The 266,274-nt window shown below is 46.6% G+C and overlaps 1 protein-coding gene, 1 long non-coding RNA gene and 1 pseudogene across 5 annotated transcripts in view; 2 read left to right on the top strand and 1 right to left on the bottom strand.

The window, feature by feature from the left end:
- The first annotated feature begins 29,029 nt into the window (after positions 1-29,029).
- LOC139058330 (U2 spliceosomal RNA) lies at positions 29,030-29,205 on the top strand (annotated as a pseudogene).
- Positions 29,206-38,457: 9,252 nt separating this feature from the next.
- LOC139046746 (uncharacterized) lies at positions 38,458-239,905 on the top strand. 4 transcript variants are annotated; one of them, XM_070536233.1, is made up of 12 exons: positions 38,460-43,295; positions 53,279-53,379; positions 53,780-53,935; positions 54,831-54,845; positions 56,222-56,302; positions 76,011-76,160; positions 81,532-81,764; positions 132,115-132,236; positions 174,487-174,598; positions 178,607-178,786; positions 201,093-201,239; positions 238,533-239,905. In XM_070536233.1, exons 6-12 carry the CDS (start codon positions 76,025-76,027, stop codon positions 238,683-238,685), a joined length of 1,083 nt encoding a protein of 360 aa, XP_070392334.1. In that variant the 5' UTR covers positions 38,460-43,295; positions 53,279-53,379; positions 53,780-53,935; positions 54,831-54,845; positions 56,222-56,302; positions 76,011-76,024; the 3' UTR covers positions 238,686-239,905. The 4 variants fall into 4 exon arrangements, with proteins under 4 accessions (XP_070392337.1, XP_070392334.1, XP_070392335.1 ...); XM_070536234.1 differs by having other exon boundaries at positions 53,285-53,379; positions 53,780-56,302; XM_070536235.1 differs by having other exon boundaries at positions 53,279-53,352; positions 53,780-56,302.
- A 25,794-nt stretch (positions 239,906-265,699) lies between these two features.
- The window catches only part of LOC139057018 (uncharacterized), a 3,712-nt gene continuing 3,137 nt past the window's right edge, over positions 265,700-266,274 (bottom strand). Inside the window, exon 3 of the long non-coding RNA XR_011512516.1 lies at positions 265,700-265,862. This is a non-coding gene — a long non-coding RNA (uncharacterized lncRNA). The remainder of the gene's footprint in view (positions 265,863-266,274) is intronic.

Below are 266,274 nucleotides of genomic sequence, written 5' to 3'. Positions count from 1 at the left end.
TTATTAAATGTGGCAATCACGTAAGACGATGAATGGCTCCTACCCCTTTAAGCAATAGCGCATATACCCTCGTAAACGCGGCCTCTCCATTACAACGACAGAAGTGAAATTGTACGCTGGAATGATGAGCGGCAACAAAGCCAGCTGTGGAAGGAGAATACGACGAGCGAATGAGCGAGCACTGGCACTACCGCGTTTGCAGGGTTGGGGCCGAGAATTATTTATTACTCCTTCTTGAATTTAAAAAAACATCTGTTCTTGCCCTTGTGTCTGGGACCTTTTTGGGTCCTACGTATGATAAGGGTAGTTCAAGGGCGCGTTACAGGTCCCTGAGCCAACAGGGTATGTGCCAGTAAGCTTGGACCCTTTCTCCACAATCACCAGGATCGGCCAACATGAGTACTTGCTTTTGTCAACATCTCGCAAGCATGTTTTCCTAGATCCTAGCAATAGACAGCTTCACTGTAAAAAAGCAGCAACATAACCATACCTAGCAGCAACCTATAAAAGGCGTCGACTACATTTGAGCTGGGCATCCGCAATCGTCTCAAGAGCTGTGAGTACAGCCGGTGCCGTGACAGCAATGTTAAGTTCAGAAAAATGAGCATGTACGAGAAGCACGACGCCGAGCACAAGTTCATTTCACGAATAACGAGCTGTCGCGAAAATTGAGAATGGACTCAACGCAAGTATCGAAAACTGGAAGCAAAATTTAGAGAGAAAGAAACACCGCGAGGACCGCGTAAGTAAGCGCCAACTCGGCAGGTCGCGCTAGCATAAAAATATGGCGCCTTGTATTTGTTTTCGCGTTGTTTCGATAGCTGGCAGCAGCTTCGGCGGTGCGACGGGAGAGGAATGTGAACGACGCGGTATTTCAGAAGCAGGAGATTCTGCGCAGCTCTAGGCACCGGATATCCTAGCCTGAACGATCCAAAACAGGTTCTTGTATACGTAACAAGCGAAAAAATTCGATAACCATACACGAAGGCGCATCTTGCGCCGAGCGATAACTTTACTGACACTTGTACTGATAGTGATAGCAACGTGTACCGCTGCGTTTAACTCCTCCGACAGTGTTCTGACCACGGTTCTAAACATACCTGCGGGCGGCATGTCGGCACCACGCAGCACGCAAGACAACGCCTGTTTGGTAGAAGAAACAGCGACCAGGCGTCTCAGAACGCTTGTTATCAGCGCCACTAGAGGCGTTGCAGGCCTGGCACCTCGGCCCTGAACGAGATGAGACCGACGGGAAACCATCGGCATTAGTCAGTGACAGTGCTGCCGACCTCGGAAGCCAGTTTTTCAATATCTCCCCTAAAAGGATTCCCTAGATTTGAGAATGGAGGGAATCTAGGGAATGATAGAATTGTCAGTCTGTCAATATAAGTTTTGTAATAATAAATTTTTGCCTCTGTTATGCAAATGGACTGTAAATTTTATGGTATCAATATATCTTTAGGCTCTTTTCAAGATATTCAAATAATGAAGCTATGGCACACAAGCTGAAATGATAGTCGCAGTACCAGTTGTTACGCTAACAACACCACCTCCTGCTTCAAGCCAGCTTGAAAGCAAGCTTAAAGAAGCAAGCTTAAAAGAAGATTGTCAGCACGTATATATTATGTTGTTGTGCAATGTTACATGGAACCTAGAGCAAAATTCCAAAGTTGCATGCAAAATCATTCGTATTGCAAGACAAGTGGGTGCCGTGCTTACCTTACGGGACGTAACGCAGTCAAAGCAGTGGCGAACTTAGGACCTCAATATAAAGCACGTGCATAGTTGTTTTTTTACACTCGAGCTGCCAGAACGTCGCTACGTTTCTCTTGACGTTCGCTGCTTCGCCGATCTGGGGAGAAAGAGTGAAAGCTGAGTATAAAAATAGAATCGTGCAGCATAGCGACGCGGCGACGGTGGGTGAGCCTAGTGGGGGAGCAAGAGCGGCGCGGCGGGGACACAGGTGGTGTGACGCCGTTGCTCTCCGATAAAAATCCGCAGTGCCAAAAAAAATTATACGTGGCTCTGCGATCGCAAAGACAAGAGACCAGCAGAGCTGGGGAAGCCCAGCTAAGTGTAGACTAAGTGTGCGGTTTGGCACAACTTCACTAGCCTTCCACTCGGCTGCTCTGGTCTCTGGTGTTTTCCGATACCAGAGCCGCGCATAACTTTTCACGGCAGAGTGCGGGCGCCGCACCACCACACTTTCGGGCTTCGCGTAACATTTTGCGAGGCACGAAGATGCGCCACTCATTTTTTTCTTCACTGTAAAGCGAAACTAAGCCAAACAGAAGACCAGTGGGACTTCGTTCAAGGTTGCTCCGCCTATGGGTGCTTTTCGGTAAGTTTGAGTATGCGCGTGCGTAGTCGGCTGTTTAGCGCCACGACCGCGTTGTTGTTTTGGGTGAACGTATATCGGTTCCATCACGCCTATGTTCTCCGGTGCTGCTTTGTTTGGTGTTCAAGAATACGTTTGTGTTGCCGGTGTCTTGCAAGTAACCCATAGTCCTCAGTCTCCAGAGGCTGTGGAACAACTGACCAAAGCGAAACGTTGATTAGACCTGTGATGTGGCAGAAGGTGCTAAGAATCATTGGATCCATTTAGTCCGCCACTGGAAACTGAAGCTGGCAACGTTTAACACGCAAACATTGTCGAGCGAGGCTAGCTTAGGAGGGCTCTTCCAGGAACTGTCAGGCATTGCCTCGGATATTATTGGCCTAACTGACGTTAGAAGGATTGGTGAGGCTTGCATATTGCTGACCAGCAGCCACATCATCTCCTATAGAGGACTTCCAGATTAGAGAGAATACGGGGTAGGATTTCTAATGCACAAGGACATAGTGGCGAACATTGATGAATTCTACTGCATTAATGAGAAGGTAGCAGTCGCCGTAATAAAGCTTAATAGGAGATTCAAATTAAAGGTAACACAAGCCTGCGCTCCAAATTTCAGCCATGATAATGAAGAAATGGAACAGATTTATCAAAATTTGAATATAGCAATGAGAAAGCCGCAAATTTAGTGCAGTGTAGGCAAGCGCGACCTTAAATCAGAAGAGCGGAAAATGCCGGCTGGGGAACAAGTAATTGGCACCGCCGGCATTGATTATAGGAAAACTAGAGGAGAGATGTTCGTGGAATTCGCGGAAAGGAATAGACGCCGAAAATAGAATACCTTCTTCAGGAATCGTACTACCAGTAATTGGACTTGGATAAGCCCTAATGAAGAAACAAGAAATGAAATAGATTTCATACTCTCTGCTGATGTCAGCGTACTGCACGATGTAGAAGTGTTATGTAAGGTAAAGGGCAGTGATCATATCTTAGCGAGGTCTAGGATTGCTCTGAATTCGAAGAAAGAAAAGCAAAATTAGTCGAGAAGAAACAGGTCAATCTAAACGCATTATGGCCAAAAGGTAGCGAATTTAGGCTGCTGTTAGGAAACAAGTATACAGCTTCAGAATAGGAAGATGAAGATAACAGGCTCGTAATGAATGAAATCATAACTAGCTTGATTTCATAAGCAGCAATCGAATTGGGAAGTAAGGCACCAACGAAACAATTCCGTAAGCCCTCGAAATTAAGAAAGGACATAATAAACGAGAAAGCATGAAAGCATCAGGAAGTGTCAAGAGATCAGTAAGAATTCCATGAGCTGTCAAAGCTGATAAACAGGAAGAAAGTAAGCGATACTGGAAACTATAACGTCTGAGTGATTGAGAAAGCAGTAAAAAAATAACCTCATTGTAAGACCAGTGAGAGAAAAACTTCCAACAGTTGTATCATCAACGAGTACAGGCGGTATACGTCAATATATTGTAGAACATCTACAATGATTCCACAGCTAGCTTGCTTCTCCATAAGAAAATTACAAAATGACATATCTAGGAAGGGGTCAGGCAAGGATACACAGTCTCTCCAATGCTATCCACTGCATGCTTAGTATTCAAGCTAATAAACTCGGACGGCTCAGTAGTGACGATCCACGTCAAATATCACAAACAACCATCAGTTTGCAGATGGCATTGTCGGATAATGGAAGAGAAAATAGCCTAGAGTAATTCGAAATCCCAAAGCTAACGCCGGAAGAAGTAAAGAAAGCCTTGGGAGCTATGCAAAGGGGGAAGGCAGCTGGGGAGGATGAGGTAACAGCGGATTTGTTGTAGGTTGGTGGGCTGATTGTTCTAGAGAAACTGGCCACCCTATATACGCAATGCCTCATGACCTCGAGCGTACCGGAATCTTGGAAGAATGCTAACATAATCCTAATCCATAAGAAAGGGGACGCCAAAGACATGAAAAATTATAGACCGATCAGCTTACTGTCCGTTGCCTACAAACGATTTACTAAGGTAATCGCAAATAGAATCAGGAACACCTTAGACTTCTGTCAACCAAAGGACCAGGCAGATTTCCGTAAAGGCTACTGAACAATAGATCATATTCACACTATCAATCAGGTGATAGAGAAATGTCCGGAATATAACCAACCCTTATATATAGCTTTCATTGATTACGAGAAAGTGTTAGATTCTGTCGAAACCTCAGCAGTCATGGAGGCATTACGGAATCATGGTGTAGACGAGCCGTGTGTAAAAATACTGAAAGATATCTATAGCGGCTCCACAGCCACCGTAGTCCTCCATAAAGAAAGCAACAAAATCCCAATACAGAAAGGCGTCAGACAGGGACATACGATCTCTCCAATGCTATTCACAGCGTGTTTACAGGAGGTATTCAGAGACCTGGATTGCGAAGAATTGGGGATAAAAGGTAATGGGGAATACCTTAGTAACTTGCGATTCGCTGATGGTATTGCCTTGCTTTGTAACTCAGGGGACCAATTGCAATGCATGCTCACTGACCTGGAGAGGCAAAGCAGAAGAGTGGGTCTAAACATTAATCTGCAGAAAACTAAAGTCACGTTTAACAGTCTCGGAAGAGAACAGCAATTTACAATAGGCAGCGAGGCACTGGAAGTCGTAAGGCAATACATCTACTCAGGGCAGGTAGTGACGGCGGATCCGGATCATGAGACGGAAATAATCAGAAGAATAAGAATGGGCTGGGGCGCGTTTGGCAGGCTTTCTCAGATCATGAACAGCAGGTTGCCATTATCCCTCAAGAGTAAAGTGTGTAACAGCTGTGTCTTACCAGTACTCACGTATGGGGCAGAAACCTGGAGGCTTACGAAAAGGGTTCTACTCAAATTGAGGACGACGCAACGACTTGTGGAAAGAATGATAGGTGTAACGTTAAGAGATAAGAAAAGAGCAGGCTGGGTGAGGGAACAAACGTGAGTTAATGACATCGTAGTTGAAATCAAGGAAACGAAATGGGCTTGGGCAGGACATGTAATGAGGAGGGAAGATAACCGATGGTCATTAAGGGTTACGGACTGGATCCAAAAGGAAGGGAAGCGAAGCAGGGGGCGGCAGAAAGTTAGGTGGGCGGATGAGATTAAGAAGTTTGCAGGGACGGCATGGCCACAATTAGTACATGACCGGGGTTGTTGGAGAAGTATGGGAGAGGCCTTTGCCCTGCAGTGGGCGTAACCAGGCTGATGATGATGATGATGATTGTCGGGTTCAGCAACACTGGTGATGAATTGCAGTAAGTAATAAAGGAACTAAATCGAGAAAGTAGAAGAGTGCATGGGGTTGATCACTAATATGCGGAAAAACAAAGATAATGTTCAATAGCCTGGCAAGGTTACAAGAATGCATGATCGCCTGTTACCCTGTAGATTCCGTAAAGGAGTAGGTTTATTTAGGTAAATGACTCAAGGGGACCTTGATCATTACAAGGACATTAGCAGTATAATAAAAATAGGTTGGAGGGCATACGGCCGGCATTACTTAATACTGACAGGGAGCTTAAGTCTTTAGTTGAAAAGTTGGCAATCATTGCCTCCCGCTGGTGCTAACATATGGGGCAGCATTAGAGTTCAACTTAGGAGCTCTAGAATACGTCAAAGACCGCCAAAAGAGCAATGGAACAACTAATGCTAGGCGTAAAGTTAAGAGGAAGGGAGAGGGCGGTTTAGACCATAGAGCAAATGGGGATACCCCATATTCTAGTTGACGTTAAGCAAAAATAAATTGAGCCGGGCAGGTCGTGTAATGCATAGGGTAGATAGCCTGTGGACTACTAGAACTACAGAATTGGAGCCAAGAGAAGGGAAGCGCTGTACAAAGAGTGGGAGAAAATTAGGCGGATATAATTAAAATTAAGGGTACCCTGAAACGATTTTGACGATTTTCTACAAACGTACTGAGTCGTTAGAGTAGGTCCTTTTGATAATTATTTGACGCATCTAAGTGCTCGGCCTAAAGCGTATAAATTATTATAAGGTTTTAAACATGCACAGCGCTGCCGACCGCAGCACAGTGGGCGGCGGAATTTTAAGCCGCCCCTACCCATATGACGCAAACCACCCATATAACGTCAGTTGGGCGAGCTATCCAACTGGCTGACCAGGGCGCGCGATCGATAATTTTTCCAACTCTATGGTAAGCATATGATGTTCGTAATAGTTGCAATGTTAGTTAATTTGTTTTTGTAAAAAGAAAGTAACATAAAGGGAATGCACAAGAAATTTTTTTCAGTACACTTAAGCACTTCCGGCACACAGTAATTGTCTGCTTGTGTTACAACGCCTTCCATCTTTGACGAGAGCTGCACCGTGAGTGTCGGTCTGTCTTTTCGCGAGCGCTATGATTCGACTTTCTTGCGTTGTGGACTGCAAACGTAGCGACTGGCAATATGTCAAGCTGTGACATCGTGTCCCTCTGCAGGCATTTAGACGAGCAGGCTGGCTACAGTGCATCGGACTGCCGCTATCCAATCGGCGCCAGGATTTGCGCGATTGCGATCATCACTTTACACAGGAAGATTACTAATGCAATAGCGTTTTGCGAGTCCGATATTAGGGTACACGCAAGCGCAAGGTGACAGTGCCTGCTGTGTCCCCTTGCGAGTCGTCTCATGTGATGAACAAAAGCGCAAATCTGAATGGTCTGTGCGATGCAGCCACCTGGTTGCATAGAGCTCAACCAGACACAGTAGCAGTAACAAAATGTATTGCTCTTTGCTGCTGGTGTAAATTTTTCGCAGGAGTGTAATCGTTAACACGTTGTTTTGTAAATCTTCAAAATGGTTGACACTTGGTTAGAGCAATATTAGCTCTTTCTTTGGCTGGTTAAGCTCTGCGCTAACGGGTGGCTGGACCGTGGAGATCGATCAAGGAGCTCACGTACATCTACGCTAAAGTTCCTTCATCAGCTTGAGTTTATGCCTCCACCGTTCCGTCGAAACGTTCAGCTAGTGTGTGGTAACCGAAATACCAGACACGCTCGGGCGCTGCGACAGAATGCTCGCAAAGCACGCTGCTTTGACAGCTCTCGCTTGGGGTCGACGGCGAAGCGGCTAGCGGAGAGGTTTCGCACGGGCGGAGACGGGCTCTAAAACAACCAGAAGTGGACGATGTGACGTCGCATCATGACTCAGAAACTGAAGGCGGAGCTTAGCCCCGATTGCTCGGCGAACGAGTTGAGGAGGAAAAGCATGGCTAGGGAGGAGGGTTACTTGTTCTCGCTTGTAGCTCCATTAATACCTAATGCGTCACTTAAATTGTGGTGCGGATGTTCTACTTAAGCTGTACCCTACGCGTCTACAAAATTTGTTCGAACCTTCTCATGGGCCCTTTAAGAAATTTGCAGATGCAAGTTGTCATAAACTAGTGCAAGACAGTGGTAATTGGCGATCGCTGGGATAGGCCTTGGTCTTTCAGTGGTCATAAAGATAGACTGATGATGGCGATGCTAATTTACATCACAGTGCGCAAACATCAACCGCGCAGTTAGAGACACTAACTGCAATTTGCAGTAACAGTACTTCGTTAAAGGGCCCAAGAAATTGATACCTTGTCGTCTAAGGGGCGGGATACGTTCACTGCGGTACTGTATGATCAAGCTATAGTTTTCATTACGAAAAGAATTAGCACTCAATAAAAGTGACCAGCGGGGAGGGGGGGGGGGGGGGTTAGGTCGTCGGTAGTGCCGGAGCAGCATAAGTCAACTCGCTCGCTCGTTTGGACGCGCCAACGTTTGATTTCCGTGCGCAATCGGTTGAATTTCCCGCAGACGCTGCAAACAAATTCTTTTGTGTGCTTTGACAGTTCTTGCTTGGCTTCTTTTACTCAAGTTGTTAATACCTTTCGAAGGGAAGCTAGCTTGACAGGCGGCACATCAAGCTCGACCACTTCTCACAGGCGCTGGTGCCATTTTGCCTCCGAAGAAGGCCTAAGACGTGCGACGGTCTCGCTAGTAAGAAAACCCTACATAACATACTAACTTATAACACAATGTTAGTAGCTCATTGGTGAACGTTACGCATCGTTTATAATAAGCCCACTAAATAACAATCTCCATCGTCATCATCAGCCAGTTTTATGTCCACTGCAGGACGAAGGCCGCTCCCACCGATCTCCAATTACCCTGTCCTGCGCCTACCAATTCTAACTAGCGCCCCTGAATTTCCAGATTTCATCGCTCGACATGCCTTCTGCCATCCTTGACTGCGTTTCACTACTGTTGGTACCCATTTTGTAACCCTAATGGCCCAACGGTTATCTCACCGGCGCATTACATGACCTGCCCAGCTGGATTTAGAATATCGGTTTAGAATACCATAATTAGAATATCGGCTATACCTGTTTGCTTTCTGATCCAAACCGCCCTTTCGGTCTCTCAAGGTTATGCTTAGCAATCTTCGTTCCATTGTTCTTTGCGTGGTCCTTAACTTGTTCTCACGCATGTTTTTTTCAGTCTCCAAGTCTCTGCCCCATATGTCACCACTCATAAAATGCACTGGTTGTACAACTTCCTTTTCAAAGATAATGGTAAGCTTCTAGTCAGAAGCTGATAATGTCTTCCGTATGTGATCCAGCCCATTTTTATTCTTCTATGTTTTTCCTTCTCATCGTCAGGGTTCCCTGTGATTAATTGGCCTAGGTAAACGTACTCCGTCACAGACTCTAGAGGCTGACTGGCGATCTCGCACTCTTGTCCCCTTGCCCGGCTATTCATCATTATCTTTGTCTTCTGCATAATAATCTTCAACCTCACTCTTACGCTCTCTATGTTAAGGTCCTCACTCATTTGTTGTAACTCCTCTGCAATGTTGCTGACTAGAACAATGCCATCGGCAAACCGAAGGTTGCGGAGATATTCGCCGTCATTTTTACTCCTAAGCCGTCCCAGTCTAATACATTAAATGCTTCTTCCAAGCACGCAGTGAATAGCATTGGCGAAATTGTGTCTCCCTATCCGACCCTTTTCTTTATAGGTATCGTTCTGCTCCTATTGTGTAGAACTAAGGTAATGGTGGAAGCTTTATGTCAGCGGTGTGTACTTCTTCATTACGTAATGCCTCTATGACTGCTGGTATCTCTTCTGAATCAAATGCGTTTACGGAATCTATGAAAGCCATATAGAGAGGCTTATTATACTCTGCGGATTCCCCGATAGCCTGATTAATTACATGAATGCGATCCATTGTAGTGTATTCCTTCCTGAAGCCAGCCTGTTGCCTTGTTTGACTATAGTCCAGTGGTGCCCTTATTCTATTGGAGATTATTTTGGTAAATATTTTATATAATACTGGGAGTAAGCTATTGGGCCTATGGGTTTTCAATTCTTTAACGTCTTCTTTTTTGTGGATTAGTATACTATATGCATTCGTCCAGTTTTCTCGGACCCTTGCAGTCAATAGACACTTCGTGTAGTGAACCACCAGTTTTCCAAGCATTAGGTCTCTTCCATCTTTGATTAAATCGACTGTTATTCCACGTTCTGCTGCGGCTCTTCCTCGTTTCATGTCTTGCAAGGTCCATCTGTCAGTATCGCCAGGTATAGGAGGGATTTCTATATGCTATTCATTACTGTTTCGAATGGAGTTATCCTGAGTCATCTGGGTACTGTACAGGTCAGTATAGGATTCTTCCAGTGCTTTTACTAAACCTTCGAGATAGCTGATATTACCCTTTTTATCTTTCAATGCATACATCTTGGTTTGTCCTAGGCCAAGTTTCCTTCTCACTGATTTCTGCCTGCGTCCATATTTAACGGCTTCTTCAGTCTTTCTTCAAATCGAGGTGAATGCTAGCCTTCACTAACCTATGATCACTGCACTTTACCCTATGTATTACTTCTACATGCTACACTATGCTGGGAACAGCAGAAAGTATGAAATCAATTTCATTTCTTGCATCACAATTAGGACTTTTGCAGGTCCACTTTCTGTTTCTACGCTTCCTGAAAAAGGTATCCATAATTCGAAGCTTATTCTTTTCAGGGAATTCTAGCAGCATCTCTCCTCTAGTGCTCCTAGAATCGACGCCGTAGTTGCCAACTGCTTGTTCACCACCCTGCTTTTTCCCACTTCTGCATTCAAGTCGCCCATCACTACAGTATACTGAATTTGCACTTTTTTATCGCTAACTCAACACCTTCAAAAAAGTGATCTACTTCATCATCTTTGTGATTGGATGTTGGAGCGCGGGCTTGTGCTTTGTTTAATCTATGCCTCTTAGTAAGTTTCATTACGGCTACAGCTACCTTCTCATTAATGCTGTAGAATTCGTCAATGTTGCCCGCTATGGCTATATAGATGAGGGATCCTACCCCGCATTGATGCTTATCCGGGAGACCTCTATAGCAGAGGACATGTCCGTTATTCAGCAATGTATTAGCCTCACCACTTCTTCTAATCTCACTAAGGCCGATGATATCCGAAAAAAATGTTTTATAATTCCTCAACAAGTCCTGCTAAGCTAGCCTCACTCGACAGAGCTCGCCAATTAAAGGTTTACAAGGTCAGTTTCTATTGGCAGCCTGTCCGGAGCCAGAGATTCTTAGCACCCTCTGCTGCGGTAAAATTCTGACCACCACCTTGGTCAGGTGCTCCGCAGCTGCTGGCGACTGAGGGTCATGGGTTAAGTGCAGGAATGGTTAAGGAGGTGGTGGCCGAATAATGCACCAGGGAGGCCAATTCCGGTTCTGGTGAGGGAGTGTCTTTGTCGAAGCTTAGTGGGCCTTCCTAATTTGGTTGTGTCCGGATTAGTATAGCCCCACTCGCTCTCGGCATCTTTTGACGGTGTCAGGCGTCACTCTAAGTCTGCAGATGTAGTGTAATGTAGCAGGTGAATTTCAAGCTAACCAACGTTAAAATAAAACGAAAACTTATACAAGGATTCGAACATCCCACTATGGCGACCGAGCATTCGACTTAGCTCAGTCAGATAATCCCGTTGGCGGCGAGGCTACCTTATCGCCGACAAGCACAGCCCAAAGCGCCCGTACGTGCCTACAAACTTCTTTGATTTATCCATGATTGATGTTATTTCCAGATTGCGATGGCTAACTCAATAACGAACGATTTCTAAGCGGTTCTGGTCTTGTAGCACCGGAATCTGACGTGCGCAGGCAGGCGTGAACTCGGCTAGGCAATCCGTACAGGCGTACCAACGACCCTTCATAGTTGCGAATACGTGCTCGTGATCTACAGGAGTACAAACGCAAACCCGCGAAAACCAAAGAAGTGCAAATATAGAAGAAATAAATGGACGCGAAGTACGACCTTTTTTTTCCCTTGTTTCTTACTGGATTAAAATCTCTATGTGAGCTTTGTAACTGTTGTTGTTGCGTAATTTTTTTTTGTATTGTTTGTGCGATGCTGCAAGCTTTCTCATCACTTTTTTCGCTTCCTTTCCGTTACTTTTCTTTTTTTTTGGGGGGGGGGGGGGGGAGGGCCGAGGCATCTAGCTAGAAAGTCAGGGCGAGGCATGTCGGTTGAGTCACTTTAAATCAATTTGGTATATCTCAACTGCCTGAAAACATGCTTGAAATATTCGTGGTATACGTGTTTGGCTGATTGCGGCAGGTGGCACGGCATAGTATTTCTCAATGGTTCTAACGTCCTGGTTTCGGAGTCTCCCGTACGCAAGCGTCTATAAACGCGGCTAGATACACGATATATTTTAGGTGAACTTGAACATGACTTAAAAATATGGTGTGAAAAAAATGAAAATAAGAAAACTAAAAAACTTTCAGCGCTTACCGCGAATTCCTAGTCGCGTATGGAGGGAGATACACCAAATGGTTCACGGTCTCGGCTGCCTGTCTCATGCATCGGAGAAGTCTTTGCGGATGAGACGGAACTGTTACTGCGGCACCGCGCAAGGCGGAGACGTCGGATGAGAGGCGGGATAACAGCATTGCTAGCTATTTTGCATGTAAGAAAACGTTAAGAAAACAGCAGGACTACGTGCAGCTACGGTGTACAAGACGCGCGCTTCATAGCCAACAAAAGTTGTGTGCGAGTAAAGCTTGACATTAGCTCCCCCTACCGAGCGTGAACCAGACCATACGCCCACCAGCATGAAGGATCGCAAGTGTGCTTATATTGTGCGTGCGCTCATCCCTACTGGAAAAAAAACAGGATGCAGCACTTCTACCACCACCGAGGCTGTTGAGCTTTGATGCACACTTCGTCTGTTGCGCTTCCTCTTTCTTGCAGCGAAGCGCACTGCACATGTGTAAGGAGATGCTCGCATTCTGGGTGCGCAATCCCGGCATGCGCCACCATGCACCGTCAGCGGGACATGGATTTCCTTTAGCGGTGCAGTTTGCTCTATGGAAACGAGATGGCCCTTTCTGCGGCGCACCACGCGTTGCTTTAGCGAAACCGAACAAATGGTGGCCCATTGCCATTAGTCTGCTGTGCTTCTGTGCTCCGTTCATGGTGGAAAATGTGTACCGGGGGAGTGTATATTTGGCAGCGACTATAGTGACTGGCATTATAAACAATGGAATGAGTATGTGCAGTCAAGATCACGGACAGCTAATACAAAAGAATACCTCTGTTACCCGCCCATTGAGAAGCATGCCATTCCTCACCGATGAAAATGTTCACTTATCCGCCACCAGATCAACCTCGACCAGATCCACGTAACCATCCATCAGTCTTTATCATTCTGATCAACTCACTGACCCCTTATCTGTCTGTGTCTGAACGACAAATTCATATGTTTCAGATATATTCATCTTCTGCAAGCGTCGGTGTTTAGCCCGATGCGTAAGAGACTCGGCATCAGAGCGTCACGCGACAGCGACAGTCGACATAGAAATACTTACGCCTTTAAACATATATAGTGTAAAGCGTCAGTTTCCTCGGTGGTTCACTTTCGGAGATAAAATAACTTTCGTGATATTTCACGCAGCGGGCAGGAAACGGGGTAGCTTTAATTCTGCGGGCAGCAGTATCCCTCACGCAGGCCAAGCATGCTGTTGTCACGCAGTTGAAGAAACGCTGCCGCTGGCTTTGTAGACATCGACGCATCTGTAGTTACGAATGGGAATTCGTGAGGACGACTGTCTCCCCGAAGTTCCATGCTGTCATGGCGAACTACTTCGAACGCTTTCACTCAGACGCTGACGACCCCACGCGTCAGCATCAGCCACACTGGAAGTCTTCCGGTAGTAATTCTATCCGCGGTAGCGAGACACGTAGAATGCTTACCCTGTGTGTTATGGAATGATTAAAATGCAGGTACTTTTTTACGTACTGCTTCTCATTGTGCATTTATGCGTACACATCTGGTGGACTCACCGTACACGGACAGGCTGCCAGTATTGAGGCACCCGTCACCTGTGTATCGCACCGGCGACGCATTTCGGCTGGTGATGTCAGCTTCACGGAACGCAGCTGCTTCCTTTGTAATCATACGCAGCCAACCAAAACCCTCCTCAACGCAGCACTATCATCGATTTGTCCTGATGGGATCAGACCAGCTTACCCACATTCGATCACACTTGTTGCAAGCCAGCGGCACCATCTTTGCTCCAGGACCAGGCAAAGCAGACATGGACACTATAAATCCGAATAATGAATGGTGTGGCAATGTGACCCCCATATGCCGTATGTCATATAGCATAGTGTGGCATATAACATACATATACCTCACTACATACGGAAACTCACCGTGACGCCAACACCGAATGCGAAAGTTCGCTTCAAGTGTCCGTATAATTAATAGAGAGAGAGAAAGAGAACAACTTTATTGAAAATGCGTGCAGAAGCGGTTAGGCTCCCTCCACGCAGGGAGGAGAAGCTTTTACCGCGACGCGGCCACTACGTCAGTCTCGTGCGTTGTGCTCCTCGAGGTCTTGGTTCCTCGCTACTTCCGCGGGTCCGAGAGGGCCGCCGACGATAATTCCAACAGGAATCGAGTAATGTTCCGATAGACCGCATTCCTGAAGTCAAGTTTATTTTTTGCGCGTAGTGCCGATTCCGGCACCTTCGTAGCTTCGGCTATATGCCAGATGCTCCGATATCGTACCGCTTTGCGATGATCCTCGCTTGCCAAGCTCTCCCGTAGGCGTGAAGGCGGGACGCCGACGCAGTGACGATGGAATGACGGAGAAGCAATGATAGCGATTGGATGACAGGCCTATAACGACGACGGCTTCGGGATAAAGAGGTGGCAATTATTAAATTATGACGAGAGTATACCGATGACAAGACGACGACAACGACATGACCATGAGATCGCTGCATGAAAGGAGTAGTGATGACGACGGTTTAATGCCAATTGGGAGAAGCGGGAATGACGACGACGGCACGAGAAAGTATGCACGATAGCCGATATGCTGCGGCGACACAATCACGCCGATGGCATGACAATGCCGGCATAATCACGATTGAACAATGAAAGCATGGCTACGTTAAGATGTCGTAGAGGGGATGACATTGATGAACCGATGATGGGGGTGTGATGACTAGAGGCCGTATTTTAGGGCATTAAAAAAGCGCGTTTTAGCCACCTAAAATAGGCAGGCAAAACAACGTTTTAGGCCTCCAAAGTCGTAAGTATAGGCAAAATAAATTGTTACATAAATGCAAAGAATTTCAAACGAAGACGTGCACGATCTGTATCTACGACAGGAAAACAAGAACTGTTATTGTTTATGATGTCGCAAAGGCACTAACAGTTGAACATAGCCGCGAAATTGTCCCATAAAACTGCTGGACTAGTGATGATCAATTGCCTTAATTCAACAAGCACACTGTTCATATTCATGTTCAATGGCCACTGTCGCTTACTCGAGCGTCGCATATAATGAAACAGGCATCAAAAATAATTGAAAGCTGCAAATACTGAATAAGAAAAGCGCTACGTGCGGCTTGCGCAGCGCACGATCTTGCGCGCTGTGCACAAGGAAACATGACCAGTGGTATAATTTAGTTCTACAGGAATACTGAGGCAGAACAAAAGGATTGCAGAGCCTGATCACACGCTGGAACACGGTAGAAAATGCTATAGTTTCGGTACCTGCGCACGTGGCCGCACGACCGTGGGAAGATAACTTATTTGCACAAGTGGTCTTCCCGTGTCTCCCTATGCCTAACTTTAAGAAAACCATCAATCCTAATTTTGAACACCCTATATAATAACCGTGCCCCCCCTCCCCAAAACAAAAAAAAAATTTTCTCTATATTTGACCTCGCCACTTCAGAGCTACTTGTACTCTTAAACGTTATTGTACTGACCTTAAAATATTTCGATGATGTGTTCAACACGCTTGCGACAAGGAAAAGACGCAGAGAAGGAGTGTTTTCTTCCCGGATTTGTTGCTCACAGATTGTACCGTCTGAGAAACTAACCGGACTGGTTTGTTTCAATGGAATGTTTACAGAAGCATTTGGTCCCACAGAGGCAGTCTGGCGAACAAAGCGGACTGTTTTCTTTGATTTCATTTTCATGGAAATAACTGAGTCCACTGGTGGCATTACCAGGCCATTCTGGGTTCTTTGTTACGTTTTAGTTCTTGGTACGTTGCTGGTGAAAATGTTTTGAAAATGTTTCACTAATTTGACTTTTTATTCTGGGCATTCCAGCCATTCGGGAAGATCTGTAGGAGATGTGTGATCTGTTGGAATTGCACTGTAACATTTTGAATACCTCCTTTCAACAGTGGGTCAACATCCTTAGCAGTTAATAGTTCCAGTGTGGTATGAGGAACATAAGGTGTAGTAGTTGCTGCAAGTACAACCAGCTCTAGTTCAATACGAACCGTTATTTTTCCTATAGGTCTTTATAGTGTCATTGAAACCTGTATTCTGGTAACGATTTCCAAAAGTGAGTAAACGTAAATCTCAATGATCGCTCAGAAAATAATTGGCGATCGTTCTGACGCAACCAAATTCTAGTACACAAAGTGACTGAAAATAATTTAGTGATGACACTGCCACACTGAACGAAAACGCAATTTGAATTTTAGCTGTTCTTGGACCAACGCGATTTGTCCTGATAAAATGTATGGTTGCATGTTCAGAGCACTGTGCTGTCCTTGCCTACAACGCTTTGTGCTTGAATATAAAATTACACATTTCGTAGTTTTTAGTTCTTGGCAGTACTGCAGTGTTGCAAATACTCTCTTAGTAAAGACCTCTATAACGTCCTCCGTATAAGCGATATGTTTACTGTTAAGCTCGGACCACCACATAGAAGCGTACTTTCAAGTGTGAGTATGCGTGACAAAACACAGCCGACCTGGTGCTCAGGGCAGTATGTGGCCAATGAATGAGCAAACGCAACGTTTATGTGCAACCCTGCAAATATGGCGCCCAAGAAAGCGCGCAGAAGTGTTGACAGAGTGTTGCAAAGCAAAAGCTGCAAGGAGCGGTGATGGAGATGCTGCGACGGAGAAAGAAAAGCGAAAGGCAAAATGAGACAACGAATAGACTAAGAAGTCATCGCCTCTGCTACTTCTTTCTTAGCCGGATGCCTTAGTCTATTCAATGTCTTAGTCTTACAATAGGCTGTCTTCTTTCTTTGATGGCGAAGGAAGAGGAAAGACTGCACTGGCCGCGTAGTATTCTTGCACTTGCTAGTAGGAACAGCGTGGCGTGGTGTTGCTCGTGGTGTTCGACGTTTCTGCGCCGGCGCAAATAAAAGCCGGTGGGAGAGAGAAAATCTGGGGGCCTCTGATCCTTGAATATGTGACTCGGCCTAGGCACTACGGTGGAGAGGTTTCCTTGCGCGTGTTCCCTAGGCGTGAGGTCATAGCGGAGTGGGGTCGAGTTTGTTTAAGCTCGGGCGCTGGCAGCCGCGGCGGCCAAGCAGGTGGAGCAACGGGCACTGACGCCCCATTTGGTGGTCGCTCTCTGTGAAGGTGCGCCGAATAGACATTCTCGCGCGTGCGGCGATGGTACTTAGTCAGTTATGCCGGATTAGAACTTTGTCGTGCCTTACGGTACTCTACCTTCAAAACAAGAAAAAAAAGCATCATTGATTTTCCCGGGGAAGTGTTAGCGGCCTTTGTGTAGGCCGGGCCTACTTTCTTGGACTTTTCAGGAGCATTTCTAAGTGGTCTCGTTTGTGGGAAATAAAGGCACAGCGCCTTAGCGACCATAGTGGAACGCATTTGTGTTATGTGACGCGCTTAGGATTATTCGTTTTCCGTCTCGTCCTCGTTAGGTTAGATTAGGTTAGTTTAGCGTAAAAAGCGTTAGTGTGCCGCGGCGTAATCTCACAGCGGTTACGCCGTGCGGATTATTGCCCTTGCGTCTAGGCCCCGTTATGTTACGTTAATGTTAAATTAGGTTACCGTTAAGTTAGGTTAGCGTAAAACGCGTCAGGGGGGTGTGGCGTATTCTCGTTGCCGGCACCCTTTCAGCAACTCGCGTTCAACCGCGGCTGCTAAGGCGGTCTGCCTTCTATATTTTCAGTATATGTGGACCGGCCTCTTCCACGGTCCCTGCTGCTCCCATTGAAACATCTGCGATGTTATCAGCTGTTTCACCGCGCCGGCAGCCGGCGTCCAAACGTAAAGAAACTCGAGCCCACTCCGCAATGCCTGCACACCTAGGGAGAAACGTCTGCAACACGCGCTAGCTGCTTGTCCGTAATGCCTAGGCGGAGTCATATAATCAAGGAACAAAAGCCCCCACGTTTTGTCTTTCGCACCCGCGCTTACTCGCGCATGCGTGCGAACGTCCGGCGCCATCGCTAGTGCAACGACCCCTCCCCCCCCCCCCCTGTACTTACTAGTGATTGTAATGTTGCGGCCGGGTAGAAGCAAAAATATTGCATGAACCAGCGGAAGAGTCGATTTTTCTTTTTTGGTGGATATTATCGTCATTTCCTTGTACCAGCAACGTTGTGCGATTATGTTCCCGTTGGAAAGCCATCTATCCGCATCAAAGAACGCTCCCGGTAATCTCAGTTATGCTCAATTCCACCGATGTTACAGCAAATTCCGCAAAAAAGCGTGATCAGTCACGGAAGGCCACCATGTGCGTTGTATCGTCAGGCCCAGGAGTGCGTGCTGTCCACCTTCGAACCAGTATCGGTTCGGTAGGTTGATTTTTGCTTCCCATACCTACTGAATTCCTAATTTAATCCATCGTATTATTATAGGCGAGAAGATAAAGAAGCTCGGTGGTTTAAACATCTTAACCTGCAGTAGGAATGCGGACACGCCCATTGAACTATTGGCATGTGAACTAGTTATAACTGCAGGCGAAGTTTCGTTTCGGTTCCCTCAAATTGCAATATTGCTGGCGATATTTTTCCTTGCGTAGTCAGGTGTTCTTTCGTTGAAATTTCATGCATGGATTTTCATAAGGGCTTGCATTTTATCGCGCCGCTAGTAATCGCGCGTAGCGTTCTAACCATGAAATTTTCCCTTTTTTCGTCCACTTCGCGAAATGAATTGATTCCATTTTGTAATTTAAGTTTGTGGAACGACGGTTTTATTTTGAACAATTTTCTGGTGTCTGACGCACTTTCCTCCGTGTAATGTGTGCATTTCCGTGCATTACCGGCTTTTTATTCTTGTCCAATGCTTCCAGCTCATTGGAATTCAAAGCCCAATTTAGCTCGAAGCTTGCTTGATGCGAAAATAATCAATTAACTCCGACGACGTAGCAGCACCGAAGTGTAGTTTGCGCTGGAAGCAGAATTTGCCACGATATCTCTTTGAGAGGAGCAGTACACTCTTTACTTGTATAAGGGGCGAAGTTCTATGCCACTGGCAAAATTTCAACGGCGCGACATCTCAGTCGAGCTAGCCGTTATGAGTTTTATTGCAGGCAGAAAAATCCGTGGATTTAAGTACTCGCTTCGTTTCATAATGTTGTCAAAAAGCAGCAAAAACTATGAAAGGACAGAACAACTTATCAACAAGTTGAAAATTTTGCTTTTGCGCATTGATTGCTATGTAGTGTTGAATTTCGGCTATGAGGTACCCGCTATCCCCAAAATAGGCTATAATAAGACCTTTTTGTGAGCTTTTGTTTCTAGCATTATCACATTTCTGTTATTTCTTCTTATTCTCGCCTAAATGAATTTTTTCCTACAGGTTTAAAGCAGGAAAGATCGACACGAATAACAACGCCACCAAAGAAATCAGAAACCTCGGCTCTCCAAATAAATATAGCGCGGACCACAGCACCACTAAGCGGAGATCAGGCCCAGAATGGCTGTTCACTGCCGTGAGCAAATGTGATATGCTTCTGTTGAGCACACGAAGAAAAATCTCATAATTTGCAGCACAAAAGTGGGATGGAGCGCAGAACAAGAGAAGGGCTCACAATATTGCCCACATGAGGATGACATTGAAGCACTTGCACGTGCTCTAAAATCATTACAGGTAGACACAGATTCAAGAGCTCTATCACTGATTTCTGCTGATTGCAGAAGAGTGAGAAGTCGCTGCGTTAGTTTAGGCAAGTGTAAATGAACGCAAGTGCAGCTGAATGCAAGCAAGTTTAAGGGACATAAATGAGTACCTTTGAGTGCCAGCTGCTAACGGGGGCAATTAGTTATAACCTGCAAGTGTGAACCGATATGATTGTGAACTAGACCATCAGGCAAAGCACATTGATTTGATTTCGAAGGGGACAAGTACATATATATATATATATATATATATATATATATATATATATATATATATATATATATATATATATATATATATATATATATATATATATATATATATGTATATATATATATATATATATATATACATATACATATATGAAATGCGTTTGTGCAGAACTTCAAGAACGCATCTGGGCGTACTTCGCTCGCTCAGAGCATTACGTATGTCCGTAATTTGCGTTGGCTTGTCTACTTTGTTTGCGCTACGTATGCGCTCATTATATTCAGATAAAAGGGAAGTTGAAGAGTCTTACCAATTCAATAAGACGCTCATATGTGGATGCGGGAACCTTATAAACCATGAAGGTAAAATTTTGAGGGGCATTTTTCACTTAGGAGCGATGCAATCGTCGGTTAAAATTGCGCTGTAGCTCCGCCCCCCGTCGAGCGCCGCGCGCTGCTGCTGACGCTGACGATGCGAGCGGAGACCTTAAACCGCGGCTTAGTGACGTCAACACTGGTGTTCCGCTCCTTCGCAGGCTCCGCGACCGTGCCTGACCGGGCTTAATTCTGCGTGCGTGCCATCCTAATCTGCTTTGCTCAACCCTACATTCTTTGATTTGTGTGTATATAGGAGTGGTAGTTGACGTGCGCAGCATCAAGTGAACTTGTAGGGCGATCATGCCGGCGTTCTGTGCAGCCTACGCTTGCACGAACACCAGCGGCCGCGACAATGTTCCGATGTTCCATTAGTTCCTGCAAGACAAGAAGCTTTCAGCTAATTGGGAGGCTGCTGTGAAGCGAAACAACTTCAAGCGCTCAAGAACAACAGTGTTGTGCTCCAACCACTTCCGTGACGATTACTACCGGAGTTTATCAATAATGCATGCTTTGGGTTCTCCAAAAAAAATTAGCACGCTGAACCGAAGGTGCATGTTTATCGCCCACCATTGACGCAGGTTTCATCGCCAAGCGCCGCGAATTCTCTATTCGCACGTGTGTTGTGAAACAGCCTGCATGCAGCTACCATAACGCAGTGCAAGCGTAAAGTTTGCATGTGTTGGAAAGCCTGCTCACGCCAAGACACTGCACTCCCCCTCCTCTCGCACAGATAAGAAACCGAACATCTCACGTAGTCGATGGAATTCGCCGGTTACGAGTAGCGTGCGGATGGCGCGCTGATGAATGTTCTATACTACACGTGCTACAACAGCCGGCAAACTTTTCCCGCGTGTAAACCATCTGTGTAGATTGCCGACAGCTTTGGGGCAGCGCACAAATGCTGAAGATCGCATCACCGCTTATGTTCAACGAGGAGGCATGCAGGAACATAACATTACAGTTGTTTGCCCGGATGCGTACTCACTGGAACGCTGAATGCAGCTTAGTAAAAAAACATACTTGCCAAAGAACATTTCGAACACAAGGAGATGCTAACACTTCGCCTTCGTTCGCGTCGAAAGCAGTGCTTGCACCAGCATTTTTTGCTTCTTGGAGAAGCCGGCTCTTACCAATCGGCTCGTACATGTAGTATGCACAAGTATGTACGTACATGTAGTATGTACAAATATAAACCCCTTACAAGTGATCTTGCATGCGACAGCGACAACGCTGCAAACGAGGCGATGGCTGTCGCGTTCACTCGTCGTCTGCAAGCCGAACTCCACGCGAGCGACGGCTTTGAGCGCCGACTTCATGGTATGAGGGCAGCAACATACGCGCCGAAACTAGCGTGATGCATGCTTTATCAATTTAAGTTGATGTATTTTACTGAAGAAGGAGCACAAAATATTTCTGAAGGTCTTGCACTAGGTTCTTATTCTTGCACGTGTAAAATTCGATAGTTTGCTCGTTCCGTGCGACAAGCAGTAGTATTTGAGTTATGTACATCTAGTTCCGGCTTCGCGCTATTGGCTAGTCGCTCATAGCAGTTCTAGGACACGAGCGACGAGTTCTAGATTACTAGAAACGAGCGATCGAGCGACAACACCGAGCGATCTGTTCAAGCGACGGCCCGTTTTGAAGTTGAAGTTGAGGTTTATTTTCCTTCAAAGATGAAAGAGGGAACTGCGACAAAAGGCGGTAAAGCCTGACGAGGTCACAGTTCCCCAAAACAGCCGATGCAGCAGTGAGCAACACAGAAATAAATATTAACATAGTATGATAGTGAAAAAACATTGCATCAAAACAACATTGCATCTACTAGCCACAATTGGCTAGTCACTCATAGCATTGACTAGCCACATGACTAGTGACTCCATGACTAGCCACAATTGGCTAGTCACTCATAGCATTTCCGGGCGACGGGCGACGAGTTCTAGATTTCTAGAAACGAGCGATCGAGCTACAACACCGAGCGATCGGTTCAAGCGACGGCCCGTTTTGTCGCTCGAAGCCGTCGCGCGTCACCATCACGAGCAACATCGCTCGCGTGGAGTTTGGACTTAGTGCCGAACTCCTCAGAGAAACGCAAGCTCTCGAAAATTTCCATGACCGTCTCAGCAAAACACCACCAAACTACTTTGCACCGTGTTTCGTGTGTGGCGGCAGCAGTCGGTCCAGGCGAACACCATTGTTTTCGTCAGGAGGCGCCCGACCAATCACAGGTGGAAACGAGGCGCGCGAGCTGGGCCTATCTGCTGCTGCACCTTTCGTCGAAATAAAATATGTTTGGGCTTTCTTTCGCTCAATTTCCATGCGATATTCGAATTCAGAGAGTTGTAAACCACGGCGTACTGCTCTTAACTCATTTTTTCTGCAAAAGCTTTCAGCTTCCCTTTAAGTAGATGGATTTTGATGCTATTTATGCCAGTTGAATCTTTAATACAGTGAGGTCGGACACACTTACATTCAAAGGTCGGACATATTCGCATGTCGTTCACAATCTGTTTTGAGTCATACATATGTGAAGCATGTGGTATACGAGGCTCAGCTTTCTATGGTAAATAAATCATCGACACCTAGTTTTATAATGTTAGGATGAATACCTAGGTGTGTTGATTGAGCATCATTTGATGTGAGAGGCGCCAAGACAACGACAGAAAAAGAGAAACACAAACATAGGGCGTCTTTTTTATTTTCACTTCGAACGATGGTTAATAAGGAAAAACACGCCACTATATTATACAAGAAAGGCTATAACAGTTCTTGTGTGCTCATTCGCGTTAAGGTAATGCAGTTCTTCTAACGATAATGAAATTTATACAACACTCACAAACCTATCACCGGCCTCAATGATAGTTTTGACCTCGGTTACTAATCTAACCCATTTGTCAGGGCTTCTGGCCGCCACAGCGCAGGTGTGAAAATTTTGCTTACGTCTTCAATCTCTACAATGAATTGTCATGTGGCCCTTTCTCCCATTTCTAATATTCTTTTGATGTTGCCTCTGCCTATCATGGAGGCATCACTCGTTTTGCTCCACGTGTTCTCTACCACACGACCTAGGAATTTTATAAGCGACTCCTGCCTGACTAGAGACGTATTTATTTCCGTGATTTGTGAGAAAAGGCTCAAAACACCACCTTTACGTTAGCTCGCTTGCCAATCTTCTTCAAATTATACGACATGCAGTGTTTGTATCACGGCTACCTTTTCTTTCTCGCGAGGTGGCTCCTGGGCCAGTTGGCGGGTGCGCGACTTCGTCAGGGTTTTTTCCTACGGAAACCAACGGAAGTTATGGGTAGTCCGCCTCTTTGAGTCGTTCAATCTGCTGAACAAAACTCTCTGCAAATGGATACGGACGAGGCTTCTTGAAAACGTCCAGCAGGTACATGGTAGCAATGTTGCGTTTGACTAGCTTGACTAGATTGTCTAGACCAGCTTGACTAGATCGTCCATCGTCGTCTTCGTGCCTTCTACGTCAGATCAGTTTTATTATGCTGACACGAACTCTTGGAGCAAGGAGGTAGAAAGATAGGGTGATAGGCAGCTTAGCCAATGTATGTATAAGCAACCTACTGCGTGCGGGGGTAACGGTATAAAGGGAATGAAAAGAAACAGGAGGGCCGAGATTTAAAATGGAAAGTAAAAGAATGTGTGCACATCAATGTGACGCAGCCCACTATGGCAACAGCCTGCATATCAAGTAGCAGGACAACGCAAGGGTGTTGAGCACAGGTCTGGGCAATGGTACTCTCGCAGAATCAGGTGCAATTAAGCAACAGTCGAGATTGGTTTTCTTAGAACGCGAGAATGAGGGCATTGACACAAAAGACCTCGGATTGTTACCTCGCAGCCACAGAAGTTTACGGTTAACATAGAGACCTGTTTCGTGCACGATTACTACAATACTGGCCTTCAAAAACTATTAAACAAAACATAGCCCTAACAGGGCCAAGGTGTAAAACTTTCAGGAATTCTCTAACATTGAGTGGAATTTCTTCGTCCTTCCAGGTATGACGATCACGTAGAGGTACAGAAGTCATCAGGATAAATAATTCTGAACATATACGAAGGATACCTGATCTGTTTGTGATGACGAAGCAATTTTGTCAAAATGAAAGGCACATTTGGAAAGGCTTTTCTTTTTCACTCATTGGCAATGAATACATGAAAACTTCACTTGCATGTACCTGCGCTCACCCAAACACTGCGACATGTAAGCGGAGTGCGCCCTGTAGAACAAAAGGATTTTGATGTTGCTATGAACAAATTTAGAGTTCTTCACTTCTAATACGTACTATTTATAGTAGCACTTTCTTTATTTCCTTTTTCGTGCTAGTCATGGATAGCTATCTTTTCGTTAATTGTGAGCACTTCGCTGTCTCTCAGTACAGAACTTCTCTACAGAAAATGTGACCTTACACTATGTTTAGGACGTATGTGTCTTCTCTTTCTGATATTGTACCTATCTGCTATATTACATAATTTTGGTTATAAACATTTCTTGAACGAGAAAGCGACCAACTGAGAGGCCCAACTTTGTTGGTCACAACGGCGTGAAGTTAATGCAACTTCATGCATTATGCTGATTTAAATTTTGAAAGCTGTAGGTGTGAACACTGCCAATCTGCTTTCGTATTTCCTGTTGCACTTTGTGTTTTACCTTTTACTGTTAGAGCCAACTATTTACGTCCGCATTATGTGCCAAGAACCCGCAGAGTAACTATGCTGCACACTTTGTTGTATTGTAAATAAATCATTTTCTTTTAAAGAATATATGCTCTGTGGCTAAGTCTGCGTGAACATGTCTGCATTACTTGCCGTGGTTGCTCAGTGGCAATGGCGTTGTGCTGCTGAGCACGAGGTCGCGGGATCAACTCCCGGCCGCATTTAAATGAGGGTGAAATGCGAAAACACCCGTGTACTTAGATTTAGGTGCACGTATTATATCTATTATATCTATCTATATCGTGTATTATATCTTTGCAATTATGTCAAGTAATTAGTTTAAGTTTACTTCTCTTATTTGTATTCTTAGTATCCACTCCTGCATGGGCCCGAGAAGGGCCTGCAATATCTGTAAATAAATAAATAAAAATAAAAAAAAACGTTAAAGAACTCCAGGTGGTAGAAATTTCCGGAGTCCTCCACTACGGCGTGCCTCATAATCAGAAAGTGGCTTTGAAACGTTGAACCCACTAATTTTTAACATGCCTGTATGAATGTAGAGCATGCTGGCAGTTTGCGTACACCGATGAAATGGACATTTTGCTAAAACATACCACCGATGTTAAGAGAAACAAATATTCTCTTAATAACTGCATATATAGGACGCAGTTTGTATGTTGAAGGCAGAGGTACGCAACTATTCTACACGATAACTAAATACCAATTCAATCTCTCCTACGAGATAATTACGTATGCAAGCATGCGTTCCATCTCACCTGCTTGCAACCACTTCTTGGCACACCTTACTTTGCCTGACACAGCACAGCACAGAGCAGGCGTCGTGCCCGCTCAATACAGCGCGTCCACTTTATTAGAGTCAGCACGTTTTTTTTTCTTTTTGGATATTAGGTCCACATACCTCAAAGTTCTTGCGCACGAATACGGCTCGTCTTCCGCACGGAGAATTGCTTGCATTCCAGATAGCAGAAAGTGCTCATTGCGGTCGGGCGGTAGCACAATGTAGCACAAGACACAATGGGCAAATAGCAGTTATTACAGGTTCACTTCGCGTCGGAGCCATCAATTTGCAAGGCTAGAAATGGAGCCGTTGTGAGCTTCGATACGCTGGCGAAATCGCGCCGGGTAATTCATTTTCAAACAGCTGAATCGTTATTTTAACGACAGTAGCCGCGGTAACCTGGTGGCTCTAGCTCTTCGACCCCGCCTGTCGCATTCTGTCGGAACTGCAAGAACGCTCATCATGTTGGTGTACGTTAAATTACTGCGTCCCTCGTAATTCACTGCACTCTCGGAATGCTAGCTCCCACAAGATAAGCTAACCACGTCTTGGTTTCTAGACCCCTTTACTTCTTTTAACCGCTATACGGCACTGCAGGTATCGCCAGAGGGAGAGAGATAATTTAATTAAAACAAGGCAGAGAAGTCGGCCTGAGCTAAAGCGCTCCAGCCTGCTACTCTGCACAGGGGGAGGGGGAACGGGGACATAAAGGTGTCATGAGAGATGATGATGACATAGCAAGAGGGATGCGCAATGGTGAAAGCAAGTTCAACATTGTCATGATAAACATTCACAAATGTCATCCATGAAGCCAGTATTAGGTTTCGTATAAAGTCTGTAGTCACCAATTCAAGTGAACTTAAATGCAGGTATGGCCAGGATCGCAACGTTACACACGCGCGGTAGGTAAAGAGGTGAAAACAAGCTGGCGTGGGCAAAATCAGTGAACCTTCCGATATTTGCAACGCAGTTATGGTACGCTCAGGAACGGATACACTGACGCGCCTTGATGCTTCAACATAACCGCTGAATCAATAACTATAACATAGCATCATAAAAGGTGCGGTGCCAGAGCATTTTTCTCGTACTGATAAAAGCGATATCTGTCATTCTTATGGACATGGCATCCCTGTTGCGGCCAGCGGAAGTTGTTATAAATATTTGTCGGTTTACCAAAATAAGACCTGCCGCGAAAATCCCGCCAGCTAATTTGACGTCTCGGAATAGCGGAACCCGGATTGCCGTTATACCGTCGAGGCAGCGCAACTGTGAAGCAAGTGCAGATGCCTGTTTTTCCAGGTGTGTATGTTGGCGGCGGATCGTATATGGCTGAATTTTGTGAACGAGGTTGAAAGTTTTTCAGGCAAAGCCAAGTTCCCGGTTAAACAGCAACGGCAGCGAACAATCGGCAGTATACTGAATAAAGGCAAAATATTGACGAGAATTATTCGCCTGGCGAAGTAGTCTTTCTTGTCGCGCAGCTCCCATGCTCCACAATCTTACCCCTTTTATCCTTTGCACCCCATACGACAGCTGCTGAAAGCGGTTGTCGTATACTGCTACTCATTTAAATACATATTTTCTATCACCACCCACATAAGCATCGGCAACAGTTATACAAACTATAGTCGGATACAACTTTACAAAAAATGGGAGGCCCCGCCCAGATGACCGAAGCGGCGAAGTCACCGGCCGTCCGGCGCATGACGTCGGTCCAGAATGCGCGCCCATTGGTGCACCCGCCTCGGAGGAGTAAACGCCTCCTTTTTTCTAAAGTTGTATCCGACTATATATGTATACTATGCACGATCGCCGACGGTGAACAATCGACATAGAACGACAGCATCGGAAGCTAAAATGTATGCGCAAATAGCTATGCGAATCCTTCGTATGAGCGTCGTGATGTGGTGTAGTGTTTAGAGTGTTCAGTTAGTTCAGAGTGTACAAACTGGCCTTCTTGTCTGCTCAGCATATAGCTATTCGGACACCTATATTTGGGAAAAGCTACCTTAGCAATTTATATTCTACGATTTTCTACACAGGTTCTTAATCAATCAATTTAATGACATATCGATTATGATTTCGATTTGCTGACTAATGGTGGCTCTGTTCTCCACAATGTTACTGTACATGCTTTCTCTAGCCTTTGCCCCGGTAGATTGCGAAATTAAAGGGCTTGACTTCGTCGGATTTGAGTAAGTGTGGACCCGAAACAAAAGAAAAATTCATCAGTGCTGTGTAGCTATTTTTATCCCAGGTCAAAGAAAATCTCTTGTCCTGGATGCATTATGCAGAACAAACAATATGGATAATATTGTAGTTATAGATAACCGTTGCATGAGCTTATCAAAAGATGGGGCGGCAAGTTGGCGATTGATGGTCAAGATTGCTCCCAGTGAAGATTTCATAATTGGCATTTCTGTGTTCGAAAGTATTTTTAATGTAATGCAGCACAAATACTATTAGGAATATTGGTTTATTGTCCCTGACGAGGGCGGTGAGCTCCTATCTGAATATGTCGAAGGCGATCTGACTATTATTCTTGCCTCTCATACATAATGTCCAAGAATGTCCGAATGTAATTTTTTTTAAATCAGTGCCCTACAAATTTGTGAAGTTTGATGACCAGCGAAGCTGTGTATGTGGGCCTCGTCATGGCGAACTGTCTATTCCCATGTGTCAAATGCCGTGTGCACATTAATGGGAGGCGAGCCACGACCTGTCGCTCCTCCACAATGTTGAGCCTCTGAAGATGATAAGGCAGCGATGGCTTTAGATACCTATGTATTATTGCAAAACGTCTTGCAAAACTTATTATTGTAAACACTCCTTATTAACCAATCCCGGCACGTAGAACAGACACGCACTTCACCCCTCTCCGAGGGCACACACTGCTTCACCGTAGCTAACGCGTTCGTGCGTTGGCCAACGTCCTGCAGTGCAGTGATGGCTGTGAGATCAATCGAAAAGGACAAGCGCGCACACACAACACAGGCCACACAAACTTTTCCACAGCCTCCCTCTGAAACCAGACCGCTGCTCCTGTGAAACATTCCGAGTTTGCGGAATCGGGACCGCACGGACGGTTCGCATTTCTTTCGGCTGCGCGGTCCTGGCGGGCAGTATGTCTACTGGACCACTACCACGGTAGAGCGGAAAGAAAGGAAAGGAGATACGCAAGCACTTGGAACGCCACCATAGAGGTTGCGGTGCGAACGTAGACATGGCCGACACGCGTCAAAGTGTAGCATCTGTTATCAGCTTAACGTCAGATGTGGTTTGTATTTTCACCAAAGATATTACATTTTTTTTGCAAGTTGGCGGGTTCCTTAAAGCCTGCTTTACCTCCGCCGCGGCTCGGCCCGGTATTACAGTATCTTCAGGATCGGCCCAGGTTTGGGGACAAATTCTCAATCTGCACGGCTCGATCGACGCACGCAATGTTTTCTTAAACCTTGCCATATATAGCTTCGCTGTAAAAAATAAATGATTCTCACGACAATCTCATGGATGGTTGTCTCTTATAGCTTTTTATGAAGTATTCATTATTTGAAAGCAGCGCGACAAGCAACATGCGAGCGGGAATAAGAATATACGGGTGACGTTTACTCTAAGCTCAAAATTCATTGAAAGCAGACATTATTTATCCAAAAAATCACTTGTATACCTGAGCAATGCTTCGTAAAATTGTATTAGCAAAACATTACCTGTTCAGCCTCGCTGGAGTGTCGGCACGAAGGCTGGTGTACAAAGCAATTTGCAAGTGTTGTCCTTCAAACAGGACATTATGTTTCAAGAATTTGTAAGTTGTGAATAAGCGCCCCATGTTGCAACTTATTTCCGTCCGTGAATAGTCTTCAGTTATGGTTTGTGATATTGAAGATAAGTGAAGTCGTCCAATTTTGGGCATCGTCGACTACGATGGAGGCACATATAAATAACTTTAGAGAGTGAACGTGATCTAGACCATGGCGGCCAACCACAGCACTGCATTCCGTATCGAGGCACGGGACGTAAGGTATAAAACTTGCAGTAAACAAGCTAACTTTTCTATACCATGCTCGCTCTTCTCAACAGAATATCCTGCTCTAAAATGTCTCTTAAGTACTAAATAAATTTGCGGTTCACGTTTCGTAACACAAACCATTAAACCCTGGTCAGGATCACGCATACATTGACGGAGTCACTACCTGTTACACCCATATACTACTTTTCGGTGTACAGCCGCGGCCACGTCTGTGTAGAGCGCGCGAGCAGACGGCCTTGCTCTGCGGGGCGACACCGTGCGGCAGTTGCGGGATCTGACGCACTGTTCCCATGAGCATGCGCGGCCTAATAGACGTGCAGGTCGGCGCACGCTGCTTTAAACCAGAAATTATGTTGGGAAGCGCACGTGTTTTGCCGGTTGTGCGCATTACCCGAGGGCGCCATCTTACTACGCGCGATGACAAGGGAATTGCGCACGTGAGTGATAGCGTGTGCGATTCTGTTAGGGCACTTGATATGAAAAACTATTGCTTCACCAATCCCAGATAATGTTATTGGCCAATGAAATGACAACATCCCATGCGTGCTGCCTATATTAGACATAGAAGTCAAACCTTTTCGCAGAATTTATTCGCAATGGCTACCCGACTCACAGCGGATGAGCGACGCGCAATTGCTATTATGGGGCGCACAATGTCCCAAAGAGCGATAGAGTCGGGCACGTGTTATCAGCTGAAACGCGTAATCTTTTGGCATGGCGATACCGAGAGCGCCCTGAGGAAGCGTACACATTCGGTTAAACGACTGCCCGTTTCAACGTTGCCACTCGTGCAATGCAGTTCTGCATGTATATTAGGCCACGCATGCTCCTGGGCACAGTGCGTCAGATCCCGCAACTGCCACACGGTGTCGCCCCGCAGAGCAAGGCCGTCTGCTCGCGCGCTCTACACAGACGTGGCCGCGGCTGTACAAGGTACAAGGTACGGTGTACATACTACTTTTCGGTGTGCATGGTAAATTTTATATATCGCAGCAGTCATTTATGTTTTCTTTAGCAATGTCTTTCTTGTATAGCACGTGACTGGCCAATGTGAAAAATTAAGACAAAATTTGACGTCTGTGGATACACGCTGATACCTTGTTCAAAATGAGCCGGTTATCCCAAGATTTGTTTATATGTTCGCATGCGTGAGCATTCATCCCAGAGTTCGAGAATACATGTGACCTAAATTACCTTGCATCGTCTTGAACATGTTTTTAGTGGTTTGGGTGACAGTAATTACAGGTGCAGCCTTGCTGGTAAGTTCGTTTCCGTGACAGTGACCTTTGCCGAACCCCACTTTATTGCGTGGCGCGTGCCTTGAACGTGCTCTGAAATGGGAGTTTATACCATGTCGTATCACAGCCATAAGCAACGAGTTGAATATGATAAGAAACAAATACGTAAAGTCGTTATTATATCTAAAGATGAGCAGGGGCACATATAAAGAATCTCTGTGGTACTTCAGAATGGATAAGCTTAGTAAAATTTCATCTCTTTTGTCTTGTTGGTGATCGTGGCACCGTGACATAATCCCCGGCGGCGAAAGCGCCGTCCCGACGCCTTCTTGATGGCGGCCGCAAGATAGGGCTTGAGACGACCAACGGGGACGATATCAGTTGACGTGGAGGACGAGGAAGCATCTGCTGGAGCTCCTTTATAAGTCACACCACTGAGCTGTCGGACGATGCGCTAACGGCCAGAGTACCGGGAGAGCAGTTTTCCCGATAGGCCCACACGCCGTGAAGGAGTCCAAAGGAGGACGAGGTCGCCAGAAGAGAACTGGGCATTACGATCACGGTTTTCATAAAGAGACTTCTGTCTTCCCTGCGACTCAGAAAGCCGACGATGGACAATCTGGCATGCCTGGGCGGTTGTAGCTATAGCGTCGCGAGCGTACTCAGACAGGCACTCGAGAGCACTTCGCAGGAGCGTGCCGAAAGGCAATGTCGGGTCACAACCAAAGAGGAGATAGAAGGGGGAGTAGAAAATGCGGTCTTCTCACGGCTTATGCCATCAACGGCAATCTGCCAGTAACGGGAGCGCAGGTCGATCGATAAAAACTACGTCCAACCGTGTACGCAATCCAAAGCGTCGTCTATGCGTGGCAGTCGATTGAAATGTTTCTTCTAATTTTCTGTAGATGGCGGTAGTCTCTGCAGAATAATGGGTGGTGTCCTCTTTTTTGCCAAGACAACAGGTGAAGCCCACAGGCTCGACGATGGTTCAGTAATGCCCTTGATAAGCATCTTATCAACCTCCACCTGTATTATTCAGCACTCGGCGTGTGACACGCGATAGGGCCGTCTGTGAATATGCGGTGCATCGCCGGCATGTATGCGATGCTGAGCTAGGAAGGTTTGTCCGAAAGGCCGACCGTCAAGGTAAAAAATGTCGCAATAAGATGTGAACATATGACGAAGATCGTCGGTTTGCGTGGGGGTAAGATCCTGGGCTGGTCATCTTGGTAATGTTGTCGTGCGCAGGACGCGACGTGGCGGAACGACAATTGCAGGCAGCGGCTGAGTTAGATGAAGACGGAAGAGGCGATAGGGAAGAGAGGTCGTACTCGTGCAACGGCGGCGGTGTGGTGAGAGAGATCCCTTTCGAGAGTACCTGAGGGCAGAATCCTAAATTCAGGAGCGGAAGGTAAGTTTTGCTAGCCGATACGGTCACTACGGTGTGAGGAAAGGATACGCCATGCGAAAGTAAGGCACTGCCACAGAGAGTGACGACATAGTCTCCATCCGGTACACAAGGGTTGGGCACAGCAATGATACAGGTCAGTGCCTTGCGGAGATAGACGAACAAAGTCGGCGCAACAGAGCTACATCGGTACGGTGTCGGTAAAGTCGCTAACATCAGAAAAATTAAGGTTGACTACACCAGCCGAGCAGTCAATTATATCTGGGTGGGCAGGTAAAATTATATCTGAGTGGGCAGATAAACGTCGTGAGGGGTAGTACACATGTGTGGGGACCGGCGACGCTGACACGAACGGCACGCATTGCTAGCCCAGCTGGAGTTCCCCCATGAGCGACTTGTATGACGCGGCTTCGCAGGAGTGAGTACATTCTTGAGCCGCTGCCGGAGATCAGCACTTATGACCGAGGTGTCTGCGCCGGTGTCGATCAGGGCAGTGACTGGTAGGGCATCAACTTCCACGATGATTAGCTTCTGATTTGTTTGCAGGGTAAGGCGAGGATTAGCACGTCGAGAGTCGAATGCAGTGTCACCTCCGGGAGCTGCATCCGTCAGTTTCCCGGAGATGAGCGTACAGAAGAGTGAGGCGATGAAAAACGACGGGGCAGGGGTGAGGGGGACCGACGATCGGTGCGGCGACGGTGAATGGCTCGAGCGTCTGAGGAACGCTGTCATTGTGTGACGGGTCATTTGGAGCATGAAAGGGCTGGCGCTTGTTGTTATTTTGGCGGTAGGAGAACGTGGAGGGCGAAAACGAAGGACGATAGCGGCAATAGAGAGAAATGTGCCCCACGCCGCTACAATAGAACATGTGGGCTTGTTTGGTGTTCGCCGGTAGGCCGGATCTCGGTGGAGCCGAAATGTCGGCGGAGGTCGATGAAGAGGCTAACTGGAGGACGTGCTATGGAGCACACGGGTTGAATTCCTTCGTTGGGCAGTTATGGTCGATTGCGAGTTAGATTGTCGATTGCGTATTCCCAGAAAGGCGCGCAAAAGAAGATGGCGACGCAGCCTCGATATTGCGCCGCACAATTCAGACAACGCTATCCGTAGTGTGCGATTGAATGGCCGAATGACCGTCTTCGCACGACGACGAGTGGCGGTGTTGGGAAGCCGCACGAACTGTCTGGCAATGCGACGGCTCTGCGTCTTCGAAATGTCGCCACTCACAGATAATTTTCTCTACCGTCGAGAAGTCTTTGAAAACGAGCAAGTTAAACACATCATCAGCGATGCCTTTCAGAATGTACGTTCACTTTGTCAGCCTCGGGCATACTGGCACCGACGCGGCGGCAAAGAGCTAGGACATTAAGGATGTACGCAACGTACGACTAGGTAGCTGTCTGAGCCCGACAGGACAGGCCTTTCGCAGCGGCGCACTTGCGACCGGCGAGCTTGCCGAAGAGGTCGCGAAGTGTTTTCTTGCATACGTCCCAGCTGGTCAACTCTTCTTCGTGTGTGTCATACCAGGTGTGTGTTAGTTTCTGAAGGTAGAAGAGAAGATTTACGAGCATCACTGTTGGGTCCCATCGGTTGTGTGCAGCGACGCGTTCGTATATGCCAAGCCATTCTTCGATGTCGACTTTGTCGGCGTCGTTACGAGACAAGGTGCCGGGGTTGCGCGGATAGGTCAAGATGACTGACGTTTTCGGTGTCGCGGAGACTGATGGCCCGGTTGCGCCGGGTGCTGACGCCATGCTTAATCCATCGGCCTGGTCGTCTGTCAGCATGGTGGGACGGCCGAGGACAAGCCGGCCGTGGAGTTCCGTCTTGTGCAATACTCAGCACCTCCGCCAAAAATGAAACGGGCAGAGATATAAGGTTAAATGGGCCCTGTTTACCCAGCAGAAGATATGGCCGGTACAACAAGTATGGCCGCACGTTAAGCCAGCCCCACTATGTCGTCTCGTTCGTATTGTTGGTGACCGTCGTCTTTGTCCCTCTCATGGCACCATGAAAATATTGTTTGTCATCGCATGGTGACAAACTGGGGTTTGTATACTACTACTCAAGGGCCGTAAGCAGGTGTTTATCTAAATTCAATCCGCTTTCTTTCAAACATACCAGTTTCTCGCAGTCCTTATCAAAGTATTTAATCAAAAAAGAGCCGTTAATCACAACGGGAGGTAGTTGTTAAGACAATCCTTGTTACTTGACTTGTGGAATAGGATCAACTTCCCAGTCTTCCACTCTGCTCGAACGCGAGTGGTGGCGAGCTACTGCAAAAAACGCTTAAGAGAATAAAGGCCGAGCACAGAACAGTGCCTTTTAGAGATTTGCAATAATTAAGTGGATGTCGCGGTAAGCTGACATGTTCGACGACTTGGTCACATTAGGAAGACCACATTGTCCGATAATTACTGGGTAGAGAACAATACAGTCTTGTGATGCAATGATCGCAAGTGGCCAGTGATAAACAGTAACGAAATTTTCTTAAAATGTGTTGTTGAGAATTAAGAGTTTCATTCAATATTAGAAGCATAGTAAAATGAAATAAGCTAGTGGTGTAGCACCAGATGGATTAAATGCGCCACATTTTTTATATTATTCGTTTACATGGATGGCAATGGAAGTTTTTTTTTTTTTTCAAAGTCAATATTGAGCTAGTAAGCGCAATTAGAAGTGTTGTAGATGTTTCCAAGAACTTCTAATCGGAGACACTTTGCGGTACAAATGCATGTTCCTTTTTTTATTGTAGCTAGAAGTATTGCACAAGCGGTATCATAAAGCGCTTTTAGGTTATGGGAGATTGATCAGGGGAATGTAGCTGCTCGTTAAATTCCACATGATAGCCTTAAACAGTTTCCGCTTATAACAAACAAAATTTTCAGCAATAGCATTAATGCCGAGGTCAAGAACATCTCACAACTCACGGTTAACAATGACACCATTAGCTTTAATGTAGCCGAGGCAAGGTTTTGGGCATGCAGGCGGTTTCTCATATTGCAAGGGTGTATGACATGTGCGAAATATGTTACACGAGATGAGGGCATGTCGGTATCACTGCCTCTAGAGGCTTATCCGTCTCTTTCAAAGTTCTTGTCGGCTGTAATACCAAATATACAAGGGAAAACAACAAACATAAGTTCTAAACGTTCGCAGTTTCAGAAGATGACGGATTAGATGCCGCAGGCGCTGAAGACCAAGATGTGTTAGAAAAATTAAGGTCACCCTTTATGAAACAAGGACATTCCGTAATTCTTTGCCAATAGGGTTGAACACGTTATGCAGTTCATTAAAAATTATGATTAACTCACAGACTTAAAGAATTTCCTACGCATGCTCTTTGTGTGTAAAGTGCGCGAGTGCCGTTATCGGAGTGGATCAGCCATGCGAAGACGACGAGATGCTGCAGCGGTTGCGCGATTGCGCCGAAGAATTTCTAAAATTATCCATAATTTATATTATTTCATTTCTTCACGTTTATTTATTTTATTGGAATTCCTAACAATATTTAATTAAACTTCTAATTTACAGTACTATCGTCCCACGCTCCACTATACAAATCTAGTTTGTCTCTACTTCTAACCATACGGAAAACCGCCTGCTTCTTGGCCAATCCCCCATAGTGGGTACGCGCCACTCTCAAGGCCACAAGAGAAGACAAGAACCGTGCGCTGACGTGGCCTGGTTCCTGAGCTCCCGAACACTGGTTCTGGTCAAGTAGCTGGCGGTTTTCTTTTAATCTGTGTCTTTTACGTATTTGTTTTTGACCTTTTTTTTCAATATCTGCTAACTTTCCAGAGTAATTTCCTGTTTCTTTGCAATGTCACTCTCATCGCCAGGTCAGGAGGCTTCCTCCTGGTCGGCTTCTGTTCCTAACTCTGATTTGCCGGTGGAGCTATTCTTACGCAGTGGGACGAGCAGCGTACCTGTGGCTTTGGTTCCGAGTGATGGCGGTGTGATTCACATGAAGAATCCCAAAGCAATTCAAACTGAACTCCGTATGGCCGCGGCCAATTTTCAACAAATCACCTAGGTTCGACAGTTCGGCCGAGGGGGGATTCTTTGCTGCTCGTCAGACCAGGCTTGTATTCCAGATTTACTGAAGTGCGATGCTTTCGCGACACATCCGGTGAGCAGTTTCATTCCTCATCACCTTGCATGTACCAAAAGCCTAGTCCGCGGTGTCGACATAAGTCTATGTCCGGCAGAAATGGTTGAAATGTTTTCAGCGGAAGGCGTGAGTTCTGTGTATCCTTGCAGCCGTGTCGTTGATAAGAAGCCCATGCCCACTGAAACAGTCATTGCTACTTTCGCTGGAATGAACCACCCATGGGAAATCAAGGCATGGCCACTGATATACCGAGTTGTACCTCTATCACCTCGCGGCCTTCAGTGTCTAAAGTGCTGGTGGTTCGGGCACTCCATAAAAGGCTGCAGATCCAACACCCGATGCCAAATTTGTGGAGAAGGCCATCACTCAAATGACTGTTCTTCCCGAAATGAGTCCTGCTGCCTTTGCAGTGGTCCCCACCCCGCAGATGAGCCTAATTGCCCTGCAAAATAAAAAGAAGTTCAAATCCTTGAAATAATTGATAGACGTTGATGCTCTAGTCATGAGGCCATTGGAGAAATTCAGAGTAGGACTCAGGGGTATGCCGGTATAAACGGCCCGTCAAACGATGTGTATGGAAAACTCAATCTCTGAGGCTGTGGCAGCTTCCGTAGAAAAGGCGCTGGAGAAAGCAATGGAGCACATCATGACAAATCTCACCAACTCCCTTGTTCAGGTGCTGTCCTCACAACTAGCTCTGTGGCTTCAACTAACTAATACAGCCAATATTGAGGATTCGGTGTCGGATCTACCACGGAGTCCATCAATTGAAATATCAGGGCTCGTAACAAGAACATACCTAATGACATTAACATCAATTACGATGGTACAGCAATTAACCATGGCCAAGAACAAAAATTCTTTGGCTTTGGTTTGACGAACATTTATCTAGGAGTTCGCATATAAGGATGCTCTGCAATGACCTTTCTAAATTTGTCGGTATCATTACCAGGATAACCCATCTGAGTCCACTTTGGCTCAAACAACAGTTACACAATACTCTCCTTTACTCTAAACTTTGCTACGGGGTCCTGGTTTGAGGTACAACTTCAAAAACATACTACAACAAGTTAATTCTTTTACAGAAACGAATCCTTCGTATATACTGCAATTACCATAGCCGTTTCGTAGACCTTGAAACAGCTGCATTATTTCAACGCTACTCCATTCTTCGAGCAGACAGAACATATAATAAACTTCTGATGACCATACACAAACAAAAATTATTCACCAAAATAGAGAAGGATGAAATACCTCGTTATTCACTGCGCCGGAATACCAGACACTTACCGAAAACAAGAACAAATTATGGCAAACAAACTTTCATATATAAGTTGACAGAAATAGTTAACAAGGGCGAAGAACTGTTAAGCTTTAGTGCTTCAGAAAGCACCTACAAAAGACAGCCTAATGCATTATTACTCGCCAATGACATTGCTTTCACTAATTATTAACATTTTCATTTTTTTGCATCTGTGTGTTGGCATGTTTGACCAAAAAAAGAGTACATACTGATAGAATTTGTGCTAATGTTTATGCGGCTTACTGGTTCTAATGAACAAATATTGTAATCATTTTTGTTACTGAAATTACGATCTCTTGTGCGAAATATATATGTACGTTATATGTGTATTCATTTGTACTGATTTTATCCGCTGTTGTAACCGTCGGGTCTGGGACGCTTGTCAGGCCTTCGTGCTTTTAGTCCCAGTCTCCCATCGCTCGGACGAGAAATAAAGTACATATGATGATGATGATGATGATGATGATGATGATGATGAAATATCGACCACGCAGACGTCCACAAATAACGAGTCATCAAAACCATCAACTTCTAAGAAAATCGACTAAATCTGTCTTTCTCACACATCGTAATCATCATGACCATCAGCCTGGTTACGCTCACTGCAGGGCAAAGGCCTCTCCCACACTTCTCCAACTAACCCGGCACACCCGCCTCGCGTGCAAGAGGTCTGTGGTTCGAATCCCGATGCCGCGCAATTTTCCAGCGGAATACAAAAAAAATCGGCGTGTTGATAAATTTACATAAACAGGCCTGGAGTGTGGCCTGATCCCGGTGACCAGAACCGGTAACGCACTCCCTCACCAGAGCAGGATTCGCCACCTTGGTGCAGTACTAGGCCACGACCTTCTATATGAACCTCTGACACAGATGGGATGGAAAATCAAGAGGTAGATATGAACCCCCGATCTCTTAAACGTACAAGGTCACCGACAGAGGAAAGAACCTAGCTCTCCCACCAAGTCCACGGCAAAAAAGTACGACAGAGAGATTCCTACAAAGAAGGACTTCTTAAAAAAGAGCGTTTTAGATCAAACAGTTTCTACTGTTCGGATTTATTCACCATAGGAACTTTAACAGTAATACAGTGGAACTGTCGTTCCATGCTTTCTGCTGCAACAGATTTATTACATCTTATTTCTAAATATTCTCCAGATATTATTATTTTATGGGAAACTTGGCTTGTTGCTGGTCACGCTTTTCACCTCAAAACTTTCCGATGTTTTCGATTGGATCGCCTATTTCGAGGCGGTGGTTTAGTTTAGTTTGTCTCATCAAAAATATGTCATACACCTACTATAACATACCAGATAATGTCCACAGACTGTAAAATCTTAGCACTGGATATAACACTCCCTGGTTGCACACCTTATTCTATAATTAACACGTACTTCCCCGCTGGAGGGCAAGATATCCGCCATCTGGATACCTCAATTGCACGCAGCTAGAAGAACATCCTACTGGTGGGAGATTTTAATTCTCATCATGTATCGTGAGGTTTCCGAACGGGCACTTGTGGCAAACGCTTCTGGGATTGGGTCTTAACGAATCAGTTCTCTTGCTTAAATTCTAGAGCACATACTTTCGTACGGGGTCAGTCGCGATCTGCCCTAGACCTCGAGCATGTCTGCCACCTCCTGGAAGACTGTAGACTCCGGAACTAACAGTGATCACTCCCTATATATTTTGAACTGCTGACCCCATTAGCTAGTTTAGATAGTAATGTGCGCCCTTTTGTTAATTACGAAAAATTTAAAAATGCATTAGAATCAGCTTTACACGCTCAGGAGGGCATGGAGAGGGATATTAAAGCAATGAGCCTGTGTTCCATTCTAAAACAGTCATAGAAAAAAGCTCCATTTGTTGTGCAATCTACTAAGGGTGGATCATACTATCCATGGTGGAATAGAAAAGCAGCGTGGAAGAAACTTCTATTCAACCAATGTCCTGTTCACTGGGCTGCTTATACATATATAGCTACTACATATAAACGAACACTCTCAAAAGCTAAGGAGTATTATGATTCCAAGCACTACACATACCTTTCGAAGTCTTGCAATAAAAAGGCCCTGTTTTTATTTCTTAGATCTCGTAAAGTTATACCGGAGCCCGTGAATGTCGATTCTGTAATTCTATCAACAAAAGAAGTATCGAAATCACTTGAAAAAATTGCTCAAGGACTTGCGCGACATTTCAAACATAAATTGCCCTTGGGCCTAAAGAAACCTCCCTTGGCAGACGACTCTGAAACAGTAACAGCGACAGAGATGGAACGCATTATCAGTTCGTTGCCAGCGTCAGCGCCCGGTCCAGATGGAATTACAACAGGAATGCTAAAAGCTTTATTTGATAATGCGCCTCAGGACCTCTTAAACATAATAAATTTCTCTCTCAAAAATGCATCGGTTGTAAGAGAGTGGAGAGTAGCTAAAATTTTTCCACTAATACCGAAAAAATCAGCTGGACTTGACTTAGACCACATAAGACCAATTCATCTTACTTCCAATGTCGTCAAATTAATAGAAAGAGTTCTTCACGGCCGTATAACAAATTTTATGCAGAATGACACCCTTCTCAGGCCTTGCCAGGTTGGATTTCGTCCCGGCCACTCCATATGGTGCGCCCATGTAGACTTCGAGAGGCGCGTTAAACTTGCTCGCCGCAAACGAGAGTACGCAGCTTTGGTGACACTAGATGTATCAAAAGCATACGACTCTGTAGAACATTGTATTCTATTCGATAAACTTCTGTCTACGAATTTCCCAAAATATATAAACGCTTGGATCTGTGAATTTATAAGAGATAGAGAGTTTTTTTGCTACCAACACGGCATTTCGACGTCCAAACACAAGGAGACAAGAGGTGAACCACAAAGTTCCGTTCTTTCCCCTAAATTATTTCACATTTTCCTAAGCACAACTCCTTTGCGTCCGGAAGTACATGTTTATGTACACGCGGACGATATCGCATTTTTTACGGGCGCGAATAATACACATTCACTACAACAGTCGTTGCAGAATTACTTAGGAATGCTGGAGACATGGATATAGAGGGGGTATGCATGTCGTTAAATATTAGCAAAAGTGCGGTATTAGTATTCCCATTAACTGCACAGGTGCATATATCTTTACAATACCGACAGGAAATCACTCCTCAAGTTGACGAAGTCAAGTACCTTGGTGTCATTTACGATGGCAAACTCACCTGGCGCAGTCACATTGAACATATTAAAACAAAGGCAGAACGAGCTGTACCTACGCTCCGCCGGCTCAGCCACCGTCACTCTGGACTACGCAGGGATACCTTACTGATGATATACAATATGTATGTTCGGCCCATATTAGAATTCGGCTGCGTGATATTTTTCGGTGGCCCCGCCTACAAAAGTAAACCTCTCATACTTTTAGAAAGAGCAGCTCTACGGTCATGCCTTGGGCTACCCAGATTTGTTGCCAACGCTGTTTTATATCAGGAAGCTCATATACCCACCCTAGATTGCAGATTCCGCATACTTACGGTTCAGACATTTCTAAAGATTTATGACTATTTCAAAAGACGTACGCAATATGCTCTTATCACTAAACCTGCTGAGTTTTTCCAGGTATCGTGGTCGAGATTCCAAAGTCCTCAAATAGTATTCGTACAAGCACAGTTACAAAAATTGGATGTGTCCATACGCCAGGTTTACCATTCAAATGATGCCTTTACAGACCTCAAAATTGAGTTCTAGGACATATTTCCTAATCATACTAAACTATTACTAAGGCGAAATTTAAATAATATCTTACACGGCCACCTATACCCGCTAACCACTGACAACGTAATAGCTACTGACGCTTCTGTTTGCAATGAGAAGGCCGGAGTGGGGATCTTCTCTGAAGCTCTTCAATGGTCCTACTCCCTTCGCCTTCCCGACTTCACACCTATATTTCAGCCAGAATTATTAGCGATTATATTAGCCTTACGAAAACTCCCCCAAAAAGACCCATCAGCTGTTATCGTGACCGACTTTCTATCTGTATGCACAGCACTAACTGCATCCTTAAATTCAGCAATTCAAGAACATTTCGTTCAATGGTACCTCCGTACTTACGAAAAGTATGTTTGCTTTATGTACCGGGACATCATGGGTTCCACTTGAATGAAATGGCCGATTCACTTGCACGAGCATCCCTGAACGGCCCGGCCCTATCATATCTGTTTTGCCGGCATCAGCTTATATCATCGCTGCTAGGTACAGAAATTTCGTTATATCTCAAAATTCTGCAATATCCATGCTAGCACCGTGTTCTGAATTCCACAATCTTGACTCCCCATGGAATATTAATTGGTGTCCTTCAGGGCAATTGGGAGTATCTTTTACAAAATTGAGATGTCGTATACCTCCTCTAAATATTTACTTACACAGGTCTGGTCTCGCTATGTCCCCTCTATATTCTTTTTGCAGTGCACCTGAAACTATCCAACAATATTTTCTCTCATGCCGCCGCTTGCTAAGGCAAAGAAAAATATAATACTCATTTGCCAAACTTGGCATATCGCTAACCTCGCCAAGCATTCTTTCGTTTGGGGTGACTTCACGGGGATCCAGTCACAGGGATGCTTTTCTTGTAGTTTACAATTTTATTAGAGAGACAAAAAGAGTACATTGCTGATTTTCTACAATAATCCATAGTTTCTATTATTTCATTTCTTTACGTTAAATTATTTTGTCAGAATTCTCAACAATATTTTTGTTGCAAGTCTAAATTACAGTTCTATCGTTCCACGCTCCACTATCCAAATCTAGTTTCTCTATACTTCTAAGCTTACGGAAAACCGCCTGCTTCTTGGCCAATCCCCCATAGTGGGTATGCGCCACTGTCTGGGACACAAGACAAGACAAGACTAGAAAGAATTCGAACAGCAGCAACAACAAGCGAGCAGAGAGAAAAGAAGAAGCCGCTGATGCGTGGAAAAAAGCCCGTGCGGAGGAAGGAGTTCGCCAGTGCTCCAGGGGCAGGAGTGAAGTCATCAGGCGCATGTTTCGTGCCTTATACTGGGCCAGGGCGACCTTCTAGGAGCGTTTTACGGCGTTCTTATGAACCGCGTTCTCATAATTGTACGCAGGAAGATGCCGAGCGACGTCGGGAAATTGAAGCCGATGCACCGGGAGCAGAGGTGAAGCCATTGGACTTGATGTCCGGCGTCGAGAACTCTACCGTGCCAAGGCCACCCGCCCGTGTTCAAAATGTCGCAACCGGACTTACTCCTGCATTACTGGATCCGAGTTGTTCGCCTGCGGGAGACCAGTATTTTTCCTCAACAGTGCCTGCCTTGAGCACCGCTTTTACGCTTCGAGGGCGGCCTCCGTCGCCACCTTGAGTTCATCTCACAGCTCCACTGGAGAACATGAAACGGTAGGCCCTTTTTCACTTTGACACTTTCTTTGGAGATTTAATTTTTCGTATGTGTGTGTGTGGTTTATTAGTTAATAGACTTTGTTTCTCTTTGTGCTGGATATTCTTTATTTATGGGTTGCAGTGCGGTAACGAACGACTTCGCCACTTCATGCGCCGAGACTGTGCCTCTGCAACGAAAAATTAAATGAAAGAACCTCATCACACTTACTACGCCCTGCGTTTTATAGAATTATCTAATTCTCCCAGAGCAGCAAAACGCATACATAGCGTTTTTGATCGCTTCTGGTGTTTTTCACAACATTAATAGGCTGGTGTGAGCAAGCGGCCGTGTGTGTGTATGTGTGCACGGCCTGCGTATGTGTTTGTGTGCGCCTTTTGTGTGTGCATGTTTCATAAACAATACCAGTGCTGTAGTTCACACGCCACTTTGATTCTAAAGGACGCGCCTCCTTACGTTCAAGTTCTCTGAAACGTATTAATCGCAGGTAAGCCCGTTCTCAAGCCTCCCATCGCTCCGGCCTCCCATCGATAAACTCTAAATTCAGACGGCACAAAATAATGCGGTATATTGCAGAGATGAACCCTGTCACTGCTGATGACGACGATAATAATGAAAGTGATGATGATGTGTTCGGATCCTCTTCGAAACGGGGCGGTGACAAATAGTCACCTAGCCTACTAACGCTAATCAAGTAAGCTGTAGAGATTTATCAGCCTATCGTTTTTTCTTTGTCTTTAACATTTTCTCTCTTCCTTAAATCTTCCTTAAATCTTAAATTTTCCTTAAAGTTCGTTATGCCTGTAAAAGATCCAGTTCTCATAATTTATTCCCTTCATTTTTCACCAATACTCCGCGCGTCGCCTGTTTATCTCCAGTCCTGAGCAGTGAATACTTCCATCCGCTTTAAACCGCAGCGCTTTTGGAAGGTAGGCATTTCACATGGGTTTACTTTTGCATTCCAGCAGGATGCGCTTGGTCGTGCTTGCATGTGCTGGATGTGCTTGGTGATGAGTGCTGAAGCATACTCAAGCGTAATCTTGTTCCCAATATTTGCTCCGGTATGTTTTTATTCTTTGGCAACCAGCTCGGCCCTCAAATAGCATGATACGGCCTTTGTGTTATATCATAGATTTTCCTTTCTCGTTCCTTTCTTGCAATTCTAGTAAATCACAAGGTTATCTTTGTTTCCGTCCTCAGCGCCTGATTTACTGTCACTGTTTTTTCCACACTTTCTTTATTATTCCTGGTCGCCAATTATGCTTTCAATCACCCTGTACCTGGTTGCCAACTTTCTTGAGCTCTTCGTCCATTTTGAGTCCACGCCTTTGAGGCACACATATTTATGCGCTTTAGCCACCCGTTCATTTTCATATGTTCCTGAGACTTCCTTCGAAACTGCTTTCGCTATGTGCCCCTCTGACTTCAAGGAGGCCCAACCAATTTGTCCGCGCACTACCTAATTTGCATTTGTCCTAAAGGCCCCAAGGCCCGCTGGCCTACCGACCTCTGGTCAGCCTCGAATTCCGATACACCTGATTTTTTTAAGCACCGAATGTCATTTGCGAAAGCTGGCGCTGGCACCAATGCCCCCTTCCATATTCCTCGCACTACCTCATATATATTGCAGCCCAAAGTGCTGTTTTTTTCATTATTGCATCCTCCCGCTTCCCCTTCATTCTTCTGTCTGACTGTCTTAGGGGACGCTAGAGTTTGCTGCGTTTATGTATACATCAAGGTATGCGCCAATCTACATTGCTTGATTATGCGTATGTCTTGCTGTTGAATCGACATCACGTCCGAGCTCGTCCCTTGAATAAGCATCAGAACTACGGACTTCTGGGTGCTGAATTAGAGCACTATTTGTCACTAAACTGCAACACATATTCGGAAGTCTCTGCAAATTTTTTGCGTCGTCCGCTAGTACCAGTATGTCGGCCGCATACATTAGCCAGGGACCCTCTGTTACACTCTTCGCAAATTATGGATGTAATAAAAATTCGGCAGACTCTTAAGACTGCTTACGTGTGGGAATGCGGAAGCATTATAGTCGCTTTTCTGAAATTTATATTTAAGCTCCTTCCTTGTCCGCACAAGCTTTCGCCTGCGTTCTAATTGTGCCTCGGTAAGACCAAATGATAACGCGAGAAGCGTTGCAACACGCTCGCATGCGCGCGAGGAATTCATAACTCCAGGGAGCGCTCAGCGACGTGCCATTGGACAATATTGCTTTTACCTTATGCGTTCATTTTAAACACTCATGAAGGGCGCCACCTCCTCCCAACTGGCTGCGCCGTCACCTGCCCAGAGACGCACGCACTACGCCACACGTTTATTCAGCCAGATGGCTGCGACCTGATCTGTACAATGACGCAAGCACTAGGCACGCATTTCGAGGAAGTTTATTCTTTCTTTCAATATGCAAAAGAAAATGATGCCAGAGATCAAGGCATATAGCCTGACAAGGGCTCTTGCTCCAGATGAGCATTTCAAATGGAGAAAGCGCATATACAAGAAATGAAATGTGATGATATTTGATGGTACATATAGACACAAATTGTACAATTAGCTACAAAGTAGTAATGTTAATAAAGAGAGTAAATATAATAGCGGAAATTTACAAATGTAAAGCAATATGCACAGGTACGGCGTAAATGCACTCTGATACATAAAAATACCGAGAACCATAATTTTCGCTCAAAATAACTCAAACAATTATTTACACAGCTTTTCTTTCACATATAGTGCATTCATGCATAAACTTAATGTATTCAAAACGCACAAAAATGAAATAGAAGTAAAATTTTCATGATAACACAGAAGAAAACCTCAAATTTACGCAGCACCATATTCTAGCCGTCACCCTATAAAATGTTTTTATTGATGTGTTAATTTAAAGCTAATTTCCTGCTCTATTCGATTTAACAAAATGGGAATTTAGTTTATATGCTGTCTACATAATAAGCTCTAATTTTCGGTGTCCTTATGATGTTCCATCTCATGCAATACTGTGGTGTAGGTTTAATTGAAGCAATTTCCTATAATTGATTTTGATGTGCTCTATCATTTTATATGTATATACCTGGGTTACGCTTAGTATTTCAGGCTTAAGAAACAATTGAGTACGTAAGCCCTGCGGCTGTCCATTATAGTTTTCAAAATTTCGCAGTACCCGTTTCTGTAATACAGTAATTTTCGATAAATTCTGGTTTCTTGTGGTACTCCATAATAACCAGTATAATAATCTGGAATGAAATAGCCTGTAATAGAGCACCTTCATTAGCCAGAATGGCAGCAACTTTCTAAGGTTAAAGAGGCAACCAACAGCTTTACAAAGTTCCGCCGTTAACGTTTCAACATGTGTGTTAAAACATAGGTCTTTCTGAAACCAGACACCTAAAATTTTCTGGGCTTCTCCCTCCCATACTTTACTGTCATTAAATAGTGTTATTATGTGTTCGTTAAAAGGCTCATTTCTGGCCCGAAAGTAATATATCTTGTTTTATTTACATTTAATTGTTGTTTGTTCTTACATAGCCAAATGGATAATGCATTTAAGTACTGATTGGCTAACTGCTGTATATGCGAAAGTGTTTTGGCGACGGAAAAGACGTTAGCAGAATAAGCATACAAAATTAAACTCTTGTAATTTGGCACTTCAACTGGGTCATTTATGTATAAATCAAATAATAATGGCCCAAGTACTCATCCTCGCGGTACCCCTCTGAATATATTCAATTTTTGCGACACATCACTTTTGAAGGTTGCATACAATAGCCTGTCTGCTTGACTATGATAAGGTCTCTCTTCTTAACATTCAACCCTCCAGGAGGCCGAATAATGGTCTCAAAGTGATCCCTAGGAAAGTTCGGGATACTGGAAGCTTCCACGACTCATCTCAATACTTTGTGTGGGGCGGCAGCGCGGGCGCGAACACTTATCCCTTGCTTTTTCTTAAGTGGGCGCGTTAGAATCGGACCGCTCGGCATGCTTCTTCGTGCTCCCGACTTCGATCCATATGAGCACTCCGCTTCCTCCGGATTGATTTCCATGCCTTCTACAACCGAGGTATTGAGGTTCGAGGCCATTCTGTTGGGCCTACGCTCGTTGTTGACAGAGTTGGGCCTACTCTCGTCGCCTCCCAGAGCTCACCCTATTGCTTTTCACCATCAGAACGGTCGTGCGAGAGGAACTCCAGAGGGTGTTCCCAAGATCCCAGCTCCAGGTTGCTTCGATCGCTGACGTCGTGAGAGAAGAAATCCAGTGGTCACTGGAACTTCCCGAAGGCAACCGGAATCGTCACAGGTCCAGCCTGAAGAGATGGCCTACGCCGCCGGCGCCCGCCATCAAATTAACCCTCCGCTCCCGCACCAGGGCGCTGTAACGATGCAGTTAGAGTGGCGGTGGTGCCGTCAACCGCCACCACCGCCAGCTCGACCACCCTTCGTCCAGCGAACCTACGGGAGGAAGAGAGACATCTGGTGCGCTCCTGACCACCGTCCGCTCTGCAACCACTGCGGAAAAATGGGTCATGCTTACCGGTGATGCCCATACCGGGAGATGGGACCGCGAGGGTTCGCCGTTAACCCGCCCCGAGCACAGCTTGGCGAACGACCGCGCGATATCGCTCACTACCTCGCTGCTACTAAGTGGAGCCCTGGGCGACCGTCCAGTTCACCGTCACCAAGCCGCTACCTGTCGCTGAACGACGACCATACACTAGCCCAGCCCGGGCCTGCTCCATTAGTCCATATCCAGAAAACTAAACGCAGAAACTGATGGAGGCGCAAACGCGACGCAGTCGTAATCCGACGCCAACACTTAACTACAACGCAAAACAAAGAGCCACCGTTCTCGACGTGCTTCTCGGCGGCCACGCAGTCAAAATCTTAGTAGACACAGGAGCCGACTACTCAGTCATAAGTGCACCCATTGCCACCCACTTGAAGAAGGTTAAGCCAGCATGGGAAGGCCCTCAAATTCGGACCGCTGAAGGACACCTAATAACGCCGACTAGAATCTGCACAGCAAGAATTACAGTTCAGAACCAGACCTACCTTGCCACCTTCGTTATCTTCCAACAGTGTTCACGAGACGTCATTGTCGGCATGGATTTCCTGAACCAACGCGGTGCAATCATCGACCTGAACTCGAAGTCGATAACGCTGGCAGAAGACCAAGCGATGCTGCCGGAGAGCTGTCGTTGTCACCACGCCTTGAATGTGCTCCAAGATCAAGTCAGCATCCCGTCCCGCTCAAGAATTGTTATTGCCATCGGCGTCATCGAGGGTGACGAACGCCTACTATACGACCGCAAAGTTTGTGTCGCAAGAGGGATCGCTCGACTTCACGGAGAAAAAACGAAAGTGTTGCGGACGAACGTCAGCCAGCAGTTCAAGGACACCAAAAGGAGCATGACGATCGCATATATCACGGAAATTCTAGAAACCAGCAATGCGTTTGTCTTCTCAGACTCTGCCGCATCTACCCCGACGACCATGGTTCCCGAACCACACTTCGTCATAAGTCTAAGTCTCACCATGATCAAGCAGGAGCAGATCAGAAGTCTGCTTAGACGATACAGACTCCACGTCATCGAGGATTCGACGAACACCAGTCGCAAAACATCGCATAATAACCAAAGAGCGCGCTCGAGCACTCCGCCAGAGCCCTTACTGTGTTTAGACGCGAGAACGTGAAGCTATAAAACATCAAGTCGACGAAATCCTGCGTGACGACTTCATCCAGCCGTCTAAAAGCCCGTGGGCATCTCCTCTTGTCCTAGTGAAGAAAAAGGACGAAAGCCTACGTTTTTGCGTCTATGCTACTGCCAAATAGATGTCGACGAGAGAGCGCGCGAAAAGACCGCCTTCGTCTCGCCAGACGGCCTCTGCGATTTCAAGATTATGCCATTCGGACTGTGCTGGGCGCCTGCAGTGCTCCAGCACGTCATAGACATGATGTTAGCAGGGTTGAAGTGGCAAACCTATCTTGTTTACGTGGATGATGTCCTCGTTTTAGCCAGAAATTTGAACGGTCACCTTAGGCGGCTTGCGACAGTACTAGAGGCCAAGAAGTCATCATGGCTCCCTCTGAAGCCGCAAAAGTGCCGCTTCTCTTACAATGAGCTTCTGTTCCTGGACCACGTCATCAGCAAATCTGGAGTCCGCCCCGACCCACAGAATACAGCGCCCATCACAAAGTTCCTGCAGCCCATCGATAAGAAGGCAGTTCATCAATTCCTAGGCATGTGCGCCTACTACAGGCACTTTGTCTAGGACTTCTGACTCATCGCTGAGGCGTTGACGCATCTAACTAAATGTGACGTCGAGTTCAAGTGGGAAACGCCGCAGGCCGACACATTTGAAGAACTCAAACGATGCATGTAGTCGCCACCGGTATTTGCGCTCTTCGACGAGTACGCCGATACACAAATTCATACTCACGCCAGTAGCCTACGCCTCGGTAATGTTCTAGCCGAGAGGAAATACAGATTTAAACGGGTGATAGCTTACGCTAGCCGCTCGCTGTCAAAACCAGAAAGCAATTTATTCTATGACCGAAAAGGAATGCCTCCCCATCATTTGGGCTACATAAAGTTTCGCCCTTACCTATATTGCAGGCCATAAAGGAATCTCCAGGACGGCTGGCATGGTGGAGCCTCAGCCTAGAAGCATACGACATCACTGCAACCTACAAGTCCGCACGAAAAACACTGATGCCGATTGCCTATCACACGCCCCTATTGACCTGCCGCCGCACGATGACGAGAATGACGACGCCTTTCTTGCAACAATAAGCACGGCAGACTTCGCTGAAAAAACAACGAGCAGACGCGGAGCTAAAAAGCCTCGTCGAGTATTTGTTAGGTCACACCGACATTGTCCCTAGGGCATTGAAGCGGGAATTGTTTTCTTTACTAGTAGGTTGTTTTGAAGCGAGAACGAAGAACTTATCACCAGTCCGCGCCAACTACCTTCTTCTTGTTCCCTTAGCGATGCGCCCAGAAGTACTGCACGCCCTGCATGACGATGCGACCGCTGGGCAGCACGGATTCTCCCGGACGCTGTCGAGGATACAGGAAAGGTATTACCGGCCGCGCCTGATCGCCGACGTCACCAGTTACGTCAATGCGTTTCGAGGCTGTCAGCGACGCAAGACACCACCTGCAAGGCCAGCGAGATAACTACAGCCGATCGTGACGGACTTGTTGGGATCCTTGCCGGTGTCAACAACCGGGAATAAGTGGATCGTCGTGGCGACGGACTACGTCACCCACTTCGCTGAAACGAAAGCTCTGCCGAAAGGTAGCGCAACCAAAGTGGCAAAATTCTTCGTCGAGAACATCCTGCTGCGACATGGCGCCCCAGAAGTCCTCATTACCGACCGAGGAAAGCCTTTATAGCAGAGACCACCCCAGCCATTCTGCAGAACAGTCTGACAAAGCACTGGAGGACAACGGCCTACCACGCACAGACGAATGATCGTGTGGAGCGCCTGAACAAGACCCTCACCGACGTGCTAGGAATGCACGTCGACGTCGAACACAGGACCTGGGATGCCGTCCGGCCGTACGTAACCTTCGCTTACAACACGGCTGTGCAAGAAACAACACATATCATCCCGTTCAAGCTAGCTTACGGAAAGAAACCGCTGACGACCCTTGACGCCATGCTGCCGCACGTCACCGACGAAGACAGTCTTGACGTCGCCCTCTATCTCCAGCGCGCCGAAAAAGTGCGACAGCTCGCCCGCCTACAGATCAAGAACCAGCGGCGTACCGAAAGCCGACACTACAACCTCCGATGACGCTTCGTCGACTTCCAGCCCGGCGACCGTGTTTGGGTTTGGACCCCGACACGCCGACGAGGACTCTGTGAGAAACCATTGCGACGCTATTTCGGACCCTACAGGACGATCTGCCGTATTGGCTAGCTAGACTATGAGGTCGTGCGAGAAGCCATTTGGCATTCACATCGGCGCTGAGCGCGATCTGAAACTGTCATATTGAGCCCGTTAAGAAGCCCTTTACGCACGCTGACGAACTTCCTTATTTTGTTGTTTCTTTGCTACGGGTGTTTTATTCATTGCTTTCGATTATTTGGAGCGTCGGCTCGATGCTTTTTGAAAGGGAGATATTGACACGTGTACTTATTCATTCTTATTGGGCGACATGTTTCACCACCTAACAAATGTTGTCGCACAGAGCAAGACGCGCCTGCATGTATCGGAAGTTTCTGGAATGTTATCAACGGTTCCATATGCTGTCTGTCACCGAACCTTGTGTAATAACATTGCATGTGTGCGTCATGCGAATAGTGTAGAATTTTGTGGGAGACACGCGGGTTCCAGCGATTACTCTGGAACATTTCACCACTGCTGTATAAAAGCCGACGCGCTTGACCCGTTGATTAGATTTTGACAATCGCCGACTCTGTTCACCGCTGTTGTTGTGCTTTAATTAGGTGGAACTTGCTTTTGAGGGAACAAGATGGCCCAATGAAGATTCAGTTTCGCCATTTATAGTTTTGCTGCTGTGTTCTTCACACTCACTACCACGTGACAGTGTGAACAATGGCAAAAGTGGAGATTTAATGTGCCTTCAATAAACAAAAGGGCATACATCTCTGTAGATAAAGGAGACAGATTAATACTATTCTTGGTTTTATGTTAAAACATTACATTGCACACATGCTATTCCGAAAGCAGACTCCAAATCAGGTGGACGCACAGTGGGAGACGTGCAGGCAGCGATGTCAAAAACGAAGGTGATGCATGACGCTTGTTGAGAGAAGGGCGATGGCAGGGGTATGCGTAGAGACCTACGGTGCATTTATAGCAGCATTTAGGGATTCTGTGCCTCTTGCGTCCCTTTGGGACAAGCCCATAAACACCTAGTGGCAAACATCCAATGGCTGAAAAAATTAAAGGATCAACCAATTATTAGTCACTGTTCGAATAAAGATCGGTGAGCTTCAGAGATATCTGTGCACCAACATTGTAAGTTCAGGTTTTATGTAGGAACCATGGTGGAACATATCCATTCTGAAGAATTGGCCAAGAACTGCCACAAACGAATTGACACCTGCTCAGCGGCGAATTCCAATAAAATTAAGCAAATCGAAATAATTCGTTTAGACATAAGACTTCCATTCCAATAAATGATCAGTGTGATTTGCAGATGCCTCTGAGCCGACATTATATGTTCAGGTTTTCTATATGACATCCTTTTGTGCAGCACAAAGGTGCACTGACTTCGTCAGCAGCATGCGTAATACCAACCCGTTCTCTGCTCTTTTCATTCAAGCAGCTTAACACCTTTGTTCATGTATCCATAGATATTGCGCGAAGATACCCGTCGATCCTACAGTATGAAACCGCAAGGCGGTCGCCCCAAACCTGAGTAAAAAGGAAGGTATGTCTTGCCTTTTAAGAAAACAAATGCCTTACTTTCAAGTAGCATTCTGCCTTCGTACCTAGACAGATCTACAGCATCTGAAGATACTCGTGCGCAATCACATTCATAATAGCACAGACCCACTTGTTCGATGACGACTGGCTCTTAACAGACGCTTTATGATTCGTGAATACGTTTAAGCAGTGCCCGGCCGGCCAAATGTAGCATTCCCAGCGTGAGAGAGAAATACCATAGGCTACATCCGTCTCACATGCAACTATAATTTATTTCGGCTTAATGGTGAACTCATTGGGCATGGGCACAGCAGCACGTGGCTTGTCCACCACGTTCTTTTTTGAAGGCACAGCGATTCAAAATTACGTTGCGTTCACTTTTTTGAGCGAAGCGCCAAACGGCACATGTGTATAATGTTAATCGCCAAATATTAAGCACGTCTTCCACGTCCGAAGTCCTATGCTTTCTCTTTTACTCATTGAAGGGCCCTTTGAATCAAAAAGAACAAGATATGGAAACACAGTTACTCCTATCGTTGCCTAGTTGCCTGACGAAGTTTTCAACCATCAGTTGCAGGAGGGACTGGACAAGGTACAGCTACGGCGTCCATCTTACACCATGTGCTGCCATGATGTGACGTACCAGTGAGTCCCAGCATGACTTCATCCAACGTGAGCATACAATCTCGATCAACAAAATTCTGGCTACGTATCAGCTTTTATTCGTCTCTCAATGGTTCCCAATTTTTGTCGACGCTTAAGTCATTGAAAAAACATTCATAGGAATTGAATAGTCGCTGATATACGATAAAATATATTTTAAGCTTTTTGTTAGCATTAATAGATTCGCAATCAAACCCCGTTACCCTCAGTAACTTCGTGGTGATTTCATTGACAAGGACCGAATAAGATAATACATTTTAAAGCGGTAATGATGAACACAAATGTAGTACATCTCTGGTCAAAAATGGACCCCTATTTGGGACGCCGTTCTTTCACTCGTTAGTAAAATGCAAATATGCTCGTGCCCCAAATGTGGCACATGTAAAACTTACACTGGTTTCTTCTCAAGGTTTCAGATCAAACATCGCAGCTCGCCAGAGCTATCGGAGCCTGGAGGGGAATTCATATCGGCACTTTTTGGATAGCAAATGAACATGGTCGAGAAAAGCCGTGCATCACCTACCGCTGCTGAGGGCGCACAAACAACGGAAGTTCCAGCAGCCAGGTGATCGAATTCCACACGAATTTGGTTCCACTGCCGGGACGAAGATGAGAGCTTCGAGCTGGACTGCGCCGCTGGGGCTCAACCGAATTTATCCTGAGCGCTGGATTTTGGTCAGCTGAATCTAACGCGCTCTGACAGAGTGGTACAGAGTGCTCGAAAGCTAGCAACCGAATATACCATAAGACACCGCCAATAGTTCGACGCAGGTCCTAACTACACTAGTGAATAACTAACTGTGTAGTTTGTTAGTGCAAACGATGGAGCGTGCGTACGCGGTGTACACCGCTGCATCGTACAATTCCCACACTGTAGGCCCTAAAGTTTAAAATAGAGAAAGAACGCGTGCATATCACGTGTACAGGTCGAACTATGCGATGTTTCCGTCCTTCACTAAATTCCACTAGATATATTCTCTTCCGTGTGCTGCCGCATGCACAGCCATGAAATTTATTATGTACACCAAGTTCTATACTTCCCACACGTTTTCTATTATGAGAACAGAGGGCGTTTTCGCTTGCAACACTCGCGCTCACAAAGGCGATCTCTGCTCTACGCGTGATCATAGATCATCGAGCATGTCCACATGATATGTTTTCGTGACGAAATTCCTGCACGTAGGTAAATTTTTTCTTTATATACGGCACTGTGCGTCCGCCAACACAGTCGCATCTTGCTTAATTGCAGATGCGAAGTGTCGGGAACGCACGCAAGAGCGGATGTTGCATGCTTTTTTTCTGATATCCTGGCATAATAACTCGGTGTAACGAGTGTAATGCACCAGGATATATCTCACTGATGCATCAGCGCAGTTTTATCTAGCAGCAATTGCTTTAGAATGTAATTTTCAAATATTGATTGAAGTTTACCTCCCAATTATGTTTTCCAATAATATCAGAGACTACGACTCGCAGTAAGTATTTGATATTTTCTGCATCACATCTCAGGTATGACAGAAAATGTCGCGATTAAGGCTTAGTATTGATGTCTGGAATTCCTAACGGATGACTGCTTCTGCTGAATTCAGAAATATAATGTTTAGGCGATTCGTAATGCTCAACTCTGCGTTATTTCTGTAGGTCGGTTCACATTTTGTTACTATTATGGTACAGCGTTTTCGCAGTTCAATATTTCTACAAATGTTATTTGTATGGAGTAACGCTGTCAACTGATGCATGCGAGTTGGTATTTCCGTTTGCTAATCTATTTTAATGCGGTAACCAGCAGTATTCTATCACTGTCATGCTTTCGTTATCGCAGTCCTTCTCATATCGCCGTTTTTTCTTGTATTCAGAGTATCTTTCACTTTGCAAGCTCAACGAAAAAAAAAATATCAGGTTCTGCGAATGACGCAAAGGTGTATATTGGAAGGAGTGATTTCATTCCGTTCAGAGAGGCTTAACCCTAAACCGCTGCACCAATAAAAGCAAATATTCGAAAGGGAATTTTTTTCACGCGTGCTGTATTGCAAAGAGCAAAAGCTAAAGCTCCCGCGAAAACTTTCGGTTATTTTATGTTCTCTTAGCTCAGGAAACGATAAATCTCACGTCCCTGGGGCCTCAGGCTGTCAGGTTCTAGAAGCAGAAGTCATGAAAGATGTACATAGTGAAAGTAATAACCGCAATTGCATTACAATTATGGTGGATGCTTAGAACTTTCTGAGAACGTGAAGACTCGTCTTGCACGTGCGGCAGCGACCTCTCTCCACCAGTTCTCCATTTCCAGAACGACCGAGTCACATTGGGGCCGCATGTTGCTCTCGTCGAGCCGCTGCCGCAGATTAAGGATAGCCGCTTCCTCCCGATGGCGGTTAGCACGAGCGGCATTTAGGGCTGCTCTAGCCTCTTCCGCCATCGAGTGGTTTCTCGGTCTTCCCCGCGCACGACTAAAGCCTGGTGCGTCGTCACCCATAGCGATGCGGAATGGAGCTCTGTGGCCACGCGGCGACGTTTACAAGGCACGCGAGGGTGCTGCAAGCGTGCTGCCGCCGTGTCGACAACGTTTTACGGGCGCCGCCGCTGACATTTCCGTCCTCCTCCGTCGCCCTTTCTCAGAACCCTCCTCCGGCGCTTCTGTTTTCCTTTCCCGACGTGCTCCGGTTTTGTGTACCTCACAATGCGACCCCTGAAACAGAGACATCTAAGGCCTTCGCCTTAAAATTTAGCGTTTAAAATAGGCTTGCATTTCCGAGTACATCCCTAGGCGTTGAGATGTCGAACTATTTTGCGTAAGTGTTGCTACTATTAAAATTCTTTCAAATTTATTTTTTCGTGCATTTTGCATCATCAGAGAAAATCAGCGTTTCGACTACAACGAAGACGACGCCTAAGACGCCAGCTGTGACTGTACCCTCCAATCCTTTTCCCATCGGTACGTTTGGCACACAGACGTTGTCATATGTATGTGGCCGCTTTAGTACGTCTCGCAAGAATAGCGGCCACTAATCACGTCTCCAATAATATTTTGACTTGTCAACGTTCACGCACTTTTCCGAGACTGTGTTTGTATCAACGTTTTTATGTAACCGTTTTTCCGCTCACCTGGGTACTGGGTGGTCGAATGGGTAGGGTAGCTGGTTGCTGCTACGAGGGAACAGAGTTTTAAGCCAGGGATTGCACCAACTTGCGTTACTGAGTATGTGGCGGTGTGTATTCCTCTTCAACAAACTTCTTTCACACCGACATGAGCCACTGTACATGGAGGACTGGGTAGGCACCGTTGTTCGAAGAAACTCTAACGCCGACTTGGAGGACCGGGCATGGGCCACTCGGTCTGTGCTGGTGTTCAATGAACCACTTTGATGCGAACTTGAGTAACTAGCTATGAACCACTTGGAATGTGCCTCTCTACGGGGACGCAAAAGATCCCTTAAGTTTCTCCAGTAGCGTAGCAACAGGGGGCGCCGGGGGGCCGTGGGCCCCGGGTGCAACGGGCCAGTGGGCGGGGGGGGGGGTGTCATATACGTCTGAAGACACCCCTCTTTCCGCCGGCTACACCCGGGGTGGGGAGGAGGGGGGGGGGTGCCAGAAGACCTATGGGCCCCGGGTGCCAGACGACCTAGCTACGCCACTGAGTTTCTCCCATGCTGAACGGAACCAAACCAACGCTACGTGGGTTCCTCAAGGACAAAACCCACACTTAGGCGGGCCGTGCCACAAATCACCTGGGTATGTGCCGCTCTTCAATGGACCTCTGAATGAATTGAGTCACTGAGTATGTGCCACTACGTGTGTGGCAAGTGAGGGAACAATACTCGGCGTTGGCGCCCACCGCCGCGCCCAGCTTCTCCTCTCGAAGGCCATGCGCACACTTCTCGGCAATGCGGCTAGATGGCGCAGCGTGTCCGCAAAGAAGCGCGAGAGAGGATACCGGTTGCCCCATGACGCGCTTCTGAGCATTTGCACGCACGTGATTCGAGGCCGCTCCGCTAGATGGCGCCGAGTGTTATTAGGGAAGCGCGAAAAAGGAGTGCCGCTACGGTACACGCAACATACATGACCCTTTTCGACGGTGGAAATACGTCGTTCCGGTGTGCAGGTTCAATGCTAACCGCATCACCGTTGACAGTCTTCGTCAGATGGGTTCTACTTTTTTTTGCTAATTGCTCATTTAAAGCGCCGTTTTCCGTCGTTAAAGTACCCTTGCAAGACAGTGCGAAGCTTGTGGTGCACTCACTCTACGTCGAATACCCGTTGGAGCATAAGTGGTGAAAGATTCCAAAGTCATTTTCCATCATTCGAATGAAATTATAGATGCTGCATGTGTTCTCAGAAAATGAGCTCCTAATTCACAGTGTTTGAGGCAACGTTTTCTTCGTCGTGAATAAATGGCTGATACAGGATCTGCAGTTCAAGTTTTTGGACTTGTGTGGTACTCGAACCAGGACACATGACCAAGGCTACGGATTGCATAGTGGGATTGCTCTAAAAAGATGCAAATTAAAAAGGCTCGGTGCTATAGGCCGTCCCCAGGATATCTGGTCCACTTGGATTTATTGAACCACTTACAGTACAGCCTAACCTAAGTTTTCAAGAGCGACGATATCTTAATGTAGCCTGAGCTGCGGCATTCCCTGCGTTGAAACAAAATGCAAATGCGCTGATATTCCTGTACTTCACACCTTGAGAGCAATTATGCCGTTATATTGCAGCCAGATGCACGCGACTAGCAGGTACGGATATTTTGTGATGTAAGTCAAAGAGCATACGGAGCTTTCATCTACAAGAGAGTGAAAAGCAAACACGGAGTATATAAGGAGCTTACGTTAGCCAAGTCAAAGGTTGCGCCACTTAAAACCATGACACTACCAAAGCCATTTAGGTACTTTTCTCGAAGTAGGGCAGGGAAAATTCCTGAAAAAAAAATGAGCCGGGATATTTTTGTGCGGCTCGGACATTGCTTTTTGTAGAAATTGCACCACAGCTTTGTAATGAATAAAAGGTTCGTTTGAGCAACATTGTGTTAAGTGGTTCTGGTGAAACTGTCCAGCACAAGAAAACCAACTGACTTTCTCAGGGGTGAATTCCGGTTGCGGATATTTAAAGGCACGCGAATTGTGGTGGCATGGACCTTCTTCGCTTCAGAAGGAAGAAAGTATAAGGCGAAGACTTCGAAAGCACTGGTTTGAACGGAGCGTAGCTTCAGAGGCGCCATAAGACGTGCAAACTACGTATACAAGTGCTTTCAAAGTGGTATTTAATCTTCAGCGATGCAGCAGCCTTGTGCACGTTTAGCGCATCATCGCATGATCCGTTCGTTTACAAGCAACTGTGTAATTTCGGCCACAAGACCAAATTCGGCGCCTACAGCAGAAGAAATGTATGTTGCTCAGAAATGCCACTTGATCGTTGTGCAGGAAGATACTTGTGGTAGAGAAATAATGAGAATGTGTGGGAATCGCTCATTGGTAAGCAATTCATGTACCAAGATGTTCAACCTATACATGGACTAATCGCGAGATATTGCGCATTAGGAGACATCTTCGATTCGCTGCAGTGACGGAACAAGTCAAGCATCTGATGTTGCGGCCACTAGAATTTCTCTCACAGAGCAGATTGTTGGAGACGTTCATAAACGGAGACTTCACGGTGTCATCCAAGACACACTTGTAGAGATACAGGAAAAATCTAGATTCCCAGAGGCATACAGGTTGTAAAGAATGTGATTGGACAGTGCAATAGTCATGCGGAAACAAGAGCAATACCATGACCTACATCTATGGTTCCACTACCTAGCGAGTGTGCCAGCCACTCCGAGCCTTTTAAGTGTGTTGGACTACATTTTAAATGACTTTTTTACACTAAACACTACTCAACCACTTTGAAGTCCACCACTTCGAAGTCAACCACTTCAAAATCATACCTGCCAATTGTCACATGAGCGCTGACGGGAGCCTTTCATTTAGTGTTGGTGTCACAGTTATCCTCACTATTTTTTGCTCGTTTCCCGAATTTACGGCTCCATTTAGTGTACCGGTATATTTAGTGTACCTTTAGGAAAACTTCAGCAGGGTACCCATCTTTAGTAGATACGTTGTTATTTAGCTCACAATGGGAAAGCCACTGCTGGGAGAAACGTACGAAGGGGACATTTGTAATCGAAAGAGCAGCCTAGCAGAGCGTCAGCTGGCATAGGTCAGTTCGCATGGTGAAGCCGTCGCTTCGGATGATTTTCTGGAGAGTTAGACTTATTTTCGATGTGCTTAGTACACTTTGCCAAGCAGAAGCACCGGTCTGCTCTCGACCGCTGACTTACAAGTACGCGCGCCTTCACATGTCCTAATTGAGAACAGGTATGCTGCTCTTTCAGCTCCTGGTGAATATAAAAAAGCATCGTCTTCTCAGAAGGACATAACTAGAAGGTGGCTGCAAAGTCAACAACTGTCTGGCCACTTCTGGAAACGATAGAGAAATGATTATTTGTCGGGTCTGCGTCTAACGTACACTTGCAGCAGTGCTCCCAGACAGGCGTTATCAGTCGACGACCTGTTCCCCATCCACGACAAGTGTCCACGGTTAATGTGAAAGAGTGGAATATTTAAAGGAAATAGCAAAGACGCTAGGGTAACGGGACGGTAACACTAGGGTCTGCGTTTTTAAGTTGTCTAACGAATCTGTTCGGCGAAGGCCGTCACAGCTTCTCACTCTATTAAAGCCCTGTTCAGCGTGAAAGCCGTCTCTTTGGGGGACGAGGTGGTTGCGAAGTATAGGCAGCATCGACGACCATAAGCTTCTTTTCTTTTTTGAAGAAAAACTAACTATGCTAGAGAAAAGCTCAGGACAGCACATAAAAAAAACGAGAAGTGACTTTATTGTTTGCTTCTCTGGCTTGAGAGATTTGATAGTGATGCTGTCAATGTTTTTCCTTTTTTGTTCCTGTTCCTGCTTGGACTTTCTTTTCAGGCGTCTCGATCGCGTTTCCTTATAGACACGCAGAGCCTCCTGACGCCGCCGCCAAGTGTGCGCACAGCCAGTGGCACGCGCACACGGACCCAAATTGGGGTCAAACAGGTTCATTGAAGACTGGCAGATACCCATTTACACGTGGCCACCCAGTCGAAAAGCACAACAGCAAATGTCAGTCTGTCTTATTTTGGGACGCCGTGCAGTCTCACGTCAGGTAGTTTGACGTCCTGTGGCGTGACGTCTGTAGTCTGACATCCTCTAGACTCTGACCATCCTTTAATCAAGGAGATGAGTCACAGTCCTTAAAGACGACATGTAATGTTTTGTTTGGGAAAGGAAGAAAATGAAATTATGGGTCCTATAACGTAAAAATATTCCACTATGTTTTTATTCCAATCTCCTGACGTCACATTTGCGTAACCTCCGACGCAAGCATCGGGCAGTCACCCACAGGGTTTTCTGAACAGACCAATCAAGCGCTCTCCTCCTTCATAGGAGGTCACTTTTGTTTGCTCGAAAAACGAATAACATTGCCAACACTGAGCGGCTCGTCTTATCTAATTGGCTCACAAGAGGCGAGGAGCTCGCTCTAAGAGAGAGGGATTCGCTGGAGCCGAGCCAGTGCACTGAAAATCGATATCTGGATGAAGAGGGTCGTGCCGGCATCTGCGATTGGTCTGCTTTCCCTTACTTAGCTTGCCGTAGCTCGTCGACAATCGCGGCGGCATGCAATGCAAGTTTAAAAACGAAGCTAAAGCGGATCCTCAGCAAAGCAGAGTTGACAGAACGAGGACATAAATGTGCCGAACGTTCTCGAAAAAGTTACGCGGCCACGCAAAAACTTTTATTACACGCAAATAAACCCATGCTTTCCAGCAGGTGCGAGTAGCCAGCGCCTGAGCGATCGGCGGCAGCCATCTTTTATTCCTTTCGGAACGGGGCAGCCTGCGTCTATTCAGAAGGAAATTCCGTTTTGTTTGGCATATTAATGCATCTTTAACGCGTAAACGTCACTCGGACATAGTGAGTTCTTGCGGTTTTATGACGTCCCGTGAGAGCCAGGTGATGTGGGTGCCGCCCGAATACTTTTGACCAATATCCGAGGGCTAATAGCGCAAAGGCGTCGAATCAGAAATAACTATGTTTCTTTTGTTCGGTCAAATCATGCATAATCAGTGCGTACGCTTTGCATCAGATAGGGAGCTATCGCGGCTTTCGTGACGTCGCGGGACAGACAGGTGAAGTGGGGGTGGCCCAAAAAAGTTTTTGATTGGTCAAAAAAGTTTTTGACCAATCGCGGAGGGCTGATTGCGAAATTGGAATAGAAAAGTTTGGAATAGTTTTACGATATAGCGCCCGAATTTTTACCTTCGATTCCACCTTACGACCTAACGCTTCCGAATCCAGTATCTTAGCACTGCGCCAAGCGGTTTTTTTTGTTTTAATGCACGGAAATAGGAGTAATGCCATGGCGTAACTATTCACGTTACGTTTAGATACACGCACACAAAGCAAACAGACACATGCACGCATCCCAATGAAAAATGTTAAAAAATCTGGCATACCAAGAGAAGCGGCAAGATAAATTGATTCGGGAACCGGATCAAGATTTTCAACCGCACTGTGTACTTGAACAGTCTCTTCTAGAAAGACAGGTCTTGTCGAGCGAGCTAACTCCACATATCTGCTGATGATGAGACTTTTCAATAACGAATAGAGTCCTATAAACACGAACAAATCACATAGTGTACTGCTGATTGTCGTTTCGAAAGAAAAGAGCCGGATATCGTAAGATGCGAGAGAACCTTCTCTGTCAGATGTCCCAAAAATAAAATGCGCCACGACCAAGAATAAGAGTGTTGTGTTACCTCGAGTTCATTTCAAAGCCTACAATTTGCATTCCTGGGTAGATATGCTCCTCTTTTCTTAATTTTAAGCCATCTATTAACTGGTAAGGAGGCAGTGTGCATCTTAAAGTAAAATGTTTTCGCTGCTAGCGTTACTTTTTACGGACATAGCAAAGAACATATTGACCACAAGAGACGAATACGCCATTTGATAGATAGGTTCAGGTAAAATGTTACGTACCGTTGCTATAATTAGCGGTGTTGCATAAACGTGGCACTTTTGCGATTTCACCATGTTAACAGTAACACTCTCTGTCGAGGCTGCAGTTTACATTCGTACGTTGACAGCGAAGGTACGCTTTCACTCCGAAACATAAACTGGCGTCTTTCTAGAAAAGGGATATAGATGTATAGATGTTGAAGTGCTGGAATATCGATTTGGCTGTGAGATAGCTATGTGAGTTGAGGAATTCAGAGATAGACAACGGGGTCCGGCAATGCTGTGAGCGTCGCTGCTAATTTAGACAGCTTTATCTAGCGATTAATACCTTTTAGTACGCATGTAATTTGGGTGTTCAGTGCAAAACAGCTATAGGAACATGCGCGGCGGAGTTCTGATTTATATATTGAACCGATTTTTCACGGTAGAGATATTTCGAAAGGATACTGACAATCGAGCCAGACAGATTTTGATGTTGCTTTGTGGAATAGGCCCATGCTTCTTGTCCGCTTGAGAAAAGCATACGCACTGCGTCTAGGAAATTATCTAATGTTTCAGCGCAACAGTCCGCGCAATTACACTGGCCGTTGTGTCAGATCTAACAAAACTGATAGGGAGCTATGGCTGCAGATGCGATGATTTCGATAAGCGGTCCATTTTAAAGAGTCCGGTAGGGTGATTGTGTCGAGTCGTCAAGACACAATTACCACAACTCATCACCATTCGCAATTTCGACGTCAATACTTGTGTCGGTGCGATCAATATTGCCGGATTCGGGAATTTTAATACCACGTGACGCAAGAGAAAAGAGTGTACACCGCCGATGTGAAAGCGACATAAAATTTTCAAAGGGCAACGAGCGTCTCGGTGGGAAGCGCTTCTCTTGAGCCGTTCTCGATGCGACAGAGAGTTCCTGTTGCGACTTCGAAACTGTTGGTCGTCGCAACAGAATATCTGTGTTGCGATGCCAAGTCGTAACGTCAGCAAAGACTGTCGCAACTACAGAAACAGATGTCATACGCCAGGAATTTCTGTCAATTTCTGTCATAAGACAGAAATTCCTGTACTTTGGGCCGAAATTTCTCTTGTCTTCATCAACCGAGCACTGGCAAATGCCAAGTAGCTACAGGGACGCATAACCATTGGCACCCACTTAAGCTAGCGTCAAAGTGGTTCGTTAAAGGGCTGGACCCCTAGATCGCAGTGGATAAGCAGTTATGACATTGCGCTGCTAAGCCTGAGGGCACTCGGTCGAATCCCACGCATGGCGGCAGCATTTCGCTGGTGGCGAAATGTAAAACTATCCGGGTGCTGTACATTGGGTGCACGTTAAAGTAGTTCTGGTGGACAATATTTAGCCAGAACCCGACGCTAAGGCGTGCTTCATAATTATGTGGAGGAGTTCGTACGTAAAACCTCAGATTTTCTTTTCTTTTTAAGGGAAGGATACACCCAGTGACACATAACTGTGGAAACATACCTATATCAGCGGTCTTCATTTCTGACTTCACTACCTTCGGGATCCACCCACAGTTTTAGAGCAATAACTGCACAGCTAAATATTCGGAAACAAAACTGGTTTGTATTCTAAGAAATAGCGTTCTAACAAGAATGCTATTCGCGTTTTGTTTGAATCCAGCCGGAGGGGGATGCGCTTTCTCTGAAAGCGTAAGGCAGGCGATCGTACAGCAGCTCAGAAATAAGTGTATAGGGCAGGAAATATTGGCGCGAGAAAACGCCTTATAAATTGTGCGAATCAAAATATCACTCTATTCCGCCACTGTGTTTTTTTTTCAGTTTCTTTTCTTGGTGAGCCAATGGCGAGCCGAGCAACCACGTAGTCATCGTGCTTTCTCCAAGTTTCTCATAGACAGTTTCATTTCACCATTTCGATAAATGCCGGGGAGAGACGGAAAGGGATCATATGTCTATTGAAACTGGGCCTATTCATCGTAGCGTCATCACAGCTTAAAACGCACTTGAAGACGTACCAGTGCTTTCAGTGCATCAGCGCTATAACACACATTTTAATTGCTGCGTATTCTTTTTGGTTAATTTTCACAATCGTGACTCACCATTTCGACTAAAATAACTACTTTATTCTCGTACGCGTTTGTTTTTATTGTTATATTTATACTCATCTGTTTACCATGGTGTTGTCACTGTGTGGCAGATGTATAAAGTATTTTGTTTTTACTTGGGCAGGCTTTTGTGAACACATACATACCGGAAAGACTTCCAACTACATCTTATTCACTCCGACTCGCCCACCCCCAACCTCCATGTAGTAGTTTTACCCCAGCCTATCAGGCTTCCAAATCAATAAATAAGAAATATTGTTCCTTATTAAATGCGTAGGCATCTCTATGGCTACCCAACGAGGAAATTCGTCCGCGCGTCGGTTCGTTTGTCACGTAAGACAATTGCTTTCAATACAGGACCCACAGCAGCAAGCGAATTGAACTTCATGCTGCCTCTCACTTCAACGTGAACTAAGCGGCGAGAACGCAGCGCACACGAAGCTATCAGTAGTTGGCGCACTCTGTCCCCATCGCAGATCGGTTGGAAGACAGGACCCGCGCGGCCGTGTCATACGCAGCCGCCGCCAGAGTACGTTTGAGCGCGGTTCATAATGGTTCCACGGTGATGGATAAGGTGCTAATAGGCGATAATGGCTTACAATGATCACGATGGTTATTTAATGGCATCCCCTTTGCGACGAGGCGGTGACAAATAGTCACCTAGCCTGATTGATGTTATGAGGTATGGTATGCATGTGTTTTACCTAGCACTTTTGTACAGCTTTCTTTATTTTTTTCCTTAAATATCTATCTTGTACAGCTATACCTATGTCTGCAAGAGGTCTGGTCATATCAACCTCTTCTCTGCTCTTTTATTTTTTGCCGCCAATACTCTAAGCGTACCTTGCTTACCTCGACTGTAGGCCAGTTGACGCTTCCGTCCACTTTAAATCCAGGAGCTTTTGGAAGGTGTAGGTTACCTACGGTGCCCACCGGGTAAATCCCCTCGCATTACATTAGCACGTGCTGAGTTCTATCCTGATTTTTGCTGCAGCATACACATGCCTCATCTAGTTCCAAATATTTGCTCCAGTATGTTTCTTTTTTCCTTAGGCAACCGGCTCGAGCGTCAAATAGCAAGGCACTGCTCTTCGTGTTATCCTACATATTTTCCCTTCTAATTTTTCTTCTCATTCTTTTAAGTCTACATGGTCCTTTTGGGTCCATGGCCCTTTTTGATGACGTCGGAATGTCAAGCGCACCTGGCGCCGCCACGTGCAGTAGTTCGCTTGCGTCATGAATTCACCTTGCGGCGCCGTTCGCATGAGTTCGCGTTGCCACAGCGCTGTCGTTTATACTGGTCGAAACAAGTTTCATAACAATGTTGAGATGAGCAACTGGCGCAGTGCTTACGCCTACTTAGGCAACACCCAAAGGAATTTCTGCTGTAACTTTGATTGTGGTTGCTGAAATTGCTATAATGTAACAATGTCAGCTAGAAAGGAACCTAGAGATCATGGCTTCAAAGCTTGTGTAAACACCTATAGTGTAACCACATTTGCTTTCTCACTCCAGTGTAATTCATAACCCGGATAAACCGCAGGAACGGTTTAACTTTGGTATTAGTGCAGACGGCGAATAATTTCTTTACCCCGGTCATCTTCATGTGTCAAAATTTTCCCTTTCTGCCAAAGAATCCAGAGATTCTCAGTCACATTGTCACGGCTAAAGGCTAGCAAGAGAGCAAAAGAAAACGAATTGAGGGATACGAGCAGTGACCACGCTTCCTTTCAAGGAAGAAAAAACTGGCGCGTCGGCTCTTGTTGTCTCCGGTTTTTGTTTCTCGCATCCTGGTCCTGCGTGCTGCTTTTTTGGCGTCGTGACAGTGGTGTAAGCGCTGGGTATAAACACCTGATGCTCGGAACTACTCTACGGAACAGCACTTCTAGTCTGAACCCACAACCATTTCCTGCCGGGGATACTCCTGTCCACCACTACAGTGGCCGACAGCGAGGTCTCAACCCCTACGTCATTCCCTTGGAGCTCCCCTTGACAAGGAGTCCTCCGTCTGAAGAAATGGCGACGGCAGGCACTCCACAGGTAACTGTTGAGCACCCTCAGATTCCTGAGACCTTCCAAGGTGATCTTTTTGAGGACGTTGAGGATTGGCTCAAACGATGTGAGAGTTGCCAAGGCGAATTGTAGGACCTCGAAACAGAAACTATCTCACGCGTACTTCGTCCTAGCGGACAGAGCTCGTACATGGTGCGGGAACCGGGAAGGCACGCTGTCTTGCTGGGAGGAATTTCGGCAGCAACTTTTGGATACCTTCGTCAACAACGATCATTGCGATTCTGCTCAGCAACTCATCGAATCCTGTATAAAAAAAAAACAAATGAGAGCGTTGCCATGTTTGTGGAGGACATGATCCACCTCTTTCGCCGAGGTGACCCAGCGATTCCTCAAACAAGGAAAATCCGACATTTTACGCGAGGCGTCAACGAGCCGGTCTTCTTCCCAACCTACCCACAACTGTCGTGGAGTTCGTTAACGAGGCTACTACGATCGAGCGAGCACTTCAACAACGGTGCCGACCGAACGACCAACCGAGGAACGCCTCGGTCAGCGCCTGTGCACTGAATGCCGGCATAGAGTGGTCCCTGCATAAGCTCATCCGCGAAGTCGTTCGGGAGGACCTTCGCAACCTTGTGGTGACTCCGCGAGAACCTGTGGTGGCTTGTGTCGCCGAAGTCGCAGGAAGACAGGCAATCGTTTTCTTAATTGGCCCGAATCGCTACCAGACCAGTGGTATACAACGTACGCGTCGGCCGTCCGTCATTCAATCCCGCACAGCTCGCGGCCCCTGCCTCGTCCTTACAACTCCTTACCACCCGCTGCCATCGCCGACCCGCAGCTTAATGTGCCTGTGGAGACGCCATCCTACTACCCTGCGCCGACTACTCCAACTTGGTCGCAAAGGCCGCCCATCAGTCGACCACCTGTTCGCAAGACGAAGTTGTGGCGCTCCGAGGACCGACGTCCACTTTGCTTCTATTGCGCGGAAGCCGGCCATATTTACGGTTTTCGCCTATCTCGTGACTATGTGTACCAGACCTTTGCATCCACTTTCCCTCGCACTGGTTGGGACAACCGACGCGACAACGGCGTATCCACGCCAGCCATTCGTTCCACCACATGGTCAACCCTGCTCTTCGTCACCTGCATCGAGCACTTCACCACACCGTCGCAGTTACGCCGATGTAGTACGGGGCAGGCCCCCTAGTCCCCGTCGGGCAAAGTAAAAGCAGCGACCATCGGGGGGAAGGCTGCCGCCAGTCGCGATGCTACAACGCCCCCCACGCCATCAGTACGACCGGAAGATGCGACGTCGCCGACTCCAATGGAAATTGTTAGCGCCGACCTCACCGTGTACATAGACGGACTCCCACTGACAGCGCTAGCCGATACTAGCACGGACTTCTTTATAAGCTGAAAACTCGCCGATTGCCTTAAGAAGGTCATGACTTCATGGATTGGTCCCCAAAGGAGAACTGCAGGACGCCAGTTGATGACGCCCACAGGCAAGCTTACCGCTAGAATTAATATCGGTGCTTCGGCCTTCGTTGCTACATTTGTCGTATTGCCACAGTGCTGCAAAAACCTGATCTTGGGAATAGATTCTTTCCATGAATACGGCGCCGTTATAAACATTCCGGACAGGTCCGTTGTGTTTAGCATGGGCCCAGGTTCAGTTGTGTTCTGCACAGAGCAGCGACGTAGACCTTTACACGTTGCCGATGATGACGTGACCATCCTACCACGCTCATGATACCTTCTGTCGGTGACATTCGACATACCGAGCAACTCCGACGCTATCGCCGAACATATTCAGGCGCGGCTGTTCAGCCGTAGCATAGTCATTGCAAGAGGCATCGTCAACATAAACTCTGGAAACACAGAAGTTCTCGTAACGAACTTTAGCTATGAGCGCCGGCATCTTACAAGAGGTATGGCAGTCACGTACATCGAAGAGTTCACTCAGGTCACAGACTGCTTCACTGTAGTGCAAGGTGGTTCCACCAGCCTGTCTCCCGTGCCTCGAGATCTATCCATCGATGTTGGCCTATGCTTGCTGCCTGCGCAGAAACAAAGCCGCCTGGAGCTTGTACATCACTTTCAGGACTGGTTCTCGTCGACTTCAAGAGTTGCTCAAGCGCCGTTGACCAAAGATCGAATTATCACTGATGATACAGCCCGGCCTATGCGGCAGAACTCATATCGGGTGGCCCAACGGGAACGCGAAGTCATAGAGAGTCCGTTCAAAAGAATGCTTCAAGACGACGTTTTTCAGCCGTCGAAAAGTCGTTGGGCGTCGCCAGTGGTGTTAGCAAAAAAAAAAAGTTTGGCAGCTTACGCTTACCACCTGTTCGCAAGACGAAGTTGTGGCGCTCCGAGGACCGACGTCCACTTTGCTTCTATTGCGCGGAAGCCGGCCATATTTACGGTTTTCGCCTATCTCGTGACTATGTGTACCAGACCTTTGCATCCACTTTCCCTCGCACTGGTTGGGACAACCGACGCGACAACGGCGTATCCACGCCAGCCATTCGTTCCACCACATGGTCAACCCTGCTCTTCGTCACCTGCATCGAGCACTTCACCACACCGTCGCAGTTACGCTTGCAGTTACCTTACTGCAAGCTCGATCAGATCACCAAGAAAGACGTTTACCCGCTATCTTGTATAGACGATTCCCTCAATAGACTGCAACAGGCACGTTTTTTTTTTCGCTTATGGATTTAGGCAGCAGGTACTAGCCAAGGAAGCTGACAAGAGAGACCGAGAAAAAGTGCACTTGTGACATCTGACAGCATCTATAAATTTAAGGTACATTCTTTCGGCTTGTGCTTCACGCCGGCAACATTACAGCGGCTAATGAATACAGTACTCTCAGGCCTCAAGTGGCAAACGTGTTTAGTATACATGGAGGATGTGGTTGTACTTATTGCAATTTTCGACGAGCACCTGAGGCGACTACATACAATTTTTCAAGCCATCTGATCTGCCGGTCTCACGCTGAAGCCGGCAAGATGCCACTATGGCTTCTTATCCTCGGTCACGTGGTCAGCAGTGAAGGTGTACGGCCTGATCGCAACAAAATAGCTTCCGTTGCAAATTTTCCAGAGCCATCTGACAAAGACAAGTTTTACAGGACTCTGCGTCTATTACCGACGCTTCATTCGGAGCTTTTCACGCATTGCGTCCCCGTTGACACGTTTCATCAGGGAAGACGTCGCGTTCGTATGCGATGAAGAAGAGTAACAAGCGTTGAATGACATGTGGCAACGCCTCCAAAAGCCCCCAGTCCTCGGACAGTTTGACGAACACGCCCCAACAGCGGTTCAAACTGACGCCAGCAATATCCGCCTAGGAGCAGTGCTCATGCAGTGGCAAAAGTGCGCTAAACGAGTAATAGCTTATGCAAGTAGAACCCATTCCTGTACGGAAGCGAAATATTCCACCATGGAGAAACAGTGCATCGTGGGGTGGGGGCCTTTATGAAATTTCGGCCGTGTTTGTACGGCCTCTCCGTTACATTGAACACCGCTCCCTTTGTTGCCTCATAAACTTAAAATATCCATCAGGGCGACTGGCGTGCTGGAGCCTTAAGCTTCAAGAATTCGACATGGTTATTGTCTATAAATCGGGAAAGCCCCATACGGATGCCCATTGCCTTCCTCGCACCCCATTGGAATCTGCCAATGCAGAAAATGACGAAAAGGCAGCCTTTGTTGGAGTTGTCAACACAGCTACAATTGCACAACAGCAACGCTACGACGAGGAACTGCATCACTTAATTAGTTTCTTGGACGGTTCTACTTTTGTTGTCCCAAGGCTATTTGCAAGAGGACTACCATCATTTTGCTTGTGTACTGAGGTCCTGTATCAGGCGAACTTCTCTCCGAACGGAAATACCTACTTACTCGTCGTCCCAACACCTCTCAGGAGTGAAGTAATACAAGCATGCCATCATGAAGCAACTTCCGATCATTTGGGCTACACACGAACGCTGTGTAGAGTGAGGCTAAAATACTATTGGCCAAAATTTACGGTGACCGTTCAACAATACGTCCGCACATGCCTGGAATGCCAGCGGCGAAAAGTGCCAGCAGCCAAACCTGCTGGCTTCCTCCATCCTGTTCAAGTGCCCGAAACTCCATTTTCTCAAGTCAGAAGGGATCTTCTAGGCCCATTCCCAACTTGCGCTGCGGGTCACAGATGGATTATCCTAGCCATAGACTACCTCACTCGCTACGCCTAAACGAATGCTCTGGAACGTAGCACGGCATGTGAAGCCGTCCGATTTTTTAATAGAGCTGCTGGTACTCAGGCACGGTGCTCCAACAGTGGTATTGACTGAAAGGGGAAGTGCATTTACAGCCGAGCTATTGGACGCAGTATTAAGACTTAGTGGAACAGCTCACCACCGAAGAAAGGCGTACCATCCGCCAAGAAATGGACTGACAAAAGGCCTGAATAAGACGCTCGCGGATATGTTCTCCATGTACGTGGATGCGGAGCACAAGAGCTGGGACATCATCTTCGCATACAACAAGGCTCAGCAACAGACAACACGAATGACACCGTTCCGTCTCCTACACGGTCGTGAAGCCACAGCTACGCTAGATGCGATGTAGCCACATGAAGGCGATGGCATCGAAACGGATGCTGAGGACTTCACTCAGCGTGCTGAAGAAGCGCGAGAGCTTGCTCGCATGCGCATTCATAGGCAGCAGGACTACAACTCGAAACGCTAAAATCTTCCTCATCGAACAGTCTCCTACGAGCCCGGAGAGAGTTTATGTTTAGAGTCCCATTTGCCATCGTGGCCTTTCGGAAAATTTGTTAAGGCGCTGCCTCGGGCTGTATAAATTTCTTCGGCGGCTCACTGATGACAACTATGAGGTTGCTCCCAGCGGTCCGCATTGCTCAAGGCGACGAAGCATCTACCGGATGTTGTGCACGTGGTCCGAATGAAGCCCTATTTGTCCGAGGTAGTTCACCGAATTTCGAGTGTGTCCTGGTCTTGTAGCCGTGACGATAAAGCATCGGGACGATGCTTTGTAAGAAGAGAGGCTATGTAACGACTAAAGGCTCGCAAGAGAACATGAATTGAAGGACACGAGCAGCGAGCACGCTCCTTTTGAAAGAAGACGAAGTTGGCGCGTAGGCTCTTGTGGTCGGTTCCGAATATAAAGCTGGTTTTTGTTTCTCCCATCCTGGCCCTTCGTCCTGTCTAACTTTTTTTGACGTTGTGACAATATACTGAACAGCGTTCGTATGCTAGGTAAATTAGCATACTACGCAAAAATTGCGCGAGAGATGGGTACATTCTCCACTTTCATAGCACCTATGCTTTAAGTGGTTAACGTGGATGCAGAGACAGATGCTCTTTAAATGCTGCAAAGGCAATGTAAAACAAACTATTGAAGTGAAGAACTATTTCTCTTATAATCCTTTCAAGATTTTCATTTTTCAAGATGTTCAAAATGTTTAATGACATATTCGAAAAGTTCAAAAATTTCTAAGCCACCTGCATATACCAAAAGGTGCATTATGCTACACGTAAATATCTCATTCATGTGAGCCTCTGTTGTTTCGCGCTACCTCGCACGCCCCCCCCCCCCCCCCTTCTCCCCAAGTCGTCTTTATCAAATAACTTCCACAGTTTTAAGTCTAGTGTGTAAAATATCTGATATTCCCTCTCAGTAGTTTCATGCAACACTTTAGATTGTGTTAAGGCGACTATCATCCTTCCTTCTGTTCTCTTCGCGTTGACCTGTTCTGTGCGCTCTTTCACTCAGGCACTATGATGATTATAGTCAGTCGCCCAACCTTTCATCCTACTGAACAGTGTGAAGTTGCAGGGCTCCTTAGCTCAAAGAAAGGGCGAGTACCTTTCAAATTGTGTTCATCCATGCCGCGTCGTCTGCTTTTTAGCGTCTGGTTACCTTCTTGTCGATGCATGGTTCCCGTTTTGCGGATTTGCGCGGTATAAGTCGCGGCATAAGCATAGGCTGCGGTGCTATTAACGCGACTGTGGGCCTTCCCTTCACATATACGTTTTCACTCCACTTATATTCTGCCTCCAAACCCAGTAGCAAGGGTAAAGGTCCTGCATCGTCTTCTCACCGTCAATTTGGCGTTTGCTCGCCATTGTCATGTACAATACCATAGTGGAGTAGTAAGCATTGATGGAGTAAACAATTAGGCTTTTATGGCGTTTGTGAACACATCCCCAGTGCTAATGCTGAGGCGTCATTTGATAACTGGGAATCAAGCCACATTTATGCCTTAGTGGCGCCTGTATAGTCATAGAAGCGTGAAAAGAAACATGTCACTTTAACAGTAAAGATAAAACATACCTAATGATTTACCCTCAGTCTCAGATGCGAATAGAGCCGAATAAGGAACTGAAAATATGGCACCAGTGGGAGCTTTGTAAGGAACAACTTAAAATAAAAGCGATAGAGCGGTCTTGTTCCGTGGCGTACGAGGAGAAACTAAATTAACTTAATCTAAGGTCTATGCTTGCAAAACTGCTCGAGAAAGAACGCGAAGCGCCTGGTAAATGGATTGATGGCATTAGGAAAACGAAACAAAAAGTTGAAGTGATAGAAGAGAAGCGTTATCGCGGTGCGCTGGTCTGGGTGAGAGCGGCACATGTAGCTGCTGGGCAGACGCCGTCTAAACGAGCGCTCGGAATTGAAAAAGCCCACGCTAGTCGAAATCACATAGACAATATAGAATGGGGAGGTGTCTACTCGGATCATAACGAACACATTAGGCGTGCATTTTTTCAGTACTATCAGGCGTTGTTCGCTTTACATGTTGCCGACATGAACACGTCTAAGGATAAGTTTCTTGGGGCACTGCCGCGACTCAACGATGAGCAGAAGGATAGATTAGAGCTGCCTATAACTGAATCAGAGGTAGAAACGGCAATAGACAATTTAAACCCTGGTAAATCGCCAGGATCAGATGGGTTAAGCGCGGCGTTTTACCAAGCTTTCAGGCGCGCAATCGCGCCAGTATTCACGGTCGTGTTTAATGAAGCTTATGAAATTGACGAATTGCCTCCGTGTTATGCAAGATCACACACTGTCTCAATCCCGAAAACTGATGAAGCAGAGAAGTTACGACAAGTAACAGCGTACCGGCCAATTGCACTCACAAATGTGGATTACAAAATTTATGTGAAAGTTTTAGCGCGAAGATTACAATCAGTAATCCAGGAAATCGATAGACCGCATCAAACGTGCGGGATCAAGGGACGATCTATTACTAATATTCACACAGCAAGATGCCTGCTGGAGTGATGGGATATTACAAATAGCCGCGTGGCTATCTTGCAACTATAGACCTTGAAAAAGCTTTCGACTGTGTCGCGCACGAAATTTCGCCTTGCATTCTCGACCATGTTAATGTTGGTGCTGTTATTCGCGAGGGAGTCGCCCTGGAGTATCGGAACTGCACGACGAGATTGATCGTTAACCAGAGTCTAGGGGCCCCCATTAGCGTGCAGCGGTCGGTACGCCAGGGTTGTCCGCTTAGCCCTCTTTTGTTTTGCATCTACATAGAGGTGATGTGCTTAAACATCGGGAAAAAACAGACGATTCCCGGCTTTCGGTTGCAAGTAGCGGAAGTCAAGCTGTTGGCATATGCGGATGATGTTGAGATTTTTACAACCAGTAGGGAAGGTGTATCTGAGGATATTAAATGTTTAGAAAACTTCTGCCAAGTCACAGGCAACAGAGTGAACTTAGCCAAATCACTAGGGCTCTGGCACGGAGAATGGCAATAGACGCCCGAACGCTTTGCAAACGGGTCCTGGGTTACAACTCCAATGAAGTACGAGGGAGTACCTCTAGAATGCTATCGTGATAGCGCGACATATTGGACAGCGCCGACGCATGATACGCGTGGAAAGGCGGAAAGGAACAAAATGATCGATTTTTGCTATCCGTGTGCAATCTGTTCTTTATTAGTAGGTTGTGGTATGTAATGCAGGTGTTACATTGTGCAAGGCTCAATGTGCAGAAGCTGCATCGAATTTTCGCCATTTTCGTGTGGGCTGCGCAATGGGAAAGGTGCAGCCGAACGAATTTGTTCAGAGGAGTCAAGAATGGTGGATTGGGCCTGAGGCACCTTTTTTGCGGCAGTTTGTTAACAGGTTTCTTTGCCTTCGCGATGTCAGCGATCCTTTTTTGCGCACCGCATGCCAAGTAAGGCTCGGGCGCGCGTTGCCAGACTTTGTTGTTTCAACCGAAACACTCACGGGAGGCATTGTGGATATTTTAGAGAAGTTGTCGCATGTGCACGATTCCTTGCACCGAGGTTTTCAAATGAATATTTACTGTCAAAAAGAAAAAAAAATGTAGAATGATTTGTGTGACGTTCTTCTGCCGGAGCCCACGTACAGAGCCTTGTACAGTGGAGGCCCTGGTAGGGGCGTGTTAAAGATAGTAAAGAAAATGCAAGTTGCGCCAGGGGTTAAAACCTTTTTTTTAAATTTACACACTGGAACTTTGCCAGTCAAGATGTTTTTAGAGGAAAAGGGCTTATTTCTTCCACGGGGATCTCACTGCCTTATCTGCAAACAACCAGAAACGATAGATCACGTTTTTCCTTATTGTTGGGGAGGGGTATTATTTTGGGTCATACTACAAAGAACGTTAAAGGAACAATTTCCCCTCGACCCTCATAAAACACGGTACCTATCCATTACTAACGGGCATGGTTTTCATTTGATTTAATTGTGTTAATTGGCCTCCACAGTATTTGGCGCTCTCGAATGGCAGGATACTACTGCGATCCCGACACACGACCTACGCAAATTTATTTCAGTGAAACTGTGCGTCGGTTTGTTGAGATCTTGAAGGCCGGTGGCGATACTCCCGAGTGGCTGTCAAGGGTGGAGCCATTGATGGCTCTAAATGAATTTTAATGTGACGAAGCCAGCCCCCTACTAGGCTGATTATGTCAATACGACGTGGTCTTTGTATCCTGTGTATTTTGTTTTGTGTATCGCTATTGCTGTTCTTTCTTTGTCAGTCAGGCAATAAAGAAAAAAAAGACGGGTTTTACCATTTATTTTTTCGATGTCAGGGTGGACAGCCGGTAACAAGTGCGAATTCAGATCGAAGCGGGCCGTGTGGGCTTTATAGACGCTACCTTGCTGGTCCGTAATATGTGTTAGGGCAGCTATTACGCTCACCGGTCGTGATCGCCATAATAATTAGCGGTACACTACAGCCATGCACAAATGGCATAACAAATCACGTATCACTGCAACGTATCCTGTGCTAATACATATAAAACTCTCTAATGCCGCCAACAATCATGCAATTGCTACCTGAAGTTTATTCCGCAGAGCAAGAATATTGGCTAGAAAGAGCTTGCGCCTTTGGCGATACTGCACGTTACTTGGGAGATAGCATAGTCAGTGCTCCTGTAATGAGCATGTTTGCTGGAAAGTCTTATTGAACCCTGCTAAAATATGCCTTTGCGCCAAACGCGTTTCAGATATACCGCCCCTGATGTGCACCTTAACAGCTCCAAACCAATACGAGGGTCCCTATTACCGTTCCCTGACCTCCCAGATCGTACCAAACAACACCATTTGTGACTACATCATACTAAATATTAAACAGTCACCGGACGGCAGCTATAATGGTAAGCGTTTTTACTTGGCATTTGGTTCTTTTTTTTTCAATGCGCCAAAAAATCAAATATGGGCCGGACGCTTTGTGCAATCTCTATGTAATTATGGGTACTCCTACACACGTGATCATAGCCATACCAGTCGACTGCTTTACTCAAACTGTCAATATCAAAGCGCATGCGGAATTACAAATATGGCTTACGTACCTAAAGTGGAAAGCCTAAGCCTTGAACGCTTGACGTTTAACGCATCTGCACTTCTTACAAAGACGCGATCAAATGCACCTGCTAATGCAGACTCTGATCAATGTCCTTGGGATTACACTGAACGTCACGAGCACAAATTCCGCCGTATAGAGTAGAGCTACTACGGAAGCAAACACTTCCACGCTGACATGAAAGTTATTCTTCATGCTTTCCGTGTATACCGTGTGTGAAAGAGCACTAGGTCTACTTAATCAGACACTCAAACTAAACGCCAAGAAACAGGCAAAGAAGCTAGGTCCACAACTACGCTTGGACGACTGATAATGCGATAGCATTATGAGGATAGGCAAACGCGTTGCTCTGTCTCTAGCATGGTCGCACATTACAAACCGTATGGCTGAAGGACACATCGTATTATGCACGGGAGTTAGGGTCTAGACATCGTGGGACCACCTTTGATTTGGAAGTCTCTACATATGATAAGCTTGTATTTCATCTTTTGAGGGGACCGCCCAGTTCATTCTGTAGGACGGGCGATGACAGATAAAACAGCAGGCGACCTACCGGCACAACCTCATAGACAATGCACTACTGACGCTGAGTCTGGTGAAACCCACGTCCTTTACGCGTGAAAGTTCCACATGCTTCCTCTTCGCGGTGCATGTTGTAGGCATGGCCTATAAGCGATAAAACTGCCTTAACAGACATCTGGACGAGTTGGCATACTTTCACTTTAAGAAATATAATGCAACAACAACAAGAACACACACACACGTTGCCAAGAACCACAGAAGCAACAGCACAGCCCACTTATGGTTGTTTCTGTCACTCCTGCCCATGCCTTTTTTTTTTGGTGGTGCATTGCTGTAGATCTGGATGGCTCATGAGAATGCGCGATGATGTTCGGCAGCATTTTGGCTGAATAATGACAGAAAAGTGACAAGTTGGTGCGGATATATGCAGCACGATGTTTATACGATTCATGTTGTTGTGCAGCATGACATAACACTGACATGCCCAGTCTATCTCCTTTGGCTGGCTTCTGTTCTCCATGCTACATCAACCTCTCCACGCATAAATACGAACCGTTGCTTAAAGGGAAGCTCTTGTTAAAGGGAAGGGAAGAGTCTGTCGAATTCAATAAGACGCTCATATACGGATGCGAGAACCTTATAAACCATGCAGGTAAAATTTTGGGGGGGGATTTCTCACTTAGGAGCGACGCAATCGGCAGCTAAAATTGCGCTGTAGCTCCGCCCCCGTCGAGCGCCGCGCGCTGCTGCTGGCGCTGACGATGCGAGCGGGGACCGGAAACCGCGGCGTAGTGACGTCAGCACTGGTGTTCCGTTCCTTAGCAGGCTCCGCGACCGTGCCTGACCGGGCTTATTTCTGGTGCCTGCCGTCCTAATCTGCTTCGCTCGACCCTACATTCCTTTGTGTGCATATACGAGTGGTATTGGACGTTCGCAGTATCAATTCAACTTGTAGGCCGATCATGCCGGTGTTCTCTGCAGCCTACGCTTGCACGAACACCAGCGGCCGCGACGATGTTCCGATGTTCCATTAGTTTCTGCAAGACAAGAAGCTTTCAGCTAAGTGGAAGGCTGCTGTGAAGCGAAACATTTTCAAGCGTTCAAGAACAACAGTGTTCTTCCGTGACGATTACTACCGGAGTTTATATATAATGCGTGCTTTGGGTTCTCCTTCGTTTTAGCACGCTGAACGGAAAGTGCATGTTTATCTCCCACCCTTGACGCAGGTTTCATCGCCAAGCGCCGCGAATTTTCTATTCGCACGTGTGTTGTGAAACAGCCTGCATGCAGCTACCATAACGCAGTGCAAGCGTAAAGTTTGCTTGTGTTGGAAAGCCTGCTCACACCAAGACACTGCACTCCCCCTTCTCTCGCACACATAAGAAACCGACCATCTCACGTAGCCGACGGAATTTGCTGGTTACGAGTTGCGTGCGGATGGCGCGCTGATGAAGGTTCTACACTACACGTGCTACAACAGCCGGTAAACGTTTTCCGCGTTTAAACCGCCTGTGTGGATTGCCGACAGCTTTGGGGTAGCGCACAAACGCCGAAGATCACATCACCGCTTACGTTCTACGAGGAGGCACGCAGGAACGTAACACTACAGTTCTTTGCCCGGAAACGTACTCACTGGAACGCTGAATGCAGCTTAACAAAAAAGATACTCCCCAAAGAACATTTCCAACACAAGGAGATGCTAACCCTTTGCCTTCGTTTGCGTGGAAAGCAGTGCCTGCACCAACACATTGTGCTTCTTGGAGGCTCTTCGCAATCGGCTCGTACATGCAGGGAGTAAAGTTTAAACCCCTTACAAGTGATCTTGCACGCGACAGCGACAGCGCGACAAGCAAGGCGATCGCTGTCGCGTTCACTCGTCACCTGCAAGCCGAACTCCACGCGAGCGACGGCTTTGAGCGACGACTTCCCGGTATGAGGGCAGCAATATACGCGCCGTAACTAGCGTGGCGCATGCTTTATCAATTTAAGTTGATGTATTTTACTGAAAAAGGAGCATAAAATATTTCTGAAGGTCTTGCACTAGGTTCTTATTCTTGCACGTGTAAAATTCAATAGTTTCCTTGATCCGTGCGACAATCAGTAGTATTTGAGTTATGTACATCCAGTTCCGGCTTCGCGCTATTGGCTAGTCGCTCATAGCACTTCCAGGACACGAGCGACGAGTTCTAGATTACTAGAAACGAGCGATCGAGCGACAACACCGAGCGATCTGTTCAAGCGACGGCCCGTTTTGAAGTTGAAGTTGAGGTTTATTTTCCTTCAAAGATGAAAGAGGGAACTGCGACAAAAGGCGGTAAAGCCTGACGAGGTCACAGTTCCCCAAAACAGCCGATGCAGCAGTGAGCAACACAGAAATAAATATTAACATAGTATGATAGTGAAAAACATTGCATCAAAACAACATTGCATCAAATACATTGCATCATAGTATTATAGTACAAACCACAATTTATGATAGTACAAACTACATTTCATGAAACGACAATATTACTATGAAAAATATTACTTTTAATACAAAGACAGTGCACCATAAATCGAAGGCAGTGTATAAGCATGGCATGAAGTCGATAAAGAAAACACACACATAAACAAGTTCATACGAAAACAAGAGATGCTTAGCTAAGTAAAAAACTTAAATTATATTGAGTCAGTGCTAATTAGTAACTTTTTATGTCTTTTTTAAATTCATTCTTAGGGAGATCAAACATGGCGCTTAAAGATGAGTTATTGAGAGCAACTGTCATTTGGTAATTGAGCTTTTGTTTGCCGTAATTTGTTCTCGTTTTAGGGACCAAGTTTCTGTGTTGTCGCTCGAAGCCGTCGCCCATCACCGTTACGCGCAATATCGCTCTCGTGGAGTTTGAACTTAACGCCGAACTCCTCATAGAAACGCAAGCTCTCGAAGTTTTCCATGACCGTCTCAGCAAAACAGCACCAAACTACCTTGCACCGTGCTTTGTGTGTAGCGGCACCAGTCGGTCCGGACGAACACCATTGTTGACGTCACGAGGCGCCCGACCAACCACAGGCACAAACGAGGCGCGCGAGCTGGGCGTGTCTGCTGCTGCACTTCTCGTGGAAATAAAATATGTTTGCGCTTTCTTTCGCTCAATTTTGATGCGATATTCGAATTCAGAGGGTTGAAAACCACGACGTACTGCTCTTGACTCATATTTTCTGGAAAAGCTTTCAGCTTGCCTTTAATGCGCCACGGTGCACTTTACAATTCACGGATCTTGCGTGACGTCACTCAGAGGCGCCGAAGAGCGCCTAAACCAGCCAGTCGAAGGCGCCTTAGTGTACATATTGATTCGGAGCTTCAGCTGTCAATGGGAAGTGAACCAATGATTTTGTACCAATTTCCCTTTATTTAGAAAACGCATCGATGTATTTTCATCATCATCATCAGCCTACTGCGTCATCATCAGTCCACTACAGCACGAAGGCCTCTCCCTGCAATCTCCAATTGCCCCTGTCCTGCGCCAACTGATTCCAACTAGCGCCCGCGAATTTCCTCATTTTATCGCCCCACCTAGACTTATGCCGTCCTCAACAGCGCTTCCCTTCTCTTGACACCCTGTCTGTAACCGTAATTGTCCGCCGGTTATCTAACTTATGCATTACATGACCTTGCCAGTTCCATTTTTTTTTCGCCCAATGTCAGTTAAGATATCGGCTATCCCTGTTTGCTCTCTGATCCAGACCGCTCTCTGTCTCATAACGTTGCGCCTAACGTTCTTCATTCCATCGCTCTTTCTACGGTGCTTAACTTGTTCTCAAGCTTCTTTCTCAGTCTCCAAGTTTCTGCCCCACATGTTAGCACTGGTAAAATGCACTACTTGTACATCTTCTTTTTAAATGAGAATGGTAAGCTTCCAGTAAGGGAATGACAATGTCTGCCGTACTCGCTCCAACCCATTTTTATTCTTCTGTAAATTTCCTTCTCATCCTCAGGGTTCCCTGTGAGTAATTGACCTTGGTTAATGAACTCCTTCACAGACTAGAGAGGCTCAATGGCGATCCTTGAACTCTTGTTACCTCTTAGTCTTCTGCATATTAATCTTCAACCCCTCTCTTACGCTGTCTTTGTTAAGGTCCTCAATCATTTGTTGTAGCTCGTCCCCAGTGTCGCTGAACAGGACAATGCCATCTGCAAACAGAAGGTTGCTGAGATATTCGCCGTTGATCCTCACTCCTAAGCCTCTCCAGTTTATTAGTTACGCGAACGGAAATAATCATGTTTGTGCTTTCAAATGACCTGCCAATTTATCCAACAAGCGGAGGAGTGGTATGTTCAGCTGCGAGTTTGAGCATGCATCCCATATGAAGACGCTTATTAGGTCAATGTCTAGTCTACGATGTACAATAGTTGGCGCTGCTGTAGCGCAGGCATTGTGCTGATAAGGATTAAGGATAATAAGGATGCAAGGATTCCTTGAGATTTATTTTATTAATTCCTTATCATCCACGGTGGAATGTCGGCCGATCGCGGTTACTGCGTGGGCGGAGAGGCGCCTGATGAGCCGAAACGGAAAAGCATTCGAATCGCCGGCCTGTTTATTATTCTTTGTCTATTTTGCTGTTACCGTCATGCTCATAGGTGCCCGTTTTCTGCCTTCCAGATACATCGTACATGTTCCTTCGAGCGCACACCAATAGGTACCTCTTCACGCTGGACAATTCCGTTACTTTCCGTGAAATGAAAGACAAATTATTAGAACAGCCGTTCATGACCAGCGTCAATATGATTCGTGAGATACTGGACCTCCACGGCTTCGGCATCTTCACGCTGGATACCTACACAGCATTGACCTACACTGCGACAGACATCGACTTTCTCAATCTTATCTTCCAGGTGGGTGCACTTTTGCCGGAGAAACGGCTCAGGAAAACTGCGTTCTATAATGGCACTGAGAAACTCGGTTGCCATTTACCTAAACACAAGATCATGAAATACGTGGAGTGACACCGAAAATAAAGCTCCAAAACATTTGTACGGCATAGACCAGCTGCTCGGAGACATCTACAGACCATTTTTTTTCATAATTTATTACGCAGCTATGAAGTGAAATATGAAGTGCTCATATTGTGTTTTAAAAGCATCCTATAGTGCACCAGCCTTGCAAAGCAGAATATTTTCACGTAGTAGTGACGGTGAAGAAGGCAGTAAAACCATAGACAAAGACATTCAATAAGAGCGGACATTCCCACAAGGCCCAGCGGCCGAATTGACAGTAGCGTACCAACCGGATTGGATTAACTCCTTCCGGTTTCGGTTTTGAGCACGCGCGTTTTAAGCGCCAGCTAGCACGCACTTCGTCGGCTGCGCTATTCGGCATGTTTTTTCCCCCTTCTGCTGCTGCTGCTCAAGCGCGTGCGGTCTTAGTTCGGAATCGTTTATTTAATTTAAATGATTGCGTACGATCCTCACAAGCCTCTACCGGATCTGTGGCACGTGCAATTGCATAAAGCAGACGCAAAACGCCTTTTAAATGAGGAACTGTTTCTTTTGCTCCATACAAATGCTTGTTCTGGGCTTTTTGTGCGCTCAACGTTGTGGCACCAGGCAAGCACCAGTAGTTCCCGTACGAAGCACCACGGGACCGCCTTCAGCTGATAAAATATAAATTACAAGCTTGCGTCATTTTGGTATTTAACCTTTACATGAATAGTTCATGTACCGGGGAAACGCGCGAGGCATTACAAACTAAAGCAATTCGCTTATACATACATGGTGTCGGAAATAACCGACTCATTCCAAGCCGTACTATTAGTTATGAAGAAAACATCTGATTTCCAAGCATTCCCCCGATTCCCGGACATTATTTCCTGCACTTTAGGAGCACAAATGCACGGGCGAATGCGCGTTTTCAAAACAACTTGGCCTCTGCCGACGCGACAGTACGCTACATACACAAAGGTGGCCACAACACATTCTTTCAGCCAGACTGCTAAACGCTGGCAGAATGCTTTCTACTCGCGCTCTAGAAATGCGTGGGTGCAAAGCCTGTTTTCAGTCGTTCAGAAGACCGAATTTTCAAATTCTTGGGTTCCTCGGAGTCTTTTGCGCGGTCTGCCGGCGCAAGCAGCACACTCCATTGTTATCACTCCTGGCAATCGCTCGTCACGTCTTCGACAAGCATGAGTACAGAAAGTAGGTATACGTTGCGGGACCGTAGAAAGGCGTCACAAAAATATCTCCCTAAAATTCAGTACATGCCAAACTAACTGTCACCACGACCGGCTTGCTTTTTGCTAACTACTTCACAACCCCAGCCGCGGCGAGCGTGCCTCAAGAGAATCCCAAAAAGTTACGACAAAATTACAATAATTCTTGGGGGTCAGAGAATGCGCCAAGAACTTGTCCCAGTAAGATTCAGCACGCGCGAAACTAACTGCCGCACACGGCTGAGCTGCTTCTCGCTAAATGCGTCACGACGTCGGGCGCAGTCACTATGCTTGAAAAGTACCACGAGAAGTAACGAAATTAGTTACAATAATATTCGCGTCAGAAAACGTGCCAAACCTTGTCCCAGTAGGATTCAGTACACACGAAAGTGCCTCACACGGCCGAGGTGGTTTTCCCTAACTGCGTCACCAAGCTGGGTGTGGCGAGCGTGCCCAGAAAGTACCGAAATAGTTGTACTAACGTTAGGGCTTCCCGCGTTGAATGAACTAATGAATGAAACCGTAACTAGGTTGGCTTCAGAGGCAGCAATTGAAGTGGGAGGCAACTCACCAAGGCAACCAGTAGGCAAGATCTCCCAAGTAATAAAGGACCTTATAAAAAAACGACAAAAAACGAAAGTGTCCAACTCAAGAGATAGGTTTAATATCGCGGAACTGTCAAAACTGATCCAAAAGGCGAAGATGAAAGATATTCGAAACTATAACGCGAGAAAGACTGAAGAACCCGTTAAAAATGGACGCAGCCTGAAATCAGTGAGAAAGAAACTTGGCAAAAGACAGACCAAGATGTATGCACTGAAAGATTGGCAGGGAAATATCATCAGCAATCACGAAGATATAGTAAAAGCAGGGAAAGAATTCTATACTCACCTGTACAGTACCCAGAGGAGTCAGGATACCTAGATTAGAAACACTAATGAACAGGATGCAGCAAGTCTTTTTATAGCTAGCGATGAGGTCAGAAGAGCCTTGCAAGATATGAAACGAGGAAGAGCGGCAGGAGAAGATGGAATAACAGTCGATTTGATCAAAGATGTAGGACACATAATGCTTGGAAAATTAGCGGCTCTTTACACGAATTGTCTATCGGCTGCGACGGTCCCCGAAAACTGGAAGAATGCAAACATAATACTAATACACAAAAAGGTTGAAGTTGGAGAATTGAAAAATTATAGGCCCATTAGCTTACTCCCAGCATTACATAAAATATTTACCAAAATAATCTCCAATAGAGTAAGGGCACTCCTGGACTTTACTCAACCAAGGGAACATGTGGGCTTCAGGAATGGATACTCTACAATATATCACATCAATTTCGTTAGTCAGGTTATCGAGAAAACCACAGAGTCCAATAAGCCTCTCTATATGGCTGTCATAGATTATGAAAAGGCATTTGATTCAGTAGGGATACCAGCAGTCACAGCGGCATTACGTAATCAAGGAGTACAGAAGGCTTACGTAAATACCTTGGAAAATATCTGCAGAGGTTCTACAGCTACCTTAATTCTACACAAGAGAAGCAGGAAGATACCTATACCGAAAGGGGCCAGACAGGGAGACACAATCTCTCCAATGCTATTCACTGCGTGGTTAGAAGTATTCAAGTTATTAAACTGGGAAGGCTTAGGAGTAAAGATCGGCGGCGAATACCTCAGCAACTTCCGGTTTGCCGATGACATTGTTCTATTCAGCAACAATGTAGACGAGTTACAACAAATGATTGAGGGCTTTAACGGAGAGAGTGTAAGAGTGGGGTTGCAGATTAATGTGCAGAAGACAAAGATAATGATAAACAGCCAGGCAAAGGAACAAGAATTAGGATCCAAAGTCAGCCTTTACAGTCTGTGAAAGAGTACGTTAGCCTAGGTCAAATAGTCACAGGGATCCCTGATCAACAGAAGGAAATTCACAGAATAATAAAAATGGGTTAGATCGCATATGACAGACATTGCCAGCTCCTGACGGGAACCTTACCGTTATCATTGAAAAAAAAAAAGGTATGCAATCAGTACATTCTACCAGTGCTTACATATGGGGCAGAGACTTCGAGACTGAAAAAGAAGCTTGAGATCAAGTTAGGGACCGCGCAAGGAGCGATGGAACGAAGATTTCTAGGCATAACGTTAAGAGACAGAAAGAGAGCGGTTTGGATCAATGAGCAAACGGGTATAACGATATTCTAATTAACATCAAGATAAAAAAATGGAGCTGGGCAGGTCATTTAATGCGCAGGTTAGTAACCGTAGGACCATTAGGGTTAAAGAACGGGTACTAAGGGAAGGAAAACGCAATCGAACACGACAGAAGTCTAGGTGGAGCGATGAAATTAGGAAATTCGCGGGCGCTAGTTGGAATCGGTTGACGCAGGACAGGGGTACTTGGCGATCGCAGGGAGAGGCCTTCGTCCTGCAGTGGACATAATACAAGCTGATGATGATGATGAATGTTGGGGCTTATAGCGTCGCAAACATCTCTCAGTACGAGTCATTTCCTCAAAATATCTACGCCTTGACAGCCGAGTTGTTTTTCGCTGCGTCGCAAGTCTCGGTTCGTGCCGTAAGAGCCAAAATTGCTGGAAATGCGTCGTGGACTCAAATTTTCTCACCTTGTCGTAGTCCAGTGGTGCAGTGGTGCCGTGTCGAAGTGCAGAAAGAACGCAAGGATGCGTCGGGAGCCCAACACACTATATCCAAAAGAGAAGAGTTGCCGAACAGGCGAACCTCACACGCGCAGCAGGCCTCGCTCGCTTCGCTGGTGTCTGGCGCATGACGCATGCATCTGTCGGGCCTGGCGTGCCGTTAGGTTGTTGCTGGGTAACGCAAGAAAAATATATCACAAAGTAAAGTTCATTTGTACGCAAAACATTTTAATTTGAGGAGGAAACAATAATAACGTTAGAACGGTGTAAGTTCATTTGACATTGTTATTTTTTTTTATGCTCATGTAAATTAACGGATGAGATTAGCACTAGCCATGACGTGTTTCCTGTTGCTAGTTTTCGGCTAGCATTCTCTCTTTTCGAATTTTTTTCTCTATAAAACTAGCTTTTTATTAGGGCAAATCTGTGCCCTCAAAAACAGAGAATACTCAAAGCACAACGATAGCGGCGTACACAGTTGGCGATCGTCAGGAAACCTGATCAGCGAGTCAGATGTGTCGGTTTTTATACATGAGTCATCAACGGTTCCAGAGTAAACGCTGGTGCCCGCGTGTCTTCCAGAAAATACTACACAGTTTGCCTCGCACTTGCAATCAGATTGCACACGGCTGAGAGACAAGAGACACCAAGGGTGCGATCTTGTACGCGTTCCAAAATCGAACGGAGGTGGTCCATTCTTTACGTCACGAAATAGGCAGTCCATTCTACTGCGTTCGTCCGATAGCAGACAACACGAAATGATTGACAGCAGATATCACGTCACGATTGACGTCATGGCGTTCGTCATGGTTCAAATTGACCAATCGTGTGTGGCTCGGTGGAACGGGCCGCCTCCGTTCTATCTTGGAACGCGTACAAGATCGCACCTCAGATAGAACCATCGATACCTATCGCAAAACTTGCTATACATGCAGGCGCATCCTGGGCTGTGCGAACATTTGTTAGATGGTGAAACGTGGAGACTGGGTGACCAAGCACACGTGTCAATAACACTCTCCTAATGAAACAACGACCCGATTCTAGAAACACCAAAGCGAGAACAAAACCACTCATATTAAAGAAAAAGACAATGACAAAATAACAAAGAAACTAAGTCGGTCACATAAAGCCTTAAAAAGCACCAGGTGCATGACTTCAGGTCGTGCGCGGCGCCGCTGTGATTGCGGTATGCTGCCTGGCATGACCTCATAGTCATGTGTGTCAGTGCATCGGATGATCATGTAGGGTCCGGAATCGCAGAGTAACAGTCTATCGCTAAGTCCTCGTCGGCGTATCGGAGTCCAGACCCAAACGTGGCCGCCGGGCTGGTACTCGACGTCATGTCATCGGAGGTTCTAGTGTCGGCTGTCGGTCATCTGCTGGTTTTTGACGTGGAGGCGGGCGAGCCGTCTGGCTTCTTCGGTGCGCTGGAGATAGGCGACGACGTCAAGATTCTCTTCGTCGGTTACGTGCGGCAGCATGGCGTCGAGAGTGGAAATCGGCTTTTTCCGTAAACCAGCTTGAGTGGTGTGACATGTGTTGTTTCTTGCACTGCGGTATTGTAAGCAAATGTGACAAACGGTACCATGGCACCCCACGTCTTTTGTTCCGCATCGACGTACATCGCTAACATGTTGACGAGCGTCTGGCGCGGTTGTTCTGCTAGGCTATTCGTCTGTGCGTGGTAGGCAGTGCTCCTCCGGTGACTTGTCTGGCTGTACTGCAGAATACCTTGCATGAGCTCCGCTGTAAGAGACGTTCGTTGAGCGGTGAACATATGAAAGGCACCATGCCGTAGCAGTACATTCTCGGCAAAGAATTTCGCCCCTTCCGCCGCATTACCTTTAGGCAGAGCTTTTGTTTCGGCGTAGCAGGTAGGGTTGTCGGTACCCTCAATGATCCATTGTTTCCAGATGTTGACGTTGGAAAAACCCCCAACAAATACATCACGATTTGCTGAAACGGTAGGCAAGGAAGCTTGATCAGCTTTAGTAATCCTGCTGGCCCTGTCGGTGGTGTCTTGCGTCTCTGGCAGTCTAGGCATGTCTGGACGTAATGGGTGGCATTGGCAGTCAGGCATGGCCAGTAACACTTCTATTCTTGCGAGCGTACGGGAGACTCCGAGGTGCCCATTGGTCTTCTCATCCTGCAGGAAGTGCAGGGCTTCTGACCATTGTGTTCTGGGCACAAGGATAAGGTAGTTCGCGCAGGCTGGCCAAAAGTTATACGTCAGGACGTCGTTTATTCAGAAAAACGAAAACAATCCGCTCCTAAATACCCTCAGGACGAAGTCGGTCATGCCTTGCAAGTACTCAGAAAGGCTTCTGAGCTCCGGGTCGGCTCGCTGCGGTTCGTCAAAGTCCTCTGCACTTATTGTTCCTAAAAAGGTGTCCTCGTCTTGGTCATCTTGGGGCGCGAGACAGGCAGTCGGAATCAAAGTGTTTTCGTCCGGACTTGTAGATTAATAGATGTCATGTTCTTGCATTCTGACGCTCCACCATGCCAGGCGTCCTATAGGGTCATGTGAATTCGTCAGCCAACAAAATGTGTGATAGTCGCTGACGACTTTGAACCACCTGCCCAATAAGCAAGGGCGCAATTTCACTCTCGCCCAAAATGGTGGCAAGGCATTCCTTTTCGGCGGTAGAATATTTGCCTTCCGCTTTTGACAGCGATCGACTAGCGTAAGCTATCACCCGGTCAAGTCCGTCTTTTATCTGGACTAGGACAGCACCGAGGCCTAGGCTACTGGCGTCAGTGTGTATTTATGTATCGGCGTCCTCGTCGAAGTGTGCAGGTATCGGTGGCGCCTCCATGCGTCGTTTCAGTTCTTGAAATGCGTCAGTCTGCGGCGTTTCCTACTTCAACTCGACATCACTATTTATTTATTTATTTATTTATTTATTTATTTATTTATTTATTTATTTCAAAGTACCTTACAGGCTTCAAGGGGAGCATTGAGTAAGGGGGGCGTCATTGAAGAAATGACAAGAAACAACAGATATATGAGCGCTAAAAAATGTGAGAGCTAAAAATGTTGATAATGATCACGTGCTTGCAAAACAGTGTGATAAATAAAAACGGTAAATCAATACAAAGAGTTGTCGGGAAAGGAATGAAAAGTACAATTCACGGTAACATAAAGCGATGTAACACTCGCGCAAAATAACGTACATAGCGTGAGCACATAAAGCAAACAAAATTGAAACAACAATAACAACAACAAAAAGAAAGTCATGACCCATATGTCACACGTATTATACGACATGACATATGTACAGATGAATACATTTGTTATGATGAAGACTGTAGGTTCAGTAGTTGCCTGAATTTATCATTGCTCATTTGAGCGACAGTGCTGTTAGGAAGCGAATTCCATAACCGAATCGCTCGTGGTAGAGCCGAGAAGTTCAATGCGTTTGTGTTGCCATAAATGCGAGTGAGGCTGAAATCATTATAAAGTCGTCGTGATGTGCAAGAACAGCGTTCCAGTGGCAAGTTTGCTGGCTTCATTTATTGAACATATCTATGGAGCAAGGGCAGGAGTGCTATGTCACGTCGCCTACTCAGTGATTGAAGGGAAAGGTCGAGTTTTATTTGCGTAATGCTTGACTGGTAGCTGTGATTTCGGGAACTAAATCTACTAGCTCGGTTTCGGATGGCTTCTAACATGGGGATTACGTATTCATGGTAGGGAGACCATAGACGGGACGCGAACTCAAGCTTAGGGCGTACAAATGATACGACTGCTAATTTACGGATGTTAGACGGGCAATTACGCAAGTTGCGACGAATATACCCAAGAGATTTGGAAGCGTTTGCGCATATGGTTGCAATGTGAAACGCCCAGGAAAGGCTCGGTGTAAGATTTACGGCTAGATATTTATATGCGGATGCCTGAGATACTATATTTGTGTTCATATATTAGTAAAAACTATGAATTGATGTTTTTCGCGTGAATGTCATTAGTTGGCATTTAGATGAGTTAAGTTTCATTTGCCAGTCTTCACACCATTTGGTAATGAGATGAAAGTCCTCTTGAAGAATACAATGGTCATCAAGGCTGCGAATTGGTCGATATAATGTACAATCACCGGAGAAAACACGCATGTAGGATGAGATGTTATAGGGCAGATCATTGATGTAACAAAAGAAAAAGCAATGGTCCTAGTACGCTACTACTCTGCGGTACACCGGAACTGACACATGCAAGGGGTGACGTAAAATTATTAACGAGTGTAAATTGCTGACAATTTGTTAGGAGGTTACGAATCCAGGAGAGCGTTAAGCAGTCTAATTTGAGAACGCATAACTTGGAAATTAAACGGCAGCAAGCCACACGGTCGAAAGCTTTGAAGAAGTCTAGAAAAAAGCAATCTGTTTGAAGATTACGGTCCACATTAAAATGCAAGTCTGTAGTGAATTCTAGTTACTGCGTCTCACATGACAATTCTTTCCTAAACCCATGTTGGTTAATAAAGAAAAAAATGTTTGAATCCAGATGATGATATATGTGGGAAGCAATGATATGTTCCACCATTTTGCAGCAAATACTTATCGAGGATATTGGAGGATAGTTTTCTGGGGAATTCTCGCTGCCACTTTTGTGTACTGGTATCACTTTTGCATGTTTCCAATCTAAGGGTACCTGGCCTGATGATAACGTCTGGCGGAAATTAATGCATACAAATTTGCTAGATAGTGTGACTGTATTATTTAAAATTTTTGAGGTAATATTATAGACACCCGAAGAAGTAGTCAACTTAAGGTTATTTATGAGACCTGTGACACCATCCTCTGTTACATCGATGGATTGCATGTACTGGTATTCTAGACCAGTGACTTCCGGCAGGATTGAATGACCTTCCATTGTGAATATGGATGAAAAAATGCACTAAAGACGACTGGGCATTCCTTGTCACTGATTCGAGCTTCATTACCATCACTTAGTGAAATGTGATGCAGGCCACTATTAGGTGAAATCGCCTGCCAGAATATTTGGGGGTTGTATTTAAGTGGTGAAGGTAGGTCTTGAAAGTAGTATTTTTCTGTAGCCTTTCCTAAAGATGAGCAGTAAACTTTCAAAAACGAGCTATATTTGTCCCATACCACGGGTGAGTTTGTACGCTTTGCAGTTGCATATAGCCTTTTCTTCTTGTTTCTTAGCCATCGAAGGTACTTGGTGAACCAAGGGTTCTGTCTAACACCTGTTATTCTGATTTGGGGTATATACGTTCGTTCTAAAGCACACAGCTTTTCTTTAAACAGAAGCCAGTTTTCATTGACTGACCGAGCAGAAAACGAAGCTAAAAAGGTGTCAGAAAGAAATGTCTCAAGTTATTTGTTAATATTGCCGTAGTCCCCTCTGTTGTAATCAGGGATGGTTTTGTTTGAGACGCCTGTAAACTTCAAGGGGATGTTAAGAGTAAGTTGTAGTAGCTTGTGATAGCTGAAACTGCCTAAGCAAACAACTTCACCAACTGTTTCAGGGGCATTAGTGAAAATGAAATCTAAAATGGTAGTGCCATGGGTGGGCTGGGTAATTATTTGGTATAAATTGAAATCTAACATTAAAGAAATGAACTCCATTGACGTATGACAAGAGGATGATAGGTTATCCAGTCGATCAAAGGAATATTGAAGTCGCCAAAAACATAAACGATATCAGCTTGACAGAGCTTAACGGCTTTAGAAATACTATTGCGCAGTTCGACAAGAAAGTACAGGTTTGTATATGGAGGACGATAACAACATCCTATCAGCAGCTGGTTTCTGTGGGTTTGAGATACAGCCCATACTATCTCAATTCTGGAATCTACATTAATAACTTGTGAGGTAACTGTTCTTTTGATACCAAGGAGTACGCCACCACCTCTCTTTTCGGTGCGATCACACCTTAAAATGTTAAATGTGCTATCATGTGGAAATATTTCATTATCTGTTATTTCAGGGTGTAGCCATGTTTCAGTAAGAACAAGAATATCTGAAATGCAGTCAGCAAGAAATGAGGCAATATCGTCGCGTTTAGGCAACAGACTTCGGATATTTGTGAAAGATATTGATAATGATGGTGCGATGACAGGTGGCTTTGACTTTCTGTGATTCACATCATGCAGTGTGGTTTGCTGCTATTAAACACAAGGAACAACTGTATTGCGAGCGCTATCAAAAATATAAATGGCGTCCCCAATGCGCAGTCGATTGGTTGACAACGCGAACGGCTTAGCTTCTGTATTCACAAAAGCAATTATCTGCTTTGTTGCCAGCCGGGTAGCTGGTGAAAAATCCTCGCGAATTGAAAAACCAGACCCTTTTAGTTTGCGTGCAGAAGACAAAATACGGCCTTTGTCATTGAAAAATGCCATTTTCGCAATAATAGGTCTTACCCTGCCTTCTGTAAACTTCCCTAATCGGTGCACCCTCTCAAACTGCGCAGTCGTGAATTCCGTGTCCAATATTTCGGAGCAAAATTGTGTCACTTCTTTTTCTGAAGCAGCCCAGTTTTCCTTAGCCCCATCTGCTATTCCAAAGAAGAGCAGGTTGGATCGTTGCATACGGTTTTCCGCATTTTCACATCTAGAAGATGTGAAGTTAGATGGGCCTCGGGTTCAGCGATGCGGGAAAAGTCCTTGGTAAAGCGCCTGTATGGGCCACACAAGCCAAGGAATCTACGCACTGCCTTCTTGTCGGTGGGCTGCTGAAACTTTCCAATAGCAGTTGTCTGCTGCCGGTCGGGCCGAACTCCAGATCTGTTGATGACGTGGCCGAGGAACAGAATCTTGTAAGCAAAGCGGAACTTTTCCGCCTTCAGAGTGAGCCCTGGTAAGTTCATGGCCGCAAGTACTGTCGAAAGCCGCCTAAGATGATCGTCTAAATTTCCGGCGAAGACCACAATGTCACCAAAGTAAACAAGACAGGTCTGCCACTTCAATACTGTTAACACTGTGTCCATCAGGCGCAGGAACGTTACAGGCACCGAGCACTGTCCGAATAGCATGACCTTGCACTCATAGAGGCCGTCTGGCGGGATGAAAGCAGTGCCTTCGTGATCCCTCTCGTCGACTTCTATTTGCCAGTAGCCAGTCTTGAGATCCATCGAGGAGAAGTATTTGGGGTTGCAGTGCCGATCCAATGCGTCGTCTATCCGCGGGAGGGGGTATACATCCTTCTTCGTGATCTTGTTCAGTCAACAATAATCGACGCAGAAATGTCGTGCTCCATCCTTTCTCTTCATTAACACTGCAAGAGATGCCCATGGCCTTTTAGACTGCTGGATGATTTCGTTTACGCAGCGTTTGGTCGATTTCGCGTTTGGTCGTTTGGCGTTTGGTCGATTTGGCCTATAGCTTCGCATTCTCGCGACGGAACTAGGTAACGGCTCTGGTGGAGTGGTCGAGCGCACTCTTCTGTTGTTATGCGATGTTTTGCAATCAAAGTTTGTTGAATCCTCGATGACATCAAGAAGTAGCCTTTGTATTGTCGGAGAAGTCTCCTCAGCTGTTGCTGTTTACTTATCCGGAAGCAAGGATTTATGTCGAATTCTGGTTCGGGAAATATGGTGGTCGGTATGGCTACGGCAGAATTCGAGAGGACAAACGTATTGCCGATTTTCGCAATTCCCTGGATGTATGCGATCATCGTGCCATTTCTTATGTCCTTGAACTCCTGGCTGAAGTTTGTCAGCGTTACTTTCGCTTTCCCTCGGGAGGCATGGATTTGTGTCGAATTCTGGTTCGGGAAATATGGCGGTCGGTATGGATGCGGCATAATTCGACAGGACAAAGGTATTGCCGATTTTCGCAATTCCCTGGATGTATGCGATCATCGTGCCATTTCTTATGTCCTTGAATTCCTGGCTGAAGTTTGTCAGCGTTACTTTCACCTTTCCTCCGTGCAGTCGAGCGATCCCTCTTGCGATGCGAAGTTATTGTGCAGCTGTAGACGTTGTTCGCCCTCGATGACACCTTCAACGACTGCGGGTCTTTCGCTTCCGATGGAAATGACACTGCGGGAGCGAAGCGGCATGCTGACTTAGTCCTTAAGTACACTCAAGGCTCGTTGTTTCGTAGCCTTCTCCATCCGTGTCGCTTGATTTGTGGAGAGCATTATCGAGTTCGACCTCAGGTCGAAAATTGCGCCATGTTGGTTCAGGAAGTCCATGCCAAAAATTATGCCTTGACAGCACTGTTGGTTTGCAACGAACGTCGCAAGATAAATGCAGTCATGAACTGTAATTCTAGTCTGTGTGATAAACTTGATAAACTGTACGCCAGCCATCCGTATATGAGGGCCGTGCCATGTAGCCTTGACTTTCTTCAACTTGCTGGCGAAGAATCCACTGATGGAGGAGTAGTCGGCTCCTGTACCCACTAAGGCGGTGACTACGTGGCCATCGAGATGCACGTAGAGGTCGGTTGGTCGTTTTTTTTTTTTTGCATTGCGGTTAGGTCTTGGTGTCGGATCCCGGCTTCATCGCGTTTACGTGTTGCTAGTACGTCACGTCGTTAAGTCTTTGGTCGGTGCATTTTTTGCTTCCTAGCTGCGTCAGGATGGCGGCGTGTCGTTGCTATGGCGTCGAGATAGTCTCTTCGGTGTCTTCGGTGGTGGAGGAGGATCTTCGTAAGTTCGACGAAGAGCACCCGCACCTCCACCGGTTACTGCTTTTAGTTTTCCAGATATGGGCTGACAGACCGGCCGAGGTCTGTGCCAGTGTATGGCCGGTGCTGCGGGAATAAGTAGCGGCCTGGTGGCGACGAACGCGCTCCGCTCGTCGTGAGCTCTACTGAGGGGCGGCGAGGTAGTCGGCGATACAGCGAGGGCGTTAACCTTACTTAGGGCGCGGAGCGTTTACTGTGAACCCATGTAGTCCCATTTCGTGGTATGGGCACTGGCGCTATACGTCCTCCGCTTGTTCGCAGCGGTAGCAGAGAGAGAGAGGTGGTAGGGGGTGTGCCAAACGTCACTCTTCCTTGGCATCCTGCGCGGGGCGACGGGTGAGCGTGCCGGCCGCGACAGCGCTGGACGACGCAATGGTGGCGTTACTGGGCCTTGGCGCGGGCGCGGGAGGGGGGAAGCGGATGGGAAGGCGGCGTAGGTAATTGCTACTGGCTGAGGCTGGGGCGATTGCGGCTGTACTTGGGGAAGCCGCAATGGCCACTGGATTTCATCTCCAACTATGTCAGCAATCGAATTACCTTGAGACTGCGACGCTGAAAACATCTTCCGGAGTTCTTCGCGCACAACTTGTCTGATTGCCAGTCGACCGAGCTGCGGCATAGCGCATAATCTGGCATAGAGCATCTGGATAGACCGTGGATCGAATTTTCTTGTCCTGAATTTCAACGTCTTTTCAATCTTCGTTGCTTCTGACACAAATTCCACTACAGTCGTGGTGGGTTGCTTATCGGTCCTGCCAGGAGTTCTTGTTTTACGCCGTGCATGAGAAGACGCACCTGCTTCTCCTCAGACATTTGTGGGTCAACATGACGGAAAAGATGAGTGATGTCTTCCGGGAATACTGCGATGTTCTCGTTAGGGAGCTGTGATTGGACTTGTCACAGAAGTTTGGTCCTTCCTCTTCTGACCATGCTTGTGAAAGTCTTCGTGAACTCGCTGCAGAACAGGTTCCTTGTCGTTAAGGAGGTCTGTCAGTTTTCGAACCATGCCTTGGCGCAGTCCTCCAATGAGAAATAGACGTGGCGCAATTTTCGAACCACGTCTTGGCGGAGTCCTCCAATGAGAAATAGACGTGGCTCAACTTGTCTGCACGGTTCCACTTGTTCTAGGCTGACACCTTGTCGAATATCTGGAACTAGGTCTCTTGGTTCCTCGGAATGTAGGTGGCTCACTGGGTTGCTGAACCACTATCGTTGCTTGCGACTCTGTTGTCATAGTTGCACATGCTCTTGGTGCTCGCGACAGAATGTGTATTGAATGTGCATTGGATCGGCTCTGCAACGCTAAATACTTCTCGTCGATGGACCTCAAGTCTGGCTATTGGCAAATAGAAGTCGACGAAAGAGATCGCGAAAAGACCGCCTTCATCACGCCAGATGGCCTCTACGAGTTCAAGGTTATGCCATTTGGACTGTGCTCGGCGCCTGCAACGTTCCAGCGCTTGATGGACATGGTTTTAGCAGGATTGGAGTGGCAGACCTGTCTCGTTTACTTGGATTACGTCGCTGTCTTCGCCGGAAATTTGGACGACCACCTTAGGCGGCTTGCAACAGTACTCGAGGCCATCAAGTCATCAGGGCTCACTCTGAAGCCAGAAAAGTGCCGATTCGCCTATGATGAGCTTCTGTTCCCAGCCCACGTCATCAGCAAGTCTGGAGTCCGCCCCGACCCGCAGAAGACAGCTGCCATCGCAAAGTTCCCGCAGCCCACCGACAAAAAGGCAGTGCGTAGATTTCTTGGCATGTGTGCCTACTACTACAGGCGATTTGTCAAGGAATTTTCACACATCGCTGAGCCGCTGACACAGCTAACTAAATGTGACCTCGAGTTCAAGTGGGAAACGCCGCAGGCCGACGCATTTCAAGAGCTCAAACGACGCATGCAGTCGCCGCCCGTACTTGCGCAATTCGGCGAGCACGCCGATACCGAAATCCACACTGAGGCCAGTAGCCTAGGCCTCGGTGCCGTCCTAGTCCAAAGAAAAGATGGACATGAACATGTGATAGCTTACGCTATCCGGTCGTTGTCAAAAGCGGAAGGCAATTATTCTACAACGGAAAAGGAATGCCTCGCCATCGTTTGGGCTACAGCGAAATTTCGCCCTTACCTATATGGCAGGCCATTCAAAGTGGTCAGCGACCAACACGCGTTGTGCTGGCTAGCTAACTTAAAGGACCCTTCAGGACGGCTGGCACGGTGGAGCCTCAAACTACAAGAATACGACATCACTGTAACATAAATGTCCAGATGAAAACACTCAGATGCCGATTGCCTATCACGCGCCCCCATTGACCCGCCACCGCAAGATGACGAGGATGACGGCGCCTTCCTTGGAATAATAAGCGCGGAAGACTTCGCCGATCAACAGCGAGGGGACCCGGAGCTAAAAGCCCTTTTCGAATATTTGGAAGGGCACACCGACGTTGTCCCTAGGGCATTTAAGCGTGCATTACCTTCGTTCACGCTTCAAAACAACCTACTCGTGAAGAAAAACTCACCAGTCCGCGCCAACTACCTTCTTGTTGTTCCGTCGGCGCTGCGTCCAGAAGTACTGCATGCCTTACACGACGATCCAACCGCTGGGCACCTCGGATTCTCCCGGACGCTGTCGAGGATGTAGGAAAGGTATTACTGGCCGCGTCTTACCGCCGACGTCGCCCGTTACGTCAAGACATGCCGAGACTGTCAACGACGCAAGACACCACCGACAAGGCCAGCAGGGTTACTACAGCCGGTCGATTCTCCTCGTCGACCTTTCGAGCAGATTGGGATGGATTTGTTGGGGCCGTTTCCGACGTCAACATCCGGGAATAAGTGGATCGCCGTGGCGACGGGCTATCTCACCCGCTTCGCTGAAACTAAAGCTCTACCAAAAGGCAGCGCAGCCGAAGTGGCGAAATTTTTCGACGAGAACATCCTGCTGCGACATGGTGCCCCAGAAGTCCTCTTCAACGACAGAGGAGCGGCTTTTACAGCAGAGCTCACCCAAGCCATTCTGCAATATTGCCAGACAAGCCACAGGAGGACAACTGCCTACCTTCCGCAAACGAATGGTCTCACGGAGCGCCTGAACAAGACCCTCGCCGACATGCAAGCGATGTACGTCGACCTTGAGCGCAAGACGTGGGACGCGGTCCTGCCGCATGTAACCTTCGCTTACAACACGTTGGTGCAAGAAACAACACATATCACGCGATTTAAGCTGGTCTACGGCAGGAACCCGACGACGACGCTCGACGCCATGCTGCCGCACGTCACTCCCGAGGACAATCTTGACGTCGCTATCTGTCTCTAGCGCGCCGAAAAAGCCCGCCAGCTCACCCGCCTGCGGATCAAGAACAAGCAGAGCACCGACAGCCGACACTACAACCTCGGACGACGCTTCGTCGAGTACCGGCCCGGCGACCGTGTTTGGGTATGGACCCCGATACGCCGACGAGAACTCAGTGAGAAGCTACTGCGACGCTATTTCCGACCCTACAAGGTCATCCGACGTATTGGCGCTCCGGACTATGAGGTCGTGCCAGACGGTATTTCGCATTCACAGCGGCGCCGCGCACGATCTGAAGTGGTCCACGTGGTGCGCCTTAAACCCTTTTACGGACGCTGACGAACTTCCTTATTTTTGTTGTTTTCTTTGCTACGAGTTCTTTTGTTTATTACTTTCGTTTGTTTGCAGCATCGGGTCGATGCTTTCTTTAAGAGGGGGGTATTGACACCTGTACTTATCTTTATCGGGCGACCACGTTTCGCCGCCTAACAAATGTTACCACACAGCGCGGGACGCACCTGCATGTATCCGAAGTTTCTGGAAAGTTATCGATGCTTCTATCCGCTGCCTGTTGTCGCCGAACCTTGTGTTATCTGATTTCATCACGTGACTCGAATGGTGTAGAATGTTGAAGGCATGCGGGTCCCAACGATTAGCCTCGAACGTTCGATGACTGCTCTATAAAAACCGACGCGCTTGGCCCGCTAATCAGATTTTCGACGATCGCCGACCATGTTCACCGCTATCGTTGTGCTATAAGTGTAGCCTCTTTTGTGGGCACAGGTTCGCCCAATAAATGTTAGTTTTGTGTTTCACAGTATTGCTGCTGTGTTCTTTGACATCACGACCACGTGAAAATATGATGGCTATATCCTGCAAACAATGTATAAGGTATTCGCTTCTTCGCCGGCTGTAAGTTTCCCGTCTCTTCCTCTCCAAAATCGCAACAGCGGTTGTCATGACCCACATAGTTGGCTCCGTTACTGTGATGCGCCGCTCCTGAGAACAAGGCCACTAGGGTCGAATTCTGACTGGCATAAATGCAAGAGCGTTTCGGTTACGCTTTACAGTAAATAACATTTAAAACTGCGAATGCGGTAAATAACGCAGTAAGAAAAATCAATTGGAAGCCCTCAACTTCTAAGGCTGCCTTAACCCATTGTTCCTTCATGGAACGTAAGAGGCACTGCGATATTTTCTGAACATGATTAGGAAACCTTTGTGGTCTATTAATAAGGCGCCATCAGTGTGATACACGCAGCAGAAACCTCACACCATTGTATAAGATTTCGCTGGCTTTTACCTTCGACTATTGAGCCACCTATCTACTCCCTCACCCCTGTCTTATGACCCGCCTATGACGCGGGTCATGTGGCAACCCATCACATGAACTACTGAGCAATATCTAATAATCAACGGTTGTTCCTGAGCGAAAGCTCCCGCATGGTTGCACACCTTCTATTCTTATAGCAAGCGAGAAAACAGCGGTTGCAAAGCCTGCTTCACATGCAAGCTACGAGCAACTCTGCCCAGTCACTAGGTGGCAGTCGCTAGAAGTCCAAAGCCTGCCTTTAGAGCGGGGCGCGCCGCTGCGGTCAGGACCAAAACACTAAAAAAAACTGGCTGTGGCTTAGCTAAGGTTAAGCCCAGGATGCGAAGCATACTAGCCTTTATTTTAACGCGACAGCGATAAGAAGCTCGTGTCGCAGAAAAGCCGGTGTTGTCGGCGTCGGCTCAGGCGCACATTTCGTTGTCGCGCCGAACGCTGCGTTGCTCGACGCTCACCGCGTCCGATGCGGGGCGCGTAGTCGCTGCGCCGTAGCAAAGCCACCTAGAAACAGTCTCTGTAGCACGCCGCAACCTTCGCTTCTCATTCCAACGAGCAGCTCTGTCTCCAGGAGGCATCTCACCTCGTCAGTGTCTAGCAGAGGCAAGAGCAGCTGCTTATATACCGCCGCGACGCCGCGAGCGACGGCGCGAGTTGGAGCCCAGTTTCTCCTTTGTCGTGACGTCACGGCGTCACGTGGTATTGAAGGCGACACCGCCGCGTCTGAGGAGCTGGGTTGAGCTCTAGTAATATGCTTCGCATAAAAATAACTTCCAGGAACAGCCACGACCAACTGTAGATCGCCCGCGAGCAGTCACGCGATGATCACGTGACAGGGGCCAGGGAGAGCTGCTACCGTAGCGCAAAGGAGCTTACGGGCCCTGCAACTGGCGACGACGACGTTTGTCTAGCAGGTGACAGCCAGTGACTAGCGAACTGATGCAAGCTTAAATTTGCACGGCACGACAGAATTTGTGCGTAGCACTCCTTTTCTTAATACTGCATATTTTTGGGTGTTGGCACCAATGTGGGTTCAAAGGTAGGGAGCGGAAAAGCACGAATGTTTTACGTTCACGCCCCTGGAGCTGTTTGTTTAGGGAGTAACTGTTAGGCGCTCGCTAATTTATTTATTTATTAATTTATTAGAATACCCTCAGGGCCCAAAAGGCATTACAGAGGGGGTGGGTTAACTATGTTTATACAATTGTAATAACAGAAACAACATTGTGGTATATAAAATAAGACATAGAATTAATAATTACCTCATCAGGTTATTCTAACAGAGGCCAATAATGTAGGCTTTCAATGACGATACTGAAAGCAACAATACTGTACATGTATAAAAGGAAGCGGAATGAACAAATAGCAGCAGAGGTTAATCTAAATAAGTGTTCGGCGACGGCGGCCTTGAATAACTGCATCTTCAGTGCTGGCGATGGTGGTGGGAAGATTTTTCCATTCTGAACTAGTCTTGGGTGTAAAGGAATCCTGAAACGCGTTAGTATCGCAAAAAGGAACGGCGACCTTATACTGGTGCTCAGTACGGGATGACAAATACGATGGTTGCGATAAAAGTTCGCTTTTCAATGACTGGTTCACAAAAAGAGTTTTATGGAACAGACAAAGACGTGATACTTTTCTTGTAAAGAGCAAGTTAGGAAGCCCAAGATTAGATTTCAGCAGTGAAACACTGGCAGAACTGGAATGGTGTGATAAAATAAAGTGATCTGAACGATTCAGAACAGATTCTATGGCGTCAGCAAGGTTAGGTAAGCCGGAATCCCCGCAAGCAGACGCACACTCAAGTTTAGATCTAATCTGCGTTTGAATATATTGTAATGAAGAAATGAAGAGAACGACATCCCGATCATCATCAAGAGCGGGGCGCACGAGATCAGCGCTCGAAAACCACCATCTTGTTCTCCCGGTGTACTGTTCCGAGCTACCACCGGTTTGTTAGACTCGTCCAATAAACCTCCTTACACTTGGTGGATCGTGCCGAGTACGCACATCACCGGCACCCTTGAACTCCGATCCCGCACGTTGCACTCGACCATGCAAGCTGACGCTGCCAAACCGTCGCCATCTTTCCCGGCCGCCATTTGCCCCGGCCCGGTTCGCCAGCAAGACCCCCCGGCGTTTTCGGGTACAGAAGACCAGGACGTCGAGGACTGGCTGTAGGCCTGCGAAAACGTTAGTGGACCCAACAAGTGGGATGACGCTGCTATGTTGACTACCGCGAACTTTTACCTGGCTGGCGTGTCGAAGCTGTGGTATACGAACCACGAATCGGAATGATAGAACTGGTCCGCTTTTAAGGGGGCAATACCTGCCGGTTTCGGTCGGCCTGCCGTGTGGAAGTTACGCGCCAAGCAACGGCTGCGTACATGGGCACAGGAACCAAATGAAATTTTTCAGCCTATATTGAAGACATAATCGATCTCTTCAGGCGCGCCAATGCCTCAATGAGCGAAAGTGCCAAAGTACAGCATATTATGAAGGGTGTCGATGACGATGTTTTTCAAATGCTTCTTGCGAAGTGTCCTGGCACTGGGTCTGGAGTGTTAACTCTGTGCAACAGCTATGACGAATTGAGAAGGCAGCGGGCTCTCACCCGACGTTCATCTCACACGTACAATCAACCACTCGCTGCACTGGACATCGTGCCTGACCAGTCATACCTTCTCGCACAAATAAAAGAATTTATGCGTGAGGACGTGGCCCGTGACTTGTCTCTCCCGCCGTTGGCTCAGCGTCAGGAGCTCCCACAGCAGCAGCAACTGCAGCGACCAATCCCGTCGGCTCCGGTGCTTCGACACGTCATCCAAGAACAGATCCCTGGTGAACGCGCGAAAACCAGCCGATCTGTTTTGCATTAGGCGGCCCTGGTCATATCGCCCGATTCTGCCGCCGTCGCGCGCCAGGATAGTCAGACGCCCGTTCACCGAGCTACATGGATGGTCCCCACTCTCGTCATGAAAGTCCGGGTCCCCAAACAGGCACGTCTTCACGTCACTATCCGCAACCGACGTCTCGTCGCTAGCCTTCACCCGGTCGCCTCTCCTTGTCGCCCATGCCCCGTCGACCAGCCCCTGAAAGTAAGGGAAACTAGCCCCCGCAGTTCGTGAGACAAGAAATACGCTGTCTAAATGCTCATGTCCTCGAACTTTGCCATCTAATATTGTGGAAGTTTTTGTAGAAGGCACCCGTGCATGTGCTCTTGTCGATACCGGCGCTGCCGTTTCTGTCATAGACGCCACACTTTGCCGCAAGCTTCGGAAGGTGACCACGCCTCTTTAGATGATGCCCTTACGTACAGCGAATGGAGACCCTGTTCGGCCTATAGCTGCCTGCACTGCTGGACTTATTATCGCTGAAGAGCACTACGTTGTTAAGTTTATCGTCCTTTCATCCTGCTCGCACGACCTCATACTTGACTGGGACTTTCGATCGTATAATCACGCCGCTATTGATTGTGCCAGATCTAAACTTGAGCTCTTCCCGTTGTGTGACCAGTCCTAGAACCCCGCTCATCAAGCCGCACACAAGCTAGTCGTAACAGAAGACACAGAAATTGCGCCGACAGCAGCTTTTTTGCTCCCCGTGTTCTCCAACAGCATATGTGATGAAGCTGCATTCTTTGAACCATCACGCCTCCTTCCAAGTCGGAAACCACTTCTGCCTTATTCAACCCTCTCTATTTCGAATGGAACAAGTACTCTCTGCCTCACAAATCCTCTTTCGTATCCCATCAAACTGCTTAAAGGTGAATTCCTTGGATGCCTGCAACCCATTGATATCGGCCAAATTTTTTCCGTGCAGCAAGATTCAGCTCGACGCGACCTCGACGTCATCAGTGCTCTTAATTTTTCTGATGTACCAGCTGCCGACCTATTCGACTCGTCGATCGCAGACGGACTGTCACCATTTGAACGTCCTGCTCTTCTGCAGCTGCTCTACCAGATCCGCGACCCTTTCGATGTTGCCCAACGTGCCCTTGACCGAACTTCTACCATTGTTCACTACATCGACACCGTTTCCAACTAGCCAGTGCGACAACGCGCTTACCATGTCTCCACCGCTGAACGACAAGTTATTACCGACCAGGAAGACGATATGCTTAAACGTGACGTTATTCGCCCTTCACAAAGTCCGTGGGCATACCCTGTGGTTCTCGTTAAAAAAAAGGATGGATCGATTCGCTTCTGCGTGGATTACCGGCGCCTAAACAAGGTCACTCTAAAAGACGCGTACACTTCACCCAGAATTGACGATACCCTTGATTGTCTGCAAGGTGCCGAGTTTTTTTCGTCGTTAGACTTGCGTTCCGGGTATTGGCAGGTGCCTTTAGCAGAGGCCGACCGTGCAAAGACAGCCTTCGTCACACCTGACGGTCTATATGAATTCAATGTCATGCCCTTCGGCCACCTTGGAGCGTATGATGGACTCGGTTCTGCGGGGTTTGAAGTGGCACAAGTGTCTCTGCTACCTCGACGACATTGTTGCCTTTGCGCCAGATTTCGCAACCCAACTCGAACGCATCAACCATGTCCTCACGTGTCCGAAGACCGCTCAGCTGCAACTCAATCTCGAGAAGTGCCGCTCTGCTGCGGGAAAACTTACAATTCTCGATCACGTCGTATCAAAGGACGGTGTGCTTCCGCACCGGGCGAAACTACTTGCCATCGCCGACTTTTCCAAATCGACAACTCTAAAGCAGTTACGAAAATTCATAGGGCTATGCTCCTACTTTCGTCGGTTTGTGCGCAACTTCACCTCTATAATTGCGCCTTTGAGCCAACTTTTAAGCAGCGCCTCCAATCTATCGTCATGATTTCCATGATTGTGACAAAGCCGTCTCCACCCTTCGCCGTCTCCTGACACCACCTACTATGCTGTGCCACTACGATCCTACGGCCGCAAGTGAGGTGCACACAGACGCCAGCACTGTCGGCCTTGGTGCTGTTCTCGCACAACGAAAGCCTGGGTTCGCAGAGTATGTCGTCACACACACCAGCAGAACGCTCACTAAGGCTGAGTCAAACTATAGCGTCACCGAGAAAGAATGCTCGGCAATATTCTGGGCGCTTGCTAAGTTCCGCCCTTACTTATATGGCCGCACGTTCGATGAAGTTACGGACCATCATGCATTACGTTGGTTGTCTTCATTGAAGGATCCGTCAGGTCACCTTGCCCGCTGGGCTTTTCGACTTCAAGTGTTTGACATCCGCGTTATATATCGTTCCAGACGCAAGCATACCGGTGCTGATGCACTGTCGCGGTCACCACTATCCACCGAAACAGCGTCCATATACACTATAGACCACCCATTGTCAGCCCTTGACGTCGCCACCGTCTCCTCTGCACAGCGCCACGATCAATGGATCGCTTCGCTTCTTGTCGTTTTATCCGAGGCACCCACCCATTCGACTACTCGAACACTCAGACGCCAAGCTTCGCACTTCAGCATCCATGATGGACTCGCCAGGTGGTAGGAAGTGGCTCCTAGTTATCCCCAGAACGCTGCGCTCTACAATCTGCGCGTCCTTTCACTCTGACCCGCAGTGTGCTCAAGGTGGTGTCTTCAAGACCTATGAACGCTTACGGAAAAGGTACGACTGGCGCGGAATGTTTCGCTTTGTCCGCAAGTTCATTCGCGGCTGTCACGAGTATCAGCGACGAAAAAAACCACCGCGTCCTGCCGCAGGTTAATTACAGACCCTTCCGTGCCCAGACCGCCCAATCGTCCGCGTTGGTATTGACTTTTATGGACCTTTACTTTTGACCACGGCGGGAAACTGATGGGCTATCATTGCTGTCGACCACCTTACACGATACGCCGAAACCGCTGCTCTTCCCACGGCGACAGCACAGGACGTCGCTTCTTTCATGCTCAAGCGTTTTGTACTTCGACACGGTCCTCCTCGAGAACTCCTCAGTGACCGTGGCCGCGTATTTCTCTCCTATGTAATTTAAGCACTTCTCCACCAGTGCAAAATTGTACATCGGACGTGTACTGCCTGCCACCCTCAGACGAACGGTCTCACTGAGCGGTTTAATCGGACACTGGGTGACATGCTTGCGAGACATGTTGCATCTGATCAGTCAAACTGGGGCCTGGTTCGTCCATTTGCGACATACGCGTGTAACACCGCTACGCAAGTCACAACCGGGTTTGCCGCCTTCTTCCTTCTGGACGGTCGAGCCGACGCACACTATCCACACGTTCCTGCCATACGCACCATATGCCTCAGAGTGTACGCCCGTGTCGGAAACCGCCCGTTACGCTGAAGATTGTCATCAATTAGCCAAACGCTTTACTACAGCCAACCAACAACGCCAGAAAAACGCCCGCGATGATGACCACTCTCCTGCCGTAACATTCGCTCCTGGAGCACTTGTGTGGCTGCTTGTACCACCTTGCGCCCCTGGCTTGTCGTCCAAACTACTCCCAAAATACCATGGTCCCTACCGCTTTGTCGAGCGTACTTCGCCCGTTAACTACGTCATAGAAGCTCTTACCCTGCACGGCGACCGTCGTCGACGTGGACGTGATGCTGTTCACGTAGACCGCCTCAAGCTGTACTTCGACCCTCTTGTCCCCACCTGTTGGATCGCCAGGATGGCTCCACCTTTCCCAACAGGGGCAATTGTAATGAAGAAGGGAAGAGAATTACATCCCGATCATCATCAATAGCGGAGGGCATGAGATCGGCGCTCGAACACCACCATCTTTTTCTCCCGACCTACTGTTACGAGCTACCGCCTGTTTGTTGGACTTGTCCAATGAACCTCCTTACATAGTAATAAATTTGAATCATTTTACTCCAAATAATTTTAGTCAGAAAAATTGCAGCATAGGTATCATAGTGCACGATTAGCATTGTTAATGATATAATAAACGTGAGTATGGCATGAGAGGTCACTCGTAATGTGCACACCAAGATACTTATAAGAGGTTACGTGCTCTAGTAATTTGCCATCATGTTTATAAGCAACAAATTCAGCGGAGTTAGAATGGTGGCAGAATGTCATGCTCTTACATTTATTATTATTCAGAGCCATGAACCATTTGCTACACCAGCTATTATTACTGTCTAAGTCAGACTGGAGGACAGAGTAGTCAGATTCATTTTTCATTTATTTCATTTATCTTACCTCAAAGGCTCCAGTTGCGGCAATATTACATGAGGGATGGGTTTTAATTACAGTGAAAGTGATCCCAGTGCCGCCTTGAATTGATGCGGATTGGAGTGGTGCACGGAAATGGCAGGTAGATTGTTCCAATCCCGTGTGGTCCTCACAAAAAAGGTGTGAAGACGAGTGGTAGTTTGGGGCGCAGGAGAAGGTGAACCGCTCTGGGATGGCTTATTCGTCTGGACAAGCGATGAACTGGCCAGATAGCTAAGACTTCGAAGGGAGCATTATAAGATTTGTCGTAAAGGCATAGTATAGTTATGTGACGTCGCACGTCAAGTTTGGTAGGGTGACCACGAGCCGTTAGCTCGAAAACGCTGCAATGGCAAGTATAAACAGAGTAAATAAAAGCAGCTGCACGATTTTGGACTAATTCAAGCATATTAGATAGGTTAGATTGATGAGGGTCTCAAACAGCGCATGCGTATTCTAACTTTCGTTAGATATTTCTTGGTAAGCAACACATTCACCAGCAAACAAATTTATATCGGAAGTAGCTGTGTCAGGAAGGTCATTTATATCTATTAGGAAACGCTGAGGGCTTAAAACCCTTGTGCAGCGCCTGAACTTACTTTACGAAAATTCGATTCACAGTCGTTGGTGGTTGCGTATTGTGAGCGATTAGTCAAAAACAGTCACTCCATTTTAAAGTATTAGGGTCAATATTCTGAATGCTTAATACGTAAAGAAGTAATTGGTGGGTTACATCATCAAGCGCTTTGGCAAAGTCTAGAAAGACGCTGTCATCAACTGAGCCTGTGTCTAAAGCTGATGCTATGCAACTGGTATACAATAACAGCTGCATATCGTGGGAATACTACTTACGAAGGCAGTGCGGAGATTACCTAAAAAACAATTGTTTTCCAAAAATGACAAAAAAAAATGAGAATAGATGACGTGTTCGAAAACACTACAGGGGATGCTTGTTAAAGAAATGAGTCGGTGATTTGGAAGTGACTGGGGTTTAGCGGATTTAAAAACAGGAACCACCTTCCCCACATTCCGATCGTCTGGAATTTCAGAGCGCTGTAGAGACTGTGTGAAAAGCTGGGACAGAAAGATGGAGGAGTACCCTTCAGTATTTTTTAGAATCTTTGAGTTGATGTTATGAACTCCGCAGCTAGATGACAATTTCAATCCGCGAATGAACTTGACAATGCCTGAAAAATGAATGATTACAGGATCCATGGGAACAAATTCGTAATTGTGAAGTGATGATAGTGCCATAACAGGGCGCTCTGAAGATGATTTCACGAATACTTCATTTAAAACATGGCAACAGCCTTGTCTGCATATGGCTTCGTCATCGAAATTGGTAATAGATATCACTTTATTTTTCCTGTGTTTAACGCTATTCGAAAAGCTTGATGGGTTGGTGGCCAAGAGGGAGGGGAGTCTATAATTAACGAAAACCTGTCTGGCCTCTCTGATGGCGGCGGGTTAAGTTTTAAGGCTATTACTATACTTGCGCCAGCGTGTAGGGCTGTTTGACACTTACACCTTACTGCGGTGAGCGTCGGCATGACTCGTAGCCGAGCGAACGAGCACACGGAAGGATGAAAAAGTGAACGTGGAGCGCAGCGGTACATGAAAGACTGCAATGGCGAAGAAAGCGGAGGAGGAAAGTGGAGGGCGAAGGCGGAGGAGGATGGTGCGGTGGAACCGTGAGACGGAAAGCGGAGGACGGGGGCAGTGGCGTAGCTAGGTCATCTGGCACCCGGGGCCCACAGGTCTTTTGTCACGCCCCCCCCCCCCCCCCCCCGTTTGTACTCGAGGAAGGCGAGGATATCGACAATTTCCGGGTTTCAGCACCAGTACAGCCGCCTTGTACACCGCGCACGTCCCCCGGGTCCCCCTCTCCTTCGCTTTCTTTCCCAGAGGTCGCGAATGGAGCAGGTATTGGCGGCGAGGAGTTACGGAGTCGCCATCTATAAGAAGCGCCTCGCTGGCGTAGTACGAAGGATCACGCGGCGCGCTCCTCATAGGTTTTGCTGTCAGCGCTCACTGAAAACACCACGCGCGAGCTCTCCCGGACATTTCTGTAAGTACTTTCGAAACGAGAGAAGTTTTTTACTGTCTAAAAAATAATCTTGGGCAAACTGAAAGCACAGAATCATTTACAGATGCTATCTCTTTACCGAATACGTACAGTGAACGCCACTGTGCGCGGTCGCCGCGATTTAGTTTCCCGAACCGGCTTCTTGCGTGAAAGGTAGGCAAACGCCGAGACCAAACTATGTGAAATATGGTCTTATAGTGTTTGTATATCTAAATGGAGCGTAATAGAGTGAAGCCTCAATGCAGCGATCGCACAGCTTCGCAGCGACCGACTGCGTGCGTCTGCATGCTTGTGCGCGCACTGTTTCGCTTTCACCGCGTGCGCGTTTTCGCACCGTGCCATGAGTTTTAGGCTGCAGACTATGAGCATTTGGCAGTATACAAGCAACCATTGTTGCGTGGGCGCTATCAGAGCTGTTCAAAAATAATTTCATTGTAGAGACTTCGACGCCTACCGGGACTGATGTGCCGGACGTCGCGACGATTCAATCTGCTTTTTTTCTAAATTCTTGGACGTTTAAATATTATTTCTCGAGCTGCGTCGCACTATATGTTTATCGGTGTTCTCAGCGTGCGATTTCCCGCGGCTTCTTTTTTTGTAATCCAGTGCATTATTTCATAACACAAACATGACCATATGCCATGCGTTTTTTTTTTGTGCTTCTTACCGCTCCCTATCCACTGCAGTGAACTTGCCAGTATATATAGCATCGACATGTTCATAGACCAAACCGTCATGACATTAGTCGGGCAGCGGACTCGGGCGAGCGTCTGAGTGCGCGTTTTTCGAACATTGCAGACACGGCGCACAAGCAGAAATCTTCCTCGCGTCTGTGCTTGCTGCATACCCGAGTCGTAGCCGATGACCGTTTGCCGGTTTTATGTTTCGCTAGCCAAGCTTCACGCAGCTTCTTGTCCTGCGGCTACGTGTGAATAATGCTGACACCGGGCTCCGTTTCGTAAGTCTGGCACTGCGGCACCGAGCAGTAGCCTACCATGTTGCGCGCCTTCAAAGGCAGCCACTACCTATTCTAGTGCTTTCAATCGTTGTAAAGGAGACACTCGAAGCGGGAAAATCCCGCCAATAATTGAGGACCGCAGCGTACGAGGGAACCTAAACTTTCCTTTTCAGCTCGCTTCGGCGCTCCCGAAGCAGCCGACGCGGCCGCTATGTCCACGTGATCCCTAATAGCACGACACGCCGACGATGCGCCAGCTTTTCCAGTGGTGGAGCTATACCATAGTGGAGCTCGAAGCCAATACACGCTGTTTTTTTCTGCGCCAAATAACACGGTGTGGTGCAGTGATAACTTGTGATAAGCGCATGTGCACATCTTCTGTCAGACTGTAAGGCTAGGCAAGCAATACAAATGCGACATCGTCGCAAATACGGCTCACGTCACAAGTAAAAAAAAATTATAAAGTTTTACTTACCAATTTTAGCGGCAACATTGCATTTGCAAAATTGAAGGCCGACATTCAAATCTTGCCCAACAACAACATCACAAAAATCGTCGTAGGTACTATGGCCCGCAGTATTTTGGCTGTGGGCAGCCCTGAACGAAAACGAAAATTAAGTTATGTCTCAGTGACGCTGATCTCCCCACCCTATTAGAAAACGGAAAACGCCACCTGCAGCCTCCCTGCTGCGCGGGCGCCGATGTTATGACAATTACGACTTCACTTTATTGTGATCAATAAAGCCTTGTTTTTATTTGCTGCTATACGGACAAACGTGATTATCCTAGCTGTGGTACCACCAAAAGATTGGGAACAGAATAGAGCACGCTTCGCGTCGATTCTTGGCGCCACCATAAAAAAAAAATAAAGGACCTCGATGAAGCCCGTGCCAGCGAAACCTGTTGGCCTGCACTCGCAATGGAGAAGGTTGAGGGATCAACCTGACTGGTCCACTATTTCATTTCTTTCACTACTGCCATACTAGGCGCCGCCCGCAGTGCCGAAGTACTGTAGGTTGTAGCACCCAAAACGATTTTGTTTAAGAAGTTTTTGTTGAGTTAATAATATGACTTTGAATCCTCAATTCTGGAATTGAAGTGCTTCCTCTATAAGCACTAATAAGGGGAATATTAAGGATATGGTTATCACTTACCTGCCATATTTTCCATGCTACCGAGTTCCTAGTAATCACAGACACATAGCTTCATAGAATATCCGGAAATATCCTTACAAAATTCACGTTCTTTTTTAATTCTGTGCAGCTGACACACACTGTACTTGACATGAAGTCACACAATAACAACGGTTTTCTGAAACTTTCGAGGGTAAGAAGAAAAGCGTGAAACATAACGGTAGGTTTCGCAGCGGCTTCTCGGAGCGAGCGGGAGAGGGGAAGTAAAAGCGAGCTGAACATCGCGGCGCCCGCGACTGTATACAGCCTGTCGAGTCATTTGCCGCCAAACTCTTCGGCCGCACCGAGTCTAAAGACGATGCAGAGAATCCCATTCGCGACGTTTGACGGCCGCACTTATGCAACGTCGCTCTCAACGAACGCTTCGCCGTAAACGAGAGCGCCGGGCGCGCTCGTTGAACGCCCTCTGGCTGCTGTCTTTGTTCGCCTTCGCTGCGCGTTCTGAACGGAGGAGGGACCCAAGAGCCTCAACGCCTTACTGTATGTTTAGCGACTCCTGCTCCCAGCATGAACGCACGGCACACCCCACATGAAACATTCCGCTAAGGCGAATAGTTTAGCGACCATTTTGGGAATTAAATTTCTTAGCCCGCACATTCGTGCAATTATTTCATGGGGTGTTGATAGAGCTGCAGCCGACAATTCTGCGGCGCAACGCATCGGGTACATGAGCTCGGGCTACTGGATACCGGAGCATTCTTTGCCATTTGCGCCCAGTCAAGCCGGCGGAAAAAGGGGTGTCTTCAGGCGTATGACACCCCCCCCCCCTTCCCTCTGGCCCCTGCACCCGGGGCCCACGGCCCCCCCTGTTTCTACGCCACTGGATGGGGGTATGACGAAAGCGTGAGGAAAGAATAGTGCCGCGCAGGACGGGATTCGCGTCGGCGATGGCTACGCGATGACCCCCCCCCCTCCCCCCACCCCCAGTAGCGCGCGTCATCGGTTCACCGATGACGCCACCGATACCATATGTGAAAACAAAGTGCTGTATGAGCGGAGGTCTGTCTGCGGCGGTTACCGTAAATTGCGCCCACACGTCACCCACCCGCTGCCTCTCGCGACGTCCCGATCAGTGAGGGAGTCGCGCCACGCTTCGCTCCATTTTCAACGTTCCATACGGGACAGGTGGTCCGTGCCGTCAATAGATCGCGAAATAAAACCACCTGTAGAGCTGTGCTCAAACTTCGAATTAGGCAGTATCGTGATCATCGGTGATTCTTTTGTTTGGTTTATTCTTTTTTTTGCTTTGGGCGCGCATACTCGTAGTTTCGTTTTGTGCTTTTCCGTTCAAAAGCATCCCAGCTCTTCTATACCCAAAAGACTGCGACTCAGCTCTTCGAGTTGCCTTGAGGGAAAAGGGGGATGAGAGGTAATAGTTATGCGCATCGTGCTATGTCACCATGCAGGCGTTTTATATCTGCGTTGCTGGCCCAATGCCTAGTGGCATACAGAACGAGGGCACTGACAGACCCGTTCCATGCCAAATTTCTATAGTATTATCTACTCTGACTACGGTACTAGACGTCTATAAACGAGGGACGCTTTAAAACAGGCACTAGTACCTAAGTAAACATGAACTGTCACAGTGTATTGTTACATAAAAGAGCAAAGTATTAACGTCGCTTTTGGAGAACAACAATGTGTGCCCCTTGCGCGCTTTCAAGCACGGTTGAGTGAAGCTCCTGTTTCGCTTTCGCAAGCGGCGGAAACTCAATGCTCACGGGAGATCTCCACAAGCGACACTCATGGCTAAGGGCGGGCGTCACGCGAAGTCGGCGCACGTGAATCGAAGCTGCGTAAACCCTTATTGCAGCTGCTTGGATGTGAAGTAAGCTTAAAGCACCTCGGCCGTCCTGTAGCTGCGCCTCTTTCACCTATAGTCGCTACCTAGCTGCGAGGAAACGTGGTGTTCAGGAGGAATAGGGAAGCAAAACTTTAGGACCTATTCCAACAGGTCCCTTTCAACAACTTCACAAAAACATGTTCGCCCTTCATGTGTTCAACGGTCAAAAAAAGCCGCGGATAACACTTGTCGTCAATTTCCATTAGTTTATTCAAAACAAAAATCTGCTTTAATGTACACCCAACACACGTGATCACGTTCAACATACCCCAAAAACAGTAACAAATCACGCGTCCGCTATGATATAAATACCGCCTGTTAGGCAAAGGACATGCCCAGAGTCTTGTCTAGAAGAGATGTGGAGGCAATACTGATGCATAACTGCGAGTCGGCCTAGTTGGAACAGATTCATCTTAAAACTTTTTGTGTGCAAACAAACAGGGACGTAGAAGAGGGGCAACACAGGGACGAGCGCTTTCTAACAACTGGTTTTATTTTGAAGAACTACCTGCTTAAACACCCACAGATCTGTGCGATCTAGTCAACAGAGCAAGCCTATAGCGCATATCATAGCCGCAGATCTGCGCGATCAAGTCAAAAGAGCACGTCAATATTACATATAACACTTGTGATAAAAAGACGTGGACCAAAGCCACCCGGTCAAACAAAAAACATCAAGGTGCATAAAACAACCACTTAGAATAAAATGCGTTAAAAATATGATGATAGAAACGAATTTTCTTTATCTAACAATGAAACAGAAGGATGGCTGATGAATTTTTTTTGTTTTTCAATCCAGTGTGCTTCCACGATTTCCCTAGCGGTTTGATTCCTATGCCTATACAAAATCAATGTGCTAGTAGGACAAGCGGAGCAATCATGTTCTTGGCAATGCATTGCCATATGCATACTAGGACGACCTTTCAGGCTAGACAAGTGCTCCCTTAACCTCGTGTTAATGCACCTCGCAGTCTGCCCTACGTACACATGACCACACGTCATGGGAATCTGATACACAACGTTCTTCGCGCAATCAACAAATTGGTTCTTGCGCGGATGTTTAACACTACATTCTTTCTTTACATCATCCTTACTTTCGAACTTCTTTTTAACCTTAGAACACACCTACCTATTTTGTTTTTTGCCGAAAATACCACTTTTACTGCATAACAACCAGCCACCTTTTTAAGTCTGTGTGAAAGGCCGTGCGCATGCGGAATCACTGAAACCTTGGAATCTACATCTTTCTGCCTTTGATTCTGTGTGTGTTGTCCTTTATCCTTTTTAAGTGCTTTCATTAGTCTGGCGCACGACGTCAGCAGCCCAGCGAGCGGGTACCCAGCCTTCCTCAATCTATCAACTTGCTCAAAAAATGCAATCTTTACAGTGTGGTGACATGACTTCAACAACGCTGACCGGAAACACGAAATGACTATCCCGTTCTTCACAAGCCTGGATGATTTGAGGCATAGTTCAATAGGGGTTTTCCAGCTCGGGGTGAGAATGACCAACACACATGTTCCGGTAGGAATTTTAACTTGACATCAAGAAACTGTAGCTTATTATCTACCGGTACTTCCGAAGTAAATGTTAAGCCCTTGCCCAGAGAATTGAAGGCTTCTACAACCCTATTCCTCAAAGCGCCCTTGTCTATAGGACAGCCTAAAATCAAGTAGTCATCGACATATCTGTATACCTTCCTTACTACATCTTCTAAATCTTTGGCCAACTCTCTGTCTATGCTTCCCAAAAAATTCTACTTAGAACGGGAGCTACCTTTGACCCGATGCACACACCTCTTGCCTGTATATACGTTTCACCACAGAATCCTACATGTGTATTCTCAAAATAAAAATGGAGAAGTTCAAGAAAGTATTCAACGGCCATGCCGCACGTATTCCGGAATGACACCTCGTCATTCTCATTTGTCATGCAATCTTTAACATTGCACATTAGGGGCCCATGCGGCAAGGAATAGTAAAGATCTTCAACGTCTATGCTGAATCCCCAGCTGCAGCTTGTACTAACTGATGCCAGACAATTCACAAGGCCTTCAGAGTTTTTCAATAAGTGGAAGAAGTAGAAGTTTTTCAATAAGTGGTGGAAGAACGGAATCAACAGGTTCTCAAGTTGGGGCCAAAGTTCTGCGTGGAACCAAGCATCGACATCGTCGACAGGTTGACAGGTTAGCACTTACAAGGGACATTGCCAGGAGTGCACCAGAGAAGGAAAAAGAACGATGTGTGGTGGAATGTGTGGACGTGGTGGCTAAAGCTTCGGTAAGCGATAGATCCAGACCCAGTGTTGATAGGACTGCTAAGTATTTGGTTGAGAATAATCTGCGTGTTGTTCAAGCAGACAAGGAATGCTCCCTGGTTGTTGTACCAAATGATTGTTACTTAGAAAAGGCTTTGCTAGCGGTGAACAAGTGCGTTAAGAAATCTGATGTGAATGCAGAAAACGTTAAAAAGAAAGCGGTGGAGCTATTGAAAAAACTGTCACCAAGATAAGCTTGCGTCACGTGTAAATAACTAGAAAGGAATGAAATTGGAGATATTTTTTACGGCAAAAACCCACAAGCAAGAAATTTCGTTTAGGCCAATTGTGTCCGAGCGAGGGTGTCGGCAAGTTCTGGTCACTGAGTTCCTGCAAAAAATGTTGAATTTCCTAGAAGTGCAGGATCCGTACTTATTGAAAAACTCTGAAGGCCTTGTGAATTGTCGGGCATCAGTTAGTACAAGCTGCAGCTGGGGATTCAGCATAGATGTTCAAGATCTTAACTATTCCTTGCCGCATGGGCCCCTAATGTGCAGTGTTAAAGATTGCATAACAAATGAGAATGACGAGGTGTCATTCCACAATACGTGCGGCATGGCCGTTGAATCGTTTCTTGAACTTCTCAATTTTGATTTAGAGAATACACATGTAGGATTCTGTGGTGAAACGTATATACAGGCAAGGGGTGTGCGCATCGGGTCAAAGGTAGCTCCCGTTTTAAGTAGCATTTTTTGCGGAAGCATAGACCGAGAGTTGGCCAAAGATTTAGAAGGTGTAGTAAGTAATGTATACAGATATGTAGACGACTACTTGATTTTAGGCTGTCCTATAGACAAGGGCGCTTTCAGGAATAGGGTTGTAGAAGCCTTCAATTCTCTGGGCAAGGGCTTAACATTTACTTCGGAAGTACCGGTAAATAATAAGCTACAGTTTCTTGATGTCAAGTTAAAATTCCTACCGGAACATGTGTGTTGGTCATTCTCACCCCGAGCTGGAAAACCGCTATTGAACTATGCCTCAAACCATTCCAGGCTTGTGAAGAATGGGATAGTCATTTCGTGTTTCCGGTCAGCGTTGTTGAAGTCATGTCACCACACTGTAAAGATTGCATTTTTTGAGCAAGTTGATAGATTGAGAAAGGCTGGGTACCCGCTCGCTGGGCTGCTGACGTCGTGCGCCAGACTAATGAAAGCACTTAAAAAGGATAAAGGACAACACACACAGAATCAAAGGAAGAAGGATGTAGATTCCATGGTTTCAGTGATTCCGCATGCGCACGGCCTTTCACACAGACTTAAAAAGGTGGCTGGTTGTTATGCAGTAAAAGTGGTATTTTCGGCAAAAAACAAAATAGGTAGTGTGTGTTCTAAGGTTAAAAAGAAGTTCCAAAGTAAGGATGATGTAAAGAAAGAATGTAGTGTTAAACATCCGCTCAAGCACCAATTTGTTGATTGCGCGAAGAACGTTGTGTATTAGATTCCCATGACGTGTGGTCATGTGCACGTAGGGCAGACTGCGAGATGCATTAACACGAGGTTAAGGGAGCACTTGTCTAGCCTGAAAGGTCGTCCTAGTATGCATATGGCAATGCATTGCCAAGAACATGATTCCTCCCCTTGTCCTACTAGCACTTTGATTTTGTATAGGCATAGGAATCAAACCGCTAGGGAAATCGTGAAAGCACACTGGATTGAAAAACAAAAAAATGTATCAGCCATCCTTCTGTTTCATTGCTAGATAAAGAAAATTCGCTTCTATCATCATATTTTAACGCATTTTATTCTAAGTGGTTGTTTTGTGCACCTTGCTGTTTTTAGTTTGACCGGGTGGCTTTTGTCCACGTCTTTTTATCAGCAGTGTTATATGTAATATTGACGTGCTCTTTTGACTTGATCGCGCAGATCTGCGGCTATGATATGCGCTATAGGCTTCCTCTGTTGACTAGATCGCGAAGATCTGTGGGTATTTAAGCAGGTAGTTCTTCAAAAATAATACCAGTTGTTAGAAAACGCTCGTCCTTTTGTTGTCCCTCTTCTTCGTCCCTGTTTGTTTGCGCACAAAAGGATTTAAGAGGCAATACTCACACGAACGTCGCCCTTGCGCTTGAAGTAAGAAGCTTGTATTACCTTCCTCTCACACCTATATTTACTTCTCCCGATAAAGTTTGAGTGAACTTCGGATTACACGTGTATTTATCGCTCACTCAAAGACGTACTAATTCCAATCTGTTTTTTTTAAGCAAATGTGGGAGAAGTCATTTAATAACCACGATTCAATAAGCACATAGCCATGACCTTGACGCACAAGGAAAGCTGCACTTTCAGAGAGCTACTGCCACAACGCATGAGGAGAAAGCACTTCTGCAGTAAATTATAAGGTTTGTTGAAATTTAACATTGTTAGGATCTACCGAATGTAGAAACCAGGGTTCGTTTTCGCACTGACAAAATTCGTTGGCTAGAATAGTTCGTAAGAACAGATTTTAGCCAATCGTAATGCTGATCACTGTATTATTTAAGGACGTCAATCATTAACAAGCAGCTCTTAAGGAAAAAGAATGCAGACAGCATCGACGGTTATTGGCTATGTAGGCGAACAACTCCAATGAATGAGCGAGCGACCGACAGCTGCTTCACTCCTCCCGCTCATTTTTTTCACCCATCCTCGCAGCTCGCTTGCGCATAACACAGGTCCTCGTTCTCGGCGCCTTCCATGAGGAACACTCTTAATTAATACCGAAACAACAAAGACGCTAGAAGGCACATATAAATAGACAACACACAGCGCTCTGTGTAGCTCTGTGTGCCGTGTTTTTGTATGTGCGTTCTTGTGCCCATGTTACGTTTCGCCCTGCATCAAGAGTGTTCCTGATGATTCAACCACAAGCCCCCCATCGCTACTCCCCTTTTTGCCTTTCATGAATTCCGTCGTGGTAGCAGAGCACTTGTTGCTCTACTTGGTGCGTCGGCGTCAATAGAGAGTTTTAGCCCAGCGGGTTTACGGCCAGCGGAGCGGAGCGGGCGAGCGGAGACGCGACTGCGCATGCGCACCACGCCGAGGCGGCCAGCGGTTTTACGGAGCAGCGTTTACGCCCGCTGGAAAGCACTCCCCAGCGGAGGGTATACGCAGCGCGCGAGCGTGCGTAAGGGCGCGCGGGCGTGTATGGGAAATGCAAGACGGCAGCCGCGAACATGAACGCCGGCAGTTCTGCATCGAAGACGGCGACTGCCGCGCTGACCCGTACATTAGTACTCAGTACATTATTAACAAATAATGCACTGAGAACATGTAATATATCTTTATTCAACATTTCTTGCATAATAAAAGCAAGCGTAATTCAATCTCATTTTTCAGTAACTCCTATTCGAACCACTAGGTGGGGCAGCAGAGCGCCCCGCTCTTTAACCCGCTCGAGCTGGTGATCCGCTGGGCTAAAATTCTTTTTTTCGCGAGCCGCTCCGCTGGCGCAACGGTGGAGACCGCTCCGCTCCACTGGCCGTAAACCCGCTTGGCTAAAACTCTCTAATGCCGCCGACGGAACGCTCGCCTGCGCCTGCAGTGTGTGTCTCGTGATTGCCTTCCGCGGCATCGTTCACGATGCGCTGGAAGGCCTCCTCTGCTGCTCCCTCCGGTTTCTTTCCGTCATTCGCTCAACCGAAAGCACGTGAACTTTCCTTCGCCTTCCCGCATCAAACGAGCGAGAAAGCAAGTGACGCTGCTGCCTTCCTCCATTTTTTCTTCATGGCCACTTGGTTACGCCAAAATCCCTTGATAATTTGAAAGTAGCGACACTTTCCCCGTCACGGCGCTTTCCTCCTCGATTCTCCTCGCCCGCCGGCTGCGCACGGGGCGCTTTTTCTCCTGCGCCAGCTGCGCGCCCCAGTGGGGCTGAAAATTTTGAGAAATGCTAATAACAGCATCGATAATGCTGGAGGCAATCTTTATGAGGAGGTTGGTTTTTTCTTGAAGCCGTGTGAACGGGGTATACCAATGTAAAGGGAGCTTTGGGGCCAGTTCTATACTCGAGACAATTTTTCTGCCACATCATCAGATGCTTTTCTTCGTTCGTCTGATCTAGTATTGCTTGTGACATATCCCTTTTTGTGTGGCTTATTAAGCGGAAGCCTTAGACCCCTGTTTCAAGGTCCCGTTGTGAGCTACAGAAAATATCACGTGACCGAAGGAAGGCGGGAAGCGAACCAAAGCATGTGCAGCCACGTATAAGAGATGAATAATGATTAGCAAAGTAATGATTAATTACTTTGCTAGGGGATTACTTAGCAGGGGGTGGCAGAAAGTTAGGTGAGCGGATGAGATTAAGAAGTTTGAAGAGGCAACATGGCCACAATTAGTACATCACCGGGGTAGTTGGAGAAGTATGGGAGAGGCCTTTGCCCTGCAGTGGGCGTAACCAGGCTGATGATGATGATGATTGATTAGTGATTGGATTAAGATTATTTCGGGCGTATTAAGGAGGATTAAGGTTGATTAAAGTCGATGAAGGTGCATTAGGGTAAATCAAGGTGGATTAAGGTGCATTAAGGAGGACTAGGTTGGATTAAGGTGGATGAAGGTGGATTAGGGTGGATGAAGGTACATTGTGGTGCATTAAGGACGATTATAGTGGATTAGAGTGGATTAAAGTGCATGAAGAAGGCTAAGGGTTGATTAATAAGGATTAAGGTGCATTAAGGAGAATATGGTGGGCTAGTGGGAATTAAAGTGAATGAAGGAGGATTAGGGTGGAGTAAGGTAGATGAATGTGAATTCAGGTGGAATAAGGTGAATTAAGGACGATTATCGTGAATTAGGGTGCATTAAAGAAAATGAGGAGCATTAGGGTTGATTAAAAGAGGATTAAAGTGCATTAGGGAGGGTTAGAGTAGATTAAGGTCGATGAAGGTGGATTAGGGTGCATTAGGGAGGATTTTCATTGAATCGGTGGATTAATGTGCATTAGGAGGATTATGGTAGACTAATCGTTCTTAACACTCAATGAACCCTAATTCACCTTAGTCCATGCTTATCCACCTTAATGCTCCTTCATCCACCTTAATACTCCCAATCCACCTTAATACAAACTAACCAACCTACATCGCCCCTAATACACCTTAGCCTACCCTATACGCTCTTAATCCTCCTTTGTCAACCCTAATCCATCATAATCTGTCCTAATCATTCTTCATCCACCTTAATCCTCATTCATGCGCCTTAATCCAACTTAACCCTGCTTAGTAGTCCCACTCTACCTTAATACACCCCAATCTACTTTATCAAACCTAATCTAGCTCCATGGTCCCTAATCCACCTTAATCTACCCTAATTCATCCTAATAGGCTTTAATCCTCGTTTATCAACCATAATTCACCTTCATCCACATTATTATTTATTTATCCACCTCAATCCTCGTTCATGCACCCTAATCCACCCTAATCGCTCTGAATATCCTTTCATCAACCCTTCACCTTATTCCACCATAATCCACCTTTATTCTCCTGCACTCACCTTAATCTTTATTCATGCATCTTAATCCTTCATAGTGCATTCTAAGCCACATTAATCTTCTTTAATACACTCTTATCAACCTTAATCCTCCCTAATCCACCCTATGTCAATCACTAATGATTCATTAATTAACTTTGGTAATCATTCTCCTATAGAGTGGTGGACATGGTTTAGGTCACCTCTGGCCTTTTTTGGGTCGCGTGATACTTCCAGTTTACAACGCGACCTTGAAACAGAAAGATCTAAAGGCTTTCACCTTAAAAATTAAAAAAGACTCAATGTTGACTAGCTAATGATCATCACCTGCAATACCACGGGTATACTTGCCACTAATTTTTTCAGGGCGCAAAGCAAAATATATTATGCTGCACTTCTGAATGAATAACAAGAGTTAGCAACGTGCGAGGTGATGGAGCCGCCGCAGAATATTAAGCATACTGAGGACAACCGCAACAAAAACGCTGGTGAGCAGGCCGGAAGAATGAAAACAAATGCAACATTACGAGATGCTTACCTACGAGCTATAAGAAAGACGCCTCAGCTCGCAAACAACGCTGTCCTTCGTCGGAACAAAGTTCTTTCGGCCAATGTCATGCAGCAACTGCTTCCTGCGCAAGCCGTCACGCTTTCCTTGTGGTATCATAAAAACGGCATAACCATCTTCAGGCTTCTTGCTGCCGTTATATGCGCAACAACCCGGCATAGCGCTGGCACAGAGAGCAGGAAACACAGCGTACAGCGTTCGCTACGCCGAGCTAAAGCACCGACCCATCCGTGTTCAGGAGGAAAATGGCGCGAACGAAAAAGAAAAATACAAGCAAAACTCAACATCCGTGCGTTTCTAAGGGCAACGGCAGGGAGACCAATCGTCGTGCAGGAAAACGACAGCAAAACTGGTTGCCGCGGGGGAACGCACAAGTGGCGAGGAGGAGGCGAGGAGGTCGCGCGGCGGCAGCAGTGTTGAAAGAGTGCCGCTACTTTGTACAGGTCTACGGCCCTACATCCAGTCATAATGACCAGGAAGTCGAAAGCTTCTATGAAGACGTGGAATCGGCGATGGCTGGAGTGAAAACCAAATACACTATACTAATCGGCGACTTTAATGCCAAGGTAGGCAAGAAGCAGGCTGGAGACAAAGCAGTGGGGGAATATGGCATAGGCACTAGGAAGAGCAGGGGAGAGTTATTAGTAGAGTTTGCGGAGCAGAATAATATGAGGATAATGAATACGTTCTTCCGCAAGCGGGATAGCCGAAACTGGACGCGGAGGAGCCCGAACGGCGAGACTAGAAATGAAATAGACCTCATACTCTGCGCTAACCCTGGCATCATACAAGATGTGGACGTGCTTGGCAAGGTGCGCGGCAGTGACCATAGGATGGTAAGAAGTCGAATTAGCCTAGACCTAAGAAGGTAACGGAAGAAACTGGTACATAAGAAGCCGATCAATGAGTTAGCGTTAAGAGGGAAAATAGAGGAATTCCAGATCAAGCTACAGAACAGGTACTCGGCTTTAACTCAGGAAGAGGACCTTAGTGTTGAAGCAATGAACGACAATCTTGTGGGCATCATTAAGGAGTGCAATGGAAGTCGGTGGCAACTCCGTTAGGCAGGATACCAGTAAACTATCACAGGAGACGAAAGATCTGATCAAGAAACGCCAATGCATGAAAGCCTCTAACCCTACAGCTAGAATAGAACTGGCAGAACTTTCGAAGTTAATCAACAAGCGTAAGACAGCTGACATCAGCAAGTATAATATGGATAGAATTGAACATGCTCTCACGAACGGAGGAAGCCTAAAAACAGTTAAGAAGAAACTAGGAATTGGCAAGAATCAGATGTATGCGTTAAGAGACAAAGCCGGCAATATCATAACTAATATGGATGAGACAGTTCAAGTGGCTGAGGAGGTCTATAGAGATTTATACAGTACCAGTGGCACCAACGAGGATAATGGAAGAGAAAATAGTCTAGAGGAATTCGAAATCCCAAAGGTAACGCCGGAAGAAGTAAAGAAAGCCTTAGGAGATATGCAAAGGGGGAAGGCCGCTGGAGAGGATCAGGTAACAGCAGATTTGTTGAAGGATGGTGGGCAGATTGTTCTAGAGAAACTGGCCACCCTGTATACGCAATGCCTCATGACCTCGAGCGTACCGGAATCTTGGAAGAACGCTAACATAATCCTAATCCATAAGAAAGGGGACGCCAAAGACTTGAAAAATTATAGACCGATCAGCTAACTGTCCGTTGCCTACAAACTATTCACTAAGGTAATCGCAAATAGAATCAGGAACACCTTAGGCTTCTGTCAAGCAAAGGACCAGGCAGGATTCCGTAAAGGCTACTCAACAATAGATCATATTCACACTATCAATCAGGTGATAGAGAAATGTGCGGAATATGACCAACCCTTATATATAGCTTTCATTGATTACGAGAAAGCGTTTGATTCTGTCGAACCCCCAGCAGTCATGGAGGCATTACTGAATCAGAGTGTAGACGACCCGTATGTAAAAATACTGAAAGATATCTATAGCGGCTCCACAGCCACCGTAGTCCTCCATAAAGAAAGCAACAAAATCCCAATAAAGAAAGGCGTCAGACAGGGAGATACGATCTCTCCAATGATATTCACAGCGTGTTTACAGGAGGTATTCAGAGACCTGGATTGGGAAGAATTGGGGATAAAAGTTAATGGAGAATACCTTAGTAACTTGCGATTCGCTGATGATATTGCCTTGCTTAGTAACTCAGGGGACCAATTGCAATGCATGCTCACTCAGCCGGAGAGGCAAAGCAGAAGAGTGGGTTTAGACATTAATCTGCAAAAAACTAAAGTAATGTTTAACAGTCTCGGAAGAGAACAGCAATTTACAATAGGCAGAGAGGCACTGGAAGTAGTAATGGAATACATCTACTTAGGGCAGGTAGTGACAGAAGATCCCGATCATGAGACAGAAATAATCAGAAGAATAAGAATGGGCTGGGGTGCGTTTGGCAGGCATTCTCAGATCATGAACAGCAGGTTGCCATTATCCCTCAAGAGGAAAGTGTATAATAGCTGCGTTTCACCAGTACTCACCTAGGGGGCAGAAACCTGGAGGCTTACGAAAAGGGTTCTACTCAAATTGAGGACGACGCAATGAGCTATGGAAAGAAGAATGATAGGTGTAACGTTAAGGGATAAGAAAAGAGCAGATTGGGTGAGGGAACAAACGCGAGTTAATGACATCTTAGTTGAAATCAAGAAAAAGAAATGGGCTTGGGTGGGACATGTAATGAGGAGGGAGGATAACCGATGGTCATTAAGGGTTACGGACTGGATCCCAAGGGAAGGGAAGCGTAGGAAGGGGCGGCCGAAAGTTAGGTGGGCGGATGAGATTAAAAAGTTTGCAGGGACGGCATGGCCACAATTAGTACATGACCGGGGTTGTTGGAGAAGTATGGGAGAGGCCTTCGCCCTGCAGTGGGCGTAACCAGGCTGATTATGATAATGACTTTTAAATTATCAAGGGACTTTAGGTTACGCTAGTTCTCACAAACGACGTCTCGCCCCTCCTGATATCACTCTGCACATTTTCGCAACTCTGTTCACTGAGCGCACGCGCCCTTTCCCTCGCACACTTTCTCACCTTCCCTTTGCCGAGTCAGACCACCGGCCTACCACGAGCACGACCCAAAGCGCCACAGAAAGCTACTCGCTTTGAAACTATCAAAGTTTTAAGGCGCTTTAGCTGGTAGCTAGTTGGTATCTGGTAATACCATAACAATGCAAATTTAACCCCCGCCCAAAGAAGCAAGAAAGATGTGCACTGTGTTCGCGGGACATCTAGAAGGGACGTCCATGTGTTCACGCCTGCGGGCATGTGTTTGTGTATATGAAATGAAAGCAAATACATTATTGGAAAGTTGTAGCGCAGGGACAACGAGGCACGAGCAAGATGACACAAACTCGTCGTTGCTGGACTCAAGCTCTCCAAACACAAAATGGCACCCAGACAAACTCTTTATCCTAATTAAATCCAATTGATGTCTACCGCTCGTCTCTTCTATTTTCTTCCTGTCTTTGCCTGAACGTGAATTTTTCCACTGGTGCGCTGCATGTATAGATACAACGAAAAGCACCTCTTATTCTGCCAAAGAAATTATTCGTAATTTAGGCCATCTTATTGCTGTATTTGCTCATATTGACACGTGTACTTATCTTTATCGGGCGACCAGGTTTCGCCGCCTAACAAATGTTATCGCACAGCGCGGGACGCACCTGCATGTATCCGAAGTTTCTGGAAAGTTATCGATGCTTCTATCGGCTGTCCGTTGTCGCCGAACCTTGTGTTATCTGATTTCATCGCGTGACGCGAATGGTGTAGAACGTTGTGGAAGGCACGCGGGTCCCAACGATTAGTCTGGAACATTCGACGACTGCTGTACAAAAGCCGACGCGCTTGACCCGCTGATCAGATTTTCGACGATCGCCAACCGTGTTCGCCGCTATCGTTGTACTATAAGTGTAGCCTGTTTTGTTTGCACAGGTTCGCCCAATAAAACTTAGTTTTGTCGTTCACAGTATTGCTGCTGTTTTCTTCAATGTCACCACCACGTGGCAATATATTTATAAAAAAAGAGCTGAAGCGCTACCTTTACACAACTTCGCATCTTAGCAGCAAAAAAAGCAATTAGAGCAGTTCTGCAAAGTTCTTCTACTCTGAAATCTAAAGCACAGAAAAATACAACCTCTTGTATATCATATCGTGAAACATTAAATCGCTAACTTCTGTGCAATATCATACATTCAATCTTGACTACAAACTGCCACTTTGCCTGAAGAAATGAAGAAAGCAAAGCTTTCTGTCATACATAAATGTGCTGATGAGCAGATCATAAAAAAAACTACAGACCTATTTCTGTTCTCCCGGTTTTTTTAAAAGGCTTATAAAAATACATTTCACTCACAAAACAAGTTTATTTTTTCCAGGAAACATATCAGATGCACGATTCGGCTTTCGAAAGGGAACGTCGACAGAAACACCCTTACTAGCTTTGAAAGATAACATCGTACATAATATGTACAACGAACTTTACACACTAGGCCTGTTCATTCACTTCGCAAAGGCAGTCGACTCCCTCAGCCACGGCATTCTCGCAGACAATTATTCATGTGCGGTGTTCATTGGAATCCTTTGGAGTTGATCAAATCGTACTTACACAGCCACCAGCAGTACGTATGTTTGCAAGGTTGGCAATCGTCATTTCTTCCTCTTCTAAGAGGTGTACCCGAAGGGAGCAATCTGGTCCCCTTCTATTCATTGTATACATCAATGATCTCGTAAATATTGATAAAACAGCAAAATTTATTATATGCGCCGACGACAGCACCCTACTATTTTCTGGCCCCAACGTCAATGGTTTGGAAGTTAAATGTAATAACGCACTTTCAAAGCTCTCCACTTGGTCCAGCTTCAACGAAATAAGTATTAATATACTAAAAAGAAAAGCGAATATATTCCGTACAAGAAATAAAGCACCCGAACTGCTAAACCGCATTTTATATGAAGGTTACAACATTACTATAGCAAGCGACCACAAGGTACTTGGTATTACATTTTTCGCTCACCTAGGTTCGAATTCACATGTAGAACAGTTGTGCAAAAGACTTTCATCCACTGCTGATGCGTTATTACGACGTAAACACTTACTCCACTTGAAAGTAAACCTCCAGGTTCGTTACGCGATATTTGCGTCGCATCTTATTTACTGCAGCATGGTATGGACTACTACAAATAAACAGAACCTAAATAAAATTTTGCTTTTGCAAAAGAAGATTCTTCGACATGCAGCAAACATTCCTTACCTTTCCTCAACTAAAACGGTCTTTCAATATCACAATATCATACAAATTCAGCACTTGTACAAATTTTGGATTTTACAATCTTTTTACTTTTCGGACACTTGTAAAGAATTCCTTGCGACGATGGCATGCCTAAAAACGAAGAACACTAACATGCGTACATGCCAAACCACTTCATGATTCGTACCTCGTTTCCGAACTAACTAGGATTTACAAATACTTGATTTCAACGTACCATCTGTAGTATATCAGTTTCAGTTTCTGTTTGCCCTTACAAGCCGTCAGTGGCGCCAGTGTAGTCACCTGAAGATATACATGCCTCTCAATAAAGAGGGGGTCTTTTTCCGTTGCGGCAGTGACTGTCTCCGTGGTTCCTCTGCGGCTTCCGCCGAAGTACAATGGCGGCGAAGAATTTTCGAGGGGCGTGACCGCGCCTGCAAATTTTCTATGCCAAGAGCTCCTGTTCCCCGGCCGCAATGGCACCACATGTTCGAGAACTTCGTGCTCGCATCAGGAGCATCCGAGTTCAAGCCCGAACGTCGCATGGCACTGCTGGTAGACTGCCTAGGCGTTGAGGGTCAGCGTGTCTTCTCCAGCCTACTGCTTAAATCGGATGCCACCCAGAGCGGTTAGTCAGCGGCCGGCGGTAAACGTACTAAGGGTAGCGGAGACGCCACTCAGCCTTCCGTTTACGACGAAGCTATCGAAACCTTAAAGCAATATCTCGCAATCACAAGGAATGTCGTCGCAGAAAGGCACCGGTTTCGCAGTCATATTCAGCAAACGGGGAGTCTGTGTAGAAATATGTTGCTGCACTACGTGCTCTCGCTGTAGCTTGTGCTTTTGTGTCTCTGGAAGGCTCGCTTCATGAGCAGTTCGTGGAAAGGGTCGCGTCCCAGCACCTTCGCCAACGCCTTCTTCTTGAGGGCTCGATCCTCCCGTTCCCCCGACCAGTGGCATTAGCTTCACAAGTCGAACAGGCCAATGAGGACATTCGAGAATTTGCTTCCGGAAACGTTAGCGCATATCACCGCACTCTCGCTTGGCGCTATAGGACCATAGAGCCACTGGAACCCGCCACGCTCCTTCGCGTAACGACACGCCCCTGCATGCACCTCGTATAGAGGCGAGCCTGCAGTATGACAGCCGCCAACCTGGTTCGCATCTGCGCCCGTACAACCCATCATCTCACTGCTATCGTAGTGCTTCGCGCCAGCACTGTGCCGCTTCACCTCGCTGCCCAGTCCAAGGTCAACGTTGCTATCATTGTGGTCTCATTGGTCCTTTCAGCACGGTATGCAACACGAACCGACGGGCCACTGCTGTTCGTGAGCTTAACGATCAGACATTGCACGACAATGAAACATTGCCCGACAATGAAACTGACAATGAAGCTGTGAGCATTCTATGGGGGACCGCGTCCGGCCACGCCGGAATTCTCGTCGAGGTAGCAGTTCGTCACGCGACTTTAACATTCCTAATTGACTCGGGATCTTCATTCTAGCGGATGATCTTTTGATAAACATTTTGCCGGACAGGTGCTGCTGTCCGCCCCCCGTGTGAAGCTGTCAGATTATTTGAAAAAGCCAGTGCGGTCATCGCAGCGGTGGCGTAGAGGTAAAATATCCAACTCAAGGGCAAGAGGGTCGTGGTTCGAATCTCGGTGCCGCGCAATTTTCCACCTGAACGAAAAAATCCGGGTGTAGATAAAATTGCATAAACAGGCCTGAAGTGTGGCCTAATCCCGGTGACCAGAACCGGTAACGCACTCCATCACCAAAGCAGGATTGGCCACGCTGGTGCAGTACTTGGCCACAACCTCCTATGTGAACACAACAATTGAACCCCGGCCCTCAGTCCCCAGCAGCTGCGAAGCGACTGACCACGGCATGCGGTCAGACCTGCGACGCAGCAGAGAGTGCTAAGAATCCGTGGTTCTGGACAGGCCGCCTTTGGAATCTGAACCTGGCAATGTTTACCGCTAGAACGCCATCAAGTGAGGCGAGTCTAGCAGTGCTATTGGAGGAATTAGAGAGCAGTAAATGGTATATAATAGGGTTCAGTGAAGTTAGGAGGACGAAAGAAGCCATATACAATGCTGAAAAGCGGGTACGCCCCGGTGCTACCGGGGCTTAGGGGATGGTAAGATTAGCCTAGACTTCAGGAGGGAACGGACGATACTAGTACATAAGAAGCCGATCAATGAGTTAGCGGTAAGAGGGAAAATAGAGGAATTCTGGATCAAGCAACAGAACAGGTATTCGGCCTTAACTCAGGAAGAGGACCTCAGTGTTGAAGATATGAAAGACAATCTTATGGGCATCATTAAGGAATGTGCAATAGAGGTCGGTGGTAACTCCATTAGACATGACGCCAGTAACTATCGCAGGAGACGAAAGATCTGATCAAGAAACGCCGATGTATGAAAGCCTCCAACCTACAGCTAGAATATAACTGGCAGCACTTTCCAAGTTAATCAACAAGCGCAAAACAGCTCACATAGGGAAGTATAATATGGATAGAATTGAACATGCTCTCCGGAACGGAGGAAGCCTAAAAGCAGTGAAGAGGAAACTAGAAATTGGCAAGAATCAGATGTATGCGTTAAGAGACAAAGCCGGCAATCTCATTACTAATATGGATGAGGTCGTTCAAGTGGCTGAGGAGTTCTATAGAGATTTATACAGTACCAGTAGCACCCGCGACGATAATGGAAGAGATAATAGTCTAGGGGAATTTGAAATCCCACAAGCCCCGCCGGAAAAAATAAAGAAAGCCTTGGGAGATATGCAAACGGAGAAGGTAGCTGGGGAGGATCAGGTAACAGCAGATGTGTTGAAGGATGGTGGGCAGATTGTTCTAGAAAAACTGGCCACCCTGTATACGCAACGCCTCATGACTTGAGCATACCGGAATCTTGGAAGAACGCTAACATAATCCTAATCCATAAGAAAGGGGACGCCAGAGACTCGAAAAATTATAGACCGATCAGCTTACTGTCCGTTGCCTAAAAAGTATTTACTAAGGTAATTGCAAATAGAATCAGGAACACCTTAGACTTCCGTCAACGAAAGGACCAGGCAGGATTCCGTAAAGGCTACTCAACAATAGACCATATTCCCACTATCAGTCAGGTGATAGAGAAATCTGCGGAATATAACTTACCCTTATATATAGCTTTCCTTGATTGCGAGAAAGCGTTTGATTCAGTCGAAACCTCAGCAGTCATGGAGGCATTACGGAAGCAGGGTCAAGACGAGCCGTATGTAAAAATACTGAATGATATCTATAGCGGCTCCACAGCCATCGTAGTCCTCCATAAAGATAGCAACGAAATCCCAATAAAGAAAGGCGTCAGACAGGGAGATACGATCTTCCCAGTGCTATTCCCAGCGTGTTTACAGGAGGTATTCAGAAACCTGGATTGGGAAGAATTGGGGATGAGAGTTAATGGAAAATACCTTAGTAACTTTCCATTCGCTGATGATATTGCCTTGCTCAGTAACTCAGGGGACCAGTTGCAATGCATGCTCACTGACCTGGAGAGGCAGAGCAGACGGGTGCGTCTAAAAATTAATCTGCGGAAAACTAAAGTAATATTTAACAGCCTAGGAAGAGAACAGCAGTTTACGATAGGTAGCGAGGCACTGGAAGTGGTAAGGGCATACATCTACCTAGGACAGGTCTGCAGGACTGCAGACCTGTCCTTAGGACTGCAGATCCGGATCATGAGACTGAAATAATCAGAAGAATAAGAATGGGCTGGGGTGCGTTTAGGAGGCATTCTCAGATTACGAACAGCAGGTTGCCGTTATCCCTCAAGAGAAAAGTGTATAACAGCTGTGTCTTACCAGTACTCACGTCATGGCAGAAAGCTGGAGGCTTACGAAAAGGGTTCTACTGAAATTGAGGACGACGCAACGAGCTATGGAAAGAAGAATGTTGGGCGTAACGTTAAGGGATAAGAAACGAGCAGATTGGGTGAGGGAACAAAGGCGAGGTAATGACTTCGTAGTTGAAATCAAGAAAAAGAAATGGGCATGGGCAGGAAATGTAATGAGAAGGGAAGATAACCGATGGTCATTAAGGGTAACGGACTGGATTCCAAGAGAAGGGAACCGTTGCACGGGGCGGCAGAAAGTTAGGTGGGCGGATGAGATTAAGTTTGCAGGTACAACATGGCCACAATTAGTACATGATCGGGGTAGTTGGAGAAGTATAAGAGACGCTTGCCCTGCAGTGGGCGTAACCAGGCTGATGATTATGATGCTGATGATGATGATGATGATGATGATGATACCAGTGCGAGGATGTTTTCTTTCAAAAGTCTCATACACAGAACGCGGAGCGTCCATTCTGTTCTGCCTTGTCTCGCAGGGCACATCGCTTCTGGGCGCCTACGCCATTGTGGCTCTTGACTTCCAGATTGATGGCTCGTCCTTCCGCTGCCTTAAGTCAACTCCACTGCCTCTAATGAGCTACAACTAACAGTGCCATCAACGTACAAGTTCCAGTTCAGGAAACAGTTTTATCTGCACGTCTTCCAGCACAATCGCGCAATACATTTGCATGTCTTTTTGACTTCGCCCTCGGCCTAGCCAAGGGGTTTGTACATCGTGTCAAAGTACGGCTCTCGATCCCGCCCGTTGTAACAATACTTCGCCACCTTCCTCTTCCGCTCCGAGCTCAGGTACCTGAGGAACTTCGTCGGCTAGAGCAATTGGGCCCGACAGAGCGCATTAACGCTTCAGAATGGGTGTCTCCAATTGTTCTTGTTCAAAAGAGCAATGAAGGCATTCGTGTCTGTGTCGACTTACGAATCCTAACAACGCTATCGTGACGGATAGCTTTTCTTTTCCACACACCGAAAAATTCTCCCACAGTCTCCTTGGGGCAACGCAGTTTTCAAAGCTAGATCTCTCATCGGCCTACTACTAGGTTTTGCTCGATCCTGAAAGGCATGACCTAACCGCTTTCATAACTCACGATGGCCTCTTCCGCTTGAAACGCGTGTGCTTCGTGTTGGCATCCACCCCGCTGCATTTCAACAAATGATGTCGAAAATCCTTCAAGGAAGCTCTGGTGTTTCGTTCTATTTCGACGACATCATTGTTTTGGGAAGAGCGAACAGGAACACTTGGCCAACCTGACCGCTTTACTGCGGGGCATTAAGCAGGCAGGGCTCAAGTTGAATGGCAAGTGCGTATTTGGCGTAGGAACATAAAAAGCCTACTTGCATTTTGTTAGTTTGCTCGCTTTCTGAAATACAAGAATTTCTACTGGAATCGATTGAGCAGTTTCTAACATGAATATTTATGCTTTTCGAATGTTTTTAAATAGGGAAATGGTTGTTAATGTAAACACAAAGCTTCCGTTTTGGACTTTGGGAACTAGCGGCTCTCTCGTTAGCTTTCATTGAGTGTGCTATGTCCACTAGGAAACAGAACTAGCAAAACATCCCGGCAAATTATTTAACCCAACTTCCCAGGCTATCAATTCCGAACAGCACAAGGCCAGCCCACGCATTCACGTGGGGCAGTCCCAGATCTTATCAACTATTTAATTATGACTTTAGGCTTGCTTCTACCTTAGAGTTAGGCTGCAACATTCTTACTGCAGGTGCTTGCGGTATTTGTGCCATTTAATGCAGCCCTTTGATGGAATGAAGGCAAGGACCAAATAAAATAACGTTAATGGCGATGACAAACAGCTACGAAATGTATCCAAAAGTAATAGTACTCCGAATTATTGGCGATGATGTGATGTGTTATGGCTGCAAGCGCTAGATATGACCAGAGTGTCGAACACAAAGTGACAAGCTGTTAATTGGGGCATAAGTGACAATACGTTATTGATAAGATTGCTTTAAACATGACTACATCTGTCGCCGTATATGTGTGTGAAATATATGTGATATAGGTGTGACAATGACTCTAATAAGCCGTGCTGTGGAAACGAAAGATAAATTGAGAAATGATAATTAAAAATCAGATAATAAGAAAGATACACAAGTGATAATTTTTACCCCCACTGCCTCACCATCACTCTTTAATGAAAGAGCTTGGAAGCTCGTGCTGTGTAAGCTGAGCAAGATTGACACACGGCTTACTGACGTTCTCGGTTTACATTACGCCCGCTGCCGAGGTAGATTACAATTAGGGTTCTTAGCCCGAATTTTTGCATGATGCGAACCAATGCCTTCTTTTTTTTTTCTTTCCCACAGCATCTGAATCAAATGCTGAACAAGCTAGGCGGGTTGACTCCTTTCAACTTTTTTGCCTTCAAGCTGCGGCATCCAAAGCGGGCCTTTGCCGAATACGTGGAATTCCTACAGAAGATCAACGGGTACGTTGGTAGTTTAGGGAGCGGAGGCACTTAAAATACCGACATTTTTTAAACAATTTGAATAAATTGTGTAAGTGATGAAAGTTGGGCGGGTGGGTAGCTATTCAGTATGATACTGTTGTGCGCAGACAATAAACGAGGACTCAAGGCAATTTAGTGTTTGAAAGGAAGTTGCACACATATGTATATTCAGGCTAACTAAATTGAGCATGCGCGAAGGCATTCAGAATAAAAACTTACAAAAGTCACATGGCACTCAAAGAGGCTAATTCTTCCAAGTTAGCATTATAGGCGGAGAGCTCGTTTTTTTTTTTTACAAGAAAGGTCTCGGTTACTTCACTTGTTTGTTTTTATGCGCAAACAAACTCACAGTACAACAAAACACAGGTTCATAATGAAAGCTTTTGCAGTGGTTGGCTAAGTGTGAGTGGCTATTTTTGTCAATTGTCGGTACTCTCTGTTGTTAACGCAGCGGCCAGTCTGGCCTATGCGAAGAGGGCCGCGAATTAGTGGTAACATGCACACTACGCCTATTTTACATCTTGCAAACCAGGCTTCCTTCTTCAAAGCCTAGGCATAGTTTTTCTTGTTCGTATTGTGAGAAACATTGGCCACAGCTGGGAAGGTTCATAGCTGCTTGTGATAAGTGCTGAAAACAACGTCAACACGAAACCGGCTGAGGTCGTTCTTTAGTCCGTTGGAAAAGCGATGGACATAAGGCACGACAACGATGCGTTTTCGCTGTGTGTCACCTCTGCGTATATATGTTTATGGTCCAAGAAGCTGAACTATCTTGATAACTTTTTCTGCCGCTCCACGTATATTGTGCTCTAGAAATACTGACCTGAGGTTATATATATATATATATATATATATATATTGTTAAGATGCGTTTTAGTTCGATTGATTGGACGCTCAGATAGCAGAGCACGTAGCGAGAGGACACAGAGCTTCGGCAACACAGACACAAGGCTTCCAACCACACGTTGTCGTCATCTTTCTCGAAGCAATGCCTGCTGCGCGTTCTTCTCCAATTGCCTCCCCGGAAAAGAGGAGCCGTCTCGGCGACCTACGGGCAAGATAGTACAGGTGGATCAAAGTAGGGCATGAGCCGCTGAACGTGCACGATTTCGCGCCCTCGGCGGCGCTTATCGGAAGGTGGCTCAAGGGGTTCTACCAAGTAGTTCACAGGAGACGTTTGACTGACGACACGGTAGGGAGCCTGGCACTTGGAAACAAGCTTTGGTGAAAGTCCAGGGCTGGTAGCGGAAACCCAAAGCCAGACTAGTGAGTCAGGGGCATAGGGTGCCAGAGAGGAGGGAATATCCCGAAGGTGCTTCTGTCGCTGCTGATCGGCCGAAGTAAATGTGCGGGCGAGCCTTCGGCACTCTTCCGCCTGTGCAGCAGCTTCGGACAGGGCAGTAGCCTCTGTCCTGTCAGCGCGATACGGAACGATGGTGTCCATTGTAGAGGAAGGCTCGCGTCCATAAAGAAGAAAGAACGGGGAAAATCCTGTAGTGGTCTATGTGGCGGTATTATAAGCGTACGTCACGAAGGGTAGAATTCGGTGCCAATTAGTTTGGTCAGATGCGACGTACATGGCTAACATATCGCCAAGAGTGCGGTTAAAGCGCTCAGTCATGCCATTCGTTTGCGGGTGGTATGCAGTAGTAGTACGGTGAATTACGTTGCATTTCTTGAGCAAGGCTTCTATGACATCAGACAGAAAGACGCGGCCTCTGTCGCTCAGTAACTCTCTGGGGGCTCCATGGCGAAGTATGATGTTACGCAGAACGAACCTGGCAACATCCCGCGCAGATGCATTGGGCAGAGGCGAAGTTTGCGCGTAACGCGTGAGATGGTCTATGGCCATTATCACCCAGCGGTTGCCATCTGAAGTACCACGAAGGGGCCCATAAAGATCAACTCCGACCCGGTCAAAGGCCCGTCCTGTGCAAGGCAAGGGTTGCAGTGGAGCAGCTAAGGCATGAGGGGCGTTCTTGCGGCGTTGGCATGCGAGGCAGGAGCGGACATATTGGCGGACGAATCGGTACATCCCACGCCAGTAATAACGAATTCGTAGGCGCGCGTACGTTTTTAGTACTCCTGCATGTACGCATTGCGGCTCATCGTGAAACGCTGCACATACGTCTGAACGTAGATGCCGAGGAACCACGAGTAACCATTTGCGCCCGTCCGAGAGGTAGTTACGGTGGTACAGGAGCCCGTCGCGAACAGCGAAGTGGTGTGCTTGGCGACGCAACGCACGTCCAGTAGAAGGCACTGATGCGTCTGACAGAAAAGCCAGCATAGCAACAATCCATGGATCCCTCTGCTGCTCCGAAAGCATATCCGTGGCGGTGAGGGAGAACTCGCATATTCGTACTTTCTGATAATTGGGCTGGCCTGACAGTGGAGAGCGAGACAAGGCATCCGCGTCCGAATGTTTACGGCCTGAGTGGTACAGCACTCGAATAGCATACTCTTGGAGGCGAAGCGCCTATCGAGCGAGGTGACCTGAAGGATCTTTCAAGGACGACAACCAGCAGAGTGAATGGTGGTCCGCGATGACGTCGAACGGGCGACCGTAGAGGTAAGGATGGAACTTATTTATGGCCCAAGTGATAGCCAGGCATTCTTTTTCTGTAACGGAATAGTTTGCTTCCGCTTTCGTGAGTGCGCGGCTAGCGAAGGCAACAACGTATTCGTCGAATCCAGTCTTTCGCTGTGCAAGAACAGCGCCAATGCCGACGCCACTGGCATCCGTGTGTATTTCTGTCGGTGCACTTGGGTCAAAATGTCGGAGTATGGGGGGTGAGGTTAGAAGACGTCGCAGCGTCATGAATGCGGCATCGCCAGCTGGCGGCCAAGCCACGAGGTCGTGGTTACCCGCGAGAAGCTGCGTCAAAGGCGCTATTATGGTGGCGAAGTTGCGGATGAAACGACGAAAATAGGAGCATAATGCGATGACGCTGCGGAGTTCTTTTGTGGTCTTTGGTCTTGGAAATTCGGCAACGGCTTGGAGTTTGGTTGGATCTGGGAGCACACCATCTTTCGAAACAACGTGGCCAAGGATGACTAGCCGCCGGGCGGCGAAGCGACACTTCTCCAAGTTGAGCTGGAGTCCAGCATCGGCAAGGCAAGTGAGCATGCGTTTGAGTCGGGACAGGTGAGAAGAAAAGTCCAGGGAAAAGATGACAATGTCATCGAGATAACAAAGGCATGTCTGCCATTTGAGGCCCCGGAGGATGTTATCCATCATTCTTCGAAAAGTCGCAGGCGCATTACAGAGGCCAAAGGGCATCACGGTAAATTCATATAAGCCGTCAGGCGTAACAAATGCCGTTTTCGGACGGTCTGCATCAGCTACCGGGACCGGCCAATAACCGGATCGTATTTCTAAGGACGAAAAGAATTCAGCGCCTTGGAGGCAGTTCAGTGCGTCGTCGATACGGGGAAGAGGATATAAATCTTTCCGGGTTATCTTGTTGAGTCGTCGATAGTCCACACAAAAACGAATTGTCCCATCTTTCTTTTTGACCAGCACTACCGGAGAAGCCCAAGGACTGTGTGATGGCTGTATCACGCCGCGTCGGAGCATGTCTCCTACGTGCTCATCGATGACACGGCGCTCCGTTGCGGACGCACGGTATGGACGTTGGCGTAGCGGCGCGTGGCTGCCGGTGTCGATGTGGTGAACGACTGTGGAGGTACGGCCTAAACATTGTTTCTGGAGGTCGAAAGAAGATCGAAATCGGTTAAGAAGGTCGACGATCTGCTTGCGCTGACTCGGAGTGAGGTTGGTGTCAATAGACGGAGCAAACTCTCGGTCACATGCAGGCGGAGGCGCAGAGACAGGAAGAGTCTTGGCGTCAACGTGAAGAGGAGTCGAGTCATCAGGCACATCGTAGACAGAGCTCGTGTCGAATTCATCAGCAAAACCGAGGCACTCGCCATGATGTAAGCTTGATGGACACGAAAACGGATTCGAAACGTAAAGTGCACTGGAGCCCTGGCGAAAGGGAAGGATGACAAAGGGAAGCAAGAAGAGATGACGGCGTGCAGCAAGTTGAGATGGCGTGAAAAGAACGGTGGAATCGTAGAAAGCAGCACAGGAAACGGGTACAAGGGCGGAAGAGAAAGGAGGGATATCAGTGGCGGTGGCAACGAACACTCGAGGAGAAGGCGGAGGCAAATCTTCAGAAAGACTGCCGCAGAATTGAGTCAGCGCAAGTTCTGCACCAGCACAATCAATAATAGCGTGATGAGATGAGAGGAAGTCCCATCCTAGAATGATGGCGTGAGAGCAGCGGGGAAGAACAACAAATTCAATGTGGTATAAACTGTCTTGTATGGCGACACGGACGGTACGTGTTCCTAAGGGCTCAATAGGATCAGCGCTTGCTGTGCGCAGCTAAATGGCAGAAAACGGCATGGCGACTTTTCGGAGCGTATGGCGAAGGTGGTCGGCAATCACGGACACTGCGGCACCCGTGTTGACAAGCGCGTGAACGGCGATACCTTCGGCAAAAACTTCAATGACGTTCGTTGGGAATAAACGAGGGCTTGAGCAGTTCAAGAGGTCGCAGTTCTTGCCTCCGGAACTGCGCCTTTAAGTTTTCCTCCACAGCCGGAGGGCGGCGAACGATGGGGGACAGGGAACGTCGACGGGGAGATGGAGACCGACGAGTGTTGAAGCTTTGGGGAACAGGAGATGAAGGAGCGAAGTGCGGAACTGGTGGTGAATAGCAGGACTGGGAGTCAGGAGCATTCCCTTGAAGTCTCACAGTATCAGAAGGATACCAACCTCGCCGGCGGCAGAACCATGCTACGTGTCCAGCAAAGCCACACGCGAAGCAGATCGGCCGATTTTCTTGGGTACGCCACGGATTATCAACAGGGGGTCTAGGTAGCGGAGCACAGTTTGGAGCCGGGCGTAGGGGCTGCGGAGGCGCGCAGAAGCCGCTTCTGGGCACGTAGTTCGCAGCTGCAGAAGCCGAGGCGTAGAAGCCGCTTGTGGGCGTGTAATGCGCAACTTCAGGCTGAGGTCTGGGCCTGGCAATGACGGCAGCGTAAGTGGGTGGGACTGTCGCTGAAGGTGGCTGGTTAGCGAGAGGTAATGCGTCGCTGACTTGTTCATGGATGACGCGTCGGAGGTCCGGGGACAAAGAGGACTCCGACGACTGGGTAGGAGGCAGCAGTGACAGTTGGCGCGCGACTTTTTCGCGAACAAATTGCTTGATTTGGTCGAGGAGCAAAGAGTGGGCGAAAGCAGCACCAGAACTGTCAGTTAAAGCCGAAACCGTGTCGTCCGGCACGACAGTTCGGCGCGTGGTAAGGCGTTATTTGCGGAGCTCATCGTAGCTCTGGCACAGTGTAATGACCTAGTGGATCATTTGAGGATTTTTCGCCAAGAGCATTTGAAAGGCGTCATCCTCTATGCCCTTCATGACATTCTTGATATTTTCGGATTCGGGCATGGCGGGATTAATGCGCCGGAAAAGGTCAACTACGTCTTTATTGTAGCTGGTGAAGTTTTCACCCTTTTGCTGAGCGCGACCAGGCAAGCGTTGTTCTGCGCGAAGCTTCCGTACAGCAGGGCGACCGAAGACTTCTTTGAAACAATGGGTAAATGCTGTCCAGGTGGAAAGGCTGGATTCATGATTCCGGAACCAGATATTCGCGACTCCAGAAAGGTAGAAGATGACGTTAGTCAGTTTAGCTTTGTCATCCCACTTGTGATGCGCAGTCACGCGATCATATGACGAGAGCCAATCCTCCGCGTCATGGTCGTCGTTGCCGCTGAAGACCGGAGGATCTCGTTGGCGTAGAGCACCGCAGCAGACGACAGGCGATGCCATGGGAGGATCGGGCTGCGCAGCGTCCTGAGGCATAGCAGAAACGGTAGGGAGCGTCCGGCTGCGGAGTTCCAGGTTTGGGAAGGGCCCAGCACGTCCACCAAATGTTAAGATGCGTTATAGTTCGATTGATGGGACGCTCAGATAGCAGAGCACGTAACGAGAGCACACAGAGCTTCGGCAACACAGACACAAAGCTTCCAACCACACGTTGTCGTCGTCTTTCTCGAAGCAATGCCTGCTGCGCGTTCTTCTGCAGTAGCATATATATATATATATATATATATATCCAGAAAATGAGTTCAGACCGTAGTTGCAGCGTTATATTGCGAAATTACAATTCATTGTGTTGTGCAGCCTCGAGTGCGAATTTCATTGGTGGCCCAATCCACATTACGGAACACATTTACAACGTTAACAGCCGTGCAACCACGTTCTGCCTTATAATAAATAAGTAATCATTGACGAATCGGATAACCATACCGAATAAACCACTGTGAACAATCCTGTTCCCTCTGGCCAGAAAAATATGGCTGAAGACTGGGGCAACGTACGAGCCAATACATACCCAAGAGTTCTGCACATATGCAGCACCTTTCAATCCAATATATATTGATTCAATATAAAAAAAGGAGTTCCAAAAAATTTTTCGCTGGCTATTTCAGTATACTTTCTTACCCTAACTTATTCACTGTCGTCACAAATACACAACATCAAGTTTTTCATTTCTTCGGCGTGACGAAACGAGTAGAATAAATCTTGTGCATCGACAGTGATAGCGCCACATGTCAATGGATTTTCTTCCATATCAAAATCATGCAGAAATGTGCGCAACTGAACCATCTGTAATACGGACAATGAACTAGCCTTTTCGAGCGCCACGTGATCTAAGTTATGTTTTTATTCTGAATGCTCTTGCATATGCTCTCTTTAGTTAACCTGGAAATATATATTGTAGGTGCTATTGGTGTACTTCATCGTTTTTGTCATGTGACGGTGCTACGTGCTGTCAATAACGTCGGCAAGTCACGCTTACAGGTAATCACATGACCTGATCGCGATTGCTTGTAAGGCTGCAATGTTTATCTTTTGGCCGCTCACAGTTGTACTGCCGTTCCTGCTGCACGATGCAGCAAGGAATTGTTTTGCTACTGTTCTACGTTCGTCTCCGAATCCCTACGACGCAACTGTCGACGAGGATGACTCGCACCTACAGCGGCACTGGTATAACAAGAGCTTACTATACAATGGTCGAGTGCGCTGAACGGCGCTCTCCCGCTGAGGCGCCGCATGCGTGGAAAAGTTGGGCAAGGGCGAGCAAACTGGATTGGGGCGGAGACGAGCTTCCCGGCTTATTCAACGTAACCTCGCCGCCAAAGACCGATTGCGCACGTGCGCTCTCATAATGGTGCTTTATTTCAATTGCAAAGATACATTGAATATATTGACACCCTTTTGCTACGTATATATATTTGAGGCATGGGTTATACAACATGACGTCGACAGTTTTCGCGTAGCTGTGAAGTGCATCGGCTGCTAGCGAGCACGCGTTCGTTTCGCGAACTCTAGCGGACGCTCACTTTTTCTCGCAAAAAAAGTATGTGCAGTGCATCGTGTTATGGTTTCACTTGCTTTGTTTCATTGATGTCGTGTCATTTTACGCGCGCTCCTTCTTAATGAAATATTGATCAAGGACAATGATGAAAGATAACAGTATTATAGCGAAACAAACGAGCTTTAATCACTGCGTGGCGCGAAGAGATGCATATGACCAATGCACTTCTAGGTAAATTTAATGGTAGATACACATATTTCTACGACATATATGTAAGAGAAAAATTATCAATTACTTTAATTGCACTGATTGAAAAAGTGAGAACTCCCGACCAGAACAAGCATGTTTCTTTTAAAAGCTGCACCATCCACAGGTGAACCAAAGAAATCAGCCGTTTTCAATATTGAAATATCTGAATACCAATGCTAAATAACTGAAAGCAGCTATTGATAATGCACAAGCTGCTTAGCTAAGCGGACGTGCAGTTGAGAAGGGCATTATATTTAGGTATGAAATGTAGGATAAATGTGAGATTTTTTTCAAAAATCAGACTCAAGAATAATTTCTTTCGTTTACAGCCCTACAAGAAAGCCGATAGACGCAGCTACCTTCTTTTTTTTCTTTTTTTTATTTAAAGAAGTTTTAGCGTTTTACGTCTGGCGATATTATTATGAAGCACCCTCCTAGGTTCTCACCACATGGGGTTCTTGAACGTGCACCTAAACAAAAATACACGAGTGCTTTTCCATTTCGTTCCCATCGAATGCCGCCATGTGGTTTGAACCTGCGAGCTCCAGTTTAGCAATGCAACGCCATATCCACCACATAGCCACTAATTAGGCTACCACGCCGCTTTCTTTTTTGTTTGTTTTGCTGTTAAGCATGGACTGGGCTAAAAATTCATACAGTTTACGGGCCGAAGATAAGCATATATAATGGCTACCTAATACTGTTTGGGCGTGCGAGGTCCTATGTGCCGCAATGAAAGAACCCGTACCAACTACTCCGCATTATGCTACGCGAGGAACACGGAAACATTAATTGAATGCTGCACTGCCGTATTTTGTGTCTTTTTCTATAACAATACTTCCCGTAAATCTGAGTAGAGTGCCCAACGGGGCAGATACGTTTCATTTTTCGAAGCGGCAAGCAGCAAGTTTGCACGTTTTTCCATTTGCGCTTCGCAAGACCAACTAATAGAAAACTATATGCCCAAAATGCACGCTAGAGATACATGTTGCTTGAAGAAAAAGAAAAATATTTGTTCTCCAAAGGAAACTCTACAATAACATATTAGAATGAAAGCTGGCACTGCGACCACAATGCACGCACGATCACCGAGCATTAAAGAAAATTAAATAAAGAACAGAAACCAAGGAATCTATTCTTAACGCATAAATACACGTCATATGCAACTATAAACACTCTTTGAGCGGTCTTAACGCATATACCAGCGCACGAAGTAGTACGAATGACTTTTCCGAAAAGTATCGCCAGCAGTTTCCAACAGCGCGACCTTGATGCGACGCAGGCCACTTCTATCGCAGCGCCACCACAGTATTTTTCACCGTCGCACGCCTCATGCAAAACATTCGCTGCCGCAGCAGCTCGTTCCACTCAACCGTATTCTAGTACATTCTATTATAACGGAAGAAACGTTCTAGCCTGATTCGTGTTCCTCGTGCTGTCGCTGCAAGAGTGCGAGCTGCCAGATCAACAGGGATGGCTGATCTAATGACGCAAGTGGTGGGATGATTTGGCCACCTGGAGCCTTTTGATGACTCATCAAGCGACTTAAAATCTTACGGCGAGTGGTTGACATCGTTTACCCACTTCAGCAAAGTACCGGAGGCGGACAGGCTTCATGCACTCGTGAGCCTGGTAGGACCGAAGACGTACGCCCTCTTCAAGTAAACTTACCACTTCACATCTTCCATCAAGCAAGTCATACGACGATATAAATAAACTGCATGGCCACTGCATTTGGCACTGAAGCCTTCAGTTATTGGCCAGAGAGCCAAGTGGATCAATAGCTGAATTTATAGCAGAACTGCGCTCTTTCTCGACTTCATGCTACTCGCAAATTTTTTATATGAAGCACTGAGAAACAGATTCGTTTGCGGAAGATAAAAATTAACTTTCAGAAAGCGATTGAAGAAAGCTTTAGCGCTGGACGCCGCAACTGAAAGTGCTGCAGAAGTGCGCGCATTGTTCAACGGACTTCTCTGACGTACATCCTGTATCTGCGCAAAAGCAATGGCAGACATCAGTTGTAGGTAAACACTGCAGCGAAAGTAAAACGTCAGAAATGTGTTCGCACTCTGGCTCTTTTATAGAAGCACATGAACCAGAACTACAGGCGTGCGTCAGCGGTGCGTTTTGGCAGCGATAAGGAAGAGTGTATTCAAGGCATGTGTCACGCTGATGAGAACGCAAGGTCCGCACACGACCGCGGAACATGGCAGTTCTTGCGAGTGGAGCACAAGTGACGTTAAACGGTATCGCATGCTCTGAAAAAGATGCCATAACCGTACGTCTCTTGATAAACAAGACGCTGCTTCAAATAGAATCGGATACGGGAGCAGCAGCATCCGTGATTTCTCCAAAGCAACAGCAACAGTTATTTCCTTCTTCGAAGTTGCGTGCGAAGGACTTGCGCCTCCGCACCTACACATGTGTGCTAGTCGAACCAGCAGGAGTGACTGAACTTGGCATCGAGCACAATGGGCAGAGTCTTGTGTTACCCTTGTACGTGACTGAGCAGGAAGGACTGCCACTTCTGGGCCAACAGTGACTGCAACACGTGGGGCTCGAATGGAATGTTGTGTACTCTTGCGACAAGCTTTCCTCGGGACGGCAGCGGACTGATACTGAAGCAAAAGTGGAGATGAGCAAGCTTTTGCAGAAGTACGCTAACCTTTTTAAAGAAGAAGTTGGATGTATTAAGGGAGAGAAGGTAGACCTCTTTCTCAAATGTGATGCTTGTCCAAAGTTCTTAAAGGCGCGAAGTGTGCCTTTTGCACTTGTTTCTGCTGTTGAAGAACTTGAAAAATGTTGTCAATGGGTGTCATTACACCACGTACGAATACGCAACCCCGGTGGTGGCGGTTGTAAAAAAGGATGGAACCATCCGCCTCTGTGGCGACTACCAGACTACTGTGAACCTTGTGCTAGACACCGATCGGTATCCTTCGCTGCCTGTGGAAGACATTTTCACAGCACACAGTGGCGGCCAAGAAGTCTCTAAAGTTCACTTCGACAGCGCCTATCAACAGGTTGTGCTTGCAGAATTGGCGCGTCGTCTTCTGGCCACCAATACGCAGAAGGGCCTATTCGAAGTAAACCAGCCGTCTTTCGCCATGTGGTCAGGTCCTGGTATTTTCCAGCGAATTATGAACAGAATGGTCAAGGATCTCGAAGGTGTTGCATGTTATCTGGATGATGCCCTTAGTGACAGGAAAGACTAGGGCGGCACACTTTCAGAACTTCGAAGCAGTTCTAAGTCGTCTGGGTAGCAGAGGTGTGCGAATCAAGACTGACAAATGCTTTTTCTTCCCAAAGGAGTTGTCCTATTTGAGGAACGAACTGAGTGCAGGCGGTATGCATCCCACAACGGAAAAACAGATGCCATTGTAGCGGCGCCAGCACCAGAGAACAAGCAGCAGTTTCGTTCTTAGAGCTATAAACAACTACGGCCAATTCCTGCCTCGACTAACGACGCTGGTTCATCTCCTGTAGAAGCTACTGCGTGACGACGAGGCATGGGCGTGGACGAATGCGTGCTAAAGGTCCTTTGATGACATCAAAAGTGCGTTGGCGTCAGCGGATGTCCTGGCCCACTGTGACCCACATAGACCACTTCAAATGGCTTACGACGCATCCTATTACTGGGTAGGTGGCGTGCTTTCGCACATTTTCGCTGATGGCAGCAGTCATCCTGTTGCTTACGCTCCTAAGACGTCCGATGCAGAGCAGCAGTATAGCCAGATCGACAAAGCAGCTCCATCAATCATTTTCGGAGTTAAGAAATTTCATTTCCACCTTTGCGGACGCTCTTTCGCACTGATAAGAGATCATAAACCGCTGCATACTGTTCGGGGGTCAACGTACGCCATACCATTTTGGGCAGCAACACGCCTTCACCGTTGAGCGATTACGCTGTTTCCTGAAATGTACTCCTTGAAGCTTCCACAAGCAAGAGAAAGTGCAGAGGTCGATCAGATTTCGCGCTTGCCAGTTCGTCAAGCGCCCGTCAATGAAGCACAACAAACATTCTAATGGCTACGTTTCCAATTAATACAGGCCAACAGCAAGGACCATTGCACGCGCAACCTCGCCAGACCAACTTCATCGCAGAGTACTCGAGCGCACAAGTTCAGGTTAGCCTAACTTTGTGGATGACGTGGAGCTCAAGCCGTTCTTCGACAGGCGGACACAGCTGACCATGCATCAAGGCTGCCTCCTTTGGGGAATGCCTAGAAGTGGTGCCTTCAACCCTGAGGTCTCTGGTTTACAATAACTTCATGACAGTCATCTAGGTACAGTGCGATGCCAGGAATTGGCCCGCAGTTATCTTTGGTGGCCTTCTATTGACGCTGATATCGAATCCCATGTGAATGCATGCAAACATGCCAAGAACAGCGTAGTGCCCCTAACAGTGCACCTTTCCACCCGTGGTGGTGGCCAACAGCTCCTTGGAAGCGACTGCACATCGATTTTGCGAGGCCCTTTTGGCGGAACACGTTCTTAATCCCTGTTGAAGCTCAATCTGAATAGCCAGAAGTCTGCATTCTGAAAAACACAACTAGCAAGGCAGCTATCGATCGACTTCGCGAATGGCTTTGCCGCTTCGGTTACCCGACAACAATCGTATCTGACAACGGGTCGCAATTAACGTCAACAGAGTTCAAGGCTTTTGTTCAAGAGATTGGCGCACGTCACGTTACAACGGCGCCTTATCACCCAAGTTCGAATGAATTGAAAGAACATTTTGTCCAGTCTCTAAAGACGGCACTACAAAAATACCCAAGCAGGAAAAACCTGCCAGCCAATCTTCAGTATTTCTTGCTAGCTTATTGTAACACACCTCGTGCTACTACAAAGGAAGCGCCGGCCAATTTAATGTTCAGTCGCCGACTTCGTTCCAAACCGGACATTCTCAAACCGGTGGTAGAATTTGTTCCACACCAGCATTTTTTTTCAGTCCAGCCAACGCAACTCCACGGTGCGACACTTTTCTGTGGGAGGCTATGTTCTTGTTCGAAATTACAGGGGACCACCGAGATGGCTTCCGTGTAGTGTGGTACCCCAAAAAAGACCTGTTTCTTATACCATCAAGGCAAACACGCCACGGGACTTCGTAGTGTGAGATCGTCACCAAGATCACCCTCTGCTGGGCTCAGCGGACTTCTGCAAGGGCGAAGAGAACAAAGACACGTTATAAACTGCAAAAGAGTAAAACAGCACAGACAGAGGTTTGTTGCTGACTGTTGTGACTGTGTGGTTTACAAGATCCCTCTTTCATGCAAGCGTTTTTATATCGGCCAAACGGGGCGTTGCATCAACGACCGCATGCGCGAGCACTTCAACAAATTTCAGAAACGGGCAAAAGATAGTCAGTTGTCACTACATTGCAATGAATGCGGCTGCAAGCCATCCTTCGAAGGTGTAACCTATCTGTCAAAATATCGTGATGACCGCGCACGCCTTATATCCGAAGCCTTCCACATTCACGTTAGTGGTGATGCATGTGCAAGCCTCCCGTCCATTTCTCTCCTTCCAAAGGAGATTGCCTTTTTATCGCATTAATTGCATTCCCCCTGCGCATGCCCTATCCTGTAGATTCTGTGGTTTCAGATAGCGGCGGAGCATATATATGCTGACTGACGGAATAAACACACTTTGGTTGTTAGTCAGCGCCGTTGTCTGTGTCCCTTCACTCGTCCCGTCGTTTAGCGCTGTTCTTATTGCTCGTAAAAGACACGTTCTCACAGTTCTCCAACGCAGCGGCGGTGACCACTTCAGCAGCGCTCATAGCCTCGGAGAATGCGCCACCTCTACGATGAAATCCCGCACGCAGTTGACGACCGCTAGATCGCTACAGATCATCTTAATTTTGTAGGATGGTAGCTCCCCACAAATTCAGCGGGGGTAAAAGTCGTATATATAATATGACCACGTGTTGCCAATAAGGTCAGCAAGTCAACCTTCCACGTAGTCGTATGATCCGACCGCGTTTTCTTGTAAGGCTAGCGCCGTATATATTTATGTATATATAAACTGTTTTACTACTGTTGTACCATAGACAAAGGATTCAACAACAGCGGGCACTCCAATGGAGCCGAGGGGCCGAATCGACTGCAGCGCACCGAGCCGTCGGCGTTAATACCTGAACCACACTGCCGATTTCGGTTCTGGTCGCGTGCGTTTTGAACGCTAGCTGGTACGCGCTATGCCTGCTGAGCTGATCGGCGCTTTTTTTTCTTTTCGCTTCTACAGCTCCACCGCATGGGCTTCATGCGCAGTTGAGCTGTAGAAGTAAAAGGAAAGAACGCGGCGCTATAATGCCGAAAGAATTCCGGAAAGGCGCCGAAATCACTCTTCGTGCGCTTGTTATTCAGTAAAATTGATCGCGAACGATCTTTACAAGCCTCCATTGAATATGTGCCACGTGCAATTTCATAAAGACACAAGACGGCTTGCGAAATGAGGAAATGTTTATTTTGTTCTATATAAATGCTCGTTGCGGGCTTTTTGTCCATTGATCCAACGTTGTAGCACCAGGTAAGCAGCAGTACTTCCCGAACGAAACTCCACCAGACAACGTCAGCTGAAAAAATTAAATTACATCTGTCGCTTTGGTATTTACACGAAGGTAGGTTGAAACTGCGCGAACAACGAGGACAGCGAAAGAAACACACAACACATCACGAGCGCTGTGCTGACCTGCGCAGAGTGTTTCTTTCACTGTCCTCGTTTTTCGCACAGTTTTAACCTACTTTCAAGTATGAGCCAACTAGGTCTCATGAACGTCCTACGAAAGGTATTAAAACATACGAATAATGCGTGTAAAAGCAAAACGTGCGATTGTGGTGAATGGGCGGCACAACTAACAAAAGCAGTTCGCTTTTACACCCACAGCATAGAAAATACCCGACTCGTCCCAAACAATGTTCAACGTCGCCATGATCGGCCTCGCAAGCAAACTGCAGGACGTAGCAGGTCTGCGGGACGCAATCTACGCAGACGATATAACCCTCTGGACCACAACAGGGTCCCTCGCTGAAAAAGAAGAACGCCTGCAAATTGCAGCAAATCTAATCCAAGAATACGTCAGCCAACGGGGACTACAATGCTCGCCCGAAAAATCTGAGCTCCTACGAGTCTGGCGAGGCCGGGGTAACCACGCAGTACCCACAGACCCAACAAGAAGACTCGAGGTACGCCTCAACGGGGGCCTCATACCAGAGAAGCCATTGCTGAGGGTGCTGGGCATGTGGTTGCAGTCCAACCAGCGCGCTACACACACCCTTACACTCCTCAAAACCAGTGTCAAAGCGATATCACGCATGATCTCCCGCGTAACATCCAAGAACAGAGGAATGAAGGAAAGGGACACCCTCCGACTGGTCAGTAGTCTGGTGGTGAGCAGAATCACATACAGCCTGCCTTACTACCACCTCACACAGTCCGAGACGAAGCAGGCCGACACACTTTTGAGGATGGCGTTCAAGACCGCTCTCCGCCTGCCGATGAGTACATCGACCGAAAAATTATTGGCGCTAGGGTTGCACAACACCCTCAGCGAACTGATAGAAGCCCATTACGTCTCGCAACAACAGAGACTAGCGCGGACTCACACGGGCCGGCAGGTCCTACAAACCTTGGGGTTCCCAGCAATAACACCACGAACGCAAGAAACCTGCTTAATACCTCGTCACGTCCAGGACAGGTTTCACGTTGCCCCGATACCACGCAACATGGACCCTAACCTACACTCCGGCAGGAGGAGAGCAAGGGCCCAGTACATGGAGAAAGCATTCAGGTTCAATACCACGGCCCGTTTTACGGACGCCGCTATGTATGGGACGAACAACAAGGGCGCAGTGGCAGTGGCATGCGACCGCCGAGGCCACGTTACCTCCGCTGCATCGACCCGCCCCTGCACGATCACGGAAGCCGAAGAGATGGTCATCGCGTTAGCCATCCGCGAGGGCCTACACGCAAACCAACCACTCACGATCCTCACGGATTCCCAGCAGGCCTGCCGCAACTTCCTACAGGGAAGAATTGGAAGACCTGCTGCACACATCCTAGCCCGAATACTTAAGGGGGACCCTGAGGACTTCAACACCCTAACCATCATCTGGATACCGGGCCACACTGGCATCACGGGCAACCTGCAGGCCGACAGAGCAGCTCGAGGATTCGTACATAACCGAGCACTCATCACGGCTGCTGCAGAAGACCCGGACCCTGTCGACCTCGAGTATTCGGCCATCGTTAACTACCACAGAGGGCGTCGCTTGCGATATCCACCACCCCATCGAAATCTACGGACAGAAGATGCCGCTGCCTGGCGTAGGCTCCAGACAGGCACTTACACGAACCTACACATATTACATCGGATACACCCCATAGCCTACAGGGACGAATGCCCATGGTGTGGGGCCACGCCAACCCTATACCACATTACGTGGGAGTGCACACTACAAAATATAGAACACCTAGACCCGAACACCACGAGGGAGCAATGGGAGGCACTGCTGTCCAGCTCGGCACTCGACGACCAGCTCGAGCTGATAAAGAGAGCCGAGAAGATGGCAAGAGCCAGCGGAGCCCTGGACTAAGGGCCCCGACCATTAGCGGTTTTCTGATTATTCTTTTTATAAAGTTTATCTATCTATATATCTACCGTACATACCACGAAAACATTCTATTTCCAAGCATTCCCCGCTTCTCAGACCTTATTTACTGCACTTTAAGAGCACAAATACACCGCCTACCGCGCGTTTCCGAAAGAGCTTGACTATAATCGACGCGATAGTACGCTACGAATACACAGAAGTGACCACAACACATGCCCTCAACCAGACCATGCTGGACGCTGGCAGAATGCATTCTACTCGCACTCAAGACAAATGAGTGAGTCTAAAGCTCGTCTTGAGTCGTTCAGAAGACAGAATTTTCGAGTTACAAGTTCCTGGTGCTTGAGCTCCTTGGCGTTATCGATTGCATGTTCTGCCGGCACAAGCAACAAACTCCCGTGTTATCCCTCCTGGCAATTGCTCGTCGCGTTTTCGACAAGCATGAGTGCAGAAAGAAGGTTTAGGTTGTTGCGGGGCCATGAAAATTGTCAGAACCTTGTCGCAGTAAGATTCAGTACACGCTAAACTATTTTTGTCACCATGGCCGAGCTGGTTTTCGCTGCATCACGGCAGGCGCGGCTAGGGTGCCTGAATATTGTCCGAAAATGCAGAGAAATTAATTACAATCATGTTCGGGGTCAGGGAGAGAGAGAGAGAGAGAGAGAAACTTTATTTTGGTTCCTTTAAGGATTTAGCGTCTCGAGGTCTCGGTCGTCTAGGGCGCCGGCGACTTGGAGCTTCTTCCAGCAAGGGTGGGCCCCTATTCCAAGGCTCCACTGAGCCTAGCTACCACACTAGCGTGCTGCACTAAGGCCCTTTGGGCCGTGAGCTCGCAGCTGGTAAGCCGACTCTCCCATTGCTCCGCACTCGGGTTATTGTGTTGGTGGAATGATTTATTGTGTTTACATTCCCATTTGACATGGTATAGTGTGGGTGTGGCCCCGCACCATGGGCAGTTGTCTCTGTATTGTGCTGGGTACATTTTGTTTAGGATGTATAAATTTGGGAAGGAGCTTGTCTGCAATCTGCGCCAACTCGTTGCTTCCTCCTTTGTTAGAGCTTTGTGCGGTGGGGGATATTTGGCTCTCGTCCCTCTGTATAAGTTTTCTAAGTATAGTTTTCTATAAGTATAAGATTTCTGTGTATCCTCCCTCACAAGCGTGTGGGTGACACTCCGGGGCGTGCGACTGCTCTACTCGGAACGTGGTCTCTCGAGCTAGGCTGTCTGCCCTTTCGTGACCCTCTATGCCTGCGTGGGCCGGAATCCAAATTAACTTGTGCGTAACGTTCTTCTCGGCGAAGTTGGCTCCGCCAAGAATTCTGAGGGCGGCTTTGCTAATCCTGCCCCTCGTGTAACTTCTGCACGCTTCCTTCGAGTCCGTTAAGATGTTTAGAGGCCTGCCTGTCCTATATCCTTCTACTGCCGCCAGCGCCACGGCAATTTCTTCGGCCTCCGCTGTGTCGGCTGCCTTTGCCCTCGCACATGTGATCAGATTCCCGTCGCCGTCCACCACCACCGCCGTGGCCGTGCGCTTCCCTTCTCGCGGGTACGGGGCAGCATCCGTGTACACCGTGTTCTCTAGTAGCGCGAGTGTCTTTTCCACGTATTCGGCTCGTGCCTGCCTTCTGCTCTCGTGGAGGTTGGGGTCCATGTTCTTAGGTACTGGCCTAACGCTTATTGTTTTTCTTAAGCAGTCGGGCACGTCTGCGTATCTATCTACGTGTCCACTCGTGTCCCGTCCCAGCCTAGTCAGGAGCGCTCTCCCTGCAGGGGTGCTTTTGAGTCTGGCTTCTTGCGTTTCAAGCAGGGCTTCCGCCAGTTCGCTGAAAATGTTGCTGATGCCCAGTTGGAGCAGTTTTTCGTTTGAAGTGTTTTTTGGCAGATGGAGAGCCGTCTTGTATGCTTTCCTGATTATCGTGTCCGCCTGTTCCCTCTCTCCTTTGGTCATCGCGTGGTACGCTAGCGAGTAGATGACTCGGCTCACGACCAGGCTGCCGACGAGTTTGAGTGTGTCTTCCTCTTTCATGCCGTATCTCTTTTGGGAGACCCTGTTGATCATCCGGCCCACCTGCTCCGTCACTTTGCTCAGCAGGCTGATGGTGTGGCTGCATTTTCTGCTGCCCTGTAGCCACATGCCCAGGATTTTGATCATATTCTTTTCCGGGATGTTTTGACCATCAAGCGTTACTTCCAGCGTAGCTTGGGTGGGGTGTCTACCTACTCTCAGTAATTCGGATTTTTCTGTGGAGCATACCAGTCCCCTCTCTCTGGTGTACTTTTCGACACAGCGCGCAGCCTCTTGTAGCTTCTCTTGTTTTTCTCCCAGTGAACCTTGCGTGACCCAAACCGTGGCGTCGTCCGCGTACATCGCGTGTTGGATGCCCTGAATCTCGCCGAGTCGTTTTGCCAGGCCGATCATCGCCACATTAAATAGCACGGGCGATATCACGGAGCCTTGGGGTGTGCCTTTACACGGTGTGGAGAAGGTGTCGCTCCTCATCTCCCCCAGTCCTACCGTTGCCGTTCTGTCGATTAGGAAGTCCTTGACATAGTCGTGTACTTTCCTTCCGCAGTTGGTGTTGTTGAGGCCCTCCATTATGGCCGCGTGGCTGACGTTGTCGAAGGCGCCTTTGAGGTCGAGCGCCATCACAACGTTTTCACCCGCCTTGGGCATTGTGTCGAGTACCTCCTATTTGAGTTGCAGGAGGACGTCCTGCGCCGATAGGTTGGCCCTGAAGCCATACATGCTGTCAGGGTACCACCTCCCGTTCTCCAGGTGCTGCTGGATCCTTCTGGTGACTATTCTCTCATACAGTTTTCCCAGGCACGACGTAAGCGAGATCGGCCTGAGATTCTCGATCTGTAGTTTCTTGCCCGGCTTGGGTATCATGACCACGATGGCGTGTTTCCATTCCGCCGGTACCTTCCCCTCTTGCCAGAGCGTGTTGAGGTACGACGTAGCTGATCGACTGCCTCGTCGCTTAGGTTTCTTATGAGCGAGTTTCGAATCTTGTCCGCTCCCGCCGCTGTATTCTTGGTGGCCGCTCTCACGGCCTCGGTGACCTCCTCTCTTGTGATGGGTCGGTCCATTTTCTGGTTTTCCTCACCGAGATAATCTCCTTTGTAACCTTCGACTTGGTCTTTCCCGTAGCATTTTTCTCAGACTTCTTTCAGGAGCTGCTCTTCGGAACCTTCGTACTGGTGGACCAGTCTTTGGATCGATTTGCAGCTTTCGGACTTGTTCTTGCTAGGGTCCATTAGGGCCTTGAGGATGCGCCACGTTTTGGCCGTGCTTAGGGTCCCGTTCAGCGAGTTGCTAAACTGTTGCCACCCCTGTCTGGCCAGCTGCGTCGCGTACTCCTCCGTCTGCCTAGTGATGTCCGCTATCTTCTTCTTTAGCTTCTTATTTAGCTTTTGTCTTTTCCATCTCTTGGTGAGCCCGCGTCTAGCTTCCCAGAGCCTGAGGAGCCGCTTGTCTACCTCCGGTGTTTGTTCCGTTCTATGCACTTCTTGCGTGTACATTTCCTGAATTTGCTTGAGTTGCTGGCTCCACTCTTCAACCGAGGTAATGTTACCTTTTAGCTGTCGACAGTGTGCTCTAAAGGCGTCCCAATCCGTCAGCCGAGCCATACCAATTTTCCTCTTGACATTGTCTGCCACCGTGCTGGCTCTTATTATGTGGTGGTCGCTGCCAAGGTTCTCGAGCAGGTTTTCCCACTCTGCCTGCTTGGCGCCCCTGATAAAGGTTAGGTCAGGACACGTGTCTGGACTGACGCTGTGTTCCTGTCTAGTCGGCTGGTTTTTATCGGCGAGCAGCTCGCACCCGGTGTTTTCTGCCGCCGTGCAGATGCCTCGTCCCTTCTTGTCTTCCTTTTTATAGCCCCAGCGCGGGCTTTTAGCGTTAAAGTCTCCCGCTATGATTAGGGTGTTTTGTCCCGCCAATTTTTTGGCCTCCGCGAAAAGTTTAATAAAGTTTCCTTTTGTCTGTTTAGGTGGGCTGTACAAGTTTACTATGTACGTACTTCTAGCCTTTCTTTTCCTTTTGGGAATCACCTCCGTGACCACGTGTTCTATCTGGGTGTCCTCGATTTCTTTATGCGCTATGGTTACTACTTTGTTACTTATGAGGGTCGCGGTGCGGCCACTCTCCTGGCACGTGTAGCCCGTGAGTGCGGGGGTATTATTCGTTTCCTGTAGCATGATTATATCTGGTGGATTTTCTCGCGTAGATATGAACTGTTGCAGGAGTCCTTGCTTGCGCTTGTACCCTCTGCAGTTCCACTGCCATACTTCTAGTTGGTTTTGTCCTGCCATGTTGCGTTGTTACTGTTGTTGCTTGTACCTTGGGTTTCTGATCCGGATCTCCTGTCATTGTATAGCCTATCCCTGGCGTCATTAGTGGTTTTTTGCGTGTTTTGATTTTTGACGTAGTTACGGAAGCTCTGGTCCTGCAGAGCTATCTTTTGTTGCGTTTGTTGCATCTGATTTTGCATCTGTTGCATTTGGTTTTGCACGCTAGTCATGAAAGCCCTGATTTCATCATTAAAGCTTTTCTCCTCTGTGTTTTGCTGCACTGGTGCCACGGCCTGCGGTGGTGGCGTTGGCGTTCTGATCGGCGAGTACCCCGCTCGTCTGAGCGCTTGCATTTCTTTAATTAGGTCGTCTATCCTCTTTCTGAGTTGTCGCGTTTCTTATCGGCTTAGCTCGAGTTCGCGTTTGAGACTTTTGTTTTCCTCACTTAGTTGCCTTTCGGCCGCTGTCTGCGTGTTGTTAGTGTGTGGTCCCGAGTGCGGAGCAAAAAGTGTTTTGGGAGGGCCGGTCCCCCAGCTCACCTTAACGCCGCCGCCGCTCTTCTTTTGCTGTTTTTGTTGCTGCTGCTGGCCCGTGCCGCCCAGGGGTGGATAGGATCTGTCCCGGTTGGACCCTCGGCTCTGGCTCCGGCCCCGGTCACGGCTCCAGCTCCGTGACCCGCTCCGGTAGGCATTGAAGTTTTGTTGACCCTGGTCCTGGCCCTCGTCTCGGAACCACCTCGGTCTTCTTGCGCCGCCTCTGCTTCGGCTGCGGCTGCGCCTCTGCTGCTGATGTCCCTGGGGACCTCCTCGCAGCTCGCCTGCCGTCTTGAGTCGTTGCTTGCAGTCCCGCGTGCCTGCAACGTGATCGCCCCCGCATATCAGGCATTTGGGCGTGCACTGGTGTTGTTCCGCTGGATTTTGGCAGCCACATTGCTTGCAGGCCTTGGCCTCCGGATTCGGGCAGACGTCCAACCGATGCCCCTGCTGGCAGCATTTGTAGCATACTTGTCTCGTCGGGCGGTACGGAAAGCACCACATCTCTCCACCGTAGTAGAGTACTTGCTTCGGGATTATGGGGCCATCAAATGTGATGACTGCCGTGCTCGACCGTCCCAGCATCCTGGCTGCTAAGATCTTGACTCCTTGCGTTCGGACTCTAAGGTTCGCCTTGAGCTCTTCCGGCGAGGTCCCCGCGTCCACCCCGTGGATGACCCCCCGCAGCGTGCCCTCCGGCGCCGCCAAGTGTGCGTTGATGGCGTAGCTGCTGTTCCCGAACGTTAGCTGCGTGATGCGCCGTATACGTTGGGCCGCCTCTTCGTTGCCGGTGCTTACTATTATGATGTTGGAGCCATTGCGCAGCCTGATGATCAAGTCTTCCGCCTTGCATGGCCGCGACCACCACTCGCGCAACCTGGTGTGTCTGCAAGCTCTTGACTGCGAGTCCCCTTGGCCTGAGCACTATCTTTAAATCGTCCTTCGGGAGCGGAGGCAGTCGTCTCCGCGGCAGCCCCTCTCCTCCTCCTCGCTTCGGCGCAGCTGGCGCGCCGCCTGTGATCTTTTCGTCGCCTAGGGAATTTCTGTTCCCTAGCGCCGTTCCCGCCAAAACTTGGCTGCTCGATCCTTTGCCGTCTCGCTGGCGCCTCTTCTGTCTCCTGGACATGGCGATCTCCCATTCCGGGTCCACGTCGTTATTGCTTTCTTCCTGTGGTCTTCCTGTCGTTGGGGTGCTGCCTATCGGGGCTTGGGTGCCTGCCGCGGGCCCGCTTCGATCTTGCACGAGGACGGGCTCGGTGGCGTCGTGAAAATCTTCGTCCATGGTTTCTTGGGTTTCCGCCATGAAACCTGTCGGTCCTCTCGTCGATGAATGCTCACAGTTGGGGTTGGGTATTCGGGACTTCGCTCCGGGTCGTCTCTACCTCGGGCCGAGGCCGGGGAGCCCGCGGAGCCCCGCTCTCGTGCTAGGTCTCGTTAGGCCTACCGTCCGGCCGACCACGGGGGAAATTCAAAGTCCGATAAAATCCAAAATATTGGACCCACCGGTTTGAATTGGGGATCCTCGTGGTCCTCTTCAGTACCGGCGTCGATCCCAGACAAAATTTTGGTGGTCCAATAGGGTTTGACGGGTCAAAAAGTCCAAAAACTGCGGAGTGCATGTGACACGCATCCGCTCGCCTCGGCTTCTTCTTCTTCCCCCCCCCCCCCCGGGGTCAGGGAAAGCGTCACGAACTTGTCACAGTAAGAGTGAGTACATGCGAAAAACCTGTGCCACACAACCGAGCTGCTTTTTGGCTAACTGCTTCACAAGGCCCGGCACGGCTAGCATGCCTCAGAAGTAAAAAAAGTTCCGAAATTAGTTTTCAGCAATGTTAGACGTCAGAGAAGGCGCCACAAACTTGTCAGTGCATTAAAGCGCGAGACTTAACTGCGTACCACGGCCGAGTTGCTTTTCGCTAACCGCGTTACAACGCGAAGCGCGGCTACTGCGCTTGAAAAGTATGCCAAAAAGTGAAAAAAAATAGTTACAATAATGTTGGGGTTAGAGAAAGCGACAAATTTGTCCTAGTGAGATTCAGTGTACGCGAAACAGCGTAATAGTACCCTATGCGACCAGCATGCCCAAAAAACTACCGAAATAAGTTTATATAATGTTGGCGTTCATAGAAAGCGTCACAGACATCTTCCATTACGAGTTATTAATTCAACTTAACTGTGCCGCGACAGCCGAGCTATTTTTTGCGACCGCGTCACAAGTCTATATGTTCCGTTCCGTAAGCCTAAACGTTTGAAACGCGTCGCTGGCTGTCGAGCAAAATTTCTCTCCTTGCCGTAGTCCAATAGTGCAGTGGTGCCGTGTCGATGTGCAGAAGGAACGCAAGAATTCGCCGGGAGTCCAACAAACCAGGCCAAACCCAAAAATAGAAAAACAGGCAGACGGGACGCCGAACAGGCCAACGCTCAGATGCGCAGCCGGTCTCGCTCGCTTCGGTGGCGTGTCTAACGAATGACGCATGCATCTGGCGCGTCAGTCGCCTGTCGCTAAGCAACGGAAAAAAAACAAGCCGTAAAGTATAATTGCATTTATACGCTGATACTTTTACTTTTGCTGGGAAACAACAAAAAGTGAAACGATGTCTATTAATTTCATTTCACATTATCTTTTTTTTTGTGTCCTTGCGGCACCAAACGGTCGGCGTTACTACTAGCGTGATGTATTTCCTGTTGCCAGTTTTGCCGAGTGTACCCGCTTGCTGAAATTCTTTCACTATGGTTTTACATTCGTCTCCGGATCCCTACGACACAATAGTTTTCATGTCACGTAGTAGTGACGGTGAAAAAGCAAGCAAAACTTTGATTGACGAAACTAGAGTTTTATTGGACATACCTGTGCCCTCCTAATCAGGCTCACTCATAGAACAACGATAGCTACAAATGCAGTCGGCGATCATCGAAAACTTTATGTGCGCATCAAAGCACGTCGGCTTTTATAAATGAGTCATCGAAGGTTCCAGAGTAATCGATGGTGCCCGTGTCTTCCAGAAAGTTCTACACAATTAGCGTCGTACATGCAATCAGACTACAGATGCTTCAGTGACAACAGAACCATCGATAACATTCGAGGAACTTCCGATGCATGCGGGTGGGTACCGCGCTGATCGATAACATTTGCTACACGGTGAAAAGTGCTCTCCCGAAAAAGATAAACAAGTCCACGTGTCCATGCTCCCCTCCCAAAAGCATCATCCCGATGCTACAAATATAACAGGAGATTGAACCTAGGAATGACACTTATTAAAGAAAAGTGACAAAACATCAAAGAAACCTAGTCCAAAGCAAGAGTCCAAAAAAAAAGTCCTAAGTTCAGCTATGCAAACACCGAAGCTTCGTTAGCGCTGGTAGAACGGCTTAAGTCGCCCAATTCGGACTATTTCAGGTCGTGAGCGGTGCCGCTGTGATAGCGAAATGCTGTCTGGCACGACCTCATAATCGAGTGTGCCAGTGCGTCCGATTATCTTGTAGGGCTCGAAATTGCGGCGTAAAAGATTCTCGCTTAGTCCTGGTTGGCGTATTAACTTATGGGGTTTTACATGCCAAACCACTTTCTGATTGTAAGGCACGCCGTAGTGGAGGACTCCGGAAATTTCGACTACCTGGGTTTCTTTAACGTGCACCTAAATCTAAGCCCACGAGTATTTTTGAACTTCGCCCCCATCGAAATGCAGCCGCCGTGGCCGGGATTCGATCCCATGACCGCGTGCTCAGCCGTCCAACACCATAGCCACTGAGCAACCACAGCGGGCACGGCGTATTTGGGTCCAAACCCAAACACGGTCGCTGATCTGGTACTCGAGGTAGCGTCGTCAAATTTTGTAGTGTCCGCTTTCAGTTTTCTGCTGCTCTTTGATGCGCAGGCGGGCGAGCTGTCGGGCTTCTTCGGCGCGCTGGAGTGAACATAGGTGGCAACGTCAAGATTCTGTTTGTCGGTGATATGCGGGAGCATGGCGTCGAGAGTCGACGCTGGGTTCCTGCCGTAAACCAGCTTGACTGGCGGTATCTGTGTTGTTTTTTTGCACAGCCGTGTCATAAGCGAAGGCCACGTATGACAGGATGGCATCCGAGATATTGTGCTCGACGTCGACGTACATTGCTAGCTTGTCGGCGAGGGTCTTGTTCAGGCACTCCGTAAGACCATTCGTCTGACGGTGGTAGGCAGTTGTCCACCTGTGGCTTGTCTGGCTCTATTGAAGAATTGCTTGGTGAGCTCCGCTGTAAAGGACGTTCCTCTTTCGGTGATGAGGACTTCCGAGGTGCCACGTCCGAGCAGGTTGTTCGCGACGGAGAATTTCGCCACTTCAGCTGCGCTACCTTTCGGCAGAGCTTTCGTTTCAGCGAAGCGGGTGAGGTAGTCCGCCGCCAATACCATCCATTTATTTCCGGTTGTTGATGGTGGAAAGGTTCCCAACACATTCGTCCCAATCTGCTGGAATTGTCGACAAGGAGGCTCGATAGGCTGTAGTAATCCCGCTGTCCTTGTCGGCGGCATCTTGCGCCGCTGACAGTCTCCGCATGTCCTGACGGGCGACGTCGGCGGTCAGGCGCAGCCAGTGATACCTTCATATCATCCTCATAATCATCATATTGCTACGGGGCGTGTAGAAGGCGTTTATTTCAAGGAGCCGTAGGGCAAGTGGTTGTCAGTACTGCACGTCGTCTTTCTCTTCCTCGCTTCTTTCTTAATGTTGTTGTTGCTGCTGATGCTCCGCTACCTTTGACGCACTGTAACGATAACTTCATAATATGACGATGTGTTGATAATGGACGATGCTCATAATGTCATCATCCCTGATCTTCTGCTTCTTCGCTCTTGAGCTGGCGCGTTTCCTTTTTGGAATATAAAGCGCTTGGCAGCTTGGTTGGAATCAGTCTCATAAGTGGTGGAGGGGCTTCAGCGGGCAGACCCATACTACCTAACTCTCATGGATCACTGTAGTGGGTTCGCAGAGCCACCCAACAGTCGCTTGAGTCGTCTGCTTCGACAATTTGGCCTTCAAAATGTTGTGCTACACCGCTACGTTTACCACCCGACAGGTAACTGGGGGTTTTCAGTCCGACCTTCCTGCCTCCGCCTTCGAGTATTAGAGACAGTTCACGACGACGTACTTGCTGGCCACTTAGGCTTCCATAATGCCGACAACCGCATCAAGATCCCCTTCTTCTGGCCTGGCCTTTCCACAACGGTGGCCAAATACGTTGCCTCTTGTGCGTCACATGAACACCGCAAACGCTCGACAGCCCCTCCTGGCAGTTTACTACAATCTCTCCCTTGCACGGACGCACCTTTTCAATTTGTTCTCATTGATTTATATGGGTCCTTGCCTTTGACGTCCTTCCGTCTCCATTGGATTGTCACTTCGGTTGGCCATTTAACAAGATATGCCGAAACCGCATCTCTTCAATCTGGCTCCGCGTCTGAGGTCACTGACTTTTTCTTGTTCTCAGTTGGCTTACGCCACGGGGCTCCACGCGTTCGTCTGAGTGCCCATGGCAAGGCGTTTATTTGCCAGATTCTTGAGGAAGTTAATCAGAGCGCTCATACTGCACACACATCTACTTCTACCTATCATCGTCAAACCAAAGGCCTTGATGAGCGCTTCCACCGCACGCTGTCTGGGATGATATTTATGTACATACGTCCGTCCTGACCACACTGACCGAGATAAAATTCTTCCTTTTGTGACATTCGCATATAAGACTGCTTTCAACGTGCTACCACTTACAGTCAATTTTTCATAGTGTATGGACGACATCCTTCCTCCGTATTCGACAGATAATTTTTCGCGCCTTCCTCGCCTAGCGAGTGCCTTCCAGAAGACGTTGCTGCCCGAGTTGCACAACGCCAACCAATTACTCGGCGATACACGGAAGCTACACAAGCTGAGAGGAAACGTCGCTGCGCTGACAAACTTCATGACATCAGCTTTCACTCTGGTGACGAAGTCCTGCTTTGGACTCCACTCCGAATTCCAGGTCTCTCTCAAAAGCTCCCTTCACGCTACACTGGACTATACCCCATTGTGCAGCCAACTTCTGTAGTGAGCTATCTCGTAGTCCCAGTACACCCCGTCGCTGACCACCATCGCCGGATTGCAGAAATTCTTCACGTCTCGCAGATGAAGCCCCTCACTCCCCGTTTACATGTTCTCTCAGCTACGGCCAGGCTGGTCGCTTCATCGCCGTGGGGAAGTTAGTGTAAGCCCTGTTAATGTACTTGATCGTTTTTGTACGTGCCTAGGTATCATCATACCTGATATTCTGCTTCTTCGCTGTTGAGCTGGCGCGTTTCCTTTTTTCCATAAAAAAGCACTTGGCAGCTTGGTCGGTCTCGGTCTCTTAATATCTATGCAATTTCCTCTCGAAAAATAAACTTTGTTCCGAGTAAGCGTTTGTGAGCTGCCTTTGCCTTGTCTCCCCTTTCGTTGTGTACGCGCTAAAGTATATTATTAAGTATGGATAAGCTTTGCTCGAGTAATTTAATTGTACCAGCTGATTTCAAAAATGCAAATAGTTTTTTGTAGGATCATAACTTTTTATCATATTCAAAACAGGATATTTCTTCAAAATCTAATTACCTATTAAACAGCCACTTGCACGGCAAAGTACGGCACGCAGAAAAGATTATGAATCTTGACATCTTTTCATAAACAATAAAAATGGATGTGTTAGGCCGTTTTCAGGCAAACTTATAGGTTGTAAAACTTGGCAATAAAAATTCCCACTTTGATACTAGACAAAAAGGTTCAAGTCAAAAGCTTCCTCGAAAGAGACGTATAACAAAATTTACTTACCCAAACAGCTTTGTACGTATGTATCGTTGTATGTATGTACACAACTATGTATCTTTCTAGAAAGAAATACATATTTTCAGCATAAATAAAGCAAAAGATATTGTTCCTGCATAACACAAAGGGCACGAAAGATCGTGATTTCACAAATCGAGAAAAAACATTCGAAAGCATTACAATGAGGACAAAACTTATAAAATCTTAAGAAAATGAAGTGTATTGGAAGCGTGAAAATCACAAACATAGAAACACAATTTTCGGGCCTATTTCCTACCTTTAAGTGCATTGTCCTCCCTCAATGAAGTGTTGTATACTGCACTTTCCTTTTGCACACCTAATTTTGCTGTCATTTCTAGTCAGAACAGTATTTCTGCATGGCAGCGTTTTAGATAGTGAACGTCGAATGTTAACACTAGATGGGCCAATTTCTACAACCCAAAGCAGAATTCAGTCAAGGTGTCTTCGTGTACAGTTGCAGTCGATTGTGCTCAAGGGTATTTTGAACTCTAGGAGAGCGAGTAGCCGTATGCGAGAGAAATAGTGGCAGAATGAAAAAGTACTTTGTTCGCAAGTGCTTTCTCAACATTATATGCCATTTGTTCTTAGGGAAAGTGCCAACTTGCTTTTTTTCATTTCCTTTATTCCTTACGCGGGCCCAGTATCTTAAGACAATGCAGCGATAAAGAAATTTGCATGTCTTGATGAAAAGATATGGTTCCATTTGAAAGCAAAACAAAAGGAAACCTATTACAACGAGTTCGATCGAAATATCATAAATTCAGGAATCCATAATCGTTTTCTGTCTGTAAATTTATGATTTAGTAGCGAAGAAAACTGTCACCAGAGATCTCGTGGTGCTGCATAATTCGAATCACCAATGCCACAACGCACGAGTTGATGTAATCCTCCCGTGAACTTCCTCTCTGCCGCTCTCTTGACTCCTACAATGTTGGCGTCACATTAAAAGTACTAGAGTTAAAAATGGGCGGTGCCGCTCTTATTTTCTATCCCGCGGTTTTCTCGCCTGCGAAAGCGTGTTATCACTACAAATTACGAATTCATTACTATAAAAGCCTATTATTCACCCCTGCCACGACCTATTTAGCTTCGCGTCTCTTTAAGCCAGGAAAGTGTATCTAATATTGTTTAGCTGTAGGGCCTTGGGGCAACGCTTCTGGAAGTAATTTTCGGTATAAACTTTATCTCTCTTGTCAGCGTTAGAAGTCACCAATATTGACACCAATCCGACAGAGCAACAAATTCTATTGGCGGGCCAGTGAAAAAACTACGCAGCAGTTTCGAAACTACCTCGAGTTAGGTAACACTATAACACAGCCTTGACCTCATGGCATTTCTAAATCTGAAACGGAATTCCGTGCTCGTTTAACGGACACAATATGGCGACTTTTTCTCCCGGATTTGGGTATCTTTCATACCAAAGATTTCTTTGCATATAATCGCGCTCCATGAGATTTGTGCTTGGCCATTCAGTGCAAGGCATTGCATCGCCGAAGAAGATGCTAAAAATTTGCGGCAATGTACAGTGAACTTTCACGTGTTGGCGAAGCCCTGGCCACTCTGTATAATACGCTTTCCTATTGGCGATATATTCACTCCTTTTGCATGGGCACAGGCTAATATCAGAATCGCTATTTTGATGCCATTAGTTATAATTAGCTTGACTGTATTTTTACCTTTTTTAAACCATAGGCATTGCTTCAGTGTATTCAGTAAAAAAATGACGGTCAATGCAACATCCTTACGTGACTGGCATGCGAAAACAAGAGGACTTGTCAATGTTACCACCTTGAAATAAAATGCAACCTTAATCAATCTTGTTCTAATTTGTGTTAAACTTGCTGCATATTTATCTACCCTAATTAGGCCCCTTTAATCCGATTTTGGGATTGTGCCTGGTTGTTTTTTTTTTTTTGTGGTCCATAGCGTCCGTCCGACGCTGTGGCTCTTCACAGTGGCGCTGGATTTTCTGCGTGCCACCGGAAATCCAGCGCCGCGAACGTGACTGATTGTTTTCGCGCCATGTATAATAGCGTGAACCCTCATCGGTGACTTCATGACTGTACGGACTCTGAAAACGCGTGCCTTATTTGCATTCTATGGCGTAAGAGTGGTATCGCTATGTCTCTAATGGGATCGGGCGCAATGTGGTGCTGTTGCTCATGTTTGTTACCAAGCGCTTTCTCACGCCGCTCTTTGTAGCGTTAGGGAGGACTGCGATTCAGCTTGGCTCTTCTTCGAGTCGCTCATGCTCTGGCTAGCCCGAATGCACTGAAAGAAATGCTACCTGCCCATTTGTCCATTTTCACCTCGGGTGTTAGATCACCGGGATCTCCACTAGATGTCAAAGGCTGGCAGCACTATAAGCAAGAAGAGTTAAACCTTTCATGAGGTGAACTTTTGCTAAGAGAATAAAAGAACGGCGCAGTAACGGTGATAACGCCGAGTAGAATCGCAGGCAGTTCGACTCACTGAAAGCGCTAGAGTCGCTCGTGACATTTCCAGGGTCATAACTGCTCGTCCCAGAGCAGTCGCTGGCGCGCTCTTAGGTTCGACAATATGCTGCAAGTTTGCGTGGCGGGAGGTCAACTTAACGCAGCCTTTAGTTTACCAAGAAACCCACCATGGTTGCTTAACGCATTTGGAGTTATTCTGTTGAGCACGAGGTCACAGGATCAAATCCCGGCAGAAGCAGCCGCATTTCCATGGGAACTAAGTACGAACAACGCCCGTGCGCCCAGTTTTGGGTGCGCTGTAAGCAAACCCAGGCCGCCAAAATTATTCTACACCCCGCAGGGGTGTCTGTGTGAGCAGGCGTTTGGCGTGTTGCGTCACCACGTACCCGAGCGCATGAATGTTGGAGCCACCCATGTGCAGCCGTGCACTGCTTAGCCGTGTCTGCGGAAGGGGGAGCCTGGGGGTTGAGCCGATACCGGCGTCTCGGACCTTCAAGGCCTCCCGGCGGAGGCAACACACTTCCTAGGCCTCGGCTACGGACAGACGGTGCCTCCAGACTGATCAACCTGAAGGAAATCGGCAGTCGCCTTTTCCTGGCCTTATATTCAACCTTCGTCTTTCTCCCTCACTATTAATATTTCCTGCCTTCTATTCTCTTCCATTTACTTCCAACATTCCTGGCGGCAAGGGTTAGCCTTGTGAGTCATAGCCGTCATTGATTGTAGGTATTTAGTTATAGTGGAAACGTACAGCTGGCTTTTGCAGGGCCTTACTTTCCAAGTCCTACAGCCCCTTGTTGGGCTGTATGTTGGATAGCTGGCGTTTCTGCCGAAAGATTCATGGCTTGTGCTTTGCCCACGTTACCCGATGGGCCTAGAAAAGGGAGCACACCGAAGAAGTTTGTCAATTTTTTGGTCACAGAACAGAGATTTCCCTCCGCTATCACGTGATTCACAGTGAAAAACAGGAAATAACAGTGAGAGCCATCTCACCGTTCTTTGTGGCAAAATGCATGACATATGCTAGAGGCCCAGGTTACAAAGTTACGAAATTGACCAGCGGTGACCGCCTCTTGGAACTCTGCGACAAGAAGCAACACGAAAAGCTGCCAAATATAGCACCCTTCGGGGAGATTCCATTGACTATTATCCTACACTGCACAGTGAACATCCCCCATGGTGTCATTGCGTACGATGACTTCCTGGTCCTGGAACGCACCGAGATGGAGCTTCTAGGACTAGAGCGACCAGAACGCAATAAATATGAAATGAATCAAGTTGAGACGAGATGGCAAAGAAATCCCAACAAAGCACATTCTTACCTTAGGCTCAAATATACGTCCCGAAACTAACGAAGCATGCCATAAGATCCGTGTTAGGTCATACGTACCAAACGCCCTGAAATGGTTTACATGCGACATTTGGCCATAACTCGCAGAAATGTCGAAGTCGAATTACCTGTGCTATAGGCGGCACACATGAACACTTTCCCGAAAATTGCGAGAATTATCCACACTGTGTGAACTGTGATGGTGAGCACGCAGCAAACTTACGGTCGTAACTCACCTGGACAAAAAAAAGAAGAAAAAGAAATCGTTGCACTTAAAGGAGAGGCACGCAGGTGGATTTCCTGCCTGCCAACGCATACCTTTGCCCATGTAGCGCGTCATTGGGCACCATCACAACGGCTTCCAGCGGCTGTCCGGCCCGCTCGAAGCGAACCGTTGGCGACGCCAACCGGCTCCTCTGCGATTGCAGTTAACGCTGCCGCGCCACCCGAGAGCGATCTATCAACCTCTGGGTTGGTACGTCTCAACAAAGCGCTCACAAGAGTTCAACGCACCACAAGAGGTGATGGACATATCTAGACAAATGGCGCCGCCAGCGCCTAAGGAGCAGGCAGATTTTCGTTATCACTCCTAAAAAGACAAACCTCGCGTCACGCCGCCTGTACAGAGGCCGTGAGTTAATCTTCGTCTCTTAAGCACACAGCCCGAACACGTTTCTCATCATGGAGATACAAATACTTCTATGGAATGACGAAGGCTTTCTTCATAACCTCGACGACATCACAGTACTAATACACAAACACAGTCCAAAGTTGGTGATCTCACATCTGAAACCTACGAACACTAATTTTCTTCGAAATTACCTGATTTTCCGAAAAGACCATGACGAGGCTAAAGCCTCCGGTGTTGTAGCAATAGTAACCGACAAGTCTGTCGCTTGCCGGCAGGTCACCCTTTAGATGCCCCCTGAGGGAGTGCCAGTTCGGGCCATTCTTCTTAATAAATTGGTCATTGTTGTTCCATTTATAAACCCGCAAATCATCATCACGAAAGAACAGACTTTTATAACCTCATTGATCAGGTTCCAGAGATTTACATAAACGCGCAACATTTCAACGCTCACAACACGATGTGAGGACAGTCACGATGCGACGCGCGAGATCGACTCATTAAAAACTTCCTTTTAAACTCCGGTGCGTGCTTCTTCAGTAAGAAGGAACCAGCAATCTTTATCATAATTCATACTCGTCAGTAGACCTGCCGATCGGCCCTCTTCTATCTTCCCTGATTTATAATGGCATGTAATTAAATATTCCTTAGGAAGTGATCACTTCCTTGTAACTATAAACCCAGTAACACAACTCAACTGCCCTCCACATGTCTCTCACTACAAACTAGCCGACACTAATTACGAATGTTTGAAGGAATCCACCTGCACATCACGAGATTTTATAATTTTAGTATAGATGATACAGCATCGTGTTTTGCCGCTTTTGTCACTGATGCAGCAGTAAGGTTCATCCCTCAAACAAGAAGCCATTCATGTGAAAGATGAGTCCCTTGGTGGAGTGATGAATGTAGACAGGCGCGTAAGAAAGCAAAACGAAGCATGGGGCATTCTGCACCGATACCCAAGTATAGAAAACATTATTGAATTCCTACAGACTAAATCACAGGGAAGGCACACGCGACGGTAGGCTAGGAGAACAAGCTGGGAGAGAAACGTTTCTGTTGGGAATAAATTCTGATACACAAGAAACAGAAGTGTGGATTGCGCTAGTACGTGTCTAGTTCCGCCCACTATAGACAGACATTCCTTACACGCAAAGAAATAGAAGAATGCCAGAATCTGGACTGCAGATGCGTAGGTAACGATTTATATAGCCCTCCTTTGCACATTGCTCAGCTTAGAGCAGCATTCAGTACCTGCAAAAGCTCTGCGCCGAGTGCAGACGGGAGCATGTATGACATGATCAAGAACATGCACACGGATACACAAATTACATTGCTCGCTCTCCTTAACATTTGCGCAGCCGAACACCTTCCAATGGCATGGAAACAAGCTATCGTTGTCCTAGTTTTGAAACAGGACAACAACCCATCCTTGGTAACAAGCTACCGTCTCACAGCACTTTCAAGCTGCCTATGTAAGCTTTTCCAAAAAATGATAAATAACCGCCTCTTACACTTCTTTGAATCAAACATGTTTGATCCGTATCAGTGTCCTTTTCGAGAAGGTCAGTGCAAAACCGACCATCATGTGCGCATTGAGACAAACTTCCGCGAGGCATTTGCCCATAAAGAATATTTCTTGTAAGATTTTTTTAGATATGGAAAAGGCCTATGACAGAAGTCGACTGTCACAAGGCGCGACGGAATCATCAGACAGCTATCGGAGATGCGTATCCGTGGCAACACGCTTAGCATAATAGAAAGCTATCTTTCACACCGTACTTTCCATGTTACAATTCCTAATGCTGTATCTAGATCATTTACTCAGGAAACTGGGGCACCGTAGTATGGCGTAATTGGTTGTACCCTTTTTATTGTTAAAACTAACTCTTTACGGTCGTATATTCCACAAAGAAAATTTTATTCATCATATGTCGATGATGTGCAGATTAGATTTACCTCGTGTAACATCGCAGTAGGCGAGCGCCACGTTGAGTTTGGGCTGAACAAAGCCTCAGCATGGGCAAATCGTAGCGGCTTCCAGGTGAATCTGCAGAAAAGCCCCTGCGTCCTCTGTACAAGGAAGATGGGCCTTGTTCCGGAGCCTACTAGCCAGCTCTCCATGGTCAGCGCTTACCTTTGAGCACACAGCACACATTTCTTCGTGTTGTACTTGACTTTAAACTTACATTAACACCTCTAATAAAGTATCTGAAAGCGAAATGTTTGCAAACAATTATTATTTTGAAAATTCTGGCGTGCACCCCACGGGGCAGTGACAGGGGCTACCTAATGAACCTGTACAGGAGCCTGATGCGATCACGTCTGAACTATGATTCCGTCTTATATCAAACTGTTGCTCCAAGCGCAATAAGGAATTTGGATCTCGTGCTCCATTTACCGATTCGCCTGGCCACAGGCTCCACCTGCGAAAAACGTATAAATGCTTCGCATACTTCCTCAAAGTGCCATCTAATGCTGAACACTCTCGTTATAAACCTGTTAATGACTTTACGTCTGCCACGCTATCTCGAAACCGACCTTCAATTAGAAAGTCTTTCTCACTGCACCTGAGGAAGCTGAGCGACGAAATGAACGTCCCACTACAAGTACATCGATTGATGGCCCCAACGAGGCTGTTGTAACCATGGCTGTGGCAACTGATACAATGCGACACGTCCTTTCAGAAGTTACAAAGCACGCTCCAGAGATGCACATGCGTGCGCACTTTCTGGAACTGCACTCAAAGTACTCCTATCCAGAAGTTTATACCGGTGCATCAAAATCACCTAATGGCGTATCTTACGCGGATGTCCGATCCTGCTTCTCGGAATGCAATATTCTGCACGCAGGAGCGAGCATCTTTACGGCACAGGCTCATGCATTGCTCTCGGCTGTAAAACACATAAAGGCTTCAATACTACAAAAAGCTCTCATATTTACCGACTACCCAAGTGTAGTAAGAGCTATAGTGTATTTAATGAAACACACGAATGCAGCAGTGAATTTCTTGTACTCGTGTTTGTGCAATATCTATGCATCTGACCAACATGTCTTAGTATGTTTGTTAGTAATTTTTTGCAAGATGCCGATTTACTGCATGGTATCAGCCCATGATAGTGGTGCATGATAGACTCATGCTATGATAGTAGCGACCTGTGTGGCGCATGTTTCCGGGCCCTTGTGCTGGGGGGCCTTGTATACGCAGTTGTGCTACTTGTAGTGGCATATTTTGTTGCATCGCTTCTTCGTAGTACACCGTTTACCATAGCACATCTGATGTATCTTTGTCTGGATAAATTAAGAATATATTTACGCAGTTTTAAACGAATATCTTGACCCACCGTGGTTGCTCAGTGGCTATGATGTTGGGCTGCTGAGCACAAGGTCGCGGGATCGAATCCCGGCCACGGCGGCCGCATTTCGATGGAGGCGAAATGCGAAAACACCCGTGTGCTTAGATTTAGGTGTAGGTTAAAGAACCCGAGGTGGTCGAAATTTCCGCAGTCCTCCACTACGGCGTGCCTCATAATCAGAAAAGTGGTTTTGGCGCGTTAAACCCCATAATTTTAATAATTTTAACGAATATCTTGAGGCCTTTTTACAGCCGCATGTCGTTATTCATTATTCAGTCAACTATGGCAGTCTATTATCATAGCCTTGGCGCTCTTGGCCACTTTTGGCCCTTGCGCCAAACAAATCCCAATCATCATCACCATCATCGAAATTATTCCGGAGACCCCACTATTCATTCTCATCATCGCTTCTAGACTAAATATTCGTGCACAATAGGCTGCAGGAGTCTACTGTGTCGACAGAAAGCGGTATTTTATATCACAAGGCGATTATCTTATCCTGCCTCATATCAACGACTCGGCAACACAAAAAACCAGTCCCCACATGTGCAAACGATTATGCGCGCGCTGACGATCCTGGCGTGTTCAGCTTCCCGGAGTCAAAGTTGCCGCAGTTCAATATAATGACATACGTGAACGAGCTGTGGCCATGTTTTAAAGACATCGTTTCTTTTTGCGAAGCCAATTTTATTCCACAAACGAAAAAGCGTATCAACAGGAACTACCCATAAATAACGCGAGAAATAAAACAGATGAAAAGAAAGATAAAACGCCGACGGAGCAAACGAAGGAACGGCGACACCCGTAACCTTACCATTACTTTGCAACATAAAATCACAGAAGCCAAATCGCGCCTTCACAACATTACCTTCGTTCCCCTTCCCCCCATTGCGCAGAACCTCCGAAATTCTGACGATACTTAGCTGATAAACACGAAACCATTTCACAACTAAAAATTTCAGATACCATCATTTCCGAACCGAAAGGTATTGCGAAGGAATTGGGCACTTTTTTCCAATCTGTTTTCACGAAACATGCCTCTAACGCCCAACAAGAACCCCGTCCGCTGATAGTGTCCATGTCAGAATTAACTGTAAGCGAAGTAGGCATTTCTCTTTTAGGAAAACTGGATTTGAAGAAGTCTCCCAGCCCCGACAACATTAATAATTCATTTCTAAATCGTTATGCCAAAAATACCTGCGCTAAATATTTACCACATCCCTTGAAACAGCGACGTTACCACAAGATTGGCGCAATGCTAAGAGCACTCCAATTTCCAAATCGGTTCGAAATTATAAATAAATAACTACCGCCCTGTATCGTTAACAAGCGCCTAATCTAGACTACTGGTACACCTAATTTGCGCTATAATATGCCATTCCGATAGTAACAATCTGCTTTACAGCCGACAACACATATTTAGGTTCAGGTCTGTCAACCATACCCCAACTCACTGAGTTAACGGAAGAAATATCTAATGCGATAAGCGATGAAGACCAAATAGACGCAATATTCTTAGATTTTTCCAAGGCGGTTTACGTTGTCCGGCCTCAACATTTAATTACAAATCTCTCAGCCTTCGGTATTATTAGCAAAATAATTTCATGGATTTGCAGCTTTCTATTGAATCGAACACAAAGTGTGGCCATAGATATACATGTCTCGCAGCAACTTGAAATTTACTCAGGAGTACCGCAAGGGTCCGTTCTTGCTCCTATCTTATTTCTTATGTACATCAACGATATCGAGTTGAATGCTCATAGAATGGTCTACGTACGGCTTTTCGCCAATGATTGCGTGGTATACTCAGTTGCACGTAATATAGGACACCAAATCAAACTAAACAATTCACTTCAATCCATCCGTTCATGGTGCGACACATGGGGCATGAGACATGAGTCATGAGACAAGAAAAATCCACTTCATTTCATGTATACTCCAGGAAACACCCCACTCGTGAAATGCAACCGGGTAAAATACTTTGGTCTTAATATCACGTTGAACCTTAACTGGAAACTCTTATCCCCTCCATATGTCAAACCGCTGAAGGTAAACTGTCCTTCTTAAGAAGAAAACTGCGGAACACTCCGCCACACGTCAAAGTAAATGTATTCAATACACTTATAAAACCATCATTATAATATGCTAATTTATTCTGGAGCCCTTATCAAAAACACCTAATTGATAGAGCCTATACAAAAACTGGCATACAGATTCATATGTTCTGTTTATTCAAGGCAGTTCAGTGTATCTGAACTGTTATCGAAAGCACATTTAGAACCACTGGCGCAACGAAGAATAACCTCAATGCTTATTTTATTTTATTTATTCATACTGCAGGCCAACATACTGGCCCATGCAGGAGGGGCAATACAGTTGAGACGTTAATGGCAATGCAAGAAAAATAACATATATATATATATATATATATATATATATATATATATATATATATATATATATATATATATATATATATATATATATATATATATACACAAACAGTGCATGAAAAGTATGCAGCCCATAGCCATGTTACAAAAATCAACATGCTTGTCTTAGCACAGTAACTACACCAAAAAGAACCGACCATTTGAATTTATTTGTGGGTGCAAAACGCTGTGCCAAACAACAATCGGGCACTAAACATAACAAAATACAGGAAATTTCACATAAAATACGAGAAAAATACTTAGAAATACTGCTTATGGTTGGTAAATTCATTTGTGTTTTGTGCCATGGCAACTGCAAAATTCCGCGGTCACGTTACCTACTTGATCCGTTTTTACGCTCATCAAGAACCAACAACACTAAGGTAGTTCGCCAACCTTGCGTTCCCAACGCAAAATCCAAACACAGTTTGCGTCTCGCGCAGGCGCAGTGGCTTCGACGCTATTTCTTTGGGGCCCCAAAACGTTTGGGTCCCCTATTCTAAACCTCTCTAATATTGTTACGGGGATAAATATTATTCATAAATATACATAAATATTTCATTTCGTTTCATTTATTGTACCCTCAGGGCCGAAGCATTACAGATGGGAGTGGCAAAAAAACATTTCTGTGAAAAGATACACTTACACATGGACGAATATAATGTACCAATACAATTACAAATATTCTAATTAACAAATCAAACCAATACAAATCACCAAATTCACTGCTTCCCTCCGCTATCTCGTACTGGAACGACTTACCTAACACTGCTGTACGTGGTAATACTGTAGAATCTTTTGTAACCCAAGGTAAAACCACTCATTTCTGTTCATGATTGCTGTTATTTTACCTTTGTAACCACTTCTACAAGTGGCGTCAAAGCCTGCAGTATGTTCAAATAATAATAAAAAATAATAAATACATTTCGCACCTCAAAATGAGGTCCTGGGTATGGTGTGAAAGATCCCATAAATTAATTTCTTTCGGTTTCCAGAGAAAGCAAAACATCTAGATGTTGACAATGAAGCCGTCGGCCCGAATAGCAGTCAATCCATCCGAATCATTCAATATACGATGTGCCCGAATACCCAGATAAAGAATGACTGGCACTTGCTTACTCATCATCATGCATCATCATCATCATCATCATCAGTCATCATGCATCTCCACTAATAGCGTCTTGCAAACTGTCTGGGCATCAGTTACTCTTGACCATCAGAAAATAATATTCGGCGTATGCTATCGTCCTCCTGTCTCTCCACGCTCATTTACGAACGACCTTCATGACGAACTTAACATAATGCACACCAGAATTCCATCGGCTTCCTTGTTTTTACTACGTGATTTTGACTTTGCGAATATTTCTTGGGTTACCCAGCCTCTCACCCTATCTCAATTTTCATCCGATGCCAGTGATTTTGATTTATGCTCTGTTTTTTCACTTACCCAATTAGTCACTAACGCTACCAGAATCTCTGTCAACATAGCCAACACTTTAGATTTGATCCTAACCAGTCGAGCCGACTTTGCTTCAGCCATCACCATTTACTTAACATAAATGATCACTCTGCTGATTTTCAACATTAACACTGCCTGTCCTAAACCTGCAAGAAAGAAAAAGACCATACTAGATTATATTAGAGCAGACTTCGATGCCATTAACAATGAATTACCCGCCGCGGTTGCTCAGTGGCTATGGTGTTAGGCTGCTGAGCACGAGGTCGCGGGATCGAATCCCGGCCACGGCGGCCGCATTTCGATGGGGGCGAAATGCGAAAACACCCGTGTACTTAGATTTAGGTGCACGTTAAAGAACCCCAGGTGGTCAAAATTTCCGGAGTCCCCCACTACGGCGTGCCTCATAATCAGAAAGTGGTTTTGGCACGTAAAACCCCATATATTATTATTATTATTAACAATGAATTATCAGTGTTTACTCAAAACTTCTTCACAAACATTAACGAACGCTCTGTGCAAACTGACTGGGATATGTTCACGGCCAAAGTTCACAAACTAACTCAAAACTATGTTCCAAGACGCACCATCACTTCTAATCCTCAAGCCCCATGGTATACCGCCCGTATAATACGCCTACCTAACAGAAAAATGCGCCGATATCGTACAGCCAGGCTATCACAATGTAACGCACACTGGGACGCATACAAGACTGCCGCTGATGCCTATATAACTACGCTTAAGCAAGAAAAAGATAACTTCCTCTCTAACAATTTACCATCGATGCTATCTACCAACATTAAAAAATTTTGGCGCGTCATCAACCTGCATACCGAAGAATCTATTAACTACACTGACGTGTCAGGTGACCCTATTCCGGGCTCATTTATGCGCACCAGAACTTAACGAAACCTTTGTTCTGTACTTCTCGCGCAGATCAAACACCAAACATACCGTTCCACTCCGGTATAATTTCCCAACTATGCCTCAAATTTTAATCGATTCATCTGGCGTTGCTAAACTTATTGATGCCCTAAAACTCATTCATCGCCAGGTTTTGACTGCATTCATGCTAAATTTAAAAAAATACAATTGTCTACAGTTCCTTAATACTAACAAAGATATTTCAGCAGACTCTCGATAGTTCCACTCTGCCAACACAATGGAAAGTCGGGAAGGTGGTTCCATTATTCAAGTCAGGAAATATAACATCCCCTATAAATTATCGCCCCAACTCTCTCACTAGCACTTGTTACAAACTATTAGAACATGTAATCTTCATTAACCTTGGGAACTTTCTCGAGTCTAATTCATTTTTTACACCCACACAGCATGGCTTTCGTAGGTCATTTTCTTGCAAAACACAACTTGCCAGCTTCACTATCAAACTTCTCCATATTTTAGATGGCGCATCAGAAGCTGACTGCATTTTCCTAGATTACTCGAAAGCATTCGACAGGGTATGTCGCCACTTATTGTTTTTAAAGCTAACCCAACTGAATATCGACTACAATGTTCTGAAATGGATTGAATACTTTATTCTTAACCGATCGCAGTTCGTTTACAATAATGATTTTAGCTCACCTTTCAGCGAAGTTTACTCGGACGTGCCACAAGGCTCAGTGCTTGGACCCCTTTTATTTCTTATTTACATCAATGATCTCCCTTCCATTGTATCATCTAACATTCTTTTGTTTGCTGATGAATGTGTTGTTTTCCGCGAAATAAAATTCCCCGACGATGCTAACAGTGTTCAGCGTGACCTCTCTAACATTTCTCTTTGGAGTAACGAATGGCTTATGAAACTTAATACTAAAAAGTGCAAAATTATGCGAATATCAAGAAGTGCCAACTCTCCGCCTGTATACTACCTAAATAACGTTGCGTTAGAAGCGGTTACTTCATATAAATACCTGGGTGTTCTTATTTCTGCTGACCTTAACTGGACGCGTCATATTAAATACATTACTAACAGAGCTAACCACATGTTGGGCTACGTGCGCCGTAACTTCTCCAAAACTTCTTTGATATTACTGCTTTATAAAACACTAATCCGTTCTAATTTGGAATATGCCGCCGCGATATGGGATCCGCATCATGAAAAACTGATAACTTTACTTGAGGTGGTTCAAAATAACCTGCTCGTTTTATTCTGTACAATTTTAACCGTACCGCAAGTGTAACAAGCATGAAAGCTAATCTTTCGTTACCTCTTCTAGCATCCCGCCGGCCAACAATTCGTTTGAGCCTTTTTCATAAACAATACCGTCACCCCATGCTACGCGATTCCCTCATTTAGTCCCCCAGATACGTGTCAAATCGCATTGACCATCGTCACAAAGTTGGCATTAAAACATGTAACACTAAAACTGCATTTCAGTCTTTCTTGCCTCGCACATCATGCGAATGGAACCGCCTTGCCGCAGATAACTGATAACCAGCATTTTCGTTCTGCACTAACTCACATTGTATAACAGGATGATGATAATACTTGTTCTGTAATATGCATTGTATATATTTATGTATTTCTGTTTTGTAACCACTCCCCTCTTTAATGCCTTTGGCCCTGAGGGTTCAATAAATGAAATGAAATGAAGTACGAATGGAGCTCACTAGTATTGCATTGCTGATTGCCTTGATTTACTTTTCACCGTGCAGGATTACAAGTATCGTCATCATTTTGACCACAACAGACGTTAAATCGCTTCAAGTGCAACCGTCGACTGCTCGCGACACTCACTGCCTTTACCACTTCACCGAGCCTACATTGGTAAGTGTTTCCGCAACCAGTACGTCCGTATGTATTTGGCCGGGTGTTAAGATTTATATTTTGCTTTAACTACACCACGACTTCTATGCCCCTGGCACTCGCAGATGTGAATAAGGCAGACGGCGATGTAGTGCGCCACTAAGTTAAGACGACAGAATTCAAAATTATCGTCATCAGTAAAAACTTGAAGGCAGGAGATTATTTTCTAGTAAAGACAACCAAATTTGAGACACCTCGCCCGGTGTCGAACAGGTGTTGCAACCTGGCCAACTGTTCCTTGCCTAATAAGTAAAGCCACTCCGCCGTCGCGTGCGTTTGTGACTGTGTACAGGGGCCATTAGGGTATCATGATCCCCAATAGGCAAGTCTACATTTTGGGTATCTGCACTGGCTTTTTCCAACTATTGTCTGCAAACGCAAGCTACAGAATAATTCCCATGTCGTTTTCTCATGCTATGGTTGATAAAAGCTGAATTTTATGCTATCATTGCAAATGTGCCATGTCACAGTCACAGTGAACACCTTTTTAAACAATACAACATACCTACAATCTACTCTCTATACAACCGCTCTCTCCTTCGTATATGGCACTCAAACTCAAACTCTGAAAACAGCGTATTTAAAAAAATTGCTTGTCTGCAAAGAAATACAGCTACCTATATTACCCGTCACGGAGAATATTGGTCTATACCCCCTTCAAGAACCAACTACGGTTTGCAAATGACGAAAAATAAATTATCCAGACTGCCTAATACATTACTTGACACTGGCATTGACATCATTAACATAACACGGTCAGAACTGTCGTTACTTATCAGAACCTTCTCCTAAATAATGAATCAAGCGTAATTCCTTTTTCACCTGTATTCACATGTGTGTCTTGTTAATGTTTGTAATGACATAATTTTTGGTCGTCCTTTTCTTTCACTTAATTATTCCAATAATAATCAACCATCGAATCTTTTCACCTTTAATTATGCATCGTCAAGTGTACGAGATTTTCACTTTTATTTATGTATTGCCAAGTGTATGTAATGTGGTGGTGCGTACTATCTGCATTGCTTTTATTTGTCCTTATCCCATTTCTTTGTTCCTTGTTTCTTTGTTCCGTCATAGAAAATTCTCTTGATTGATGATTGTAATTATTATTTATATGTAATGTTCTTTGCGTACGGTTGATTGCGCTAGTCACTGCCACCATGTAACACGGGGGCTAAGGGCACCTCAAAGCTGCCTCAGTGCAGCTTTTATCTTTGCCCCCGTCATTGCATTTTAGCAATGGAAACAAATAAATAAAGAAATAAAGAAATAAATAATGATAAGGCGGCACTCAGTATTTGTGTTATGCGGAGTAATTGTTTTCATATTAAAGTTTTCAACGAAAACCATAATACATCTCTTAGCAGCGTAACATCGGGTGTGCCACAGGGTGCTGGTTTATCACCTCTGCTATTCCTCATCTACATCAATGACTTACCTGCTAACGTTAAGAATAAATTGCGTCTTTTCGCGGATGACTGTGTCATATATTCCCCAATCGAAAGCTCGAATGAAATCGCCGCACTACAACAGGATCTCGATTCTATCGCCGTATGGTGCGAGAAATGGTACATGCCGCTTAACCTTACTAAATGCAAAGCTCTGTTATTCACCCGCAACCACAGCTTAACCAGTCACACATACACAATAAATTCAGCTCCTATAAATCATGCCCCGTCTTACAAATATCTCGGCGTTCACATGACATCGACACTATCATGGGCAACTCATATTGACATCATCTGTTCTAATGCTTCACGCACCCTTGGATATTTAAAACGCAACCTGAAAGCCGCATCACCAGAAATAAAAAAGCTAGCATATCTAACATTCGTACGTCCTCAGTTAGAATATGCGTCATCTATCTGGCACCCTTCCCAATCATATCTAACCTATGACATAGAAGCAATACAAGATCGCGCTGCTCGGTTTATAACTTCCAATTACTCTCGTGATACCAGCATAACCGCACTAAAACGTACACTTGAACTACCATCACTTGGTTCCCGCCGGATCATCTCTCGTCTCTGCTTGCTTCACACCTTTTATTACCATCCACACTCCAGGCATTCCCTGTTAAATCCACCCTTACGTACAGCCTCTCGCTTAAGCCACAGTCGTCCCATAGCAAACATTAACACCCGATCGTCTGCCATGAACACTTCATTCTTTCCCTACGCTATAACCCATTGGAACCATCTCCCAGAAGATATCGTGTCATGCACTGACCGTAAAACGTTCCGCGAAATGTTAAATAACCACTGTGCTTAATTACTGATCCCACCGACCCTTACTCTAACACGATGTTTCTTTTTCTTCACAATTGTTCCTGGCTTGTATTTGTTTATTGTTGTTTCCTTAATGTTCTGTACACTTCTTCTAACATTGCTACAAGGATTAAAGCCCTCCCTTATGTAATGCCTCCACGCCTTTAAGGTGAAAATAAATGAAATGAAATGAAAATATATTTGTAATTAAATTCAACAACAAGCATAATACCGCTGTGATCATGACGTCTGAAAAGCCGAGTAGAAATGTTTCCTTGACTAGTCTTCAGTTCGTTGGCTTATCTCTAATTTACTACTCTCAAAAATGCGTCGTTTCGTCGGCACATTTTACTAGCGACACTTTTCGTGCTTGTTCTGAATTTATGGAGTTAATACGCCAAACGTTTTCTGAAGATAATAAGGACCTATACGAAGAGCAACCGCGTAGTTTTGTCTCTCTAATACCTGGCTTTGACTCTGCTCTTAGTAAATATGAGTGTGCCCATAATAATTGCGATCGAGATTGTGTGGCAGCGTTGAGAGTCCACGCGTGAATAAGGATCGTTAACGTCGCTGGATCGGTGTAGAACTCTCTCAGCGCCACGTCTTTGTAACATCGGGGTAAGCGATTGGGAAGAAATAATTTCAACGTTGCCACTTTGAAAGACGAGAAGAAAATATATTGATAGGATATTTCTGAACGAATTGTGACCGCATCTAGCCATCACTGCACGTGCACAGGCCCGCTTCACTGCGCGGCTAAGCGCTCACTTGTCCTGCCACATTTTGTGCATGCGCGTATTTCAACGAAGAACGCTAACAGCTGCACCTCTGGACACGGAGTGGCCACAGAGAAAAAGTCGAAACCCAAGCATGTTACCGAAGCATAAGTGAAAAGGTTTAGTGCAAGGTTTAACAAACTGAAGTTTGGCAGAGTGGGTGGCCTTTATTGAAATGACTTGCGAATCTAGCGGGACCAAGCTTCAGTGGCAGAGCAAAAAGCAAACGTATCTTCGAAGCTTAGCGGTGCAAAACAAGGTATGCCTCGAGAGCAGGAGGTGACCACTGCAGAGACATCTTTTTCGCTGACTTGCACTTAGCCATAGTTCTGTTACATGACTGCTCAAGCACAGACATAACAAATGCAAACTGAAAGTGAAATACAAGGAGCACCGAAAACGCTTGAAATAAATATTTTTGTTGTAAGTGGAATAATTTGTTGTAACACATCATAAAGAACAAAAATTCAAAATTTGGTGTTAAACTGCACCTAAACAGCGTAAGATTGAGTTAATGTACAAGACCCAGTTACTTATTTCGTTGCCTCCCGTCAGCCCAGAAAAATGTATCTACTCTCATGAGGGCACTGGCCATGGTGCTTGTGAAAGTACAGGAAGAGGAAAAGAAGCGCTTGCTCGCCAGCTTCACGATAGCTCTGACTGACTTGTTTAGACCTACCGCTGCAAAGTTGCATCAAGTGCTGCTAGAAAAACACCCCCATTGCACTTAATGGAGGCACTAGTTTATCTTCAACATCCTCAGCTTATATTGGACGGGATAGCGCCGAATTAATTCTACACAGGGCGCTCCTGACGGCCCTCTTACACGTTTCAGACCATTCGGTGAAATATTCGCATCCTTTTCCACTTCTTCCTACCTGATGAGGGGCTACAACCAGTTTGTCTTTGTGTATTTTTCGCAGGAAGACGCGCTGAACCTAATCGTCGGCGTGCAAGCACCCTTGAACCGGTTCGCCCTGACATTAAGCCTCAGAATGGACGTCTACCGCGACACTCTCCTTTCAAATATTTACCAGACTTTACCTGGCCAGACATTAGCACACGCACGTAGCGATGAGCACGTTTTAAGGAATTTCGATATGGTAAGCAGAACAAAAAAAACAAAAGAACAATGGCCAGTGGTGATGAGAACGCACTGGTTTGTTGCAAGTTGCGACATCGAGTCGCACGACCCAAGCATGACCCAATCATGGTTACGCTACATTCGTGGTAGCGTAACCATTCAGAAAGTGTTCACATCACTGTAATATCTCAGAAAGAGGGAAACTGTCAGTTATTGTCTTATTATTTAACGACAGTGAATACAGTTGTAAAAAAACTGTCGCTAATTGCAGTTTATCCTTTACTTTAACGTGGCTTTCACCCAGTCATGTTTGTTAACTTCTCGCCTATTAGCCTTAATAAATCAAAATATCAAGTGTCATGATTAGAAAAGTGTGAATGAGAAACTTATAGAGCAACAAGCAAAACTCCCTAAAGAGCCTTCTGTTGCTCAATACGTGCTACATAACACTATTTTTCCGAGCGGGAAACAAACCCGCGGACACGCGCAAAATTGCGGCGCGACTGGCCACTCGCGGCAATTTGCGTGTATTCGCGGGATTGCTTCAAGCTCGGAAAAGGCTTTTTAAAAAATTGCAGGGTTTTAGGCGCCAAAATCACGATCTCATTATGAGGCACGCCATAGTGGGGTCTCCGGAAATTTGGACACCCCGGGGTTCTTTAACGGGCGCCTTAGTCTATGGGCAGACGTGCTTTTGCATTTCGCCCCCATAGAAATGCGGCCGCCTTTGCCGCGAGACAAAAAATATAACTTTTATGTAGCACCAATTGAGCAACCGAAGTCGGTATCGGGAATTTTTCACGTTGCTCTATAATTTCATTGTTGACACTTTTCATCTAAATATAATACGAGCGCAATTCTAATTATATGAGCAATTCTCCTAATTACGTAATTAGGGGAAGTGCCAAAATTAATCTCGGTATCTCCAAGCGACAACGAACAATTCATTGCTTCTGTCCAGCTGCGTGGCATTTGCATATTTCTAAATCTTGTTGCATGACTGTTGGGACACACTGTATCTGCCGTCCGTTCGGATATAGACGCGCGCCGACGAACGCTGGAGAGCAAAAAGGTGGCACGCGCTGCCTTCTGGCGTCGAAAAAATTGGCAGTGGCTTAGCTCGGTTATGCCAGGATATACGTAGCGAAAGCTAAGGCATAGCGTGGTTAGCCTTGGTTAATCTTGATTGCAAGTCCAGGTTACTCTGGCTGTCTAGCTATGTTGCGGCATTTAGCCAGTCGTTCGGCGCGCTGTTTGTCTCTTTCCTGGGCGATTCGTTTCCTCTTCAGCTCGTTCCGATGTCGACTCCAGGCCTCCTCCTGCTTGTCAGAATTGTCGCCGTCCATACTGTCGCCTCAACTGTGGTTGCGGCGCACGCGAGATCTCCTTTTCAATCCTCCGACATGTTATCAGGCATGCGACGCAGCTGGCGAAGCGAGCGGAGGCGAATGCAACGACGAGGAACGCATTGAGACGTCATACTAAACGGTGGCCATAGAGAAAAATTTCAACAAGAGCGAACATATGAGACGTTCGTTTCAGGGATCGCCAGCCGTTTGTTCGCATGCTCGGGGAAGTGCGGGCGCGAGAGAGAAAATCTGGGGCTTTTGCTCCTTGAATAGTGACTCTGCCTAGGCACTACAGAATACGTTTCTTAGTGCGTGTTATAGGCGTTTGTCCCTAGGCGTGCCGGCATTGCGTTTGCGGCATTGCGTTTGGTGCCGGGAGTCGAGTTTGTTTACGCTCGGACGCTGGCATCTGGCGCGGTAATATAGGTGAAGTTGCAGGCACTGACGCCCGAATTGGCGACCACTGTGTCGGACAGAATGTCTCGCACCTGTGGCGCTCGTGCTAAGTCAGTCGTGGCGGATCATAGCTTTCTCGCGCCTTACGGCGAAGGACCTTGTCAATAACATCACAGATGTTTGTGTGGGAGCAGTAGCGACCGTATAGTAGAGCCCAGGCCGCATGCATTGAAAATCCACAAGGCAGAGCACCTTAGCATCTGCGGCTGAACGCAAATGGCTGAAAGGCCGCCGGTGACGATGACTGACTCAGCACCAGCGCCGCAGGCGCGAGAAAGTTTGTCCGAAGTACCTTCAGAGGCGAAGTTTTGACTGGTGTTGCAGAAGACGCGGGGCGCGGTAGTGCTGAACTTGGCGTCACAAGTTGGCGGCTGGACGTAATTATATTTATTCAATCCTGTTTTTACTAATTGTGACAACGTGTCATTATTTCGCATTAGTGGCGGCGCCCCGAGGACACCAAAGCGGAAACGGGGATACCAAAGATAGAAACCGCATTGGTCTGTTGACGTTGGCTCGTAGAAGCCTGCGCTTTTCGGCCTCCACGGCCGCAACACACGGACCACCCTAGTTCCAGCTTTGATCCCCCCGCTAACCCTTGGATGCGCTGGAGATCCTGCGCCACCTGCTTTGTTATAACGTCAGGCGCTTTCCTGAGGCCTCCGTTTACCGGTTACGTGTGCCCTCCTGGAGCAGGGCTTGTAAACAATGCAATCTATCGTCGCGACGAAAAAAGCGACCTGCGACATATACAACACCAGTCACAACCTTGCCCCTACACACACAGCGATCACCAAATAGGGCGTCCGTCCGCGGCCCACTGCCTCAACGCGCGGGCAGATTGCGGCGGAGCGTAAACAAACTCGACCGCACTCGATCGCACTCCGCATAATTCTGGCATGTCTAGGGGTAATGATGATGATAGTGATCTAAACAAAAGGAAGGACGCTTGAGTCTCCAATCCATGACAAATGCTACAACACGCGCTAGGAAACCGCCTCTGTAGTGCCTAGGCAGAGCCATATATATATAAGGAGCAAAAGCCCCCAAATTTTCTCTCTCCCTCTCGCTCTTACTCGCGCACAAACTGCTGGCGATCACACAAATGAACGTCTCGTGAGCGGACACGCCCATAGATCCCAGCGGCCGAATTAACTGTAGCACAACAAGCGGATGGTATTAACATCTTTCGGTTTCAGTTCTGGCGCGCGCGTTTTCAACGCCAGTTGGTACACGCCACGCCGGCTCCGCTGTTAGGCGCGGCATTACTTCTTTTCGCTTCTACTGCTGAACCACGCGCGGCCTTGGCGGGAGTAGTTTTATTATTTAGTAAAAATGATTGCGAACGATCTTTGCAAGCATCCACCGAATCTGTGTCCCGTGCATTTTCATAAAGAAAACGCACGACGTATTCTGAAATGATGAAATGTTCATTTTGCTGTATATAAGTGCTCATTCCGAGCTTCTTGTGCATTCATCTAAAGCTGTCGCATCAGGTAAGCAGCAGACCTTGCCGTACGAAGCTCCACCGGATGCCATCAGCTGAAAAAAAGTAAATTACAAGCATGTATCATTTTTGTTATATTGACCTAACAGGAAAATTGCGTGTAGACCGAGGCGAACCTTGCGTAAGTGGTAAGTGGCGTAAGCGACTTACAGATAAATTCATTTTTACAGACATTTCGAAGGAAATAGAATCTTGCCAAGCAATTCCATAAAATCTGAAGAAAGCATCAGATGTTCAAGCAACCCTCCCTCACCGAACATTATATCCTGTACTTTAAATGCACAAACACACGGGGGACTGCGCGTTTCCAAATTTAGCTTCAGTCGACGCGATGGTACGCCAAGTACACAGAGGTGGCTACAACACAGGCTCTCAGCCAGACCATGTTACACGTTCGCAGAATGCCTTCTAGTCGCACTCAAAACAGATTCGTGGGAAGAAAACCTGTTTTCAGTCACTCAGAGACAGAAATGTCAAGTTCTTGAGCTAATCGGCGTTATCTTTTACGCGTCCTGCCGGCGCAAGCAACACACTCCCCTCTTATCACTCTCGGCAATCGATCGTCGCGTCTTCGACAAGCGTGGGTACCGAAATAAGGTAAATGTTGTTAGAGGGCCATAAAATGCGTCACAAACCTGTCCCACTAAAATTCAGTACACGCAAATCTAACTCGCCGCGGCCGGCTTGCTTTTTTGCTAAGAGCGTCACAACCCGAGGCGTGGCGAGCATGCCTCAAAAGTATCCCCAAAAGTTTCGAAATACAGTAATTTTCGGGGTCAGAGAATGCGTCACCAACTTCTCCCAGTAAGATTCAGTGCACGCGAAACTAACTGCGGCACACAGCCGAGCTGCTTTTCGCTGACTGTGGTACAACGTCGAGCGCGGGCACTGTGCTTGAAAAGTACCCAAAAAAGTAGCGAAATTAGTTACAATAATGTCTGGGGTCCGAGATAGCTCCAAGACTTGTCCCGGTAAGATTCAGTACACGCGAACCTGCGTCACACGGCCTCGGTGCTTTTCGTCACAAAGCCAGGTGCGGCGAGCGTGGCCAAAAACTACCGAAATAAGTCATAATAATGTTTGGGCTCATATAAAGCGTCGCAAACATCTCCCAGTACGAGTAATTAACTGAAATTAACTAGGCTTGTACGGCGGAGCTGTTTTATAGGTTAAGTTTAGTGCAGTAAGCCTAAATGTGCTTGAAGTGCGTCACAGACTGTAAAGAAAAATTCCTTACTTTGCTGTAGTCCAGTAGTGCAGCGGTGCCGCTTAGAAATGCAGACGAAACCCAACAAAACGACAGGAGCCCAAAAAACGGGATACATCGAAAAGAGGCAGGTCGCTGAGCAGGCGAGCTTCACATGCGCAGCAGGCTTCGCTCGTTTCGGTGGAAAGTCTGGCGCATAACGCATGCATATGGCGCGTCTGTCGTGCCGCTGTGGTGCCACTAGCTTGCTCCTAGGTTACGCAAGAAAAATAGGTCGCAAAGTATAAGCTCATTTACACGCAGAACTTCTAAGTTTTAGTGGGAAAAAATAAAACGTCGTCTGTAAGTTCATTTCACATTCTTTTTTTCCCTATGCTCGCGTCAAATAACGGATAGAGTTACAACAAGGCGTGACGTGTTTCCTGTTGCCAGTTTTTGCTCAGTGCCCCTGTTGTTGAATTTCTTTCTCTATGCGGTAGCAGCACAAGACCTGTAGTTCGGTGTTACTTGTAGCGCATGCGCAGTGACTAGGGAGTGAGAAAGAGAGAGAAATATCCGCGGCGAGGCGCGTGTTGTAACATCATGCGCCTCCTCGGAGCACAGCCACGGCGAAATCGGAAGTTCGCGGCCAATAAAGCCTTCTCTGTAATATCCGCGGTGAGACGCGCGTTGTGACATCATGCGCCACATCGGAGCCCCGCGACGGCGAAATCGGAAGTTCGCGGCCAGAAACGCTTTCGCTTTAGTAACCGCGGCCAGCCGCGCAATGTGACATCATGTCCCTCCTCGGACACTGCCACGGCGAAATCGGAAGTTCGCGGCCAATAAAGCCTTCTCTGTAATATCCGCGGTGAGACGCGCGTTGTGACATCATGCGACACATCGGAGCCCCGCGACGGCGAAATCGGAAGTTCGCGGCCAGAAACGCTTTCGCTTTAGTAACCGCGGCCAGCCGCGCAATGTGACATCATGTCCCTCCTCGGACACTGCCACAGCGAAATCGGAAGTTCGCGGCCAATAAAGCCTTCTCTGTAATATCCGCGGTGAGACGCGCGTTGTGACATCATGCGCCACATCGGAGCCCCGCGACGGCGAAATCGGAAGTTCGCGGCCAGAAACGCTTTCGCTTTAGTAACCGCGGCCAGCCGCGCAATGTGACATCATGTCCCTCCTCGGACACTGCCACAGCGAAATCGCAAGTTCGCGGCCAGTAAAGCTTTCGCTGTAATATCCGCGCAGCCGCCCGCGTTGTGACGTCATATGCCTCCTCGGAGCCCCGCCACGGCGAAATCGCTCGTTAGCGGCCAGTAAAATTTCGCTTTCATATCCACGGCCAGGCGCGCAATGTGACATCATATGCCTCCTCGGAGCACCGCCACAGCGAAATCGCAAGTTCGCGGCCAGTAAAGCTATCGATTTAATTGCGCGGCCAGGCGCACGTTGTGACATCATGTGTCTTGTCGGAGCACCGCCCCGGCGAAATCACAATTTCGCGGCCAGTAAAGCTTCCGCTGTAATATCGGCGGCGAGGCGCGCGTAGATACATCATGTGCCTCCTTGGAGCACCACCACGGCGAAATCGCAAGTTCGCGGCCAGTAAAGCTCTCGCTTTAATATCCGCGGCGACGCGCGCAATGTGACATCATGTGCCTCCTTGGAGTTTGCCACACCGAAATCGCTAGTTAGCGGCCAGTAAAGCTTTCGCTTTAGTATCCGTGGCTAGGCGCGCATTGTGACATCATGTCCCTCCTCGGAGACTGCCCCAGCGAAATCGCAAGTTCGCGGTTAGTAAAGCTTTCGCTGTAGCATCTGCGGAGAGGCGCGCGTTCTGACGTCAGGTGACTCCTGGGAGCACCGCCACCGCGAAATAGCAAGTTTGCGGCCAATAAAGCTTTCGCTGTAATATCCGCGGCGAGGCGCGCAATGTGACATCATGTGCCTCCTCGGAGACTGTTACAGCGAAATCACAATTTCGCGGCCAGTAAAGCTTTCGCAGTAATATCCGCGGAGAGGCGCGCGTTGTGACATCATGTGCCTCCTCGGAACACCCCCACGGCGAAATCACAGTTTCGCGGTCAGTATTTCTTTCGCTGTAATATCCGCGGCGAGGCACGCGTTGTGATATCATGTGGCTCCTCGGAGCACCGCTACGGCGAAACAGCAAGTTCACGGCCAGTAAAGCTTTCGCTGTAGCATCTGCGGTGAGGCGCGCGTTGTGACATCATGTGCCTCCTCGGAACACCCCCACGGCGAAATCACAGTTTCGCGGTCAGTATTTCTTTCGCTGTAATATCCGCGGCGAGGCACGCGTTGTGATATCATGTGGCTCCTCGGAGCACCGCTACGGCGAAACAGCAAGTTCACGGCCAGTAAAGCTTTCGCTATAGCATCTGCGGTGAGGCGCGCGTTGTGACATCATGTGCCTCCTCGGAACACCCCCACGGCGAAATCACAGTTTCGCGGTCAGTATTTCTTTCACTGTAATATCCGCGGCGAGGCACGCGTTGTGATATCATGTGGCTCCTCGGAGCACCGCTACGGCGAAACAGCAAGTTCACGGCCAGTAAAGCTTTCGCTGTAGCATCTGCGGTGAGGCGCGCGTTGTGACATCATGTGCCTCCTCGGAGCACCGCCATGGCGAAATCGCAAGTTCGCGGCCAGTAACGCTTTTGCTTTAATATCCGCCGCGAGTCGCGCAATGTGACATCATGTGCCTCCTCGGTGACTGCCACAACAAAATCGCTAGTTAGAGGCCAGTAATGCTTTCGCTGTAATATCCACCATGGAGAGGCGCGCGTTGTGACGTCACATGCCTCCTCGGAGCACCGCCACGGCAAAATCGCTCGTTAGCGGCCAGTAAAGCTTTCGCTGTAATATCCGCGGCGAGGCGCGCAATGTGACATCATGTGCCTCCTCGGAGCACCTCCACGGCGAAATCGCAAGCTCGTGGCCAGTAAAGCTTTTCCTTTAAGACTGCTCAGGACACCTGCGCCAACATATATGGTGGCCCATGCTGGCGATTGATAAATGTGATTCATTGTGACGCATACCCCTTGGTGAAGACTTACGGAGTCGTCATCTGTGAGAAGCGCTTCACTCGCGTGCTGTGCGGGATAGGGCGACGCACTCCTCAACGGTTTCGCTTTGATCGCTCTATAATAACTCCCCGCTGGCAACCTCGTGGACATTTCTCTAAGTGCTCTCGAAACAAACAAGATCTTTACTGTCAAAAATAATAAACTTGAGCAAACAGAACCCACACTATTGTTTACAGACGCTATCTTTCTGGCGAATACGTAGAGTGAACGCCCACCGTCGCGACGGTGTACGCCGAACGGGTTTCTTGTGTGAAATATAGGCTACCGCTGAGAGCAACCTATATCAAATATATATAATGAAATGGAGCATAACAGAACAAAGCCTCAATGCAGCTATTTTATGGGTTCGCAGCGACCGACCGCCCGTCTGCATGCATGTCCGCGCACGATGTTTCGCTTTGGCTGCGAGCGTGATTTCGAACCGAGCCGTCAGCTTTAGTCCGCAGCATATGAGCCTTTGGCAGTACACAAGCAACCGTCGTTCCGTGGGCGCTATGAGAGCTGCTCAAATAATTTCATTACAACTCGGGGCTTCGATGCCTACGTCGACTTGTGATGCGCAGTCGCAACGATTCAATTATTTCCTTTTTCGCTTCTTCTAAATCATTGGACCTTTCAGTCTGATTATTTCTCACGTTGGATCCCACCAAATATTTATCGGTCTTCTCAGCCAGCAATTTCCTGCTGCTGTTTTTTCTTAATCCAGGATGCATTCATCATTTGGCGCTAACAGACACCTGAGCATATGGCATGCTTCTTTTAATGTTCTTACCGTTCCCTTTCCATTTCAGTGAACTTGAGTGTACTTAGAATAGACAAAAGCTTCATGACATTACCTCGGGCCTCAGTGCGCGCTTTCTGCTACACCCCGAATACCGGCTCCTCGACGCCGTATTACAAATCTTCCTCGCGGAAGTGCTTTCTGCACACCCGAGTTGTAGCCAATGGCTGCTTGCCGGTTCTAAGCTTCGCGATCCAAGCTTCTCGCCACTCCTTGTCCCGCGGTCACATTGTGAAGGCTGTCACCGGACTGCGTTGTGCACGTCTGGCACTGCGACACCGAGGAAATGCCGACCATATTGGACGCCTTCAAAGGCAGGCTTTACATATTATAGTGCATTCAAGTGTTGCCTAGTAGAGACATCAGAAGCGGGACAACCTCCCCACCTAATCAGAACCACAGTGAAGGTGAGGCTTTCAACTTTCGCTATCAGCTTGCTGCGGCGCTACCGAAGCAGCCGACGTAACCACTGTCATTAAGGTGCTTAAGGAATCCATGAGGTTTTCAGGTTTACTTATCTTGTGAACGTGTATTACAAAGAATCACATATAATTCAGGTATAAATAGGATCGCTTTATTATAATGCCTTCTGACGTCGTTGTTATTGCTTACAATCACAGCATGGGCTACTCGGGTGATTTAGGCTAGGTCGTTGCTGTGAAATTTTATAGCGGTCTACCCTGCTCTTAAGTTCATTAAAATTGGCATAATGACATTCCCGAAAGAGCATTTCCTTTTAAGTTCTCCGTCATCCTAACGTGGCCTGCTGTAGATGCATTTTCCTACTATGCCATCTCGCAAGGAAAACAGGCTATCATGTATGACTTCTTCTTGTACGACCTCTCACAGCACAGTGATCTTTACACTGCGTAGCATCAATTACATCGTTCAAGCACAGCTGTAACAACGCAGATCTTTCCCGAAAATAGCCTCCTCATCCCTTGCAGCTATCGCTTGCTTTCGACATTTAAGAATGTATAGCAGGAGAGTGCCGAAGGTGCACGTGCATGTCAAGAAACCTTTTTCATGAATTGCACATAAATGTTTTCGTTGTTGTTTTTTTTTTGCGAAAATCCGGCAGATTCGTATCAATGTTTACACAGCCGCATGCATTGCCGCAAGTCTTATCGGCAATATTTAGCGTCACGCTTTCTTCTCCGACCTCGCCGTGATTTCGTCTCTCGTCGTCGTCGTCGGCCGTCTCCCGGAGTGATAGCTGTTGCTACTCTAGCCTCTCGCTACTCTAACCCCATACCGTCGCTCATGGGAGAAGGATCACTTTCGTTAGGGTTCGGGTGACTCGGCATCGGGCGCATCGGCGCATACGGCTGAAAGCGTTTCTGAGGTTGAGCGAAGCTCGCTGTTTATTCGCACAACTCGAGGAACTCTTTCAACAGTCTACTTCGACGACTCCTCCTCCGAGCTACGCGAAATATCTGCCGTAAATAAAACTCACATATGCTTTGCAAAGTACGCCAGCGTTGATGATAACGTTTACAGGACGAGTTTGTCACCAATCCGCGGAGTGCTATTGCCCGTAGTAATTACTTATGTTGGCAGCTCGGTTTAGCGGAGGCAAGTAATACAAGTTTTGACAGGCTGCGAACGAAGAGTAGACTGGCTTCATTCCACAGGAAAACAGGTTTGCCGCATGACAGTAGTGGCACCCCTGTCGGGCAGCCACCTCAGGTCCCAAGAAAAAGCAGAGACAATGAACCCCACGCGGAGGCCAGGCGAAGTAACTGAATTGCATAGAAGCGGGGAACAAATGACAGTGACGGACGGTCGCTACAAGGTGACCCCCCCCCCCCCTAGAATACCGGAGGCTTAGGTGTGAATGGTGAGAGAAATGAAGCGTTAATGTTCATTATAGGCGGGTTTCACACGGCCGCACGACACTGTCTCTTCTTTGCCGCTTACGTCAATCTTCAACGTTTTCTCTGAACGCGAAACCACATGAAAGGGGCCTTCATAGGAAGGAGTCAACGGTAGCTTGACAGAGTAGCGCCACAGAAAGACATGCGTGGTTGTTTCCATTGTCGCAAACCTAAACACAAGCTGCCCGCGGGCGATACGTGTGGGTGCAGGTCGAAGCTGGTCGAGCCAGGATTGTAGCCTCACTAAGTGCTGCGCCGCCGTTGGAGGCGTGCCTTGCTGGGCGCATAAAACCTGGCCTGAAACGCGGATTGCGGGTTCATAGCGCATCTCGGCAGCGCTGACTCCGAGGTCATCCTTGATTGTTGTTCGCAGCCCCAGTACTACTAGGGGTCGCCTTTCCACCCAGTGGTGTGTCGAGCGTGGCGGTCAATGACGCCTCCCCTTGTCGGTGGAGACGCTCGACCGTGCCATTTCTCTGTGCGTAGTAAGCCGTGTGTTATGTACGCCTGTGCTGAGCAGTCTTGCCAGGGCAGAAAAAAGCGAGCTTTGTGATTGTCTGCCTCGGTCTGTAGTTATTCGCAAACGGCAACCGTACTGCGATACCCATGTAGCAACAAATGCTTCCGCTACTGTTTCGGCCGTGATGTCTTGTAGAGGCGTCGCCTCAGGCCACCTTTAGCACCGGTCGACACACCTGAGGAGGTACCTGAAACACGGGTAGGGCGGAAGAGGCCCCACAAAGTCTAAGTGCACCTGATCGAAACAGCTCTCTGGTGGTCAAAACGGCTCCACCACTGAACGCGTGTGCCGGGTCACTTTAACAGCTCGACAGGATTGGCAGCATCTTGCCCAGCTTCGAACATCTTTGTTGATTCCTGGCCAGACGAAGCGGTCTGTGATAACGCTCGGTGTCGCTCTAACGGGCTCCTAGCCGCGCACTGAGTCGAATACTGGCCGCCTGGTGATGTAACTGAATTTCACAGGGGTGGAGGACACATCAGTGACAAACAGTCGCTACACTTATCCTTGTTTGCGTCGCGCTGTCTGTTTCGTAAATACAACTCCAGTGTCTGTAAGCTTCGTCGCATAAAATTGCCCATTAACCAACCCTTCCTCAAGAATACAGCTCTCTGTGTGACAGATAGCTGTCAGCTGTGATTATATCTATAAACGCGTTCTGTTCAGAGCGACACAGTATACGTATTATGTGTGCATGTGCCAAGATATATGTGCACGCGCGTATATACGCAATAACACACACACGTACTTTCCCAAAAATTGGCTATTATGCCTGATTGATTGAACAATGCATCTCGTAGTCTAAAAGCGAGCAACATATAAAGTTAATGCGTTTTGTGTTTATTTCTACTATTACGTCACCCTCATTTGCCACTTTCTTGAATAGAGGAACAATGCAGACATGTATACGATGGTGCCTACATAAACGTCGAGTAAAATTGTTGTACTCATCCTGCAAAACCATCTAGCTCGAGCTGGGACTCTTTTCAATACCTTCAGGCATGTACAGCACATTGTCTGTGAATTTTGATCTGGCCCACATCGCATATAAATACGCCTTTCAGAGATTCCCAAGGTTACGTAAGAGTTTGTAGACTAAACTATTTACAGATAGTAAGGCAAACCTCTTGAACTTCTAAGTTGGAGATAATAGACCTTATGGCTTTTATTTGACAGTACATTTGCATTGTTTACTCATGTCTAGCCACGTGAAAAAGTGTACGCTAGCAAGTTTCAAAATTTCTTCCAGAGTTCAGTTGTCTTGCCCAGTAAACACTGAATTGTCAACGCCACCAACATTCGTATTTCGTGCAGCAAGACAGTAATGTTATGACAAAATATTTCTGTACAATATTAAAATGTCTTCGACATCATTCCTTTTTGTCATATTTTAGCTGTATTCAAGGTTTGTTTGGTATAGTAACTATACAATTCAATTCATCTGCAGGAGCGAGGATACGATATGTCGAGCAGATCTCGTTGCCGCTTCCTTCGTAATTCTCTTGCAACACACTTGAGTGAAGCAAGACTTTAGAAGTCGCAATGCCGGGAAAATGCCCCTAAGTAATGTTTTAGACACGTAATCAGTGAAGCCACATTACCGAAGTGTGTAAACCTAATATTATATGTGTGCAAGCGCGAGCGCTTAATGACAGGCAGCCACGGATAGCATCATGCGAACATTCTAGAACCACTTTGATGCCAAATTCCCCCTCCGGTTGGTTCACTAACTAATTGCAGTGCTCGTTATTATACAGCCTAACGGTGTAAAAGAGTTTTAGTTTAGCTTAAGCATGCTGCAAGGAACGAAGTATCGAGGCCAGATTGCGCACGCGCAGAACCCTAGGACAGCTTCGCGCGTTGCGTGCTTCCAATAGTTCTGCCATTTACTGCTAGACGCTAATACCAGCAAAGGCGGTTTTGCCTCAGGAATGTGGCGGTGTCCTCGAGGCGACAGCCGCCGGCTTTGAATCTATCAAGCGGCCGTCTTCACTCTTTCGCTCCTCCGTTCACAAACGATACATGTATTTACTTTATGTGTTTCTCAGTATAGTCTTCAACGGCAAAGCATTAGCGACAACGGAGTGCTGCTTCCGTGACGCGTTCTCAATTTTCTGGCGCCTTAGGCCTAACAAGAGCTGCTAAACTAGTTGGGCAAGGCCTCTGAAATTCGGCGGTGCGTGCTTGCGCAGTGTAGCGCTAAATATCGGAGCAAATAATTAGGAACAATTTATGGTTCATAATGCATCATTTATCTCATAGGCCCTAGATTACGGATGTTTTCTTCTACTGCAGATGGCGCATAAAGTACAGCATAATAATTTGCGGAAGTGCAAATTGCCACCATGGTCATGGCTCTGCTAATGCGGACACAGTATCGAATTAGATTCATATATGATGTGCATTTGCTTTGATTTTGTCTAGTGGACTTTTGCATATAAGCTGAGTTGCAGCTGTCTGCGTTAGCGTACCGCTTAGTTCCGCTATTTTAAAAGACAACGTTCTGCAGCGCTCGGAATGGTACGATAGCGTTTGCGCTAGGTCGATCGCTAGCGCTAACGAAAATATTCCACGATATGCTAACTCTTTCTATTACTGTATAGGACGATATATGCAAGCGCCACCGGCCGATTTCTCTCTTCAGATCCTAAATGGTGCGCTGTGTTAACGCGCCTATCACTGGAAGTGAAGGTCAGTAACGTCACGCTTGCAGGTGTGCAAACGAAATTCCCCGTCAGAATTTATCTGGCGATTGTAACCACATAATAAGCAAGGAAGTGGTGCACTGGGCCGATTGGCACAACACGCTTGCATGTACAGCCTGTAACCTGATATCGCTAGACTGGCTGTGCTAGAAGCAATGAGCTTAGGAAATAAGTTTTCCAAGTAGACAGCATGCTGCCTGTGCCTACTATACGTTCATATTTTGATCTTGCCCACGTGCGATATTGAGTTCGTGCTAAATTATATAGCTTTGTGTGAACAAGGCTTTTCTCCAGGCGCTATAGTTCCTCAAAATAAGGGAACCTATACGTAGTGATAATCAATTAGTCACGCTGGATGCCGAAACAGCGAAAGGTACTATGCTGCCTTGGGATTATATATATATATATATATATATATATATATATATATATATATATATATATATATATATATATATGTTCGGGACAACATCATCATCGATGTTGTTCATGTCGCCACACTCAAGCCCTATGTCCCCCCATTAAATGAGCCTCTATAACTTGCCCCGGGACGGAGCTAACCCCGCCGGGAGGGTGATGTTACGGTGAAGGGAACGAAGAAGGTGACATGAACAAGCGAAAGACGAAGACTGGCCGTTGCCTGAACGCCATATACAGCAGTTGTAAATATACTATATTTTACACTCGTGGGCCTGCCTTCTTCCTGTAACAATATCATTGTTTGTATAGCCATCCTCAGTCGATAGAATAGTGGCCAGTGTGCGCAGTAGTTGTTTTTCAAGAGAAAAATGCCCTTTTATGACGATCATTTCAATGTACTAAGTTTCTTAAACAGTACTTCCACTAATTTTATTGCGCGCCCTTTACTATTTTTCTAACTCAAAAGCATCGATTTAAATACGAGTACACTGGCCATCAACAGTTGCTGCGGTGGACCCGGATATATACATATATATATATCCACAGAAGGCTGACCGACTCTGGCAACCTCCTATGTCACGTCGGACAGTTGGCGTAAGATCTGGTACGGACCTGGATAACGGGAAAGTAGTTTTGCCGACAAGCCGACGCGACGTGAAGGCGTCCAGAGAAGGACGAGGGAATCATGTGATAAATGGTGGTCTCGGTGACGAAGGGCGTAGCGTCGCTTTTGAGAAGCTTGTGAGGCTGTGACGCATTGACGGGCGACATCTCGGGCCTGGGCGGCTAAGGCACTTGAATCGCGAGCGTAACCAGTGCTGGGTGATTGTACTGCGGAAGGTAACGTGTCGAAGGGCAAGGTGCGGTCATACAAAAGGTAAAATGGCGAAAATCCGGCAGTATCGTAACGGAACGAGTTGTATGCGAAAGCGATGTATGGTAAAGTGACGTCCCAGTCACGGTGAACCATTCGAGACGTACATGGCCAGCATTTCAGTTAGTGTGCGGTTGAGCCGCTCGGTGAGGCCGTTCGTTTGAGGGTAGTAAGCGGAAGCAAGCTGGTGCTCTCTAGAAAAGGAGTGGAGCAGATCATCGACGACCTTCGATAGAAAGTAGTGGACGCTATCCCGTGAGGGTCTGGCGAGGGGTGCCATGGTGCAGGATGACGTCGTATAGTAGGAAGTCGGCGACATCAGTAGCGCGGCTCGTTGGCATCGCTTGTGGGATGGAATATCTTGTGGCATAATCTGTTGCTACAGCGATCTATTTGTTTCTTTTAATGGAAAGTGGAAAGCGGCCAAGGAGGTCGAGGCCCACACAGAAGAAGGGTTCGGTAGGGTTATAAATTGGTTGAAGCAAACCAGTAGGAGGCGTAGCAGGCGTCTTCCGGCGCTGACACAGGTTACGAGAAGCGACATAATGGCGCACAGACCGATAAATGCCGGGGCCGGAAGAAGCGGTGCCGCAGGTGGTCGTAAGTACCAGTGAGGCCTAGATTCCCAGCAGCAGGACCGTCATGAAGCTGCTAGAACACGGCCAGTAGAAGGTGCTTGGGAGCGACTAGAAGGAGCTCCGGGCTATCAGGATGAATGAACACTGCGACGGCATCAAATTCCATCGCGCAAGGTGAACATCCCGAGGGAAGGGTTATTGGGCGAGGAGCTTAGGCGTTCCATAGGTGTTCGAAGAGCAGGATCCTGGTGTTGCTCGTCGCCAATATGCAGGAAGCCGGAGAGGGATAGACTACTGATGTCCGAGTCTGCATCTGTATCGTCCGGTTGATTGAAGGGATTGCGGAACGGGCGCAGTGAGCGTCCTTATGCAGGCTTATACATAATAGCATATGTATATTCTTGTAGACGCAATGCCCAACGTGCAACTCGTCCAGCGGGGTCCTTCAAAGAGGAGAGCAAGCAGAGGGCGTGATGATCGCTTACGACGCAGAAGCTCCGACCGAAAAATTACGGTCAAAATTTCGTGACCGCCCATATGAGCACGAGACATTCCCTCTCAGTAATGGAGTAATTTCGTTCGGGCAGGGAAACAAGGCGGCTGGCGTAAGCGATGACACGGTCTTGGCGCTGTTGACGCTGGGCGAGGACAGCGCCGATGCCATGACCACTTGCATCAGTTCGTACTTCAGTGACCGCAGAAGGTTCAAAGTGTTACAGAATCGTTGAAGTTGTAAGCCGCTCAATCAGGGTAGAGAAGGCTTTCTCCTGCAGTGGTCCCCAAGGTAAAGAGAGAGCTTTGTTAAGAAGGTCAGTGAGAGGGTGAGCGATGTCGGCAAAGTTTTTTCACAAATTGCCGGAAGTAAGAGCATAAGCCCAGAAAACTACGGGCATCGTTTGTTGAACGAGGTACAAAAAAATTTCGCACGGCGTGAACTTTCTGTGGATCAGGTTGGATTCCGGCGGCGTTTACGAGATGGCCTAGCATGTTAATTTCACGGTGGCCGAAATGGAATTCGGAGGAGTTTAGCTGAAGGCCAGCCCTGCGAAAAACGGAGAGTATGGCTGTGAGGTGCCGAAGGTGGCTCTCAAAGTTCGGCGAAAACACAATCGCATCGTCGAGGTAACAGAGGCACGTAGACCACTATAAGCCGCGCAAGAGATAGTCCATCATGCGCTCGAATGCAGCCGGCGCATTACATAATCCCCGTAATGGTATTACTTTAAATTGGTGCAGACCGTCCGGTGTGACGAAGGCGGTTTTTGCGCGGTCCATCTCATCGACGCTAATCTGCCAATAGCCGGAGGGAAGGTCATTTGATGAAAAGTATTGCAATCCGTGAAGGCAGTCAAGAACGTCATCAATGTGAGGCAGGGGATAACCATCCTTCTTTGTTATCCTGTTGAGGTGAGGGTAGCCAACGCAGAAGCGCCGCGCGTTGTCATTTTTCCTTATTAAGAAAACCGGTGATGCCCGCGGGCTACTGGAAGGTTCTATGATGTCCTTGTCCATTATCCTGTCTACCGCTTTGTGTATGATGGTCCTTTCTGTTGCGGATACACGATATGGCTGCCTATGAATGGGGCTGGCGTCACCGGTATTGATGCAATGCGTGACAACAGCTGTCTGACCCAGTGGACAGTCGTCCAAATCAAAGATACCTCGACAAGATTGCAGGAGGTGACGAAGAGCTGTTGTTCACTCGAAAGGAAGGTCAGGGGCAATCATCTTACAAACATCGTCCGCAGGCGTCGAGTACGAAGGAGTAGGTGACAAAGCTCCGTCGCTACTGAGGAAGGATTCAGAGGTCAAAGAAAAAATCTCAAATTCTTCCAAAGGAGTGATATGCGCTATGACAATACAAAGTGGCCGCACATGCGATGAACATCAAAAATTGAGGATAGTACGCGAGCACAGTTTTCGCGGATCCGGATTAAGGTGCTCGGTAGGGCAATATTGCGTGACAAAACCAAGCCAGTAAGTGGCGACACGGCGTACTCGCCATCAGTGCACGGACAGGGCGTCAGGAGGATATTTGTAGCCGCAAGTGGAGACAGCTTCGCAAACTCAGCAGAACATAAGTGGTGCGAAGCACAAGTTGTTGCGTCGGCAGGAAGCGGCAGATCCAACTGTACAACTTTGTGGAGCAGTCAATTTGGGCAGACTGTTAATTATGTCATGCAGACAGTGCTCAAGGATGATAAACAGAATAGCGGTATAATGGCCCCCAATGGTCACACGTGCTGCGCACATTCCAAGAACAGGTGAAATACTCCCATCGGCGACTCGCACAGTGCACGGTACGGCGGGCGTCCGAACCTTTTTGAGCCTTCGGTGGAGAGCAGCGCTCATAACTGAAAGCTGCGCTCCTCTGTCAACGAGAAATGTAACAGGAACACCATCAACTTCAATGTCCAGAAGGTTTCCACGTGTAGGCAGAGTCAACAGGCCGGGTCAGAGATGCAGCTTTACCTCCGGGAGCTGCACCGCCTAGTTTACCGAAGTTAAGCGACCGGTTGCAGAAGGGGACGAAGAGCGGTGAGTGAGAGGCAAACGGGACCTACGACCTTGCGGTGACGGGGACCCGCTGGATCTTGGTGGAGCTCTGTCGGCGTTGATGTTCCTAGTCGGCGTACAGGGCGAGAAAGTACGGTTATCTGGCACTTGGCGGTTGTGACTCGGAGACGACCACCAAGAAAGTGCCTACCAGTGGTAGCAGCAATGACGGACGATGTGTGTCCAATACCGGAACAATTAAAACAGATGGGTCTATCGTCCGCTGTGCGCCAGTCAGCTTGGTTGCGATGGAGTGGCGGAAAGCTTTGCACCTGGGATCGAGCGACCGGTTAAATCGGGTATGTGTTTGTATGGCGGACTGAGCATAGAGATAGAATGTCCAAAGTTGCTATTTCCTCCCGAACGACCGCTTGTCGAAGGGCGATAGCGGGCACGCTTTCCCAACAGTCGGAACGAACTGGGGCCGGAGCCATGGGTACAAGCTCACGGCGAACGATGCGTGTTATATGTTCCGGTCCTGTCGGCTGAACAAACCGCGGCGGGTCTTCGCAAGAAGATGTCGCGGGCAATATGTCAATCTGTCAAAAAGTCTGACTGACGCGGCGGCCCTTCGCTTGTTCGAAACGCCGGCACTCCTTAATAATAGCATCCACAGCGGCACAATTCTTACACATCAGGACAGGCACGTACCCAGGATTTTTTTAAGGGGTGCGGGAGGAGGAGCGGGGGGCAAGTCAAGGCAACTTTTCTATTAAAATAAGGGGAGGAGGTACTTTTAGTAGTATAAACGTGAATAATTCCCACCATTCGCTACAAGTAAAACTCTTGCTTGGGCTAGTTGGTTCATGCTTGAAGTAGTAAAGGCAAGGCGCAGAAGACCAGGACTTAGGAAGAAGAACACAAACGACATGACCGGCGCCGGTCTTGTCGTTTGTGTTCTTCTTCCTATGTCCTGGTCTTCTGCACCTTGCCTTTACTACTTCAATTCGCTACAAAGACGCGTAAACCCGCAATAAAGAAATAAATAAGGTGTATCCAGAGGTACGCCTGTGAGATGCACCCCTCCTTTACTTGACAAACAAGGAACAAAATTTCATGGACTCGCGCAGGAATAACACTGCCAAAAACAAGTACACAAGCGAAAGCATAAAAAAAAAGATTTCTAGTAGCATTTTTCGAATTAGGTCTCGAATAATTATAGAGAAATATGTATTTGCGTAACAATCACCGTTCTTTTGAATCCTTCGTTTACTGCTCTACCAAGTGCCAAAACCGACTCATATTGTTAATTGGGAAGTTTTGTAGCAATACGAGGCCGCCGGTACCGCACAACCGCGTAGAGCGCCGGACGCGGAAGGTTAGAAAAACACCCACATAAGCAAAGCAGAGAAGTGGCTGCGTTAGGTGGCTCGACTGACAACTGTATAAGCGTCATTCGAAACACGCGGAATCACTCTCCACTTCCGGCGGCGTTCTTTTTGCTGCCTTTTTAAATAAACAGATGTTGATCCATAAATATTTTCACAAACAATAGTTACATTTGTGAATTTTCGCTTCTCCTTCCGGTTTGGCTGTTGCCTTGGCTCTCTCCCTTAGTAGGAATCGCAATTTATAAACTCCTGCGAATTTTGTTTCCAGTTACCAATTTGCACGAAAAGTGCTGTACAATGAGGGAAAAACCAGATGAGTTAAGGGGTGACATTTATACTGCTTATGGGTTTAACGGTTATTGCAGGGTTTGATGACGGACGCTGTTACCCATGATCTTATTTTCCACCTTTCTAACCCATATTATGGGTATTGGTTCCCAGGATCTGCCAGCGCGCGGTGAGCCGTCACTCGAGGAATTAATGAAGCAAAAGGAAAATTTAAACACAGCTGGAGTTTTCTCCGGCCGCAACCCGCTCTAAGAGCATACGGACCAGCTTAGTACGAACTGAATTCCTTTCCTGGTCCCTGTATGAGTGTAAAGAAAGAAGGTTGAACTAAGGAAGGAACAGCGATGCGCGTGACCATTGCGATAGATGGTGACAACTGAACGCATCTCGAGCTAATCGCGAGAGCACCGAATCGATGAGAAAACTGGCCTTCACACCCCAGGAGATGCCCCGGCCTACCGCCGTCCAAAAGGAGTGAAAGAGGCAGCGAAATGTTGACCGCCGAATAACTGTCAAGTCTCAAGCTTGATTTGGCGGTACTTTACGAATGTATGTGAGGAGTGGTGGCGTGGGCGGGGGGCTATGCCACTCATTTTCGGAGCGGGGGGGGGGGGGGGCCAGAACCTCCCCTTGGGCACGTGCCTGCATCAGGAGATTGAAGGCATCGTCTGCAATACCTTTTAGTATGTGACCAATCTTGTCTGCCTCGGTCATGTTGTTATCAGCCTTGCGACGGCGGGCCAGCACATCCTTATGTACACGACATAGGAATTTGTGGACGTTTGAGCGTGACACGCAAGTTCTTTTTTTGCTGCCAGCTGATGACCGACAGGTCTGCCAAAGTGGTCTCGCATTTTTTTCTTTGCAGACATCCCAGCTCGTTAGGCTTGCTTCATGTGTATCGTACCATTGCTTCGGAGTTCCTCTCACATAAAATATCAGGTTTGCTATCATCATAGTTGGATCCCACCTGTTGTTGTTGCACACTCGCTCGTACATCGTAAGTCAGTCCTCGACGTTGACGTTGCCCGTGCCACATAATGTCCCCGGGTCCCGCAGATGAGGGAGAATGACCATGAACACGGGGTGCTGAGGCGTTGTCGCTTGTGTCGGTTGATTTGCCATTGTGGCGGCAGGTAGATGATGTCCGCTGTGACGTTCCGTAATTGTACCCCGCACCTTCTACAAAGCTGTTGCAGGAAGAAAGCAGACCCACGAGTGTTAAATAATGTATATTTACAACTGGTGTGTATGGCGTACAGGCAACGGCCAGTCTTCATCTTTCTCTAGTTCATGTCACCTTCTTCTTTCCCTTCACCGTAACAATAGATTTACAACGAAAATGGCGGCAAGCGTGTTTATTAGGAACCCAAAACATAGCTAGTCTCGTCATTCCCCGCCTTCTTCTGTTAGCTCTTGAGTGCCACAAGGCAGCGTCCTCGGCCCCTTACTCTTCTTAATCTACATTAACGACTTACCCACCAAGATTACTTCCAGCATGCGCCTTTTTTTCCGATGACTGCATAGTGTACCGTTCTATTCACACGACTGACGATCACTTGGCACTTCACGAAGATTTTAACCTTATCGCTAACTGGTGTAACAAATGGCTCATGACACTAAACTTTACAAAGTGCGAGGTAATGTGCTCCAGCCGAAAATGTGAAAATTTAAAATTTTCGTAACACATTAATAACACTATGTTCTTCCACACTACAGCATACAAGTACCTTGGTGTTCTTCTTAAAAGCCTCCTTCTTAAAGAGAATCTTTCATGGGTCCCACACATTGCTTCTTCATGTGCCAAAGCATCACGTTCTCTTCGCTATCTACGACGTAACTTGCGAAATGCCCAGACAAACATTCGAAAACTCGCGTTCCAAACATTCATTTTGCCACAGTTGCAATGCGCCTACTCAATTTGGTCCCCTCCTCAAAATTACCTAATCAATATGACGGAAAGGATACAAGATAGCGAAGCCCGGTTCATATCACGATACTACAGTATAAACTCAAACATTACCCAAATTAAACTAGACCGCCTACTGCAGCCATTAGATATGCGCCGCAACATCGCGCTTCTGTGCTTATTCCCCCAATATATATATATATATATATATATATATATATATATATATATATATATATATATATATATATATATATATATATATATATATATATATATATTGTCACGTGGTGGTGACAATATATGGTGACAATCAACGAACCCGGTTACAACTACAAATACCCCCCTCTTTCCCACGGAGATTACATAATCACTTCAGTTTCATGCGCATATACGGTACACCAAATGTATTTCATTCATCTGCACTACCTCGTCCCATTCGCCTCTGGAATGACCTCCCTAATAACATAGCGTCCATATCTAACCCCGACACGTTCCGCTGTCGCTTACTCACGCTTTACCCATTTAATACCGTTCACGGATGCCCAGTCTAGTGTATTTCATCGTGTATATTTGCAATGCTGTATTTTATTTTCATAAACAATATTCCCTTTGCTCTGGTAATGGTAACAAGTGTTCGTATTTGGGGCAACAAGTGTTCAGATATTGCTTTGTATTCCCTGTGCCTTGAATATTGTATAACAGGGCAATCTTTTTATAGCACTGATCCTGTTGGAAATTTGTACTTTTTATATCTTTACTGATTAAAATGCCCTCCCTTACTTTATGCCCTGCCATAGGGCCTGTAAGGTTATTTTGAATAAATAAATAAATAACTAAATAAATTTATTTATTTATTCATTTCCCAGGAATGCTGGCGAGCTGTGTACAAACACGACCCAACGGGCTACTCCTTCAAGTACTTGTTAAAAGGCTGCTGCAACTTTGCAAACTACTCTGGTCTTGGACTCGCAGGAGTGGCTACATTTGAGACATCCCGTTCAATTCAGGACAAGGTGATTGACTCACTTAGCAACATGCGTATATATTTATATCGCCTGTTTTATCTGTAAGCGTATATTATCAGCAATAATTTCGTAGAAGCGGAAATGGCAGTCACATACTGACAAGCTTAGATTTTTAAAAACTTTTTTCGCTGAGCCTTTTTAATTGTTTCATCACAGCTGCACAGTTACCTTTAGTAGTCGGATCCTGTAACGAGTAACGAACTACGTTGGTTGGTGCATTGTTAGGCTGACTTGCTCGCTTGTCATTGCAATCGCACAAGATGATGCGTTTCTCTTCGTATCCTCAGGGAAGCCGGTGTCTTCTGAGCGGTGCGCTTGGCTTGCTTGCCGCTTAGGGTTCTGTGTTCGGTGGCACTCGCCACACCTCCTTTTCTTACAAGGTTAGGACTTAACAGTTCCCAGCGTTCTGTTCTCCTGTAGACGCGTCGCCTCCTTTTGGTGCTCAAGTGCCGCAGGAATTGAAATTGAAGTTGAAATTTATTTCCATCATCACAATGCGAGAATGCTGAGGCGAAAAGTGAAAATCAATTAACTTGAGAAGCGCCCGAGCCCCCATATACAAGGTATTCAAAAAAGAGCTGCAATATTGACACGTGTACTTGTCTTTATCGGGCGACAAGTTTTGTCGCCTAACAAATGTTATCGCACAGCGCGGGATGCGCCTGCATGTATCCGAAGTTTCTGGAAAGTTATCGATGCTTCTATCCGCTGTCTGTTGTCGCCGAACGTTGTGTTATCTGATTTCATCGCGTAACGCGAATGGTGTAGAACTTTGTGGAAGGCACACGGGTCCGAACGATTAGTCTGGAACATTCGACGACTGCTCTATAAAAGCCGACGCGCTTGACCCGCTGATCAGATTTTCGACGATCGCCGACTGTGTTCGCCGCTATCGTTGTGCTTTAAGTGTAGCCTGTTTTGTGGGCACAGGTTCGCCCTATAAAAGCTAGTTTTGTCTTTCACAGTACTGCTACTGTGTTCTCTCTTCACCGTCACTACCACGTGACAATATACATTAACAACGCATTGTAACTGTTTATCATTGCAGGTGAACCTTTAGTGTTACACAATGTAATATAATACGAACAGCTTGACAGTAATTATAAATACATAAAAATACTAACAGCAGTGGTAAAAGAGTATTTACATCATGGAATGAAAAACTCCCGCATGTTACGTATGCTGCAAATTTCCTCATGAATGTCTTGGAAAATTGTCTGTTCAACAGAACTGCAAGTGCATGACGTAAGATTTACCGCCCATGCTCAGTACGACAAAATGGCACGTGCCAATACTCTTTACTGCGGAATGGATATACAATGGTATTAGTTTTCAGCAATGATATGCTAAGAAATGCATACTCGCAGCTATATACATATTTTTTGTATCTTATGCATAGAAAATACTCGTAAAGTTTGGGCATGGGAACAATTTTAAACTGACGAAACAGTTCAGCAGTGTGTGCATTGCAATCATCTCTAGCGATGTGACGGAACGCCTTCTTTTGTAGCACATGCAGTTTGCTAATGTTAGACGGTGTGGTATTTCCCCAAACCCGGAAACAATAGTTAAGATGTGATAAAAAAAGTGTGTTATAAATTAATTTTACGGATGCATGGAAGTATGAGCGAAATCGTGCTAGAACACCAACACACCTATTTACGCGAGACTTAATTGAGCTAACGTGAGGATTCCAGCTTATGTTTTTACTGAAAAGAATTCCTAGCGCTTTTACAGTATCAACTACTTCAGTGTTGCAGTTGTCGAACATTATCACTTGTTTTACAATGAGCGAACTTTGATACGCATGGAACAACACTGTTTTTTTTAGAATTTATGAACAGGCAATTTGCAGCGCCCCATTTACTAAGTTTTTCCATAGTTTCGTTAATAACCAAGATCACGTGCAGCACGTCGTTGCTTTTAAATAAAAGCCTTGAGTCATCTGCATGCAGAATATAACTTGGATCGTTGCTAATAGTTGTTAGGTCATTATTATATAGCAAAAACAATAATGGGCTCAGGATGCTTCCCTGAGGGACTCCTGTGGTGATATTCTGACAAGTAGACACGTGGTTTGCTATCGCCACGCACTGGCATCGATATTGTAGGTAAGTTTTTAGGAGCAGCGCTGCGATTGCACGAATGCGATATAATTCCAGTTTTTTCAAAAGTATTTCATGGTTGATCAGATCAAACGCCTTCGAGTAGTCAACAATTACACCGATGCACAATTCTTGGTTTTCAATGGACTGAAGAATTAATTATTTTTGCTTCAGGAGACCTGTTCTGTGGACCTGTTATGTGAGAAGCCATACTGTGACGAAGTAGTCAAGCTATATTTCACGCAAAACTTCATTAGTCGTTCATAAATTATCTTCTTCAAGCCCTTTGAAGAAATGGGTGGAATCTAAATTGGCCTATAGGTTGCCATGTCATTTCTGCCACCAATTTTAAAAAGCATACTGACTTCAGCTACTTGCATCAGTTTCGGAAAGCAACCTGAAGATATTGATAAGTTATATGCATGAGACAATATTGGGGCTGATATTTCAACCCCGTCTTTAACTGGAGCTATCGCTGTACCATCGATATCACATGCTCTGCCATTTCTTTTAAATAAGTTAAACATGGCAATGTTCCGGCCTTATTAGTTGGTTCCAGATACATGCTAAAAAGGTTGCTACTTATGGCATGTTTACACCTGCTTGACCATTGTGGAGCTGACACATCTTTGAGAAGCGTATTAAATTGTTCAGCAAAGTCGAATCCCTCAATACGACGTCCTTGATGGTTTAGCTCTGAGACTGTTACCGAGATTGGTGTGCGACTTAGCAGACTTTTGAGCTTATTCTAAATCTGAGCACTGTCCCTGCGTTGCTCTTTACTAAACTGATCGTCCAGAAAAGAGCACTTTTCATTTTTTAGAAAGTGTTAAGCTTATTACGATATTTTTTATGGCTATCGAGATCCTCTGGTGATATTGTCTTAAAAAAGTTTTGGGACACTCTTCCTTTCTTTTTTATTCTGCGCAGGCACTCGCGATTGATCCACTGTTTCCGGATTTTGTTACATTTTCGCAATATTTTTTTTCCTTAAGATGCCCGAATACATTCGAAAGCAGAAATGAAAGCCTCGTATGCAGCGTCAGCCGTTAAAGAATGGTAAATGTCAGTCCAAGTTTCCCTTTCAATGCACGCGTAGAAGGCGTTTAAAGTTGTAGGTATGATATTTTGTACCATCTCTACATCGTTCATCTAGGCATATGTAAGTTTGTCTTCAGCCCGCACAAACAAATAAATTGGCAAGCGGTCGCTGTTATCACAATTCAGAACACGAGTCGTCAAACTTTCTGTATGCATATATTTTTTTTATTTATTTATAGTACCCTCAGAGTAAATATACATTGTAGAGGGGAGAGGCTACATAAAGGAGGTAAAAAATGATATACAGGAAAGGCACAGTATAAATAAAAATAGAAGATTATGCTAGCTCACTAATTTACACAAAATATAGTAGTCGTAGTTCACCATAGAAATCTCATCATACATTTCAATATATAAGGTGGGACTAATAGGTAAATACATACATAGTTAATTTGCAAAAATAGTACTTATACAATGACTAGTCACATGATATGTTGAACGCAAGTTTTATTATTTACATGTAGGTAACTAAAGCATTTTCCAAATTGAACAGGATTACTTATACTAACAATAGATGCTGGCAGACCGTTCCATTCGTTGCATGTTTTAGGTAAAAATGATTGCGAATGTGTTAGTGTGTTAGAGCGAGGAACATGTACCTTATGCGTATGATCTCACGTGAGGAGATGAATGGTGCTGGATTAATCCTTGCCGACCGAAGCGCAGTGTTCTGGTAGTAAATCTTATGAAATAAGCATAGGCGCGATTGTTTCCTTCTGGTTAATAGCAAAGGTAGGTTCAGAGCAGTCTTCATTTGTGTTACGCTTGCCGTACGATGGTAATTAGCTAGTATAAACCGAGCGGAGCGATTCTGGACACTTTCAAAGCAGTTAATTGAGATGGCATGATGTGGGTCCCATACTGATGATGCATATTCCAATTGTGGACAGACATATGCCGTGTATAACAAATGTTTGAGTGATAATGGTGCGAGCGAGAAGTTTCTACGAACATATCGAAGTGTGCGATTAGCTTTGCTCGTTATAAAGTCGATATGGTACTTCCAGGATAAGTTATAGGTTATATGGACGCCCAGATATTTGTAATTTCTTACGCTCTCTAAAGGAATGTTGTCAAGTAAATAGGCAGGACAAGCTTCATTAGTACGGGATATTCGCATTGATTTACATTTCTTGACGTTAAGCTGCATGTGCCATTTTATAGTCCAGTTATGCAGTGTGTTTAAATCATCCTGAAGAGATGAAATATTAGTGTCATTAGTAATTTTACGATATATTACGCTATCATCTGCAAAAAGACAAATTTTAGACGAAATGTTATCAGGTAGATCATTAATGTAGATTAAAAACAACAGCGGCCCAAGCACAGACCCTTGTGGAACACCTGATCTAACTGGGGTTAGAGTTGAATTAACTTCATTAGCGCTTACAAATTGCATGCGGTGCGTTAGAAATGCTTTTATCCAATTAAGTACATTAGTATCAATGTTTACTGCACTGAGTTTAGATAGCAATAATGTGTGGTGTACTTTGTCAAAAGCTTTAGCGAAATCAAGAAAAATACAGTCCGTAAGAAATCGTGCGTCCAAGTTGAAATGCAAGTCCTTAGTAAAGCAAAGAAGCTGGGTATCACGGGAGAATGTTTTGCGAAAACCATGTTGGCTAGATGTAAAAAAGTTATTAGATTCAACGTGATTGATTACCTGAGAGTAAATTACGTGATCCATTATCTTACAGGGCACTGAAGTCAAACTAATGGGCCTATAATTAGAAGGGTTTTGCATATAACCAGATTTATGAATTGAAACGATCTTAGCCGTTTTCCAATCAAAAGGCAATGTGCCGTTGTGAAGCGACTGAGAAAAAAGTAATTCTAAAATTATCGAGCAATACTCAGTAGTATTGTGTATAAAATGTATGTTAATTCCATCAACACCACGTGACGATTTCAATTCTAATTTATTATTTATACTCGATTTAATACCGTTACCATTAAATGCTATGGGATCCATGTGGGGGTATCTTTTAGGCCGTATTTCGGGAGGAGGAGTAACATGCGAAGACGGCGAAAAGGCCTGTACGAACGTGTCATTTAGCACGTCAGCGTATGTGTGGTCGGCGATTGCTGTCCCAGTTAGTGAAGTTAGAGTAACCTTTCTAGTGCTATCTCCTTTCATAGAGCTCCAGAATACCTTACTGTTAGTTTTCAGTAGCTTGGGAAGGGTAACGTTGTAGTTGGAAAATTTCGCAGACCGTAAATTTGAAAAGTACGTGGCGGCAGCAGATTTGTATGAGAACCAGTGTTCGGGATTTAGTGACCATTTAGCGATACGAAATAGGCATTTCTTTTTCTTACTAAGTCTGCTAAGGTGTCTGTTATACCACGGTGTGTTATTATTTGAATATATGCGTCGGACGGGAATATAACAATTTATTAGATCAGATACTTTTTTCTTTAAAGGGGCGGCAGTTTGTTTCGACAGAACGATCAAGATGGCAATGTAGAAACGTGTCAAAAAGGGAAGGAAGCTTGTTGTTTATTGCCGAGAAGTTCGCCTTTTTCTAATCTTTTATTTCCTTAAATCGTTTACGTTTCAGTGGTAGTGATATCGTGATTGTAAAATGTCATGTATCGTGGTCGCTAAAGGCAGGTAAGTGGGTTATCGGGGATAGAATATCAGCTGATGATGTCAGCACGAGATCAAGTAATGATGACGTAGTGCCTGTCACACGTGTTGGAATAACGACCGTTTGTACTAAGGTAAAGTCAGAACAAATAGCGATAAACTGATTAGCCTCACTGGATGATGAGTTAGAGAAGGGACATGTGCTCCACCAATTTATGTTAGGAAAGTTGAAGTCACCCATAAGAATTATCTTTGCTCCGGGAATCTTACTGTTGATTGAATTAGACAGTCATGCAGGTGATCACAAAACTAACTATTCGAGGGTGGCCGGTAGCAGATGCCTAAGATAATTTTTTGAAATTAATGGTTAAACAACACCAGATAGATTCAATTTCAGTGAATGTCGGTACGTTAAAGCATTCAACGTCTATAATAACAGCAAGTAATACATCGCCCCCTATTCTGTCAGTACGGTCATTGCGATACACAACGTATATTCTACGGCAATGAAACAACGCTTCGTTTGTTATTTTGTTAGTCAACCAAATTTCAGTTATCGCTATATGTAAGCATCACTGTCATCAACCAGAGAACAAAATTCGTCCCTTTTATTAAATACACTGCGAATATTAGTGAATACAACAGAAATAACATGTTTCGATGAAGGGCAAGCATCTCCCCTTGCGTTTCGATCGCGAGTTCTGTAACACACGACCTGAGCGCAGAAGTCGAGGATCGGAATTTCTGTTTCATGGCGCTATTTCGTAGACAACATCGTTATCTAGGTCGTAGCCGTAACATTTTTCTCCCACGAATAGTCTTCTGTAACGTAGCCTGTAAGGTACATTTAGACCCGTGCCATATTCCGTTAATTTAATTCTTATATTTCGCGTTGCCTCACAGAAGTCTTCGCTCACAGTCAGGCTGCTTCCTTTTAGAAGAGAGCGCTTAGACACAATTTCTTCTTTGGTTTTATAAGAGAAAAACCTAAATATTATCGGCCGTGATTTTTGTTGACTGTAGCGACCAATCCTATGTGCGCGCACTATGTGGTCGCAAGTTAAACTAAGTTTTAATGTGTTATTTTTCATATCTAGGGCTTTTTCCTCTGACTGCATTGAATTTTCTGTTGGAGTATCCAGTACTCCAAAAAATACCAGATTGTCGCGATGTGAGCGATCTTCCGCGTCATCAAGTCGTGAAAGAAGCGTGTTCGTATCAGTTACTACGCCCTTGTCGCGCAATAAGCTGACATCCTGTTTCCATTCATCAAGGATGGCCGTCTGGCTTTCCACGTGCTGCAGTCTTTGATCGATGTCAGATATAGCATCTGAAACTGTTTTTTGCTGTTGTTTCAGCTCATGAATTGTCTCCGACATAGAATTTTGTACAGATTCCATTCTAATAGATCTTTCATTTAGGTCCCTCAATGTTTTAAGTACTTCAACAAGGACATCGTCTTTGGATGGGCCAGGATTACTTTCCACGTTACCACACAGTGAAAGAAGCAAGGAACAGAATGGGTCACTCAAGGCTTCTGGGCCCGGAAGCACGACAATGAAGCGATTACTAGACTTAAAGCAAAGAAGTGCCTGTTTGCCAATGTAACTGACCTGAACGGTGAAAAAACACAAGTGTGAGCCTGTCATCCTGTCGGTGCCTCCGCGCCCTCTGACTGCCCAGAGCGTGTTGCTTGGCTTTAGGCGTTCCGCTGCTGGCACTGTCGATGCTGTCGCGGTTGCGCGGTGGTGAGCCGAAGATACAAATGGGGTGTCGTTCCAGGTGTAGATTTGATGGTGGCTTTGATCCGGGCGAAGTGTGACGGGAACAGGCTCACCGAATTTGCCGGCCTCAAAACCATGAACGATAAGTTCGCCATGCGAATCCAGTGGAACAGCGCACCGGAAACCGGGGATGAAGGCAGCGAGTAACGGCAGGGTAAAAACAGACAAGTGTGAGCATGTCATCCTGTCGGTGCCTCCGTGCCCTCTTGTAATAGAGAGGTCGATGAGTGTCTCTGTGTGGGAGGAAACGCGCGTTGCCGTATATGTTATGATAGTGTGACCAGATGACTCTACTGCTGAAAAGAGTGTTTCTTTAATACGGCAAGATATTAAGATATCATTATTTAGGTCTCCACCAATAACTAGTTTCCCGTTTTTGCAATTACCATAATTTAGAAGCATTTCTCTGTATTCCATGAAATGTTGCATTTGTGCCTTCGGTGTCCGATACAGAACAGTGAAAATATATTCGCGGCATAATAATGTCAAACGTTCAATGTCCTCGGATATAATTTAAAACTTCGTATCTATTTCACATTCTAGTTCATGTTTCACGAGAACTTCTAAACCGCTAACTTGATTATCTTGCCTATTAAGAAAGAAGCCATGATAACCTCCGTGGTTGAAAATATCAGTATTCGCAGAACACCATGTCTCTAAACATTATCACGTCGAAACCGAAAACAAATTAATCTAAGAAAACTGACAGTTAATCCTCCTTGTTTTTCGGGGACTGCACATTCAAGTGAAAACACGTGAAAGGATTTTTAGAAAGGTTAAATGCAATGTTAACGTATTCTGGGGACACAGCCATTGCAAAAGCACTGAGTGACAGAAAAAATATGTGCAGTCGACGCAAGCTAGTTCATCCTTTCCAGATCACGCTCAGTGCGAATGTGCACAATCGGTGACGTTTCATCTTTCCTGCCAGAAATCTTGCCGCTGCTTGACCAAACAAATTGCCAGTTTTTCCCTCTTATTTGCGCAAGCGCCATGTCGAGAACATGATCCAGCGTTGGACAAAGGTGCTCGTTAATATACAGTAGTGAACCAGGGGAAAAACCCAGTTCCTGAGTTGACAGGCGTGACTTTTTTCTTTTTGAAGGATAGAATCGCGTTTGCTTCGGCTCTTACACTGCACAATTAAGTTTGGGGTTGCATCAGCGTTCCTTGTAGGCACACGATGGCACACTTCGATGTCTGTTTCCATGATAGGTTCACTCAAGATCATACCGGTTTCGTGCAAAGCCTTAGGAAGGCTTTCACCTTCAATCAAGGGTACACCTTTTATCTCTAGATCACGGTTTCTTGAGTACTGCTCAGACACTGTAACATGGTTCTCGAGTTGAGCGACTTGCTTTGATATCGTTGAGCAATCGCTTGCACGTTTTGTGTTATTTGCCTTGAGGTCCTTGTTTTCTTTCGCGATTTCATCTTTTTCATGCTTGACCTTTTCGAGTTCGGCATGACAGAAGTGAAAACTTGTCTTCAGCTCTGTAAGTTCTTTTCTGACTTCACCATCCAATTTAGATTTGAAATCGGACATTTCCTTAGTGAGCTTCTCACGAAATTTGGCGGAATCAGCCATAACATGCACAATACAAGAAAACGCACAAGCACTGGTATCGGCAGCAGCTAGGGCAAAACTCAGAGTGTTTTCTGTATTAATTGTGGAAACTAATTCTAACCTGCAAATATACAAAGCAGCTGCAGAAGGTGGTCGGGCTGCCCCCGCTGCTGCCAAGTGGTTCCATATCGAAGATGCAGGCCTTTATATCGCTTGTTCTTCCACCTGGTGGGCGTGACGTCCCTGGCAGTCACACGTAGTCGCTGCATGTGAGCCTTGCACTTGCTGATATCACGGCGTGCCGTAAGCAGCTGTTGAAAAAGTGGTCCCAGCTGCAAATATACGAAGCAGCTTCAGAAGGTTGTCGGGCTGCCCCCGCTGTGGCCAAGTCGCAAGTGTCTCGCCTAACGTCTCGTTGGTCGTTTGTATGTTTGTACTACATGGGAATCAAAGTGTTTAGCTAAAAGATCTGGTAGAATTCGCCGGACTGTCAAAACTAATGCGCAAGAAGAAAGTAAGGGATATTCGGAATTATAAAGTGGGGAATATTGAGGAAGGAGTTGGAAATGGCCGCAGCATGAAATGAGTGCAAAGAAAGCTTAAGACAATGCGAAATCTATGCAGTGAAACATAAGAAAGGTACTGTCATCGGCAACTTCATTTCCATGGATATTGTAGCTGAAGAATGCTATAGTGACCTGTAAAGAACCCAGAAAGCCCACGCTACCGTCATACGAAGTAGCGGTGAACAGGATAGTGAGAACTCATATAAATAACGATAAAATTAGAATGTCCTTGCAAAACAAGTCTGGGGGCAAACCAGTTCGAGAGTGTGGAATAACAGCGGATTTAATTCAAGATGGGGGAGGTAATATGCTTGAAAAACTTGCGGCCCTTTTTAGACAACTCCTGACACTTTCAACTGTACCAGAGAGCTGGAAGAATGCCAGGATTATAGTAATTCATAACATGGGAGACCATAAACAATTGAAAAATTTAAAGGGGGCATGACATGGTCATCTAACAATCTGCAGTTTTCTGCAAGAAATAGTAATAGAGGTTCAATTGAGGGTATATGCGTGTGAAAACCGGGCAGTGAGAGCACATTTATGTCTAAAATGTAAAGAAGAACTCGCCAGTTGTAAGCCTCGCCCTCCCTGCCGACCTCCATATTGCGATGTCATCTGTGACGTCATGTGCTGCATGGAACCGAGCCATCGTGCGGTACAATATCAGCCACCTCACCACGTGATGTCGGAGCACAGCTGCCGTTTGTTTCCTTTTTGCTCCAGATATCGCATGCTATGTCTTCGACACCGTCACCATCGTGTGGTGAAGCAAGCGACGAATTTTCGAGCAGCAGAAGAAGCGCATTTCGACTTCGGCCCCATCGCCATCAGGTCAAGTTTCGAAACGTCGATGACGACATTGTAGTACACTTGGTGTACATAGACAGCGACATTGGTGTTGTACGAAAGGCTGCTGATGTGCTTCTGCACATTTGACCACTATACTTTTATTTCATCATATTTCATGCATGCAGCGCCCTTTAGCCAGCTGTCCAGGGCAAACGAATCCTAGCGCTACTTCGCACTATGCAAACTGTTATGCGCGTATAGATAGATGGCTTGGTGGCATGAATTCTATGCATGTATGTCTCCCGGATCGGTGATCAACAAAACTACCACTTTGTTAAGCTGCTGCGCGTTCCCACCAGTCTTCTTATTTATGTATAAACGAGCACCCTAGCCCCGTCATGCGAAACCTGCAGTGCCTTGTATCTGCACGACAATGCTTAATTTGCGGAAACATTTAATCGTTAAAATAGAGCAAATGTAGATCGTTTGTAGCTTTATAAGCGATAGGGAACAATTTGTAAGCAATGGAGTGACGCTTTGAGTCACGCTACGTAGTATTATCTGTACTAATACTCCCACTGGTGAACATAATGAGACGTGTACTTGTTTGTGTTTATGGGGCGACACGTTTAACCGCCTAACAAATGTTATCGCACAGCGCAGGACGCGCCCGCATGTATCGTAAGTTTCTAGAATGTTATCGATGGTTCCATCCGCTGTAATCTGATTGCATGTATGCGCCACGTGAATAATGTAAAACTCTGTGTAAGGTACGCGGGTCCCAGTGATTACTCTGGAACATTCGATGACTGATGATGAAAAGCCGACGCGCTTGACCCACTTGTCAGATTTTCGACGATCGTCGACGTTTTCGCTCAGTATTGAGCCTGTTTGCATTGAGCATTGAGTCGTAGCCTGTTTTTTCTGGGCACAGGCTCGCCCAAAAAAGTTAGTTTTGCCAGTCACAGTTTTGTTGCTGTGTCCGCAGCTGTCATTATCACGTGACAATATGATGATCGCGGAACAAGCGGCACACCAAGCGTGCCAGGACTTCATCGTCGTCTTCTCTCTTCGAGCCGACGCGCCGAAGTAGACGCTACAGGGCCCTCCCCTAGCGACAAAGCAGCGGGGCTGCTAATGGTGCGTGAGAAATGAAGTTCGTATCTGTAGCATAACGGACATTACGACGGCGATTTGTAGATTCGAAGGCGTTTGCGTTGGCCCGTGTGCTTATCGATTCTTTATCTATATAGGCTGGTTTCAGACGTTAAATAGATACGGTGCCTTCGTGCCTGGTGATCATCACTGTAAAGTGCTTGGGCGTACGGTTGAGTACCCTGAAGGGGCCGTCGTACCTTGGTTGTAGCAGAGGACGGGCTGCGTCTCGGCGTTAGACTCTGTGTGTGCAGTCGATCAGGTGCGGGTTGACTAACGCGTTCGGACGAGTGGGGCGAAACGGTGACTGCACAATGGTGTTCATTACAGCTCGGAGTCGCCTAGCATAGTTGTTTATTTCAAAAGGTACAGGTGATGACTGTGTGCCAAAAAACTCTCCAGGCACGCGGAATGTTGCGCCAAAAACAAGTTCTGCCGTAGGGCAGTGCATGTCGCTCATCAGTGCAGTCCGAAGGCGGAGGAGGACAAGAGGGAGGCGTTCCCTCCATGGCATGGTATTGTCGGAACACATTTTGGCATCCTTTATCTGTGGATGAAAACGTACGCCCATTCCGTTAGACGCCGGATGGAGGCACTTAATGTGTGTGACACCAAGCGTTTTCGAGATGCTACGGAAAAGTGTGGACTCAAAATCACCACCGCGATCAGCTGTTCTAGTAGAGCGTGCGCCATATTGGTTGATCCACACTGGGACAACAGCCTGTGCGACTGTTTCTGTGGTAATGTTGGTAAACGGACCAGATTTGGGCCAACGACGAAAACGGTCCACGCACGCTAATATGTATCTGTGCTCTTGCACAGGGGGCAAAAGGCCAACGATATATATATATGAATATGAATGAAGCGGGCAAAAGGAGGCGGAAAACTTTCCATTGCGCCGACTGTATGTCTAGAAAGGTTAGCCTGTTAGCATTTCCAGCAGCCGCGCGTCCAACTCCAACCATCTCCACTTATACGGGTACCACACATATTTAGAGGTTACTAGGCGTAGCGTCGCTCTCGTTCCCGGGTGTGACTGCGAGTGTGGGGCTTCAAATACGATTCGGCAAAAAGCTGGTGGCGCATATGGACGACAGTAGTTGCTTGAAGTATCGCAGATAATAGGAACGTTACTTTCAGTACCAGTGGCACGGAGATCACCGTCATCGCGCTGTCTTGTGGAAAAGCTTGGGAAATCGACGTGGTGTCTGCTGACGGAAGTCGAGTCGGCGTGCAGCCCACATAGTGCATCGGCCGCTGTGTTGTCCTTGCTGCTGACATGACAAATGTCGCTGGTAAACTCAGATATGTAGCCTAGATGTCGAAGCTCACGAGAATTTACGAGAGGCTGTTTGAGTTCAGGGCGTGTGTTAGAGGCTTGTGATCTGTCAGTATGAAGAACTGACAACCTTCGATGTAGTGGCGGAAGTGTATGACGGCACCGTATAAAGCCAGCAACTCCCGGTCAAGAGTGTTGCAGCGCCGCTCTTGTAGTGTCGTCTTGTTAGAGAAAAAGGAGAGGGGGCTGCCATGTGCGAGCGACAAACTGAGGTGAGACTCTTAGGTATACGATGAGCAAGAAGTGTCACCTTGGTGAGTTCCCCTTTTATGTTTTCTAAACTCGTGGTGGCCGCTTCTATCCAAGGTAATAGAACACTTGGCCCTAGCAAGCCATGAAGTGGCTTCAAGATGGTGGCGCAGCGTGACAGGAACTTGCGGTAATAATTCGCGAGTCCTGTATACTCACGAAGTTCCTCACTGTTGTCGGTCGTAAAAATTTAAAAATGGCGATGATACCACTGGGAAGTGGTCGTATACCGTGACGGTCGACACGATGGCCAATAAAATCAAACTCTGAGACGCCGAATTCACTTTTCGTGGCGCTGGCAACGAGACCGTACTGTCGCAGTCGCGTGAAAACTTTTGCAGCTGATCTATTGCAGCTGAAGACAAGGGTACCATCTCAATTTACGAAACAACAGGAGTCCGCGAAGCACTTCATCAACAAAACGCTGCAACGTCTGGGCCACGCTGCGCAGTCTGTACGGCATACGAAGGTACTCGAGTATGCCATAATTAGTGATGATAGCTGTCTAGGGTATATCGGATGGCTCGACAGTGACCTGGTGATACGCTTTTACCGAATCCATTTTACTGAACATTGTACAGCGGTGGAGTCTGGCAGTGAAATCCTGTATATGCAGAATCGGGTATCGGTCAGGAATGGTTACTTTATTCAAAGCCCGATAATCACCGCAAGGTCTCCAATCGCCACTCTTTTTGGGCACAATGGGGTGCGCTGATGACCACGGGCTGGATGAGGCCGCACAAAACCAAGTTCCAGCATGTGCTCAAATTCTAGGCGAACGATCTGAGGCGGTCTGGTGCTAGGCGACGAGGTCGTGCGGATACCGATGGGCCTTTCTTGACGATGTGGCCCGTTACTTTACGTACGGCAGGTGTGTCAGTGAAGTGAAGAATATACACGTCCGTAAATTCCGCAAGGATTGCTGACCGAGGAGATGGACTGCTAGAGTGCATGGGGAGAAGCTTTAGTGGCTGAACATGCGATAAGATGCCTTGGACACTCGAGTGGGTTTCTGTGTCGATTAGATTATGTTACCTGACGTCAACGAGGAGCTTGAAATGCCACAAAAATCAGCGCCTAAGATGGGAATACGGACGTCAGCTACAAGAAAACCCCAGCGAAATTTATGCTTCAGTCGAATGTCCAGAATGATCCATTGTAGACCGTAAGCTTTAATGGTTCAGCTTTTGAAGGCGGTGAGTGAAGGCGTAGAATGATCACGTCGGCGACGGTCTGACAACGCATGGCGGAATAACGCAAATTTCTGCACCGGCGTATACAAGGTAGTGAACACTTGGTCAAGCGATCGGTCACATGGATGGGACAGCTGGCCCCGGGGCCCACAACGCTGGCCATCCTCAGTGCAAGGTCAGGTAGCTCCCCGCGAAACTGCAAGGCGGGCGGCACTGTCTGGAGTGGGTACTGTAACGAGCGTGGTATCAACCGATTAAAGACAACAGAGGTGGTGAAGGAGAAACTCCATGGTTCGTCCATTAATGGCGGCTCGGCTAATGAACGAGGAGCTTGTGGATAAAATCCAGCCAGATAAGTCGTAAGCTTGTCGACCTGTCGCGCGAGGTCTCCATTCGAATGATTGATGCGCTGAACATGTCATCCAGAGCTGGTGCGTGGGCGGCAACACCATCACCATGGGGTGCTGCAGCGGTGCCTCGGACGCATACTTTCATAATTTTGGCTGCTTTTCCAGCTAATGCTTCGAGCGAATCGGTGGACGATACGCTTAGAATCATGCGTACCTGGTGAGGCAGTCGATAAGAAGCAGCTCTCCGAAAGGATAGTGTCCGCGACGCTGAGCCGTTGCCAAGAAAGTGTCGCATGTGACGAAACAACATGTTTTTGCTCGCCAAGCGTTTCGGTGGCGAACAAAAGTTGCATCCGACATCGCTCAGGTTTTGTCGTGCGGCGAAAAAGCCCAGCCTTCAAGACGTTGTATGGATTTTCGGCAGGACGCGTCAGAAGGATGTCCCGAACGACGGAGGCTTTCGAAGTTGCTGGAGCACTGATAACGCAGTCAAACTTTGACTGCTGTTAGGTGACACGATTTCGGCGGAAAAGACACTCGATGGTGACAAACCAAAGGGCAGGGTCTGCCGGCCAAATGTTCCGAAGCTTGACGGTTGCAACTTCATAAGCGGAGGAAGAAGCGGTGGCATCTTCTGGATGCAGCACAACTTGGCTCTATGAATGAAAAGCGTTGTAGAGGAATCCAGGTACGCGTTGCGGATTTAAGAAGGGTTGCAGTTCGAAAGCCTCCGGGTCAGCATTTCTACGTAATGCAGTGACGCATTCAGTCACGCTACATAGTAACATATCGTAACACTCACACTGGCGAACATGTGGAGATAGGGTAACAAGGGGCACACCAAGCGCGAGACTTCATCGTCGCCTTCTCCCTTCGAGCCATAGCACCGAAAGAAAGTAGGCGCTACAAATTTAAACCAAAAAATGAAATAAAAAGAATTAACATAGGAATGCGTAGGACGCCCTAGAACATGTATGTAGAAAGTTATAGAAGCGGTGCGCCTACCTAAATTTTCGGGTGGGCCAATTTGAAGTTAGGGGGTGGGCCAACTTGAAATTTGGACGTGGGCAAACTTGAAATTTGCTAGCTGGACAACTTAAGTTGGAGGGCGTGGCAAATTTAAATTTGGGGATGAGCCAACTTCAATTTAGACATGTGTTAACATTGAATTTGGGAGCGGGCCAACTTGAAATTTGGTCGTAGGCAAACTTTAAATTTGGGATTGGGCCAACTGTAGTTTAGGAATGGGCCAACTTGAAATTTGGGGGTAGGCCAAATTAAGTTTTAGGTTGGGCCAACTTCGATTTAGGTATGGGCGAACTTGACATTTGGGGGTGATCCAACTTAACATTTGGGGACGGTCAACACTAAATTTGGGGGTGGCCCAAGTGAAATTAAGGAGTAGGCCAACTTCAAATTTAGGTTTAGGCCAACTTCAATTTTCGGCTTAGGCTAACTTGATATTTGGAAGTGAGCCAATTTGATACTTCGGGCTGGCCCAACTTGTAATTTGGGGGAAGGCCAACTAAAGCTTGTCCGTGGACCAACTTAAATTTAGGGGTGGGCCACTTTGACATTTGAGCGTGGGCCAACTGAATTTAGTGGGTGGCCAGCTTGAAATTTGTGAGCAGGTTAACTGCTCACATGGCAATGGCCCTGCTCAGGTTAATTGAGCAGGGCCAGTATTGTGACACTTGTTTAACCACTCTGTGAACTGTTCTAGATATCCGTCTCAGCTGAAGATGGCTAAGGTTGTCCCTATCTTCAAAGATGGAGACCCAGATGACCCTTGCAATTACACGCCGATATCCGTGCTCAGTACCATTAATACTATAATTGAGAAAGTTCTAACGCATCGGTTCCAGAAATTTATTGATACGTACAAGGTTATGTGCCCACAGCAACATGGCTTTCGTCGCAATTATTCAACTTCGTCAGCAGTGTTAACGTTAACTCAAATGATTAATGAAGCTTTGGAAAATAATATACTTGTGTGTGTCATTTTCCTGGACCTAAAAAAAGCTTTCGATACAGTTGATCACAACATACTCTTACATAAACTACAACATTATGGCTTCCGCGGTAGCTCATTAGATCTTCTTACTGACTACCTTCATGAACGAATAAAAGTAGTAAGAATGAACAATATTGCATCATCGCCTAAGCATACGCGCACTGGAGTCCCTCAAGGATCCGTCATTGGACCCCTTTTATTTTCATTATACATTAACGACTTCCCACTTATTTTTGCTACAAGTGAAACCCTTATGTACGCCGTCGATACTTGTATTGTAGTAACAGCCGATAGCACATGTGGTCTGGAAACTAAAACAAACGAAGAGTTGAAAAAATCAAGTGAATGGTTCTCAATGAACAAACTTACGATTAACGTTAGTAAAACTAAGTATGTGGTATTTCGAACGCGTAACAATACCTTTCCTGCTAAATCATTAGATTTAGAAATAAACGATTTTCCATTAGACGAAGTCAACTCATTTTAATATCTCGGCGTGATTTTTGACAGCAATCTGCATTGGCAAGAACAAATAAGCGCAGTTTGTAAAAAGCTGGCATCAGGATGCTATGCACTCTCACAAGCACGGCATAGTCTCGATACTAACACACTGTGCATATTTTATTTTGCACTCATCCATAGCCATATCACATATTGTAATGAATCATGGGGTACTACATACAAAACTTATCTTGAACCTGTACGCAAACTTCAAAAGCGCGCCCTGAGAATGATTACCCATTCAAGTTACGATAAATCAAGTGTGATTTTATTTAATAGAATGAATGTGTTGCCGTATGACAAGATACACGAATTAAAAATTGGCATGTGTGTCATCAACATTGTTAAACACAACCTCCCTTTTCATGTTTCTACATTTTACTCATCCTTTAGTGCGACCAGAACTCAAACGTGCGGTAATTTTAATCTTCCTCCAACTAAACATATTTACGGACAACGTTTGCTACAGTTTTCAGGGTAAAAAATTTGGAATGAACTATCAGCAGAAATAAAACAAGCAAATAATTTTTCATCGGTACTTAAGAAATACTTGCTTAGCCTCAATAATGCTTTTCAATGATAACAATCTTGATGGCCTTTCTTTTCTTCAGTAACTCGCTGACACCTGCTAAACATATCTTAGTGTTTCGATTTTGTCTAGACTAATAATGTGTGTTCATAATAACGCAGAAACTTACCTGCAATCCTCAAAACTAGTGTATTCTGTTTACTTAGAAATGTTTAATAGTATAAGATGCTTTTCACTGTTTAGCATTTCATTGTGTAAGCTCGTGCAACTTAATGGCATGCGACAAATATGTGTATGCACGTGACGTATTTTAGTTGCTTTGTACTTTGCAATTGTTATTCATTTTTCATTTCACCCGCAACTAGCCTGTGGCTATGGGTCCAACCAGTTCTGGTATTTCTGTGTGTTCTATGTCTGCAAACAAAGAATTGAAATTGAAACTGAAAATCAGGGAAAGGCTCACTCATTCTTAGACAACTCCAGTGGAGTTTCAGTATTTTTCCCTTTGTAGTTGCGTGCGGAATGTGTAAACAAATGCCCGCGCACGTATATCCACGGCATAAGGGCTTGCGCGTGTGCACTTTGGTAGAAACTTTAATTGAACTTGCTTTAATGCACCGAGTATCAGTAAAAAAAATTCGAAGGCTGGCGGTTGGCCGGGGTACTGCCGGGCAGATGGATCCGTTCGCGAACGCGGTTGACATCGTGTCTGGCCGCAGCCTTAGCTTTTTCACGGGTATCGCGATCTCGGCGAGCAGGCGCAAATCGTCGTTGTAGCTGTCTCGAGTGAAGTGTTCTGAAAACAAAACAAAAGCGTCAGATGAGCGCTACTCATTTCTGCCCAAATTAATTTCCCAAGCCTTACGCTTGACGGGTTTCTCGGGGAAATTCAAGAACGATACGGAGCACTCCTTGCATCATTCGCTCTGGTACCCCTCAGAGTGACATAGGCGCCGCGGAGGAATTTTTTCAGCCGCTGCAACATGAACAATTCCAATGGCAAGCTAAACAAAGCAGAAGATACCCGCATGCGCACACAGCTGAAACGCGGGTTGTTCGTGGAATATACATGCTCGCTCGGCTAGCATGCCGCATGAGACGTCACGGCTCGCGAACGTGTCTGTGCTGTCAGACGATTATGCCGTTCGAGTGTAATATAAGAAATTCAATATAAACTTATGTGCTGGCTCAGATGCCCAGCGTGTTCCTGAACGCACAAGGATTACTTCACACAATACAGAATATGATCGAAAATTGGGTGTCGTGCCTCCTTTGAGGCTTATTACCTTGCTTTCAGTATTATATAAAATATTCACCAAGATAATTTCCAATAGATTCATGGCAGCACTTGACTTCAATCAACAAAAAGAACAGGCTAGCTTCAGGACTTACGCTACAATGACTTACACCCATCTCATCAATCAGGTAATTACAAAATCTGCGGAACACAATCTACCTCTCTATATGGTATTGATAGATTATGAAAAAACACTTAATTTAGTTGAGATACTATTAGTATGGAGATATGGTGTAATGACGGAGTGCAGAAGACATGCGTGAATGACTGTGGAAATATCTACAATGATTTCACACCTACATTGGTTCTCCAAAAGAAAAGCAGAAAATTACGTATCAGGACAGGGTTCAGGCAAGGTACGCAATCTCTGAAATGCTGTTCACTGCATGCTTAGGAGTATTTCAGCAATAAGGCTGAGCAGGCGTTGAAGTGAGGGTCAACGGCGAGTATCTCAGCAACCTTCGGTTTGCAGACGACATTCTTCTGATTGAGGATAATGATTAAGGATAATGATTGAGACCTTAACCGAGCAACTTAGAGTAATTAGTGTTATTAAAGAGTGTAATTATTATGCACAAGCCAAACGCAATCTTTAACAGCATGGCAAAGAAACAAGAATTCATGATCGCCAGTCAGCCTCTAGACTATGTACAGGAGTACGTCTGTCTAGTTCGATTACTCACAGGTGACCCTTGTCATTACAAGAAAATTTACAGTAGAAGAAAAATTAACGTAATGCGGCAGGCATTACCAAATCCTGTCTTGGAGCTTACTACTAAAAAATAAAAGTGCAATCACTGCATTCTACTCAGGCTAACATATGGGGATAGGAACTCGGACGTTGACAAGGAACCTTGAGAACATGGTAAGAACAATGCAAAGGGCGATGGAATGAATAAATTACCCGTAAAGTAAAAAAAAACAGGAAGAGAGGCTTGGGGATCAGAGAGCAGTCGGAGATAGCCTTTATTCTCGTTGATATTAGGAGAAGAAAGGATGCAGTAACTCCATTGGCGTTGTCTAGGCAGGCCGAAGCATACCTCGAAATTTCAGGTTAGCCAGCCTCTAAATTTTAGGTGGCCCGCCCCCAAATTTCAAGTTGACTCATTCCCAAATTTCAAGTTGGACCACCCACAAATTTCACTTGGCACTCCCCCAAATATTAGGTTAGCCCGCCTCAAAGTTAAGTTGGCCCAGCCCCGAATTCAAGTTCGTCCATGGCCAAATTTCACTTGGTCCTCCCCTAAGTTTAAGTGGGCCCACCTCCAAATTTTGCGTTCCTCCAACGCCAAACTTCAAATTGCTGCATCCCCAGTTTAAATTGGCCCACTGTCAAATTGCAAGTTGGCCCACGCCCAAAGTGCAGGTTGACATGCTTGGAACTTTTACTTGGCCCTCTTGCAAATTTCAATGGCCCAACGCCACATTTTGAGTCCATCCTCTCCCAAATTTCAGTTGGCCCACCCACATCTCCAAACTTCAAGTTGATTCACCCCTAAGTTTAAGTTCTTCCACCTCCAAATTTGAAATCTAGCCACTCCAAAATTTCGAGTTGGCCCACCTGCAAGTTCAAGTTGGCCAACCTTCAAACTTTATGTCAATCCACCCCAAAATTTCAGCCTGTCGCCATTCAGCAACTTGGCACAGCAAGTCTTGAAAAGGGTTTGTGAAGTGTGTTAAGCCGGGGAAAACATTTGCCAGATGATTTGCAGAGCCCAACAAGGACCTCACTTCTGACACATCTAGTGTTGGGTCAAGTTGTGCGATGGCCTTGACCTTGCCTTGGTCGGGGCTGACTCCTGCTGCAGATACTATATGCCCCAGGAATGCGAGTTCGGTTTGACGAAATGAGCACTTGTCTCTTTTCAGGCTCACACCTCTATGTTGCAGCTTCTGTAAAACGCCATAAATTGGTATCGTGTTCTTCAGTTGTCTTTCCTGAGGCAATGATGTCTTGCCGAAAGATCGCGATGACTAGTTCTCCAAGCACTCGGAACATGTCCCGTTTGTAGACTTCTGGTGCCGTCTTGTGCCGTAAGGATTCAGGACGGAACACTCAAGAACTGGAGTCTTCCGAGTGGTGTGATGAAAGTTGTGTATTCGTTAGTCTTTGGCTAGGGGAACGTTCCAGTAGCCTGGTCGCGCATCCAAGCGGATGAAAGATGTTCCATGTGCTAGGTTTCCGAGGCACTCGTCGCCTACAGACATAACCATTCTAACGAATGATCTGCTGATGAAGATTACCATCCTCAATGCAGGGGTGGAGCTCGTCATTTTTTTCCGTATGACGACCTTCCGGATGACAACCATGCCACGTATCTTTTTTTGCTCCTTCTTCATATGTTGTGGAAATGAAAGCACATGCTTAGATAGGCGACTAAGGAGGATTTTCCGTCGTTCTCCGTTTTGATGATGTACTCTGTCTTCATGAGTCCAACCCGTACGTTAGCTTGGGGTAATGAGCCAGCATAGTCAGAAATTTCGGTCACTTTGGTATGTATATAAGCCAACTCGAGAGGACGTTGCAGGATCCCGAATTATGTTATGGCTAGTTGACTAAGCACAGCTTCTTTCATTTCTTTGATTAAACAGACTACTTCATGGATTTTGTTAACGTGTCAGGCGAGTCTTTCAGTGATGTATCCTACCATGGCGATTGCCACCTGGCCTGGGCCTATTAGCGGCTATTTTGTTGCCTGTATGGGTCCCACAATGTTGTGCTTATACTGATTGTGTGCAATTACTGTCACATTTATGCAGTGTCGACACTGAAAGTGAGATGCACCTATTTCGCAGCTACAGTTATCCGCCACGGTGGCGTTAGTCCTACTGTGACTTTACCTAAATGCAGTTCATCAAGGCCACTCAAAGCGCTCTCGGGAGGAAGAAGTTTTGGCCTTTGGCGTCGACGGGCACACAAAAGCGTAGTGGCATTTCTTGCCACAGTGCCTGCATGTCCTATTGGCCACGGGTCACTGCATCTTCGCGTCGTCGTGCTCGCCACCGCACGACTTGCAGCGTTCGTCATTCTTCTTGGCTATGCGTTGTGGGTGCGAGGACCTGAAGGGGGCATTCCTTTCTTTCCGGCTGGTTGTACTACTTTCCTGGTCGCGTATTTCTCGTCGGTCGAGAACTGGCTGCTCGATGGAGCGTATTTCTTTGTGTTGCAGTATTACGGCCTATGAATTGCGGCCATTTGGAATCGACTTCTCGACAGTGAATTCAGTGTCAAGCTGCAGCCTCTCACTGAGTCTTTCGTCGCACAAGTCAACCACGAGCATATCGCGTATGAATTCGTCTTTTAGAGTTCCGCATTGCCTTTTTCTTATCTTGAAGTGATATCAATGCTTCCATGTTTTCTGTATATTTAATAAGTAAAGCAACTACCACATGAACTTCGGAACTATATGAGTTTGAAACCATCTAAGCAGTGCATGCTACTGATATGAAAATGTAAACGCCATGAAATGAACAAATTGTGGACAAATATTTTATTAAAACTTTGTTAGCCTCCCTGCCTTTCTCTCACTTGCATCTCTCTCTCTCTCCCTCTCTCTCTATGTCATTGAACAACCTTGTTTACATTTTTCTGCATATGCAAGGACTGAAGAAAAATCTCAATGACACTCTTCTTTCTTAGAGTGTATTGCGCAGGAGCAGCTGTCATGGGTCGTGTATTGTGAGTAATTGCTCCAAAACTAGTGAGCACACTTAAAAAACAGGTATTCTGCAAAATATACAAGGGTGAGTCAAATTAAAGTGATCCAATGCGAATATATGACAAATGGGGTACTTTACTTAAAAGTAGTCTCCATGAGCATTTAGAAATTTGTCCCACAGACTAAGGAGACGCGTGATTCCTGCCTCATAAAACTCTTTGGTTTGCTGCTTCAAAAGTCTGTAATTGACTCTTTCACGTCATCGTCCGACACGAATCTGGTTCCGTGCCGGTGTTTTTTTAAATGCGCCAAAATGTGGAAGTCGGAAGGCGACAGGCCTGGGCTGTATGGCCGATGTTGCAACGTTTCCCACTTGAAATTTGTCATTTTTGTATCAACCACATCAGCGACGTGGGGACGGGAATTGTCGTGGAGCTAGATGACACATTCCTAAATTTTCCACGTCATTCGTTCTTGATTGCGACACGCAGCCGATCCGACGTTTCACAATATTGGAAACGATTGAAAGTCTCTCCAGGTTTAGCAAATTCGATTAAGAATAACCCCTGACGATCGAAAAAGAAGTCAACGACACCTATCCGGTAGAAATGACGGCCTTTGCTTTTCTTGGGGGTGGTGAATTCAAATGTTTCCACTGTAGGCTTTGCCATCGTGTTTCAGGCTAGTAGTAGTGGCACCATGATTCGTCTCCGGTCACAATGGCAGACAAAATGTCCTCACCCTCATCGTGATACCAGATTAGATGAGTCAAGGCAGCGCAGAAACTCTCCATCTTCTGGCGGTGGTTCAAAATTTTGGGCATCCATTGCGCAAACAAGAGCCCACAACCGATATGTTGATGAATTATGGTGTCACCCGAGCCGTGACTGATGTTCACACACCCTGTCAATTCATCGATGCTTTACCTCTGTTCTTGTCTAACCAGCCTGTGGAATTGTGTTGGGGGTGATTGCACGGTGGCTTTGACCCGGTCTTGGATTGTGTTCGTAACTTTCACGCCCTTCTTTGAACCGTTTGCTCGAACGCTTCACAGTAGCCAATGAAATGCAATGTTCACCGTGCACAACAGCCATACGGCGACTAATTTCTTTTTGGGAAACATGTTCACCTGTCAAAAACCTCACGACATCACGCTGTTCAACGTTTGGAGTGTCCATTATGTCACACAACCATGTTCAGCCCAGTGTATGAGAGCATTAAAGAACATTTATTCACATACTTGCATGTCACTTTTGTAACTGAGAAATGCATGTGTGCCACGCGCATGCATCGCAAATAATGGACCCAACATCATTGCGCAGGGTGGGTTGGCTCATGTCCATTTGGATCGTCCGCGTACATTAGAAATGCGAAGCTCCAATAGAACGTACAAATTTTAAGATACAGCTTGATAAAGGACAAAAAAGTTACGCTGGAAACAAACTTCACTGCACATATACACAAAACCTCGCAGCAAGATATTTGAATATGTGTATAATCCCCCAATAAATCTACTTATCTAAGAAAAAGTCAACATATATAATGCGTCAAACAAGGCAAATAAACATGTTGCGCAACCACAGATTCACAAATCACAGCCCCCACTCCCTCCGCTCCACCGATGTATAGTGCGCGACGGAAGGTGGCGCGCTTCCTCCCCGCTTTTCTCCCTTGCGCACACAAAACTGGGTCACCATCGTCGGCTCACCCATACCCCCTACCGTAACACTTTCATTAGCACATAAAGCATGCGGCGCGCGGTCACGAGCTTACCGCCCCTGGACTTTATACGGAACATGAGGGCGCCGGCGACGGCAGGAATGCACCTGAAGTGTCCATATAGGTGCTATTGCAATAATATAGTAAGAGTATCCCGCAACTGAAGTGTCCTGTGGCCCATTACTTTCCGCTACAAAGAAGTAATAAAATCGCACTTTCACCATGAGACAATTCGCTGCGCCGCAACAATGTCTTTTTTTTCTTCTGTTGGGCAGGGGGGGGGGTCGAAAATGAAATAACGCAAAGGAAAGCATGTTAGCTACAATCGAATGCCTACTTTGGGCACCTAGTGTGGCTACCGAAGGGATATCGAAGAAAACGTGAGACGCTTAGTTCACAGAGAACCATATGCATACTGCTCTGTATTCTACACCGTCGAGACAAAATTTTCCGGAGAGGTTGCGCTTAAGTGAACGCGTTGCAATCCGTCGAGTCCCCGTAGTGATGGCGGCGAGCAACCACGCATTGTTTCTTTCTCTCGTCTGCTAGCCTGAAAGCGTCCAAAACTCAGCCAGGCGAAAATCCACTCGGCCAGAGAAAAACAAACGCGCATCGAAGTGCGCCGCGCGGTGGTCGATGCCGCACGAGAAAAACGCATGCGCTCTGGCTGCTTCGGCAGCCCGTGGGTAGCGAGAACAAAAAAAGAAGAGGCCTGGTGCGTTCTCGCGAATAGAAGTCCGAGTAGAAAAATAAATAAGAACGTAGTTACCTTTGCTGGCTTTAGTGTCTTGACATGGATGCTTTGGCGCAGGTGAAAAAAAAGTTGGTATTGGTTTCTGTGACCACACAAATAAACCACCAAAACGCTTCGTCTCATCGGACCTCGCAGCATGCTTTGTCAACTTGTCTCAAAGTGTGTTGTTGTATGCTCCGATGTACGACTTGAGAAACGTCAATGTTCCTTTGGCGTCAAATGTTTATAACAACATTAAATCTACGTAGTTCTGGAATTGAAAATCTCAAGCACGACTTTGGAAATATCAATGCACATTTCGCATCAAAAGTTTGAGAACTTTATACCCAGAAAGTTTCAGAAGTGAAATTCAAGCGCTCCCTAGATTCCGCCGCCTCCGCGAGATGCCGCGACGAGCCCGCTCGCCATCCGAACGCCTTTGAAACTTTGTGCTCGGATGGAGCTTCTTAGCATTACGATATCTGACTGCCGGTGCATGGGTGTTGCCGCGAAATCCACCCCAATTTCGCAATCTTCCTGCTAAACTGTCTTTTCGAGCGTGAAAAGGCCATTCTAGACAAAATAGAGCATGATTTCCGGCGCCGGGGGTAGCTTTAATCGGCAGCCCATGACAGCACGCGAAATTTCGGGGGGGGGGGCGGTGCTGGAGCCCCATAACCCCCCCCCCTCCCACTGCCTGGCGGGAAATGCTTTTAAAGAGATCTCCCGACACCGCGTGCGAATCAATCCTTGTGTTAGTCAGTTTCATGGTGATCAGCACGTACTCCGCTTCTACACCTATGACGTAGAGCAACGTTCATTTGCGCCGTCTCACTCGGGCAAGTGAGATCGGAGATGAAGTGACAATGTTCTGACCTTCGATGTCATCACGCCCAATTTTTAGGCTTTCGGAATTCGAGCTTTGTCGGCAATTCTGCGCTGAGCGGGTTGAACGCCATTGTGGCGGGAGGGCCGTTGGTGTGTGCTTCTTGTTCGTCGCGAAAGTCAGCATGGCGCCGGATTCGCTGTGCCGCTTAGGTCAAGGTCGCTGTCCTCGTGGGCGTCCTGTTGCCTTGGTTATCCCACGGCTGCTTCCATGTAGTAGTCACGAGTAACGTGCACTGTTTATTGTTATATTACAGACTGGCGAGCTGGTTTACGGGTGCAATGGCGTGGGCCGGTGCGCATCAGCCAGACTTATACGTAACAATTTACGTGCAATCGATTGCATTATTTTTATAATGTTGTAATAGAACAATTGCACTGTTTACTCGGCAACACTTGCTGCAATTCAATAACTTTTTTTCAGTAACCGATTACACATTATCAGTCACTTTATTTATTTATTTATTTATTTATTTATTTATTTATTTATTTATTTCGGATACTTTCCTGGCCCGAAGGCATTACAGAAAGGAGTGGTAAGTGAGAAAAAACAGTACATAATTATACAATAATAGGTAATACAAAACGGCAGAAAATACAGCAGTCTTGAAATTGCCAACGTCAGAAATGGCAGCGATGGACGGAGGAAGGTCGTTCCAGTCGGCGCTGGTTTTAGGAATCAAAGAACCATGACACATCTTTGTTCTAAAATATGGAACACCAACTTTAAACATGTGACCGAAACGGGATGAATTGTATGAAGGGCGAGTAATAAAATGATCCTTTAATAGTGGGTTGTGGTGATACAGCCTGTGGAAAAGACACAGTCTAAAACATTTACGGCGCAATGAAAGCTCCGGTAATGTAAGTGTGTTTTTCATGAAAGTAATGCTGGCGTAACGGGAATAGTTAGATAAGATGAAACGTGCTGCGCGATTCTGGATGGATTCTAGAGTGTTTATCAGTTTGATTTGATGGGGATCCCATCAAATCACACTGATAAAGACTGTTACAGCTTTTCATGACTGGAAAAGCTGTAACAGGTGACGCAGCTTTGAGAGCAACGGTAACATAGAAAATATTTCCAGAAAATCACCTATCGACATTTTCATTGATCCTTTTATTGATCATCCAGGCAGAGTCTTCTCCATGCACCAGTAACAATCAAGTGCTGTGCTTAATGAAGACCCTGATCTCAGTGACGACAGCTTTGTGCGCAAGATGTCCGTACGTTGCAGTACCGCCCTACTCCTAGCGGGCACATCGAGCTAATATTTAGTGTTGCTGCTGGTCATCATAAGAAAACTACGGAAAAAGGCTGACAGCGTTAACGGAAAGCAATTGGTATTGAAGATAATCAATGTGTGAACGGCTGTAGAAGATGCACCGAATGCAATCGGCCAGGTCATTATGTTTATTGCGTCCTTGCAATTTAATTAAAGGTTCGCAGTAAAGTAGCCGATTACAATTAAGAGTAACCGATGACTTTTGAGTAATCTTGAGCTCGTTCACAGTAGGCCTACCCGACGCTGGCAAGAAAAGGATATGACTGACGCCGCTGATCGGCCAATTAGGCAGCAGACTGTGTCGTTGAGAGGCACTCCGTCACAATAAGCCGACAACACCGCCGACGCGACTGAGGACAGCGAATCGGCGCAGTGTGACAGTAGTTTGTGACGCCTTCAACAAAAAAACTGTCTGGAGGAGGCCAATATGATGTTGATTTTGGCTCTCGAGTTCAGTGTAGTTCACTTATGCCCGTAGGATGATGAAATTCGCCGCTCTTGACTTCGTACAACCCGCACACAAGAAGCGGGAAGTGACGGACATGGCACGGGAAGGCAGAACCTGCTGCTAAAACCATCAAAAAGAGCCGTTTACGAATCGCGGCCGCACATATCAGCTCGTCTCTGGTTGATGCGATGCTGATTATAAGTCAAATGCGTAGGTTTTGAAGCATTTCGACCGTATTTCACGTCGGCGTTCCATGGCTTGGAATGGTTTCCACGAGAACGTTGGTTTCCACTGTATTTGAGAGTAAACCACGAACGGCGGCAAATGTAAACAAAAGCGCCTTCCGGCGACTTCTATCGAGCAAAAGACAAGCAAGCACTCATAATGTTTCGTCGCTGCGACATTCTAGCTCTTATAATCTCAGAGGCTATGTCCAGCATAAAGATGCCTTTGTTGGGGTTAATGGGCTCAGAAATCGAAAATATGTCTTGGAAACTGCGCCGAGTTGTCGCAAATTGTTTGTTGCGAACGATAGTATACTAAACAGCGCAGGACGACGACTTCGTAGCTCCGAAGCGGCCGGCTTCCTCCTCGAAGGTGCCGCCATGTTATTTCGTGTATGGCCGATCGTTGCAGCGTGAAAAGAAAATCGCCCGACTCTCTTTCGACGAGTCCGTTACCGTCGACACAGGCGTCCGCGATCAGCCTGACGTCAGGGCAGTGTGACAGGGCCGCTAACAGGACGGATCTGCAGACCAAAATCGGTGCCGGGTCGGCCTGGTGCGAAGGAGCCTTAACCTTATACTTGTTTTTACAGCGAAGCTGTGTATGGCTGGGTTCTGGCAGATCTCATATCCGTGGGCATAGACCAACAATTTTTCATACGTGGGCCGGTCCCAAAAACAGTGCAGTATCGGGCCGACCCATGGCGGAGGTGATGCGGGCGTTAAGCACTCCCCATACGTGTGCCGATCCCGAAGATAGTGCAATGCCGGGTCGGCGCGGGGCGGAGGTGCAGTTCGCCATTAACGGGCCCACATTCATAGCTTCGCTGGTCTTCCTTCTTCACAGAGCGGAAGCGCACTGAATTTTTCCTTAACGTGTGCAAGTCTGGTACCTGCTCGTCTTCTCCAGGAAATCGTGGTCTTTTCAGCGGTCCGCATGGCTTGCTTGCAGCTTGTGGCGCTGCGTTCACTGGCGCCCACATCACATTCTTTAGGAAAGCTTGCTGTACAGCCTGGTAAAGTCATAACATGCGGCGATAATCTCGCAAAGCTATAGATACAGTTGCCCTTGGCACGATAGAAGTATACGTGTGAAACAGACCCAACTAGAGCATTGCACTGCTGTGCTAGGAGACCGAGATTCAAATGCTACCGCCAGGCGTGCTTGAAGAGGAATCTACTCGGCGAGTACCCGACCGCCGACAAACCGATCCAGGCGAAACCACGGAATGACAGGCAAAGAAAGCTGCCCTTTCTTTGCCTGACAGAATTTCAGAACCTTGTCGCAGATTTTAGCGTGACAGAGACTTACCTTCTGACATACCTGTCAGAATTTTAGAATATTGTCGCAGATTTTAACGCAGAAGAGACTTACATAATTAGGTAGCCTGCGCGACACGGATAGTAGTGTGCATTTTGAAACTTGCGTGAGGGATAGCATTACGCTGGGACATGCGCGATGTATCCCAAAAGTTCGCGCAGCACGTGAAACATAATATACTTTCAGGTACATCAATGTCCTCACTTTCTTTCATACACCGCATTCGACACCAGACATTGGTTTCACCCGTCCATAGCTCTAAGCAACCTTCGAAGTCCTCTTCTGTTGGCGTTTCAGCAGTGATGTAGGTTCAATTTTCAATTTTGAACACCTGCCCCCCCCCCCTTCTTCAAGAGCACCAGCTTACATCTGGGGAACAAAACTTTACGACGCAGGCAGCTAAATCCGGCGAACAGGTAGTTTAAGGTGCCCCTGGAAAGTTTTGAAATTGCGTGTCAGAAACTAACGCACTGTAAATGAAGAGTGTGCAGCATCAATACGAGCGCGCACAATCGAACAGCCCTCCTTCTACGAAATTGGTCAAACGCGGTGAGCAAGGCGTTTCAAACGCTTCATGACCTGCTGCATTGACCGTTTGACCATAAATAGCCCGTCGCCGGGCCACAGTGCAAACTTTGATTATGCACTGAAAGCAATAAAGGTCGTCAAAGCAGCGTTTTGCCGCAATAATTTTTGAAGCCGGTATACTCTCGGGGCAGATAAAAAAATAACTATGTTGTTACCATGCCACCAGGTGACGAGCGTCACTGCCAACGAGGACATTCTCTCCCTGTGCCTCTATGGCGTTCCCAAAGAGGGTTCCTTCCTTGCCTTCCCCATGCCGCCGAAGCCGATCGCACGTACCGTGATCTTGACCTCCACCTACCTTTTTGTCTCGTTGCTCCCTACGCAATTGTTGATGAGTCATGGTGAGTCACGAAATACACTCACCGACGACATATGTGAGTCCGACTGTGGCTCTGGTTCAGGCGTGCTTCACAAGAGGGAAGGCGTGCGGTGTTTTATTTCAAATTTCCGCAGTTTCTATTTTTATCTTGGGGGGAAGAGTGCTGAGGTTCGCGTAGTGCCATAAGACTTTGCATCCAGGATCATCAGCGCGTCCTGTATACACTACGCTTGTTTGTTTAAAATGGCCAAATCTGGTGAGGGGCCCTTGAAGGTAGAAATTCGTGGTGCACAACTTCATGGCAGTCAAAAAAGGCGATCAACGTGATTGTTTTTATTGCAAAGCATTCTTGAGAACTTCAGGCGTTTTAATTCTATCTATCTATCTATCTATCTATCTATCTATCTATCTATCTATCTATCTATCTATCTATCTATCTATCTATCTATCTATCTATCTATCTATCTATCTATCTATCTATCTATCTATCTATCTATCTACCTACCTTGCCTCCTGCGTAGTGATGCTGTCATATTCGATACTTCAACTGTGGGTACGTGGGTAAGAGCAGGCACGTGGCTAGTAAACCCTCGCATGCTAACTAATTACACCAAGGCTGCCAGACTGCTATAAGACGGTGGACGGTCTGATAGCCATGGCCGTGGCACAATTGGTAGTGCAACGCATGCGTAATGCGGAGGTTATGGGTTCGGCTCCCCCCGGCGACATGTTGTTTTCGTTCCCATTCGTTAGCCTTTCTTTATAATTTTCTGCATTTCAATTTCAACTGCAGCTAATTTCGCCAATGCCTTTGTTGGCTTCATTGCCTGTTGGTTTATATGGACATAATTAACACCTTATGAATTTCGTGAATCAAGCATATAGGTGGCTCTCGCATAACGATAGGGCTTGTGGTGTTAACGTTTTCGAAGTCCTGCCCTTGCTGCTCTTCGATGCTTCAGATCTCTCGTAGAGGGCTTTCTGTGCGTTTCACGCTATTTTAATGCAGTCATTTGACGTTGTAGCAAGCCTCACAGTGTCGTGAAAGAATTACTAGTTTTTATCACCTTCCAATTTCTTGCAAATAACCGACAGTGCGTCACTTATGTCCCCAGTCGAATGCGCTTAGCCATGTGAGATTGTGTGAGTTATCTAATCGTTGTAACCAATGGAAACAGCTCAAGACAGAATAAGTTGATTAGTCTGATGACATGCTGCTACGTCTCTAGTTCGTCTAAATACCTTTTGATTTCAGCAATCGCCTTCTTTCACCGCTGCTGTCTTTGGGCATGGCAAGTTCGGTAGGCGGGCCTGAGGGGTGACGCATGCGATACAAGCCATCCAGCAGTACAGTTAGACAAGCCGTAGAAGCATGCGCGGATAAGTTTCATGTGCGCCATAGTGCGCCCTTCAGTTGCTAGTCCGCATTTGTCAGTCAGTCAGTTTTTATTTGCAGGAAAATCACACCATCCTGTGGGTGGCAGAGACTAAAGGCATGATTGCCTGACGAGGTCTCTGCCCCCGCAACAAAAGGAGCAGTCTACAGCTGTACAGCAGAGAGCTGGTAACAAAAGAGAAGCAGCGTTACAAATAGTATACGCATACAGCCTACACCGTACATACATCATACATCCTATACAATATGGGTGTTCTTAAGCACTATGGACAGTTTATTCTTTAAAAATCACATTGAATATTCGCTCATATCACAAAAATGCTTAAAAGGAAGTCAACAATTGAAACGGAAGTTTACATTTATCGTTGCAACATAACAATTTCAACGGAAAACAAAATCGACGGAAAACAAAATTGACCACAGTTCACGTTTGAACGTTTTTCTGGGTAGGCAGAAATCCAAAATAGAAGCACAGTTGTTTAACATGTCTATTACCTGACATGCCAGATCTTGTTTTCCATAATTTGTTCTGACTTTTTTATTTCTGCGTTTGGGGTTACGGATATCATATTGCACCAAGACAGGTGTGTAAATACTGTGGAGTTTCTGTTTATAAGTTCGCTGTGCCAGTATCCATAAATAGACTTCATTTGCAGGTAAAACATAAAATCTAGGAAAAAGGGGTTGCGTCGGCAACAAATTAATAGGGCCGGTGTGGTTCACAAAAATCCGGAGGACAAGATTTTGAAGCAGTTGTAGCCTATCGTGGTTCCCTTTTGTCGTTGTCCCCCAGACCAGAATTCCAAACAAACGTTTAGAATAGAACGGTTAGTAATATAGTGATTGCTTTAGCCAATGAGGTAGAAGAGGAGCTATTTTTCTAATACATCCAACAGACTTCGCGAGTTCGGAGAGCAGATGATTGACATGAGGGGTCCAAGACAACTCTTCACTAAACCATACCCCAAGGAACTTTTTCACACTTACTTGTTCTAAGTTATGTTCTAAGTTAGTCAACATGCCCCCCCCCCTAAAAAACATGTTCTAGATGCTGCAAACAAACGCAAGACCGTACCCGTAGTGCCCGAAGCACGAGAAGTAAAGAAAACAAAGGAACAAAGTCCTGAAGTTCGTCAGCGGCCGTCAACAGGCTTAAAACACGCCACGCGAACGACTCCAGGTCGTAAGCAGCGCCTGCTGTGATTGCGAAATGCCACCTGGCATGACCTAATAATCTAGTGCGGTAATGCGTCGGACGAGCTTGTAGGGTCCGAAATAGCGTCGAAAAAAAGGTTTCAAGAACATGTTGCAATATACAGTTTGAAGACCTACGATGTTCGCTGGTCAGACCTCTGACAACAAAACATCATAGATTTTTTAATTATATATTGCATTGTGTTTATAGAGCGCAGCTCTTTAACCCAAACCACACGTATGCTTGCGGACGCGCGCAAACTCGCGTCTACGCGGCTTGCGCCTCAAAGGCCTCGCGAGAAATGGCGGTTTGCATCGGCAGAGACAGGCGACATTGTGCACTCACTCAGCGCACTCACAGACGCCACTTCGTACTTTCTTATTGGCAGTATTTCAAGATGCTTCCGTATCTATAAATGTAGTTGTCATTTTTTCATAGCTGTTAGATCAGTGCGAAAAGGAAAGAAGAAGCACTTTCTTTCATGATGAGAACCTGCTTCACATAGAGTTGAATGTAGTGCGCCGTAGCTGTGTATCCAGAATCGCGCCGCGTTTCGACGCATACGAGCCATGCCGTACCGTCTGCTCATGTGTGGGCGCGCTGACGTGAGTGTGCGCGCGCCCGAAAGTGTGCGTGTTGTCTGCGCTTTAGGTGACCGTTCCTGCGTTGTCCCTTGGCGCCCTCGTAACCGAGCGAATGAGCACAACGAAGGTTGAAAGTGCGGCCGCGGAGTGCGAACAAAAATTGGAGGACGCTTAAGCTTCGCCTTCAAGAGTGGGACGCGACAGCGTTCCCGTCGACCCGCCAAGGGGTATAAGAGAATGCGCTACGGCACAGCGATCACTTACGATGCGCCCCGCATCGGACTTAGCGCCCACCTATCACACGGTGAGCGTCGAGCAACGCAGCGTTCGGCGCGGCAACGAAACGTGCGCCTGAGCGAACGGAACGAACCAAAGAACTCGGTGTCTCGGAGGGGAAACGATCTACGCCAGCCAAACGTCGCGATCGGCACGGGCAGAGAGATAGATAGTAATCTAAAGAAAGGACCGGGAGCACGGCGAAGCGTCGTCAGGGGAGAGGGAGTCCCGCGACGCGCCTGGCAGCGGTCCCAATGCGCGCGCGGCGCGCCTCCTGTCGGGGCAGCGCCGTACATTGAGAGGAGGGGGTCTTCTGTGTTTGCCGCAAGATGGCTCTGCGTGTGCGGAAAGCGCAGAAGAAATGCAGCGGAAACGCACTTCGCAACTCGTGGAATTGTGACTTCTGTACGTTACATGTTCATAATTACCGATATACAACGCAGTATAACTTTCCACGGCTCGTTTCGAAGGCAACACCGCATTCACTAGAGGCGCGTTTGCACCGCTTGGAAGCATCGAACTCGTGGCTGAGTGGTAGCGTCTCCGTCTCACACTCCGGAGACCCTGGTTCGATTCCCACCGGGCCAATCTTGGAAGTTGCTTTTTATTTATGAAGTGCCTGCCGTGATTTATCGCTCACGGTCAACGCCGCAAACGCCGACACCGACACCGACGCCGACGACACCGGCTTTTCTGCGACACGAGCTCCTTAACGCTATCGCGTTAAAAGACGGCGATAGAGAAGAGAGCGCGAGGGGCAACGTGGAGGAGGAGCGGAACGATGAGGCAGAAAGCGGAGGAGGAAGGTATGGCGAAAGAGTGACAACAGCGTAGTGCCGCGCAAGACGGGCTTTGCGGCAACAATAGCTAGGAGATGGCGCCATAGTAATGCGCGTCGTCTGTTCTCTGATGACGCAACCGATACTATATGCGGAAACAAGGCGCTGCACGCGCTGCCTCTCGCGTTCTCCTGATTTGCGAGCCAGTCGCGCCACACTTCGCGGAAGTTGTATTTTCTTCTATACGTTTGTTCAGGCTGCCATTAAACAGTTGGTAGTTTGGCGCTTCACTGTGTCCCTTTCTTCTGTCCCTTTTCAAGAAATGCATTTTGCGCCACAAAGTATATCTAGGAAATCTAAGCACCAACTTGCCCAAGAAGAAGTCATTTTGGAACACTTCGCTCTGTTTGCAACGTACCACGTGATACAGATTGTGCGCGCCCGCCAGTATATCGTTAAAAAAAGCACGTATACAGCGGCGCTCAAATTTCCCATTAAGGAGTATCTTAATCGTCGGTGAATTTTTTTCATTTTTGAACAGCTTATCTAAAGTTAGCTGGGACAAACGGTATAATGGCGTAACGGCTCATTCGTATCACCGACTGACAGCGGTCGGACAGCCAAGTTGATGGCGAAGGGTCGCTTTCCTCGAAAAGCGTCTATTTTGTGCCAGTCGCTCGCTGCTGGGTTTTTCAGTCGCGCGACGGTGGCTGCAAAACTGCTGAACAGTTCAGCGGCACCCCGTAAGTTATGTGTTTCCATCTGGCATCCTCCTCCCCCACACCAAAGTCCACGCCCCACGCCACCATGGCAGACTCCAGGCCGGTAATTGTTGTATTGCCTTGTGATGCTGCGGCGCAGCAGTTCCACCAACGTGTCGAATGTAGACAGTATCATTCTCCGGAAGCTAAACAGCAGCAAAAGAGAGCGCAAACATTATGCACCGATTCCTATGTAACGCTAACTGGAAAGTACAGCTTACTCTCGATAATGCTGTTCCTCATGTACGCGGAGGTCGTGCAGGAAGCTGCTTGGGTAGAGTGCCACTTATCGCGAACGGAGGCAACGGCGCACCGTTGTCGTCGCTTTCTTTTTCGGGGGCTTCCGCACTCCCACAGCTCACACCATGACAGACCAGGGACGACGCCTTCCTCTTAGCTTGAATCAACATCTATGGCTGTTGCCGGAACATGAAACAGGGAAATGCACGCGAACTGCGTTGATGACTACAGCTCTCGCTGAGAACGATAATCTCCGGGATTGCGACTTGCAGGTTGCGCTCAGCCGGGCTTGCCGGTGTGAGCATCGGTCGCCTTTAGTCGCGTTTTGGTCGCCAGTTGCAAATGTTTCCGGACCTCCTCAATTCGCCGATGTGATTGAGCCTTAAGAGGTAATTACGCTACCTGAAATCATTACCGCTACGCACTAATGTTCTTCTCACTTGTGGAGTTCCTTTCCTTTTTCTTTTGATATATTTTGCTTTATTCATTTTTTCCGGAATATGAAACGGTATATAGTCAAGCCGAGCAACATCTGTCAGCAAAAGTCAAGCCGAGCAAGATCTGTGAGCACTGAGGTGTCAGCAAAAAAAAAAAAAAGGCCTATTGAAATAGTAAGAACACCTTCTCGGAGCAAACCGGACGCTCGTTTGGTTGACCTACCTGCCTTTCCTCTCTTTGCTATCCTTCTCGCTTATCGGAACTTGTCTCTTCAGCACTCTCTTTAGCGACAGCAAATATTCGCACTCACCTTACCTTACAATTCTGACAACGTCAACTAATTACACACGTATCTATGAAATGTTAAGCCTTCTTCTTTCTTGCGGACTTCTTTTTTTTTGTCTAGATCGTCCTTATTCGATTGAAGAGAATCAGAGTGGTGTATGTGGTCAGTCCATCTCAGAAATTATTTCTCACCGACTACTACTATATATATTAGACAGTTGCGTGATGATTAATTGCTTCAAAAGTGTTTTCAGCATCGCGCAGAAATTTATACGAGTTTAGGCTTTTAATTTGGCAATTTTCCCTTCATTGGACGAAAGAAGTATGGTTCCCGTCTTGTTCGTTGAAAAATGTACATGGGGTTAAATCATGCGATTTTTTTTTTTCAGGCATGACAAAAGAATCGCCACCTCATTTAGTTGAGACAAGGAAGAAACTTGTTAAATACAAGTGCTCAACACTTTGACAGGCTGATACCCCTGAGCTCTGCTTTTAGTGTTTAGGATAGCTCCTGAACGCTGTGCACCGATATTTTCATTCCCTCTTTTAGCAATGGACTAGGGTGAACATACTTGTAGTTCCTTCTGCATGCAGAACTAGTTTATAACAGCTCTGCGCCTGCCGGGAATGTGGTTCTTATTTAAATAGAGCCTAACCGCATCAGACAAAATAAATAATTCATGCTTTAAATGGTATAACACCGAAAAATTAGAACTCACAAATTCCTCCGAGACATTGAAGCTCAATTTAATCCGGTCGCATTGTAGCGCGAAAATTGCGCGATAACACTTCGACACCAAATTAGGTGTCAACTTGAATGCCGACTTGTTATCGAAGCAACGCCCGATCGGGTAAAATATATTATGCTTCCGTGCTGAGTGCATCATCTTGTCTTAACCTACATGATTTTGCTCATGAAAAGAGAAAAGAACAAACTTGACAGTTCTAGTGGTTTCAGTGCTGTAGTGATGTTGTTGCAAAAGCGAATCCTTAATATACGGCTGATTGATGCGCAGATGACCAGCAGCAAGAGGTTTCTCCAGAACCTAAGCATCGTCAGCACACACGTTGTTGGCTGGCTGGCTCATGACGTCACGTTCAACTTGGCTCCGGAACAGTGTGGTGGCGAAGCAAACCGGCTCCTCAAGATGCGAGAATTGGTTACATGATGGCCGCAAGTAACCGTTGATTACTTGAAGAAGCTCAGCGGACACGTCGTTTGAGGCACGAATTGGCCTACTTCTCTCCTGGGCATATAGCTATTTTTACACCCATATTTGAGACAATGAACCATTAGTACGTTATTTATCGCCATTTTGCACACGACCTCGTAAAGACTGAATTTGGTGACGAATGAGTTGTGAATTATTTTTTGGTCCAGTATAACAATGTCCGTCCATGTCCGTGCACGTGCTATCGCTTCTGACTGCATCCTTTGCCCAACTGCTTGCTCGCCATTGTCGCCAGCCGCCTCGTCATCAAATCGGCAGCTCAGCGCGGACTATGCACACAACTACGCTTACTCTAAACGGACGTGCAAGAGTACAGGTTTGTTCATACTGGGACATTCAGCGTCTATAGCGGCACGGAGTCGAATTCAGAGGTTGCGAATTCCACCGAAATGGCACCCTCTGCGCCAGTCGGTTAGAGTCTAATTTATGACACCAATTGCACCGGAATCTCTCGCCGCGAACCAATCAGTAACGATTCAGACCCCTTCCACTATTTCATTATCACTAGTTCTATTTATACCACAAGTTCTTCATCACGGTTATGCAATATTGGTGGAATACGGGTACAACATATTTATTCTCTTAATCTGTGCTCATCGTGGCTATATAGGTACGCACACACATTCGCGTGTCACCTCTGTTATTAAATGTGGCAATCGCGTAAGACGATGAATGGCTCCTACCCCTTTAAGCAATAGCGCATATACCCTCGTAAACGCGGCCTCTCCATTACAACGACAGAAGTGAAATTGTACGCTGGAATGATGAGCGGCAACAAAGCCAGCTGTGGAAGGAGACGAGCGAACGCGCGAGCAGTGGCACTACCGCGTTTGCACGGTTGGGGCCGACAATTATTTATTACTCCTTTTTGAATTTCCAAAACATCTGTTCTTACCCTTGTGCCTGGGACTTTTCTGGGTCCTACGTATGACAAGAGTAGTTCAAGGGCGCGTTTCAATGTCGGCACCGCGCAGCACGCAAGACAACGCCTGTTTGGTAGAAGAAACAGCGACCAGGCGTCTCAGAACGCTCGTGTTATCAGCGCCACTAGAAGCGTTGCAGGCCTCGCACCTCGGCCCTGAACGAAATGAGACCAACGGGAAGCCGTCGGCATTAGTCACCGACAGTGCTGCCGACCTCGGAAGCCAGTTTTTCAATACCTCCCCTAAAAAAATTCCCTAGATTTCAGAATGTTCATTTGTCAGTCCGTCAATATAAGTTTTGTAATAATAAATTTTTGCCTCTGTTATGCAAATGGACTGTAAATTTTATGGTATCAATTTATCTTTAGGCTCTTTTCAAGATATTCAAATAATGAAGCTATGGCACACAAGCTGAAATGATAGTCGCAGTACCAGTTGTTACGCTAACAACACCACCTCCTGCTTCAAGCCATCTTGAAAGCAAGCTTAAAGAAGCAAGCTTAAAAGAAGATAGTCAGCACTTATATATTATGTTGTTGTGCAATACTGCATGCAACATCATTCGTATTGCAAGACAGGTGCGTGCCGTACTTACCTTACGGGACATAACGCAGTCAAAGCAGGGGCGAACTTAGGACCTCAATATAAAGCACGTGCATAGTTATTTTTTAACAGTCGAGCTGCTAGAACGTCGCTATGTTTCTCTTGACGTTCGCTGCTTCGCCGAGCTGGGGAGAGAGAGTGAAAGCTGAGCATAAAAATAGAATCGTGCAGCGTAGCGACGCGGCGATGGTGGGTGAGCCCAGCGGGGGAGCAAGAGCGGCGCGGCGGGGACACAGGTGGTGTGACGTCGTTGCTCTCCGATAAAAATCCGCAGTGCAAAAAAAATTATACGTGGCTCTGCGATCGCAAAGACCAGAGACCAGCAGAGCTGGGGGAAGCCCAGCAAAAGGTAGACTAAGTGTGCGGTCTGGCACAACTTCACTAGCCTTCCACTCGGCTGCTCTGGTCTCTGGTGTTTTCCGATGCCAGAGCCCCGCATAACTTTTTCATGGCAGAGTGCGGGCGCCGCACCACCACACTTTCGGGCTTCGCGTAACATTTTGCAAGGCATGAAGATGCGCCACTCATTTTTTTCTTCACTGTAAAGCGAAACTAAGCCAAACAGATGACCAGTGGAACTTCGTTCAAGGTTGCTCCGCCTATGGGCGCTTTTCGGTAAGTTTGAGTATGCGCGTGCGTAGTCCGCTGTTTAGCGCCACGACCGCATTGTTGTTTTGGGTGAATGTATATCGGTTCCATTACGCCTATGTTCTCCGGTGCTGCTTTGTTTGGTGTTCAAGAATACGTTTGTGTTGCCGGTGTCTTGCAAGTAACCAATAGTCCTCAGTCTCCAGAGGCTATGGAACAACTGACCAAAGCGAAGCGTTGATTAGTCTTGTGATGTGGCAGAAGGTGCTAAGAATCACTGGAGCCATTTAGGCCGCCACTGGAAACTGAAGCTGGCAACTTTTAACACGCAAACAGTGTCGAGCGAGGCTAGCTTACGAGGGCTCTTCCAGGAACTGCCAGGCATTGCCTGGGATAATATTGGCCTAACTGAGGTTAGAAGGATTGGCGAGGCTTGCATATTGCTGACTAACAGCCACATCATCTCCTATAGAGTACTTCCAGATTAGAGAGAATACGGGGTAGGATTTCTAATGCACAAGGACATAGTAGCCAACATTGATGAATTCTACTGCATTAATGAGAAGGTAGCAGTCGCCGTAATAAGGTTTAATAGGAGATGTGAATTAAAGGTAACGCAAGCCTGCGCTCCAAATTTCAGCCATGATAATGAAGAAATGGAACAGATTTATCAATATTTGAATATAGCAATGAGAAAGCCGCAAATTTAGTGCAGTGTAGGCAAGCGCGACTTTAAATCAGAAGTGCGGGAAATGCCAGCTGGGGAACAAGTAATTGGCACCGACGGCATTGATTATAGGAAAACTAGAGAAGAGACGTTCGTGGAATTCGCGGAAAGGAATAGACGCCGAAAATAGAATATCTTCTTCAGGAATCGTATTACCAGTAATTGGACTTGGATAAGCCCTAATGAAGAAACAAGAAATGAAATAGATTTCATACTCTCTGCTGATGTCAGCGTACTGCACGATGTAGAAGTGTTATGTTAGGTAAAGGGCAGTGATCATAGCTTAGAGAGGTCTAGGATGTTCTGATTCGAAGAAAAAAAAGCAAAATTAGTCGAGAAGAAACAGGTCAACCTAAACGCATTATGGGCAAAAGGTAGCGAATTTAGGCTGCTGCTAGGAAACAAGTATGCAACTTCAGAATAGGAAGATGAAGAATAACAGGCTCGTAATGAATGAAATCGTAACTAGGTTGATTGCATAAGCAGCAATCGAATTGGGAAGTAAGGCACCAATGAAACAATTCCGTAAGCCCTCTCGATTAAGAAAGGACATAATAAACGAGAAAGCATGAAAGCATCAGGAAGTGTCAAGAGATCAGTTAGAATTCCATGAGCTGTCAAAGCTGATAAACAAGAATAAAGTAAGTGATACTGGAAATTATAACGTCTGAATGATTGACAAAGCAGTAAAAAATTAATCTCATTGTAAGACCAGTGCGAGAAAAACTTCCAACAGTTGCATCATCAAAGAGTACAGGCGGTATACGTCAATATCTTGTAAAACATCTACAAAGAATCCGCAGCTAGCTTGCTTCTCCATAAGAAAATTACAAAATGACATATCAAGAAAGGGGTCTGGCAAGGAGACACAGTCTCTCCAATGCTATCCACTACATGCTTAGTATTCAAGCTATTAAACTCGGACGGCTTAGTAGTGACGATCCACGTCAACTATCACAACAACCTTCAGTTTGGAGATGACATTGTCGGGTTCAGCAACACTGGCGATGAATTGCAGTAAGTAATAAAGGACCTAAATCGAGAAAGTAGAAGAGTGCATGGGGTTGATGACTAATATGCGGAAAAGCAAAGGTAATGTTCAATAGCCTGGCAAGGGAACAAGAATGCATGATCGCCTGTTAGCCTGTAGATTCCGTAAAGGAGTAGGTTTATTTAGGTAAATGACCCAAGGGAACCTTGATCATTACAAGGACACTAGCAGTATAATAAAAATAGGTTGGAGGGCATACGGGCGGCGTTACTTAATACTGACAGGGAGCTTAAGTCTTTAATTGAAAAGTTCGCAATCATTGCCTCCCGCCGGTGGTAACATATGGGGCAGCAATAGAGTTTAACTTAGGAGCTCTAGAATAAGTCAAGGACCGCGAAAAGAGCAATGGAACAACTAATGCTAGGCGTAAAGTTAAGAGGAAGGGAGAGGGCGGTTTAGACCATAGAGCAAACGGGGATACCCCATATTCTAGTTGACGTTAAGCAAAAATAAATTGAGCCGGTCGTGTAATGCATAGGGTAGATAGCCTGTGGACTACTAGAACTACAGAATTGGAGCCAAGAGAAGGGTAGCGCGGTACAAAAAGTGGCAGAAAATTAGGCGAAGTAATTAAAATTAAAGGGACCCTGAAACGATTTTGACGATTTTCTACAAACGTACTGAGTCGTTAGAGTAGGTGCTTTTGATCATTCATTGACGCATCTAAGTGCTCCACCTAAAGCGTATAAATTATTATAAGGTTTTAAAAATGCACATCGCTGCTGACCGCAGCGCAGTGCGCGGCGGAATTTTAAGCCGCCCCTACCCATATGACGCAAATCACCCATATAACGTCAGTTGGGCGAGCTATCCGATTGGCTGACCAGGGCGCGTGATTGATAATTTTTCCAACTCTATGGTAAGCATATGATGTTCTTAATAGTTGAAATGTTAGTTAATTTGTTTTATAAAAAGAAAGCAACATAAACGAAATGCACAAGAAATTTTTTTCAGTACACGTAAGCACTTCCAGCACACAGCAAGTGTCTGCTTGTGTTACAACGCGCTCCGTCTTTGACGAGAGCTCCACCGTCGGTGTCGGTCTATCTTTTCGCGAGCGCTGTGATTCGACTTTCTTGCGTTGTGGACTGCAGACGTAGCGACTGGCAATATGTCAAGCTGCGACACCGTGTCCCTCTGCAAGCCATTAGACGAGCAGGCTGGCTACAGTACATCGGACTGCCGCTATCCAATCGGCGCCAGGATTTGCGCGATTGCGGTCATCACTTTACACAGGAAGATTACTAATGCAATAGCGTTTTGCGAGTCCGGTATTAGGGTACACGCAAGCGCAAGGTGACAGTGCCTGCTGTGTCCCCTTGCGAGTCGTCTCATGTGATGAACAAAAGCGCAAATCTGAATGGTCTTCGCGATGCAGCCACCTGGTTGCATAGAGCTCAACCAGACACAGTAGCAGTAACAAAATGTATTCTTCTTTGCTGCTGGTGTAAATTTTTCGCAGGAGTGTAATCGTTAACACGTTGTTTTTGTAAATCTTTAAAATGGTTGACACTTGGTTAGAGCAATATTAGCTCTTTCTTTGGCTGGTTAAGCTCTGCGCTAACGGGTGGCTGGACCGTGGAGATCGATCAAGCAGCTCACGTACATCTACGCTAAAGTTCCTTCATCAGCTTGAGTTTATGCCTCCACTGTTCCGTCGAAACGTTCAGCTAGTGTGTGGTAACCGAAATACCAGACACGTTCGGGCGCTACGACAGAATGCTCGCAAAGCACGCTGCTTCGATAGCTCTCACTTGGGGTCGACGGCGAAGCGGCTAGCGGAGAGGTTTCGCACGGGCGGGAACGGGCTCTAAAACAACCAGAAGTGGACGATGTGACGTCGCATCGTGACTCAGAAACTGAAGGCGGAGCTTAGCCCCGATTGCTCGGCGAACGAGTTGAGGAGGAAAAGCATGGCTAGGGAGGAGGGCAACTTGTAATCGCTTGTAGCTCCATTAATACCTAACGCGTCACTTAAATTGTGGTGCGGATGTTCTACTTAAGCTGTACCCTACGCGTCTACAAAATTTGTTCGAACCGTTTCATGGGCCCTTTAAGAAATTTGCAGGTGCAAGTTGTCATAAACTAGTGCAAGACAGTGCTAATTGGCGATCGCTGGGATAGGCCTTGGTCTTTCAGTGGCCATGAAGATAGACTGATGATGGCGATGATAATTTACATGACAGTGCGCAAACATCAACCGCGCAGTTAGAGACACTAACTGCAACTTGCAGTAACAGTACTTCGTTAAAGGGCCCAAGATATTGATACCTTGTCGTCTAACGGGCGGGATACGTTCACTGCGGTACTTTATGATCAAGCTATAGTTGTCATTACGAAAAGAATTAGCACTCAATAAAAGTGACCAGCGGGGAGGGGGGGTTAGGTCGTCGGTAGTGCCGGAACAGCATAAGTCAACTCGCTCACTCGTTTGGACGCGCCAACGTTTGATTTCCGTACGGCTTCGGTTGGATTTCCCGCAGACGCTGCAAACAAATTGTTTTGTGTGCTTTGACAGTTCTTGCTTGGCTTCTTTTACTCAAGTTGTTAATACCTTTCGAAGGGAAGCTATCTTGACAGGCGGCACATCAAGCTCGAACACTTATCAAAAGACGCTGGTGCCATTTTGCCTCCGAAGAAGGCCTAAGACGTGCGACGGTATCGCTAGTAAGAAAACCCTACATAACATACTGACTTAAACAACATTGTTAGTAGCTCATTGGTGAATGTTACGCATCGTTTATAATATGCCCAGTAAATAAAAATCATCATTATCATCAGCCAGTTTTATGTCCACTGCAGGACGAAGGCCTCTCCCTGCGATCTCCAATTACCCTGTCCTGCGCCAACCAATTCTAACTAGCGCCCATGAATTTCCAGATTTCATCGCTCCACATGCCTTCTGCCATCCTCGACTGCGTTTCCCTACTGTTGGTACCCATTTTGTAACCCTAATAGTCCAACGGTTATCTCTCCCGCGCATTACATGAACTGCCCAGCTGCATTTAGAATATCGGTTTAGAATACCAGAATTAGATATCAGGTATACCTATTTGCTCTCTGATCCAAACCGCCCTTTCGGTATCTCAACGTTATGCTTAGCAATCTTCGTTCCATCGTTCCTTGCGCGGTCCTTAACTTGTTCTCACGCATTTTTTTCAGTCTCCAAGTCTCTGCCCCATATGTCACGACCACTCGTAAAATGCACTGGTTGTACACCATCCTTTTCAAAGATAATGGTAAGCTTCCAGTCAGAAGCTGATAATGTCTTCCGTATGTGATCCAACCCATTTTTATTCTTCTATGTATTTCCTTCTCATCGTCAGGGTTCCCTGTGATTAATTGACCTAGGTCAACGCACTCCTTCACAAACTCTAGAGGCTGACTGGCGATCTCGAACTCTTGTTCCCTTGCCCGGCTATTCATCATTATCTTTGTCTTCTGCATGTTATTCTTCAACCTCACTTTTACGCTCTCTATGTTAAGGTCCTCACTCATTTGTTGTAACTCCTCTGCAATGTTGCTGACTTGAACAATGTCATCGGCGAACCTAAAGTTGCTGAGATATTCGCTGTCATTTTTGCTCTTAAGCCTTCCCAGTCTAATAGATTGAATGCTTCTTCCAAGCACGCAGCGAATAGCATTAGAGAAATTGTGTCTCCCTATCCAACCCTTTTCTATATAGGTATCGTTCTGTTTTATTGCGCAGAACTAAGGTAACGGTGGAACGTCTGCAGATATTTTTCAAGGTATTTACGTAAGCGTTCTGTACTCCTTGATTACGTAATGCCTCTATGACTGCTGGTATCTCTTCTGAATCAAATGCTTTTTCGAAATCTATGAAAGCCATATAGAGAGGCTTATCATACTCTGCGGATTCCCCGATAACCTGATTAATGACATGAATGTGATCCATTGTAGAGTATTCCTTCCTGAAGCCAGCCTGTTGCCTTGGTTCACTGTAGTCCAGTGTTGCCCTCATTCTATTGGACATTATCTTGGTAAATATTTTATACAATACTGGGAGTAAGCTAACGGGCCTATAAGCTTTCAATTGTTTTACGTCTCCTTTTTTGTGGATTAGTATATTATATGCATTCGTCCAGTTTTCTGGGACCCTTGCAGTCAATAGACACTTCGTATAATGAGCCGCCAGTTTTTCAGGCATCAGGTCTCCTCCATCTATGATTAAATCGACTGTTATTCCACGTGCTGCTGCTGCTCTTTCTCGTTTCATGTCTTGCAAGGCCCTTCTGACAGTATCGCCAGTTAAAGGAGGGATTTCTGTATCCTGTTCATTACTGTTTCGAATGGAGTTGTCCTGAGTCATCTGGGTACTGTACAGGTCAGTATAGGACTCTTCCGCTGCTTTTACTAAACCTTCGAGATAGCTGATATTACCCTTTTTATCTTTCAATGCATACATCTTGGTTTGTCCTATGCCAAGTTTCCTTCTCACTGATTTCTGCCTGCGTCCATATTTTACGGCTTCTTCAGTCTTTCTTCAAATCGAGGTGAATGCTATCCTTCACTAACCTATGATCACTGCACTTTACCCTACGTATCACTTCTACATGCTACACTATGCCGGGAACAGCAGAAAGTATGAAATCAATTTCATTTCTTGTATCACCATTAGGGCTTTTGCAGGTCCACTTTCTGTTTCTACGCTTCCTGGAAAAGGTGTTCATTATTCGAAGCTTATTCCTTTCAGGGGATTCTAGCAGCATCTCTCCTCTAGTGTTCCTAGAATCGACGCCGTAGTTGCCAATTGCTTGTTCAACAGCCTGCTTTTTCCTACTTCTGCGTTGAAGTCGCCCATTACTACAGTATACTGAATTTGAACTTTTTTCATCGCTAACTCAACACCTTCAAAAAACTGATCTACTTCATTATCTTCGTGACTGGATGCTGGAGCGCAGGCCTGTACCACATTTATTCTATGCCTCTTATTAAGTTTAATTACGGCTACAGCTACCTTCTCATTAATGCTGTAGAATTCGTCAATGTTGCCCGCTATGGCTATATGGATTAGAGATCCTACCCCGTATTGCTCCTTATCTGGGAGACCTCTATAGAAGAGGTCATGTCCGTTATTCAGCAATGTATTAGCCTCACCACTTCTAATCTCACTAAGGCCGATGATATCCCAAAAAATGTCTTATAGTTCGTCAAAAAGTCCTGCTAAGCTAGCCTCACTCGACAGAGTTCGGCAATTAATGGTTTACAAGATCAGTTTCTATTGGCAGCCTGTCCGGAGCCAGAGATTCTTAGCACCCTCTGCTGCGTTAAAATTCTGACCACCGCCTTGCCTTGGTCAGGTGCTTCGCAGCTGCAGGGGACTGAGGGTCATGGGTTAATTGTAGGAATCATTAAGAAGGTGGTGGCCGAATAATGCACCAGGGAGGCCAATTCCGGTTTTGGTGAGGGAGTGTCTTTGTTGAAGCTTAGTGGGCCTTCCTAATTTGGTTGTGTCCGGATTAGTATAGCCCCACTCGCTCTCGGCATCTTTTGCCGGTGTCAGGCGTCACTCTAAGCCTGCAGATGTAGTGTAATGTAGCAGGTGAATTTCAAGCTAACCAACGTCAAATTAAAACGAAAACTTATACAAGCATTTCAACTTACGACTATGGCAACCGAGCATTCGACTTAGCTCAGTCAGATAATCCCGTTGGCGGCGAGGCTACCTTATCGCCGACAAGCACAGCCCAAAGTGCCCGTACGTGCCTACAAACTTCTTTGATTTATCCGTGATAGATGTGTTTTCCTGATTGCAATGGCTAACTCAATAAAGAACGATTTCTAAGCGGTTCTCGTCTTGTAGTACCGGAATCTCACGTGCGCAGGCAGGCGTGAACTCGGCTATCCGTACAGGCGTACCAACGACCCTTCATAGTTGCGAATACATGCTCGTGATCTACAGGAGTACAAACGCAAACCCACGAAGACCAATATAAGTGCAAATGTAGAAGAAATAAATGGACGCGAAGTACAACCTCTCTTACTTTTTTTCCCTTGTTTTCCCTTGATTAAAATCTCTACGTGAGCTTTGTAACTGTTGCCGTTACGTTATTTTTTTTCTATTGTTTGTGAGATACTGCAAGCCTTCTCATCACTTTTTTCGCTTCCTTTAGCGTTACCTTTTTTTTTTTTTTAGGGGGGGGGGAGGCTTCTAGTTAGAAAGTCAGCGCGAGGCATGTCGGTTGATTCAGTTTAAATCAATTTAGTATATCTCAACTGCCTGAAAACATGCTTGAATTATTCGTGGTAAACGGGTTTGGCTGATTGCGGCAGGTGGCACGGCATAGTATTTCTCAATGGTTCTAACGTCCTGGTTTCGGAGTCTCCCGTACGCAAGCGTCTATGAACGCGGCTAGATACACGATATATTTTAGGTGAACTTGAACATGACTTAAAAATATGGTGTGAAAAAAATGAAAATAAGAAAACTAAAAAACTTTCAGCGCTTACCGCGAATTCCTAGTCGCGTATGGAGGGAGATACACCAAATGGTTCACGGTCTCGGCTGCCTGTCTCATGCATCGGAGAAGTCTTTGCGGATGAGACGGAACTGTTACTGCGGCACCGCGCAAGGCGGAGACGTCGGATGAGAGGCGGGATAACAGCATTGCTAGCTATTTTGCATGCAAGGAAACGTTAAGAAAACAGCAGGACTACATGCAGCTACGGTGTACAAGACGCGCGCTTCATAGCCAACAAAAGTGTCTGCGAGTAAAGCTTGACATTTCCTGCCCGTACCGGGCGTGAACCAGACTATACGCACACCAGCATGAAGGATCGCAAGTGTGCTTATATTGTGCGTGCGCTCATCCCTACTGGAAAAAAACAGGATGCAGCACTTCTACCACCACCGAGGCTGTTGAGCTTTGATGCACACTTCGTCTGTTGCGCTTCCTCTTTCTTGCAGCGAAGCCCACTGCACATGTGTGAGGAGATGCTCGCATCCTGGGTGCGCAATCCCGGCATGCGCCACCATGCACCGTCAGCGGGACATGGATTTCCTTTAGCGGTGCAGTTTGCTCTATGGAAACGAGATGGTGCTTTCTGCGGCGCACCACGCGTTGCTTTAGCGAAAGCGAACAAATGGGGGCCCATTGCCAATTAGTCTGCAGCGCTTCTGTGCTCCATTCATGGTGGAAAATGTGTAGCGGGGGAGTGTATATTTGGCTGCGACTATAGTGACTGGCATTATAAACAATGGAATGAGTATGTGCGGGCAAGATCACGGACCGCTAATACAAAAGAATACCTCTGTTACCCGCCCATTGAGATGCATGCCATTCCTGAAAGATGAAAATATTCACTCATCCGCCACCAGATCATCCTCGACCAGATCCACGTAACCACTCATCAGTCTTTATCATTCTGATCAACTCACTGACCCCTTATCTGTCTGTGTCTGAACGACAAATTGATATGTTTCGGATATATTCACCTTCTGCAAGTGTCGGTGTTTTGCCCGATGCGTAAGAGACTCGGCATCAGAGCGTCACGCGTCAGCGACAGTCGACATAGAAATGCTTACGCCTTTAAACGTATATAGTGTAAAGCATCAGTTTCCTTGGTTGTTCACTTTCGGAGATAAAATAATTTTCCGGATATTTCACGCAGCGGGCAGGAAACGGGGTAGCTTTAATCGTGCGTGCAGCACTATTCCTCACGCAGGCCAAGCATGCTGTTTTCACGCAGTGGAAGAAACGCTGTCGCTGGTTTGGTAGACATCGACGCGTCTGTTGTTACGAATGGGAATTCGCGAGGACGACTGTCTCCCCGAAGTTCCATGCTGTCATCGCGAACTGCCTTGAACGCTTTCACTCAGACGCTGACGACCCCACGCGTCAGCATCAGCCACACTGGAAGTCTTCCGGTAGTAATTCTATCCGCGGTAGCGAGAAACGTAGAATGCTCACCCTGTATGTTATGGAATGATTAAAATGCAGGTAGTTTTTTACGTACTGCTTCTCATTGTGCATTTATGCGTACACATCTGGTGGACTCAACGTACACGGACAGGCTGCCAGTATTGAGGCACCCGCCACCTGTGTATCGCACCGGCGACGCATTTGGGCTGGTGATGTCAGCTTCACGGAACACAGCTGCTTCCTTTGTAATCATACGCAGCCAACCAAAACCCTTCTCAACGCAGCACTATCATCGTTTGGTCCTGATGAGATCAGACCAGCTTACCCACATTCGATCACACTTGTTGCAAGCCAGCGGCACCATCTTTGCTCCAGGACCAGGCAAAGCAGACATGGACACTAGAAATCCAAAAAATGAATGGTGTGGCAATATGACCCCCGTATGCCGTATGTCATATAGCATAGTGTGGCATATAACACACATGTACCTCACTACATACGGAAACTCACCGTGACGCCAACACCGAATGCGAAAGTTCGCTTGGAGTGTCCGTATAATAGATATCGCCATAAAAAAATTACGGCAGAACATGTTATGATCACTGTCGACGATAATTCCAACAGGAATCGAGTAATGTTTCGATAGACCGCATTCCTGAAGTCAAGTTTATTTTTTGCGTGTAGTGCCAATTCCGGTACCTTCGTAGCTTCGGCTATATGCCAGATGCTCCGATATCGTACCGCTTTGCGATGACCCTCGCTTGCCAAGCTCTCCCGTAAGCGTGAAGGCGTGACGCCGACGCAGTGGCGATGGAATGACGGAGAAGGAATGATAGCGATTGGATGACAGGCCTATAACGACGACGGCTTCGGGATAAAGAGGTGGCAATTATTAAATTATGACGAGAGTATACCGATGACGACATGACAGCCGCCGTGGTTGCTCAGTGGCTATGGTGTTGGGCTGCTGAGCACGAGGTCGCGGGATCGAATCCCGGCCACGGCGGCCGCATTTCGATGGGGGCGAAATGCGAAAACACCCGTGTACTTAGATTTAGGCGCACGTTAAAGAACCCCAGGTGGTCGAAATTTCTGGAGTCCTCCACTACGGCGTGCCTCATAATCAGAAAGTGGTTTTGGCACGTAAAACCCCATAATTTAATTTTGACGACATGACGACAACAACATGACCATGAGATCGCTGCATGAAAGGAGTAGTGACGACGACGGTATAATGACAACTGGAAGAAGAAGCGGGAATGTCGACGACGTCACGCCAAAGTGTGCACGATAGCCGATATGTTGCGGCGACACAATCACGCCGATGGCATGACAATGCCGGCATAATCACGATTGAATAATGACAGCATGACTACGTTAAGATGGCGTAGAGGGAATGCCATTGATGAACCGACGACGGGGGTGTGATGACTAGAGGCCGTATTCTTAGGCATTAAAAAAGCGCGTTTTAGGCGCCAAAAATAGGCAGGCAAAACAACGTTTTAGGCCTCCAACGTCGTAAGTATAGGCACAATAAATTTTTACATAAATGCAAATCATTTCAGACGAAGACGTGCACGATCTGTATCTACGACAGGAAAACAAGAACTGTTAATGTTTATGATGTCACAAAGGCACCAACAGTTGAACATAGCCGTGAAATTGTCCCATAAAACTGCTGGACTAGTGATGATCAATTGCCCTAATTCAACAAGCACACTGTTCATATTCATGTTCAATGGCCACTGTCACTTACTCGAGCATCCCATATAGTGAAACAGGCATGAAAAAGAATAAATGAAAGCTGGCAATACTGATTAAGAAAAGTGCTACGTCATGTCTGCCTGACGCAATTAATTTAAGACACAAAAGAACGGACAAATAATATATGCGAGAGAGACGACGATTTATTAAGCAATTAACATTTTCTTACAGGAGGACTGCTTAGGTATAACTCTGGCAATATTCCCATATACAATGGCACCCTCCGAATTGTACAGGCAAGACATCCGAACACTGCCAGATACAGTTCCACCCATTTTGACGGGCACGTTTGAAGAAATCTGTTTGGAGAGCACGCGGAACGTAGTCTAAAAATCACTGTGAAAATTATGGAAACAATAGCGAACTACCACCCTCTCCAGATTTTTCGATTCAAAATTAGTGCCTCTTGTCACTGAGAATGAGCTTGTAGGCTGAGAAGGAACGCTCGACATCGCAGATGTTATCGGAGCGTAGTTGTACTTGGGAACATTCGACGGCTTAAGCGACACTGGGATCCTAGAGTGCTCACCAGCAAGGACTCCTAAAACTTCTTTGAAGAGAGAAAATACCTCGTTCTTGTCCAAGACAGATTGTAACTTCGCACCTGCCTTTTCGGCTACTGGACCTTCAAAACGGCGGCGATTCTTTGCTGTGCATGGAGAATTAACGCAATGTTCATAATTAGAGTTTCTCCCGAACATTCAAGCTTCTTGGTAGTATTTGCGAGGAACGTTAAGTTGGCGCACCAGTAGGCGACGTCTCCTTGGAGGCTATCCACAGAGAGGACAGCTTGAGCCTTCCTGACTGCAGCACTCTCGTCACCTGAAAAGCCGTTAATCGCGCCCTTGATGTCCGAAAAGTAGCAGTTGTAATACTCAACAGCTTCTAGCCATGTTCCCCAACGTGTGACGATGGGCTCTGGCGGAAGGGGTACGTCCGGCAACTTCTTGAACGAGCGCACGCGAGATGGGCCCTTCAGAAACACGGTCTTGGCTGAAGCAATGAGCTCGTTGACGTCAATGAAGTGCTTCCTCAGTTTTTCACAAACACGGTGGAGCGCATGAGCTAGGCATGTGACATGCACCATCTGCGGGTCGAAGGTCTTCAGAAGATGAGGTGCCTTGTGCATGTAGGCTGCGGCGTCTGTGTAGAGCAACAAAACCTTGGTGTCATCGACTCCTGCAGGGTACAGAACCTTCAGGTATTCGTTTAAAAATTATGTTATGGACTCCCCGTTTGTGCTCTCCAAAGGCTTCAAACACACAAGGAAAGCCCTTGTTTTCTCGTGTGCTGCAAGCTTCCCAGCTAGAAAGTGGGCCACAAAGCGCCCCTTGACGTCTGTTGTTTCGTCTGCGGAAATCCAAATGCAGGAGTCGCTAAGCTCTTCTCTGATTCTTCTTAACGTTTCTTCATACAAAGGCCGGAGGTAGTTCTTCTTCAACGTAGACTCAGACGGCACGTCGCGGTTGCAATATTTCTGTAGAAATTGTTTAAGTACAGGATTTTCAATCTTGACCCAAGGAATATTTGCAGCCACTAGGGCCTCGCACAAATCGACGTTGAAAGCGTTCATTCTGTCGTCCTTGAAGGCTATTGTGAAAAATGTCTGTGAAATGTCTAGTGTCTATTGTGTCTATTGTGTCTATTGTGTCTATTGTGAAATGTCTATTGTGAAATGACTGTTTGGATGTTGGCTTGTCGCGCTTAACCTTTGCAAGGTGACCTTCCGTCTTCTCATGCTGTGCCAGATGGTACTTTTTCTCGCAAGGAATCTGCGCAAATGCGTTAGGATTTCCTAAATACCAATCGTATATTCAATATCACAGCATCAATAAATATGCTAAAATACTAACCAAGCTGACATGCTAGCACAATATAATCAAATACGATAAACCTCAATAAACATTCCAACTTTCACAGCGAAGTGCTCGAACCTCCCTGCCGCGTCCCATTTGATGGAAGAATTGCACTTCATCAACGGGCTGCCACGCGTGTCGTACGACCACACCGTACTTGAAGCGCAAGGAGAAGCTCACCTTCCATGGACGTAATACTAATTTGACTCAGCACGTGCACGGTGTGCGACGTCGATCCGCTAAATTCCACGGTGGCAAGTATTAAAGCACCACTGCAGTGGATAAGGTACCAGAATTCAGTCGGGTGCTAACTTGGTGTGGCGTACCTCGGTAATTCTTACTAGTATGCACATGTTATTTAGCCGTACAGTTACCAGGGGGACCTCGTTTTAACGAATGTTTAGAGCACAGCATAAAACAATGCTCCGTACATCATCTTTTTGAAACATCGTCTTTCAGTATCAACCGATCAACTGGTCGTTCGATCAAAAAATGTCTTAATGTTCACTTAACGCAGCACACATGTGCAGTACAGAGAATTGTGACTCGCTACCACAAGGTTTCTAACACATTTCGTCCCAATAATCTCAATGGTATTGAATGCTTAGAACTTCATAAACAAAACTAGTATGCAAAATAATCAACGTTTAAACAAAAACAGGCACCCAAAGGAGCGCTGTCAGCACTTTTCGAAACGATACAGGTGCCTCCTTCCTTTTCTTAGCGCAAGTGACAATGTAAACGATAGGCAACAACAGCGAATCCCGGCCATGACGGCTAGACGCCAACCAACATGGCGCAATGGACGACTTCACAGTTCCGGAATCAAATGAAACGCTCACGGCACCTAACGAACATGTCGGCTCACCTTTTTCCCGCATGGTTCGCAGAACACGGTCTCTTCGTTTATTCTGTAGCATGGTAAGTCAAGTGTTCACTGTCGAATCAACACACTCCTGGGTGTCTTTCTTTTCGGCATGGCTGACAAGGGCGGACCGCTAAAAGACCAGAAGGGAGGGATGGCCGGGTCGTAGGGAGCCAACATGCAAGCGCTGTTTTAAACAGAGCTTGCATGCAGGCTCCCGGGTCGAATCGCGTAGACCCAATTTCTCCCCTGGCGGTGAACACCTTAAAAATTAAATTGTAAGCAAAACAAAAGCCGCGTGCGCATCACATCTTTCTTCTTTTGCTCTTCGCTCTCCTTTACTCTGAAGGCTTTCCGCGGTTTCGCATTTGCCAACCGATCGCGCTATGCCAGTGCGGCGGCGTATGCTGGCCGGCGCGTCCCATTTCAGTGCTGCTAGATGTTGTTTTCCGGGAGTTAGTCGAACTAGAGGACAAGGTTGAACATCATGAACATGTTCCGAACAGTCAATGTTGCCGGGTAACATTAATAACGGTCTCAAACTGCACTCAAAAGCGAAACTTGAGGCTGTTAGGGTTGGCGTCGGACACCACGGGTGATACGTCATCTCCCTATCTTGTACTTGGTCGGGCACCACGGGCGATACGTCATCCCCCTACCTTCTACTTGGCCGGACACCATGGGCGATACGTCATCCCCCTACCTTCTACTTGGTCGGACACCACAAGCGATACGTCATCCCCTTACCTTCTACTTGGCCTGACACCACGGGCGATACGTCATCCCCTTACCTTCTACTTGGCCGGACACCACGGGCAATACGTCATCCCCTTACCTTCTACTTGGCCGGACACCACGGGTGATACGCCATCCCCCTACCTTCTACTTGGCCGGACCCCACGGCGCCGAAGAGGTCATTCACCCGACCTTCTCCTCGGATTCGTCGAAAAGAGGATCGACTTCTTGTTCCCGTGCTCGGTAATGCAGGAGGAGAGGCCCTCTCCCTGTGCCTGTCACGTGTCATCGACGGAAGCAAGAACCCGCCCACACTTGTAGAGAGCCTATTTAAGGGGCTCTGAAATGTACTTTTGATATACTTCATACTTCATGCTCTTATTTTCTTTCAACTACCTTTGAATAAACAGTGCAAGTTTCGCACTAGCAAATCGTCTCGCCCTTGCTCGGTCGCCATGGTCTACCGGATGCCTGCAGCCCACCGACAACGCCACGCTACCCAATAAATAATATCGGTCGAGTTTCGATAGACAGGCGTCGCTACTTCTCGGCAGCAGTACGGTACGCTACCCTGGAGTACGCAACAAATTGGTTGCTAGCGGTGGGATCGCCTCCAAACGCAACAAACTGGCTGGCAGCGCTTGGGATACGGAATCCTGGAGACGCCAACTTGGACGACAACTACGAGATCGTAGCCTCTTCGTCCTGGCAACAACGTTCGGAAGGAAGGTGTCTGGAGCATGACTGCATATGGTGTGTGCACGGCTTTTCTTCACTGAGATATCACTTGGCTTTTACGTATTTTTTGGAAAGTAAATAGCAGTGATTTTTCTTTAAACCGCTGACGGAAGTTTTAGTAGGTCAAGGTTGTATAGAGTGAAGGTTTAGCAGCACTAAGGGCAGCCATGAACGTGAAGGCACTGAAGAAGCCGGAATTGTTGAGCTTGGCCAAAAGCTGGGCCTCCAAATTGCCGAATCAAAGAGAAAGCCGGAGATCATTGAGGCGATCGAAGCGACCGGGGCAGACGACGAGGAACTGACGGAATGCCTAGAGAGCATTGAAGAGAGAGAGGAAGAGCGTAAGCGCCTACAAAAGAGGAAAAAAAGGAGTGCGAGCGGGCAGCACGTGAGGCCAAGGAAGAGCGTGCTGCACGTGACCCACTCGAAATGAAGCGCCTAGAGATTGAGCTTCTGAAAGCACAAAATAGCGAAAGACCTAGCGCAGAGGCACGTGAAAGCGAGCGCAGAATGACAGACTTGATGGCACCCTACCCAGTAGGAGGGGACATAGGTCTTTTTCTGGTACAGTTTTAGCGCACGTGTGAGAAGGCTTCGCGAGAAACACGTGGCCGCAACGCTTGCTTACGGTACTGCCACGTGAGGTAGCTGATATTATCGCCCGCATGGGGAAAGAAGAAGCAGAGGACTTCGATGAAGTCAAAGCAAATCTGCTCAAAAAGTACAGATTATCAGCTGAAGCATTCAGGCGAAAGTTCAGGGAAGTCGAGAAGACCAAGAGTGAGTCATATTCAGATTTTGCGTACACCTTGGAGGTAAACCTGAAGGAATGGCTCAGAGAAGAGGGTGCACTCGGCGACGCCGAAAAAACAATGCAGTTCGTTGCTTTAGAACAGGTATACCGCTGGCTGCCAGTAAACATCAAGCATTGGGTTCAGGATAGGCCAGGCGTAGACACTATCACGAGAGCGGCCAATCTCGCTGAGGAGCACGTAACCCGCCGTGCGTTCGAAGGCAACGACGCTCCTAAGAAGGAGGTGACTAAATACAGAGCTGACAAGCCAGAGCTTGGTCGAAGTCGAATCAGTATAAATCAAAGGAAAGGTCAGATTCAGAGAAAAGTAGTGACGAAAACAGCAAGGGAAGGGAGGAGTCACCCGAACAGAGGGCAAGAAGGCAAAAGAAAAAGGCTTTCGAGGCCAAGAAACCCATAGTTTGCTACAACTGCCAGCAAACTGGCCATATCTCCGTGGGATGCAAAAATCCCAAGTTAGTGTTGATGTCACTAACTAGTAACGAGGAAAACCTGAAATTGCTAGAACCGTACAGTCGAGACCTCGTGGTAAACGGCAAACCGTGTAGGGTGCTTCGCGACTCAGCAGCCACAATGGACGTAGTGCACCCGTCGTACGTAGAGGAAGGCCAGTTCACGGGAGAATGTGCTTGGATAAGGCAAGCCGTGGAAACCTCCAGTGCTTGTCTCCCTGTTGCCAAGATTCGTATCGAAGGATCTTTTGGAGTACTAGACACTGAAGCAGCCGTCTCGGCACATCTCCCGCCTCAGTATCCATATTTGTTTTCTAACAAATCGGAGGTTCGCTACGACGCAGGGGAATTAGGTTTAGTGAAGAGATAGCGCAAGCCTTGACTCGTTCCGAGGCACGGGAGCTCGCGGCCAAGGCAGTGTATGAGTGTCCAGTAGTGGAGGAAACAGGTTTGAAGGAGGATTCGTCAACCATCACCAAACAGGACAGCCCTATAGGGGATGATGCGGAAAGTACACCAGCTAATGAAGAAGTCAGGAAAGCAGCAGAGCCTGAAATGTCTCGCAAGGCAGAATGCAGACAAAGGTTATTGAATGTAAGCCCTGCCACATTAATTGCTGAGCAGGAAAAAGATTCCACCCTGCGTAACCTAAGACCGGACGCTAAAGAAGGTGGGGCCAAATAGAACGTGAAGTTCCTCAAGAGGGAAGGCGTCCTTTATAGAAAGTACACCAGTCGAAAGGGTGTGCAATTCGACCAACTCGTGGTGCCGCATCCCTATCGTGAGCAGCTCCTGCACCTGGTTTACGGGGGCTTTTGGACAGGGCATCTGGCCATTCGTAAAACAAAGGACCTCTTATTGCAGGAATTTTACTGGCCCGGCTGCTTTCGAGAAGTAGAAGCATTTGTAAGAAGCTGCGACACATGTCAACGCAGAGGCAAGCCCGGAGATAAGGCTAAAGCGCCAATGAAACTTGTTCCCATTATCACGGAACCATTTCGCAGGCTCATAATAGACACAGTGGGACAACTTCCTGCAACGCAGTCTGGCTATCGACATATTCTTACGGCACTATGCCCCGCAACGAAATTTCCCGAGGCAGTGCCTCTCAAAGAACTAAGCTCGGCGGAGATCGTCAACACGCTTTTATCTATCTTCGCGCGAGTAGGGTTTCCCGCAGAAATCCAGTCAGATCAAGGATCCGTCTTTACGAGCGCACTGACCTCGATGTTTCTGGAAAGGTGCGGTATTAAAATTATCCATAGCTCAGTGTACCACCCACAGTCCAACGCGGTAGAGAAAGTCCACTCAGTCATGAAACGGCTTTTGCGAGCCCTTTGTTATGAGTATAAACCCGATTGGGAGAGCTGCTTGCCTGCAGCCATGTTCGCGCTTCGAACTGCACCGCACGAATCAACAGGTTTTTCACCTTCAGAGCTCGTTTACGGACGCTGCCTTCGCTCCCCTCTCCGCATTGTTCGAGAAGCCTGGGAAGGCCGGGCAGACGATCCTTCGGTTGTGGCATACATGCTAGAGCTGTTGGACCGTCTGCACGCTTCTCAGGAATTAGCAGGGCAGGAAATGCGTAAGGCACAAAGCAAGGCTAAGCGTTACCATGACAGGACGGCTCGCACGCGACGCTTTGAAGTGGGGGAAAAGGGAATGATCCTGAAACCCTCGTTGAAAAACAAACTAGAGGTTCAATGGGAAGGACCGGTTGACATAATTCAGAAATTATCTGAAACAAACTACGTAATCACGGTACCAGGAAAACGAAGGACACCACAAGTGTACCATAGCAATCTATTTAACCCCTACAGGCAGAGGGACGCCATTGTGAACATGTCCCTTAACCAACCTGAGGAAATGCCTGTCGACTTTCTAGAGTTAACAGCAGTGACGGAGACAAAAGACATTGTCGAGACCATTGATAAGTTAGTAGAGCAGGCGGAGTTGAATCCCATTCAGAGGGCCGAACTGAGGGAACTCGTGTTTGCATTTAAAGACGTATTTTCAGACACACCGGGCAGGACGACTGCGATCGATCACGATATAGAGTTAACCTCGTCGGACCCTGTTCGTTCGAAAGCTTATCGCGTTTCGCTTCGTCAACGTGAAGTCATGACCGCTGAAATAAACAAGATGTTAGAGCTAGGTATAATCGAGCCAGGAGAGAGTGATTATACCTCACCGCTTATCTTGGTTGAGGTCCCAGGAAAAGAGCCGCGGCCATGTATCGACTACCGCCGGCTCAATTTAATCACGAAGGACCAGACTTATCCAATACCGCATATCGAGGAAAGGCTTGAGAAAGTGAGCAGTACTAATTTCATTTCTACGCTCGATTTAGTTAGAGGGTATTGGCAGGTTCCGTTGACCGAGAGGGCAAGCAGGCTTGCAGCGTTTATTTCCCCGATGGGAACCTTTCGTCCGAAAGTCCTGAGTTTTGGATTGACGAATGCGCCATATTGCTTCTCTAGCCTTATGGACCAGGTGCTACGAGGAATGAAGGACTTTGCACTTCCCTATCTCGATGACATAGCTATCTTTTCTTCATCATGGGCGGACCATACACTGTAAAAACAAAGAGAGTTCCGGGCACTCTCTTTGAGGGAGTAGCGGCTTGTCCCATATTTCACTCTCTTTTCGAGAGTATATCGACCCTCTTTGAGAGAGAGTAGGTCAACTCCTCTTCACAGAGTTTTGTTACTCCATCGCAAGGGATTGCTAGTACTCTTCCGCAGAGTGCTAATACTCTCACCGCAAGGGTAGTGGCACTCCACCAGACCGAGTACTTCTACTCCCCCAAACAGAGTGCTAGAACTCTTCCCAATACCCTCTTAGCGAAGTCCTGGCCGCGCATGCAGGCAGGAAATCACATCAAATAAGGGCCGCTGATATACCGTTCCCTAGGCGGCTCCTCAGAGTCAGTGGCCCAATTCCAAGCGGCCTTCAGAATAGGCGTGAGCAAAGTTATGCAGGAACTTAGCCATTTTTCCTGGCTATATGCTGCCTACCATGGGGCGCGACTGCTCGGAATCGGCCTATGCGTATGCGTCCCGAACGACACTGCGGAGAAAAGAAAAGCTAATTAACATTTAATTCGCAATTATCTTCGCAAATTTCATAATCAGGAGTCACATAATCTAATTAGAACACGATAGTCAAGGGAATCACATACCCATGAAGAACCACATTGCTCTATACATCACGTGGATTTGAAACCGCGTACACTCGCATCTATACAATTCTAAGCACACATCCTAACCATTACACCACAGAGCCACCACGCTCAGTCGTGTTCTTTTAGAGGTTATATATATATATATATATATATATATATATATATATATATATATATATATATATATATATATATATATATATATATATATATATATATATAACAAATGTATTTGAGAAATTGGCTGCGGTGGGTGGAGTTTCTCTGCAGTGTGCTGTGCTGCTGTGTACTGGAATACGTTTGCGTTTGCATCATTTCCATTCCTTGCTGCGACTAACGAAGGAATACAACGTAGACGACAACGTGAGAACTATTCACGGCTTGTCGTCACGCCAGGAAAATAACAAATGTGCCGTTCAGCTCACGATCGAGTGCTTTTCCAGTCCATGCATTATATGTTCTCCGAAAATACGCGGATACAAAGTATCGTGCCAACCATCCACGTATGTGAATTTAATTCGCGCGTATACTGGTGAGCATTTCTGTTTCTCTTTTCCGCCAGTTCCATTCGTATGTGGTCAACTGCGACGCCAGTACCAGGCATTTTGACGTGCCTCACGCTGCCGTGTAGGCGTTCTTTTCAAGTGCATTAGTTTAGAGTTCGGTTCAGTCCGCTGTGAGCTGTTGTCCTGCATTAGCAGCGGATCGTTAGCGTTTTGAAGAGCATGCATTCCAGCATTTGGAGACTGCTTATGCCGATAGCCACGTCACATGCATTGGCACGCATGTTTAAATGACTAATGTGTCCACTTGTTACGCGTGCACTGCTCGTGTCCTGTGGCAGTGCTCGTTCTAAAAGCTTCGAAGACCATCTGCACTTATACTTGTGTTCAATATATATGCACAGGATGGACTTGCCGGCTAGTTGGTTGAGCATTTTAGAAGAAGAAACAGCGCAACACAAGGACGACGCAAAAACATGGACCACACCACGAAGCGCTGGTGTGGTTGATGCTTTTTTTTCCTCCTGGCGTTTGCGCTGTTTCTTCTTCCCCGATACACGCACACCACAGGTACGCGAAAGTTTAGGAGCATAGGGCGTTAACTTTGTTTTCCCCGTTTCCTCTCAGTGTCAATGGCACAATGCGTTGCCCGGAATTGCGCACGCTTACCCCCATTTTCAGAAATGCATCATAAGTTGAAGCCCATGCTTGACTTGATCTAAATGACGCAAGTCGTGAACGCGCCAAAAGAAAGGCAGTGAGCGTCTGGGGGACGTTCGCACCAGGCTTCGTTTATATAAAGTCAAGCATGAGCTTTTTATTAAGATACATTTCTGAATACGGGGGTTAGTCATCTACTTCTCACAGAAAAATGTCGAAGAAACGTCCACCAAAACCAGGCACATTCGTAAACTCAACTAGGCCATGCGAAGCTCCATAGAAAAGCAGTGGTATTAAAAGCTTTCAGTATTTTTCTTTACTGCAAAATGGTTGCGCTCTCGTGGTTTCAATGTACAGAGATAGTGCAGCGTTAGCTAAAAAGCATGGATTTCCGAACTCCATGCCAAAATAAGCTTGTAAAATTGTTTAGGTGCTAGAATCCAGGGTTAGTAGCGATCCTTGAAAACCCTTTATTTCTAAAATGCCATTTTCAAGGCATTGAAAAGCCTTGAATTTTTAGAAGTACTAGAAAGTCTTTAAACTTGTACACTTGGCTAGATTTAGCAGACTTTGCCAAGCGTTTTTTTTTCCTTCTGTAACACTATTCGCATGTCACAGAGAATTGTCTGTGGAGGTAATAGAAGGAAAGCGACATTCTTAAAGTTGAAATTACAAAGGAGCTGCAGATACCAGTTTTAGGCACATGGAACCGACGACAAATTTACTTGGAGGAGCAGAAGCAGGAAGCTCAACAGTGGAGGCATTCAAAGAAAAGCCGTGATGAGTAAATCGAGAGCTACAGACACAATAAAAGGAAATTACAAATGACTATAGCTTATTTGATGGTGAAAAGCTGAGGCAACAGATGACATCACATACACTGTCAAACCAAACAGTATTCAGAAACTGCAAATGTTGCAGGTCCAAGTAGTTAATTGTGCTATTGTAGTAAAACTTTGAGCGCTTTATTGAAATGCTTCCTTGTGTGCTTTTAGTGATGGGCGGTGAAAGGCAAATTAGCAGTCTTTCAAATGTTTGAAATCAGTGAAATGCGATTTGTTTTGTTTTCTTTTGTTTGCATTAAAGTTAACGATGTTGAACAAGTTATTGCCTGTCCAAACTACTAAAAATATCGCCCGAGGTCCTTGAAGTTACTGTGTCGGGGCCTCGGAAGTTCTTGAAAACCATTGAATTTTTTTCTTCAGTATTGCTACGAACCCGGTAGAACAACTGTCATGGAGTAAAAACCTTGGCTGAACAGGGGCTTATACGAAGAGTACAGGAAGTCTAGAAATGCAGTAGTAGGCATGGAGGGCCCTGAAAAAAATGTGCCACATCTGCTCGTCTGCCTTATGTTTCTGCATTGACTGTCACATTTATAATAGAAGTGCACTTCCTGTTCTACTTCAATAAACGCAACATTACCAACTTCAGTGTGGGGCAGTCCTTCAGCCAGTGCAGAACTTTTTCTGTACACCCCTGTCAGCTCTGTCATTTTTCCAGCATTGTAGTACAGGATTTGTTAAACTGGTTTCGCAGAATATGAGCAGTATACTCTTAAATTAGCTGCTTATTTGTATGCACAAGTTCAGGTCCTCAGTTTGGTTGCATGACAACTTGCCATACCTCAATAGATACAAGAAACAATTTTATTAGAGTTTAATAAAATCCAAACAGTAATAATCACAACAATATAATGACATACATTTCTTTTGGTACGTATACAGCCCATGTCTTGGCACTGTATAAATTCAACTATACATCGCAAGTACTGTGTTCTGACCACTATTATTCACATGTGTAAAACCATCACAGCAATTCTTCAACAAATATCACAGTGATTAGTCACATACACTTTGTAGCTGCTTTACATGAGCATAATGTATACAAATGGTCCCTGTGTACCTACACATGACTAGTGCCACCCAAGTAGTATTACTCACAGGTGTAAAACCAACAAAGCAGTTCTTTAAAAATATCACAGCGCTTAGTGACGTACATGCTGTAACTCCCTTGTAAAAGCTTAATACAAACACGTGAGCACACAGAAAGCTAGCAGTGGGCCTACATGGAAATACCACCGCCTCAATACTAATTCACAAGTGTGAAACTAACCAAGCAGTTCTTTAAAGAATATCACAATGCTTAGTGATATACATTTTGTAACTAGCTTATATAAGCTTTATACAAACATGAGAACATACACAAAGCTATCGGTGCACGTACATAGAAGTGCGGCCACCTGAACACTGTTATTTGCAAGTGTAAGCTCAACAGAACAGTTCGTTATAGGGGCGCACATTTTTTAACTGACTTATACAAGCTTAGTGCAAGCACAAGAATGCGGAAAAAAAATAAATTAAAAACTTGCTCTATGAATACACAAACACATCAACACAAATGGTAAACACCGCTTTGAAGACAAGTGACCGTGACAAAGCGCGGTGCTGTGCCGGTTGAAACTGCCATCCACAAAAGTATTGAGCAATGCTTAAACCACAGGCAATAAAGTGCTGAAAGACTGCGTCTCTAACGTACCAATTTTAATTCAAATTTCTTGAATATAGGGCTCTCTTGCAGATAAGGCATCTGATCCAACTGACCTGATTTTACACCTGCTAAATGCGTACAATGCACTCAGATATAACTGGTAATAATAATTATAAAAGGCATTTAAAAACTTAATAGCATGATGAAGATGCATGACTAGAAAAGTTCTGTCCCCCTTGTACTTGGTAAAAAGGTGTAATTACGACACGTTCTTTTTTTCCGCAATTTTTGCATTAATGGACACCCGGAAACCTCGAACCCACAAAAAAAAGAAGATACTGCTGTGTTAATAGTGTTATGAATAATTTTTTGTGAAAGCTTTTTACAGACAAGTTGCAGTCTCGTTTCTGGAGGTAGAGCTGTATCATGCAAAATAACATGGAAAGTGGTCACATGGGAGCATGATACTATGCCATAATGTTTGTTTCAGTTGACTCTCTTGCCCTACAAGTCACTGCTCACTGTGACCAGTGATAGAACAGCAGTGTCTGTGTGATTTTCATCACACTTCTGTCCTATGCCATCCTTACCAGAGTTGGCGGCACATAGATACCCAAATTTCGATAGTGTTGCTTTCTCAGGTGGTTGTTTTTGATTTGCTCAATATCAGTTGGCACTTCAGCTGCATCAAACTTCTTTTTTACCTCTTCAACAACAACATCAACAACAATCTTATGATACCTGTGTTGTCCTTCTAGTTGCCTACAAAGACCAGTTAATCTAGCAACAACACTGACAGTCTCTACTATCTTCTAATGGAGAAGAGGTGTGTCCCACCATGTGTTCCACATTGTTGTCGCTATGTGGGCTGGCTGGGGAGGCAACAGCTGTAATATGTTTGCACATCTTAAAGTCATGCTTGTACTGTGTTATAACAGCTAACTTAGTCGTACACTTGCTGCACAAAAACACTGGCTCACAGTCGTGGTGAAAAGCTTTTGTATGTTGAGCAAATGAGTTGTATGCACTACAAAAAAAGTCACAGTGATAGCACACATGTTGCTCTACCAGGCCTGATGCGGTTCCTTCTGATGCTTCTGGTGCTTGCCTCGTACACTGCTGCAGCTGCAGTAGACATGGCCGTCTCTGTATCTATTGCTGCCGTGTCACCTGTCATGGTAACTTCAGGTGGTATCGGGCTCACTTCTGCAACAGAGATGTCGTTTGCCCCTTGAGGGCTCTCGTCATCAGGGCCAATAATTTCGTAGGCATTGTCTCCTGCATTGAAGAACCAATAAGAACAGCCTGAATTAATAAACATAGCTCTAAAAAGTACGGACATAAAAACTTAACCACAAGCTTCGCACATCAGTGACCAGGCTTAATGAATAATACTTGCAGGAGGAGTTACACATTTGTGTGTGTACATTACAGTTAAGCCTCATTAGAAGAGATACTCAAGAGGCACGGGAAACATGTCTCTCGAAACCAAAAATTTTAAAACACTGAGGAGCCAGACTGGACCACTTTATTATGCATCATCACTAAAGTATGTTTAGATATATCTGAAGGAATAATTGCTCAGCGTGGCTTAAAGGGCCCCTGAACCACTTCTTGACATTTTTTGAACATTTCAAGTAAACACGCGCATCAAAATCAGAATGCCGTCACAGTTGACGATGCCAAGCGC

The sequence above is a fragment of the Dermacentor albipictus genome, chromosome 3 (genome assembly GCF_038994185.2).
Source record: "Dermacentor albipictus isolate Rhodes 1998 colony chromosome 3, USDA_Dalb.pri_finalv2, whole genome shotgun sequence".
In the NCBI taxonomy this organism is placed as follows: Eukaryota; Metazoa; Arthropoda; class Arachnida; order Ixodida; family Ixodidae; genus Dermacentor; species Dermacentor albipictus.
Note: the sequence above shows the minus strand (reverse complement) of the source record. Positions and strands in the feature narration are given on the sequence as shown.

Bases quoted from the DNA above. Each gene is read 5' to 3' on its own strand.
- LOC139046746 (XM_070536234.1), top strand. From the start codon at position 76,025: ATGTGCACCTTAACAGCTCCAAACCAATACGAGGGTCCCTATTACCGT. The intron at 76,161-81,531 runs GTAAGCGTTTTT...TCTGCCTTCCAG, and splicing joins ACCGGACGGCAGCTATAATG to ATACATCGTACATGTTCCTT. The intron at 178,787-201,092 runs GTAAGCAGAACA...TTCATTTCCCAG, and splicing joins TTTTAAGGAATTTCGATATG to GAATGCTGGCGAGCTGTGTA.